This window comes from Trichoplusia ni, chromosome 25, assembly GCF_003590095.1.
Source record: "Trichoplusia ni isolate ovarian cell line Hi5 chromosome 25, tn1, whole genome shotgun sequence".
Lineage (NCBI taxonomy): Eukaryota > Metazoa > Arthropoda > Insecta > Lepidoptera > Noctuidae > Trichoplusia > Trichoplusia ni.
The window spans coordinates 3,449,538-3,722,339 of NC_039502.1; the positions used below are offsets into that span (position 1 = coordinate 3,449,538).

At 35.2% G+C, this 272,802-nt stretch overlaps 13 protein-coding genes across 18 annotated transcripts; 5 read left to right on the top strand and 8 right to left on the bottom strand.

Moving 5' to 3' along the window:
* Positions 1–33,881: 33,881 nt before the first annotated feature.
* LOC113505229 (cAMP-dependent protein kinase catalytic subunit) lies at positions 33,882–38,355 on the bottom strand. Its single transcript, XM_026887845.1, has one exon. It carries the CDS (start codon positions 38,025–38,027, stop codon positions 36,966–36,968), a length of 1,062 nt encoding a protein of 353 aa, XP_026743646.1. The 5' UTR covers positions 38,028–38,355; the 3' UTR covers positions 33,882–36,965.
* A 9,373-nt stretch (positions 38,356–47,728) lies between these two features.
* LOC113505230 (nucleolin-like) lies at positions 47,729–51,279 on the top strand. Its single transcript, XM_026887847.1, has 3 exons — positions 47,729–47,875; positions 49,458–49,672; positions 49,803–51,279. Exons 1-3 carry the CDS (start codon positions 47,850–47,852, stop codon positions 49,931–49,933), a joined length of 372 nt encoding a protein of 123 aa, XP_026743648.1. The 5' UTR covers positions 47,729–47,849; the 3' UTR covers positions 49,934–51,279.
* Positions 51,280–51,375: 96 nt separating this feature from the next.
* On the top strand, positions 51,376–67,779 carry LOC113505226 (ionotropic receptor 25a). Its single transcript, XM_026887839.1, has 12 exons — positions 51,376–52,115; positions 52,381–52,530; positions 52,644–52,946; positions 53,161–53,575; positions 53,690–53,804; positions 53,897–54,136; positions 54,314–54,702; positions 57,437–57,640; positions 58,012–58,197; positions 62,433–62,765; positions 66,565–66,805; positions 67,526–67,779. The coding sequence occupies exons 1-12, from the start codon at positions 52,034–52,036 to the stop codon at positions 67,622–67,624; spliced, it is 2,757 nt and encodes a 918-aa protein (XP_026743640.1). The 5' UTR covers positions 51,376–52,033; the 3' UTR covers positions 67,625–67,779.
* A 351-nt stretch (positions 67,780–68,130) lies between these two features.
* Positions 68,131–158,935, bottom strand: LOC113505227 (leucine zipper putative tumor suppressor 2 homolog). Of its 5 annotated transcripts, none has more exons than XM_026887840.1 (7): positions 154,872–158,935; positions 143,032–143,159; positions 84,693–84,819; positions 84,198–84,315; positions 71,730–71,834; positions 70,282–70,501; positions 68,131–69,790 (listed from the first exon to the last, which is right to left on the bottom strand). In XM_026887840.1, exons 2-7 carry the CDS (start codon positions 143,137–143,139, stop codon positions 69,086–69,088), a joined length of 1,383 nt encoding a protein of 460 aa, XP_026743641.1. In that variant the 5' UTR covers positions 143,140–143,159; positions 154,872–158,935; the 3' UTR covers positions 68,131–69,085. The 5 variants fall into 5 exon arrangements, with proteins under 5 accessions (XP_026743641.1, XP_026743642.1, XP_026743643.1 ...); XM_026887841.1 differs by lacking the exon at positions 154,872–158,935 and adding an exon at positions 154,495–154,733; XM_026887842.1 differs by lacking the exons at positions 143,032–143,159; positions 154,872–158,935 and adding an exon at positions 110,585–110,981.
* Positions 158,797–162,771, bottom strand: LOC113505268. The gene is made up of 4 exons (XM_026887886.1): positions 162,647–162,771; positions 161,856–162,216; positions 161,407–161,501; positions 158,797–160,626 (listed from the first exon to the last, which is right to left on the bottom strand). The coding sequence occupies exons 3-4, from the start codon at positions 161,494–161,496 to the stop codon at positions 158,797–158,799; spliced, it is 1,920 nt and encodes a 639-aa protein (XP_026743687.1). The 5' UTR covers positions 161,497–161,501; positions 161,856–162,216; positions 162,647–162,771.
* A 535-nt stretch (positions 162,772–163,306) lies between these two features.
* On the bottom strand, positions 163,307–174,173 carry LOC113505418 (mitochondrial proton/calcium exchanger protein). Its single transcript, XM_026888091.1, has 7 exons — positions 173,976–174,173; positions 172,279–173,504; positions 171,752–172,022; positions 169,299–169,446; positions 167,740–168,013; positions 165,588–165,764; positions 163,307–164,612 (listed from the first exon to the last, which is right to left on the bottom strand). The coding sequence occupies exons 1-7, from the start codon at positions 174,019–174,021 to the stop codon at positions 164,463–164,465; spliced, it is 2,292 nt and encodes a 763-aa protein (XP_026743892.1). The 5' UTR covers positions 174,022–174,173; the 3' UTR covers positions 163,307–164,462.
* Positions 174,174–174,687: 514 nt separating this feature from the next.
* On the top strand, positions 174,688–176,326 carry LOC113505363 (probable oligoribonuclease). The gene is made up of 3 exons (XM_026888022.1): positions 174,688–174,885; positions 175,248–175,486; positions 175,823–176,326. The coding sequence occupies exons 1-3, from the start codon at positions 174,810–174,812 to the stop codon at positions 176,189–176,191; spliced, it is 684 nt and encodes a 227-aa protein (XP_026743823.1). The 5' UTR covers positions 174,688–174,809; the 3' UTR covers positions 176,192–176,326.
* Positions 176,327–191,741: 15,415 nt separating this feature from the next.
* LOC113505269 (BTB/POZ domain-containing protein KCTD12) lies at positions 191,742–195,203 on the bottom strand. The gene is made up of 2 exons (XM_026887887.1): positions 195,027–195,203; positions 191,742–194,484 (listed from the first exon to the last, which is right to left on the bottom strand). Exons 1-2 carry the CDS (start codon positions 195,201–195,203, stop codon positions 193,636–193,638), a joined length of 1,026 nt encoding a protein of 341 aa, XP_026743688.1. The 3' UTR covers positions 191,742–193,635.
* Positions 195,204–195,457: 254 nt separating this feature from the next.
* Positions 195,458–199,544, bottom strand: LOC113505241 (acylphosphatase-2-like). Its single transcript, XM_026887859.1, has 3 exons — positions 199,316–199,544; positions 196,904–197,013; positions 195,458–195,739 (listed from the first exon to the last, which is right to left on the bottom strand). The coding sequence occupies exons 1-3, from the start codon at positions 199,448–199,450 to the stop codon at positions 195,619–195,621; spliced, it is 366 nt and encodes a 121-aa protein (XP_026743660.1). The 5' UTR covers positions 199,451–199,544; the 3' UTR covers positions 195,458–195,618.
* Positions 199,545–199,997: 453 nt separating this feature from the next.
* Positions 199,998–201,246, top strand: LOC113505240 (succinate dehydrogenase cytochrome b560 subunit, mitochondrial-like). Of its 2 annotated transcripts, none has more exons than XM_026887858.1 (4): positions 199,998–200,016; positions 200,131–200,193; positions 200,284–200,519; positions 200,868–201,246. In XM_026887858.1, exons 2-4 carry the CDS (start codon positions 200,171–200,173, stop codon positions 201,152–201,154), a joined length of 546 nt encoding a protein of 181 aa, XP_026743659.1. In that variant the 5' UTR covers positions 199,998–200,016; positions 200,131–200,170; the 3' UTR covers positions 201,155–201,246. The 2 variants fall into 2 exon arrangements, with proteins under 2 accessions (XP_026743659.1, XP_026743658.1); XM_026887857.1 differs by having other exon boundaries at positions 200,000–200,053.
* Positions 201,186–226,087, bottom strand: LOC113505239 (transferrin). The gene is made up of 15 exons (XM_026887856.1): positions 225,877–226,087; positions 223,954–224,056; positions 220,507–220,646; positions 216,467–216,585; positions 211,447–211,606; positions 211,002–211,159; positions 208,787–208,991; positions 207,744–207,906; positions 205,888–206,014; positions 204,800–204,984; positions 203,540–203,627; positions 203,364–203,439; positions 202,960–203,055; positions 201,585–201,847; positions 201,186–201,482 (listed from the first exon to the last, which is right to left on the bottom strand). The coding sequence occupies exons 1-15, from the start codon at positions 225,938–225,940 to the stop codon at positions 201,390–201,392; spliced, it is 2,040 nt and encodes a 679-aa protein (XP_026743657.1). The 5' UTR covers positions 225,941–226,087; the 3' UTR covers positions 201,186–201,389.
* A 914-nt stretch (positions 226,088–227,001) lies between these two features.
* Positions 227,002–230,844, top strand: LOC113505392 (RING finger protein 212B-like). Its single transcript, XM_026888066.1, has 7 exons — positions 227,002–227,241; positions 227,318–227,382; positions 227,473–227,592; positions 227,705–227,834; positions 228,150–228,259; positions 229,963–230,043; positions 230,696–230,844. Exons 1-7 carry the CDS (start codon positions 227,136–227,138, stop codon positions 230,786–230,788), a joined length of 705 nt encoding a protein of 234 aa, XP_026743867.1. The 5' UTR covers positions 227,002–227,135; the 3' UTR covers positions 230,789–230,844.
* A 1,738-nt stretch (positions 230,845–232,582) lies between these two features.
* On the bottom strand, positions 232,583–236,083 carry LOC113505347. The gene is made up of 3 exons (XM_026887988.1): positions 234,666–236,083; positions 234,116–234,408; positions 232,583–232,727 (listed from the first exon to the last, which is right to left on the bottom strand). The coding sequence occupies exons 1-3, from the start codon at positions 235,495–235,497 to the stop codon at positions 232,584–232,586; spliced, it is 1,269 nt and encodes a 422-aa protein (XP_026743789.1). The 5' UTR covers positions 235,498–236,083; the 3' UTR covers position 232,583.
* Between the last annotated feature and the right edge of the window lie 36,719 nt (positions 236,084–272,802).

Below are 272,802 nucleotides of genomic sequence, written 5' to 3' on the forward strand. Positions count from 1 at the left end.
CAGGCGAAGGCGACGTAACGGCAACTAGTAAAATGTCTTCATGCTTTCAGAAATGACAGTTACTTCATACTTTTTTGTCAATTTTAACATAAAATCAATTTTGCGGTCGCCTTTCAAACACATCGGATTAATCTACACGCCATAATCTTACACGAAACGGTTTCCTATCTTACCTTCACAACTCATTTTACTATGTAACGCAGTATACACAGAGTATAACATATCCCATAGTATCCAAAAGTATCAAACTCCGGTGCACTTAGAAAATGCGCCGCAAAACTATTCGTTAAGTATACTTCATTTTTTTAGATACTATATAGAGGTAAACAATCTTGGACTGTCGTTTTTGTATAAAAACCCAAGTTTAAAAATAAAACGCGACTGAAAACAATTGCAAAACAATTAAGATAACCAAATCAAATATACCAGTTAAATAAAACATTCGTATATTTAATTAGCATGTGTTTGTATTAAGAGTTACATCAAGATTATTTACCTTATTAAGTATTTAACTGATTGCACAATGAACCTATAGAAAAGTTTTTGGGCAAACTGCTATGTTCAGCTCCATGACCTAGTTGCTAAATAAGTTTAAAGAGGTACAAAATATGTATGGATCAAGATAGAATCACCTACTATGACGTCGTAATATAATATTATATTATAGCATTTTCATCATTGGCCTAGCCTTTTCCCAACTATGTTGGGGTCGGCTACCAGTCCAACCAGTTTCAGCTAAGTACCAGTGTTTTTACAAGGAGCGACTGCCTATCTGACCTCCTCAACCCAGTTACCTGGGCAACACGATACCGCTTGGTTAGACTGGCTGTCAGACTTTTTCAAGCTTCTGACTACCTGTAACGACTGTCAAAGATGTAGGAATAACAGCCGGGACCCACAATTTAACGTGCCTTCAGAAACACGGGAAATATTATATTATAGCATTTGTAGAAGAGAAACGCCGTATACGCCGAATAGAATAGAATACTATTTAATGTACACCATAGAATTACAGCAGTGATTCTTAGCACATACAGTGTAAGGGTACAAGGGCAGTTGTATCGGTAAAAGCGATATCTTCCAGACAACCTTTGGATGGACAGGAAAGTTATCTGTATATACAAAGGTAGATGACTGGTGCACTTTTATAATTAGATTTAGAATATTTATTTGTATAAAAACATAGGTAGTATAGAGATTCTTAAAGTAAATATATGACTATGTTTCGCCATAATAGGCATACAAAATTTTGTACAACAAAAAAAATCTGAAAAACTAAAATATATATTTACAAATTCTTTGAAATACCCCAAATAGACAGTCTCACTAGCCAGTAGCACATTTAAGTAGTTAAAAACCTTAAAATTCTTTCACTAACACCGAGACAGTTTGCTCTGGGCGAGCCTGCGTTATCAACGATCTCGCAGGTGACGTTGACGTGATAACCCTGAAACTACAGCTGAGATAAAGCGACGCAATGCTAACATAACTCATTAAACTACCTACCTTTATCATCTGTTTGTAATGTACTTGTTTCGTAATATAATGAAACTGTTCGGGGATTTGTTAGGCGATTTTCTTAATGTGATTGTAATAGCGTGGAAATGGAATGGTTTGGTAGTCTACTTGCAATTGGGAGAGACTAAGATTTGTGTGGTACAGATCGAGGTAAGTACCGAAAATACACCCAATACCAACCCAGCCTATATAATGTCCCACTGCTAGGGACAGGCCTCCTCCCATATAAGGAAGCTTTAAGTATTGATCACCACGCTCGCTCACTGCTGGTTGTTGATTGCAGAATCCAATATTTCAGAATAGTTTTTCTCCCGATTTTTTACTAACAATTAATTAAGAAATTACACCCAACTTTCAAATAGTCACATTGGTACTTTCCTGTGTTGAGATCAAACCTGCATCTCGTGCATACAAATCTATACATAGAACCGCTGGGCCACCGCTACGACATCCCATAAGAAACAAGTACCACTGAGACTAGCTAGGTATGTACATTTCTTAATGACTCTAAGATACCAATAGCAAGCAGCGAAAATATGTAGGGATAATGTAACTTTTTACGATAAGCCTTCAGTTTTGCAGGGTACACCGTATTAATTAATATAATACACTAACTAAATGTATTCCTTATCCTTGAAACCTTGGTATTCCACTTTTTATCACAATTCACACATCAAACCAATTAAGATTTGTTTTATCATTAAATTCAAGACAATAACATAAACGAATGACAATAGTCACGTTTCCTTGATAACAACAATTGATAAGAATTACATTCTATCTTTCGTAACACTTTCTCGTGTTATGAAATAAATATAATACATTTGATAAAGGACAAGCTCCCTAAAACTATCTCCGTTATATACAAATGTACTAAACAAGAATAGGTCTCAATAATACTTAAGTAACCATTCTTTTTTAATTTTGTTAAGGCGAAGGAATCCTACTGGAAACCAACCTCTTTGGAGGACGAAGTGGGTAGTGTCAGATACTGACTCTTTGTCCGGAGCCTGGCAATACAATGCCCGGTCACCTGGTCCAATATAAACGGTTCGTTCAAAGCAGTACTTATATGAAAATTAAAAGGAAGTTAAAAGGGGTACCTGCTTACATATAAATGAAACGATAGCAAACGAAACATATGTTTCTATACTTGTATAATACTATCCAATAAGGCGAGTTGTTTTAACGAAGCCATTTGTTAATTGCCCTTCATTTATTTAACTAGCTATCCGTCAAGCTACACTCTACTAAATATAACTTAGAGAAACGACCTTGACAACAATCAATAGTATTTCGTCGGTTGTAATGAAATATGTTGATACATTGGATTAATGAGAAATGGGTCATTTTGTAACTATGACTTAGGAAATTTCCAGACTAAAAACCCAGCTAAGAGCTAATCAAACCGGTGATGTTGAGGGCTCCATACAGACAAAAAAAGACGAAAGAAAAGCAATTTTGGAAAAGACTAGATTAAAAAAACCGTTTTTATATGTCACTCCATTCAAATTTTACCAAATCGGTCTAGCCGTTTTATAGTTGTGAATTGCTTTGTCATCAGGTTTAAAGCTACCCTGAAAATGTCAGCCTGCTAGCTTATCGGGAAGTGCTTAAAAATTAAGTTACAAAAATCCAAATGGAACGACAAACAAACAAGAAAAGTCAGTTTATGGAAACGTGAGAAGAAATGTCACCTGTCAAGTTTATCACTGTACCGATCGTTGCTTAACGCCAAGCAACACAGAAATAGATCATTTCAATTGATTACGAATGTTACAATGAAATGGAACAGTTATTTTTCTAACTTCCTAACTATCAAAGTTAGTGAGATACAACCTAGTGACCAACGGACGGCAAGCAACTCAGCCTTAGTAATATAATTATGGTGATATGTATTTAATACTTTTATAAAGTAAGCGCCATCTATCAACCATGAATGAACTCTTTCCAGAAAAATATCTTATCAACATTTAATGATAATAAACTATTTGTACAACTATAATTCTCTTTCTAAACTACATTATCATTGCCTGGTACAACGTTACGTGTAACGCGAGTGGACCATTGCGTGGTAATCGGAGATTAAGCGATAGCACCCGATAACATTAGATCAAATCTCCACGGACGTATTAACTGTGCCATTGTGTTACTCATTAAAACAAATCGAATGACGTCACGTGAAGACTTAGTAGTGTTGCATCAGTTTAGAATGGTGAGGAGAAAACTTTAACTGTATGGGAATGACATTCCTCGTCTGACTTTCCGAGAGGTTATTATATCAGTGTTCATTTGCAGGTTGGATTCGATTGAATACATTATACATTAGAACCATTCAATCGAAGTTGGCGAAGCAAACTTCTATCATAGTCCTTTTTGTCATATTCCTACCCCCATCATTCAAATGATTCGTACTTAATGAAAGTTTGTTGGAAGCGACCATTCTTTCTTCATTAGGACAACTTCAAAAACAAGACAGTTGAAAAAATACATCTTGTTTTTTTTGTCACCCACTTTAAATGTGTCCGTCGCGTAACTTTTTTATTTTTACAAACGTCAGTATAGCAAGTAATTTGATAAGTCTGTGATGCTGTTGCATTAAAATACATTCAGGAGGCCTGTCTTCACATCGTGTGTTAATACTACGGCAGTTGTATAGGCGAGATAGCAAACCACACAGAATAGAGCGACGTCCTTGTTCAACAACTGCAATAGTTTTATTTTAATACTTGGTGGAAGCACTCACTCTTAATTTTCTTTTTTTGGGATATTTTTTCATGACGTCTGGTCTTTATCTTTTTCCACTAATGGGGTTTTCCTATTTCTTTATCTGTGAAGAAAACATTTCGAGTCAAATGTTAATTAACACACTCGCCATTGGGCGCTCCGCCAGAATCCCTTGAGCGTTATTATGAAAGGTCATTACCACCGAACGGATATTTTAGAAACCGCTTTCAATGATGACAGAAAGACGTGTAAAAATATTCCTATATGAAGAGATATTTTAGCGTATTAATTATGTCAAAAAAATGGAATAGGTCGCAGCAACTTCTTTTCATCTAGAAATTAATTAAATCATCAACATTTAATCACACAATCGGGTTCCCACTTTAATTCGTCCACATCAATAAAAAAAAACTCAGTTTATTTGCAACACAAAATATAGCAAACAAATTCGTGAGACTTTATCAACCACTTATTTATTACTTCTATAAACGAAAACTAGAATTACATTTAAGGTCAGCAAAAAAACTATAAATTAATGTAACAATTTACAAACAATAGAATTGGCTTTTTGACTGAGGCTAGGTTAAGGATAAATTACTTTTACAGAACCTAATTGACTTTTTAATATGAATTTATACTCCAAACATTTTTTTTAAACAGCAGTTGCTTCGTGAAGGTTCATAAATACATGTAAACGAATCGAGTAATAACAGTATCGATTAACTGGATACTCAAATACATATTGTGTATTTTATTTCCACAATATCGATATGAATACGTTACCTAAAGGGCACATTTACATGCGATGGAGCTATCGTGACATCCAAGTGACAGCGATACAGGCTGGTAACAGCCACTGTATTGTAAATGAAAATGAATAAAACCTGTTTGAAAATAGAACGTGATCGTTATTTAAAATGAACTCCATCGCTGGAGTTGTTTTTTTTTTCATAGAGTATGTTTTATTTTGTACCAGTAATTATTGTACAAATATGATGAATAAATACTCCCAGTTTAATCGTCAATTATTTAAGTGTATTTTTGTCACGTTCCGTGAATTGTAAATTGAATTTTGATGGCATTGTGATTTTACAGTTTCATGAATAAAACATTGTGAAATCGCATTGAATTTTGTAAACAATCAAAGTTTTACCAAGAATTGTTTTGAATGTAAGAATACATTAAAGTTTCTTTTTTTATTGCATTTATTGTTATCGAAAAACATGATTAAAGTGTAACGTACAATACCCAAGCAAGACAAATATGCCAAGGAAATGAATTTCATTGAGAGATTCATAATAAACTATCACTTGTTTCAAAGAAGACATGTATCTAAGACAGTTTCAAAGTTTAAGCCAGAAACTTACAAACTATCCTGACGGTGACATCGACCTGACACTTACTGAACTTCAAAACCTTCATGGGTTACTTCAAAACCACTATTTCATTCACTCACTCACTCATTCATTCGTTCACTGTCAAAGTTGAACATCGCTCATTAGTTTATGTCTGTCAAACGTCTCACAAATACTTTTCTAAATTTATAATTAGCACAATGGTGGCGTGAGCAATAATAGTATTTTCCTTAATGTAAAATGTCGTGTTATGCAAAGGTATTTGGGTGAATGTTATAATGTCTAGACATTCGGAGCAGGAGTTACAATAATGATGACATTAAGAAAGATGAAATTGTGTAAAGAGATTAATATCTACAGGCTACAGGGTTGTCAATCGTTCGGGTTTACACAAATTTCAGCATTCGTACTGTCCGGGGGTAGGTTTAGGCTTTATTTTAGAATAGTCCTGGCTTAAAACCAGAGATCTTGGGGTGCCTCGAGCTGACATCTGGGTTTAAAAAAATCAACTTTATACGCAACCCTATATCCATCTATCTTATTAATGGCAATGAATTACCTAAAAATGCTTATTTTTGTACGTAATCAGAAGGAACTAGATCACACACACTGACAAAATAACCTAATAATAATATTTAAACAGTCTTATTTTGTGTCAGTTGTTTTTGTTAGTTCAAAGAGAGCGTAATTTTAAAGGGACCTAATTGGAGGAAGACTTTTTAAATTAAGAGCAGCGGTGTTACATAATTAGGCAGAGGAAGCTTCAAAGGACATCTTTGTAATGCTTTTTATCGTCGTGTGAACTTTATGTTACCTATTAAAATAATTGCGCTAAATTTATTATATTACGTGTTACATAATAAATCAGAAACATCACCCATTGTATATCAACGGCAAAGTAAAATGAATATTAAATGTACTGATACCTGCATCATGGATTATTTTGTCCGTTGTTAGCTTTTTGGCTCTGAAAACTTCATGTTACATTTTAATCATTTTATGAATGGTTTGGGATATGTATAGAACAAGTATGGATAATATCATATTTATCATCAGTAATTCAGTTCTCCTTACTTTTGTTTGCAATAGAACAGATGATTTGATAAAAGCCCGTTAAGAATCTATATTAATAATTGCGTGCACGGTTAACCATGGTCTGAATATTAAAATAAAGCAAAAATGTTTGTCTCGTGTCATATTTCACACCGAAAAACTTCAAAATGTAAGGCTGTCCAAATTAGGCTCGTGAAGGATTTGAACCTCCGACCTCCGATGCTCAGGTGTTTAAACCTGGATATCGACGCTCTCGCCCTCTGAGCTAACGAGACCTGTGAGAGGAATTTTCAATTTATCGACCAGTACACTCAAATGTCGTCTCAATCATTTCAAAATCGACCTTACCGCTTAAAGAATAAAGCTGCTATTCATATCTAAGTAACGTGTGACTGTGTACCATGAGGTTTCGTACACCGACACGCTACGGGGTAGGCAATACAAGTTCAATAACGGTAGAACGGGGTAAATAGACATTTGGGGTGGATAGAAACAGAGCTTTTATTAAAATTTGGGCGATTAACAGGACAAAATATAAATTTTATACGCAAATTCTCAAGCATTTCAGAAATTACTTGAGTTTTAGCATTTTTTTGTAAGAAAATACCCCATAAAAAATCTCATTAACAGTTAGTACCTACAAAAAAATCAACTAACACATTTTAAGAAAATACTAGCTTATATTATATAGTCTGCCAGTCATTTGAAGTAAGAGAAAGGATTACTCCGCAAGCCAATTAAAAAGTTTTCTTGGGAAACTTAAATACAAATAAAGCTTTAATTTAAAATGTTTATGGAGCAATAAATCATTATAACGAGTCATACAAATTGCTTATTATAACTAATTGCTGTTAATTACTTATTGTGAAGGCATTTCACATAAAATTATACGTTTTAGGTACCGTCGTAGGCGGTCTACTACAGCTAAGACTTGGAACTGTGGAAGCGAGACAGAAATAGTCACGGCTTAGAGCGTTGTCTCGTTTTAAAAACTGCAGTAGTCTAATAGAGGTTCATCTGTTTCTTGCTGCAAAACGAAAACAAAATAGCCTAACTTCTCCCGTAAGGGTTGAGTGAAGCGGAGTGTTAAACTTTAACCGAAAATCTGGTCAATCTAGTACCTTGGATTGATATACGCTTTTATAAATTGTCAAATTAAGAATGAAGGGAAAAACACGTAACTTTTGTAATAACAGCCTGACGACAGTTATGACTGTAAATTAAAAAAAATGTTCTTATGAGAGGACTTTCCAATTACTACAAGAAAACGAACGAATACTCCACCCTCGAATTGCACTGATGCCGTTATCTCATCTTTATCCGGCCAACAACCGATTATCGACATATAAATCCAGATTTACATAATCTCAGTTATCGTTCTCAACATTAAAAATAAGCATGACTTCGATAGAGAAGTAAATAAACCGTCAAGCATTGCAAACTCATAAATCCGCAGGAATTTATAACATCCCGGTACGGGATACATCAATCTATTCATCACTATATGCCAAAACTAACTATAAATGCGTTTCACACGTAATATTGTTATTACAGACGAAAATACAAACGAAAAACCGTAATTTCCTTAGCAATAAACTAGGTGCAGTCAAAACATTAAACAGAATTTATAAAAAAAAACGCAAGAGAATTGTGAAACATTTGTATCAGATATGCAAGTTAATAAATGTATTTATTATCTGGGGACACAGCAGTGCCAAGTTGTGTCATAAACACATTGCAACATAATCGTTCAATGCAATTTGTCTTACCTATAATTGAATTCGATCTGTCGAAAACAAGAAATAATCTTCGATGATTCGATCCCATATTTCGTCGACACAAAATCTTGACTGAACCAAGCAAACAATATAGTTCAATCAAATAACATGCAAGCAGGGCACTATCAGAAACTGGAGCGAGAGAATTACGTTTTATTAGATTTGTTGTGAGATAATACACTTTGTCAGGAACATTACAGCATCCCAAAGAAATCTAGGTCGCACGTTTATCTTAGAAATGTCGTTGTAACGTGCTCATGTGGGAATAGAAGCAGCCGTGCGGAATAATGTAGAGAAAACCTATTGATCAGAGCTAGGTACTTGGTATCCTAGCTATTGTTATAGGGGAAAACAAACACCGGTCAAGTGGCATTTGGATTCGTGACTAGGTTCCATACAAATAGGCTAAAGGAAAAGCATCAAACTAACCATTGACGAAACATTGCCAGGTTTTCATACAGGCGACAAGTAGGAAAAATCATTGATAATTTTTTGGACTTCCATTGTTTCTACTAATACATTATGAACTGAGACAATAGGGATGATGACTGGGTATAAAAAGAAAAAATCTCATTAGTCCCTCACTAAGATAATTGAAAATGATGAGACACGTATTTTTTCCTTTTTCAGAAAAACTAGAATTGACAAAGATTAACTGCTTTAAAGTTTAGGAGGGGGCTTGTGACGTAACGATATGGTAAAATTTATACTCAATCGTGACGTAACGCGTAAGTTTCATTCACTGTAATTTGGTCAATTTATGTTTGTGGGACAAATTAAAAAATACGTATCCATTATTATACAAAAAACTACAAGACGGACACTGCAAAAAAAAATTGTCATCATCCCTATTACTGTAACAGAAATGAGATGGTTTACTACAAGGTTCCCTATATCCAACGGCAGTCTCTCTTTATAACGTGATAGTAAACAACCTGATTTTCTCAAAATAGCTTCATTAGGAGCTATCTTGAGAAAACCACTCACGATAGCTTCTGAAACACTAACTTTCGGTATAAGTCCACGTTAAAAACAACAAACGAAGGAAAACAGACTGCTAAATATATCGATAATAGTAACAAAAAATAGACAAAGGAAACTACGAAACATAATTAAAAACAAGAACATATTGTATTGATAAGATAAGATATAAAGGCATGTGTTTACAATTAACTATGAAAAACGTAGAATTTATCTTTGACTAATGTACAGATTAAATATCTTCTGAATGACAAAGGGCACTTTTCGACGGCAAAAATGATTGTAAAATAAAAAATATATGTAATTCCATTTTACACACACAGTAAATTTCGTTTCCATTTTCAGGTATCAACCATATAAGGCAGCGTTAATAGTCGACAAAGAAAAGAGATTTGTTGGATCCTGCAAAGAAACTCGAACACAGAAGGAAACATCAGACCTATTGAGTAATTTGGAAACAAATAGTTCTGCATAGATAATTAATTAACTAACCGACAGTAAAGAGGACACGCAGCTAGATTTGCATTTGCAGCAGGTAACCTGGGAAAACTGTTAATAATTGTCCGCACTAGACACTCAGATAAACAGACTTAAACCTGTTTTGATTCATCTCTTTATACTATTCAACCTAATTGATCCGAAATTCACATCCTATTGCAATTCAGTCAAACTGAACTTTCTGAATCGCTTACTAGAATTTCGAACAGTGTTAACATTGGATGCATTAGCACGGTTCGAAACTAGCAGGCGTTTGCAAGTCGTATTGATTCTGTTTCAGATCCAAAGTGCTGGCAAACTCCTAAAGTGTGTGAGAACTGAACACACGCCGCTGAACTTACGGATGGGAATTTATAAAATATTTACGACCGACTCAATAGCTTTCTATAAATCTACTTGAACTAAAAGATCTTGGGACGGTATTTTTGAAGACGAGTGAAATATTACTGAAAAATACAAGTTCTGAAATTTGTTATGGTCTTTTTAATTTGCAAAAACCTTGGTAAACACAGTAAACGGTGAATTTCAAAATTAAAGTAGATTACTTACACCTGTCAATGACCTTTACAATAAATGCCTAACAGCATAATACTTACGTTGCACGACATGAGATTGTTATCTATATTAAAAGCCAAATAAATAACGCTAATTATAAACACGTTTTTATTTTTATGGGCGTGTACTAAATGATTCGTGACGACACGACAATGGCCCTAACTTGGTACCCTGAGGCATCCCAAAGTCGTCTTATGGACTCAGGCCGATAGTTTATAAATTGTATTGATTTGTCTCTTTTTCGTATAGTTGATGTACATCCTAGTGTTAGAGTTTTATTTAAACTCCTATGACGTGGCTAAACATACTTGGAAAATTTAGAGTTTTCTGGTTTCCTCACGATGTTTTTCTTGACCGTTTTTTAACATTATTTTGGAATAACCAAACGAATTTTAAAAAGCATGAATAAGTACGATGTTTCTTAGCAGTCAAACATTCGTACCACTAGGGTACCAGAATAATACATTGACAAAGAAGTATTAATGCTAAAACCCTACGTACTTACAGTAGCGATGCTTAAAAAAAAAATCTCTACTCCATAATAGGGCCTCACAGTTGAGGTTGCGTTCTCAATTCCTATTGTAATACATTTATAAGTGGACCGCAACACACTACACGAGTAACACATTAACGTATAAACATAATTCAAGTTTCCATTGTAACGTATTTCCATCAATTGACTTTTACGACTCAAGACGATAAACCGTGCAACCGCGCGAGAGATAAGAATAGAAAAATATTGCTTTTGATGAAATCGTGATGAAACCTGGACTTAATGGTATGAAATCAGAAACACGCGCTAAACAAAATGCGAATGCTCATCGTTTGTGTATTGAAAAACAATTGGTGTTAGTAATATGTAAGTAAGTGGATGAAAAAGGAATTTGGGAAAACTCTTTTTTGGAAGAGAATAGAATATTTGACATTATTCACCATAGGTGCAGGATTAAAATAACACAAATGTAAAAGGTTTTGTTCCTTATAGTAAAATCTTCTCATTTACTATTGGCACAAGAAATAGTAGCAACGTAGTCCGATGCCTATATCCAGTAAGAGTCACAACTCTCCGGTCTTACCCAGGCTCGACAAAATCCATGCGGATTTTTCAGAAGTATGCAAAATGGTTCACAACTACACTAATTCTAATGTAATATTACCAATACACTATTCATAACATTAAGATTAACTCTAAGGATCAAAGGAAGTAGATAAACATCGATCGATATGAAGAAACTAAATTAGATTAGTAGTTGAATAACATGTCGTAATATATTTTAATTAAGATTCTATGTAAGTTATATTTTAAGGAGATAAGAATGGTTATTAATATAACTAATTTGTTGAGCGAGACAGATATTGATCGATAGAATGAAAATACTGAGAGTTTTCATGAAGACCAAACTATGTTGAATTATCGAAAGAAAATAATAGCGTACTTCGTTCGGACATGTCGATAAGTTTATAGCGTTGGAAAACTAGTTCATTAAAGTCGATGGACTTTCCATAGTACGAATAATAATGATACAAAATCAATTTTATGTAACAAACGGAAAATGATAACAATATAATAATCTTGAAAAAATATAGTAACATAAAATACCCGCGTCCGTTGCTATCCAAAGACTTCGTGTATAGAGAATAATTATTGTTAGTGAACGATCAATAACTTAAAAGCAATTTCCAAAATCGTTCAACGTTTGAATTCCGACGGAACGAGAAAAATCTACCAACTGTCCGTTTAAAAAAAGTCATGCCAATCTCCAGCCTTACGAATTTATGTTGATTTTCTCATCACTTGTCCATATAGATCAATAAACCTACCGCTATCAGTAAAAGAAAAGTTGTTGGAATTGTGGAAGCGAGACAGAGATTTACATGGCGTAGAGTGGCATCTCTTTTTCGAAACAACAACAACAGTATTACTGTAAAAGGTACAATCTCTTGTCACAGATCATCTTTAAGAATATCACATGTACTTGTCGTGTCATCCTAGGATAATTTACATCTTGTTAATTACTTAATGTTAGGTCTCATTAGAGCCACTTAGATAGTCAACGTGACTCGTTCAAGTACTGCAAATGAAGTGATTCTTGAAATATTAGATTTATTAGAAAAACGTGCGAAGAATAACCCAAAATTGTCGAAAACTAACGTTATTCCATAAAATAAATATGTTCATTACATTTAAACATAGGAATGAGAATCGATAATAAATGACGCAATAGCTGAGTTTTTCCTTAATTTACTCAACATGGTTAGACATAACAAAATATCTACAATTCAAATGTTTTTATGGGTTTGTTCAAATAACTGAACAGATATAAGCAACTCAATACCTAAGTACCAAGACTTGATGGCAAGTTTTACAGGAAAACGGTAAAGGGAAAGCAATAAAATGGCAATAGAACTATCTCGAAAATATCCTTGAAAGTCAGCTGACTCATAACTGTCTCCTTTTGAATAATTCACAATAATGATTCATTTTTGTGAATGATTCACAGGATGAATGTGGATCGTCACTCAAGGATAGAGATTATTTGTTTTTCATATAACTTACGAGGCGAAACCTGTTGTGCGCGTTCATGAATGGCGTGTTCGCAATGATTTCAGGAAGGAAACTACGTCACAGAAAATTTAACAGCACTTTCTCGATTCATGACAGTAAGAATTATTCTGGGCTTAGTAGATACAGTCATAGCCACCTGCCCTGTGGAATGCTGCAATATTTACTGAATACCCTACATATACAGCATATCTATAAACATAAACACAAATACACATATTTTATTTCAGATGGCTACGGAAAAAAAAACGTCTCATTAAAATTCCGCCTCACAAAACAGATTCTCCGAGAAAGGAACACCACTTACGTTCCAATGTACGTCTTACATTAACCAAAACCCTTGTCACTTGTTCCTTTTCGGCCCTTTCCCATTTCACTCGGGTTTTTCCTTAGAGAATTGTCCCTAGCATTGCATAACTTTGTTACTTCTTGTAAATCGAAGAATGCAAAGTTGACCTTACCAAAAAGTTTTGAAAATAACTCTTCACTGGGACTTTCTTCGTATGTGTATATGTTGAGAGATGTTGACACTGAACAATATACAAATCAAACCTTTTATTGCAAGCTAGAACGAAGACTTACTGGTGACAAAAAAAAAGATATTGAATCAATTATAAAAACTTCCGAGCTTAGCAAATTAGCAAAATTTTAATTTACAGAGTTGCGATTGTGTTAAGGATCCATCATTGCAACTTCTGTCAACCAGGAACCAAAGAAAATCGCGACGCAAGTTCGGCCTCTAAAACGAAAATAGCTAACTGCCTCGAAACCGGAACAAAAATTAATCAATAGTAGGAACCCCAATGAATAAGGCTTCTCAAACGTAATGTGAAATGATAAGGCAACAAATGTCAAAAGTATGACCTAAAACAATGAAAGTCCATTGAATCATTATAATGTCTTTCCACTTTCCAAAATTATGAGACGGTCTTCCTTAACCGAAAGGAAACTGCGTGTGGTAATTATGGCTTCTTAATGGGACTTTCCCTTTTGAAATGAAAACTTTTGCCATAATAATGACAATTAAAGGAAGAATTAAGGAGGCAAAGGAGTGTCACATTGAAGATTACACAAAAAGTAGGTCAAGCTGACTAGATATTATTAATATAGGTTAAATCAACTGATCTCAACTGTGGCTTGTTACCAACAGGACATAAAATCACAGCGCTTAATATGAAATATATATAACATTTTTTGTAGCAGTTCCTCACAATGTTTCTTAGTTTTATAAGGGATACACTTTAAATCCAATAACTTAATAGCTGCACAAGTACCTGCCTATATGTATCCATGTTATGAACAATATTCACTTACCTCGTACCTACACACAGTTCCTAAGATACCTTACAAGGGTTCATTAATGAGACGGAGCATACAAAAGTAGCTAGTACTTTAAAAAACGTTATTTTTCCCACACATTATTAGCATCAACTCTCGTGTTCCCTTAAGTCTAAAAGAACTAATTTGTTACTATTCTTTGCTCAGTATAAGTATCTACATATAAGCTATAAAATGGATATAACAACTACCCACTTATAACCATTATTAAAATAATTATCTAAGTACTAGTCTATAGGCTGGTTGGCCTTACAATATACAGAACTTAGAAAGCCTAATTGCATACGAGGTAGGAAACTGTTGGATATGTAGGTATGGGCTGCAAAATATGAATTCTTGACCATAAGAGATAATAATTAATGGATTACGAAAAGGATTCTGCCGTTCTCCGACAAGCGATTCTACTTTGGTCTGTTCGCCGACAGGACGTGACATTTTTGGAGATCCGTCGATGGAACTTTTCAACTATGGAATATTCGCCGACAAATCGTTCTGTATATGATTGATTCGACATGGCATTTTTACTATTTAACTAAAAAGCCACCAAAAAAGCTATTAGCTTGTTACAAAGACGTGTAAATGGCACTTGACCCTACCTGGCACATAAACAAGCCACATAAGAAAATAATACTTATTCTTTCCCATAAACAATTTCGGACTTCCCATTTTACTCGATTTTAGGATGAGACATCTACTTTCCTCAACAACGCTGTTTATATCCATATACGGTATAAGTACAAAAATTTGACCAGAATCTTCAAATAATTATATACAAAACTAGTTACAATTGCCTCACAACACTTATTCAATCCGCAAGTCAAGGGCGGCAGTCGACAACAGACGAGTTAATATAAAATAATATTTCGATGAAGCCGGCCTTCCCACCCGCGTGTAGCTATAGCAACGCGGAAGACCGCCCAGACTCAATCTCGGCATTGTTCCAGCAAACACGGTGATATTTACAGACGGACAGCTGTCCGAACACTGAATGTTTTCTTGGATTTATGAGGAATTATAGTACTGACACTGTTTTATAACGCAGACTTGTGATAATCATAATTTTGTAAGCACTTACGCAAGTGCTGCAAAAGTTATGTAATGATTTGTCTTTATCGTAGACTTACTCGTAAGTGTACTCATAATTTGTGCATGGTATTTTTGTTTTACAAGATAGGGACTAGAAAAAAGTTCAACTTCACTGTTTTTGTCTACATGTGCTTAAGTTCTGAATGGTTAATTTTATAGGTGGTAAGTAGAAGATGTTCTGTTGACGAGAAGCAAAATGTAAAGTACCAACGAGTAGGTAGAAAATGAAACATCAAAATGTCAATCAATATGATAAAATCGCAGTTTCAATAAGTGGTAATTTATAGTTACAGTAGAGTATTCATTCATATCTGTAATTATTAAAATTTTAATTACACTGATTAATTGAATGTAACATAAAAGTATCTGTACTGTTAGTTCTATACAATATAATATGTTGTTCACAATGGATGAAAGATTATAAAAGGAAGCTAGAAATGCCACTGTCATTTTCAATATCACCAGTGGCATTTCTGCAATCGTTAAGGTCAATAAAAAATCAATAAGGTCAATAAAAAATCTGTAATGTATAGATACATATAACAGGTCTTAGCCACGTATTAATCAAAACGAAACGTCATTTCCATATATTTCAGCGTTTTCTATTGACAAACTGTTTACTAATCACAAGTCAAACATCAATAAGGTTCCACCGTCTCGAGACATTTCCTGTTTTATAAAAATAAATAGCTAACTTAAAATAAACGCGACTTGAACTATCGCAATATCTCGAGAAAAAGCAGTTTAAAAGCGTGGAACGTGTCACAGGCAAAAATAAGCTGAGAAATATGATGTTATTATAAAACTTGTCGGCGTTGCCTTACTGTCTCGTAAACAGATAATAAATAATATATTAGAACGCGCTTTGAAGTTATTTATAAAAGTGATGAGCTGTGTAAACTGTGCATGATTACTTAATTTAAAATAAATGAGGATCGTGCTGGCAGTATATGAATTTCTTACTCGTTAATTGGAATGTAGTTGAGTAGCTACAGTAGAGTAGCTATATGTGGCCCTTCCACCTCCATTTACAGTATTCTAGGTTTATTTTTCTTACTTTCTTCTCTTTAGAATTAGAATCGAGGTAGAATCGAGCCACTACTGCTGTATGCTGCGGTTGAAGACCACCACCCCATCTGTATTTAACCAATTGAATCAAATCTCCAGATCATTCTACCACCCATTCTGACCCCTGGCACTTCTGGCACTGTGAACCCGCCAAATTTTCAAGACAGCCATAACACCCTGTTACGTTATTATCATGTTATGCAAGTCACGCCGTGTAATTTGACATAGCTTTGAACGTCTAGTTATTATCTACATAGGTATACACAGGACATTTTTGTGGAAAACAACGTGGACTATACATGTGGCAATACTTTGTGGAACAATAGGCAATTCTCACACTAGAGGAAGGTCCCATAAGTGTAAGTCAGACCTTTTCATTATCTTACATTCTAAACCCTGCAGCCTCTAGCGATAGATTGGAGTTGATTGTTAGATATCCAGTCATGACATCGGGACCAAAGGCACGTAGCACGGTGGATAACCCATCCGCGAAATGACGACTGCGAAAGCAATAACCTTTTATATTCCTTTTTTTCTGATGGAGAATCATCAAATGACTCTTAAGGTTTGAGTTGAGTAGACGGGAGTCTTAGACTTCTACGGACTGAAACCCAGCCATATTCCTTCCTTTATCCTTCGTGTACCGGGACCACGTATCTTTTATGCTATGATCGCACCACTTGCGACGAATCTTTCGTTTGATTGTAGAGCCCAGTGTCATAGTGTATACTTACCATTAGACCCAAACGTCGCCATACCAAGTCTCATATGGTAATGCAATTTGTTAGAGGTGAAATATCGTGAGACGGCTAAGATTAATGGCGGGGAACATTTCCTATAACAAAGAATACGATGAGTCAGCAGTGAAATTTCGAGAGGATATCGAATCGCGAAAAAAAATACGTAGGGAAAAGGTTTAATAGTTTATTTGAGTGCGAGAAGACGGAACAAGCTATTAAACCTATAATAGTTGATTTGTTTAGGTACCTACTTTTAAAGAGATGTGTACCAAATAAATGAGTATTTTAAAATCAAATAATTTGCTATATTTATCCGTAATTGGATTTAATTTGGTAGGAAATCATACTTCACTACAACAAAAGAAACTTGTTATAAGTTAATTTATTTTATGAATACTAAAAAACACGTAAATATTAGATAAAAGAATCTTGATAAATAAGTCCATTAGCCTCCGTACAGTTTCAAATCCATATGGCGAAGACAAGAAAAATGTGAGATGAGGTCACGCGGGACAGGTGGCAGGTCGACTTGATTCGCTGCAGACATGATCTTTTATTTTTATATATCTGACCTTTAACAAGTCTCAGACAGCCGTAAGATATAACTATTTCATATATAAAAATACTGTCTAACGAAACCGGCACCAACAATTGTTTTTTTCTTTATTGTTCAAAACACCTTGTAGAAAATAAGAAGAATTAAAAAAACTTCCTATTATAAACGTCCCACTAATAGGCACAGTATTCTTTCATATAGGGACGATATACTTTTACATAAAATGTCCCTCTTATTTTTCAAATATTAATAAACTAAAACTCGTAATAACAGCGTAATATAAACCAAAAAAAACAAATTCAATGCTAAAACGAATAATCACAATATCGTGTACTACTAAAAGCATAAACAGAGATAGTGTTTATCACTATCTCGCTCCACCGTCACTGAAAGAATAACGACTCAATATCTAATGATACAACATACAAAATAGGCATTCTTTTACTTTAACCAACCAAGACTAAAGAGGACAAATATAATAAAATAACCAAACTACATGCTACAAAATAATTTGTGTAACATTACATAAAACAAAGGAATTACGTAATAATAGCTGTCTCACCTCGTTGCAGCTTATCTACATAATATAGGTAGGCAGACATGTACATATAGATAACAGACATCAAACTATAAATATTTATACTTGGCCTTTCCAAACACTTTTGTATCATGTTCTCGATGAAGACAGGCACTGGAAACATTGCTGGCCTGTGGAATTATTAATGAGTATGGATTTACTCGGCAAACGTAGTGTGGGACGTCCTCAGGCGCGGTGGAGTGATGATGGCTGGCAGGAGCTGAATGCGAGCAGCCGAAGATAGATCTCGAAGGCGTGCAATTGGGGAGACCTATGTCCAGCAGTGGACGAATATGGGCTGATAATGATGATGATGATAATGATGATGAACACTCAACGATAGGGTTACCACTTGGCGAGATGGACAAATATTCTACCCAACACATCTTAACTTCTTACATTACTTTCATACGTGATATATTCGTACACATAAGTCGATAAGTCCTCACACAATTACTTAGTAATGATGACGATGCTTAACGCGATTTTACGCTTGATACACTTTTGATTAATTAAATTTATATTCATTTACACCTGATTCATTTACCCAAACAATTATTTTGTAATAGATAATCAAAACTACGGTAAAAGGAAATTTCCATGCTTAACAAAAGCAAAGTTGATAGCCTGTGAAACACCCACCTTAAGGCAATATTTAATCATACCCCTAAATAGGGACCACAGTTGTAATACTGCACCAGTTTCATTATACAACGGACTACACACCGACGCATGCTGCATTCCCACAACGACCTGTCCAAATATAATTCAATATTTGTACAGTCAGCAACGCAAAACAATGAACAAATTGGATCTACAGCGTACCAGTATTTTCAGTGACATATAAATGTGGTGTAAGTGTATTTACCAATACTTTACACGTCAAGCCTATTTCGTTACCTAATAAGGACAGAACAACGTTTTACAATTTTCATTGCATCTAGATACTTTAGTTGCCGACCATACCTTTGATTCGTAATAAATGTTTTCTTTATTAGCATGATAAACCGAAGTTTTTTTTTCATTTAAGACAAGGCTCTCAATATAAAGACATGAAAAAATATGAAAAAAAAACTAATTATATCGTCTATTTATCTTAAGATTCCCTTTGAAAATGGCATACAGCATGAAAAGTAATTGTCACATTTTACTATGCATCCGCTGTGCATCCATCCTTCATAAACAATTAATATTTGAATGTTAAAGTATCAAGAACAATCTCAGGATATTTACCTTTGACAGTAGGATCTTTCTCACAGCAATCTTAAACACAATGCATGACCCTATGACCGTTCATGGTCATCGCTCGGATGACCAAGTTCAGATGTACCTAGACGTTTCACTATCAAACGTATTATATAATTTAAATCTACACTGTCTGTGTCTTAGATCACAAATTGAAGTATACAAGACTTTTTAATTTCGATCGAAATCGCAGCCTTTTATTTCAGTACAAAAATGGAACCGATAATTACGTCTCGATAGAAACCAATTGTGGAACTTCGTACGGCTGTCGTTTCGACAAGGTTCATCGGTCAATTCATGCAATTACGTCAAGCCTTTCCCTCGCACGATCTTAACGACTTGGCAACATGTTTTGGAATCGAAACAAAACATATAAAAGTAAACAATCTTTCACATTGCCGCATAACCTGCATAGCTGCTGATCTTTTAGCAGATTAAAATATAAATATTTATGTTTTAGTCAAGTTGTTTAACGTCACTTTGGGCTTTGAGCGATATTGATCGCTAATGGGTATTGCATCAGCATCAATCGATGCTGCTTAGTTCTCATCATCTGGTAATAAAAAAGGAAACGAACGTTTGATCAGTCTACATTTTTAGAAGACTAAACACTGTGTGAATTTCTTGATTTATCTATTAAGAACAAAGTTTTGCATCTAACGGACATATTTGTAATTATACAAACCGCTTCATCTCTAAGAATAAAAAGATTCGGCCGCAAAAAAAATGCTTCCCTTAAAATCTTGACAAGTCATCAAGACGAAGCCAAACGATACAAAAATATCATCTATCAAATTGTATACACGAAGAGCATGGCCATACCGTCCTTGTAGCCCACAAGAGCAATGTCAGACAGGAATAGACAGCGGACCGTCATTGAGGCAGCTTTGAATTGGTGCCAAACTGTCGGCGAAGACAGCCGGGTAAAAATACACCAACAATGTCGTGCAGCCGTAATGCCGGAAAAAAAGAACTTGCTAATTCTCTTATGTAAAACTTGGCAACGAGTTCAACTGTTTCATTTTGGTGTGTTTGTTTTTTGTACTTGTTTATAGACGTGGTTGCGTAACGTTGCTGTTTTAGTATTTAATATTGTTAAATAAAATTACATTATTAATTTATATAAGCAGGTCTTAGGATCGAGAGATCTTTTTTCTTATGTGGAAATCACGATTAATAACTTGAAGTAAAGATGCTGTATTTTAAATACGTCCAGTATATCCTTTGGGGCGTACAGACTGTACTAAAATGGTATTAGAAATAAAGGTTAGGTTTGAGAGATTTTTATCATACCTTCTAATTTTATCAAAATGGCTACAGTATGCGACAGCGTACAGCGTTTCTGTGAGGAACGGGGAACAATTCCAGTGGTTTTAACCGGTATGCGTCACTTCCTTGTCTTCCTCAAAACGTAGTAAGTCCATGAAGATTTCTATCTGGTCAAAAAAGGGGTAGAGACTATATAGATATAAATGACTAGATATGAATAGCCACCGCTTTTTCCTACCTCCACCACTAACATTTCTTTCTCATACCATCACCAATAATTTGCAAATTGTTTTTTCAAACTACAACCTCCTTCGTAATACGTCACTTCCTTGTATAGATAAGCTTGTCCAGACATTTCCGACACACATTATTAAAACGATGTCATTGACCTGACTCACAATCGGTCAGCAAAACAATCGAACGTTACTCTGATTCAACCTCACACAATCACGTTTATTAATACTCAAACTGCGGAAGAAATATTTCTAATAGAAAACAATTAAATGACTGCACACTCAGCCCGATACAATTAATTGCATTCTTTAATATTTGTTTACTTGTAAAAACGTCTGTTCAGCTTGAAATTCATATTTATTATGACAAACAATTAGTTGCATCATCGTTCTAGTATCAATAGGTTATCAACCTAGCTCACAGCTGGAGACCTCAATAAAGTAATGTTTACGCAAAGTTATATTCCACTCATTATGGAAACCATCACGAAAGCACACGCGATATGTTATATACCTATGTAGATATACACTAGATCCTACCAACAACTGTTAGAGCAAGACAGTAACAGTAGTAAAAGCGAGATAACACTCTACGTGACGTATAGCGGCATCTCTTTCCTATAGCGGTTTCTCTTTTGAAAGGTAACAGTACGCCAACAGCTTGTTTATTACGTCAACCAGCATGTTTACAGAAGGCGGTGAACATATTATCCGGTCGCGCTAATTCTGGCTATATTTTGACCCATGTATCTCCGTTATTTATACTGGGAACCCCTTGTTCTATAGTGTGAAAGGATTTATAAATACTCGTATGACGTCACTACACATAGACTCGCCCACACGAATTCTAATTAACAATGTTAGTTGTATTAACAATTTCCGTTTCGTTCCGAAATTTATATTATACACAAAATTATGTGTGGTGTTTTCATATATTTGGCCGAGTATACTATATTTCTGTTTTGCTGTTTTCTTTAGTGATGTCAGCGAAAAAGGTGGTATGTTAATTTAATTTAGCGCGTCACATTCAGCTGGCTGTTATAAAAAACCACGCAAGCGTCTTCAATGCCAGTATGATGTCTCAGAGTACTGAGGACTGAGGACTATGGGTGGTGTGGTATCAAGACGACAGAATACACTGCGTATCAATGTCCTTGTTCCATAAGAACATCGCACCTACTTCAAAGGGTCCTTAACAATTTACTGCATGTATACCGAATTGTTAAGATCACCGCGCTCAGTGTGTGATGAGTTCGATCCCCGTATAGGACAAATGACCCACGAATCCCTAGTTCTGAGTCTGGATGTCTTTGTGCATGTGACTTAATTGTTTGTGAGGCCCTTCATAATGAATACCTTAAAGTGGGAGTCGCTTTTATTCCAAAACAAAATTCCATATACGTAACTCGCTCAAGTTTTTATCAAACTGACTGATTGCGTCAGGTTTCGTCAAGTTAATTCAGGAAACAAAGTGTAAACAAAAAAAAAGGAACGGATTAATCCGATAATAATAATATGAATGTAAACGATTATAATTTAATGAGGTTAAAAAATATCGTGATTTCGATCGATCGAGTTAACAATTTATAATCGATCACGTACTTATTGAGACGATAATAGAATACTAATGTTGTTTTCAAAAATATTGATACCTGTATCTACTAGTCATGATAGCAAACATCCATCATCAATAAGTGGAGTTGCAAAACGATCTTTTAAAGATTCCGATCGTTAAAGCAGAATGTTGTGATGAAAGTGACAGTGCACTACAAGGAGTAACAGGGTCTCGCTTCAGTAACGAAACTACTTAAGAAATGACAACTTCTGTCTGTCATTTTTCTATGTTGGCTGTACCGCCAGTAAAGCAATAGTATGTAATGTTTCTGATATGACAGAGAGATGCCGCTCCACGCAGTGTATTGCGCTGTTCCGTTTAAACAGCCACGGCACCACCCAAACGCACACAAAAACAATCATTCAAATCGGTCCAGCCGTTTATGAGGTGTTCAGTGATGTGAACTGGTGTATAGCTTTAATAATTCTAACGCTAACCTTCAAAATACCTATGAATCTATCACAAATCGTTGGTTGAATGAAATTGTTTTTGCATAGAATTTTCAAACAAGGATGGAATTATAATGTCAAATTTAATTAGTATGTAATAGGTACTATGTTTAATGTATATGATACTGTTTTGGCATGGTTGTTACATGACGAGTGTCGAGTGTAGCTCTTTCTAAGGCCGGCTATGATACATACGCGTAGGTGGCAACTTTAATAAGATTAAGTTATTTTTAGTACAAAAAATCAACATGATGGAAAAAAATATTTAATCTCGCCCAAGAGGTTTCTTTCACCTGCTTTTAAGGTGATTGCTCGATGCGAAGTGAATAGCTCATTTTAAAAATAAGGCTGTAAAAAACGTAAATTGTATTTTTAAGTATTAGGATAGACATGTTGTTGTTGTAATTTCAGCCTGAAATCACACACTGCAAGATTTAGGTGTACACCGGGATGCTGGTTTTATCTGTCACTTAGTCAAATCCAATACCTATAATAAAGCCTTAAGCGATTAGCTATTTCTTCGACATCTTGTTTACCTGTATTTGTGAATAACAATATTTTTGTACATCAAACTAAAAGATTTGTAGAATTGATCAAATAGCAACAAAAACGAAGCCAGAGTAGGTAAATAATATAGCCGGTTGACATGCAAACTATCTATCGTATCATTACATGGATCTATTTGCGATAAGTGACGCCGCAGCCGAGATCTTTTACGATTAGCATAGAAGTACCCTTTATTGCAACCACAGAAGAACAACATTTACAGATAAATGCTTTGGACAATCTGAGTATACCTACTGAAGATCATTTTTTTAGTGAAACCTGGCATAATATGTAATTTATCCAAAACGAAGGAAAACTTTCTGAAAATGTATTAAGGCTTCACTGCAAAGTAACTTTCATTTATGTTCTAACTATCTGTTGCCCGGGGGCCCGCTACGAATCTAAAATGAACCCAAGGTAACATAAAATGATAATGCTGGTTATCAACTATCCGTTTCCCATGTTTGGTCTAAATCCGTTCAGTGGTTTTTGAGTGAAAAAGGAACGTCTATATACCATACAAACATTCGCGTTTTTTAATAGTCGCAGGATATATGAGGAGAACCTTCTTTACATAATATTAACTTTTCTTGTCTTGGTCTGACAAGGCACACGAATAAACTCAATCGATAGATGTATTTACTCAGATAGGACGTTTTCTGGGAAACCCTCTTCCACGCGTTCGATTAGCAAGAAGGCCAGGTTCAATAAGGCAAGTAAGGCATATACAGAATTCTTAAAGCTTAGAAGAACCCCCATAAGGTGAAATCTTTTAAAAATGTAAAGTTAACTTACCTACGTTCTTGTTAGAGCGAAGCAACGTTATGTTGTTTGTTTGTTCTCATTACCCCAAATATACCTAGAGCAAGAACAATGTTATCATAACAGAAATATTTAATTCATTCACATCGAACCAGCGCGGACTTTATCGCGTTTATCAACAAACAATTTTGGCATGTTTTCCCCGATAAGGTGTTGCCAAAATAATATTGCATACCGCACTTTCAACTGTCCGTATTTGCGTCCGATTTATATGCGGAAACGTTATTTATTAGGTGCTACATTTATATTATACCTATTCTTACGTACATAATGCATATTTGTAATTGCTATACTAACAAGCACTTTAATAACTAATAGGAAACGATACTAAATAGTTAACACGACAAACAACAAAAAAAAAAACACGAAATATAAAGGTTCTTAGCAAGGTTTTGCTCTCGCGAGAAAAAAAGTACAAATTATGCTGTCACAAAAAAAAATCCTTATTGTAACGAACATGAAAGGAACACCTCAGGTCTAAGATAGATACCTTATTACCCGTCCAATAATAGATGTGCGTTATTTTTCGCGTGGATGACGTCACGAGCTATTTCACGGCGCGCCACCCGCCACGCCCCGCGCTGCAATTGATGGGCCGAGCTATCCTGACCGAGCTTACACTTTCTCATAATTATGAGTGTGGGACGAAGGAAAATATAAGACTGTACCACGCGATATGACATCATCAATAACGGTGATATATTGGATGTTCAGGGATCTTGTTTCAGGTTTGTTGGAGGTCGGAGTTTTTGAATTTAAGACAATTATGAAGCAAATTTGTCTCCCTTTTTTGTGAGAATCTTTCGTAAACGTAATTTCAAACATAAACTTCAGCTAAAGCGGCTGTTAAGTCTTGATACTGTGAGACTCTCTTATTATTTAATTGCCTAACTTAATATTACCTGAACTTAGCTGTTAAGAAACGTTACCTTCTGTGTTCCTCATCTTAAAACTTAATTGCAGAAAAAGTTTTCATTACTGAAAATAACTCAAATAAAATATGTCATCAAGCGCACGCAACCTGCCTACTAATGAGTTACCTACCCATCCTCCGCATAATACATATTTTTTTAAGTCAGGCAGATCCCCGCACCAGTCATTTACCTACTAAAGCGGACCCGAAATGTTATACAGCCGTTGATAAGATATCACCGTCTTTAGACAAGAAGCTAAATGATAATTTTTCAGAGTTTCCACCTCTTATCTGACATTCGTACGTTCAACTTGAATCTTCAATATTTTCTAGCTGTCAAGGTACAAATGAAGGTTCCTCTCTTACATAAATTAGGCATTGCTTCCACGAAACAATGTTTTTTAATCTTTCTTTTGTAATAAGAAACTTGGCTCTACTTTGTAATTATCTTCGGTTTTACAAGTAGTGATTACAGTCGAGTCGAAAAAATAAATACGTAATTTCAGATTTCGTGCGCAAAATTCAACAATTAAAATCAATGTTTTGATGACCAATTATCGGCAAAAAACCTATCGGAAGATTAGATGAATAGTTGGCCGTCTCTTTTAGAAAAAAGCAGCTCAAATGACTCTAAATCAGTCTTTATCGATGCTGAACTTGGAAATTGATCTCGCGGGTTACGTTTACTGGCGGGGAATATTTATTTCAGTCTATTTAGCACCCACAGCTTACACCCACGGGACAATAAATCATGCGGGAGTGTACCAAGCGTTGGTGTGACGGCACCTATGGAAAAGGACTCGCTATTCAGAAGGTCAATTTCCCTGGTTGGCGTATACAAATCAGTGCAAAATTTTGAAAATATTCATATTTTTTGTCATTTATTTAGGATTATTTAGTATGTAATCTGAAGATACGTTTATGAAACGCCGGTCAAGTAGATACAAATAAAATCATCAATTAATATAAAATTAAAATGCGCTTATTCTTCCCCAGATCACTTAACACATACTGAACAATAATTCTCAGCAATATTCAAAGACTTTGCTTTAATAACTGTTCTATTCACGGAGATTAATGACAATTATTGTCTGGTGCAGACAGCTCGTACGTCATCGGTTGCCATAGAAATAGATATTATAGTTTGTTCTACATCAATTGTTTTGTCACAAATCAAACTGACTGATAATGGAGTTTGAACCGATGATAATATCAGGTTAAATATGAACTCGTCTGTTTTCCATTGTCAGTATAACAGATATTTGTGTATTTTGAGCGGCTTCCGTGCATTGTTTCAGAAGACACGTGATAGCTTTGGTTATTAACTTGTGAACCTACGTTTGTGGACTAAAACTAGTAGTCTATCATAGTATTGAGTCTGTAGTGTGATTTAATCTTTAAGTACCTACCTATTTTTTTTTACTGTTTGAGTGATTGATCTGATTTACCGGACACTACATTATAACAGTAGAGAGTACAAAGGTACCTACTGCTTATTTCTTTCGGCACATCTTCAAAAGGAGAAATTTAATAGAATTGTTAATTACTATTGAGATAAGAACTTATATTTTTCAATGACAATTAGTCTGTATTATGGTACCCTATTAGCTGCTTCTAAGTAAATAGTTGTTTGTAAATAGTACAGATTAGTGAAGCCATTATTTACGACAGTTTCCTATTTTCCCCTTGATCCGTCGTTATATAATAGCTGTTACGTCGTTTTATTTTTATCTCTTCCGCGTTCGATTACCTCCATCCTTACAAACAACGAAACAAAAGTACTTTTTAAAATGACGCAATAGGGATGATGACTGGGTATAAAAAGAAAAAATCTCATTAGTCCCTCAGTTAGATATTGAAAAGTATGGGACACGTATTTTTTCCTTTTTCAGAAAAAACAGAATTGACAAAGATTAACTGCTTTAAAGTTTAGGAGAGGGGGCTTGTGACGTAACGATATGGTAAAATTTATACTCAATCGTGACGTAACGCGTAAGTTTCATTCACTTTAATTTGGTCAATTTATGTTTGCGGGACGAATTAAAAAATACGTATCCATTATTATACAAAAAACTACAAGACAGATACTGCAAAAAAAAATTGTCATCATGCCTATTCAGGACATTATTTTAAACTTTTGGATCAATGAAATCTTCTATTGGTTTGTCAGACAGGTGTCCCAGACGGGCTGTACTTGTTTTCCAATGGACAATTCTTTTAATTCACATGCTACTCTGAGTTCGGAAAAAATGTATGAGATATAAAAGTAAATGGTTTCATTATTATTATTTAAAAACACTAACATTAAAAATGTAACTAGAAAGATAAAGCACTTTTATTTATCATACCTTTATAAAAAAGGACGCATGTGTTTTTGATTGTCTTTTTCAGTAGGTAATAGAACCCCAGTAGTGGCCAGAGTGGTTCTGAGAATAAATTGAACTAATAAACTATGCCATAACATGACCAATCATCGTAACTTTAATTCTTAGTGTTTATGTGTACTACGTCGCCAACAAATAACATTTTTATTGCACGCGACCTTCCGTATAATCTTATCGTGGTATCAAATGTATCATTATATTAGTTAATGCGAGCGTTTTATGAGCAGGAAGTCGTTGCAAATCCAGAAGTCCAGAGTTTTGGTATTTCTATTAGGAAATCCTCTATTAACAGATAAGTGAGTCCTGTCAATGCGAAGACGATAGACCTACTTTCAAACTGGTTCTTCACGCTTTAGTAAAAGGAGTAGGTAAGTGCCTGGATATGTGATAGAAACCGATTTAGTTAATAATTCAATCTAAGTAATTTAAGTATTTTTTAGGGTCTACAGAGTTTATACAAAAAGTTTTAAGTTAAAGAATTTTTGGCGGATTAAAAAAAATGAAAAAATGTAAGACTAATGCAGTCTAAAAAAATATTATAGTACTTAGATGGAATTATTAAATAAAAATTAGTAAGTATTCCCTATCGAAATATTTTATAAAAAGGAGAACCATATTGTTTATAGAAAAACAATAATGACTTTTCAGAATCATTCAATTTCAATCACTTCAAGAGGAAATGTTGAGAGAAACAATTAGAACCTAAAACGGAAACTGCAATTTCTATATCTGTCCAGTAAGAGGAAAATAAGATTACAAGAACGATATTAGATATTAAAAGAAATCTGAGTTATAACGAGAACGCTGACAAACGCTCTCGGCCCATTTCCTATAAACCTTGGTCGGGTCTGCTGACCTTACCGATGTTTAATGTATCCTATACACTCTGCTTCACGACCACGAATATTTTACACTGAGAAACATAGATCAACAATATGGAAAATTTTATACTAGACAGTGTTCTTTTTTCGTTAATTTAACGAACAATTACAATGACTTGAATCTAGAAGGCGTATAGCTTCAAATAAATAGATTGGGACACAGCCATAATGTTAATTAAGTACATGAAAATGCGACGAATAAACAATGTTATAACGTGGGAAACTCCAGGGCATCACGTGACCGTAGTTGCTGTCTAGCGACAAGAGCGAGATGAAACTAGAACGCTTTAAACCTTGGATGATATTGCCGTGTTTGAATGTGAAAATTAGCATGTGTAGTATTGATGACGTACAGCGCTGTCGAGTGGAAAACGTATGTACATATGGCGTACAACAGACGCAAAATGGAGCTCGAGCATTAACGCTAGGTCGAGCGAACAGGGATCTACTAGACCCGACATCTGCAAATAAGTGGCAATTACCAACATGGGCAATGTACCGGCCCACTGCGCCTACCAGACGTCCTTGATTGGAGAACAAGTAACGTACCACATTAATCTAGTCAAATCAATTCGTAACACATGAGAGTCCACTTTGACTGATAATAACGTATTTAAATTCAAGGATATTTTTCGTCGATATGCTGCGATTCGAACAGGTTTTAAATATAGAAACGACAACATTTACCTAAACAACAAACGCGCTCATTTGTTATCGAATTTAAAGAGGATGTTGTAATTGTGAGCGACGCTTGTTCATAAGCGGCGTTAAGATTATTCCGCAATGTCGCACCACACATACAGTGTTGGTATACGTAACGCATGCTTTCTCAGGCCCCAAGGTTGCGACAGGCGCGGTTGCGAGAACGAACCAGCCTTTATAGGTAACACACCTACTTATTCGCAAGCGCAAAATGCTACATGAGTGCCGACAGGTCTATTATGTGTGTCCCACTTAAGAACCGATCGATATTTGACACAGAAGAGCAACCCAAGCGAAGTTGTTTTAGCTAAAATACTAAGGATTCCTTAGTACCTTGAGCCATAATTAGGAGCAGAAATAATGACTAGGGAGAGTTTATAATGGTTTTACTTTGAAACTTGTAACTTTTAACTGCTATAACACAGTAATTTAAGAACAGCTGTTTTGGGTAAAGATGATTAGACAGAATTTATTTTAAAACTAAAAAATATTTTGTTTTACCTACTGTAAGCATTAATAATGGAAAATAAATTAATCGACCAATGTTATATTTGGCACGGTGCACGTTTGTTAATACGTCAGGTGGTGAAGACAATGCGTATTCAACTTAAAACGGCACATATAATTGTTACTAAAGGACCATTGGCATCGCAAGTAGGTAGAAAATTAATCGTTTCTGGCGACAGATCGTTTGGCACGTGATACTAAGCCCATGTTTCCCACTAAACATCCATTGTATGGAATGATAATGATCCCACTTCCCACTGTGAGAATCGCGTGTCAAATCAAAACATATTAAACTATGAAGGTACATTTGCGTCCCTCCTTCAAGTAGTACTTTACCATTCGATAAAGAAAATTATACAGATTATACAATACCTATAAAAAACAGAGATATAGTTCTCCATTCCAGCAACTCTCTTAACCAATTAATAGAACTACTCAGAAGAGATTACGTATAATTAAAAACGTTTCATATTTTTTGAGCAATAAATAGATCGTCTTCTGTATAATCTTCCTAACATATAGAAATAAATGTCAAGGTACTAAGGGCGAATCCATTAGACCGACCGACACTAACTATCGTGTGGACATACTCAAGCCACGACACCAGCAATTAAACAGGTAATTAAAAGGTTATCGAACGTAAACGTATATAAAATACAAGATTATACGCTTTGGATTAGATATGTAAGCAATATAAATGTATTTGTATATATTACACGTTCAGCTAAACAAATAAACTGCAAGTTTTACACAATGTGTCAGCAAATTGGGAGTGATTCAGATGTAATTTAGGCAAATGTTGGTTTGAACCACGCACCGCAACACCTACGTACCAGATATCCTTTCGTAAAGATACTTTTTATACAATGATCTAAAAGTTGAAATTCAATTTTAATGTATCTCTAAAAAAAGCTGAAATGTTAGTTTCCACTTCTAGGCTTGATTTGATTTGATTATTTCGGTGTTAAATGACCCATTTATTGAGGAAGTCTATAGGATAACAATAATTAAATATGTTAAAAAACGAGGAGCATTTGCGTGCACTCTAAAACTGTTAATCAGATTATATGTATATAACTTCTTCATAACCGTGCGGACGAAGTCGCGCACAACAGCTAGTGATAAAATATTAATCTGCGTCACATTCATACGCAACATGACTTCAAACAACGTGTTCGGCTACCAACAGTCAATTGTTTTAAAGCCAATAGAAGATTCGTTTTGATTATACAACCGATGTTCCTAAACCATTCCATTTGTCGTGTGTTATTCTTTCTAAAAAAAGAAGTTAAAACCAAAGCAAAATAAACAATTTTGGTGACATTGAACTAAGTCTGCTAAGACTATGTTATTACAATTGCCCTAATATTTAGCCGAATAAACAATTAATATGCTTGACAGCTACTGTTACAGGCGTTTTTTCAATTAGCAAGATATTTACGAATTGAAACAGCCCCGATACTTGCGTGATACTAACTGGGCAGTGATAAGACAGTAATAATGAATTATAGCGTCTACTAGAACCAGTGAGCGATAAAACAAATCTTTATCTGTCTGCTCGCAATGATGGAGAGCGTACGGGCGGCGGCGCACAGTGGGCTGAAAATAACGTTTCATGGACATTCAAATTTTTTTTCCAATTTGACGTGTTTCTTTATTGGAATCTGTTAAAACATGCTTCTTATTGATATGTTTTAAATATAAAGTCATAGATCATAGCGAAAGGCACACTTTTGATTTTTTTTCAAAAACTTTGTATGGGGAAAACCATAAAATAAGCTATATCTCAGCTGTCGCGTGAGTGCGCGTTATTTTCTTTCACATGATTATTGCTCTAATTTTTTGCAAAATTTTGACGTATTGCACCACGCTCGCGAAAGTGCGATTGCTGAGAAAAAAAATATTGAAAAATATATATATTTTCCTTTGAAAAATTCGTAAATTTATTAAAAAAAATACCTATATATCTCTAAAAATTATAACATTAGCGGCCATAAACAACTTCAGTGCTGTTTAGCTCTTCTCAATTTTATAATAATGAACAATATGCGGCTAGATATGTATCAGAGAAATATGTTTTTTACCTAATTTGTTTATGACACACGGTCTTGGATACCAGACCCTTTTAAAACAATGGATTAATATCAGTAAGTACCTATTGTTGCCATATTATTTCGTTGCCATCGGTCAGCTTTATTGGAACTAATGAGGTCATGAACACACTGGAATCATCATTTCCATCTTCCATTTTCTGTTTATACCTGCTTTGGTTCGATGAACCATCAAAACCCCACGAAGCGAGCGAGCGAATATGAAGACTGGCTTCAGTGTGATATTGATTGGCCAAGTTGCATTGCAGAACCAAAGGCATCAGATGTTGTGGCGTCTGAATCTCATATCACTCTCGAATGTCCAGTCCCTTCTACATCTTCGTCAACTGAAGCACAGACAAGTATGAAGCGTTTGCTTCGAAAACCATTTCAAGATTTAGGAATAAAACAAAAGAAAAGAAGGACTGAAAATCAAAGAGACTGTGAGTCCAGTGAGCTTGCATATGCTGCTGTGCGAATGATGAGACAAGAAGGTTTGAACAATATGGCTTCTGTTATTGAGTTTATGATGAAACACCCAGAAGCTGCTGAAAAGTTAAACTCGTTTACCAAAAAAGCATATCCCAAGCATGTTTTTACACCAGAGAAAGCACTTGGTATGTTTTTATCCTTAAAATTGTCCACGTGGCAATATATAACACTAAGGGAAATTCGAGAAGGTGTGTCAGACTTGTATCCTACTTTAAGCTACAGCAAGCTAAATCTCATTGTTATCCTGACAAAAAAATAACAATTACAGTGACGGATACAGCAGCCAAAATTTCCCTTCAAGCTCTTCTAGATTTAACAGTAACAAGAATTTTGAAAAGTTTACCTGTGTGTGTCGAAAAAAATTACCTTATTTTAGTGTCCAAGTGAGGTTTTGATGGTTCATCGAACCAAAGCAGGTATAAACAGAAAATGGAAGATGGAAATGATGATTCCAGTGTGTTCATGACCTCATTAGTTCCATTAAAGCTGACCGATGGCAACGAAATAATATGGCAACAATAGGTACTTACTGATATTAATCCATTGTTTTAAAAGGGTCTGGTATCCAAGACCGTGTGTCATAAACAAATTAGGTAAAAAACATATTTCTCTGATACATATCTAGCCGCATATTGTTCATTATTATAAAATTGAGAAGAGCTAAACAGCACTGAAGTTGTTTATGGCCGCTAATGTTATAATTTTTAGAGATATATAGGTATTTTTTTTTAATAAATTTACGAATTTTTCAAAGGAAAATATATATATTTTTCAATATTTTTTTTCTCAGCAAGCGCACTTTCGCGAGCGTGGTGCAATACGTCAAAATTTTGCAAAAAATTAGAGCAATAATCATGTGAAAGAAAATAACGCGCACTCACGCGACAGCTGAGATATAGCTTATTTTATGGTTTTCCCCATACAAAGTTTTTGAAAAAAAATCAAAAGTGTGCCTTTCGCTATGATCTATGACTTTATATTTAAAACATATCAATAAGAAGCATGTTTTAACAGATTCCAATAAAGAAACACGTCAAATTGGAAAAAAAAATTGAATGTCCATGAAACGTTATTTTCAGCCCACTGTGCGGCGGAGCATTCCGCTTTATTAGGAAGCCCCGTATTAAACCGGCTCGCCCCACGTGCCGCGGCCGTGCTCGTCCAAACGTGCGAACAACGTCAAACAATACAATACACGTATAGCGGCGAAAATATTTTATCTTCGACGTACCAAGCCAACTCGACGCACAAAAGCAGATGTGCCAAATAGCCACGTATAGTAATCTCTGGAATAGAACTCGATTATGTATGATAGCTGAACGAAAATCAAACCATTGTTATACTGTTACATCGATATTTTAATTTCATCGTAATTTTATGGAAGATCAATACATGGTGACAAATAATTACTGAAATTAACTGACTTTTTACACTTGAACTTTCAATGCTATAGGCACTCGATATAATAGATCTAGATGTGAACATTTGAATATTTAATACGCACAGATATAAAAAGACGACGGCTCGCAAATACACATACTGTCACACTAATGTTTATAATATCCAAAATGGCTTAAAATGTTCACATTAGAACGTTCATATTGTGTCAATGAGCAAGTTGTGAAGCTAATTGGAATGAAATGTGACTGCGGTTATCAAAGCTGATACCGAACCTCCTAATTACTGGGGATACGATCACTCTACAGTTATATACAATGACTGCAACGAGGGGTACACATCAGATACTCTTATTAGTCAATACAATACTTAGAAATCAAAAGTTGCGTTGACACTACGGAACTGTACGAATTAGATTACGCGAATTTCGAAATAACGCTAGAATCGTTAAACAATGTCTAATTGGTGAATGTCACTTTCTTACTAAAGTAAAGTAGTAATATTTCATTAGTCCACAGGCAATCAGCTCAGACAATAGAAAACAGATAATACATCTCACTAAAAAACTGTCGCTCTGAACAATGTCTAGAAAGCTATCTGAGAATCATTAATTAACAGTTTGACTTGAACATTGCTACAGTAATGTACCATGATTTTCACTTAGAATTGGTCTACTCTCACTTTTAAAACTTTGATATAAACTAATCTATAAATTCTACTAGCTAAATCTTAATAAATATCTAAGTGTTTGGACACCAAGCTTTCAACATTGCCACTTTAGAAACATAGCATAGTTTTATTTAAAAATTAACAAATATGAAGTGACTAGCTACTTAAGTATTGTTCTACTATTCACTGATACTTCAAGACATACTTATTGATTATTTAAAAAGGTGCAAAGTTTAATACTGACATAATATATGCGATAAGAGTACCGATTTAGCACAGCAGTATACTGTCAAGAAGTAGGCAATAATTTGAATAATATAAAGAGAATAAAAACATTGATTATCTAAATATTTACACAATAGGACCATTTTCAAATTATAAATATGGCACCAAGTAAATAGGTAATGATTTATAAACTAAATAATATAAAAAATAACATGATTTTATGGCTTTTTAAATTGCCAATAGACATTTCACCATAAGACATTGTTTATCTAAGCAAAGTGCTTAGTAAGAAAATATATAATATAAATAAGCGATTTGAATATAAATTCATTATTGAAGTTCGACATTGATTGATCATAAAAAAGATTGAGAATGCATTTACAATATATGTTGACTCAAAATGTTCAATTTAGTGTACAATTTGATATGATTTACAAGTAGTTATTATAAGTTGACCAGTTCCAATTGTTAGAACGAGCATAGTACTAACTCAAAGACAACAATCATATGCATCAGACATAGCTCAAGTCACATCAGTAACATTTTATAATAAATATGAATGTGCACAGAGCGGTTAAGTAACCTTCCCATGATTTCCAACCTAATAACTATTACCACAGACGCTCACAATGTACACAATGTAAAATGCACTACGAATTACTAGATATTTATTTGTACAGCCTGGATTCAAAGTCCTACATCTAATAGCTAACAAACTTTATAATAAACATTGCCAATTAACCATTGCTGAATCACACACTCCACAGAATGGTGGGACCAAAATTAATAGCTGAACCTGATAATAATGGCGTTACTTCTCATTATAAACACGCTTATTGATAACATCAGTCTCAATGACAAGATATCGACGCGCCGCGACGCCGCGCTCAAGGATCTAACACTAGGTACCTTTAAACATATTCCTATTCTTAACAAAAACAATATCTCATATATAAAAATTCTCTCATGTCTTATTTTGTGCTGAATACCAAGTTGTAACGTATAAAACTATAAACATTTAACAGGACAGAAATATTGCTGCAAAATGGAATATGTTTAAGTTAACAATATTTATTGCTTTTGTAAAACTGATGCTAGCAATAAGGCCAGGTCACATAGCACAGTTTGTTGAGAGGCTGACTTCACATGATGTATATTCATGCACATTCTGTATGTTTGACTCCACAGATAAAGTAACTACACTTAACCCTACAAAATAAGGAACTAATACAAATTACACTTAAATTCAAATGAAACCTCACATCAGATCACAAACACAGGTCAAATTGCACATGTGAACACAACTACAATGAATACATATACAATAAATTAATCTCTTCAATATTTGATGTAGTTATAGTTCCTTAGTTAAAAATATCAACTGATACAACAATATTAATAACCTTATAAATTAATAAAACCAATAACGAAATGTCAATTAATTAAAACCTATACACAATTAATGATAACATTCCATCAAGATAAGTAATACATAGTTTTAGGAAATCCATTTCAGTAGTCTACTAAAATTATTAGTGATGGTTGTCGCAATTGCTCTAAGTTGATGGTTAAGTGATGTAAATAGATTAAATCGAAATTGAGAAGTTTGATTGTGAATCTTAAAAAGCAACAAGAAAAATTTGATCAATATTACATATTACAAAATTGTATTTTTGATTTCGTAAAAACAATAAAAAATATTATATAATAATAAAGCTCACCACATCCCAATGCTATCAACAGCAAACTACCATGTACGTAATGAACAATCAGGTAGCAAGACATTGAGTGCTGGGGAACACCACGGTACAGTGTGTCAGTGGTAACACTCGGGATATCACCAGAACAAGGGTCACTGCTGCTCCTCTACCTGCTGTATGTTATGTCAACTTGAAAGGGCACTAAGCAAATGAACGCCACCGAAATATCGGAAATCAGTTCTACTATCATCTTGCCTACACTCCAAATTTGATCCACATTGGGGTGCCAGCCAGGGGCCGCCTCAGCGTCTATAATCACCCAAAGCTGTCGGCAAAGAGTCGCACTCGTCACCGTTCCACGACAATGTCACGGAAGATTCACTAAAAACACCTACTCACGGGAGTGTCCGCTCGCAGGCACCAGCTGTGCGCTCAGAACTCGGCAAACTCCTTCGCACACTTCTCAGTCGATGAGATACGCAATGCCTCCTCCTCGTAGTCGTCGAAGTTGCTGGTGTCGCCCGGGCCCTTGCAGCGCGGGATGAACGGGGCCTCGATCTTCTTCTGGAAGACGGCGATCCAGTCGGTGCTGGCAAACCATTTGTGGCCTTTTATGTCATTCACGCCAGCCTTTAGGTTGCCGTAGCGCTTTGTCAGATCGACCTGCAGTAGATTGCGGAGGAGGTCCTTCAGGTCCGACCCGAAGTGGGAGGGGAACCGAACCTTACCCGAAACGATTTTTTCGTAAATCTGGATGGGTTGATCTGCAAAGAAAGGCGGGTAGCCAGCCGCCATTTCGTATACTAAGACTCCGAGCGCCCACCAGTCGACCGCTTTGTTGTAACCTTTAGAGAGGATGATTTCCGGTGCCAGGTATTCGGGCGTGCCGCACAGCGTCCACGTACGGCCCTTGACACGCTTTGCAAAACCAAAATCTGTTACTTTGAGGTAGCCTTGCGAATCGATTAGAAGGTTTTCAGGCTTCAAATCCCGATAAATGAGGTCCAAATAGTGAAGGTATTCAAACGCTAGCACAATTTGCGCTGCGTAGAACCGCGAGTGCGGCTCCGAGAAGCGGCCGACCTTGCGCAGGTGCGAGAACATCTCACCGCCTGGCACATACTCCAACACCATGTACAGGTTCGAGTTGTCCTTGAAATGGAACTTGAGGCTCACGAGGAAGGGGAAGTTGATAGCTTGTAAAATTCGCTTCTCGTTTAACGTATGTTCAACTTGCTTCAATTTTACGACTTTCTGTTTATCTAATATTTTCATAGCATAATATTCTTTCGTAGGTTTATGTTGGACTATCATGACTCTACCAAAGGAGCCAGTACCTAATGTTTTTATCCGCTCGAAATCGTTCAATCCGGCGGTGTTGGTAGGATTCTTCTTCCATTTCTCTTCGAAGTCCTCTTTAGCCTGGTCAAGGAACTCCTTGACGCTTTCGGCGGCGTCCACCTTCTTATTGGCGGTGGCAGCATTGTTGCCCATGGCGCACACCACAAACTGGTTCTACACCCTCGACTCGCCGTTATTAGAGGCCGCCTTGCTGCACTAATCGATGCCTGCTGTGCGACCGCGTAAGAAACAGGGCAGGTCAACACAACCCGATTTTAAACACGTACATTCTCAATTTTAGAAGCACGATCACACGTCACGAAATACACTCAGTGGAGGTACACATTGACACGATTCCTATAAGTACGAAAATCACAAAAAATACTTTGTCACATTCACAAGAATAAAATGGCTTCCACAACCGGACTCGATCGACAGAGCGAGATCGAGCGAACGATTCGCTCACGGGTGGCGGTCAATTAAAAAATGTTGCCAGCTCACGGTGTATAATCTTCTAAAACACGTCAAAACCTACTACCAGACGCCAAAATTCCTACTATAAATTGTCATATTTTGTTTCATTTAGAGACAAATTTATTTTAGGTTCGTTGAGTTAGAACTAAAACAAAAGTTAGTTTGACACATTCAAAATTAATTTCGATTTTTCCAATGCAACCAGAAAGATCATCAAATCTATTAATTGACTTGAAATTTAATGAAATGAGAAAAAACACCTTACGAAAACGGGTCGTCACATACATTACCTACTTATAGTGCTTATAACAGTACCTAAGGCCTTAGCTATATCATTTCTGGTTCTGAATGAATCGACGAAGTTCTTGGTAATGAAAAGCAATAGGTTACCTATATCTTTTCAAAAGATAAAACTTCAAGATAAACAACGTTCTGCAAAATAAAATAAAAACATGACTAAACTTCTTGATTTTTATTATTTACAAAAGTTGCAAAACTGATTGTTCCATCGAGATGATATTATTTTCGGTGTATAACCTGATTCACAGGAACATGTTTGCACCGGTTAATGATGTTTCTAAAAATAATATTTAATCAAGAAATAATGAGTGCATTATGTTATGAAAATAAACGGAAAACAAAGACGGCGCTCTCAGCTGAACTAGACAACTGTCTAAAATTAACATTCATTAGTATAGCTTGTTACAAATACTATTTACATTAATTTGTTTATGAACTAATACGACATATTTAATCAAAATATTTTGGATTTATCCAAATTATACTAACCATTTGATTATCTACCAGGTGGTATTATAAATTTATAAAACATTACACTGCCAAAGCATGTTTTTGGAGACTTACTAATGAAAAACAAATTGGGAATAAAACAGTTACGTCAATAAAGACTTATTTTAGTGCTAAAACTCATAAATTCCAAATTCTGAAAGATGTGGTAAAGATACTAAGCAAAAAGTTATCAAAATACATACATACTAACGAGTTACTAAAATTAAATATTTATTTAAGTATTTTAGGAAATTAAAAATAATGAGAAGCTAGTCCCTTATAAAACGTACGTAAGTATTTTCCTTTTCGATAAAATGATTAAATTGCGAGAAATACATGATTTCTACTAATTGGTCGGAACTTAATTTTATAGGGCAACACTATCTTAGTTCAGCCATTTCACACCAGGGTGGCAGCACGCTCTTCGCGAGCGCTATATCTATGTGGGCAGGCAGCTATATCTAGAGAAAGAATTAGAATTTCAATTTGAGATCGTGCTGCCACATCCAATGTCTACCACAGCGGCGTGTTGCATAACTAAATTTGAATCGATATTTTTTCTCTTTGAATATTTTGTGGTTCACAATATAAAATACGATTATACTTTACGTTATGTGTATAATATAATTATGATTGGATTCACATGAAGCAGTTTGTTGAAATACTAATACAAGTTTGCCTACGTAAAGGTTTTAAAATGGTATGATAGAAGTTATAATTGAGTTTATCAGTTGTCTGGTTACCATAACACAAGCTCTGCTAACTGCTTAGCTTGGGATCAGATAACCGTGTGTGAGCTGTTCCAGGATATATTATATTATATTTACTTTGAATTTGTTTTTATGTTATACCTGAGGACGAGTGTCAAATCGGACGAATTTGCATGTATGTAAATTACTCATGAGGTCATTTTAGACGCTGCTTTAATTATGGAACCAAATGTATTTTCTTCATCGGTATAAATTAATAATTAGTAGATTAGTTACGTATCGAATGCTCAAGAAAGGCTAGATTCTTATATAGCTGGTTTGGTATAAAGAACAACTTACTTTACGTCAAAAAATAAGTAAGGTCAAAGTATAAAATAACACGATAATCGACCTTATTTCATTAACATAAGATCGATGTCAATGTCATGGTGATCATCAGATGCTCCTACTTCAACAATATTTTAAGAATATTATTTTTAGCGAGTGGTTAAAATGTTAATAAAAACATACACACCTATCGGCATAGACTACGTTTTAGGTTGCTGCAATTTATTAAGACAACATATATTATGTAATTATAACAGCTAAAATCCAAAATGGCGATGCTGCTTCCAAAATAAGTTGTTTACGAATGACTAAATTTTATACTCCATGATCATGCATTTATTCGATGCTGAAGCTCAGCAAAACGATACATTATTTATTACGTAAAAAAAAACTGAAGCATGGCTTCAACGCGGAAGACAGTCGATCTATTGTCAACAATTCCGTAGTCATTACTTCGGCCGTATATTTACATAACATTAATCTTTTATATTATACAAAACATACGTATATTATTTTCCTTGAAATCCGCGCAAAAATCAGCTCAACTCAAGCTCAGTTGCAAAATTAATTTTATTATTATTACGAATTACGAACGCGAGAGCAGACAGCCTTGAAGCGGCGTAGCAACCGGAATATACACAATATCATTATAATGAATACACTTTGCAGCGCATTAAAATATGAATAAAGAACTAGAAAAATAACAAAGTCTGTGAATAACTTTTATCACGGCAGCGGTAGTGATGACGAGAGTGAGTCACTGGATTCATCTTTGACTTTCTGTCTATATTCCTCTGTTCATTTTAGAATGTATATTTAGATACTGTATGAAAGATGTCTGTGTTTCAAGCTTCTAGTAAGGTTCCTAATGCATAAATTGTACTATTTTATTATTTTATCTCTATATATTTTCTGTAACGCTTTCGGATACCCATGCGAAGATGTAGGCCAGAAAGTCAATCAATGTGATTAAACTTTTGCAATATGAGTTGTCCTATTTAGATTTGACTGACATAGGCCAATAGTCAAATCACTAGAGAAGGCATCATTTTGTAATTTAGACTATAAAAATAAAAAAGCGCCTGACTCTTATGGATGTTACGCTCAGCCAGCTCTCGTAACGCCTGCGTTTTTTATGACAGTACAAAACATCCACTTGAAGCGAGGCGTCTGCGTCGGCGCTTACGATAGTTCCTTTATTTAAATTATAAGTTTGACTTCCCTTTTTTGTATCTGCTAGTTAAGTGTTTAAAAGCGGCACAGATAACAAATACAAGTACCTAGTAGGTACCCACATACTGAAAAATCTACCGTTTTGAAGTTGTATAGCCGTCGTTGGCCATGTAGAAGCAATAATACAACAAATTTAAAATTTAGGCGGTAGGCGTGAACCTATACAAAGAGCTGATGCATTTTATGCCGTTTGACTTTTTTGTTCATTTCTACGAGCGTTAACAGAGAACGAATCGCTCAAATGACTTTTCGTTTCGTTACCTCACGTGACTGTGTGACATGTATAGGATTGAGAGATTGTGTCTGCGACTCTGCGTTAATGTTTTTATCCATTTCACTTCTCTATGTATATGGCTATCTAGTTCTAAAGGCTTTATTTAAATGTTGATGGTGATCATCAGCTTTACCTTAGACGCGACGCGACGCCGGCCGCTGGTCATCTTCCACGTGAATCGATTAGATCATTAGGACACGCGCGGCTCCGGGCACCGGTCGACCTCTTGTTCAATGACTCTAAGGCAAACCAACAACTTTTCGTATAGAAAAAACGTTATAGTTGTAGACACAATAATAGTATGATTTTATCAGTCTACATGCACTTAGAGTTTAATATGTTCCTAAATAATTTATTCAGACCTAAATCTTCATTACCATGCCTCAGAGAACTCATTAAAGGTTTCAAGTTTCGTAGTAAAATGTCGTAAACGAGTGAAGCGGCTCCCACGCTATTGTGTCACGTACCTATGTGACAAGAGTGACAACATTCAAAGGCGAATCTTGCAAATTCAGCTTCAATTTTATAGTCACTGTGTCAGTGTCACAGCTATTATTTCAATCCGCACACAACTAAAGATAGACTAGACAAGGTAGCGGCCCTTTAGAAACGTGTGACATTTCTTCGCCAAGTAAAAAATAACCGTATTGTCGAGCTCCTAAGGTTGATATTGTTTCTATGTTTGCGGGTGAATAGCTAGAATCATTGAAATGGTAAACGCGATAAGGTATGTTAGTTGAGCATGTCGTGAGGCAACGTATAGTGATGCCTACATAATCGTAAAGTAATTAACTAACCAGATGTATAATCAGAAACACGAAAGAGTGACAAATTCTTTGAATTTCCTAGCCTACTTGAATATAATGTTTATTCATGAGTATTATCTACCTAGTTACAGACTTAATTTGTATTGAACTGTTATCAAATAAAAGCAAATTGAATATTCGTTTTTATAGCCCGATTATATACGGTTTCGTTTACGTGTTTCTTAAAGGGTATGATGATGCGCCTGACTAAATAAATATGATTAAAACGCACATCGCCACCTTGCGGAGCTTTAGAGTATTTTTGTACGCACCTATGCATAGCTATCTGACTAACGAAACAGATGGGTTTTTCGGTGCATAAATTTAAAAATAAACCTGGATAGATACTCTAAAAATAGGTCAGTGAGTACCGGAAAACATCCAAGTATAAATCATTAATGCACTTTTTGGCGGGCATCGACTTTTTTTAGTTTGGCTTCTACGTTCCAAATAAAATTCAATGGCATCATTTTTTTTTCATTTTCGCTCAGGGTCACAAAATTCGTAGAACATTCGAGGGTAAAGGCACGCTACGATTGGAGGGTTGGGCGTCGCGTCTAGTGGCGTCATATAGCGCGCCCCTGATTGGTTGGCTGAAGGGAGTATTCGAACCGAACCATTATTAAACACGCAGTGTTCTAGTTTTGAATTGAATTTTATATCAGCGCACTCTATCGGCGATGATGTGACACTAAGTGGTTTTTGCTAGGTACAAGTTCAAGACTTTCCATAATGATAATACTTATATAGGCTAATACATGTTACATTTCACATTTTATGTCACTGTGGTAGCTCGATTTTTATGATATTTTTACTCATACAAATACGGCCTATAATCGCATGTGACAATGTTTGCGCAGATGTCTTGACAATGATTGATCATTTCTTCATTTCATCGCACTTCCTCGTTTGACGTGAAAGTACAATAAAAAGTAAACGCACTTATTGAATAACTAGTAGTTGTAGGTAATGTAAGGTATAAGGAAACGCGTTAGCAACTGAATGTAACTGTACTGTGACGTCATAATGTTATGTGTTATGTTAGCGGCTTATTAGCACTAGCCCTAGGTGCCTAGCGCGTGACCAGTGAGCAAGATGACAAATACAAGTGTTCGGGATTCAACAACAACAGTAAACACTGCCAAGTTCACGATTTTCATTTGTTAAAATGGAGACGTCAAGTCAATAAAGTACAATCACCCACAAAACAGTAAAACTCAATCTTATCGCTCGCGAGTAATGGCGATCTCAACGTTATTATGTAGCTGACATTATAGGCGTGGCTGTCTTATAAACCTTGAGTCGTGTTAGTTAGCATCCTATAATATCTGCAACATACAATTAGTCCCTTTATTTTGTTTCAAAATGGTGTCTAAATGGTGTGGAGGAACCGGGGAAGTTAATAGAAAAAAAAGTGTATTTACTACCCCAGACTGCTCACTACTCACTACCCAGGTAGAAACAAAGACAACAAATAACCGTGTCGAATGTTATTTGAGATTAAACGTTGCAAACCTACAAACTACCTAACCTATTGTTATTAGTGTCAAGGAACATTACCGTTTTATATTACGCTTATCCTGTAAAAACATATTTTGTATCAATTTACCTAACTAGCTGCACGAAAACAAACGATAATTTTATATTATCAACATTGAACATCAATCTTGCCAACATAGTGTCAAAACCTAACATTTTAATTAATAATTATTATGTTTCTACTCATTTCTAAAGCAATTTTTCTACTGATACAAAATAACAAAATCCGATTAAAGTTAGATCGATTGGCCTGTTGGTCTGGTGGTTAGTGACCCTGACTGCTATACCGGAGGTCGTGGGTTAGATTCCCACCTAAGACAAATGTTTGTGTGATGAGAACGACCATTTATTCTATGTCGGAGTCTAATTTATCTATATTATGTATGCATTTAGAAATATATTAGTATGTTTATCAGTTGTCTAGTACTCATAATACAAGTTTTGCTTAGTTTGAGACTAGATGGCGTTGTCAGTTGTGTGAGAGTTGTGGAATAAGCGTACAATGTAAATAAGTGGATGAGGGGAGGTAAGCTTTAATCGAGTTTTATTCCATTTGGACCCGATTGAGCTACTCAGAGCTACCTATCCATATACATATTAATATAATAATAATACAGATACCTATTCAGTTATTATTCGTGGTACTTGCATTCATCTTGAACAAGTTATAACGTGGGGTGCGTAGGTAGGTAGGTACTCCCCAGTCCCCTAAGCGCACCTGGCTTTTGAAGGGCAATATACCATTAAAATGTACAAGACAATTTTAATACGTATCTATCTACCTAGACGTGTAGAATTGTTATATTCTACACGTCTAGGTCAACAGTCTTATTTAAAAATCTCGGTATAATGATAATCCATAGAATAATATCGCACAACGAAAAATCATTTTTGATGCTGACTGTACTAGCCTGTCTCACCTGTCTGGAAGCACATGGTGCATGCACATTTGACCATACGTTCCGCTTTGCGCGCGACAGTCCTGCTGTCAATGTCTCAAAATGTCTCACTTTTGTAATGAAACAAACTACATTGTAAGTAATTGAATAATTTCAGTAATTTTAACATTTTTGATATTATATAAATTGCTATGATTATTTCCTGTATCCATCTTTTTCAAAATCGTAATAAGTTCCTCAGGCACCACGAGTTGTTGAAAAAAATATGTGTATGCTATTTATCTTTTTACATTAATTATAGTAAGTTAGCTACCTACATTATTATCACAACAAAATGTGTGATAATATTTACCTACATTATTTGTGTAGGTATTTATACTATTTATAATAAAAATATATGATAACCTTGCGTTCATATATTCGGAACCCAGACTCAGGTCACAACGATACATTTCGTATTTTGTAGAATACCAACCTACAAAGACAGGTAAAATGAATATTTTTTCGGAGTCCAATTTATCCCAAAGCATCTACGATTAGCTTTGAACTGTGAGCAGTTGACCCAAGGTTGAAAGTTCTAAAATACATAAATTCAAAACCCAAACGCAAATGAAAAAATTTAAAGTAAGCTTTACGCCACCGAAGTAAGATTTAAAATTGTTTAAAACACCCAAAATGATTACATTGGCGGCAAAATGTTAAAATTCTGTTTTAGAGCATTATACTTTTAATTTATTCAGAATTGTGAAAAACATTAGGTGTTATCGGTCGAACTAGTGCTTGTAATGTTAAATGTTTTAGGTAAAATGGATACTTTCCATTATCTATTGATTACATATTATGTCTAATTAAAAATTAAACACAAATTCAAAAGTATTCTAGGTCCGTACATCTGCTTTGGCAAGCAGACTGAAAGAGTACATTTGGTTTGATAGCCACCACGCTAATCATGGTTCTTTCGCTCTTCGATATTATTCATCGGGATAACAACAACGGCAGGAAAAAGAAAATGTGCTCATGGAATACATCATACAGTCTGCTGATAGATGGACCGACAGCGGAGGGTGACGTTAGGTAAGAGGGTCCCGTTAGCATTCTCACCCTTCGGATACGGAGCCCTAAAAAGTAGGGATGGCGGACATCCTGCTCGTGTATTTCGCTTTTGGCACTATGCTACGCATCCTTGTTGTAGGTACCTAGGTATGTCTAACGAATACGATTTTTGTAAAAGCAACTTGGAAACATACGGCTATCTGTATGAAAGAACAAAGTACCTAATTACTCATTTTATTTGAAGTGGTTAGTACCTATGTAAGTATAGGTATCATGTGGGCACGTGGATACATCGAATCACGAACTGTTCTGCTTGACGAATTCATATTCTGACGAAATCACCAACTAGTGCCAAGATTTCTTTTAAAAGCCATCGACCTGTCAAGGGACCATGTCGTATTTTACGCCGTGCCAAATTTAATCTTGAGCTTATGTCGACGGAATAAAGCTTAAAACTGTATAGCGGAATGTTTACCGATTCTGCAATAAGGTTGGCTTTAGGAGTCATTCGGACAAGAGTCGGACTTACGCTTTTCTGGCACAAGCGAACGCACTGTGGTTGGCGGGAAATAAACGCGTTCTTATTGCAACGTGGTGTCAGCGTCACGCTATGAAAACGTAAAGTTTTTAAATAAAAAATGCGAATAAATTAAACATCTAAAGAAAACTGTATAGATATCCTAGGTATTATATATTTACCTTAAGAAATTATGTACTTAAAACAGGTAGGCGTAACGAGACAATCGGGCAATGAACTCGTGAAAACCACACGCTCAAATTGAATTTCACGGACACTTAATTTACAGTGGCACCCACCTGAACACTCATCTAATTTAACAAAACGTATTACTTATTTCCTCGATAGAGGAACATAAAATTAAATAGGTTAAATAGGTTGGTAGAATGGAAATAGGTAGGTGATTTGTACTGGTTACATGAATGAATAATATTAAATGTAGGTAGGTACTTTTTACAACTACATACATTATAACCAACATATAGCTAAAAAACGTATATAAGTACGTTACGTTACGCACGACTACTAATAACACTTACTCAATGAACTGTCTTCTTTGACAAGTGTAAGTACAGTCAGTGCCATTCTAATTTATATTTTCTAGACCTAAATTTTAATTACATCAACCTGCTCATTAAATAGTTACGCATGTTAACATCTTATGTGTAACGGCTAAGCTATCTCTATGTCCGTCTACCTAATTAGATATCAACAGTGACTTAAGCATTAAAGAGTTACTTTCAGTACATGCCAACGTTGTGTGGAAAATACCTATAGTACACTTTCTTAGTTTTCCTAGGAATAAAACCCTATGTTTCTAGTACAGTACCTAACAGAGTTCATCGAATGCGTAGGTATAATGAAAATTTTAATTTAAGAATTTAACAGCAATTATAGTTCTCGATTTGTACAATCAATATTATATTGAAATTATTTAATTGTTCTTCACATTTATATTTCAGAAGAACACTTTTAATTTATCTTGTTTTAATATTTTAACGATTGTATTTTTCAAACGGGGCAGAGAGAGAAGGATATAACACTGCTAGTATGTGGTGCTAAAGCTTGATTCAAGGTTGTTTGCAGACGCCCGGAGGGATTATGCCTATCTCTTTTCATCTTGCGTGAAACGCATTAGGTGGTTCTGTTGTTTCACCATCTTGAAGTAAGGCACGCTACATTCACAACGAGTGCGCGTCCCCGCGCGAGGCGGTGCGCATTATATTTTTTCCTTCTTCCTCCTTCATTTGGTCGTCGGTGTTTGTGCGGTGAACATTGTAGTACGTTGTGCGTAACACGTGCTTCTAATTATTTCTTTATAATTTAAAAAGTATATTCCAATCCAAAAAACATAATGGCAGACGCAGCCATCGAAAAGAAGTAAGTCTTTTTTGTTGCATTAATTCAGAATTACAAAGTTTTGTGAATTATAATTTTTGGCGGCTTCGAAAACGTGATCAAAATGGCTTCCTATTTATGTGTGAAATTCGTGTTTTACGTGAAATGACAGTGTTGCGATGTGTGTTCTACGTTTATGTCGGTTTGATTCGTATACCTGTTGGTTACCGTTTGTTGTTTTGAAAAGTACCGATAGTTTTGTGATGCTTAGTTTGTAAACGCCGCCAAAGATAACACGCGGGAAAATTAAATTGTCACTTATGATCCAAATTGAAGTACTTCTTTACGTTAATTTGTTTACTTGTTGGCGTATTAATTAAATAAATGAGTGCGGTTTTGTTTAGTACTGATATATTTACCACTTATGGCGTATTATAATAAGTTAAGAAGTTACAAGCACGCCGGGCGGCGGGCGCGGGGTCGCTTGTTTTATCCAAGATGGCGCTGCTTGCGCGGCGTGCCGGCGCGTAGCGTCGCCGGGCGCGCGCTCGTTTGAATTCGCCGAGACCTCGAGTTTTGCAACTCAGGTTGGTGGTCGGTTACGTTATCGCGGACGACGCATGTTGTCATTAGTTATTTTTAACACTTAACGACTCGTTGATGTGTGACCCACTGGAGCGAGTAACGCATTCATTCAGCTAAGGTGATCACGGTTACGTTCAGTTTCCTCTGTTGCAACTTTCCCACATGCATGCAGCCTTGCGCAACAGCCACTTGTTTTTGTTCCGGCAGACTTTTCCTTTTATGCCGCCCCACTTAACCGCTGAGCATTGGCCGCGTGTGGAACTGTTGCATTGTTATGTGCCGTTACTGACTTGAGTACTTCACAATTCACATTAGCCACGGTGCGTAGGTATTTAGATTGAAGATTTTACGACATTCAGCGCTGCGCGCCGTTAATACAACACGCTATTATTTATTAGTTAATGTAAACTGTTGAACGTTTCTTAGCTTATCGCACTCAACGCAAGTTTTTGTTCATATTTAGTAAGAAGATAAAACAAATCGAATGTGTTAAAATATTTAAGAAGTTAGTAACACCAACATAATGTTTGCCGGTCGTAATTAGAATCTATTCGTGCCATGTTGCAATATGGTATCTATATTTAATGTACACCTCAGGGGACTGAAAGGGGTTACGGTATAAGGTTACGCTACCGGTATAAAATAAGTGTACCTTAAAAAAATAAAAGTAAGGGTATACCGCTATTTAACCTTTATGCGATATCGGTACCGAAAAATATAGCGTTGACAGTTGCGGGACGTGGGCGAGGGGTGCGAGGCACCGAAAAGGGTGGTCAAGGCCAAGGCACGACCGTGCGCGCCGGCAACAATCCTGTTTTCTTCGTCTTTCCATCTCTTTCATACCTTTATTTAGTAACGGCTAAGTACTGCTAGCGAAATATACCTTTTTATATTGGTACCCAAAAAATTAAGGTACCGAAATAAAATTAGGTATCCAAATATAGCGGTAACAATTTTTTTACGATATGACGTCATACCGTTATTTAAACATACCGTAATTTTCGGGTTATTCAGTCCCTGGTACACCTTATGTTTTCAGTGACGCCGCGCCCGAGGAGGTCACCTCAACAGAGGTGAAAGAATCTCCAGTTAAGAAATCTCCCGCCAAAAAAATTGCGGAAGTTGCCGAGAGCAACGGGAAGGAAGAGAACGGCAGCGAAGCAGCGTCGGAAGATGCGCCAGCTGAAAATGGCGACGCCGAGGAAAGCAATGATGCCACCGAAAATGGTGAAAATGGTGCAAATGGTACCACAGGTAAATCAAATTTACCCAGCTTTACGATTTCTCACACTTGTTTCGTTACTTCCCATTTCTTTTATTGACGTGTAATTTTGTCATTTTCAATCCGAGTGCATTAATTATGTGTCAAACTGTTTATTTACAGAAAAGAAAGAAGCCGGCGTGAAGAGGAAATCCGTCCCAGCGGATAACGGAGAGACAGAGAAGACCACACCAGAAAAGAAGGCGAAAGTTGTGGAAGAAGCGACACCCGCGGAAGAAGAGGCGGCAGCCTAAAGCGTCGGCACCACATTACCTCGCTTGGTTTACTGCAATGCAACCATGTTCATTAGAGCTCAACTTGCCCAGATAAATACCCAACTCATGTAATGAACAAACTACTTGGACTTCCTAACATTATAAATTTTACAGTATATAGGTAGATAATAATACAATAGATTCTAAACACATCGCCATGGTGTGCTCTTGCTTGCAAACCTTTTGGTATCCACACACTTAGGGTGTCTTTGTAGTTCCCATTCAAAGTATATTTTTATGCCGCATGTACAATTAAAAGTTGAGCTCTTTTGTGACCGCACTTATGCTTAGGTTTATAATACATTGTGTATTAAATCTTACCTGTGAAGTACCTGTAAATTGTAAATTTAATGTTACTGTCAGTTGTGACTGAAGTGTGCATCGCAGTGAACTGATCATAATTGTACGAGTTGGTTTAGGTGTTGTATGCTGTTTTCGAGTATTGGTGTCTCATTTCAACAGACTAGTAGCGGTGGATTATTGAATTGATGATATTAGCTTATATCGGGTTACATATTTCGCCAGTAAAATACTGCCAAAGTAATTCACCAAGTGTGAAATCAATTCACAATCCGTTCTGTGAACGACGCGTATTGTAAAACAGCTTCCGAAAAACATGGATTTTAGATAAAACATAAGAATTTAATTAAAGGTTTAGATAATTATTTCAGTTTAAATTTAAGTTAGCAGTTAATAACGCACATTTTATATATCATAGGCATTATTACTTAACCATTTGAACATTCCTTTGACATTTTGGTTACGGTTTGCAGTGTGAACGAGTTACTTCCTTTCCACTGAGATTGGGAGTTAAACCTACATACTGTTGACTTACATGTATGTTATAACTGTTCTTTACTCAGTGTGCGGAGGATTCTCGTTATTTAAAATATTGTTCACATTGTAACACTAATTTTAAGACTTGAAATTTAATTAAAAGTTCAAAGTTGACAAATAAGGTGATAGTTCATATTGACATAACTAACTTTTGCGTGCTATTTTTGTGTTTGTATTCTATGGACAACTTTATTTTTCTTATATCCTGTTTTTCTAATTTATTTTCTTATATTGTGATAGTAACAGACCTCGAATGTAAGATAATCCTTGTGAAAACGAATCTTCATTTTTATTGTCAAGTAAGTCACTGTGTTCTTGCTATGATTAAATTATACTAAAGTTGTGACTAACGTTTACAGATTGAAAGTTTTGATGCAAAGTACATTTAGTATTAGATTTAAAGTAGTCTGTACAGTTACAATTTACTTCTCTCAACTGTGGAGTTAGTGTTTGTAAAACATTTCTGGCAATAAAATAGTCCAATCAAAGATGGTTTTTGAATTGTTCGCATATTTGTTATACCCCAACAAGATAGCTCATATTAGACATAAATTACCCTTAGTAGATCATCGAAACGACTACTCAACTAGCTCGTTTTATCAGCGCTCTTTGATTAATATGGATTTGGTATTTTTTGTATTATTACATTTGGTTCTCACATTTAACCCTTGTTTTAATAAAAAATAAAAAGAACATTAGTAGTACATAATTACGTCATTCATGTCGTGTTCATGTCATTTAAGTGATAGAAACTGGCATAATACACCTATTTAATTACAGCAATACAGTACTTTCGTAAGTACATATTAGCAACTTAATACCTAGTGTAGATTAGCTAATTAGTACCTATTTATAACTCATATAGTTTACCAAGGATGATTTTATTAAGGGCATGTCACGTAAAGTTCTCCATGAGCACTAAACTATTATTATACTTAGTACATGACAAAAACAAGAGATATGAGTACACAGTAATCTGCAACCGTGTTCTGTTAAGATATATTAGGTACCTTTGTATCTACCTATTCTGTTTACATCTTGTACAAACATTTATTAGTGATGACCAATACATCGATAGGACGAGTCGTTACAAGGTCAAGCATTACCGTGGAAACTACATGGTACACAAAATGCTGGTAATACACCCTTTAGGCCTCAGTCTGTGGTCAGCCTAGCGGTCAGTGGGTTACAGCGAAGGGGCGCTTACGATATGCACTACATAAATTGTCATCAATAGAAGCGATGACTACTTTCGTTTCTCTTTTACTACTGTTCTCGTCTTTTCGCATCGTTTTCGCTCAAACTACTCAGAATATTAATGTCTGTAAGTAAAAAAGTTTTAGTTGGAATCATAAGTTTTAACACTAGTAAGAACTATTGCACTAATACGTTCGAAGAGCTGTATTTTTGCGGCTTACCAACTTATGTTGAATGAGTCATCATAATCTAAACAAATTAAGTGCAGAAGCATTTTTCATCGTGTTACGAATGAGCTAAATACGCATAGGCAACGCATGGAAAGAAAATAGTATTTAAAAATAGTTGTGTTATTCATAAAAGCTTTACATTAATACATATCGCTATTGCAGTACTGGTCAACGAAGAGAGTAACGCTTTAGCTGAGAAGGCTTTCGAAGTAGCTAAAGAATATGTAAGACGCAACCCTAGTTTGGGACTTGCAGTGGATCCTGTTATAGTCGTGGGAAATAGAACGGATGCAAAAGAATTTTTGGAGAATGGTAAGCTTTCAAGTCATATTATACGATCAAATTTTTTGCACAATTTATGAAACGCAATAATGGGCAACATTTTAAAGCTGTAGTTCTTTCTTTCTGTTCTCGTTCTTTTTCAGTTTGCAGAAAGTACAATGATATGCTTTCGGCGAAAAAGACTCCTCATGTAGTTCTCGACTTTACTATGACAAATGTGGGTTCCGAAACAATAAAGTCGTTCTCAGCTGCTTTGGGCTTACCAACAATATCGGGATCTTTTGGACAAGTTGGGGATTTGAGACAATGGAGAGCACTGAATCCCAACCAAACAAGGTTTCTACTGCAAGTGATGCCCCCTGCTGATATCTTACCGGAAGCTATTAGAGCAGTTGTTACAAAGCAAGATATTACGAACGCTGCCATTATTTTTGATGAATTCTTCGGTGAGTTTAAACACAAATTTTAAATAAACGCTTTATGGTTTATCGTATCAATCAATAATGACATGTTGCGGACGTCGAGCGTGAAATTCAAGCTAAAATAGCGTTTCTGTCAAGACTTTCAATGTTTAGATACCGCCCGTAATATGTTAGCTGTTAATTAATTTGGTATTATAACTGAGTGGTTAAATAAAACACCTTGTATTTATTTTTACAGTCATGGATCACAAATACAAGTCGCTTCTACAAAATATACCAACGCGACACGTAATCACACCGGTGAAGAGTTTTGAGGCAAACGAAATTAAAACCCAACTCGAAAGTCTCCGTAATTTAGATATCGTTAACTTTTTTATTGTTGGAAGCTTAAGAACTATAAAGAATGTTCTAGATGCTGCCGACAAGAATCAGTATTTCGGCAGGAAAACGGCATGGTTCGCTTTATCTTTAGAAAAGGGAGACATAAGCTGCGGTTGTAAGAACGCTACCATCGTCCACATGCGACCAACGCCAGACGCGAACAGCAGAGATCGTTTGGGAAAGATCAAAACCACATACAGTATGAACGGCGAGCCAGAAATCACATCCGCCTTCTACTTCGACCTGTCTCTGCGAACGTTTTTAACGATTAAGTAATGACCTTTACTATTCTAGTTCTAGTGTACAAGTTTAGTATACCACGTGCAATGTGGTCGGTCTAAATTTATCCTGGCATATTCCATGAGTTCCCGCTTATACGTTTCCAGATCACTGCTGGACTCTGGCAAGTGGCCAAACGACATGAAATATATTACATGCGACGATTACGACGGCAAGAATACACCAAACAGGACCTTGGATCTTAAAACGGCTTTCCAAGAGGTGAGTTGATATATTTAGGCGGAATCAAATCCTTAGATAAATCACCCAAGTCGTTTACTACTGGTAACTAACTAGCACTGATCTTTTTGCAGATAAAAGAGACACCAACATATGCGCCATTTTTTATACCCCAAGATGATCCCATGAACGGAAGAAGCTATATGGAGTTCAGCACCGACTTGTTAGCGATCACGGTTAAAGACGGTGCATCCATAAGTAGCCACTCACTGGGTTCCTGGAAAGCTGGCCTCTCCTCGAACCTAACCTTGACTGACCCCAATAATATGAGCAATTACTCGGCGCAGTTAGTGTATAGAATCGTTACAGTGGAGGTAGGTAAATGAACTCCGCTATTGTTTAAAGTTCTCTTGGCAACTTGATAAAATTTTGTTAGTTTGCTTAATACCAAACTGTTCAAACAAGACGCTCATTTTAGTTTTTCGTTCGTCTGGAATTTTGATAAGAAACGCATATTTGTAACGGTTATGCATATACTTTTTTCTTTTTAGCAAAAACCATTTATTGTTAGGGACGACAAATCACCAAAAGGTTTTAAAGGATATTGCATCGACCTCATTGAGGAGATAAGACAAATTGTAAAATTCGATTATGAAATAACTTTAGCTCCTGACGGAAATTTCGGTACTATGGACGAAAATGGAAACTGGAACGGGATTATAAAGGAACTGGTCGATAAGAAAGCAGATATAGGACTGGCTTCGTTGTCCGTCATGGCCGAGAGAGAAAATGTCGTTGACTTCACCGTCCCGTACTACGATTTGGTGGGAATAACAATAATGATGAAACTGCCGAGAACCCCGACATCTCTTTTTAAATTCCTAACAGTTTTGGAGAATGACGTTTGGCTATCGATATTGGCTGCGTATTTTTTCACCAGGTAAACTATAATGACATCATTCCCTCACATTTTGCTCTGCAAAACCTGTTTTGTGCGAAGTAAACTGTGCTTTAAAATACTTTACAATTTCCGAATTCTTCGCAGATGACCTTATTTTTTATCCCTGTCAGTATTAGCAAGATTGAGAGAGACTGCGATTTTATGTTGGAAACCTGTATTTTCGTATATTATAGCGGTTATAAAGCGTTGCGGTGTAATCTGAAAACGGGCGTTCATCCGTGACATTTTGACGTTTATTACGATACATAACGCGATCGATGGGTCGGTGCCCACCTGCTTCCATTATTTCTTATCTGATTTTGTGGAACGAGGTCAAATGATGGACCTAACACCTAATGTACGCCGATGTTGCTATTTATTTATGAATATGTCCATTACATATGCCAAGGGAATCCTACGTTCTAGTTATAGTTTTTATTAGTCATGACAAGGTATTCTAGACGGTTCTTGTGAATGGATTTTAACACATTTATTCGTTGTGAAGTCTAGGTAGGTGTATAGTGACCATAACAGTTTGATGTCAGCAGTATTGAAAAGTTTAAATTGACTAAATCACAGCTTAAGAATCTATAATTAAAAAGACAAAGAACACCGATTTTTTAAAATAAATCTATCAAGATGCCACGGTCATAAAAAAAACACAAAATACTTTATTCAGTGAGGCGCAACATTCTTACTACGTTAAAAAATTGGTCACAGTTTTATTGAAAACGAGTAAAACAGAATGAGTTCACCTAGCAACAAGTTCCAAAAACCTAGCAGAGTCATAATAAACTTTATTGTTATAGCTTTATGACTTAAATTTGTTTAACACTGAATATTAGTCATGTGTGTCTATGGAACGCTGAAACATTTCGTATGTGTATAATGAGGGTTATTACTGTGAATTCAGAATGTAAATGTACAGCCGGCAGTGTTGACAAACATCTAAATAAATGCAGAACGCATGTCTTAGTGCTCCTACTTCTTTTACCTTAACTGATTTTGGGTTTTATTCAAAAATCGTAAGTAGTAGTCGGCAATCTTACATCAAACGTAAAAATTAAAAAGTTTTGTGGGTTTTCTACCACAGCTAACAAAAAGACTGTTGATGAGTTGTAATAGTGACGCTCCTTAGACAGATTACCAAAAAATATTAGAAACGTGTTCTTTCTTTGATCTCGTATCTAAACAAAAAAGAAGAATTAAATTAAATAAAATCTAGTGTGACGTCACTTACCAGTACGCTTTTCACTAGCAAGGGATGTTACTATCACCCACTTAGCACATTTCATTATCTAAAATGCTTTTAATCTTCCTTACCTTTTTAATGATGCGACATAATGAAACAAAAACGAAAATATTCAATATTTTTCGGAAATCTGTGTGTCTAAAGAGTTTTATAATTTAGTCAAATGCCCTTCCCTAGAGTCTTTATACAAAGTACGGTCTTACATCTCAATCGCATTTTATGCATCTATCTTTAGAATGTGAAAGAGAACTTCAATATTAGGCCAATTGACCTCAAACTTTTTGCTTTCGTTTCTGCCTAAAACCAACGCTGATAAGCGTTATATTTAATTTAGGATGTTCGCTATATTTACATAGTAGTCATATGTTTATTAAAACGAGGAAAAGTTTGACCTAAATAAATTCTATTTTTGTCCTCGCACATGATTCAATTTATGGACCAAACGGGACTGTGTTGAAATATTTATACGATCAATCTGATAGAAATATAATTTTATAGGTTGATTTAGTTTTGAGGAAACTTCACATAAATAATGAGCAATGGAAGTTTGTTTATGACAAGCATGTACACTGATTATTATATTCTTGTATCAGTACCAAAATTCACACATATCTGAATTGGCCACTCGACTCAACGGTCACGGTCACGTATCCGTCTTTTATCGCGTAAATAAAAAATCTTGTGGGACATCGCTCATCAGTTCAATAAATTTTGATCGTCAAGTGACGAAACTAGATCCCCGCTAGCTTGCGTTTCATCATTCAGGCTTACGGCACTACGGATAATCCACAGCGTATGAACCTTCCTGGATTTTGCCTTCAACATATTATTTAATCAACTCTCTAGATAATATAGATACTTACGAACACTATATAACATCAGTGTTTCATTATACCTTAATCGTATTGTTTCCAAAACATTTAACAGTGATACTTTAAATATAAAACAAAGGTATCCATCGAAAGAGAATTAAAGACGGTTGGATTTATAATTCATGTTTTATTTGAACGTATTACTCGATGACACTATCACTATCGGAGAGATGAATACTATCCATTGTTCATAAAGAATAGATAAGTTAACAAACGTATGCGTAACGACACACAATACATGTTTCCTTGGTTCTATAGTAAACAAATAAACATTACGATTAGTTTAAACTAGATCAATAAAAACATCGGTGTATGTTTCGTTTGTAAGATGTCTTGTGAAGTATTGGATGATGCTGGCAGCTTTTGCAGTTCGATTTTTTTTTATGCAACTTCATGATAATTTAATAGGATAATGATTAGATTTGAAGATTAATACACAATTTATAGTTAATTCATAGAATATAGCATAGCATATAGACACACAGCATATATAATATTTCTATCATGATTGTTTCATTTGCACCTCATAAGTAAGGCTTTACTGAATAAAAAAATATGAATTCATAACCCCTTTTAACATTAAGTTTTTCAACCTTATTAATTGTTCTAGCTTTCTTATGTGGGTATTCGATAAATGGAGTCCATACAGCTATCAGAACAACAGAGACAAGTATAAAGATGACGAGGAGAAACGAGAGTTTACTCTCAAGGAGTGTCTCTGGTTTTGTATGACGTCACTGACCCCCCAAGGAGGTGGAGAGGCACCGAAGAATCTGTCTGGACGACTGTTAGCCGCTACGTGGTGGCTTTTTGGGTGAGACGTGCCTATATATATTTATTTAAGGAACAACTAGACTTAGATCTTATATGATTAGGAAGGGACCTACTGAATATTTCCCAATTACATCAACGAGAAGATAAATAGGGATAGAGAGCAATTTTTTTTTACTTTAAGCCCTTCCACTTTGCTTTTGCCACTAGGCACTGGCCATAAAAATCATATTACTCTATATCATCATATTACATATGATCTATCTCTTCCTTTTCACTGTAATACCACTTAATTGGTATTCCAGACCCAAAAAAAGATATAAAATGCACGGATGCATGACCTCTTAACACCAAACCTTTACAGATATTTAAAAGCAAATTGAAACAACGCTCTCAATATACCAATGTTTACAGTTTCATCATAATAGCATCGTACACGGCGAACTTGGCGGCTTTCCTGACGGTCTCCCGATTGGACACGCCTATAGAGTCGCTGGACGACCTGTCCAAACAGTACAAGATACAGTATGCACCGCTGAATGGCTCCTCAGCCATGACCTACTTCCAGAGGATGGCTAATATCGAGGAGAAGTTTTACGAGTGAGTATTTACTGCTCATTTTTGCACTTCCTTTCCAGATAGTAGATAGTATTTACACTTATAATATTCACCCTATTTATTTGTACCTTAAAATCGACCACCCTTTCGTTGAGAAAACTAGAACTCTCAAGTTTTGTCATGCGATTTTTTACTATCTCTAGGTTATCCCCAAGTTACACATAGATTCCAGATGATCCTTTATTTTTTGTGTTTACCTCTCTCACTCCCAAGCTAATTGAATTGAATATTTTAACTTTTAACTACTACGGTACGGAACGGTAGTCAAACTCTACCGTTCAAATACAAGAAGCTGTTGGTCTGAAAACATTTTCAAAAAAGTTTGCAAGCATAGACACGAATATTTTAGTACAAAGTGATGATGTTCAGTATTCGGCTCCGCGATAAGTGGAAACGGGCCAGTAGCACGCAGTAGGCTTATAATAAGTATAGACTTGGCTCACTCACTTGTGACCTGATCTCATTTCGGTTACAATATGTTTGAATGAGAGTACTACAATCTAGATTAACTAATTACATTTGGAACATTAAACAACGAAAATTAAAGAGGTTTTATACTTATTTATTTAATAAAAAGAAGATTTCTCATGATTAAGGACTCCGGTTGGGTCCGAAACTATTCGGGCTGTCCCGATAGATGCGCGTGAGTAAACCGTTATTAAATAATACTACTGAATCTGCCTTACAAAAGTGTTTATACATTACAATAAGATTTCATACATTCAGGTATTCTTTTTTGGAACTTTATTTTCTGGTGTCCTACTTCTGATTGAAGAACAAATATTAGTTTTAGTCCTCACGTGACAACAGCGTATAACCTAGTGCCCGAATTTTGTTGTAGGCAACCTTATGTGCGAAGAATGAGGGTACTAGAATATAGAATGAGTCATGCTGAAACACTACGTAACAGGTCTTTATCTAGTTTTATTTTAGGTATAGTGTGTGTTGGATTATTAAGTGATGTGGGTGTCGATGGGAAATGAAACTGTTTTACCGACACTCAATTGCTCGTATTATGTAGGAATCTTAGCATTTACAATGCTATTGATATAACAGGACAAACAGGATATATCATGGACAAATGTTAATGAAGATGACCCAGCCTATGCTACGATTGACTCACAGATGCTTTGAAGATTTCTCAATATATAAAACATTTTTTTATTTCATAATAGAAAAGATAATATTAAAAATAATTTAGGTTGGAAACGAGAACAAAACATGCTTTTTTCTCTTTGCAACAGAGATGTGATTTCCATTTTACGCCGAGATGTATTTAGGTATGTAACTTAGATAAATCTATACCTAAATATTATCGAGGTATGTACATAAAATCAGGCACGTAATAAACCGTTCTGATTTCATATACACAGTTTATCTAGCTAAACATACATTAGGTATAAAAGCTTCCTCAACAAAGTAATGATCCTTGAATTCGTTAAGCTACAGGCACCTACGTCTGTTATCAGTCGTTATCGGTCAAACTACACTGGTGCACTTTCGCTATGTGAACTTTGTGATAAGATAGTTATTTTTTATCAATGTTATTTGGTACCGAAGCCGTGGCCAAATATTTTGCGTGTCATTCAACTTAGGATGCAGAGAGTAAAATTGGAAGGTATTTAATTTGTCCACCTTTTAATGTACAGCGTTGTGGGTGTGAAAGAGAGAGATGCTGCTCTACGTGGTGTAGAGAGCTCTTTCTTTATCATATGCAACAGTCTGCATTTAGGAGTTGGCAGTAAAAGCAGCAGATTAATACACTGACTAATCGTATATTTTTCTAATTGAAAAAAAATTTTGTTAAAGGCTAAATACGGTAAATACAGAGTTTGCACTATATGTAAATGTATTATCACTTACATAATATACATGTTATATGTATATTATAATGTAGTACAACTTATAAAGAGAATTTAATGTTCTCGACTGTACTTTTCCCATTTCCGTTGGTGATAATAGAAAAATCTTTCAATTTTGAGTTATTTCCACCATGAATTTTACTTGGTCAAAGTGAAATAAAGTATAAGCATTCAATATATTTTCATGAGAAATTATCTCATAGCCTATAGAGAAACGCCAAAACAAGTCGCATTGGTCAAGGCCTCTGATGACGTCAGTTTCAATACTTCTAGTGTTTAATATTCTGTGAGAACAATGATTATGACGTAGAATAGACCAGACTTCGATTCTTTAGAAAATGACAATTTCAGAAATCAAATCTATGTGCTATTATAATTACCTAATAACAGTTTCGTGAAACTAATTCATTACGAACAGATTTCGTCTCCAGACCCCGACATTGCGTTTGCTCATGATTAAGGACTCCAGTTGGGTCTGAAACTAGTCGGACGATCCCGATAAATACGCGTGCGTAAACTGTAAACCGTTTTAAAACTAAAATGAAATTTTCTATACGAATACGCTAGGTACTCATACGCTGATTTACACTAAAGTAGAAAACTACAGAATTAATCATGCTCTACATATTAGCATGTTTATATCAAAGTATGTACTTCTATTATTAGATATAGGCGTTTTTCGAAACTTGTAAATTCTAATGAATTTGATATGACATGATATCTATGACAAATCGATACATCCTTTTAACTGGCCGCCAGAATATTGAAACAGTCAAACAATTGGCCTTTGTTAACGTTTGTTTCTGTGACGGACGCTAATAACTATCGACTCTAATTTAAATCCTAAATATTTAAAGGTTAAAATTAACTGCAGGGCACTTAAACCATAAGTTATATTGCGTATGACGTAAGATACTGATTGCGATAGACCACAAGCAACGATATGGGGGTCTACTACCAACTCTCTGGATAAGACTGCTGCAGTCGTGGATGCGAGATGGCGCTACACGTTGTAGAGTGCTGTCTCTCTTCGACATCTACTTTCCTTGTCCAGGAGACGGTAGTAGGCCCCCAGGTCTACGTTATCGCTAGCGTACGTCGACGGTGACCCATTTCCCGTATACTTATAGACTTATATTCGTAACACATGCTTGTATGTGATAGTGAGTTCCTATTACTTTATTGAGTAAGTAATGAGGTGGCAGGTAAAGGAAATAGGTCAGTTTGTTGAGGTGCGGTAACTTGTTATGATATTAATTGCTGGCGTTATGTCTAATTGACACGAGATTTAAGACGCAGACTCATTGTTTATAAGGACTTATTTCAAACTAAAAATTGCTGATATGAAAATGAATTCTTCTGTCTATAAAACTGAAATGAGGCATTAAAATAACTAATTTCTATTTAAATTTCCTTCTAAAATATAAAAGTTTGAAGTAACACATTAGCTAACCAAATTACATGCATATTCTAAAAAGATGGCCCTTGATTTAAAAAAAGAACCGCGAGTAGACAGGTACTATTGTATACAAACCATTTTTTTTAAATCCTGCGGTCAATACTAGTCATTATAATAATAATTTGGTTAACTCATTACCGATGTTACTAATTCTTGGGTTAACGACTCACAAACAAGACGCCACCGAGACATACAATGGCCATCAATGGACGCTGCGGTGACTGACCTTGAGACACCCGAAGCGAGGCAAGACTCAAAAAAAACCCCAAGGCAATATTGTTTACAATTCTGCATCCAAAGTTTTGCTCATATGGCAGAGAAAACAAGCGTAAAACCATTAAACGAGAATAAATACAGCCACTTGAGTGTGATGACTGCATCTTTTATGTATAATTCTGCTGTGGTGATGAAAATTAACATGAAAACCACAAGATTTATTTAATGATCCACAACGACTCATCGTCACGAAAACTCTTTGGAAATAATTGAAATACTCATTGTGTTTTCTTTTTTTGAAGCGCAGATAATTAACATACTGCCAATCTTTACTTCCACGTCTTTGTGACGTGTACAACCTCTTTGGTACTAATTTGAAACTAAATGGCAGTCTTTAAAATATATTAATTGCATGCCGTATGCAAATTAAACAATGGAAACCATACTGTTGTGAAGTCGTTAGTCCTTCGAGTTATATTCAGCAGGTTGTTTAATAATTTCAGCATTGTAATTCAAATTACCCATGTAACGTTACTGGGTTCTAATTTGCCACAGTGCACGGAAATAATCTGTAGCGCTGCCGCGAAATATTTTGAAAATTTCGCTTTAAAAGCGATGTAATTGTAGTGTAATGCTTTCCAGAATTGTTATCGTAAATGTATTTTAATTAAAACTTTCAGAATATGGAAGGAAATGAGTTTGAACGACAGTTTGAGCGAAGTAGAGCGCGCGAAACTGGCTGTTTGGGATTATCCGGTTAGCGACAAATACAGTAAGATGTGGCAGGCAATGGAAGAGGCCGTTCTGCCGAATACCATAGACGAGGCTATACAAAGAGTGAGGGATTCAAAGAGTTCCAGTGAAGGTTTCGCTTGGCTCGGCGACGCGACTGATGTGAAGTACCACGTGATGACCAGCTGTGACCTGCAGTCAGTCGGAGACGAGTTCTCGAGGAAGCCGTATGCTATAGCCGTGCAGCAGGGATCCCCGCTCAAAGACCAGTTTAATAACGCGTAAGTTTTATTTTTGTATGCTACATACTTATACCATACATTACTTATATCAATGGATGTAGAATACGCATTAAGTTTTCTCGTGCATATGTAACGCGATTTAATACTCGCTTACAATATTAGTTCTTCATGTTTGCTTAAATCTATTGTCACCATAACACATTTTCCTTAATTATTTCGTCCACTTTTTCTTACAAAACAATGTGCAATACTCATGTTAAACACAATTATTTGTATTTCTACGGAAACGTGTACATTGAACTTTAATACAACTAAGCAAACAGACTTCTGTATCTTTATAGCACATAATATCTGAATTCGTTTACATAGCCTAAACACGTAAAATATAATTATCTTCGTTCAACGACCTCTTTATTTAACGTCTTCCCGCCAACTTTTATTTGCGTCTAAATGTATTGTATAATTTATACGAATTTTCAAACATTCTCACTCCTACCTACGCTGGTTTAAAACTAGACGAAAATAAAGTCTAAAACTACACAATAAATAATATTCCATCTATCCAGCTTATTTTTTTGAAAGATTCCAGTGTAAATATGTATCGCATAGATTAGGTATAGATCTTCTGAAATAAAACCATGGAATAACCGAGTTGTATAAAGTTTGCATATAAAAATAAAAAAAATGTTTGTCTGTAGTTTGTATGACGCAAAACGTACCGAACGGACGTCTATATCAATGTAATCAGAACAAAAGCATAAATGAGCGTTTTGAATACCTAACTATTCAGTCAAAATGTTTTCCGCATTTCATGTATTTTAGAAACTTCCAAATTGAACTTTTTGTTTGTTAATTTAGATAATAGTTATCTTCAAGCCTAGCGTTCTTCTCTTTTGCCAACCGTAATTTTGGGACCAAATTGTCTGATTACAGACCAAGAATATTCTTATTTCCGGTAATTCCCACAAATTTAAAAACTGAGTTCGATAGCCGTAACTCATATTCGATAACTACCAATCCTACTGTTTATTTTCTTAAGAATTCGTACAAAACAGTGTGGTTTATCCATATAATCCATATTAGCTGCTAGTTCAGTCTAAGCTTGGTATAATCGGGTAATGTCTTATGCAAATGGGCCGGGCTAAGGTGACCGCGGTGACATTTTGCCGGCACTCCGTATAAATTTCTTATTGTGCTGTCTAAACACTAAAGGCGTCTGCCCACTACACCGTGCACCGTTCCATACCATGAACGTGTGAGGCAAAAATCTTCTCTGCATTAAAAAGTATGAGACCATGCCCATTCCGTTACCTACCAGGGCCCCAATTCTGCTATTTACAAGGACCGATGAATGAATGAAATTTGGCTTAAAATGACAATTTTCGTATTCTCTTAAGCATTTTTATACACAATAATTGTAAATTCATAATAGGACGGTACACTCAAGGTAGATACAATAAATAAATAAATAAATGCGGACAACATCACATACATTGTTCTGAACCCAAAGTAAGTTGCTAAAGCACTTGTGTTATGGAATTCAGATACAACGAAGGTACCACAAACACCCAGACCCGAGACAATGTAGAAATGTGAATTTTTACATTGACCCGACCGGAGATCGAACCCGGGACCTCAGAGCTAGCGACACCTTGAAACCGGTGCGTACGCCACTCGACCACGGAGGTCGTCAATTAACTTCCAATTATTGTATCGGCAAAATGCTTAAGAGAATAGGAATAACTTCAAATATCCACTTGCCATTAATTCTTGGGCCACTGTAAAATAGAAGGACCGGGGCCCAGCACCGTCGCATTTTTTGCCTGACACGTTCATAGCACGGTCATGGTATGGTACCTACAGTGTAGTGGGTAGACTCCTTAAAGCGCGTTCTCAAAATCTACTGCGTGATCATGAAGTAAGAAGATGTGAAAGCGTGACAGAGCACTACGAGGCATATAGCGGCATCTCTTTTCCCCAACTTGAACAATTATCCTCTAAAATTCTGTCCTCTGTTATTCAGTCCTCATGTGTTCTATAAATGCTAGTGTCTAGTCGGTCTGAGTGTCATTGCTTTATTTGGATGAATTAAACATGAGTATAGAGGATTAGGCGGTCTATCAATACGATACAATATTCTAGTAATAGGTAACCCTGTCGGAACGGTAAACACGTGTACACTCACATACGTAATTAATAAGTATATCGTTGATTAAATTTTGTAAGAAGTGAAGTCTAGATTTTTTGACTTTGTTTAGTCTACTGACAATACTGAAGTCACATTTTCTATCATGATGATACAAGCCTAAATTCTGATTCATTTTTGTCAATTTTTGACATTACTTATAAGATAAGAATTCTTTAAACTTTGACTCCGCAAATTAAATGTTTATAATTAAACACTCAATTTTATCTATACAAACAATTTGCAAATAACAAATAGGAATTCTCGTGAATTAAACGTCATAAATACCGAATTACCGACCATCCGCAATAAATGGTCATTTTATCAATTCATAATAATATTTAGTTAGGCAAAGGTTAAAAAAAAAGACAGTTTACCAAACAATTTTATCGTAATTTCAATAAACGTTTATTTGCTGCGTTTTAAATTCTGTTTGAGGATAATACAGGGAATCCATTTAGGCTTTGTATTCTTAAAACAAGTCGATATTAGTATAGCATTTAGTATAAAGTGTATTTAATTTTATGTCCTTCGTACGAGAGGCAACTTAAATGTCTGAAAGCCGACCATTTTGAAACAACTTCAATTTCGGCTGGTATTTTTTATACGTATGCATATCGATTTCTCTTAAATCCCTTGTCTGATTTACGTGATGTTTTATACTACCTATACACAAACTCAGACATATTACTTTTAGAAAGATACGATCCAAGTAAATAGTCAATCAAGTTGAAAATCATTTGCGCTATAAAACAACAGGGTTAACTTTACAAAACGAAAATATATTCTATGAGCTAATAATGACCATAATAAAATAAAACAGTAATAGATTGACTGTTACTGTTTTATTTACACTTTTTGGCCGAACATGCGAATCAAATATCAAGACATGTCGACTCAATTACAAAGAACCTTAGTACATAACAGTTCTTGATATTTCCTTCGCTTTCTCAGAACTCTATTCTAGTATATAATGAGGGTTATTACGTGCATAACGAAACAATGCATCAGGCATGCCCTTTGGAAATAACAGACATAATTCTATTTACATTTCAAGTTCGATCGCTATACTTGATGTTGGACCATTAATAATATATTCGCAAAGCTCTTTCCAATCGTTTAATAACGGCAATGTTTATAGTCTATAGGTGCTATAAAATATTCAAACAAGATTAAGTGTCAGGGAAAACGAGAAAATTGTACCGAAGTGTGAATGCATTTCAAGTCTGTTTCCTTAGCTCGTTCCCTTGGCCTTAAATATGATAAATAATGAGTAAAACCTACTTGTGGTAATACAGTTGAATAATTAAAGATGAGGTTTTTAAAGTTCATTACTTCTTACATAAATTAGGTGTCTTATTTTTATTCCATCTATGAATGTGCTAAGGTTTAAAGAGGATTTTTAGTTGACCTAACATTTAATTAATTGATTGACTATACTCATAACTCATCTCAAGGTAACACATCAATATATTGAATACGTACTAGAAAACAAAAATGTAATTCACGAATAACTATTTGGGATGCGTGAATAATTTACGCAAGAAGTCGTAATCTATGAAGCTACAAAACATAATCCTTTAGATAATAAACTAACAAATTACTATAAGCCTATAATAAAACACTATTGTATACCTGACATACCTGTTCCAGTATCCTACAACTGCTAAACAAACGCAAATTGGAAAAGCTCAAGGAAATCTGGTGGAACAACAATCCTGAGGCAAAGAAATGTGAGAAACAGGATGACCAGTCTGATGGGATCTCTATACAGAATATAGGGGGCGTCTTCATCGTGATATTCATGGGGATAGGCCTGGCTTGTATAACTCTTGGCGTCGAGTACTGGTGGTATAAGTGGAGGAAGAGGCCTGCTGTTGGGGATGTTACACAGGTAAGTTCTCACTAAGTTTACTTATAATGTAGAGCTCCAAGAATGTCGTATGTTTTTGGAGAAATAAAATGATTGTTTTTTGCATTTCTTTTTGTGTCTGACGGTCTACCATTATAGTGATATTATTGGTTGTGGAAGTGTGACAGCGCCTTACACAATGTAGAGCGGTATCTCTTTTCTACAGCCGCAATAATATTATTTTAAGACGTGGCGGTAGGGCCCTTGTTTTCTATGCTATTTTAATTATTATTTTTTGTATTTACAATCCACTTAAAAGTATATATGTATCTAGAATATCTTCAAGTATGTCTTCATTATGTATGGTTATATTCGTATATCCATAGGAATGGGAATAGGACAATTTATGATAATTTAAAAGTAAAGTAAAATATAATACTTACCATTTTCAAAAATCATCTAGCGTCCTCATAGCAATAGAAAGGTAGGCCAAGACGCCGACCATTCTGCCCACGATCACTCACTAAAGCTTTGCACATTTTCAACATTATATAGGCACAGATATCCACTATTCTGCCGAGGTTCCTTTACGTGAAAGATTGAAGCTTGCACTTATAACAATAAGACGCTGTATAAGAAACTTACACTTTATTTAAATACTTAGCACTAAAACTGTACTTATTCACAAGATTCCAGTTTATTTTAATTAACAAACTATTTAGAAAAATGTTTGTGACGCAACTGTCATTTTTATTTTTTCAGGTGGAACCCGCCAAGTCAACCAGGAACAACGTTGACAAGCAAGAAGGATTTAATTTTAGAGCTAGAAATATAGGGCTTACCCTCAAATCTAAGTTTTAATGTTTTAGTGCAAACTTTACGCTTTAAATCTCTTTCTTTTGAAAGGTATCTCTAGTATTTTCCATGTGTTCAGTGATCTCATTTTTATTAAGTGTTTTGTATGTAGGTCTGCCCCAATGTATGCAAGTGTGTCTGCAATAAATAATATAATCAAATTATTTCGTTTTAGTGAACTTAAAACTGTTTCACAGCAGTAGAAAATAGTTTTTGCGCTAAAAAGTGGCTTATAACAGCATCCATAATCATAAATTAAAGTACTAATCAATGAATACGTGATCATAAGACAAGCTAAGAACTCATGTAAACTTGTAAAGTCTAGAAACTTCGAACAATACTCCTACGTTAACTTTCTAAAACGCGTCAACAGATGGCGTTGACCGTCACATACGACGAATATTTTTTTTGTTTTAGATGATTGTAGATATTACAACGAGACGTACTATTCTTATATTAGTACTATTGAGTGCTTAATAATTATAAATATGTATATAATCAAAACAAGGTAATATTTTAAAGTAGTTTATTACAATAACTTAGTGTTCTACGTTACAAAAGTACGATCAACATAATCTAATACAATGTACAATGGACGTGGGAGTGTGAACCAGTTGATTGTGACTATGATGACGCACGCACGCACTAATTGTCATGTTTTAAATAATTGTCATATCATATAAATCAGTATTTATTAATGAGATATTTTTTATTGTATATCATCTCGCAAGTATAGGGAAAACGAAAACAGTTATAGTTTAATAAGATACTCATATTCGAATCAAATAATCGATAAAAAATTACTTGTGTTGCAACTAGGCAGTTTAGCTGACGGATACTTCATTAAACTTGGCGTTTATTATAACACTCGTCTCTTCATTCAGCATTCATTTCTTAAGTTGCCTTCAAAATTGGTATGTCAATCAAACAGCATACCTAAATAAATGGGCCATGGAAATGCAATCAGCTTCAACTAAAAACGCATGAGTAACAAACATATTAACTGATATTTTTAATCATCTCAACCAAGATTTCTTCATTATAAGACGACCTTTATTTAAGTCAAAAGAATCATACATTTTAGTAGACCTTAGAACGTCATAGTAGGAATTAAGTGTTTTTTTTAAACAAATATAAGGGGTCGCCTTATATTTCACCTTACCATCATAATCATCACCTTATAATCATAATAATTGAGTATTGTCAGCAACTGGTTCACACGCCATCCCTAAACCTGCTAGTTGAGTATTATGAGGGCAATATCTAACATAACTTTGATGAACTCAACTACAGTATCATATAGTCACTAATAAGGCAAGATATCGTCCTAGTTTAGCTCCAAACCACGATCTGCCAAACTGATTACTTCGATATAATCTTTGTGACTTACTTTCCTAGCCATCTCGCTTCCTTAACTTATATGTACAAAGAATAGCCATTATAAATATTAAATATTAATTTGGTAATCTACAGCTCGATAGTCTTGCCGTGTTTGTTCAGGTTCTTCATGTTCTTGTTGCAGAGCTCCAGTTCTAGCCTGAGGCCGTCGACTTCCGCTTCTAAAGTACGAGATCTCTTGAACATTTGGACGTAGTTGAGTTGTAACTGTTTCTGGTATCGGAGGACCTTGTCCTTCTCTTCGGACCACTTCCTCCTCTCGCTGTTGAACTGCGTGTCCTTGGCTTGCAGCTCGCCCTTGAGCCTGTCCAGCATGGCGGCGGCGGGACAGGGCTCGCCGCAGGAGTCCGGGAGCTCTCCGTTGAGCCGCTGGACCTCGGCGTCCTCCAGGGCGCTGTCGCTGGAGTTCCAGTGGTACTCGTTAGTTTTGCAGACGTCGTAGATGCCTCGCATGGTTCTCCCACACTCGATGCCCTCGTAGCCGCTTAGAGAGATGTCCGACAGTTCTTGTCTGAGTTCCTTTAATTCGGTTTTTAGTCTTTCGATTTCATTTTTGCTGGAGTCTTTAGTTTTAGTGAGATCTGAGACGCTTTCCCTGAGGTCGTTAGTGAGTCGATCGACTTCGTTTTGCAGTCGATTGATGGATTTTTCTTTTTCGTCCGTTTCTGTCCGGAGCCTCATGATTTCTTTTTCCTTCTTGTCGAGAGCCTCTCGCAGTTGGCGACAGTCAGCCTTCAGCGTAAGATACTCGTGTCCCTTCGCGGTTTGTTCATTCTGAAAATTACAACGTTACAGTTAATAAAGGAAAACTTAAAGTACTCTTATGTTGCACAATATATAAAAAAAAACGACTCCCGCGAGTCGTTTTCGAATCCTGGTGTAGCGATAAGCGGGTTTAACAAACCAATTCAAGTCATATGCACAAAGACAACCAGACTCTGGACAAGCATCCGTGGATTATACAAATACTTGTCCTACGCGAGAATTTAACTCGCGACATGTCGCGCTTAGTGGGTTTGACGTGGTGACCTCAACCACTAAGCTATCCGTGCAGTCAAAAATAATTGCCTACTGAAGACTGACTTGAACTTTTTGAATGTCACTAGAAAAATTAATACATAGAAATTACTTTTTCTTGTACTTTTGGTCCAGCGGATTCTTATGAGTAAGTGTGTTATTAATGTTTCTTTACTTTATTGTTTGTTCTACGTTCAGTTTTGAGACATATTCCAGGCTGTTAATGAAGCAGCTGTAGATCGTCGTACCTGTGCATCCTTAAGCTGTGTCTTGAGCAGCGCGATCTCGCCGGCGCGCTGGCACAGACTCCACTCGGTGTCCTCGAGGCGCTGGCGCAGCAGCGCGCGGTCGCGGCGCAGGCGCGCCAGCTCGGCGTCGCGCTCGGGCGGCGCGCGCGCCAGCCCCGCCAGCATGGCGCCGCGCGCCGCGCGCACGCGGGCCTCGTAGCTGCGGACACTCGAGCTGCTGCTGGAATGTGGACCGAACCGGATTAGATATGAAGTCCATTTTAAAGTTATCATAAAGGACTTTTTTGATTAGGTGGGGGACCTTTTTTGAAGTGTCTATGAAGATTCTGACCAAAAAATGTAACTTCCTCGGAGGAGGAAATGATAAGTGTCTGACTCTTACTGAACGGTGCATGGATATGCGTTGCAATTAATTACGCACGGACTGAGACACCTTTGGCATAACCTGGCATTTATTAAAGTTACCTAACAATTATTTTTTTAATGGATGCTTAGGATGTGGTACAGAACGCTTAAAACAGTGTGTAAGGTTATTATCCTTGGGAATACTTTTACTTCTTGAAAAAAGGTTTCATAGATTTAGCTTCATAACAAATGGAATGTTACAATGTTCAAGAATTTCAAAACAAAGTTTTGGAATTCTAAGATAGCAAATAACATCGTCTGTAAGATAATTTAATGTTAGTTTGATTGCTCTTATGCTCTATACTTCTTATTTTATGACCTCTTAAAATTATAAAAACACTTAACTTATTAGTATACAATGGTTTTTATTTTCTTTGATCCTAGACACCAATAATGTCTTTAACACCAGTAGTCATAAAATAGAAAAGCTTTTAACCCTGCTAACTTGTGACCGTGACCAAAAACCATAAATATACTAGATACTATAAGGATAGAACCAATTATAAAGTTTACTATTGATGTAAAAAAACATTGGTTTCATCAATGTTTTCTACGGTTAATAAAATTAACACCAAACATTTTATTATAAAGTTACCAAACTTTGAACGATTCAGATCACTTTGTTTTGGAGTTCCCATAAAGCTCTTGAAATTTGATGGGAGCCTGAGCCGCAATTATTCGGTTGCCACAACGTCAATCATACGGGCCTTTGCATTCGATATGGTAGTTGATTCGAAATGTGTGCCTAACTGTACTTTATTAATCGAGTTTTCCTGGCCTATTTTTAGTTTTACTTATGTTGCTAAATTAAAAATTATTCGGTTGCTGACCTCCTCAACCCAGTTACCTGGGCAACACGATACCTCTTGGTTAGACTGGTTGTCAGACTTTCAAGCTTCTCACTACCTACAACGACTGTGAAAGTCACTGTGTAGGAGTAACAGCCGGGACCCACAATTTAACGTGCCTTCCGAAACACAGAGGAACTTGTTATGGCAAAGATGGTCACCCATCTACGGACACACACAATTATGTAAACTTACCTATAGTCGTGGTGATCTCTCTCCAGCTCAGCGACCCCGGAGTCGGCCGGGGACGGCGCCGGCGCCGGCTCCTTGTCGCCGCTCAACACAGAACTTGACTTTGTGCTGAAATGGAAACAGACAACAAATTACTATAGAAGCCCAAATAAACAAGGGGATATTATAGTCGTGGATCGACATAACTGGACTGGACATGGACTTAGTACTGGTAGTTTTAAAGTTTAAGCAGACACCAAAGATTGTATGATCATGGTTTGCGGAACCAAAAGCTTTCTTATACAATTTTTGCCTCAGAGTATGTAAGTTAGAGGAAGTAAGTATGCGAGTCGGGTAGTCCCGATAAATATGCGTAAGTTATCCGTTGCATCTTCTAAGTATGATATTAGTCCTTCACAAATAGGTGAAAAAGGAAGAAAATACATCTAGGGATATCTCAACAAGAGCAAATTGTAGAGTCGCTGACGATTTCTCACATGTCTTCTAGCTATTATGATATATGATACTAATGTACAATCGTTACGTTTAAGGAAAGTGAATTTTCTAAGCTAAGTAGGCAAAAACTCGTTAGTTTTAGCATTTCCTCACTTATGTAAATGAGGAAGTGTACAAGCTATACATTGTAGTTAAGGAACTTTCATATATTCCTCTTTTAAACGATACATCGTTTAAAGAAGGTCTTAAGTTTTAAATCGTCGTAAGTTAGTAAGGTATTTAATTAATTAAAAATATTTTGTTAAAAAGTAAGTTTGTTACTAAAAATACTGAAATTCGTATAATTTATCAAAAAAATTAATTAATCTGGTCTGGTTTAATTACTCTGGTCTTATTATTATATCACTGTTTTTTATGTATGAGGCACTTATTCCACTGACTTAAGATCAAATAAAGGCCATGAAATGACAAACCGAACGACAACCAAAAGCTCCCATATACACAGTATTTCACATGAATATTTACAGTATAGACATTTACATATATATTTATTCAGGTACTAAACATTACATATACCTAGGTGCTGTAAATTGCATTGACGGAGACATCAATTAGAATTTCTAATTTCAAACCTAGTTACATTCATCTCTGGTTTTACGTACCATCGTTAAATACAAAGCCAATAATTATAATTTTACGTGTTACTATAGATGTCACACGGAAACTTTACAACTAGCTTTTAACGTTTATGGGGTGAAGTAAAGACATCGAACAAGCGATGTAAAGTATCTATCGCCCATTGAGCTAGTATCAGGGAGCTCGCAAACGGTAAAGCCGTTTACAAGCTATTTTATAGTTTTGTTTACAACCTGTCGTAAGCTTGTTACCTGAATACCTAGTTCTGTAATCTGGTCTAGTGACCAAAGCTCTCAAGTATTATGTATTAAACATGAACTGAGGACCTACGAACGACTTTTAAAGTATTATTATAGCAGGTGTGGAAAAGGGACGCCTCTTTATACCTTGTAGTGCGCTTTCTCGCTCCTACAACTGCAATAGTATTAGTTTAAGATGTCGTGGTAGGTTGCCTGTGTACAGTACGTTCAAGATTTATTAGAGACCTCTCAGATAAGAACGGTACTTAACATTTGAGAACTTCTAGATCTTTCTCACGAGCCTCATCTATATATTCTGAAGGCTCGGAATAAATGACTGTCAATAAATCTCAGATCATGTCATATTTTTGAATAGGATCAAAGTTAATGCCGTTATCATTAGGATTACGTAACACTCTTACATGAATGAAAGCGTACGCTAACGAAGATCGATGTATTTTTTATATTTATTACCATTGTTGTGTTTTGATTGCCTTTTGTTATGTAACTGAATTTGAAGTTTTTGTTAACTGACGAAGTCATAACAGAAATGTAACCTTGAAGAAAGGAGAGAAGAAAATGGTGCAATCATTAAATGAAGATAGCTAAATGTTCTATGACGTCAAACGAGTTTAAAAAATATAAATAGTGGTCATTAAAACAATAAACGATATAACAAGAAAGTCGTAGAAGGTGGAATGTTTTATAAAAATTAATGTTTCTTTAAACTATTAAATTAATTCGAAACGAGAAATCATATCGTTTAGTTTTTTGCTGGCCTTTCTTTTTAGCTGTTAGTGTTTTGTTTTTAATCTACAGTGTAAGGAGAAAGGGGTTGAAACTAGTTTAGCAACAGAAATTTACAAAGTGATATGACGTCATTTTAAGTGCCAGTAATTATCTACACTTCGTTCACACCAGCGTTTATTGTGACTCTTCATATTGATGTTAAGCTTAACACATTCTGAGCTTAAAGACCGAGCAACGAATATGATTTTTTTTTAATTGGACACTGAGTAGGGAATAATGAGTGTATATTATTGCGACACACCACGACATAGTCTATACTTGGTTTTCACTTTAATTTTTTACTCAAAAAGGGGAGGTTCTTTATCATCAGCTCATATTGGTCCACTGCCTCATAGGTCTCCCCATATTGTGGGCCATCGAAATCTATCTTAGGCTGCTGAGGTTCTTAATTCGTTTATTATCTACTTAATCATCAAGTTCGGCTCAGTACCTAGTATTTTATTTCAAGAAGACTGCATGTTTTTGTTTTTAAAAAAATATTCTACATTATGCTATGGTATAGTTTAACCAGTACTTATCCAGTATGCTAACAGTACACCAAACAAGTGCATTAACGATGTTATATGAAAGGCCGGTCGCGGTCGGCGGCGCGTCTTGCATCACCGGCCGAGCGTTACTCTCTGCCTTATGAATCTATTGTGCCTATATTATGGTTGGAGTGCCAATGTCAAGAGATTTATGTGGAAGATGGGTCAGAGATGATTTTTCGAATAATTGTATGAATTTTAGACTTGTTTTGTCTTTGCACTTTCTCACAGGGAATGTTAGATTTTAAAATTTAAGATGGACAATTCTCAAAAAGTTGCTCTATTTTATCTCTACATAAGTAAATTGAGAAAATTAACGATTCAAAATCTTGGATTGTTTTTCCTTATGGTGCGGCCTTTTGACTTGTAGAGCAACATTTTTACTAACATATGTTATATAATAAAATGTATCCTTGTTTTTAATGTATGTTTACTTAACATAAGACAGAAAATGTCCTTTAGGTATGTTGTCTGTTCGACATTATAATAGACATTAGTATCAAACTATCAAACCTCTAGTTAGGTACGATCAGACGAGAGGCTTGAACAATGAACAACATTCGAAGTGCTCTTGTTTGAATTGATAATAAAACAGAAGGATATTGAATTACTCAGAAGGATATTAAAATGAATGACATTTCTGAACCGCGCAACTAGTATCATTGCACTTAACGTAACGAAAGTGACAAAAAAAAACTTTGTTTTTTTAATGCTCACAAAGCCATAATTTTAATGGCATAATAAACTGCAATTTAAAGTACCTTTGTAATAAATATTAAATAGCATTTAATAAATTGTCAATTAATTTCACTTTTTACAACAGGTTTTGTAACTTAAAATACAGATTTCTGCTCCAAATGCTAGTATTGTATGCGACAATTATGTGTAATTTTATGTTACTGGCGGACCTTTTAATGTAGGACGTTAGGCGTTACGGTCACCGAATATATTTGGTAAACAGAGAGCACTGAGCAGAAACTCCATATTTTGCACATAAAAAATAATTTATATTTAAGCAGAAAATGATAATTTTTTGTTACTCCTCCTTTTTACTGCTTCGGATTAATTTCAAGGCAGACAACCCTTTCATTGGGACTAACCGAGTTTAGACTCTGGGTGGTTTTCGCTGGTCCTGGTTTACGGAATACGCAATGCTTGGTCGCCATTCATATCTACCAACTTGTCTCATTTGAAAAATGTGAATCAAAGCATTGTTTTTATTGAAAAATAGCTGTTTGTATATCTAACACATTTATTTTATCCCTCCGCTACTTTCTTACATTCTTAGCTAATAAATGCAACTTAATCAACAGAGCTTGTTAAGTAATAGAACGACTTTTTTTCGCATACACTGTTAGGGACTTCACTGAAACTGTAATTCAAACAATTTATAATAGTACTTATTGATAAACATTATCAGTACTTTACCATTTAATACTAGCCATTTTCCTTCTTTAATTTCTTCAAGCGTTACATGAATAGATAGCGTAAATAATCGCTAATAACTATGTGCGTAAAGTTAAATTACTTTACTTATTGTTGGCGTTAGACTAGAAAGTGTATGAAAGCTATAGGCGCCTTGTAAACAGTTTACTGCGAGGAAAAGCGTATTGTGGTGTATTATTAAATTGCAGTAATTGTTGACAATGTTTTCACTGATAGAGTACTTTTTCCCATCTGTTCGCGTGGTTATCAGTCTCATCGGACACAATATAATGCTTTGTTGGAATACCAGTCTTTCAAATTGAGTTTTATACATATTTTGTAATGTGTGTGTGCACAATCGTCAACGATATTTTTATTTTTTATTAGATTGTTAGCGACCGCTTGTTATGGTCATGAAACACAGTGTTAAAACAATGAAAATAGGAAGTATTTCACAGTGCCACCGAACAACACACTACTCGATAAATATCTTGTTTAGCATGGGTTTTGTAGAGTTCAAATGGATCCAGGAATATCTCACCAAACATCCGTCAGGAAATGTTAAGTACCGGTTATTTTGATAGAGATATACAGTAATTAATCCTTTACAGGGAAGTGAGGCAGGATGTCTATATCCTCAAGAAACCTGAACAAGGAAATATCAAGAAAGTAGAAAACCAACGGACCTAATACGGATAACCTTCCTTATTGATACCACTTTGCGTGAACAAATCTACCGTACGGTAATAACAGCACATACAATTCAAAACTAGACCTTATGCTTACGACTTGAAACTATAAAATCAAGTGTTATCAGTAATGCGCGTTGTACTGTACGTACCCACTAGTGATCAACTCGTATATTTCGAAAATAAACCTTATTTCTTTGACACAAGAATCTGTAAATCATCATCAAAGTAGTATAAAAAAGTGATTGGTGGACTGTACCAACACATCCAATGTTAGTTTTGCGAAATATCACGCACATACAATTATGCTTTGGTAAATGGTAATGAGATGGATGGTAGCGGCGACGGAGCGTGGTTCCTGGGCTCATCTCCGGAGGCCTATTGTTGGCTGGTTTATGAAGGCTATAGTTTTAGACACGCTTGTGATGGATGTGGAAGTACAAGTTAAGCTTTGCTCTTTCTGTGTTATTTTAGTAAGGTTGGATTGGAGGTCAAGGGAAGTGCCCTCGGAATTAGCAATCTTTCCTTAGTTTTGGGAAAGTGTTGATCAGATGAACTCTGACACAGTCGTATGACAGAATGACATGTAATAAAAAGTTTAACATTCTTCTTATGGATGGGAAATCAACAAAGAACTCCTTCAGGTTCAGCGGAAGGAAGTGTCAGACTTTAAATGACTAAAACCCTTTTCTTATTTGCATTACAGTGAAACAAATAAAAAATAATATTCTGGTTCTTACGACACCACTCACCTCATACCACCCGAATAACATGGAAGAAATCCGAATATAAAATAGTTCAAACCACAAAGATAATACGATACACTTTCAGAAGCTTTCATTTAGTTTGATTTAATATCTTTGAATTATTTGAATCATCACTACACCACTGACGACGACAATTAACGAATGTCAAAAACCGTTTGTCAAATTAAGAATTGTAATTGAAATTAATTGATGATTCACATAGGTATTGTCATTTTCAAACTTTCGATTGTATTTTGTAAAATATTGCTGAACAATAACCTATGAGTTCAGTTTCATAAAAACATTACGTCTGTATCTATTTAGATCAATGACGAAGGTGCGTTGATAATCGATTCATCTAAATCGGTCTAATAGTTACAGTGGTACCAATACTTAAATAAAGCAAGGCCGTCAAAATTAACATAGCTTCATTGACTTACTGTTTTTATTGCAAACATAAATACCAGCATCCATTCATTTATCGGCCGTTGTAAATAGCAGAATTGGGGCCCTGATTAGGTCACAATAGTTTATAAGATCGACGAATGCTTTTCCTGAGTCTGAGCGTCTTTGTGCATGTGACTTAAATATTTTTGAAACCCTCCGCGAAACAAGAATTAAATCCTTAGTGGTTAATCCGATTGAAAAAACGTAAACTACATATTTCAATAATAACTGTGGTAGTTCAAGTAAATATAACGAACACTTCAGCTTCTCTTTTGTTATAAATAAAAATGAATTGCTGTTCGTTAGTCTCGCTAAAACTCGAGAACGGCTGAACCGATTTGGCTCCTTTTATTCTTGAAATATTCGTTGCAGTCGACATCAACTGCTAGGCGGTACGTAGTTCGCCGGGACAGCTAGTCAGCAATATATGTACCTACATATCTAAAGGTGACAACTATTATAAAAGGAATCCATTATTCCTCATTCTGAGAGCTAAAGATAACATTCACAGAATCTGTAGTAGCTCTAGATGTTAGTAGTTCTGATAACACGACCGGATACACGATATTACATTACACGAGTATCTAAGAAGGACGCATTGTGTACTAACGTTTTTATTTCTCAAGGCCATATGTAAAACGCGAACTCATCTTAATTGTTACGTTAATAACACGTTCTGTTAACGTTAACTAATATTTCAAGTTAGATGGATTGCTTGAAGATTGTTCATAGTTGAGCTCATTAGGTGACTCCGGGTGACTTGGTGGAAAAAGTATTTTCTGTTTGCATGTCTACTGAGAAACTAGGATATTTTATGAGTATCAGTTTCAAAAATTAAGTCGATTTAATCTTCGTATACGTGATTTACGCCTTAGAAGCGAGTACTGGTGGCTAGTTTAATAAATAATTACTTAAATTAAGACGAGTTCTTAAAATCTTGTGATTTTACTAGGCAGAATATAAATATTAAGAGATTATTATTAACAGAAAAAAGGGCTTCTTTAGGTCACTTTAATTTTTATGCCTACTTTGGTGCGTACTAACTTTACCACCTTTTATGATCGTGTTACACAGTATCACAATACAGTGACTTGTTGACGAAGCAGTAACGCAACAAACAATAGATTAGCAAGATCAAAATCAGCAATAATCTGGTGTAACAGCTTAAGTAACTCATCCAGGATGTTACGATGGCTGTTATCTATCACAAATCTAGCAAGACGACGTTATTGTTACCAAACATAACGTAACGATTACTATGTAATAAACTGAGTCCGCTGAGGTGTGATGTATGTGAAACATTTTTAAGTGACGAATTTGAGCGAGATTTTGAAACTGAAATCCGTAGTTTAAATGAGATTTTTCCTTGCAGGCAGAAACGAATTTATATACTTACGTCCGTGGAAAGAATAGTAGAAAATTGGGTATTCAACTAAAAAATAGTTCGGTAAAATATGAAGATGATATAGATATATAATAGCACAGTCAGAGATTTGCTTTTATGCCTAGTTTCACTTGTATTTAATTTCAAATGATCGGTAGGTAATTTGCAATCTCATGTGACGTCACTTATCAAAACCCTTGTTGTCGACTACTGACGTTATTAGTTTCCACTTTCTTACATTTCATAATATTTGATGCATTTCATCTTCTCAGATTGTTTATCATTGAAATCTACTTGACTTACTAATTAAGATATTTACTCGAATACCAAATTATTATCTTAATCACCAATCTAATTGAGATTTACAGTAGAGTAGGTAGTAATTGCCTAAGACAGATTTACACTTGCTTAGCTGCAACAGATATTGGTCATTATAACTATACACATATCATTTTGAAATTCCGTGGTATCAGATTTAAAACTAGAAACAAGATTAAAAAATCAACAGCCAAATAATCAAAAAATAGAAAATACATTCAAGAATACGATTTTGTTGATTTGCCCAACGTTGTCTCTACATTTATTCATATTACGACAAATATGTGATCTCTTAATTAAATGAAGCAACACAAATTACGAACCACATTCATTTATAGCCATAACTAATTACCTAGTAACTACGAGATAGGAGAACCAGTTAGCAGAAGCTATGTATCATTGGTGGGTGTGACACAATTTTCTTATCGAGCCATGACTGTAAAGGAAATTGTATTGTCAGATGCTGATTGTACAACAACAGAGGAATTGCAAACTGATAATACTAAATATTATGAATAATGACATTCTTTGTCAATGATTGTGTTGTTGTTTTTATATATATTTAAATTTTTAAACGGTTTGTGTATTTATTTGTATTTAAGTAAGAGTTTTCATTTGATCTTGTGAATATGTAACTGTGTAGTAGGTACTTAGTAGTTTACAATTAATTGAAGTTTAATCAATTATTACAAAACAATAGACAACAAACTAACAGAGAGGAGCGTAACCAAGTATTTCACTTTTAGAATTGTATGTGACAAACTAACACGCAAGTCCAACAACCTGTGATATAAAATCGAGCATCATCACCATATCCCATAATATAACTAAAAAAAACCGACTTAATGTTGTACTCTACCTACTAGTACCTATTGGTACTTAATCGGGCAAAGGTACAAAATAAAGTACCAGAATCGACACAAAACAAACCCATTCGAAGTACATTTTCACACAATAACGTACTTTCAACCACGGGCACTAAAACTCTCGCCTTTATTGATTGAACGAACTCATAGTGGTCGAAACAATGGCCTAACAATATAGCACTATAGCCCATTCATTCATGAGCACTAACCTACTTCTCTCAATAACTGCGGGAAGGGAAGTAGCGAACATGTTTCGACGTTAAAACGTATTTTATTGAGTTTTATAGTACCAGCTGCGGTTGGGCCACCCTATTCCAAAATGAAGAGTGCTTTAGAAATGTGCTACTTAATAAAGGAACGCATTCGGTCGGAATAGGTTTTAATTCTCATGATTTAACATATTCACATCAGAATGCCCTGTCAGTTACGTGATTATTAAAAATTTAAAGGACATTTTTTGCACGGAAAGTCAAAAATTCTATGAGAAACAAACAGGTAATTGTATACATAACAAGTGCAAGAAATGACCCGCAATTATTTGGATAAGGGTAGCGAAAACAGGCATTAATTGCCCACATACTGATGACACGGTTTGCCTCAGAATGTATAGAATTAATTGGTAGTCTACCAATGATATCATAGTCAATTTCAGACGCAATTACTACAAGATGTGCGTAAGGTTCACTGTGATGACAAACTCTTACTATTTAGTCTGTAGCAATTTACGTAAATGTAAGTAAATTTGTTATGAGTATGAACACAATTGAACTCCGAGGTAAACATTGACGAGTGTCCTTGACAGTGATTTTCGTCACAATACGAATAAGTATTGAGTAATAGAAACTGGTTGCTTTGTATAAAAAGTGTTGTTAATGTAGAGCCGCGAAGGATTGCATGCAATTTAGGTAGTTTGTTTTCATATTTGTTTAAGCCTAGCATTACAATAGAATTTTGGGATAGAAATATAGGGAGAGGCGTTTAATTGCCTGAATTACGATTTTTCTGGGCATATTTTTTTGGCACTGAATAGTACAAGTATGTAATAAGTAGTAAGTCAAATTTGAGAGCATGGCAACACCTTAATAGCCGGCAGCAGGCACAAAAATATTTCAATTAGAATTGTAATTTTTTGTTAGTTACTAGTTGGTTCTTTTTAGCTCACTGCTATTCGCAGACAGTGTACCGTGACAGCGAAAAATCGCAAAAAATGGGAATAGACGTACCACAGAATATAGTACAGCCAGTTTTTATTTAATGAAACCTACATAGGTATTCGCCCGCAGCAGTGTTTTCCTTAGTACTTACGATGCGACTAAATATTATGCACATTTTGCATTCTTTGTCTTGTGCCAAGTCCTTGACACAAACGTTTGGTTTGATACAAGATTGTTTAGTGATTTCAATCACGATGTATCTATTCGTCAATCCTATTTAACCATCAAAGAGTCTAACGATGTTCTCAATCTACGGTTTGGTATTTTTAATATAATTCAAAGTTATTATACTTAAAGTTCTTTTTGAACGGTAATCAATGCACGATAGTTTATGACAGACAGCAAATTTTTTGTTTGAAACATAAACACAAACTTACTTAAACATGTCACAAAACTTTCACTTTCTGATGCACATCACATTTTATTCACTGGAACACGCATTAACGAATAAAATCACCATTTGATAATACCATGTATGCGTATGAGCAACCGCCTAGCCACTAGTCAGTTCGACGCACGAATGTCGGCGCGTGCCGCCAGTAACTTGCCGCTACGATGTAATTGCTGAGCAAACGCGATGAAAAACGCTCTTTGCTTTATTAATGAACGAATAAATAAAGCGAAATTATGGTTTGGTAGAAAGGCAAAAGAATAACAACCGAAATAAAAAAAACTTGAGTTGAATATGCCAGCTGTTACGTAGCGATTTTATCACACAGATCTGCCGAAATCTGCAACTTTCTTCGTATTTTTGACCACTTTTGCTCAATTATTTGGAATTCGTTTTACGAGTTTCAAGATTTCTAATAATACACAGAGCATGTGGTCAACACAGGTGGAGTGTGCATTTATGTTTACACTCACACCGATAAAATACCTTTTACTCTATGAAATAAAAACTTTCTTGTAACATAGCGGCGTATCGTACATGAATGTTATAACAGTTTATAAAATTACACGTTGCTCTTTCTGGTGAATGAACACAGCTACGGTGTAATTCAGTAACATTTTACGGCTCCTAACTCATTCACTAGCTTGAGGCGTGTTTATGTTGCGGTCGTGTAGATGAATCTGACATTAAAATAAATGACTAAAGAAGAGTACCGAATATGAAACATTGTGTAATTCTAATGGAGAGTCATGAGGTGAGGTTACATATTCTAATGTATTTATGTGATGAAACATTTTTAATATTTAGTAAAATTGTTGCATATGAAGTTTCGCTAGTATAAATTTGCATCATTACTACATCGTTCACGTGAGAAGTAATGAATGAATTAAGACTATATTATTTTGTTACATATTATAAAGCGAAGTCGCTTCCTTTGTATATCTGTCCCTATAGGTTGAAATCTTTAAACCTACGCAACAGATTGTAAAGTTTTTTTATCAGTTATTCAAGAGTAAGGTTATTTTATATGATGTTAATGTCTTTGGGCATATCACAGATAATAAAATTCTAAGGTAGATGATAGTATTTTGTTAAATATGTCGTTAAAAACTTAGAATAAAGTACATCTCACTTAAAAGAAAATTCATTAAACAACTAAAATAACATTCTAACTGCAACACACGCATCACGCCACAATAATTTGAAGTCTTAATTATACTGTTTAATGAACAGATGCATCGTCTGTGTGTCATTGACGTTACAATTGTCGTGGTATAGAAAGCTCGTGATCTATTGTCATAGGGTTCAAGTCGTGTCGTCATTTCTGTTCGACTATTAGCATTGATAATTATGTTGTGTGGTTGTATTTGCTGTTAGCTGAGAACAGAAGGTGTATTTTCTGTGAAACTGGATTTCTAAACGTTAAAGGCCATTAAATTAACTTTTGGTACTACAATGATGCAATTTGACAGAGGCCTAGGTCCGGCGGTTGATTACGATAAGCTGAGTTGAATCTTGATTTACATAGTCAAGACATCGGTAGTAAAATGTGATCTAAATCAGTTTAGCGGCTATGAAAATAGGCGGGATAAACAGACTGGCTGGTGTTGAAAATGAAAAAAAAAAACATTTATAAGTATAAATTTTACACCGTACAACATAAACACTGTGTTGATAATTTGTGGTTCACGAAAATAAATGACATTGATTTACTTGAAGACTTAGGTAAGCAAGAATGTAGTTGCATTTGCAATTTAGCACCTTATACTTATCACAGTTTCATATCGTAAAGTACTAAAGTAGGACTTAAAATCGAGTATACTTTGAGCTGTTCATCACTCAACCTCTATTGTTCAACAAGTTTTAAATGACAGTAAAATCTTTATGACATTTTATAACTGTCATTGAGTTTCATTGTCTTTTATGACTTTAATTGACTTCTTTACAGTCTATAAGATGAGTTAAAGTATCTTTGAGTATTAGTGTTAAACGGATGTTGCTGGACACACTTTAACGACAGTTAAAACGATGTGGGTCTCAAAGCTGTAATTCTTTGCCGTCCATTAGTTAAATAATTTATCCGTGGGACTATGTCTATTCAAAACGAATTCCGGTGATTTAAATCCATTACTACAAATTTAAAAACAAAAACAACGTAACGTTCACAAAAATTAAAATTGTTTTGCCAGTAAAAAAGCACTGTGTCGGAAATCATTTTATTTTTAATTAACCGTCGCTTTTTTCAAAAAAGTTGACACACAGAAGCTGTTTAGTACCAAATATACATGGAAAGAGATTTTTAGCTGATGGATAAACATTTAAATTCAAAGAATGTATAACTTACATGATAGCAGAGTGGTGTCGCTGGTGCATCGGCGCGGAGGGCGTGGCGGGCGGCAGCGCGGACAGCGACGCGGGCTGCGGGGAGCCGCACCACCGACCCTCGCGCACGTCTGATGAGCCTGCCAATAGACAGCTGTGGTAAAATTGGTGTTTCGGAGATGAGGAACTGTAGTAGAAGTGTATTATTGTGTTATAATATGGCAGTAACAGTAAGAAATGAGAACATAGAAAGAGGCAATCTATACTTCCTCTTTAAGTTTTTCTTGCATTATCTTCTATTTTCAGAGTTAAAGTTTTTAATAAATATTGAATAAATATATGTGGTGTACTGGAATGTAGTGTAACAACTCACAGACAAAAACAAAGATCAACTCAACTCAACTCAACTCGGCTCTTAAACAATCAACATACCGAGTCGTGACTCGCACTTAGTATTATTTCGACTAGATAACTAACTAGGTCGAATTATCAGGTAGGTGATGATTTAAATACTCACTGCCATAGAGTGTGAGATGAGACGGAGGTCTGCTGGCCAGCACCGGTGTGGAGCCATATCGCTCTCCGCCCGCTGACAGACGCCCGCCGAGCGGCTTGAACGCTATCGGACGGATCACTGATTTGCCCTGGAACAAGAAGATATAACTTGTTAAATACAATGGTGTTTGATAAGTTTTTAAAAGAACAAATAATGCTAAGAACATTTTATAAAACAAGGATAGGTTTGCAGAGTGACACATGTGGTAAATGTTACTTTACAACAAATAAGAAACGGTTTTATTAACTACAATGCTAATCACTGATGAAAATGAATAGAGTATACTTAGAACATAGAGCATGGTGTACAGGTTCCAATGAAATAAATAAAAGTTATAATAATGTATCGCCAAATATGTAACTGGATATATAAGCCAAAGTTCATACTAATTAGACATGCACCGTGACGAAAAGATGAATATTTTCATGATTGCTTTCAAGTAATTTTGCATAGCAAATGTATGAATACAGTATCACTGCTATTCAAAGTACGAATCAAGGCATTTAAAACTATCAAACAATTACCAGACAAAAATACATATAAGAAAATTTCACAAGAAACAGTGATATTATTATATCTCAATCTCGAATCCATTTATTCCTGATTATAATCCGAAACAAATCGTATTTTTAAAAGCGTTCGTTAGTTAATAACTCCGTGCGCAGTTATCTGAGCACGGATTTGACATTTCGTACGCAACAACGCATCTAAATGTCATGACACAAATGTCAACACTGGTTTATTTGGTGCATCAGCGTGTGTTACCGTTAACATGATATATGGCGAAAAATATATGGACGTCGTGATGGCATTAATCAGGGTCTCTCGACTAAATTAGGCCAGGGCATTATTAAAGTCGTGTAGCGGACTCTTGGAATCTATAACTTGTGTGGTACATTTCTATAACTGTATTTTAAGACTTATGTGTACTGGTGCATGAAAGATGCTATGACAATTAAATGACGATTTTTGTAAAGGACTTACAAAAGGACGTGTGTTATATTGATACTTGTATTATATTATAAGAGTTAGTCGTCATCTCCCACGATCAAATCTCGCACGATCGAGGGAGATGGCACAAAATAATTTAATTTATTTTTCTAGTCGTCAACTCCCACGACACTTAAAATCATTGCTGATTTGGTACAGTCAATTATAAAAGGTATATATATATAAGTTAACCACTCCGATAAAACAACAGTCATATCGGGAGGTAATGATGATAAAACATGTCGACTGATACGTTCTCAGATTGTGATACCACAGTTAACACACGGTTGTAACAGGTCCATTTCCCTTAATTATACTGTACGACTAGTTAGAGGAGCACTTGCGTGGGGCTACGACACTAAAATATAAATATTATTATAAACGAAAAAACAAACCGGCGCAATGTCAGTTTATTGTTTACAAATGAGAGAATGTGATTTGACATTGACATTAGACGCTCGATATTCATCACTCCAGTGTTGTCAGCACAAAAGTGACTAACTTCCTTGTACGCGAACTTAGTTTTATTTATTTAATAATATTGATGGTTCCATTTATTTAAATAAATCAAAAAGCTTATTTTAAATAATTGTTATATGTAAGTCATAATTAATTATGAACATTTTACATTTTAAGCTCGATGTCTTTAGTGGCGGACTTTCCCTACTTTGTTCTTTGTGAATACTATATGGCAACATTAAGGGTACTTTTGAGTGGAGTACAAACGACGAAAATCTTTTTATTGTACGTTTTTTTCCACCGCTGCTACAGTACATTGAGCTATTTTCTAAATTCCTTATTCATTTTTTTACTATTATTGGTTTTATTTTGGTTCTTTTACACTCTGGGGCAGAAATCGGCCAAGTCCTTTAAATTCATCTCAAATATTTTTTTTTAGATTGTTTATTGTCTTAAGATTATACACTTAAAAAGTATTATTTTTTTAAACCAAGAATAATAATAAATAAAAAGTGTGATTAAAAAAAAGAATTACTTATCCTATGCTCAGTTTAGTCGAATAATAAGTACATGCTTGGCGGCATTAGCGGTATCTTTATGGCCGCCATTTTATTCGGTATTTACTTTTACACCTATTTAAATGTTGAAATGTATTTAACAACTTAAAATCGATAGACTCGATGTATTCTGTCAATCATTTTAACGCATCGAGTATTAAACGGATTCCTTTTTTGTAGACCTCTTTGCTCTTATCAACATAATAATCAAAATATTTAAAATAATCGATTCTGTGTGAAATATATTTTTTATTTGACTGTACTTTACACGAGAGTGGGAGTTGACGACTAGAAAAATAAATTAAATTATTTTGTGCCATCTCCCTCGATCGTGCGAGATTTGATCGTGGGAGATGACGACTAACTCGAGAGGTAAAACTGACGTTTCCGGGTTTAATCTCAGCACCTACTGAATCGATTTGTATAATATTTTACCAATTGATAGCCAAGTGATGAGATTGTTTTTTCTAAAGGTTTACTGTAGTTATGATATGTTGTATTAATACGTATCTATATAGATCATAAGATTATGCGTATGCTAAATATTCAAAAGTCAAATACCAAAAACAGTATTTGTGATCTACATACTCTAATTTTGGTATTTAAGTTTTGCAAGAATTTCTGAATAAGGAATTGGTTCACATTGAAAATGGTTTGAATAACAATTTGTATTACAGACAGAGGCTTACGTTAACTCTGATTGTGTAATATTATTATTTAACATTAAAATCTTGATGCTGTTGATACGAAAGTTTGGAAACAATAGAAACAAAATTATGTAATTTAATAAAAACTTGCATAATTCTGTGTCATTTTATGTAAGGATAAATATTTATAGAATTCGTTGAATACATGAAATTTATTCTTCTTATTGTTTTATGCTCTGATTTTGGAAAGCCTTTTTATAACGACTAAGCTCAGCAGTTTCTGATAATGAGACAGATATAGACTATAAGGCAGCATCCCATTCATGCTAAGTAAAATATTTTTTAGTGTCAAATTGGCTATAACTCCTCATAAAACATCTGGGTTTAATTAAGTAGGTTATAAGAAATAGACCATGAAGTTCAACAGCGCTGACAAAACTTGCACCGGCAAAAACTCAAGACATTAAATGGTCCTTTTTTGATAAAGTAATTAATAAAATATACATAAAGCTTGTTTAACGTGCCAACGGATCAATCAGGCGGAATGACGGAGTTTGCCGTAAAAACGCATGCCATACGACCATCGACGTCGAACTGACGGGAGTCACAAAAACTTGAACACTTCACATAGCTGCATACAACTCTGCTTAAGTAGCGACTTCAAGTCGTCAACTTTAAATAAAGAGATGTTACCGTATACATTAATTAACATAGGTATTTGATGATAAAAATGTACATTGTTTTGTGCCTTTTATCGTAACGGTACACATAGATTTTGGTTAAGAATTTCTCGAAAACGGTACCTTAATCTTTGAATTCATAGAAAAAATACCAACTAAGTGTGATTGAACTGTCTATCACGGTTAGAACGATACAGACAGGAGAAAGGTAGACGTAAGGACAACAAAGCCATATTAAAAGGGTCCCATTTTATCCTCTGGGTACGGAATCCTAAAAATAACATGCACAAAAAGACGGATACAAAATATTGAATTTTAGTCCAACACATTTAATGTAACGGACATAATCTTCTCTAAGTAAAGTGCTGTAAAGACATAAATACGAGAAATAAACATTTAATAATGTACAAGAAACTAATTGGAATCTTTAAGAACCGATATGTACTACTTTATGTCATATGTGTAAAGCAACTGTGTTAATTGAAATACTGAGTCCGTTAGCAATCATTACATGTACCTACTCTCTTTATTAACACTGTAATTCCTGTTTTAATAACAGAATGATTGGAACATAGGTGCGGTGAAAAGCTTCGTATCCGTAAGGGATATTTTAAAATATTGGTACACGGAACCATAAGATTGTTAATGTGAGTTTATAAATGGAAACTTAACGTTTCTTTTTTCGAGATTTTGCTTGAAATTTGACAACTTAAAAACATCTAATATCTGAATCCGATTTACTCCTAGCCTTTAATGACATTACATTTTTATCCATATTGTAGTTTTACGAACAGCTTATTGACTTTAAGCACATCTGTAAACCTAGAGTTAGTAATATAATTTTAATCGTCATAGTTCAGTTATTTTGCTTACATGAATTTATCTCAGATTCTGATAAAAGTTTAAAAAGAGGGTTTAAATTTGGTTTTAAGTCAGACAAACCTTACTATTTAGGATATAAAGAATTAATTACAGTTAATTAAAAGTTGACAGGTCAATATCGGGTCCACGCTAGAAAATAAGCATACACATAATGACATAAGCCTAGTACGGTGTTTTGAAACCTGTTACAAGTGTGAAATTGTGAAACTGGATTGCACACTCGCATTTGCAATGCAAAATACTTTCACAGGAAGTTTTCGCATAATAATAGTAAGCTGTTGTTACTCTATATTTTATGGTGACTCGTCGTGGCTGTTGCTAAAAAGGCAAGTGTTTCTTAATACTTTATTATCGTTGTCTAACAAGTTATTTGACATTATGACGAGCTATAGGGTTGAAGGAAGTGTAAATATTAATAGAGTAAAAGCCAGGAGGTATTTAAATAATGTAGCAGTTGGATATAGTTTTAAGAATAATTTGCACTGTGTCAAAACCATACGATTATGAATCACACATTTTTATTTCTGCAATATTCGTTAAGGTAAATGATGTGAAGGCCGCAATGTTTCACCGAATATAACGAAAATGCCAATTGGGAGGTTTTAAGACGGCAAATGTAAAATATCTACACAGGAGTGTACAGGGAAAAAGTCCAGTCGGCCAAACAATCTCTCAAAGACGCCAAGTATGTGCAGTCCAAACAAAGGACGCCGTTTGTTCAGGAAGACGTTTGTAGGTTAAGTGACGGCTCGACAACCGAGGAAACCTTCTAAAAGCCCGGTAATAGTCCCATAAAGTACAGTAATGACAATATTCCACGTAAATGATGGCTTTTCACTCATAAATATTGGACAAACAACATCACTATTGATAGGACTGTCGCATTGATGGGTTAATCGTGACACGATAGTCGTTCAGGAGTTTAGTGGTACTTGTTCCAGTAATTCTTTGGCGTATAATGTTTAACTTTTAAAAATAGATAAATATTTATGTTCTCAACCACTATTTGATTGGGCTTAAAGGTTCGTAAGTCACTGGACTAGCATTTGATCGACAGGTTTGTATTGGCAAAATTGAACGAAATTATCTGGGGTAGGCAGCCAACTAATAATCCCGTTCACTAAGAGTTTTTCCTATCATTTTTTTTTTAATTGGAAATTTAATAACGCATGGGTTAGTTCGGCCAGCCAGTTAGTCTGGAACGGACGTGCATGTATATTTTGAAAAACATTCAAATGTAAATGTTTGCTCACTCTTTTGTTTTCTCTGATATGTTTGGTTTGATCTGAAGATATCAAACGCCTTACTTAGTCTTAACTTATACCGTCCATTAAAAGTGCATATTAGTCCCATGTTTATAAGCCATACGTCTAGCTCGATTACAAACTCATGTTTCCATAGCAAGTCGTCATCACTAACAGTGTCGTAAATTTTACGATTATATGTCCTCTTTCTAGCATTCGAATGGGTTTTATTACTAGCGAATGGTTTGATTGACATAGTTATGTGTATAAATACATTGTAAATTCTAGTCTAGATCCGCTTCATCCCAGAAAGTGGTCCACTTAGGACTTCTAAGTAAGATACGATGTTAATAAAAGTACTTGAGGATCGTACTGATACCGTGAATACGTTTTATGGTCTTGGGGTGATAATTATTGACCTATTTGCATAGCAATTAGAAATAACAAGAACAGAAATAATTAGCTTAGTCTACTTACAGGTTACCACGGTTTAAAACACGTTGCCCTAATTAAAGATGTTTCGCCGTTCGTATGTGTTAGAATTATGTGTTTGGTGATAATTGATAAGATTTGAAAGATATTTATGGAATCATATTTGTTTTAAATTGTGCATCATTGTTTATTAATGCTCCTTTGTCTTTGAGACAATATGTACCTGAACTTGTTCATTAAATTGGTTTTACGCGCAGATAACGTTAAAGTCACTTACACCAATTCAATTGCCCGTGTGCTACCGACACTACTATTTATGGCTTAACTGGACTTGTAATTTTACGATAATACCCATATAATCAGAGGAATAGATAAAATGAGCTGTAATATAACGTAATAAAACAATTTTACGCACTTGTAACTTCCTTAGAAACATCTGAAGCTACAAGATTTTATTGAGCAGTATATTATGAACTAGTCTATCTCTACGTCTTACAGTTGTGTAAGCGGGACAGCGCACTACAAGATGTAGAGCGGCATCTCTCTTTCACACCAGTAGGTAATGATATTTCTTTGAGAGTAAGTGGTAGGTTCTCAGTGCATTACACAAAGCTTCCCGCTACGGCCCGAGGGTTTCGCAAGACAGTCGATCTAGTCGGCGGAAGATTGCGTACTGCATTGGATAGGACGGATAATTTCCTCTGTCGTTACTATCGTTAGCTCGACAGACCATTTCCAATTACTAGAAAATGTCGGCAAAAAATAGGAACTGTTGAGTGGTCGCGGATTGTGTGGTCATTATTAGTTTAGCGGCTTTACTCGCTTGCTAGTTAATTGTATCCTATTCACAGTTCCTCTTGAGAAGTAGATATTTTATATAGGTACGAGTATATGGAAATAATTTGTTAGATTCGGCGATTTTATAATTTTAACTTTAGCAATAATTTGTTTGTAAATTTGTAAGATGAAGATCTATGAATTATATATAGTTAATTTTAGCAGCAAAATATTGTAAATCAACGTAATGAGAATAAACCAAGCAACACAAATAAAAATCTGATCGAATCGGACACTGATATAAAAATGCGGATAAATAAAATCCTAATATGAAACATAATCATAACATCTAACAGTAATTGGTAATAAAGTAATAAATAGCTACGTTTATACGGCGGTAACAAGTAATGGCGTGCAAGCCGACGGGTGCCTTACTATAAATCATGGACGCCACCCAGCGAGCTGATGTGGGACAAGTAGACATCGGAACAAGTCCGGCTGGTGTTGCGAGCGGGAGCTTCGGGTTGCCAGCTGTATAACAATGTTGTTGGAAAATAGTTTGACAAGTATTCTTGTTAATTTTCATTCGAGTAGTGTTGGAAAGAAGCTTGAAAGGAGCTAGAATTTTATTATAATCGGTTTAGTGGTTTAGGAGTCCATTGAGGACAAACATTGTGACACGAGAGATTTATATATATAATATAGTATATGTATATTGAAACGGTAATGTCGTGCTTATTGTCTAAACAAATATGAATAACTAGCTGTTGCCCGCGACTTCGTCCCCGTGGGTAGAAGATATAAGTTATGATATTTTGTACCTGCCCTGTTTTTTTCACATTTGCCATTGTATCTTCGCTATTATAAGTTGCAGCGTGATGGTTTAGCCTAAAGCCTTCCTCGATGAATGGTCTATTCAACACAAAAAGAATTTTTCAATTTGGACCAGTTCAAACAAACAAACAAACAATCAAACAAACAAACTCTTCAGCTTTATATATTAGTATATAGATTCTGTTCTTGGGGAGGTATAGGTGACGGGTGACGGATATTAAAGGGGAAAATCATTATTAATATACGTCACAAATATTTTGAAGTATCTATTTATGAAACTAGCCGCCTTTCCCATGCGTGTCATATGTTAAGCAATTAATCCTATGCAATTATCCCCTATGCAGACATGTGGTCAATTTCGTAGGAGCGTCTAACAATGTTTAATAACTTAGTGGACGTTAACAAATTGATGTTATAATTAATCGTGTGCTGCTTTTCCCAGTATAAATAACGGCGAAACGCTGATTACAGATGACAAATAATAAAATGCTTAACAGTAAACTGCAGAAATAAAACAAATTAGCTTTAACTTCCGCTTCACATCTCTGATTATAGCATTAATTGTGCTAATTAAACGTCATAAAGTTGTTAGATGTTTAATGTTATTCGTAACTATGTGTCGTATACCTACATTGAAACTTTCTTTTTTATTGATATGCTAAAATACCATCTCTAGCAAACGAAAAGTATAATAAAGCAATAATTTTACAATATAACAATGTTCTTCACTTTTCAAATGCAGACGAAGTTAGAATGCGGGCCATAATTCGCGCCACAGAATGACTTCTGAATATTTATTATCCAAATAAACTTCTTAATATATAGACTGAACGAATTTCTATAATATGCGTATGAAATAGCTCTTTAGGTATGCGATCGTTATAAAATTTACATAAAATCAATTCAAATTACATCATTCTATGTATCAAAAGCATACCTGAGCTACTAAATCACGCCTACGACTAATAAGCGGTTGCAAAAATCAAAAATTTGCATCACACTAAACAATAACGTGTAGCAATTTGTTTAACAAATATAGCAAGACCGGTATGTTGTGTATGCGGAAAACTATTGATGTCAAGCAAGCATCTTGTCATACAACGATGACACTGATCTCGGTTAATTTACATTATTTACTCTAAAAAAAAAAAATATACCAATTTAAAACAGAGAAGTTAAAGACAATGCCATTTAGCAAATTATTGGTTCAAAGAAAATAATAACGTCTACAATGTCGAGTTACAGAAGTATTCGCGAAACATTTGCGAAACCCGAGGCATTCTCCCACGTTCGGGCACGCGAGTTAGGACCACGTGTAGACCTCAAACCGGTCATTCCTTTCTAACATCATAATAAGCGTAAGAGACAAACTGAAACAGCCCCCGGCGAAATCCCAGGCTGTCTGCCCGTACCAATAACACCCAACTTTTAGAATTCCTCCTCTTAATAACTGGACCCTTGAGGCTTTTTGGTCATGCGTAAAAGCTCCACTTAAGAACCGAAACCAAATATTAAGTTTGAACGCATTAAACGTAAAATTACACGCAATTTAAAGCAAATCCTTAACATAAAAATATTTTTAAAGGAAATTAATTTTTAAATCAATAATGTAACAGTTTTTTTGTATAACAGCCTGCGTGGCACATAATACCATCTGATTTTATTTCCCAATAAATTCGCACAAACACTCGGTTACTAGGACATTTTAGCGCAATACAATTTCTTTTCTTCTTTAATACAACTATAAAATTTTGACGGCGGCATAAACCGTATCGTAAAGGACAAGATCGGATCGTCGGCGTTTGATTGTGGCATTACGAACATGATCATAAATTAGGCGATTGCGATCTTAACAGGACACATTACAGGGACATACGGACCGCCGAGGATGCATAAAGCAATGCGAGAAGCACTCGCAAACGTGTATTGGACTATTGCCAGAGAAATATCACTAATATTTACATTTATTATTATTTTGCGGATAATAGCGGCGTGTAATGAATTACCAATTTATATGAGGTACATTCCCCTTTCGGCTTCGGTCATTCCTGTAAGAGGAGACTTAATGCTACTAGGTTTCAATAGATTTTATTCAATTTCACTGTCCATTATAATAAATTATAATACAAGGGGATGTAGCACAATACGCTGCCAATAAATGTATGAATAAATTATTTTTTATAGACGTTATTATGAAAGGAAATTCGATATCCTGATCTAATAATTTTTTATCACTACAAAGAATACATCACCGTAAATTTGATTAGTATAACGTGTCAGATCAAATTATAATTGTAATATGAATACTTTAATATAATAGTAGGGTTCTTTTGTTAAAAGTAGAATAACGTGTCTATAAGCTGACTTACGATGTCAGTCAGAGTATAAAGAACCTTCCTATTATATTCTATGATAGACTCGCGACACCATGATTAAGGACTCCGGTTCGCTCCGAAACTATTCAAGCGATCCCGATAAATACTCGTGAGTAGGTATACCGTTATTAAATAAATAGTTTTATTGATGACTAGACGCGAGTGGGTCATCAGTCTAATCTGTTTTAGAGTAGCTGCTACTAAAACCAGAAGTGGTTCAGTGACAATTTTGCAGTGATCATTAAGTTTATATGAATCAAACTTTAAATATACGTCGGGTATTGAAAGCTATTTTTATTTCAGTTTGGTGCATGTTTTTGTTACAGTTTCTAAACAAAGAAATAGCACACGTGCCGAGCAGATGTTCGTTCACATCCATCTGCCAGTTATGCACCCCCGGGAATGTGTGTGCAATTTGTTGAGTGTTGTGAATTGTAGGGGCATTTTGAGGGGATGTTTAGCTATTTATAATGGACGTATTGTTAAATAAAATACTACGTATAGATAAAAAACACTGCGAATTCCGGTAGCGACAATAATGGAATTTTTAACAATTTTTAATGCTTCGTATAGAATTAATAATATGGACCGTTGGAATTATTAGGGAGTTATTTGTCATGGCTTTCGTCGTATTTCTATGAATTATGAATAAAATGTTTATTTAAAATAAAAAAAAGCCTTTATGCAACTCGAAAAGCAGTGCACCCTTTATAAAAAAAAAATGTATTTTGGCTTTTGTAACTGATAAACTAAGCTAATGACGCACTTGAGGACAGAAAAACCCCGAAAACAGTTGACGGTAGCCGCCAGTCTGCTCAAAAAGGAGTTTATTTGATACTTAAACTGAATTCAGAAGCGTGGCCTTGTCTGCTGCCTATCTACAAAGAGTTTGTCCATTTTATTACACATTCATCCATATAAAGAAGTGACATAAAGTAGGTAATACAGGGTGCGGTAACTATAAACAGTGTCACAGTAAACAAACAGACTTACGACCGGTAATATGTGTTATACATCAACAATGACATCGGTTTGCATAATTTGTCTTGTTGGAAAAACTTTATAGGACTTTCTGTATAAATATTTATTAATTAACATCATGAATATAATAAAATTGATCGAATGCGTTTCTTATTCTCCGCGCGTCATAATTTGTGTGGAGATCGGCTTCGTACAAATTATGACGATAAACAATGTTGAAGTACCAAATTAATTTCTAAATTCTTTTCACCTTTACCTGGTTGTAACTGATGCGATCGTTAGGTATACGCGCGTCTACTCCGCTTTCTTCTTCCGTACTTTCGGATCGCATATCTGTACCGTCAATCTCACTGTACACCAAATGTCTTTTAATTTCAATATTCTTAACAAAAGAAATTTCACTTTTACGACTCCATAGCTTTTATCTTCGGACCTTTGTAACGTTCCTTTCTCTCAATCAATTGATTGATGTTATGACGTGTTTAATCAATAGGTGAATTATTTTAAGACACTATTGATGAACCGTATAACCCTTCTATTGATAGACAGACGAATTATAAAACATGACATCCGGTTGTAAGACTTTCATACCTAAATTTCGCACAAAAAAGCTATGAAGCAGCTTGGAGAATAGAAACAACAAAAAAGTAAGCGTTTTCGATCTTATTTCTTTTAGAGTCGCGTATCTACAGCCGTCCTCGTTTAAAAGCAACTCGTTAAAAAAACACTTTTGGCGTATTGAAAATCGATATTTAATATCGAGAGCAAAAGTACCAATTAAAATTCGACGGGACTTGATAGCCATCATAAATTAATGTAGATTTTGATAGAAGCCTGTCCCATTGAGATACAGTTTTTCGATATCATAATTTATATAATATCGGTATCTAAATTACAGGTTGCTAAAATAAAATAAACTGTTGTCTTACTAATAGCAGGTTAGGATATTAAAGGTTCTGCAAAAAATCTATTAAGTCTATAGCCGTGACCGGGCAGGTGGATAGAGAGTTAGTTTTGAATATCGATAAATCAAAGCCATGTCGATCGATACAGTATCGCCAGCATCGATCGGTGAGTAATTCGAGCCATGTAGAGGTGTGTATAATTTTACAAGCAGCACAATAACAATCAATAGATGGGCAGAACAGGTCGCACACTTGTGTATCAACTTTTTTGTAGGCTGGAGAAAGCGAGTCGCCGAAACGAGCCAGCGAGACGCCAACGTATCGAAAAGATTATCGACTAAGATTTATGTTGAATATCGATATCGGAAAAGTCACGATTGGAAATGGGTTGTCATGACTGTGAAACATGATTTCTGTTGCAATTGTGATCGTCGAATAGGATTAGAAGAACACGAATGTTATTTACCAGATCTTGTTTACAAGTTAACAAATTACTCCTCATATTCTACTTAATGACACGGTATGTGTAAGTTTTAATTAATCACGCATCTTTTCGAAATCACGCACATTTTCTAAGCTATAACATCTAAAGCACGCAGACAAATTACTATGAAGCACATTAGTGAAATACTTGGGACCTTGGCACGAATGTGGTGCAGCTCGTGACGGGAGCACGAAGTAATCCGATTAAAGTACCTCACGATGTACGTATATTATGTTATGACTACCACAAACAAGCGCCAAAACATAATGCCGTTAAACTAACTAGCGGCCTAAATACACATTTTGAAATGATTTCTTATGAAACTAACTTAATGTGCGAAACGTAGGCACTGGTGTACAGTAACCAAGTACATGAGCATAGGACGGTTTTAAAAAGTTTCACACTCTTTTTTTTATTTAGATTTAATGCTTGTGTCAGGGAGGCTTCACAAATATTCAAGTCACATGCAAAAAGATATCCAGGCTCAGGACAAGTATTCGTAGATCACCAAAACGCTTGTCTTACGAGGGATCGAGTATGCGCCCCGTTGCGCACAGTGGGCTTGGCGTGATGACCTCAACCACTCATCTATCCGTGCATTCAGTCCTAGGTTTATCATCCTCAACAGAGTGTTAAACTTAACGTCTTTCTAATTATCATCTTCATAAATAATGTAGGTACAATCGCCTTCAAAATATGCTAATTTTAGAAATGGTCAACCGTTACTCAGTGTCAATGTCACTATTCTATAAGTAATTAATGAGCTTTTGTCCACTCTAGCAGGTGAGGGTCGTAGACTTCCATTTCTATTAGTAATTGGAGACTTGTTTCGGCCTTCAACCCACAACCGTTTGGCAAATAAGTTTTGTTGAACAGGCGTTTGCAATTATACCATATGAGTTTACGGTTCCATTACGTCTAAGACTCCTACACTAAAGATGTGGTTTTGATTGTAAACTTTTTGCGCTTGTGGGTTTAGCCTTTTTGAGGACTGGCCTACAGATGTTAGTTTTGAATCTGGGGAAATCTTTGCCCGAACATGTGATGTTTTTTTTTGGATATTTGTTTAAACGGTTCTGTTCATATTCTTGGTTTTGTTAATGTAGTTATTCCACGGACTAGACCTATAGAATGAAGCAATAAAATCAAATAACGACATGGAACAATCAAGTTGCAGTTGCAATCAAATTGAGTGATTTCGAGAATTTCCGGAACCAATTTATGTTTAACTGTGTCAGATATTTAAGAGATTTTCATAATAATCGTTGAAGCTACTAACATTCTTAATTTTATTTACATGTATTGAATAATTATACATATTGTTAAAGCTTAAAATTACATTCACATTAGATGCAAGCTTGGCAATTTTCCTACGCGACTTTACTTACTTTGCCTTTACTGTTTTTACGAGTCCCGCATTAAGAAATTTAGCTTTTGTGTCCCGGGGGCTTCACAAACATCAAAATCATATGAAGAAATGCTTGTCATACGCGGGAATAGAACCCGCGACACATCGCTCTTATGAGCTCAACCACTCGGCTATCCGTGCAATCATTATTATACAATATGAAACTATTAAAATGATAATTTGAGTAATAAAATCTATTGTCCTTTGATAACGAGATAGCCATACAATAGAGATAGTTAAAACGCATACGGGCAACGATTGTCGTAAAATCGATAACCTTTAAGATTTCCAACTTGTGAGATAAGGGGATAGGGGATTGAGAATATATGGGGATAGGGTGCCTTCCGGACCCCAGGCTATAAGCCATAAGGCTTTAGATGGTAATCAGTTTGATAGCATCCTTTGTATGACTCGAAGAGAGGTGTATATAGGAAGAACAGTTGAGATCATTTTTCTAAAAATGTTTTGGTTAGATTACCTAACATTTAGTAAACGATATTGAAATCTTCTGTAAGTATGGTTATAAAGGAAGTAAATGATATACCTAACTATGATAGTAATAACCGTTCTTTTGGACTTAGCTATCGGTAACAAAGCACCAGTATTACAAAACAGTGCCAGTCCTAATGGTATAACTGTGCGTCAAAATTGATTTACAAACTGTACAATATTGAAAATGGCGTATTATTAGCACTTAGCGATCAACCGCCGGGTGCTAATCATTTTGTGGAGTAAGTTCTAACAGGTAAAATAAGTAGTAGTTGAGCTACAAAAGACCCGTTATAATAAAATACTAATAAGAGCTATACTTGAACATAAAATAGACATAAAATTGGTTAAACTGTGTTAGTGACAGCTGCAAAATTGATATAGGTTTTGTTACCTACCTAGATTTGTTCCTAGCATATAAATGGGATTTTTGAGATAATACCTTGTTTAGTACGGTCATGCTTTGTTTTTTTTTATGTAGATTTTATTTTTTTGACGATCGAAGGACGACTCACGAAGGATTTCATCTTGATCTCGAGTTGGGTTTGACAAACATTCAAGTCACATTCACAGAGACATCCAGATTCCGACCTAGTGCTCGTGGATAACACAAATGGTTATCGCTAATAAATTCCCAATACTCAATTTTACGAAAAGTAATCCTGTAATGAGATATTTTTGTGCTATATAAATTTACATTGACATTTAAATATTTACCAATTTTATAATTGTTTAAATAGGCAGTAGATACAAGCAAGTTAAGCGTAAAGTTCCACAACAAATCATTATGTATTACGTACACCGTACAACAACCATTGATCATTTGTTTGGAAATAGTAGGCGTTTATCTGATAGTACTGATCTGTAGTCTTTGAACGACTCAAGGTAACGTGTAATCTCTCACGAGAACACGAAAGAAGAGTTAAATGCAGTGTAATTAAGATTATTGCAGGTACACTTCGAAAAATATTGTAACTTACCATTAAATCTATATTTAATGTTATTAGATTTGATTTTTGTACAGCGTTATAATTTAGGCCGAGTGTACCTGAATTTGAATGTTAAATCAGTGTGAAGTTATAGTTGAATCTCATACTTTTTCAATTTAAAATGCAAACTTGAGTTAAATGATGGCTTGTACAATGGCAATAGACTGAATTGTCAATATGGGGTAGAATTGTTACTTTCTATCTTTGCATGGAAGTAGAAATTACCTACAGGTTGTTTTTTATGTGTCGTAATAGCTTGTAATACAATTCGCGTAGGTTTTATATTCATTCGCATCATTTATGTCAGTCCCTGTATAGCTTTATCCTCAACTGCCTTATACAATCGATGCGCCCCAAAACACCATTTGTTGTGTTACAACATCTTCATAATAAATGTATTAAGATACTTGAGACATGATTGCTTTAAAATATGTAAGAAACATAATAATATTGTTGAGAATAAACTGCTATGCTTGCTTGTAAATCAAACTATAATCATATTCAATTAAAGTTTTTTATTTAAAACAATGTAAATTGCCTACCCGCTGAGAGTAAGTGATCAATGCTTATTCATTCTATGTATGGAAAAAGGGTTTCACCTTACGAGAGGATAATTAAAATTACCAGTGAATATCGATAACATGTCTATACTACATGTACTTGCAATTGAACAAGTTATCTTTCTTTATAAAAGAGGTCGCTGACGCTTAGTTCTCATAACAACTACATTAATTAAACACAGATCGATGATCGACATTGTTACTATAATTGCAACATCAATATGTATCTATGTACCATCATTATGCGTGAAAACTCTTAAACAATAGCTCTTCAATGCTAATGCATATGAAACAAGAAAATATTACTTCACATGTATAACACAGCTTTTCTAATTCTTTCTAAACTAGATAAGAATGAATCACTTATAACTGTGAACAGTTAAGAAATTAAATTTGTTAAAATCATAAAATGGTGAACCCATTTGCAAAGACGTATTAATACGGTAAAAAGTGGAACATTGCGTGGATGCTCAAAATTTCAATTAAGAATCCGAACTCGTTAAATATTAACAAAAAACGATCGAAAATGGCAGTCGGTTATTTCAAATTCGTACTGGCACCAATAAATTCCAAGTGAACAGACGCATTTAATTTGCAATACCTTACAAGAAGGATTGAATTGTCAACACGATTCGCAATAAGCGCGGGTTCAACCGCCGCCAATCAAGCTTTACTGAATTATAATCACGAAACGACGGACAGAATTTTAATGATGCAGCCTACTTGAGAGAAAGTAAGAGTGACATACGAACCAATGTAATAAACATTTTTGGTTAATGGACTAACTTATAATGCCGACGTAGAAAACGAAACCTACAACATGATCGTGTATATTTTAAAGTCGTGACCAAATTATATTTCAAATGTTAATCCCACGCAATATATGCACCCACTTTCTAGTTATTGATAAAACATTTGGTTATATCTAAAACGAATTTGAAATCTAAATTGATCTTATTAGACACAATATTTTAAATTTAAAGCAGCGATAATATACAAGAAAGTCATTAAGCAATGCATGATGAATATAAAAGCATTCGTAAGAAGTCAAAAGCATAAAGATTTGTATGTTTTTTTATATTATTTAGTTGCTCGGTGTGCCCGCAGAATAATCTGGTTAGTCATGAAAGAGAGCACATCACATAAACAACGAAACGCGAGTCAAACAAATAGACTTGTCAGCAGATAGTTTCTTAATCTAGGAGGCGTAGGCGATGCAATCTTAGCATGGCCATCAACGGCCTACCTATCGGACAAGCGTGAATAATCCACAACGTTACACATGTTACCCGGCATTCGTTCCTACAGGGCTGCCTGACAACTAATATTTCTCTCAACACAACATTTAAACTGAGGAGATATAAATCTATTTATAAATACTATTATGAAGTAATCCTACGACTTTATACTCGTTTAATGGGATAAAAGGATAAGACGTCTCACAAAGCAGCCCTGCAGGAGTTTTGAAATGCGTACGTATCACAAACGTCTGGATCCCTGTTGCTAATGTATAATATCTTATATAAAGAAATGACAAACATTTGTCTCGCCGACTTGATAAATGTTGAACTCGAAGTAATTTAGCTGTCAACGTATTTTTCTTTTCAACATGTAATATTGGGGTCACATACATAAATAAGTATGATAGACAAACAAGAATAAATTATAGAGCGATTCGAGTCTTTTCAATTTATAAAATGTAAAGCAAAATGCTATTGCAATTTAGAGACTGCGTGCGATAGTTGCGGTTAGGTGAACAGTTCAGTTTATGACTATTATAAAAATAATGTATTGTGATCTATATTTTCCTAAGTGCATTTATAAGAACGGGGCCATGCAGATAGATTATGTACTGTTACGCCGATCTCCTAATACATGGCCAACTAAGTTTGCAACCACTTGCCTTTCTTTCAAACCGAGAATTGAGTAGAAAAGCAAAGTAAGATTCAGAAGCGATGAAGAAACATGACAAATTGACGTAACAAACAAAACGATAAAACACAAAAAAGAATAAAAAACAAAAACAAACACAAATAAATGAAAGCTAACACTGGATGAAAACAAAACGTATCCGAGGAAAAAAGGACGTGGTAACGGTTAATTAACATAGATACTAGGTACGCAGTGCAACAGGTTTGCGATGAAGCCAGAGCCGATATGCAAATGTACTCGGCCGGTGGTCCTAGATGCACCACGCTAGATACTACGGCCGTATTCCGATTGAAAGACTTTATTCCCCATTGTGTGTACAAATGGGTAAGTGGATTCTGAAAACATAACACAACGATCGAGGACTGGGTGAAAAATATTGGTGTTTAAAAATCGTGGTTTTGTTTTGACGAATTAAAATGAAACTACATGGAATAGGTTATAGTCTAGTAAATGTTTTTTATTTTGTCCTTGGGTTGCATAGTAAAAAAGAAAGAAAGACTGAAATAAAAATACTATAACCATACCAAAAAACCTCTAGGATGTAAATACATATACGTACGGTAACTAAATACGATACCTAATCTGGACCAAATACTAAAAGTGTCCACACAAACAAGTGCAGTGCATTACAAAATAGTTACTGCAACAAGTCTGTACAAAGTTACAAAGGAACTTAAACCGAGAACTGTAATTACATTAATGCACTGATGAAACGAATAAGTGATACGAGTAGTTCTGAGAAGTGGAGTCAACGCAAGAATAACACGACTATCTTTTTTCATGAATAGTCAAGTGAGCTGTAAAAGGGTTACAAAGCAGAGTCCACACAATGGGGTTGATTAATAAAACATTGTGTACTGTGCACAGTGCAGTGCCTATCTCGTATTCGCTATCGTACGATTGGGTCGCGGCGCGTGCGCTTTCAGCCCGCCAAGCCGCACTCGACTCGTTTGTGGGTCACACGGACAGCTTTCAGATATTTGCATATTATACACTTGTATGTTGATATCTCATCAAAAGCGTATCCGTAAAGAGACAGCGCATCTACGCTTAAAAGGAGAGAAAATTTTAACGGACTACCGTGAAATAAATTAAACCTTTTTGTAGCAATAAGACAATGTAATGCAGCCAGGTTGATATGGGTTAGTATGAGTTGAGTATAAGTTACGAAAATACCGTGAACGGGAAACAAATTAGATGTTATGGGAGTGACAACGAAATACAGAATGTAATATATTTGCAACAAGCAGAGACGAGAGATTGACTCACACTATGCAATTCCATAAAATCAAAATTAGTTACGGTGAACGGCCGATCACACCAACACGGCGCGTTCGTGACCGTGGACTGCTCAATGGTTCAGACAGCGAGACATTCGGGAAATTAGTTCACAAGATGGATTGTGAAGAAATTGTAAGAACTGTCATGGGCTGAACTAATTTTGTGTTGAAATATTTCCGAGATAACCTGTTGATCTTTTTCTGGCCTTTAAGTGTTGAAAAATCCTGTCGGTAGCATGAAGTACTCTAAACTAAATCCCGTTAACTTTGCTTTAACAATGGCTCTATAATATTTAGATGACATAATTGGTCACAATGCGCCGCTGCCTACCAAGCAGGATACAAATGTATTAATGCTACAATACGGTGCTGTAAACCACATTAACATGGCATGCCGTAAACGAGACTATACGGGTATTAATTCTCAATATCAGTTTTATCACGAGCCTTTTGCGGGGTTGCAGGACAGCAATTATCAAAGATTTAAGTAAGCCCCGATCGACTCGAGTCGTGACCGCCGGATCTCAAATCCGTTACCGGTGGCTAACCTTGGACTATTTCCACACACCTTTGTATCTAACTCCAATAAAGGTCAATTGGAAAGTCTGTGGCCTAGCTATTGTTACATATAGTAATACTAGTATTTTATTTAAGGATATAATTTGATCTAGTTCTATCAAATGACGCAACTCAATGGATTGTCAAGGTTGTATATCAATTTCAGCTTGTTCACAATTTGCATTTTGACGTTTTTGTCTTTATTTATAAATTCTTTAGCAATTTTTTAACCACAAATCGATGATGTAACCAGTCGAACTCGTACAAGATCAAGTGCAAAGCCATGGAGCTGATTATGCGCGCCGATATCGAATGCACGATGTTTGTATATTTTTTCACATATTTTTTTAACATACGTAATTAGCCATTGTTTAATTTATATGCGATATTTAGAGATATCAGATAATTTGTGAATAAATTAAGGTGTAACCGATCTTGTTTGAATGGATACGCGGCGACGGACCGTGGCAGAACAAGCCGTTGGCTATCTCAATCGCCTCGCCTCAACCGGCTCTATTTATGCTAATCATATGGAATTTCTAAGATCAAAACCGCGCTACGACTGTTATCGGTATCACACAGCTTTGATTTGTGGGCGTTGATCGTCCGGAAGAACGATGCACCCAAAATTTTGTATTTTAATCAGCGGAGGCGAGGTCGATCGGTCTCGGATGTTCATAAAATTTCTCGCCTATCCAATGCATTGATCGATATAAAGTTTGTAGGTAAAGTAGGTGCGAAGATGCTCATTGATATTCTATAAAAAATCAAATAAAACTACCGGTTATACGACTTTTATCTTAAATTGTCTCTTAATCTAATCTATGTGTTCTTTTATTTACGTTATTTATGCTTACAAAATGGCAATAAACTTTCCGTTGGTTCGGCAAGCTCTCGTTTGGTAACCCAGTAGTCTGCCAAGTTTCTCAATTAAGCGTTCGATGTTCTATTGTTTGTGGTTAGTATTTTAAATGTTATTGCGTCACGGTGAACAGTTCATTAATTTGTTTGTAATCGGTAACATCAGTCAACCGTCAAGCCGGGACGCACTCCCACGGTCGATCTTCACGCAGACGACACAGATTGTTCCCAGAAAGGTAAACTTACGTTACACAATGTGCACAATTAAAAAGTCAGGGACGAAATGAAGCTTCGTAACAATGTTTTCAATTGAACATTACGACACTCGTTTAAAGACTCATATGTATAGATTTGGATTTTATTAAATAGCTTTAAGACTTACAGAACAAATGGTCTGAACGGAACATGTTGCCATGCTGTTTTGGTCAATAATTTCGTTCTTTACGTATCAAGTAACTGCGTGCCTTAGACAGGAAGTTCGTTTAATTATCTCGGTGCTCAAATAGAATTCTTATGGCAATTTGAACCAACGGCCACCTCTCAGATTAGGTAGAAAAAATTAAGACATCGTAGTTCAAGCTACAGACATCTCAATCATAATACAGGAGGTATATGACGCACAATATTTTATTATGTAGCTCCAAAGGTTTACAAAGCGATCTGCTTGAATTATTTCGTGCTACACTTTTTGCTGTCATCTCAGTTTTTAGATAATCACAGCAATCATTGCGCACTTGTTTTGTGGGAGATCGGTAGGTACCTAATAATTGCTTGAGCAAAAATAGTGCGGAAGTCCATAGCGAAATTGCAAAAAGCTTGTAGTCATACATTTTCTGTGATTAAGTAATGTAAAATAAGAATAATGTGTTATGATTATAGATGCTGCGATTTAGGGGCCTCTTGACCTCGTAGAGCGAAATAGCGTGACGAAAGGACATACAAAGGTGCAAAAAAAGTTTAAGCCAGACAATGTAACATGAAGAATGGGTACTTGAGAGTCACATGCTTGAATGGGGGTGACAGTGGCGCTTTTGTTCTGTGCCATTATTACGGTACAGAGTCACGGCCAACGGAAATAAGTGCGAACATTCTTTAGGCTATGAGGTGAATCATTACTCGTGAATGCAAATCGGCAAAAATAAAAATGCGCATACGGCCATTTGGAACTCTGCGTGTTTAAGCTAAAGCGGTGAGGTTTACCATGATTTTAGTGGGACAGGCTTTTAAGATGTTGACATTGTATGTTTAGGATCAATCAAATAAACTACGCACGCAAGACATCACTCAACATATTATCCAGCTTAGATAAAAAAATATTGGCCTAATATGAGTCAAACCTTCAAAACCCATTACTTAAAATAACGTATGACTAACTACATTGACCCCATCCATTCCCCTATCTTATTTAATTAACACCCCATGAGGGGAAAGTCAATTTCCATTAAAATGGAACACATTAGTTGAGTCATTGGAACAAAAAATTTCGTTTGTATCTGTATCCCACTGACCGCCATCGTAAACTCCGTAAACTCTATAAAACCGGCTGTTGCTTATCAAAATAGAGGTTTCTAACACAACATGTAAACACGATAAAAGATTTATTAAACACGTAGAGGCTTTCATATCTGATAGTTAAAACGTCATATTAAAACAGATAGCTTCCTATTATCCCGCCTATACCACTAGTTGGTTGGTTATGAGGGTCAAACTACGAAGAAGACTGTATTAACTGCCTACTTATTGTAAGTTGTGAGTTATTAGTGTAATACCCGAAGCCGTATTGTTGCGACCTTGTGTTTATAATTTAATAACTTGTGTACTGCCAAAATTAAGTATAATACAAACAAATGGGTCGGAATATCAACCAAGTACGGAAATGTTTTCGTATAAATAATTATTAAAGTAAGTAATGCTAATTAATCAAGGGAATCTTAAAAATTGATGTAATGTATTGCGGTTTACAGTGATAACTTACATTTTAATCTTCCATGGACTTCAAACATCACAAGTCCATTGACTTTATAGATTGGTCATAAAAAGTGCACTAAGATACTTAAACCCTAAAATTAAAATGAATCACGACTGATACATATCTGATATGAATAATAGCGAGCAAGAAGTTCGTGAATGGGAGCCAGACATGGCTAGCATGCTATGACTCACCGATGTCGTCATCGCAACGTCCACCTTAGGGCAAGTCCTGACGCGACATATTGGGTGTATACGTTGAATTTTATACTAGAACTGTGATTTGAACCGGCCGAAAAGAGCCGAAGAAAGCCGAAGATAAGCCAATAGAAGAGGGAATACAATTTTTTTTCTTTGATCGTTTTTTTTATTTTGTCCTTTCCAAGATTTCATTTCGAGGCCTTATGTAATTGTGCTTTCTTAAGAAGTGCGTAAAACTTAACGTTTAAAGCAATCATGAATGAGTTGGTAGAACATTGAACTGTTCCTAACATACACGTGTAGTAGAATATGTTCAATGTTTGTTCCTAATAAAATACGGTGTCCTAAATAAAATTCGATAAGTAGGACACATAACTATTAAAACGGAATAAAACTTAAACAGACTTTGAAAAGCAATTATCTTTTATTGTGTTATGGTAGAACTTATATAAACCGTTGAAGTTAATTAACGTGAATACGGGTTTAATATTCAAGATATTTATGTTTGGTTGGTAGTCCGTTAGGCTAATCTGCTAAAGCTACGTGTAGCAAGATGGTGCATTGGCTTTTTTATTATCGTCCGTCGAGCATTTAGTAGTTTTATTGCCAGTATTCTACTTAAATACTTTGTTATGAAGTTATAAGAGAAATTACTCGCTATCTGTCCAGGTCTCGGAAGATTGCGCACAATTTAAGGTGTTCGTTAATTCATTAGTGTGGAAAAAATAATGAATATTTCTGTATATAATGTATGTATTTATACTTTAGATTAATTATCGCATTTCCTTATTCCGAAATATAAAGTACTACACGTGTACAATAGAAACGTAACTATTTTAATGGAGATATGTAAATTACTCTCAAATATTTCGTGAACAAAAGCCCGGTAATGGATTTTAATATAAAACAACGTAATCACTCTAAATTGAGGTTGAATGTACACTTTAAGACTGTTAAAAGGTAGAAAACAATTCTAGTCCACTCCAAACGAAATATAGGGTCATTAATTTATTTACTTGGAAAAAAGGAATTCCGACGAAATAATCGTTTATATTTCTTTTGATAACATTTCGGAAAATAACTACCTCATTTTATCAAAATAGCTTTTTTTTCACAAAAGTAGAAAATTAAATCTCGTGAGAAATATTAAAAAAAACACGTCTGGTAGTCTGAAAGTGATATCAATAAAGATTTGGAATAAAACTGTCTAATCTAATCCTCATATCTATTTTTAATGGCAGATCATACATATATTATTTGTTCGATCGGTCATGGGTCAATTTATTCGCATTATATTTTCCCTGTTTTTGCACCAATATCTTTGGTAGCGAAGAGAAACTTGAAGGTTTATGGAGAGCAGCGTGATATGAAAATAATGGTCAAAACAATGATGATAGCAGTGAAAGCGTCAAAGTACCCCTGACCTATGTAATGATGGGTATCGCACACATTATCACACTTTTGAAAGTAGAGAAAGTTATCTAAATACAGTTATTCACCTGTTGAATAAGTTCGTTGATATATCGCCTGTAGAAGCTATAACGAAGATGAGCTTTTTAGTTAATGATAGACGAAAAAGTTATCATTATAGAAACCAGTTTGTTCTTAATTAGGTACCTTAATAATTCTATCATGATTTAAATATAAAAATATTAGTTTTGTCATATATATATAAGATAAGTCTACAATAATTTAAAAGCTCGTAAAACTCAGCATTGACTTTAAACACGCCCTCGATTTATGGCAAAGCAAATATTTTTTTAAAACGGTCCTCAACGGATATTAAATTCAACGGACTTTACTGATAAGATATCTAACACAAACACACTATACAAATTCTAATAGAATCTGATATCGATTGAATATAAATGGCAAGCAGGTATTGCAAAAATAAAAACGGATTTTACATATTTTGAGAATGTGACTGATAACAACATAATATATATAACACAATAATAGTTTCTTTTTCTCACCTGGTAGGTTAAACAATTCTTCCAATTGTAAAAAGCAAACAACTAAGATACGCCTTTTACTGAAGCTCGGTACTCGAGTAAGGGCTGTTAAAAACACAGCTTTGGAGCTAGACCGGTTTAAAAAAGCAGCCACACACTAATTGGCAGCTGGCAGATAAAAGCACAGTAAAAACACAACGAAACTACCAACGCCGTAGATGGAAATCTCACACGGAACATTCGTCCGATTGTAAACAAACATTACAATGTAAACAACAAACTAACTAGGCGATAGCATGTTGCGTTGTTTGCTTTCGTTGCCAGTACAAATAAATCAGTGTCGATAACGAACTCTGTAAACATTCGAAATTCAAGACATGGATGCATGGAAAAAAAACTTTTAAAACATGAAAAGTTATGAGCGCTTCAAGAAGGTCTGTTTTATTTTAAATGAGATAAATAAACTGCCAGTTAATGATCCTTTCCGCTTACCAATTAGAAGTTCTATGTGTTTTTGGTAGTCATAATGTTTGTACATAGTGCTTGCGTGTGTTTTGAACATAAAAGGAATTTTGTTCAAACCTTCAAATAGAAATAATTGTATTGTTTCACTTAAAAAAATCATGTTAATATTTCTAGATCTCGTATGATGGGTGTTGACGATGCTATCAAATACCTTAATTAATGTCAAGGTTTTTTCTAAAGAGACTGAGTGTGGACGTTACAAGAATTTTAAGATAAAATGTTTAAGCAAATACATAGCAAACATAATATACGTGTGTTTGTCTATGCTAAATAATCTTGAACTTGACGCCGGCAGTGGGTGCAACGTCTATATTAATATTGACACAATCACATACTCGGAGACACATTACATGCCAACGAAACGACATTTGTCACTCCAAACTTATTTGAATAACGAATCTACCATGTCCAAAAATATTGATTTAATTCCCCATGTCTAGTCACAAAGGCCTGTTACCAGGGGAGGTCCTAATAGCTCAAATAAATATGTTAACAGATCTTTTATTGTAATTTCTTGGAACTTAACGAAAGAATTTTCATAAAAGCAGAAAGCAGGTAACGTTTCGGAAAAATAGTTATAAAGGTGAACATTAAATTTAACATAAAATTCTAACGACTTCTGACAATTTAATTATTCTTGACTATAAAGCTCGGACTTGTAACAGTTACTTTTTTTTTTTTTTGCCAAATTCACGAAAGACAGGACATTTAGTAAAACACTCTGTTTTAAGCATTTTCCCGTTGTAATTCAGACTTAAAAAAGCTACATTAATTCATCTAAATACAACAAAAACTGAAAGGTTAACAACAGTAGAGTCCTGTTTACGAAGACAATTACTCAACAAAAACATTAAATGCCAAGTGGGCAATGTCGTGCACTCACCTCATGGTAAACGGACGTCATCATCTTGAAACACTTTGTTTTGTTTTGCAAATTATAGAGATCACAATCAAACACTCATTTCACTAATAAAATATTTGTACAAATTAAATATGGCTGCCACTACGCAATACTGAAAGTAGAATAAAAATATTTTATCTATCTGTCAAACTTCCCGCCAAGCGCGCGGAAAAAAAATAAAAAGCAAAGGCACACAGTTACGCAGCCTACGTTGTTGGCGCGTGTGACGCGTTCCGTGTTTAGGATCGGCACTGAGCGACGGGCGATAGCGTTGGCTGAATGGATGGTGACGCCGCTCAGCTGCTCTGCTCAATGAACCATTCGAGTTCGGAGGTCACCGATCAACGCGACCCCATCGTTTATGTTTAAAGTTTCTCTATTACCCTATAAACCCAAAACACTGAGCGATGAAGTTATTCTGTGACATTTATGCATTTAGTTTAAAGTTTAGTGTCTATGTTATAAACGTTGACCTACATTTATTTATTTGAGACTTAAAGGGAATTGCAATATCGTTGGAAACTTTAATTGGATGTCAAAGAGAAATACACGTACACAAATAGTTTCTTGTAGAAGACTATCGCCTTCAGTGAGACCACTTGAAATGTTTTTGTCGATGACAGCCGCCATCAGAGTTCGTCGACAGTGATCATTCAGATTATTTTGTCACGGAACCGGTATTAATCGCTCAGGTTTGGAACTAAGTCACTATCAAAGAATCTAGTTGTTATTAATTATGTTAGTTGATGGGTTATTTTTAATACTTTTCTGCTTCGCATATTGAGGAACAGAAACCTTTATAGTGGTACAACTTTTTTCTACAACATGTCTATTCAGCCATAGTTTCTGAATATTTTTGTTATTTTTTTCCCATTCGGTATTGAGGTATTTGAGCTTCAACCGTGATTCTATTTTTCTTATTTTTTGGGTAATTATTTTACAGTAAAATATTACCGAACTAAAGACTATTATACTTTTACAATCAACGATATTAGATTATGTTAATGTGTATGTTTCGATTGCCCATACATCTCCTAACGGGTATTTGATGTGAAATAAATTGGGTTTTGATTTTAACTGACTACGTACCTATTGTAAAAGTATTGGTGTAACAGTAAGTTATAAGTTAATTCTTTTACCTACATGACAGACATGTTTTTATTTCAATATTGAGAAAATCAGAGTATTCATATTCAGCATTTTAATTACTCGCTATTTTAGCAAGTTATTAAAATGCGGAACCTTACAAAAAAAATACTACCAATGAGTTTGCTATACGACATTTATATTCCTATAATATATTCTTTAAACCAGCCAGTCATAAGCTGAATGAATTACGAGTAGAACGAAAAAAAAAAAGGTTTTTTTGCACTAAAACAGAATGTGTTACAATTTCGGCAAAAACAATGTAGCTGACGCCCACAGTTCCGTTACCTATAGCTATTATAACAGTTGCAGTAACGACGGTAAGCTCACCTCACTTGTAACCACCATTGTTCGCACTTACTGTCAGCGGTGCAACATTTGTTTATTTTCTTTAAAGCGTATAATTATCACGTTTTGAAAAAAACTTGCATATGTAGGAGCTTTTGAAGGTAGAAACCTCATAACTAAATAAGGTTTGCAATTTTTTTTTTGGTAGAGGTTAAGTCGTATATATTTTTGCCAAGACTACCTTATTCCTTTTTATTAGATTAATTTAAGCTGAAATTTTAGTCCTTTAAAATCCCAACATGTACATCAAATACGTTATCGAATTATAAAAGATGATTTAACATGACCCACTATTTGAACCAAATTAAAACTATCACTTACAACAATTGAAAACAATAGAACTACTCGAATTAACTAAGTCGTAAAAGAGAATCGATCACACTTGCAACAAATTGAGCAAACAGTCAAGAACAAAGTTCAATCGATTTTCTTATTGGACGTAGGAATCGAGAGAATCGAGAATCGAGTACAAAGGCGGCCGCTAGTTTATAGGCTTCACTGCTAGTGTCCTCGGATATCCATATAAATTGTAGGAAACTTAACAGCCATCTGGATTTGATAGCGATCTTGATGGATAGATTATAAAGGCTCGCACTTTAACGTTGCGGTTCAATTGAACCGACCATAAATTTTATACTGTTTGTTTGTGTGTACTAATTGGGCGTGTAAATTGATTTTTGTTGGGAATGACGAGGTGGAATGTAAATGGCCATTTTGATGTTCGATGGCGACTCTGTTCTCTAGAAAAAGAAAAGTACTAGAAGCTAAATTAAATATTATTTTTAAAACAACCACAAAAACACAGACTTGAGTGACAGATAAAAATTGCAGTGAAGGAGTTCCGTGACCAGATTACCGTTAATTTAAAATTGGCTTTAGAAGTTAATCCTTGTCAATATAAATTAAACAGTCATGAAAAATCACAACATTGCATGTTAGTGCCACCTAACTCATTTGACATTCGGAACAAAAGCGATGCCGCCGCGGGCCGCGCTGCGCGTGCGACTACCTATCTTCTACGAGTATCTTACGACACTATGGCGCCGCGGTGCCGATTCTAAATCACCATTTAGACCTGTAGCTTAGACAAAAAAACAACTCATTATCGAAAACCATTCATTATAAAGAATAGATCGGCTTTGCAAACACGTTAGGAAACTAGGAGGTCGTATTTCAATAGACGTCGTTTTGAGGACCAAAATATATTTGTCAATTCAAGATTAAATTACACTATAAAAACTACGGCTTTATTGAATTGTCCACTTTAACGTTTTTATTTGTTTTAAAAGCAATATTTTATTATAATAAACGGAAAGACCAAATTATATACGTTACGCTTTCTATAGTATTCAATCGAATATCTATGCTGATCAGAGAGTTGTTATTTTATAAAAATAAATAAGAGACTTTACATTGACAGTAAAAAGAGTAAAACCTGTGATGTTAAAATTTAAATTGATGAATATGATGTAGAAGTGAATAGAACGAAACTTTGAATGGGGTCTAATAGAATCAGCTCTTATACTAGAAACTCTTTTAGTTGTCAAACAAAATGCTTTCGACTTGGCAACAATTTACCAAACAAATACCATTAATAAATAACGTTTTCTTATGTCTGTGATTATTTTTGCAGATACGTGCTAATTCTGTTCATAAATACAAAGTTGCTAAAATCTTTTGTTGCAAGGAGGATATTGTAAAAAGGTGCCATTTGTTACAAATGCTTAGACATAGCTAAGACTAATCGAATGTGGGGGCCTATTATCATATCACTCATCTCCTCGAGTCTATAAGACATTGTGATAGACCCCCTGTAGTTCTAAAATTATTTGTCGAAAGTTCGGCTTGTTTGACGCAAATTTTTACATTATACCTTTACAATAAAATATTTATTGTTCAACAATACCCATTAGCACTTCTAAGGGTACTTGACGTAGTGGGAATCTCTAGAAAGTTGTCACGAAAACCGGCTTAAACCAGAGTCGAATTTGCGAGAGAAACCCCGCGGGCCCACACGTGTGCAAGTGTCCTTAATTATGGCTATACATATAATATATTAGGTATGTACTTATGTATGCGATGTGGGATGTTACCCCCTGTGGAGTTAGCAGTATTGGAGGTGCCTAATGGTCATTTAAAAGCTGGTAATGTCAGTGACGAGCGTCTTGACCTGAAAGCCGCTGAAAGGTGCAAAAGGGGCAGCTAATACAGAATCTTATTATATACAGAACACCTTTAGTATATTTTTAATGTAATCATAGCTTTCGGTACATCGGTATGTCTATGTATTGGCACATCTTGTATTCATTCGTCATCGTTCATTTCGTTCACTCTAGCATTAAACAAGGGGGTCAATTACGCACACTAGTTATGCTTACATAATAGACCCAAACGTCTCTAAATGACTCTATCATTCAATCTGCAATTCGTTAAGGTAAAAGTTCGAGAGTAAATACTCATTTGTATGACCTTTTTGTTTACGTAATCTTTGTAATAAGTACTGAGGTACAAGAGACTATTGTACTTTGATAATAATGAGAACATTCTCTAGGAGTAATTTCAAATACCACGATCACGGCTTATCGCCTACAGAGCATCAAGTAATAAGGGATTGTTATGTCCTAGTATTTTGTAAATATTTCAATGTTACAGAGAGAACAAAGAAATTGTACTTTTGTTTTGTACAAGCGGTTTAAATGCTACTTGAGGAAAAGATTTTTGCTTTTTAATTGTTTTTGAAATTTTGATTGTTGCGAACGTGAACGAATTATGTTTTCGTGTTAATATATCGAGGCGGAATGTCAATGTTATAAACTTTGACGAATATGGCAGGTAACAAAGCATTACCATCTAGAATATGACTGAAACAAGTCCACCCATAAAGGATTTGCCTAAATCTATCCAAATTGATATCATACAAACACAAACTAAATCAAATCGTTCTCAATAACCCCGACTTAGCAATAAATAACCTCACTAGGCCACAGCGCACATTGTCAGTGTGTCGTACAATCGCCCAATTCGGCGCCGCAGTGTCACAGCTGATCTACACACACCGTGTAACTGTGTCGTTAAATTGTTAAAAAATCGTGACTCCACCTCACGATGTGAACGGAACCTGTCAAATGACACGTATTGTGCATGCACCCTTACAATTGTCAACACTGACAAGCGATTGTCAGCCCTATCGCTTATACAATCGAATGGAAACTAAGCCCATATTTGTGTGCGTGTGCCCGCTTCGTGCCGTGGTTTCAGCTTATATGGTAAGCTCGATCTGTAGCTACATGTGTTGGTGCTAATTCGCAGTTTGTTGGCGGTATACTTTGTTAAAGCAATGCTCTATGTTTTTAGATTGCTCTACCATAAAAATCAAATACTATCTGGAGGTACGGAAAAGCAAATTGGCATTTAAAGTTTTACAAAAATTATAAATAAGGATTAATCTAACCACCCGTTAGAGGATATTCGAATAAACTAAAACCAAATCAAAGTGATTGCGCGCCGGCATTTGTTTCTTAGATAATGACTTATAAACAAATGGATCGAGATAGCGCCTAGCTAGCTTCGCAACACACCCTCCTTTTACAAGATGCAATCTTTCAAACAAATTGCATTTGTGCATGCCATCATCAATTATTTTTATCATTTCATTCGGGATTAATTGTGGTCATTGGATATTCTTATCGATAAATTTTTCTTCTACAATCATGATAACGCAAATGCGATGGGATAGTAAAAAGTAAAAATCACCATGACTCTAAGCTTCCATAGGCCGTATAAGGCATAATAAATTATTTCTTTTGCTTCATTTATAGTTATAAAATGAGTCTCAATAGTCGCAATTGCATGAGTGTAAGCAAAAAATATTCATAAATCCTATTTGCTACATCTTCAAATTCGTTTCATGCTTTTTATGTTATAAAATTCTATTTTCAATATAAAAACTGCAAAGCCGTGAAATATAATTTGCCGGATCTAACCTATCGCTATTGTAAGAGACGACTTATCACATTAGTTCCTTTCTTAAAGTGATCGTAAGCTTTTTTACCAGTTCTTTTTATAGAGGTAAACTGTATTGTGTTCTATTTTCAAAGTGCCTTAGAGAAAGTTTTTTTTTATGGATATAGCATAAAAATAAAAATACAATTAAATTTCATGTACACCTTTTTCAATTTGAATAATGTATATTTTCTTGTGTGTTTTGAATACAGTTACTAAAATGCAAAACTAATAAAATTAATTTTAATTAGACTAATTCGACCTTTATTTATTGTTATGAAACGTTTGTTTTATCGCTAATTTAATATGATCCCAGTGGGTGGCCAAGTATAAATAATTAAAAATTATTTGAATATAAATCAGATTATAATATTTGAAATATTCTTTTACAATACATTTATATAAAGCACGACATTAGCATAAAGTTATTAAGCGCTTACTATAAATATTAAATGATCAAACCAATTAGTTTTTATGCCTTGCAAATATTAATTTATTTATTTATGTTAGTAGTAAATTAAACATTGAAGCACTCGTAAATCGCTCTTATCACAACGTATTTCGGTGGAGTTTTGCATGTTTGGTCGAAGGGAGAGATTTTCTATATACCAAAACCATTAAAAAAACAGTATTATCGACATCTTATAAGCGGACTTGCAATTTTGCAAAACTACTGGCGCCAGTAATGACAAGCTTCGTTGATTGTGATTATAGTGGGTCTCCTATGAATTATATCAATTGTAACATATTTACTATTCTAGGCAATATCGATTTACATTTTCAAGGATTTTGAACAAGTTCTCATAACAAACACTAAAAAGATTTAAAAAAGTATGCTGTCAAAACCTATTCGAAAAACAGAACCGCATGATTACAACCTTTTTACATGACTGTTGGCATTGTGCAAATTAAAAAAAGAATGACATGTCAACTATAGCTTTATAGGCACGAATAACCTCCAATCACTCGAATAACCAAAAAGTATACCACACATAAAAACGGTGCTACCATCGTTAACTTTATATTTTAAAGCTAGCAATTTTCACGCGCCGCGATAAACGATCTGATTTCACCAATCAATTGATTTTACTGTTGCAAATTTAAATCGTAATTAACAGAAACTTTAGCGATTTTTAATTAATATTTAAAAAGTGTTTTTTTTTATAATTAGTATTACGGAATTCTGTTATATAAGGATTGCTTGGCGTTTCGAAGTTAATTGGATAACTTAAATATAATATAACAATTAGCCTCTTTACTGTTTTACCGCGTATGTCGGTCAGCTGAAGTAATTGTTTAAAATAATCAAGATAGAATATTATGTGTTTTATTATTTTTAAATTGAAATATTAGAAAGGCCTACCATGACCTTTTTGAGCTAGACTATTATAATTGTGTGAGAGAGACGTGCCATGTAGCGCTGTTTCGCTTTTATAGTATGAACATACAATTGTTATATTTGAACACAATCGCTAAGAAGAGATCTCTACTAAGAAGATGTCCAGTAGAGAACCGCGATAATTTTGCTTGGGTGATAGAGTAAAAAGAAACAATGCATTTCGCGATCTGTCTCTCCACATTTTGACTATATAAACCAAAAATTCTCTATACAGTATAATCTTTATAGAGGAACTATTTAACAAAAATTTGTGAAACAATGTTAACTTAACATCAAATTCTACCTTCAAAATATTTTGAATATTTGAATATTTTGACAAGCTGTGACTTTAAAAAAAAAAGAATTAATAAATCGATTATTATTTTTCATTCAAACTTTTACGGTCAATCTTACATAGAAACCTCCTTTTAAATACACATAAACCTTTGTTAGGAGACCTTATATTCCTCAACGATTAACATTGAACAAGCAACAATAAAAACAAACTATGAGCATTGAGCAACAAACATCACAACCTAAAAATATTGACATATACCACAATGGCCAATTTCAATTGCATTCAATAACCTCATTAGATTGACAGACATCAAAACATGACAAAACTATAAACAGAACTGAATATCGTTAATTTAATGTGAACTAGTTAAACCCAGGCCAGTACCTTAAACTATTCTGATTACGAAATATCACATACAATGTTTGTTTACTCAATGATACTTTTGATTCATAAAAAGTAATTAAACCTTTTTTTAGAAGCTAAAGAATGTAGCAAATGATGATGAATGCGAAAGTTTCAGAATGTTAGTTCTTCTTTCATGCTTTAGCTTCTTGTGGACAAATTTGGTATGGAGGGAGCTGATACTTTAGATTTAGATCAAGACCAATTTTCATCACAGAATAATACCATGTGAGGAACGAGGAAATGCGCAGTTAGTAACGAAAACAAAACATTGTTTGGCCTAATCCTAACATCTTTTTATAATTTCAGTATTAACCGAAATAATAAAAAAAAACTGTCATAATCAACGCAAAGATTTAAGCTCATAACTGTCTACCAGACAGCGATGTACGAAAATTAGAATTAAATTAACAAGACCTAAAGATGGGACAAGATGATTTAGATCTAAAGTACCATAGAAATGTTATTACAAGCACGTCAAGCCGTAACCATGGTAACTAGCCCTCACAATCCACTCCCATGACCTCGCTCGTTGATTGGAGCAAAAGGTCTTATTTATGGGAAACTATTATCTATGGCGCCGATCGCAGTTTTAGGATTTTACGACAAACAATTTCTGAGATAATAACACGTCTATTGAGGGTCAAAGCATGATTTGTTGACGGCGGAATTATTGAAAATGCTTTAATTTACAACCATTGTAATATGATCGGATTTCAAACTTGACATCATGAATTATTCCGGTCTTAAAATGTGCTTTGACATAAGGATGTTTGATGCCTATTTGTTTACGTCAACTAGCTTCGCATGTATGTAATTTAAAGCTGCATAATTTATTGTAATTGGTCAACGCTGACTGACAATTTTTTGTTTATAGGTTTGATCAGAAATGTACGTACATACGTACTCTAGAATTTGTTATTGCAGTTCCATGTTATGTTACGTTTCAAAAAAATCTTCCGCTAATTAACTCGTTTCTACGATAAATACTGTTTATCAGTAATTAACAGTTCTCTCATAGATTGCGTTCCTTGCATTCTAAAATGTCTATACTATAGTCGGTCAAACATTTATCAACCATTCAAGAAATGTTATAATCAATACTTATATTCTAGAGCAAAAGTAGGAGGGTAATCTCATGACCTAATAAATAGTTTTTAAAAATTATTTTACGTATATTGTACTGTACTGGTCATTTATTAGTGTAAACGGCTACAAAAAACCCTAAAATAGCTCCCGAAATGGAAACAGGTCAACATAAAGCATAAAAATATAAAATATACGTTTTTGCAACCTCATATTATCTTCCTAATGGATTTTTAGTGTATCAATATTTGTAAAGGACTCACTACCATTCATCACTGTCGTAGTTACCTCATTAATTATGGTGAAAACGTTTTTTTGTAAGGGCTTCTATCGCTGCCTTAAGTCAGCTGTAATTACGGATGGGCTAACAACATAATTACTGGGAGAGTGAGTGTAACTACCTTTTAATAAGAAAATAACAGCCGGGATGTGAGATTGATGGTGTGAATTTAGAGTTATGAGGCTTTCTGTTTGAGTTGCGATAGATTCGCGCGTTCTCTATGCCAAAAGTTGCTGAAATACTATACAATAGACGTGGCTGGATGTATGTATAATTTTCTCTTCAGACAAGCAAGCCTTGTCTTCCATTTTGGTCCCTTCTTCGCGAGTTTGTATGACAGTAGTCGCAAGTCATCAGGTGATAGACACTGGCTATGCCAATGGTATGAATGGTACGATACTCTTGATACGACACAGTTAACCTCCTTAAGTAACATGCCCCACCTGAAATGTTTTAATGGTCATTGTAACCAGGGTAGTGACACGTTCTCTTATTTTTTAAAGTAGGGCAAGTCGCTTGAATTCCCTGGGCTATAGAGGCCAGAATCCACGACCCCAGAACAACAGATTGTTAATCATCTTAATTCGTCACTTGATGGTGGCGTGTGAGCACAGTGCACATGTGCAGTGCATGGCCTAAGACCTAATTTTTATAACTCAGACTACAAATGTAAACCCATGGATGCCCCTTGGCCTCCATGCCCTCTAGCTAGGGCACTTCTGGGGTAACCTGGACGGATGGCAACTCTAAACCAAGGGCATATGACAACATCCCTGACTGGCCTGTTGGTCTAGTGGTTAGTGGCCCTGACTGCTATACCAGAGGTCGTGCGTTCGATTCCTACCCAGGACATATGTTTGTGTGATGAGTACGATCATGTGCAGTGAGGCATGTGAGTCTGGGTGTAATTTATCTATAATATGTATGTATTTAGAAATATATAAGTGTGTTTATCAGTTGTCTAGTACTCATAATACAAGCTTTGCTTAGTTTGGGACTATTTTGATATCTTTATGTAACAATATTGCAGCTGTGTAAGAGATGTTCTACACTACGTCGAGCATTTTCATCAGTCAGACATCAGTTTTACTTTAAGTAGTATAAGTTCCCCGGTTTGAAGTCGACTAAGTTCACAATATAACGGTAGTGCAAGTGCTGCCTCCCATACTCCACTCAGCTGTCTCTTACTTTATTGATATTACTGTTTTCCCGTTATACATTTAGTAATTGCAGTTTGTTTAGGATAACTTCATTTCGTACTCAAACCGTAGCGTCATTATTTACATAATTCATGAAGGTAACTGTGTGCTTACCTTAAAGTTAAATGTATTGCTGAGTCGGGGTACGCTGGTAATTTAATGCTGCTTTATTTTAAGGCTTTAGAACGATTATGTAGTAATTATCAAGAGGCGTAGTCCAAACTGCAATTCTGAAAAAAAATCCGCTCTATTTCTAATTTTTACAAGTACAATAGACAAGCGACCTCGCCAAATGCGTTAAGTAACCGATATCAAATAATTATAAATCTAACATTTAGAACTGATTTTTTTTTAACTGAATGACAAAACAAGTATCAGACAAATCTCAATCTAAAATGATTGGAAATGTACTAACGATATAATTCCACGAACAATACAAAAGTAATTTAAAAAGTTCTTTAAAAAGAGTCCGTCTAGCCTTGCTGATACTTTTTTCACAGACCAACAATGTATTGGTGAGAAGTACAGATAGCATCATAATAAATAAGTAACGGATGGAGTTAAATATAGGCTGAATGGATTGCTATCGTGGCCTATTATTTCGTACCTGTAGAGAAGCTTTTTAAAAAAGAAAAATAATTGCTGTACATTGTAGTTTAGTTGTTGCTATGCGGTTGAGTGTTATTTGTGATGCGGGTTTCATAACTGGGGGAAAAACTGTGCTTTGAATGTATACCCTTTGTTTGCGGTCGAGTACAAATGTAGAGTCCCAAATACTCTTATGTGAACATGTTTAAGTAACAGTTGTTTTCAAAACAAACAATATTTTTGAAGTAAATGAACGAGACTCTAGAAGTCTCGTTCATTTATTTTGCCGTACAACTCATTCAACAGACTAAGCTAAGGTTTGGCCTGAGAATTGAGACAGCCCCATTTAAAATCAAAGAGATTTCTTCACAAAAGTCACACTAGACAACCTCGTATTTCAGATACTTCAGCCAATGTATCTAGTCTAGATTCAAGCCTGAGCGTCACGTTTTCTCCAAACAAAACGAGACAAAGACAAAACTGACCCAGAATTAATGTATGGCACGCATTACGGAAACGTTTGCGTCCTCTTAAGGATATAAATGATACTATCAATGGGCTAAGAGTAAGGGCGGGTTTTACTGTTCATGTGAAACGGTTAGACGAAACTGATCTCGGGTTTTCCACAAAAATTGATAGTATACTTAACATTTTGTATAAAGTATACCTGAAGGCAAAAACGGTTGATATTTCGGTTCTAAAATTGTTGATATTAAAAAACCTCAAAAATTACGACAATATCTGTCTGTATTTCAATACCTGTCGTAAAGCTTAAAAGTCGTGCGGTTTACTGTCAGAACAAAACTTAGTTCTTAAGAACCCAGTTTTAGTGTAACTGGTGAAATCGTCCCTAACAGTTTAATGTTCTTAGTTCCCGTTACCTCGAGTGCCAATAAAGAAGAGACACGGACTCTGTGTCCAGAAGTAAATGTATGAGCGTGTTTCTTAATAAATCTGTGCCATTCTTACTAGCGGACTCTCTAACTGAAAATTAGATCGAAGTTTAGATAGCCGTTTGTTTTGTAACTTGTGTTAAACTGCTGAATAACTGTGGGATTTGACTGTTATTTGCGTGCGAATACTTTTTCCTGGATAAGGACTGTTGTTGTTTTTTCAAGTTTTTAAGCTAGCTCTATTATTTTATTTTAACTGAAAGTGAGAAGGAATAACGATTTTAAATCTTCTGATGTTGGTAACTTCAAGTAATAAGCCTTGGTGTCAATTATCTGCCCTTTCACGGTTTTCAATTGAATTTTCTAGTATGCTGAGAATATAAGTAACAGACGTGGACGTATATATTACGGGCAGACCGAAAAAAAAGTAAACACGTCTAATCATAAGCTTAACGCTACAGAAACGTCAAGAGCACACAGTATATAACCTTTTTTGTAATAAAAAAAACTAGTCAAGTTAACGGGGTAGCCTAGAATGTCTAGAATACATCGGACCAACACAGTTATCAAGTATCATCAAGATCCATACATCTAGATAACACAACGCTTAATTACCTAATGCTTATACGACCGATAATTACTTACATCAACTTTACTTAACCATTCTTGATACTATCGCCAATAATTGTTATACAAACAGCTTATTAAATACAATGCATCGCTCTTTTTGCATATATACGCGAGTTTGTTAATTGATGGTACAGTCAGAAACAAAAGTGAATAAACAAATGCAGCAATACTTATTATAATATTGGTGTTCAGAACTTCAGTATAACTAAGGGGCAGGGACCGGACAACCCCACTTTAGAGTTAAGCCGTTTGACAGGGTAACCCGTACACGGGGTAACTCATATCGCAGTGTTACCTTTTGTTCGAGTTACATCCTCGAAACCCAGCGAAATGGTTAACACCTTCATTATGGTAACCACGTGAAGGGGTTAACCCCTTCAATAACTTAACCCTTTGAAGTGGTTACCTTCACGAAAGGCTTTTGTTCGTGTTACCCTGAATTACCCACTAAACATGAGCTGCATACTTGCACCCTAGCGGCCCCTCATTGCTTTACTAAGACTAAAGCTGATTTTCTTCTATCGCCGACGCATCGCGCCGCGACTCGCGCCTCTCGGACAAACTACCTACGCGCGAAACGTCGCGTTGCCCGCGACTTCGTCCGCGTGGTTAGAAGATATAAGTTAGGAATTTTTGAATGAAAGCCCTCGAAGATTAATATTTTTCCCCGTATTTGCCACATTTTCCATTAAATCTTCGCTCCTATTAGTTGCAGCGTAATTTTATATACCTAGCCTAAAACCTTCCTCGATTATTGGTCTATTGAACACAAAATGAGATCAAATTTTTTAGATGAAATTATTTATAATAATTAAAAAAAAATCGAAAACAAGTTTTTTTTCATTTTTTGCATTTTCTGAGAAGATTTGACGGGTGAATATTCGATTGAAAATTAGAGTGTTTTTTATATTAATTCAAAATAAGGTGAAAAAATAAATATTTTTATTTTTTAATCAAATAAATTACAGCGTATTTGGGACCCAAAAAAGGAAGTTTTCACCAAATTTCGTTACAAAAAAAATTTTTGTAAAAGATAAAAATAAAAAACCACAATCTTGTTTTTTTGGATTTTTCACATAAATTTTGAATATGTGAAAAAAATGTAAACACAAAAGTTTTAGATCTTTTTATTACCTACAACTTTGCCATTTGACTTTTTTCGTTACGAATTTTACTTTTGCCGGAAATCGAGAAAAACCGTTTTTTACTCTTCAAACGTCACTCCCACCCCCTCCCTGACCTCAGATCGCCCGTAAATTATTTTTCCTTTCATTTTTATAATATTCCCCTACTTTTCTAATGGGTTTCATCCTACTATTATTACTTTTTAGTTTTAAAAATTATCGACCCTGGTCTACAAGTATAGACACGAAAAATATATATCACAACGTTTGAAATGTGCGACAAGCAAAATTAAATTGTAAGATCATATCCACAATGATTTTTATTCCATGTTTACAAGTCGCTCGGTAAATGCAACAATGGCGCCGCTGGGCGGTAAGATGTCACGTGCGCTCGTGGTTATACTATTTTCAAACTAATGTCTATGATAAAGAGTGCATATTACACTGTCTTGGGTTGGAGTGGGTTACCCTGTTACAGTGTTACAGGGTAGTGAAAGGGTAACCTGTTCGGAACAGGGTTACAGTAATCCGTTCGAAGGTGTAACATATGTCATGGGGTTTTTTCTTGAAGCGCTTAAAAAAACCCCTTCAAAAACCCTTTCAATGAGTATCCGGCCGGTCCCTGCTAAGGGGTAACGTGCTGCGCAGGTAACTGGGTTGTATAGGTCAGATAGGCAGTTGCTCCTTGTAAAACACTGGTACTAAGCCACATCCAGTTGGACTAGAAGCCAATCTCAACATAGATGGGGGAAGGCTAGGCTGATGTTAATAATAATGTTTAGCCAGAAGAAATAGTTAAACTAAACTGATAGTGGTCAGCAGGCTGAAATTTTCAGGGTAGCTTTAAACCCGATGACAATGCAATTTGAATTGCACAAATAACAATTATGTTTTTTTTTGTACATATACTATTCTGACACGATGTAATATTGTTTATTCTCAGTACTTTTCTTCTTGACTGTACTTCGTTTACATACTTTTTATTTGCAATTGAGTGTATGTTAATGATTGCAGAGTATCGTATAATGCAGTAACATTGGATTCTTGTCACACTTGGGAGTGTGTTGCGGAAGGCGGAAGACGACGCCGTTCAATATCGCTTCCTTTGCTTACATAGATGTATAGTCACTGGATGGGGTATCAAGAATCAGGGTAAGAAACTTATTTGTAAAATAGTAATAGAATAACTCAAAATCTAAAATTAAACCGCGATAAAATCCGTAAAAGTAGTTTCATTTCAATGTCTAATATTCGCGTAAACCTAAGAAACCACTAGAATAATAAAGTTGAGAAAACAATTGGTATTTATCTTTTTCTATTCATAGCATAGATAATACAAACACAGTAACTGTAAGATCAAATCGATAAATACATTACATTATTTCTTAACTGTTGGTGTTGGTTTGCTCTAAAAAGAGTTATTGGTTTAAAATAACTTGATTATTGCCAGAAACGCTATCAAACTAGGGTCTTTCAGGTTTAAAAAATACATGCTAGTGAAAACCCGAATAAGTAAACTATAGTATCTCAGGTTGTATATGTATCGTATCACAAAAATGTTCAGACCTATTGAATCTGATCATCTATTAAATGCCACATCTAGCATCTTTACATCCACAACCTCATCTAGACAATGCACATTGTTAGACAGTTTTTCTACATTAGTGCAAGTTACACGAGACATCGTAGTTTACACATTTCATGAAGAAAGGTCGTGGGATATCACAGATACATCTACTGTAAACAGACAACACAATACACGGCGAATAGCGGTAATACGAGATAAACACATTTATGTAAGTGTGTGGTAATCTTATATGTTACAGATATTGTAGGGAGATAAGACGTAACTTTGAAAGTGGTTGAGAACTATTTGTTTATAGTTGAATTGTAAACTGTGACACTGCGACTGTGTTGGCTAGGGTCCATTTTTAGGGGTAAAGAACGTAAAAATGGATTAGGCTTTGATGTCTCACAAGTACTCAAAATAAAGATCGAAGTTAAGAAAAGTTTTTTATATCATAAATTTGTTCGACAACATCCTATTTGGTCGAAAGCCTCAGTGTCACGAGTTGATCGGTTCTATTTGGCAATAATAATAACGTACCTACTTAGTAAAATGTTGTTTAGGAACATGATTAAAACAATTTTTTTTTTTTGAAGTCAACTTGAAAGCGACATCGAAATGGTACAGCTAAACTGACTGCATTCAGACAGAAAATGGAAAAATTCACTTACACGCAACTTCGAAGAGGTATTAGTTTAACATAGCTCCTATACATATAGGACATGTTTCTTTAATGACAATCAAACTACACCTCTGCCTACCAATAGCTAAAAACCCTACGCAAACCGTTCAGCTGATACTAAACAGTAAACTCCCTTTATAGTAATGCATCTAGACTCCGTGCGTCATGTTTATATTTGTCAGTCAGCCATCAATATTTATGATTGATGCATACTCTATTTGTTGCGATGTTGTCATAATACATTCAACATTACTGTCAATAAACACTTTTGTGTTTTGGTTTACTAATTCTCTAGGTGGTAGAAGGGAACACATAGGGAGACTAGCATGCATACTTAATAATACAAATGGGAAAGTGTATGTGTGTTTGTCCATCTTTCACAGCCAAATGAAGCGACGTGTTTTTTAAGTGGAGATAGATGTGGAGACGGAGACAAGCTTTTTAACCCCATATCTCTAAAATACTCGGTGGAAATTTATATACAAAAATAACTAGACTTCAGATAGGGCTCAAACCAGGAACCCTTGGTTTAGCGCACTTCATGTAATCATCTCAAGTAGAGCAAAATTCGTAGGCAGAAAAATATGAGTCCATTATAAATTTAAATCTTATCAGATCACAATCATAATCTAACATATCTATTCATCGTAAGAATCCAACATAAGATACGTAATAACACCTACAAAACGTGATAACAGATACCATACAAACTGATACAAAAGCCTGCGTCAACAACACAATAAAGAAACCTTAAAACCGTAAATCTCGGACACTTCCAATTAAATTGAATTATACAATTACTGTCTACTGACAGCTAATTAAAGTAAAAATCTTAGACAAAGGAAGTCTAATGTATTTACTTTGACAACCTTGATTCGTTGTTAGGGATGTCACTACATTCTAGTTTCCTATTGTGTGTGTATGTAATATGCATGATATATCGTTAATTCATGCTACTTATAATATCGGTATCTACAAATATGTGTGAAATGTTCTTGTAATGTTTGATTGTGTCTTGTCACTAATACATAAAGTAAATGTCAGGGGTGGTGGTATCTCAATATATTAAAATGTTTATGTCGAACTGAAGCTGAATAGTAACAAGTAAACTACAAAACCTTTTCATTGTTTCCATTACTGCTTAATTTCAGTGACCGTTTCGTTAGTTTAGTCGCTAGCATCTAAAACAAGCGATTGATTAAGGAGATCTCGGGTTGAAATCCATCATTTGACCAAAAAAATTTGCATGAATATTCATTACTTAGAAAGACTCAAACGTTGAGTTACTTAAAGTGAGGATAAGTAGCACAACCCTATTTTTTTATTATAAAATTTATTTGAAGATTCTTCCAGTTTAAAACACAAATATTCCTAGCAATCTTATATTTAGAACAAAACTGTAAGTTTTATTGTTAGCTGTCACGTGCTTACTAACGTTTAAAGGTTAACTGCCATTAAACATTGAGCCTCAATGGCTTCTCAACATTGACCGAGAGGCGACGACTTAGCAGTGCGTGGCTGCCAAGGCTCGCGTATCAGATGTCATAAAACAATGTATAAAGGCTCGTTTAGAGGAGACGAGAGGTAATTTACAATTTCATTAAAAAAAAAGAGTTTCAGTAAAAACTTTTTATAAAAGAACTAAACTTTTTATGGATTTTTAATAGGGAAAGTCTATTCTTTTTCAGTGCTGTGTGGTGGAGTCACATTATCGTTCTCGCTTTATCTAAATTAGCTTTAACAATAAACACAAACCTTCAAAGGGCAAATTTTAATTATTTTTTTAAAAAGGAAAAAAAAACATTTTCCTAAGCTGATTGTTCTTATTAATTAAAATGACAGTGCTAATAAATGTTAGATAGTCACGCGACTGCTTTCTTTTCGTTATGAATACGACGAATGCATAGCTCTAAAAAGGGTTCTTTTGTCTATTATCATTTATTTATATTGTAGGCATGCTTAATGGCCGAATATGAAAAAGACTTTGGGACATACAATGTACAGTACATATAGCCTTTTACTCGAGGGGAAAATCATTCGTGGGGAAAAGTCGAGCATTTTGCATAGAACTCTGTTATAAATATCTTTATTAAATATTACACAGAATATGAAAAAAAATGTGACCATGATATCTGCAAAGGTGTCGAAACGTCGGGAACTAAAATCTAAAATTGAACCGCGATAAAATCCGTATCCACAGCCCTAGATCCGTGTTTCTTCGAATGCATTGTAAACAAGACTGGGGACGGTGTGAAAGCTCAGCACACAAAAAACTTTAGTTGTATCTCCGAGAGAATGTGTCGTTTCACTTGGTACTCTAATACTCTAGTGCCGAGCATTCACTAGTAGGGTAGTGCTCAAATCTAGACCCCAGAGCTAGATGAAAAGACGACAACTGGCAAAAATGATATAATTGGAGCATATTTTTTTTCACTCCCAAAGTTTACTAAGCGGTTTTTTGTCGTCACTGTTGAAGAAAGGGTTTTCATCACAGGCGGCAAAAGGAAAATGAAACAGTTTTGTGGATTTTTTCTATCTCTTTGGAAGGCCTACCCATACGACTAATCTTTTACAGTTTCTGCATATTTGAATATGCAGCTAATCAAGTATCTGTAAATGTATGATCTCTGGAGAATATATGTAGTATGTATGTTTGCAGAAGTAGTTTTTAGACATAAATACAGTTTCACTATAAAAGCTATTTTTATTACAAGTAGACTAACTTACAATAATATCCAAAATAAGAAGCTAACAGGGTATTATAACTACCGGCAAGATAAGAAAGAGCTCCTTTTCAATTCAATAAAGCCAACAACACACCACCAGATGCGCTTCACGAATATTCATAGCCGTTTCCAGGAAAGTGTTCGCGTTTAATTTGTAGACTGATTTGAGACGCTAAGATACCGACAGTTAGTCTTATCTTCGCGAGAGTTGCTTAATGGAAATGAATTGCTCCGCTGTATTACTTGTTGCTAGTAATTGCGTTTCCAGATTGATTGTTTATTGCTCAAGATAGAAGTGTAGGCAAGTAAAAGTGAACGATTAGATTTGTTGAATGGAGAAAATCTTTGATCGATCGAGTTTCCCCGCTTTTATCTGTTAGGGTGGCTTTCAAGTGACAGCAAATGATTAGGTGCATGATAATCATATTTGTTACTGCCTTGATGAGACCTTTATATGATCAAATCACATCACATCAAAGAATCAATAGAAGTTTTCATTCCGAAGTTTTGAGTTAACTAACATAAAACACAGAAGAACAGTGAGCCTTATTTTTAAAGTCGTTTGAAAATGACAAGCCTAAGCCACATGCGTTGTCGAAAAGTAAATTTTAATCGTTGTTTACGTTTGTGGGCCATCTTTAAAGCGTAGCTGACAAAGTACATTACTGAAATAAAATTTTAAACGGTTAAAGCTATACCACGTATAGCGAAGCTTAAATGTACTAGATCTGTGGTCAATTCAGATTATCTACTACGAGTGAGACTTAAATACATGTACGTATTTTAAAATATTTGTTTATAATAGCAATGCATTAACAATACATTCAGCGATGCATAATAAAAGAATCCTAAACAAAATTGTTCGACACAGTCGATTGTGAATGATGAGATCATAACATTTTTATTGGTCTTCAATTTCTATGGTAGATAACACATAAAAGATTTCACTTCAAACAGGAGAATAAACAAATCAATTGTATATGGTTACATATGAATGGAGTTGCCAAATTGTCGGCATTGCCAATTTGATTGATACCTAAATCTTAGTGGAATTGATACTATTATGTACAAAATCTAGTAAGACGTATAAGGTAAACGCCTACAATATGAACATGTTTTAACGCTAATCGCGAGAAATTTATTACAAATATTGATGTCGTTCGATAGATAGATTTAGTAAACCAATTTATTTTTCTTTTTTTTTGGAATTTTATGACAAATATACATTTTTGAATCATTTCATCGGAACACGACATTATTTTGTGTTAGCTATAAATTCTTCGAATTTTTGAGTTTTGGTGAATGCAAAACTGAAAAAAAAATATAGAAATACTTACAATACTTTTTTCTTTTGTTTTTATGAAATTTCTTTAGAGTTTCCAGCTACATAGTAGTCAACTAGTTAAGTCATGATGTAAGATTAAGTACGTCAACGAAACTTATATTTTTCATCGATATCTGAAAGTAAGACCGCTCATGGGTACCTAACATAATTGATAATAACACTTACTCTTTGTTACTAAATATAATACGGAAGAATTATCGAAGCCGATGATCATAAAAAAAGAAAATTAAGGTCATATGCGAATCGGACTCGCGCAACAGAGAGTTCCGTACAAATACGCCAAATAAAAACAAATTGTAACATCGAAACCGATGAAATTTACGATCTTAGTAACCCTCGATGTTTATTTTTTCATAGCGGCAATATAAATACATAATCAGTGAACATTTCATCTATGTAACACGATTCATGAGACACAGTCTGGTGCCAAACAGATGCCGAATAGAAACAGAAAGCCTTAGTAGGTGATAAGGTTCCGTTCTTCCCCTTTGGTTATGGATCCCAAAAGAGCGAAACCCGATTATGATCCAATATAAATCGATAGTACTTAATAAGAGCTTGTTAAGTTGAAGCTCATACTTTCCTTGCACTTGACCGGGCCAACAATTAAACCATAAACTTTCGCTGGGCGCGCGAGGTATGCAACTGACCTTCGTCGTCCCACTGTGCTATAGCCCGCGGCTACGACTTTCACGACAAATCCGACAATCGATCGACCGACAAATCGATATGATTCTTGACTAGGCTTTAATCGATAACAGAATAAAATCGGTACATCAAGTCGTAATATGGAAAATTTTGGAAAAAATTGTGTCCTTTTTGGTTTTAGATTTATCGTCAATAAAATATATTTTTTATAGAAAGACTTAGTAAATATTACAATCTATCAAGATTAATGCGGACAACATCACATACATTGTTCTGAAGTAAATCCCAAGTAAATTGCTAAAGCACTTGTGTTATGGAATTCAGATATACCCAAACCCGAGAAAATGTAGAAATGTGAATTGTTATATTGCCCGACTGGGATCGAACCCGGGACCTCAGAGCTAGCGACACCTTGAAACCGGTGCGTACGCTACTCGACCACGGAGGTCGTCGAAGATGTTTTTAGTACTGTTCCACATAATTATACCATCACTTTTGTGTATATTTGATTACACAGCTGTAACTGTAACGAATTCGTATTATCAATTGATTTGTCCAAACAAATCGATTCTCTTTTCTTGAAACTTCCGTGTGAGAGCTGTTAACCTTTTTTATTTATGGCATTTGTATGTTATGAATGGCTATATAATAGCAGACGTAAGAACTCTATAAGGATTTAAGGATCTGCCAACAACGATACTAACCAGCAAATAGAAAAGAGACAGCGCACTGCACAGCGTAGAGCAGCGTCTTTTTTCCACGTCTTTACAGGATCGGAGAGAATTTGCCTTGACGGATTAATGCTTAAAAATGTATTTGAAAAAATCTAGGACTTTATTTAACATCAAAGCATATTTCTTTAGCTCAGCATTAATGACAAATACTACCCTGAATGTTGGGAAGGTTCCCTTAATTAAAGTGCGATTTTAAGTACTTTCCTTTTTTTTAGTTTTCAGTGTTGCCATAGGTAATTCTTACGACATTATATATTAGTAATTTAATTAATCGAGGAAAATCCTTACCTGCCTGACCATGTTTTTTTATATGTGCTGTATATTTTTTATACCTATATATCAAGAGTTAGGGCTAGGGAGGACCCAAATGCATACCATTGTTTCCATACATGTCTTAATTACATTTATAATGTTAATGAATACGCAAAACGTACTTAAAAAGAAAGCAGGAAGTATGTCCAACGTATAAAACTAACTATTATGTATATTAATCAGACGATGAATTGCAGAATGTGGTCTGTGATGCAACCAATACTTGCGAGGCGCCGGCGCGGGCGCAGCTTCATGCAGATGCAGTGTTTGTGTAGCTCACTTAAAGACAATATGGTTGCTACAGCCTGTCAATTTGAATCCGGTTTGTAGATAGGAAGTTTATTATAAAGCATTTTGTTTTGTTTTTTTTTACTTTAGTGCTTTTACATAATTGTGTTGCAAATGCCTATGAAACTATTTTTGCCGTTATTATTCTACTGAAAATATCTCATATCATAGTGATCACTATCATTTGTTAAACCTTTTTTTAAGTCGTAAGTGTTTTGTTTTTGTTTGGTACCCTAAAAAAAATTAATTCGGTATAATCGTTTCGTAATTATCAAATCTACAAGACAGGTTAGAATTCTTTTCCAATTACATCAAAGAATAATAATTATTTTTATTTCTTTCTCTTTTACTTTTACCATCTATAAGTCCTAACACATGTACAACCTTACATAACGCCAGATGACGTTCTCAGATAAAACAATTACAAGGCACATGTCAGGTGTGTCCAGTGAGATAACTCGAACACTTTCGTTGCTATAGGCGCGCCCCGCAGCTTTCACTACTCGATTAATGGGCCCCATGACCCAGCAGCCGATACCTTGACCATCTTTTTTTAAAACATTAAATTTACATTTTGGGTGAACGGTTCAGTTTAACGTGTTTGGGTGTGATCCACTTTGGAGGCATTGTGGAAATTTACATGACTGTATACAGGTACTCAACTTGATATAAACCTTTTTAGAAAACATTTGATGGAATTACTTGCCTGAAATTGATTTGAAAGTATGGATTATTAAAATGAATTATCACTGCTCCCTCAAAAATGGGTTATAATGTTTTAATAAATATATTTACCGCTCGTTTAAACCAAAATTTTATGTTCAAATAAAACTTGATGACACCAAGAGTGTTTTATGAAAAGCTTGTTCATCATCAACAATAGCTCATAAAGGACTATTATTACCGCCTATTGGAGTTAATCTTCCAACGCAAGACCTGCAAGTTATTATTAAATTCTCATGAAAACATTTTGAGAGGTCGTAACTTTAACTAAGTATGGTGCTTGTAGGCGAAGATTTAGCAAGCCTCCGCTACTTATGGGATATTCAAAGCCTACTTATACGATATTGATTTACTATTAAAGGACAATGGGCAATTTGTAAAGGCTTTTGCATTCACAATAGATCATTGACATAAATGGAATTTGATAGGAAATATTGATTATCTGAAATATTATCTTACGGAGTTTAATAGATACTTTACATGCAATGTGTGCAATAAAATGACACTTGAATAATGCGTTAAGGAATACAATGCACATTATAACGTTTAATGCTGGCATAATATCTGTCAAACCTAAGTATGTATCGATTAAAAAGTTACCTCAATAGTTTAGTCTGTTCTATTGAGGTAATTTTAAAAAGAAAATACGTGTTCAAAATCCAATTTATATCCTCACTAACAACAAAAACACCGCAAATGGTTTTAAAAAGGAACAAAAAATAAAAGAAGAACGACACAGTTCAGTACACATCATTTATTTAACTTGTCCACACTTCATATTTCGAACACTCATTCGGACAGCCAACGTTTTTTAATGACAATGGAAAGCGAAAGTAATGCTCCACAATAGAGCTTTTTGAGGCATAGGTCAAAAGTATTAAATGTCTTTTCGTGAACGATTTTTCATATCGCATTCGATTTGTAAAGCGAACATCGGAGCCATAATAAACCGAAACTAAATGCTTACGTAAGTTATCTGGTTAAAATATTATTGTCGTTGAAATTTCACTTTTTTTCAGTCGCGGCTGTATGCATTGTTTTTTGTTTTCGTTTTGACAGCTGTCAAGTTGTCATCGTGTAGCGTAGTGATGCCCAATAAATACGTATTATTCGAATTTTATTTGTTTTAAAGAGAAAATTGCTTGATGTGTTACAAGTTTGAAATGACAAGGTCTGTTTTAAAATTTACGATGTACGTTAGTTGTAATTGTAAAATGTTCCTGTGTTTTATAAACCGTGTTTTCTAAGTAAGTTAAGACAACCGTTAGCTACACATGAACCACAGACTAGGGTTTAAAATTAGACAGCGTCTAAATCACGAGTAAGTTAAATAATGTTTAACGGTAACTTGGAACCTCGTTTTGTGGTACACCGATAGGTTTTGACGAATGATTTGACGTGAACGTTAGGTGTTGCCAGTTGTAAGTAGGAATCGTAATGCACAATATTGTTTGAAAGGTCAGCGAGTTGATAACACTATTATGTGGAAAATGGACGGCGCGGTGCAGCCTTCACCCACGGATTGTCTTACTGAGCCAGGGTCATCACGGTCATGATGAGGTTTGATAACAACAGTTATTAAACTTCCTCGTCCTACTTTACAATAAAATGTAACGTGTTTAAAAATACATAAAAACGGTGAAATTATTAAATTATACTTAAATCTACTTATATCAGCTGAGGCTCAAAAACGGGCAAAAAAAACTTGAACGAACAATATTGAAACATATTGCTAAGAAAATCAATTGCAAACAAAAGAACTTTCAGAAAAACATCTCTCCTAAGTAATTTATCATCATGTGACTTTTTGAGAAGAAGGTTCTTAATTTGGCCTTTACTTTTAACATTTAACTTCGATTATTCCGAGATTTCCGATCCGATTTACGTGATTCTTTTTTTACACTGTTGTAATTAACCTAACTACCGTTTCTGGTTGTAGAGGCAGCCCTACGGTGAAGTGTGCCAACAGGTCCGGCCGGGCGACCTACTTCTAAAGAGGCTATCTTATACCACCTTACATCCAGCGCTCGGTAAAAACATGTATTACCCACTTGTATTTAATGTGCATAAAAGTTTAGGTTTCATAGCGTCTTGGTTTCAGAACCGGATTTCTACAAAGTTGCTAAGTTCTGTCACCAATGTCCTACCTAACAAACGTAATAGGGAAAAAATAGTGTGAAGTTTCTTCGTCGAACAACGTAGAGTAAAAAAATGAAAACAAAAAGAAGTGTGATAAGTTTTGTTTTTAACCATGACAACGACCTACATTGTTTTAATCATTTTGGAATCCTTTTAAATAGAATAATTGTCCAAACGGTACAACACCAAAAAAATAAGAAGTTTCCTTAAGACTTAATCTGCAGTCTTGAATGTTCATTAAAAGGCGAAAACCATCAAAACATATTTCCTTAAGGTATAAACTGCCATTTAGTAATTTTCCTCAAAGTGTCACTGGAAATTTCCACTTCGTAAACGGTAGGAAAGTAAAAGAAGGCAGTGAAACTGTTCTGCAGAAAGTTACGGACTGGTGGATTATTATTTATTTTAGACAAGCGGGACCCACGAAAACAGAATAATAGTTCTTATGTACACTCGAATAAAACCTATTTTTGCATGGTCTACTGCTCTACTTTACCCGACACCCTTTTCGTACCTTACTTATTTATACAATTTCTTGAAATTAATATTAATTGACTTTCGCTGTGCTCTTAAGTACCGGAAACGACTGAACGCACAAGTGTTTTAAAGTTATGTTGCAATTAAAGATTGGTTACTGAGGAGGTAAGATGCCCAGGCCTACCAACACGTGTAGAAGGGAGACAACGCATAACAAGGCGTAGAGCGGCATCTCTCTTCCACAACTGTGTCGTCTTACTAAGAGATGTTGATTTCGCACGAAAAGATTAAAATTCAGTGTTTCATTAAAAAGCTCTTGATGGTAGATAAGGAGCCGTTTAATTTGTATCTATAATCTTAAGGCAATGCTGCTCGACTTCTACGAAAGATATTGACTTTAATTTCTTTTCCAAAAATTCGCTTAAGCCTTATGTTTCGTAAATGCTCTATATTTTTTCCTTATAGGGTTAAAAAGTGTTTCCTGCCTCTATGTTCACTCACTCTCTTTTCTCGGTATCTTAATACTTGCTTGCATGTCCTTTTTTTACTAGAACCTCTTCTTTCGTATTGTGATGCACACAATCTAGTGTCAGAGTTTAAGCCGTGGCTTTCCACACCCTCGAAAAGTCTCAAGTGCTGGTTTCCTCACGATACTTCGCTACTTGGAATACGCTCATGAATTAGAATAGTTATTGGTAAAAACAAAACCATACACAAAACGTTCCTTGCTTCGAACTTGCAACCATTGATTTCGTAGTCCAACGACCATATTACTAAACTATCACGACTATAATTCAGTGGACAACAATTCTTCCACAATCCAATCACGAACTCTTTTCAAATTCCCTTTCTTCGTCTCCAATACAAAAACAAAAAAAGTACAAGCAAGTGTTTGCAGAAACCTGTTTACAAAAAATAAATCATTCATTCATTCATGCCGAAGTCGATGTACTCTTACAATATAGCCTGCAGAGCCAATTAAAGTAAAACTTACAAAACAATAAAAATGAGTACGAGCCGGCTGTCTGCACAATAACTTGCGAACGTTGGAAATCAACGCTTTAGTGACGTCACAGGGACGGGATTGACAAGTCATGGCAGACGATAGCTGGGACACGTGTCACAGGGCTGTGCCCTTAATTATAGAGTTGATAAAAAGAATTAAACTCGCGTTTTATGTAATATTTTGAGATTTAAAATGGTTTATTTGTGTATTATACCGATTTATAGCAGATATTCTGGATTAATGTATTGGCTATTTTTTGTTTTCGGACATAATACCTAAGTAATAGTAGTCTTTGTCGCTAAAGCTCTACATAGTCTAGGTTAGATTACATTTCTTATGCTAATTAATATTACGTCTAGATAAAATTTAAATAAGTTAATTGTTCCCATCAAAAGCTAGAATAGAGATTTTAACTATTTAGAATTGGACCTCATTGCGAATGCGATCCTCTAATTAGCGGATGACGTATCACAACGCTTTGGGTGTCCATATCCTCCCCCGAGGGAGCGGGTGCCAAGAGGTTTCTCTAGCCTACCAAAACGAGGCTCATACAATTTACCGTCTAAAACATAAAACTTTTATCTATACTAATATATAAAGCTGAAGAGTTTGTTTGTTTTTTTGAACGCGTTAATCTCAGGAACTACTGGTTCAAATTGAAAAATTCTTTTTGTGTTGAATAGACCATTCATCGAGGAAGGTTTAAGGCTATAAACCATCACGAAGCGACTAATAGGAGCGAAGATGCAATGGAAAATGTGGAAAAAACAGGGCAGATATAAATCGTAACTTATATCTTCTAACCACGCGGACGAAGTCGCGGGCAACAGCTAGTCACTTATATTATTTAGCAAAATTTATTAACAATATAAAATCAAGCTAACTAAATGCCAGTAAAAATCATCACACTAGACCTAAATAAACACAGCCCTATGAAACCAACAAATGATCGACAGTGATGGATGGTTGCTCAGGTGGATAGGTACTAATTGGAGATTTGCATAACCCCCCTCCCCTCTACCCCTGTAGCTAGGCTTAATTAATACCTGAATCGAATCAGATCCTATTGAGATGCAATTCACTGTTAGATAGAAGCCAGTGATGTGTGTGGTCCAATGGATAAATGGGGATAGATAACGGTGAGGGTGGCTTTGAAAGGCGATAGAAAAAAATGTAGTTGTAGGTAAAACGATATTTTTATTGAGATATAGTGTTGTCTTAACACGGGACTACACTTTTAGAGGACTCGTTTTTGATCGTTTTTAAGGGGATTCGTACACAGTAGATGTAAAATTTAGTCAATAACTAATGCTCCGGTATCTGTCTATCACCAGGCTGTATTTCATGCACCGCTAGGCAGTTTATTTTGTTCAAAAATCTTTTGCCGATATAACAATAAACTATAAAAAGAAAATAGTTGGCTCGTTTATTAATTTGAAAGTGACTAAATTTCTTTACGAATTTGTTGCCTTTAGTCTTTTTGCGGAACAAACAGTATTCAACTCGCACTTGACTGGTTTTTCATTAACTGTATCTCTTGGCCTAATTCAGTTCTAAACGAACTAAGTGAGTACATATTTACATCCTACGATCCTAGCCTCAAAGAGTTTTAATGCTATAAGATTAATTCAAGAAGAAATTTAAAAAAAAAGTAGCTACAATTATTAACTTCTATATTCAGAATCAATCTTCAAATTTCAAAATATCTTACAAATCAATATTCAAACGAGCAAGTAATATCATATGAGCTAAAGCAAATAATATCTAGTTCTACAACGTTCAGTTGAGTCAAGGATTATTCCAATTTATTTCCACGGTAGCGGGTGTACATATGTGATCCTTATCTCCTAACTAATGGCAGTTTCGTCTTTCGCATAGATATGTTAGTATCGACTTGAGTAAGTGAGGCTGGTGTTGCAGTAGCCACTAGTTTTGGGTTTCAGATTAGATATATGCTAAGACTAGAAGTACTAAGCTGTAAAAACGAGGATTTATTTTTTTAAATCCGCGACCATTGCTTACATGTTTTTATCTACTTTTTCCTTGCATTGAAAATAGAAGCAATTTTTCCAAACAATGGCGACACATACATTTAAAGATGTATGTGTCACAGCAAAGCTTGTCCTATAGGTAAACAAAACTTAACCTAAGTTCCATCATACTGTACATATGTTTTTAATATGTTTTAGCCTAAAAACATCTGAAATCTGATGATATATAACATGTAGGGATGCCTGTATGTGACCGTATCGCCTACGACTGTGCTATTATTATGAAGCGCCGACGCCACTGGACATATCAGGGCGACCATCTGTCTGCCCACGCCGACGTGTCTTGTTGAGTTATTGCTTCCCCGCACCCCGCGCTCTACATACAACGAGAAGTGGAACGAAACTTTTCCTTAACTAAAGATACAGTTAACCTTAAAATATTGAATACCTAGATTTAAGAATCAGACAAAAACTTGTATTGAACGACAAAGTTGGTTTTGATCAGTCTGCAAACCAATTCAATAAATGTCTTAGGAATTGAACCAAGTAACTTAATGGTACTATGTCTTTAAGAACTACTTTTTAATACATGAATGGATCACGAACTCTCGATAATGCTAAAGAAAACTTCCTTGCTCAATCTCGGCCTCGTCCGCTATTACCTGCATCAGATATTCCAGCACAAACGAAGGGCGTACATATAATAATACATCCGCCGTTTACTCTACAAAAAGTCCGGCGTGTCTAGTATTTCTTGTTGCAACAACATCCTGGCTAGTTCGCCATTTTCTATAAAATAAAAGGTAAATGAGAGGATCATGCGGCGTTGGGAGGTCAGCCGTGCAGTGCCCCGCATTGTCTTCCAATATTGCCGCGTTTAATACCCTTTCACAGCCTTTAACATCGGGGACGAACAAAGAGGAAGGGAGGCACACTAAAATTGACAACGCGAGAGTAACCACATATTCTAAGCCATTGTATGCAACCATGTAAGGTATGGCGGCTTCGAAAAATAAACCTTGCCCGTTTTTGTTTGGGACCGAACTGTTTACGATTTTAGGGCTGATGAAGTATTTTATAAGCATACTAAAATCAATGTACCTCATGAACCGTGGTTGCTAGACAGTTGATGTTTTTACGCTGTACTGAACTAAAAATAAAGATCTAAAGCAACAGTTGTTACTGTCGCCAATTTATTAGATTTTTTTTATGAAATGAATAGAAACTAAACTTCCTAACATCTGTCTTGTAGACACTTGACCCCAAATAAAAGGCAAAACTTAACCCTTCAAGCAAAAAAAAATGTATTTCCATTCACTTTCCTCTAACAAATAGACATCATTATGTCATAAGCTGTCACTTTTCCAACATACTCGTAATCCATCATCTCGGTTGGTCTTGAAGGCCTATTGATGAATGGCATATACACCTATACATTTATACCAGTTCTATACAAATACACACACATATGTCACGTACCTATGATCTATACAGGTAAACATCAAGGGCTATTGTGATCTTCTAGCCGTATCTACTCGGCAACACGCTTATAACACTTTTGTTCATTAAAAAAATATAAACAAACAATCAACGATCGTTAAAACAATTAGACAACCTATTGATATTGACTGGTCGATTTAATTGGAGACAATTGTAATATTGATAAATGATTTTGGTGTTTTTTAATGATAATATACTTATGAAGGGTTATCGACATAAATAAAAAAGCTTGTACGCTAAATTACAAAATTTACATGGTTTTATGGTTGATTTAATGGTCTACGTTCTTCCCTTAGACTTTCACATCCTTCTAAGTACTGATACAGTATTGATATTGATTGAAATACCCATAGGGTGAAAACTTAACCTTATTACTAGGCTTCCGCTGTTTTTCCGCCAGTCTGTTAAAATACAGACAGACAACTGTTGCATTTTTACAGATGATACCGCAAAAACATAAACTAAAAAACAAGAAACGATTTTTACGGTTACCAGTACCAGCTTTTTTTTTTCAAATTTTGCTTGGCTGACTTGGACATGACTAGTTTACCATGCACACACAGCACACAAACATACAAGTCTATCAATAAAAATGCTATTTATTAAGGCCTATTCACAAGTTGTAGAGTCCGACGGAGCCTGGGTTCGGGACGGCTTCTGAGTATTTTATATCAAAGCCAACTTGCCCGCCACTCACTCTTTGTTTATGTTTGTATGCCCTACGGTCACTGTCATGGGTAGGATGTATAAGTTATACGAAGAAATTGGGATATTCTCTGGAGAGACATGTGCATATAAGAATTAGTACATTTATTTTCTCTTAAAATGTTGACTTGGGCGGAATGTAGTGCAAACTGAATTCAAAAAGTTTTCAACAGTGCCTTTAAGACTGCCAGAAGAGGATGGACAAGCATATTCCAGACAAGTGACATAGTAGAATCGTTAACGCCATAGATGTGACAAGCGTAACAACGCATTCATAAAATAAAATTTTGCATAAAAAGTTCTTTATACTCTACGTACAACTGTACGAAAAAAAGTGTTGAGGGTGAGCAAACATTTTTAATACAGCGAGAAGTCAAGACACAACACATTCACATGTAATTTCCAAATATTCGAGCCATTACTACAGTAATTGACAACAATTGCAAACTGTTACTCAAATAAAACCTACAAAATGGAGTCCTATAAAACTTTTTACCAGAGTCATCCTACTTTACTATTCCTAATAAGAACTTTAAGTTCAATGAAGGTAACTTGAGCAATTTATGTCTGCAGGAGATTGCTTTGTATAATCTCTTACAAAGCTGCCCAGGGCGGTGGTCCTATAATAAATTGCAACTCGTAACAACTATGGGGTTTATCGGATCCTTATAGCGATGTATAAGAGCAGTTATGTTAATCGGTTTTAGTGATGTGTCACGTCACTAGATAATAAAGTCGTAAAATATGCATAATAGTGTTGTACTCTTTAATTTAAATATATATGTTTTGCTTTACTTGTAGGATACATAGTTTTATTCTCATATTTGGTTTCGTGGCACTTTGTTATTAGCCCTTACAAAATCGTAAGTTTCTGGATATTGGCATTAGCGTCCTTGGCGTGATTTTTGGGATAAATAGCTTATCACACTGAGGTGTAACATTGAGTTAAAAATCCGAGATTGATTTAGTGGGTTCAGATATTACCTTAAGTCCTCACAAACAGAAAACCTTTATAATATTGGTATATGTATAAATATAAAGATCACACTCATGACCCAGTTGAATGCACCAGTAATAAATCTAGTGCAATCCCCACAATTAGCACGACGCGACAATAAATTGTCCAGGATCATCGATCACGCTCTTATGCTGAAAGCGACAAGCAGCGACCACGTTTTGATTTACGCATCACTTTCATCCCGATACCGTTAAAGCTCTTAAACCTGATACCGAGGAAAGTCGGTAAAGCAAGACGAACGACTCTTGCTTAATTTTATGCTAATGGCTGCGAGCGCGTGTGAAACGGAACGCAGCGTATTGTCGCTAAGAACTCGAATGGACTTTCGTAACAATCGGTTATGATGAATGAGGAAATGCGTTTAGTATTTGGTTTATTTTGAATTAACTACTCCTATTTGGGAATTGAATTAGAATGCAATACATATATGTTATCCTCAATGTATGTATTTATGTCAATGAGAGCATCGATTAAACGTCATAGATGTTTGCTTGGCAAATCTGATATCACCGTCTCATAATTGTTTTTTTATGGATGAATGATTCAAATTATTAATTATACCACTTAGGTGTCATATAAAATCAATTAAAAACAGTTAACAATTTCCTCTATTCATTGTATCTGCTATAATTGTCCGGATGTATAAAATAAAAAATAGTTTTATTAAGAAACAATAACAGTTATTATAAACAATTTATAACAAGAGGTTAGCAATGGAGAAGCGATTTTATTAGCCCAACTTCCACTCTAATTGGTTTGTTTCAAATTAGCAATTACTTCCCGTTACAAGTTTGCTCGAAATATATTGTTCAGAATTTATAGTTTCTTCTAATACTTCTTGAAGATTAACGGTGTCACATCCATTGTTCTTCACAACCACAATAATATTTTGATTTTTGTCTAAATGTTAAAGATACGTGTAAACTTCAATTATAGTAGAATTTCAATGCCGAAAACAGACACAAAGGTTTTTGTTGAAATCCACTAGTGGTTTTAATGGAAAGGTATTTATTTTAGAATACTCTAAACCATAAGCTCAGAAGACATCCACGCAAAGAGAGATAAGACTTTGGTCTGATTAAACACGCTGCAATACACATCGTCCTAACCTTTTTCGAGCGAAATTGGGGTCGGCTTCCAGTAGACTTCCAGACATATTTACATATATACTACAACTAGTAACTATGTACTCACGTTGCCGAGGAAGCCGCTGCAGGGCTGTATCTGCGGCGGCAGCGGCGGCAGGTCGGGCGATCGCCGCGCGCGCGGACTCGGCCGCGCTGCCTGCTCCGAGTGGCCCATCGCTCAGCACATGTGCATCGCTGGAACAATTTAGTTCAACTAGTGTTATTGTCAACAATCCGCTAGTCTAGTCAGGGAAGATGGCGAGTGATAGGAGAGCTGTATGGAGAGCTGTCGCTACCAATGATGTAGATGTAAACGACCACTCTGTCCCTAAATGTAACAGCTAAATCGCTTACAAACTGTCACTTATCGTAAAACTATAGTATATATCAAGTAAGACATGCTAAACCGTTTTGTGAATTTTACACACCTAGTCAAAGCCGTCGTCTTGCATAGAGAGTGAAATAATAAACAAATCTGCACCTAATTTCTAAGAGTCAACTTTGAGCTCTGATTGATGCAACAACAAATTTAATTATAATTTTATGTTAATCTTTTCACAAACAGGGATTTAGTCCGTTTATCCTCCAATTAGATAAACATCTTAAAATATGTGGTAATAAAAAATTAAAGTACAAGAAAATATGTATACATCTAGAAAAATATCCTCCGAGTCGAAGTAAAGACTGATAATAAAGATTTCGCGATAAAAAAGACGAAGCGATTTTATTACATTTAGAGTCATGTTTCACTTTGGGTTAAAAGGTTAATCAGAACTATCGTGTTCATATCAAACTAAAGATAATATTAAGGATCAGTATAATTAACCTTTACAGCAATAAATCACCCACTGAAGTACAAAAATTTTACCCAATTTGAGATTAAATTAATCTCGGGATATTAAAATTTAAGTACTTTACAAAATGTCCGCATAGATTACCCATACTGGCAAAAAAATACAAAATGCTTATTAAGATATCTAAAATAAAAAAGCTTCAAATCGTTGGGTTTTATTAGTTGTTAGAACTTTCATTTTGCTTTTGTCACCTAAAGCAGTTAGAAAAAGTGGGCGAAACGGGGTGCTGCCTAACACAATTGCCGTTTATAAAGTGCTACCTACTTAATCACAACGAAATAATTTAGAAATGACTATGTTTTTTTTATTTCTTTTCGGTACCTAGTTATTTCAAATGTATTTTTGAGGCAAAGATATCCGATTCAAATTCGATAATTTCATGAAGACTACATGCAATACACGCTATGGACTAACATGAAACTTGGTTCAGTTACCCACTTCCAAGATATGTCTGCCTGCAAAATGTCTGCAAAACCATATCGTGACTTCCACACCACATTAAAAACATTTCACATCCAAATCGATTCTAAAACTCAATTAAAACATGCCAGTGTGTCAAATCATACCAATATGTAGTCTAAAATCTGAGGTCACCACTCTACAATGCATTTCGGATTCTAGTCTTCAAAAAATAGGGTATAATTTTATACTTTATTGTTTCGAAGCTGGGGATTATTCTAACTAATCTAACGTTATTTTTGTAGTGAAAACTAGAAAAACATGATTTGTCAATAGGATTGCGGATGTCTGTCGGCGTATTGTGGTGCGTGGTGATCGGTGACCAACGGTTGCGGCTCGAGGTCGTTTGTTCACCTCAGGCTACTACATTTATCTCGATTGATTCTCGATCATCTTTCGAGAGTTACGAAGATTTGAGCTTATTTCGCCTCATTTTGTAGCGCTAAACACGTTCCTGTAGATAGGTGAGTCGACTTTCACGAATGGTTAATTCTATACTTAGTGATCGAGTCGACTAATCTAGATTTAGATTTAATAAATCTTCACGGCAATTGGATTGATTACAAGTCTGCGGATATTTTAAAGTATTGATTTTTTTGCGTTTTAAGGCGAAATAAATTGGTCGATTTTGTCAAAATGATATATTGATTAAAATTAGAAAATGTTTTAAGTTTCAACTGGAGGGGATCAGAACAAGAATTTTATTAACTAGCCGAAATAAATCAGAGCATCTTTTTTTTGTTCAGAAATGGCCTTTTAAAGTTAAATAGAAGGACCAGATAAGAATTGGACGAGTTCAAAAACTATAAATTTACTTCAACAACAACCTTATCATAATATTAACCTGGAATGGCTGGAATCACCCAATGTTGTGTTTAGACCTCCATTCTTCTCAGCCAGACTTGACTATATACGTCCCTCACCTAGTTATTCCTATTAAACTTGACACAATCAACTGATCTACTGAACTGTCTATAGAATAAAAACCATCAGCCATTTGGGTAGAACGACACCTATCCAAATGACGTTCCAAAATGCCCATTTGTTTTTCACATTTGACTTTATAATGACGAAGACAGCATGTCGCAAAATGGAGACTTTTCTGTGCACTGTTCATGATTGTTACTGCTAGATTAGTACAATAACTGCTAATTATTGCAACTACCTGTAGTAGAGCCAAACAATGATTTCAACCATTGCACATTGAATGCTCTTCAGTAATCCACATTATGCGTAACTTCACTTACAATTTCATCCCATTACATGAGTTAACGAACTCTAAACAACGACGGTTTCTTTTATTCATGAGTTGGTCTACTACCATCTCGTAATATAAGACTGTTGCAGATGTGGAAAAGGGACGAAGCTATACTCCTTTTATCCTATTCTCTCGCTTCCACGGTTGCGACAGCTACTCTATAAGACGTGGTATCAGGCCAAATGATTAACAGACAGACAATGAGTTCATTGCGTATGCTTTATGGTACTTATAAAAATTGTGGTGAAATGTATGGTTTGTTGCTAGGTTGTGTTTGGATAAACACGCTAATTCCAGGAATTAGAATTGGGAGATATTTTTGTGTTCAATAGCCCGTTTTATGAAGAGGGCTTAGATTAACACTGCGTATATGTACGTATTATTTTAAACATTTACCTACTCATAGAGAAATGGTATAAACAAAACGAGGTCTATGCCCAATAGTGGGTTACTTAAGGACGACATAATATCTATTGTGTACAAAGACTGTACGATCCATTTTTTTAATACTCTCATACGCTAAATAGCATAACCCTATGATAAATAATCGCGGGATGTTAGTAACTTACAAATTCATCCATACATCATACATGGAAATCAGATATAAACACGATTTAAACTAAAGATAATGTATATTATTATATCGCAGTAACATTTAACCTATTTACCGAGTAACTAGACACATTTGATATCTATACGTTGGTACTTTATTTCTAAGTTATATCCATAATTTCCTCAGTTCAAGAGAAACAGGTATATTTGTACCTGTATACCTGTATAATAATTGGTTCGTTAAAATGCTAAATAGGCATATTAGATTAGACATCAGTTATTGCAAAATATATAAGTGAAGATTATACAGTCAGGAATAAAAAAGATTTGGAACTTTTTATTTTAATATTTTTTCGAGTTTTGAATTTCTAAAAAAATCATGGTCTAATAACTCTATCATGGTCATGATAGAGTTATTGGAGGTTTCGTTTACCACATGAATACTTATTTGTAGATTATAACTAAATGTCGCCTTTACCTTTCGTTCTCAGGATTGTAGAGACATTTTAGATGTCATTTACATAGGTATTATTTTTACATACCACTGGCAATTTAGTGTCGTCGGCGTCGTAGGAAAGAAGGATCTCTTGTAGAGATAACGCAAAAACACGTCATTTATACTCTAAGCTCTATAATTAAACTACGAGTATTTTGCACTCGATTATACTGAATCACTAAGCGAGGTTACCCAGACCTAGGTTACGCAAGGGTTACCTTCCTTTAATTTCTGTTTGAATTACATATACTCACTTAGAATATGTATTTTCTGTGGTTTACTCATTTGCGAATTCGTAATAATGCAAGGATTTCGGACGCTCAGGGTTGCAAGTTCCTTCCTTTTAAGTGCATTAAATATTATGCAAAAACACTTCATGAAAATTTGTTTATTCCGTAGTCATTAATACGATTGTGAAAGAAAATTTAACAATTGAACTTATCTTTCGGTTCGTATGTGTCTTGACAAATATACAACTGGGATTATTGACAATTGGACAGTTTTTGTAGTCAAAATAAAACCTTATTGAAATAGGTCCTGATCGACGGAGGGAAAATTTACGAAATGGATGTATAATGCAGTAGACCGAGCTCTATAGCGTATTTTGGGAGAGCCCTTTGCAGTCCTCTACTGGGCATAGTTTTGGAAAACGACTATGTCTATGGCTGATATTGACGATAAATAAGAAAAAAGATAATAAGGAAGACATTGCAAAGAAAGTATTTCTCGGCGGGGATAAACCACATGTGTTAATGAGGGGTTGTGAGTGTGATGTTTTGTATCTTTTGCAACCCATGGAAAATCAGGACCTAAGGACTAGTTACAGTAGTTCTGATTGGTATTCATATTGGTCGCACAAACTGCGCGTGACTCGTGAGGACCTGACAAGGTCACCAACAAAGCTGTATTGTGGCGGAATAATGAGTACTGGTCGAAAATAATTGCCATCGATTGACATGCTTATGAAAAAGAGAAAAAGACTCCTTTTTTGAATTTTGAAGAAAAACATAATCCTCACAAAACTATGATCTTTTACGTAAGGAGGGTGATAAAAAAATCCCTCAAAAAATCTTGCGTATCAATAAAGGAAGCCATGTATCGTTAGTGTAACGAATACCTTTTGGTTAATTACGTTTCGATTCATTCCACGCCGAACAAACGCTCGTCAATCAATAAACATCCATTATGTGGAAAACAGTTCTATCAATTGAATTTCAAAAGACTACTTGATTCCAATGAGGCCGGCTAAGAAATTTATTGTCTATTTGTTAAATAATTATAAAGGTTATTTTAAGTGCCTTTGTGGTTTATCATCAAGTTTTTATTTTATTGGGGGATAGGTATGTCTGATTCAGGTATAGAGGTTTATAAAATTTGTGGTGTGTGTGGTCTTGTGCTAATGTTAGATATTGTTTCAGATTAATCCCTTATCCTCTATACATCCAAGTATCTACAACATAGTTTTCTTTTACAAAGTAATGTTACGTTAAAATTTATACATAAATTTATTACATCTTACGTCATATCTCTATAACATTTTATAGAGTTCGCCTCAGAGCACAATTTTCCAAGACTACAAAAATAATTAGTTTCACTAAGGAACATGACTTTTAAAAGTAGAATCTCTCTCGAATTATCTGTAAATAATGTTGCACTAGGCATGCCGACACCGAATTCCAATCCTTTATTTATAAAAGGTCCGTTGCGCTAGCGCAGCGGCTTAAATTATAGAGGGTGAATCGTCTGCAGTTAAACGAACCACGACTCATGAAGTTGTTGGAGCTTTTTGTACTTTTTACTGGCAGGCATTAGATCGCAACGTCTCGTCCGCCATTATTAATGCGCCGATAAAGCCCGAACGGCTTCGGCTGCGCTCGGCCAATTGCGCGGGCGTCGATCCATAGACAGACAGCGTCTCATTCGCTATTGTAAATTTATTGATTTATATCAAACGCGAATGTCTCCTATTTCTATTTTTAGTTAATGACAAAATTATCAACGTTCTGCATAGTTCCACCCACGCAGCCGGAAATGTTTTGTCACTACAATTTATTTGATCAGATTTTCGGCCATCTGGCCTGCGGAGAACAAGTTTCATGTACTAATTGCATATTTATATTTTCTTTTGGAGCGATAATTTTTTGTAGTACCCGTGCCATCTGTTGGTTAAAAAGAGATTTAGTGTGTTATATTTTCAATTGTGGTTTTACGAGCGAGTTCTGCAAGTCACGGAGGCTTGCTAATAAAAACCTCGTATTGTAGCAGGAACTCGGGTACTGAGCGGAGTCCAGATGTTCATAGACCGTCATTACCTACCTCGGTGGTCGCCGCGTCGTATAGGTGATAAATAAATGGTTATCTGACCGGATCGACGCATGCGCCGCCCGCCGCGTGGGAACCTCGGCTTGGTTTCAAAACAACACGACGCACTTATGTTACACGCCGTATAATTGTTACAAGTGATACTAACTTTCTAAAAAGTTGTATTGAGTTACATGGTTTATGATAAAACTTATTGATTTGTTCTGTCGATACTCGGGTGTTTACTGTTTGTTTTCCATTAGAGTCTTCAGAGAAATGGTTATGGCCATCAAACTTCGAACTTTAATAAAAACCAAAAAGAGAGTATAACTCTATTATATTTGTTTGATATCATAGAGACGGACAGTCACATGACATTCCAGAAAATAAATATAAGTCATGCGTGCCTTGATCGTGCTAAAATTCAGTAGAAACAAATTGAAACGCACGAAAAAGATCTAAATCCTTGGCTCTTGGCGCAAAACTTATCCTTTACGGATGTCGAGGCATGACATTGACATTTGACACAGTATTTCATGCTCTCTCGTGTTCCAAACATGGATGCCGAACTATTTAGTCAAATCAGTTTAGATTCTCAGAAACCGATGTACGAAAAAAATGTCTTTATTATATTTTGCAAGACATCTCTGTGAAATGCTTTGGATTCTGTACCGCACGAGTTTCGGCGGCGCCGCTCAGACGAATAAAGCTTTTTCCTGGTTGACCGCCAGCGGCATCCACAAAATCCTCTCTTAAACCATAACCCTTATTTATTACCCATTAAGGTTGAGAATAGGATGGTTTAGGATGTAAGTTTCGATAGAGATCAAGTTACAGTGGTACCGTAAGTCAGCGGTTTGACAAAGGGAGTCAATTCGAACGTATCTGAGGATCGCTCGTGACTCATCTGTCTATGGTGATTATCTCGAAACAATATGGCGACCGGCTCGTGAGGTTCACTGTTCATGGCTAGGAAAATTGGGAATACCTCTACTAGATGAGATTGATAACTGCTGATATGACAATCAAATTGTTTTTTTGTTACAGTGCCGTTATGCCAATCTTGGAGAATTTTGGATTGAAAGGAGCTGAGGGCAGATTTAATTCGTTCAGTGGTTATTGCAATGTAATAAAATCAGTCACGGAAACTCATGAAATAAAACAAATATTTAATATTTGTTCAATAAAAAGCAGAAGCCACTGTACATCAAATTACCAAGACATTTTAAAAAAGACCCCAGTTTAAATCTATCAGCAAAAACAATGCAGTAATCGCCAGTTGTTACCATTAATTATGAAGTTCCAATCAATCTTCGGAAGGTTTAAGAGATCATGACGAAATGTACCGGAGACCACCCCGAAAGTATTTTTTTATAAAAGCCGTAATTATCGAAGTCCATTTCGAAATGCTTGCGATATGGATAACAACAAAAAAGACGGGTTACGATCTGCGAAACATCTACCATAACGCTAACTGAATTAAATACTTATTTTAAAGCAAAAGAGGCATTTGTAAATAGGCCTAAAAACTCTTTCCTAACTGATTAACACGCTTTCAAAAGTATTTCTATACGTTTCATCGTGATATTTTTTTTTCTATTTTTGTCGTGAATATAGCCTTTATTTACTGCTTTTGAATCAAGAATGATTTTCGTTTTTTTTATCTAATCCTTCTAGATCCTTCCATCAAGAACCTTATTTTATTAGACGAAGTTTTTCGGTGGTGATTGAAGATCCTCGTACATGCAACATGCCATGGTTTGAGACGACCACTGGCATTCGTTGTTACATCAGCCGACTTGGGTCCGATCTTTTTTTATAGTATTCTACGACGGCTACTGGTAAGATTGCCGTTTTATCATAACGTTTAAATACGTACAACTTATTCACCTCATTGTTTAACTTTTTTCAAGTCTTGGCCATATTTTAGGAATATTTTGCACCATAAAGGTGTTAATATGATCATAGATCCATGTCGGATTCACATGGGAATATTAGCAATCCGTTCACTGAAGATATATAATATGATGAAAAGAAATACTACACCGGTGACAGAGATGATTTCTAATGAAATGAATCACGTTAATTAGTAAGTAGAAAGCATGTGTTAGTTGCAGAACAAGATAAGAAATTTATAACATAGAATTGGAGCGAACGTTATCATTATCTACAGAACTAATTGCACTGCACATTATGATCATTCTATTAATACCTATTTCGAATTAAGGAAAACGTTCTTGGATTAGGGAATCCTCAAAATTTCTGGCAAATATTACAACAACATTTATTAGAGATATCGAATATAATGTTTTTTTCAATGAAACCGTTAAACAGACGCTTTTGGAAGTTAAAGCATTTGGACATGTTTTTATTTATCTATGTGGGATTGACTCTAGCAACATTTTACACTTTTAATGTTAAGGCTGGTAACTTTATCGAACTAAAATCAAGTTCAAAATTTCTTCACGCTAACAGTTCTCAGTAAGTAATCAGGCCAATATAAATATGCATGTTTCACCTTATTGCCTAGTTACCTATCATATCACGACCTCAGAAATATTGCAAATTAATCGAATTAATTTCTTAGAATCGAGTAAAACGAATTAGTGTTCAACACGTATGCCTCATATTAATTGGGGTTGTGTAATTATTGCAGCAAATGCAATAATACTTAGTCAATAATAATTGCTGTAAATGTACAATTCGATGCACACATTGTAAAACCTTGCGATTTCAGAGTCTTAGCTACTTACTTAGCTTTCATAAAGTTATTAGTATTACATTAAAGGTAGATATTATAACGAATGTTATATGTAATTAAAATTGTAATTATTAAATAACTTGTTATAAATTAAATTTGAGAATAATTGCGGTTAAGATTAACGTCAAAAATAAATACTAAAACGCAAACATGAGGAACTATAAACAATAGCCACTTCCAGTACTTAACCTCAAAAATAAATATTTCGTAAATTGAAAGATTGACGCACGATAAGCACTATCTTCAATGCAATGTAAGTTTTAAGTTACGTGCAAACATTGCACCCACAACAATGCTACATTGACGCGTAGTCACGGCCATTGAAGAAATATAATTTTCTTGTTTTATTTTACAAGGTAAGGCTGATATGATTCCACGGTCAATGCCTTACAATAAAAAAGTAATATTTTAGTGACCTGTAGTAGCCTAGTGATTTCATGACCGGTTACATATTATTTACTGGCAAGAGATTACAAGTTCACCTAGAGTCCATTTTTAACGTTTTACCAGTTTAAATACATACGGCCTCTCTAAGTTAGACTACTCTTGCGGCAACACCGACTACCAAGCGATAGAGAAAAAATACAAGGAAAACAATCTAGGTGAAAGTAATTAAAGGCCGGCTCAATAAGTCTGAAATCGCGATAATGCCTTGATTAATAGTGAATAATACCTACCTGAGTACTTACTTGTTTTTTTTTTCTATTCAGTCTTTTACTGAAAAAGGTTTTTTAGCTTAGAAACTTTTACTCACCCACCTAGTTTGGTTTAAGTTTTACAGAGTCAATCAAAAATCTAACTGCGAGAATTGTTTACGTTTTACAATTATACAGTGTCGTAATATTTATTTTATATTTGCCCATTTGGTAGATTACCTACTTAAAATTGCGCCATTTGCTGGTTCAGCAATTCCCGTTCCGTACCGACGGCTCCTTTCGCTGAGTAGTCACAGCTAACTTAACATCTGCTTTTTAAATAATTATGTAAAACGAAAACAATTGCGTAAGTTTCATTAAGCAAACTCTACTTTAAGCTTTACTTATTTAGGATCTACAAATAAGAGACAGGCGCAAAACAGCGCATCCCAACTTGAACCACTTAAAGGTAGCAATTTATTAGCAGCACCGTGAAACACGATCAATCTATACGTCTCCGGGTGACGTAAGCGGCTAATCCCAGTAGTGAAAGGATACATTGGAGGTCGCAAGGAACCCATAATGCCCAAAACACGAACTTCTTACACAAGTAAGTCTTTTGTTTGCCGAGATGTTCAGATAAGCATCTAAACAAAGGCGTTTCGTTCAAAACATGATAGTGGATCGTTACACTGACAGGAAAATAGATCGATGTTACGAAATAAGGCTCTTTATATGCAAAATTGTTTTGCTTACATTTCACAAAAGTTACTAAATAGCACTTGTGTTGCTTTTTTCATTTTTATGTCATTCGCCCAATTTGCTATACTCAGGTAGGTCATATACGTAAGAATAGAATAAATCTTTGAAAGGAAGAAGGAAACAACGACAAGATGTTATGAAATAGGCAAGCACTCACGCACCTACTGTTTTTAGTAATGTGACAAATAATGGCGTCATTTCATTGTCTGTCTAAACTATAAACTGGTGACCTAAGACGTGCACACTGTTTATCAAAACATTTCATCAGTAACTTCTTAATTGACCATCGATCAGTCTATCAGGAATCGAGAAAAAAGTATCGATGCCATATCTCGGATCTTATAACATGTGGGGAGGTTATATCGCTGTTTATGGTATATCGTGGACAATGGGCCGGTAATTACTGGCATTGGGCGTGGGCAGCCGATAAGCCTTCAGGACTTTTGTGGCTATCTCGCGATCTCACTCTACTAATAAGACTGGCTGATTTGTGCCTTTCTTCAAGCATTATTAAACGCAAACGTACCTGCTAGGTGCTACTGGATAATAAAACTTAACGCAGCGTTAAAAGTATCGTAGGAAAAATAACTACTGTTTTATATTTTCTTGGTATTTTATGATAGGTAAGTAAAAGATTCCAGTAACATACGTACCCAAGTTTTATAAAATAAACCTATGGTAAAAGTGTTCTGTGCACACAAATTCTAGCATAACTATCAGTATCTAACAAAAAAGTATATAAGTCTATGATAAACCTGTCTGTTAGCACTTGAATCACTATTTGAATTTTTATGAAATTGGTAGTCTAAGCGCACCTCGAAAGGCATTATCGTAGTTTTGCCGCGATAACTGATATGCCTAGCGGGTGCTAGTGTCAAGTAACAAAATTACGTACAAATTGCAACGAAACAGCCGACTTCAAGAGTACGAGAAACTATGTTAGATATAAATCACTCAACAATATGTCGGTTTAACGCATTTGTGAACAATAGCGGTCAAGTGAGTATTAGTGGCAAGATTCAGACCTAAGCAGCCTACCTATGCCATTGCATGTCATGTTATGCAGTTTACTAAAGTAGCTGTTGAGTTTAAATAAGCTTAATTGAGGAAAGCGAATTTGAAACAATAATTATTACCAGCACCACCAACCAATCCACATCAAAACTTTCTAAGTACCTACTAAGTTCAAGATCTTTTGCTAAAATTAAATCATATTTACGGCAATTTAGATTAAAAGCCAGTTAGGGGAAGGCCTACCAACATAAGCATGGTGGCCTATTTCAAAACATTTCTACTTTCTAGACTTTATTTATTAAGAAATGGATATTCTAGTAGCGCCCAACTACTGTTGTTCAAGGCAAAAAATAAGGCAAGTAGAATTATGTAACAAGACCTAGAAAAAACAAACATTGAATTGTTTTCACTAAGATTTTATTATTTAAATCAACATACCTACTGCTTACTGCTCAGTTTCAAAACGAAGAAGACGCTGAATTTTTTTAGGTATGCCTGAATCACTAACTAGTAAAGAGGATTTTTATTTATTTATGGAATCTATCTAACTAGGATCTTTATAAAGGATTCGTAAAAGTTAAATCCAGAGAATTACTACAGTTCACTTTTGAAACACTTGTATCCTGATGTTTCAGAATTAAGTCTTCGTCTTGACATCGTGTATCCTCGCTAAGTTTAAACTATAAGCGTTCATGTTAACTATTAACTTTATTTCAAATCACGTATAAATTTTAAATTAAAACTGAAAATTAGCGTGACAACTTGGGAGTCAAAACATAACCAACTTAATTTAAAAAATAAATGCAAGAACTTACCCTTCTTTAATAAAAAGGTTTGAAACAAACGCTCTTTCCGAAAAGTTCAATCACAGAGCTCAAAACACAATATCACACGTGAAATCAGTTCCTATCACTGCAACGTCCGTTTTCTTTATTATTTTTGTTCGACGATAAGACCGGACGGTTCACTGTTATTTTGAACCGGCGTCTCGCTCGCAACGAAGCACCGCGTGCATTTCAATGGATGAAAGTGTAAACCGTGGTTTTTGTATAGCGTCCTCTCGTTTACACTAGCGCGTGCGAAAAAGAGAGGGACAAGCTGTAGTCAAGTTTGGCTTTTTGAGTGGAGCGACAACTTCGCCCACTATTTTATTGTTATTCTAATCCTCATCTCGGTAATTCTGGCGGCTTTAGAGCGGCAGTGTTTTGTTTACTAAGATACTTAACGCCATCAGACTTGGGATTTCGTCTGAAATTTGATAAAATTTTCAGGATTTGTAAGGGTATAAGGCGAGTCAAATAAAAAACGCATTGTGGATCGATCATTATTTTTATTTTCTTCCCACAAGTGGCAAGAACCAGAGTAGCGAGCACAACCTAACATAATGAAATTGGTAACTATTTTCAGGGATAACCACTTCTAAATTAATTAACAATTGGTATAATTTGGTACAATAACAATGTAATAAGCTCATACGAATGTATGCGATCGCCATTTATATTTTTACTTAATTGCAAAAGTAATGGGCATGTGCCAATTTTCGCATTGTTAGTAGACATCAAAAATTCTAATCCATATTAGTGAGAAGAACAGTAAGGTGTATTTTTAAGATCCATCAAAGTATTGTGTAAAATTTTAGTTTTCTTAATTTGCAGTGCTTTTTAAGTTAGGCTCAAAAAGATAAGATGTGAAATCCCTTGTGTACTGCTCCTACCCCGGCCTATATCTTTTTAAATCTCTAATGATTTACGAAACTTCAAAAAGAAAATAAAATTATATAAATTGATATGAAATGTAAACAAATATGCATGTAACCAAGGCCATGTGGCTATCGGTTACAAGCCGACTTGTCTCTGGTGAGAGAGCAACAGGATTTAGAATTTTTTTACTACATGAATATTTTTTTTTCTTTTTTAAACGTGTGCTGATTTGCTACGTGTCCAAAGTACATATCTATAGAAAAACGCGTTTGCTCTCATTTACGAAAAATAATATTGTGTGTAAAACAAACATTGGTTATTCACTGACAGTAAAAAAGTTGATATACCAATAGTTACATATTATAACGACGAAGAGCTCTTACGCCACGTATCAATGATCTTGTGGCTTACAATAAGGTTGTGATTGTAGGGGACAGGTGAAAAACCCTTTATTACCACTTGCTTCGGCTTCTCATTGGCACAGCAATAAATTAGCGTGAGTACATTTTAACACATGAGCTGACGCAAGTGAATATAAAGGCCTAGTAATTAAATAGGACCAAAATAAATCTACCAGACGAAAAACTTAACGGACAGGTTGTTATATAACGTGGTCTCGATAGCTTTATTCACGTCCTATATTTAAAGGTCGTTTGCAATGGTTTGGTACAATTTGATTATAATTAGTCCCCACTACCAAACACCATCACAAACACCTTCTGTTTTTTAACATTTGCTTAAACATTTCAACAATTGTTAAAAAACTATTATCCACAGATGTTTTGGATAATTTAACATCAAGCGCATAGGCACATTACATTAGATTAACAACTAATCAAACATAATATTATATGCAAACTTGAAACTAGTATTTTTTTTTTGCATTTTCTAATATTTTTTATCGAGGTATCCTTTAGCGAATATCGTTAATGGAATAAGTACAATATAATATGAACTTATGACAGAAAAAAATGATATACATTATGTGACACGAACAAATGAAAGTGAATTAATTAGTTGAATGAGTTTAAAAATACCCAACCTCTCTAATAACGTAGCTTTAGACATTACGTTAACATTTCACTATCTGAAACATTGCAGAGTCTTAAGTAAACCGATGTAATTGTCTACCTACACATATTAACATAACATCAAACATTTCAGATAAAGAAATTGGCAACAGAATAAGCGAAAGTATAATGATACATCATTTAGAAGAACTGAAAATGACTATACATTAATTTCACAATATACTAAATATATACAATGATAGCCTTCCTGATGTAAATTTGCGATGACATTTTTTTTAACATTTTTCGTTTTCAGTTATTACAAACAGAAGTAAATCACACTACATAAAAATAAATATATAAAACACGACACATAAAGTAGCAAAGATTGCACGAATATTAAAGATTTATATGAAATTGTAACAAGGCAAGGCTTTCAAATGAAATAAATATAAGTGTGTGGGAAACGCGTACGTAACAGCGCGCCGTCGGCGAGCCTAATTGCACGCGGCTCCCGTGTAAAATGAAAATATACGAAAATATAACATATACACTTCTTATGTTTTACATGAACTATGATAACAGTTACGCCTATATGAACTGTTACAATCCATACTTGGAGCTGTAAATTATGTTACAATTGATGGCCGCCGCTGTTTACCGTTACGTGGTGCTACCATCATGTAACGCAAGGCCTGCCGATACAACTTGTGAAAAGTTATCAAACCGTTTTCCTAAGGGAAACGTGCGTTCGCAACCGGTAAGCAGCGGCGACCGGCATATATCAAAGAGCACGACACTTAGTTCATCGTATTCGACGACACTCCAGGGGGCTTTTAGCGCCCCCACTTACATAGTCCAGCTTCATACAAAACTGCTAACACCTCGAATTACCACTATCCGGCAGAACGCAACAGGGGCCTGGGTCAAGAATGAACACAAACCCGCAACGCATCTGCCACCCTACATTATATAATGCGGCAAATCAATAAAATCGCCGCGTGTAAAACTTAGACAACATGGACAAACCATAACTGTCCGCATCCGATAACGTTCGAACCACGGACATATAAAAACCGCATCTCACAAGTTCGGCTTCTAAGGCGGCTTCGACTGTGGGTACATCTTTCGTGAACAGTCGGCCAAAAGGCGTACCCACTGTCGGACACTGGAGATGCGACTTATCATCCCCCTTACATTAATGTTCGCGTTCAAAATGTTGCAAAAGAAAACAGAACAATTTATTTTACGATATAAAATTTTGAATGAATTTAGATACCAGGAAACGTAAACGAAAAATACTAACAAAAATAAAATACCTGTTCTACTTAAACTTTACATTAACAAATTATTAAACAAGTCGGGACGATATTATTGTAAGAATTATATTAGAATCGTCCTATCGTGTTTGTCATGGAATGCTATCGACTCGTTTCGCGTAGGTAATTTTGAAATATAACGAATAAAATATATATTTTTCCCAACAATCATTTTGTATAAGCAATATACAATATATTACTTATTTTTTTCAAGGACTTTGTTTAATAATAACTTTCAATATTTAACATATTTCCACATTTATAATTTTTGTCGATTTCGACTTCGAAACGATAGCATTCCATCAAACATTACTACATCAATATGAAATCTCTACAAAGAAAACATTGAACTAAAATTAACGTTACATTATTACTCCTCCCATCGATATCTACAATCATAAGATATGTTAGCACTTCTAGCCTTCCACTTTGTACCTCAACAACCCTAGACACTCAGAGAAAGTAACGTTTAAGGCTTCGCTAATATTATTTCTATTATTATTGCTAACTTTTTTCTTTCTTATGCCACTCGAAAGAGCAATCGAGCCACGAAGGACATCATCTCGAATCTATCACGGCGGCACGTCGTTTTCGAATTGGAAAAGCTGCGATTCTCACTTTTCGACATTTAAACAATAATACGATCGAAGAAAAAGGGGAGGGGCGATATATATATACAGGTTGCAGCACAATAGATCGGAAGGTGGAACCCTAACGCGTGAGCGGGCGGTCCGCCGCCAGCGCCAGCGAGCAACACGGCAGGAAGCGCGCGTGCGGGTGACTGCACGTGGCCGCGCAGCGCAGCGCCGCGCTGTGGCGCCGCTTGCGGTCCCCGCGCGCCTCCCCCCCCTCCGGCGCCGGGGCCGGCGGCGCGGGCCAGGCGCGCGGCGCGGCGGCCGGCGCGGCGCGCGGCGCGGGCAGCGCGCAGGCGCGGCACGGGCGCCCGCTCCACACGGAGCGCGCGGCGCTGGCGCGCATCTTCTTGGCGCCGCCGCACTCCTCGCAGGGCGCGCGGGCCGCGGCGGCGGGCGCGGCGCGGGCCTCCGTCTGCACGCCCGCGTCGCGCTGGCGCAGCGGGAAGCGCAGGCGCAGGCCCGGCTCGTCCAGGTCGGGGCAGCGCTGCGCCTCCGTCAGGTTGAGGCGCCCGTAGTCGATGCTGCGCACGGCGCGGTACTCCAGGTAGCGCTCCAGCGACGAGCCCAGGTACAGGCCGCCGGAGCGGCTGCGGTGGAAGTCCACGGTGTCGGGGTCGCCGCAGATGTCGAAGGTGTCGCCGTCGGCGTAGCGCGGCGGCTCGGCGTCGCTCTCGCGGCGGATGGGGCGGAAGTGCGTGCGGGCGGAGGTGAGCAGGTCCTCGCGCGGGCGGGAGGGCGCGCGGCGCGGCGGGGAGCGCGGCGGGGGCGCGGGCGGGGCGCGGGAGGCGCGGGCCCCGCTGCGGCGCGGCGGCACCTCCACGAAGCCGCTGCGGTCGCGGCTGTGGTTGATGGCGGTGAACGAGCGCATCGTGTTGGCTACGGTGGTGAGCGCGTCGTAGATCTCGTCGCCTTCGTACAGAGCGAAGGACTCCAGCTCGCGCGGCTCGGGCTCGACAACGTCGGCCAGGTTGAGCGGCCGGAAGCGGTCATGTAGCGCATCGGCGATGCGCGAGGGCGATTCGACGCGCTCGAGCGGGGGCGGGAAGTCTGCTGCCTCGGTGGACCAGATGCTTTCCGTGAGTGAAATTAGACTGCACTTTTCGGCGGACGGATCGGCAAACAAGCGGTCGGAGGGAGATGACAAAAGATCTTGGAAGTCTATCGGCAGGTCCTGGTACTCATCATCTGGAGTATTTTGATCTTTCGACCACAAGGCCTCGATACTGCGATCAAACTTCGCTTCAAATTTGGCGTACAGTTCCTCCTCCATGGGCGTGCGAACACGTGGGTTAAGGTCCTCAGTGATGACCCACTCAGCGTCGAGATCGAGGCTGTCGTCCCAGTCGGGAACCATGTTCTCGTTCATGCCGATTTTGCCTTTAGTGATCTCTTTGATCTCGTCAGTGACAGTGTTCTCACACGTGCCGTAACCCTCATCTAATGCTATAGCTCTGATAAACTCCTTAACTGGATCCTGGCTCTCCATATCCCAAACACCCTCGTGAGTAACCCACTCAGGCAGGTTTTCTTTGCTGTCGAAAGATCTGCTGAAACTGTTGCAACGCTTTTTGTTTTTTTTCTGACCGTGGTATGAATTGCGTCTTTCTTTGCCTGAAGTTATTTTTTTATTTTTCGCATTCCAATCCTTAGACACAGTTAATTCACCTTGCATTTTGATCTTGGAATCAGGCGCTGACTTGCGACACCACGCTGGCGGTGGGAGATAATACGGTAATGGCGACTCTCGACCTTTCTTCAAAGCCGGAAACGCAGCGTAATATCGACGGACAGCCTCAGTTTCTTCTAGGGAGCACGTGGGCATGCCTACTCGTGACGCACCTTCTTGATCTTTGATGTCCTGTAGTCTTGTACACAGCTGATCAACAATGTTGTCAAGATTAGGTTCCTGAAAAAAAATTACACATTTATGTTGTTTTGCATTCTAAACACAGAATCACTTATTAATTACAACAATCTACAAATATGATATTAATGAAACTTCTAAATTACAAAAGCAAGGCAGTTGCAAAAAATATGTACAAGACAATTTTGTCATGTTGGTTCGAATACCAACTCAATGTGTATACTTTTTTCAAAATGCCTAATGATTTAATCAACTAATTACTATAGTTGAATTGCATTTGTTTTACATAAATATTTATTGCAACTACGGAATCATACTTTCTGAAAATTAAATAACTAAATTCAATTTGGAAAGTCTACTCAAAAATAATTGCAAATGAAAACAGGTATAAATATTGTGATCGCAAAGAGAAACACTGAAATGAGCAAATACAGATAGAACTAAAATTTTACATGTCATAATGATTCTGAAAATCCTTAAATGTAAAAGATTCAGCATAATACTCAAGACAATAACAATGCAAATAAATCTACTAGGTATCTAAATAAACAATGGAACAAAGGAAGAATGCAGTGTTACTCCCAAACTAGTGTGCAAACCAAAGGGGACATCAAAATACTGTGGTGTGGTGCTTTCATAGGCAACAGTCAATAACAAGGAAACATCTAGTTAAATTTGGACACAAGTTCATTCCAAACTACTACTCACAAGGAAAAACCAAAATGTTTTCATTACATAACACATAGATAACATACAATACAATAATATTATCATGTTGCCTATAAAAATAACATATAACATTGGAATAGATGCAAAACCGACCTTCTTGTAAGGATTCTTATAATTGTTAATTGTCTTCATTTTAACATTCCCACCGTTATGGTCACTTTCCAGTGTTACTGAGCACTGCATTTCCTCTTGACAGTCGAAAAAACAATAATTAGTTCTTACTGATTATTATTTGATCACTAACAAGTTGGCAAGTCACTATTTCATCATAATTATTTCAATTAGCGTAATGATGTTTAATAGCCTAAAATGTATCAACTAAATAGTTCACACTAAGGTATGTAACAGTTTTGTGCCCAAGATAAATATTTTGTTAATTTAATTTAACAATAACAATAATTTGCTTGTTTTTGAAAGTCATAGTGGTCAAGTGATATTAAATGCCTTATTCATATCTTGCTTTTACTAGAGTAATGGCCATGAATGTACAAATATTTACACTGACTTGCAGTAGTGTTTGGAAGAGTATTGAAGTGACTTACCTGTACCAAGTGTGTGGGTATCAGATGATGGAGTGTAGAGTTTGATGAAGTTCTCTCGACGTGGCAGGCCAGCAGGCAAACGCCTGACTCTCTCTCTTATGCTTACGCATCCTGTCCTTGATAGTGCCTGCCGTTATCAAACACCATCATCTTGTATAATAATCGTGAGTCCATTTTACAATCGCCGTGGGCCGTGTGATATAAATCGATCCTTTAATTCCTCCGTTACTAATACATCCTTGATTTCTTTGGCCTATTCTTTGCTTGTGGGTCGCGTTTTTTCTTCTAATGCAGCGCTTTGCTTCAATTTTTTTGCAATCGCATTGTCACTAGCTAATAACAAATGGTGCACCCCTTAATTCTGCAAAACAAAACGTATTATTTTTATAACATGCAGTGTTTTGACACAATGGTCATCGAGATATAGCAAGCACAAAGAATTTAGTGTGCCGTGATTGTACCATGCCCGCCCCGTTGCGCTAAATGGGTCGATGGCGCCAAAACGTCACCTGAGCGAGGGTAAGCGCGGACGAAGGCTCCCTGCATTCGCAACGTCACCGCACAGCACTTTTTGTTATACATCAACAAAGAGTAGTATCACGCGCGGCACGGCAAGACTTTAATCGTCGTTTTGTTCTGAGTCATACTCATACTACTCATCTCAAGTACGATACGATGCAATTTCACAAGACGACGACAGTGTTACATGATGCACTTTCACTGAGGACGCGCTATTCACCTACTTCCGCATTGACACATAAAAACAATCAGAAATATTAGCAATTACTCACCTGTAACAGTTTATACGGGGTTAAACTATCATGTTATATCAATACACACACACCCCACATGAAAAAAAACATGGCAGCCGCAGCAATGAGTGAGTGAGAGTCACAAAATTATTTTATTTTGCGCAACTCCGTCAAAAGAATGGTATGACGTCTCTGTATTAACCAATCACAGGGCTTCGCTTTTCAAAATCATCAAAGATGGCGGACAAACAGAGCGAGTTTATACTATACGCACCTTGTGATTCGTCGATATCTGTCTATTGGTTATGCTAGCATAACTATGTTACAATACTACCAATGAGCGCTTCAGAACGCGAACCGGATACTCGACTTTCGCGCCACCTGGAGGCGCGAAATTGAAAAATGATCGTAGAAAATATTGTAATAGGTTTGCACAAGGTCAGTCAGAGTCCAAAGATCATTCCACCATTTGATGGCAATTGGCATGATATTTTTCTGGTACACATGAACATATTATAGAAACTTAGATTTGCAAAAAGGCAAAGCAGAATAAGATTGTCTTAAAATAAAAGGTCAGTCAGAGATGATTTCTTCTGAGCTGACAATCTCGCGATGTAACAATCAATATGGACGCTCCGCTTTACTCAAGGTCGGGTGGGTATGAGCAGACATTGATATTGTGGGAATAAAACACTTATAATTTTCATCGATCTCTTTATTTTCTTACTCTTTAAAACTTTATTCTCAGCACATCGAATAGCAGTAAATCGATGTATTAAATAGCACTGACTTGTTGGAAAAAAATGTTACCAATACTGTTGGTAAGGCAATATAAACCATAACAATATTATGTAGAGAAAGATAATCTTAGGAAGGAATAATTTTAGTATGAAAGGTTTACAATACAACTGACTTAAACAGCTGAAAATACATTCTAAGCTAAAACTGATGTTACTCAGTTATTATGTGCTGTATTTATTGTTTGGAGTGTAATTAGATTCAACACTTGTTATTAAATAAATGTAAATAAATCAATGTTCTGTTGTTAATTAAACAAAGGTTCTTTTAAATGTCAACAGTTGCCAACAACACTCTGCATTTACAATATATATATGTATGAAATACATTACATCATATTCAAGTATCAAAGAATATATTTAGCTGTAAGTTAAACATTCGTTCATTCCAATTTACAATTGAAAATGAAGAAGCTAAGTGTATCGCTCCACAATTTGTGCTGAACATTTTTGATATATCCACTAAAATAAACTAAAATAAAACTTAAACTGAATAGCGATCACAGAAATGCATCAACGTAATACACATTAAACAAAAAAGAACCAGAAATAAATAAAAACACGACATAACAAATATGAATAAACTTTGTACGGTTTGGAAAGTTTAGGTAAAATTGTATATTTTAAGTATAACGTTATTTACATATTCATGTGTGATTGATTACATGTTACAAAATGCTTATTGTCATTAGGGTAACACATTCATTGCATCCATAAGGTAATTTATTATATATAAATTATGTTTCTACATAAATATGTATGTCGTTACTCTAGTACAACAGCTATTCTATATGCGGGTATACGAGACGCCTCAGATAGTGCAACACGCTTCGTAACGAAACGTGACTTTAGCGCGCGTCATATAGACGTGTATTGTATGATATTGCAGAAAAATGCGCGTTTTGTTGCACGTGTCCGAATGCATCTTAGTTAAATAGAAACGCCGAACGCCATCTTTGCTAATTTATCGTCACCTAAACCAGCAGGAAGGCGTAAAAATGTGTTAGAACAGTCCCCTAGTAGATTATTTACACCTTGACTAAGTATAGCTACGCTACTCAGTGGCTCTCGGGCCGTTTACTGCTCTCTTCGGTTTTGGTGACGATACCGTCGGCCTTCGCTATTGCAGGTGGTGGTTCTGTAAACTTCGCCGTGGCCTTCTTCATTTCCCGTCGCTTCTGAGCTTCTCGAATTATGTCGAATAAACTCTGGAACAGAATTTTTTATTAGTTACCTAAGTTTTCTTTAAATTCATGTTGTGCTTGTTTTCAATTTCAAAGTGCTGATGCATGCAACACTCTTGAAATATTTCTAATTTCAACTCACTATGATAACTGTAATATGCATATAATGACATTACATGAATTTAAATTTGAATATGTTGAGTCATACGTATAACATGCAATATAGGTAGACACATAATGTGAGATAAGAGCGCGAAGTGGAAATAATGAAGTCGTCAAGTAACTATCTTCGTAGGTATCACGCGTTGTATTTCAGCTATGAAACTAACTACTGTACGTAAAACTTTGAGCGCGCCGACCTTGGGTAACAATAAAAACATTGTTATCGAAATAGTGGCCTTTCTCACAATAATCAATTCGGAACAGCTGACATTTTCAGCGATAAAGTTTGATGACATTCGGACTTCGCATCAATGTTCGAATGTGGGTAAATAATTAAGCTAAATGCTTACTTAGATACTCAGGCTCGGCCGATGATGATTACTTAGATTTGCGAGTATGCCTTGACACGCTTCGATTTTAATAAGCATTAAGGACGAAAATTTCTACAGAAAAGTTTCAGACAAAAAACAGATGAACTTCAGGTTCGTAAGGCAGACAAGTTGAAGAACAGAAGGGAGTCCATATTGTAGTCAGAACATGGGGAATTAAGTACTCTGGTTAGGTCCGAAACTAGTAGGGCCGATATATAGCCGTGAGTAACTCGTTATAAATAAAAAATATAGATAGACTGCAAGGATAGACGAGTGGTTGAGGCCACCACGTCAAACCCACTATGCGCGACGTGTCACGGGTCGATCGTCGGTCTGTGAGATCCACGAATGCTTGTCCTGAGTCTGGAAGTCTTTATGCATGTAATTTGAATGTTTGTGAATCCCCCGCGATATAGTATTGAACGACTTAGTGCAGGAGTCGTTTTAAAAGTTGTGTTGGAAGTACCTTCCCCTCAGAGACATTGGGTTTGTCCTGTTCCTTGGCAGCCATGGCCGCCTTGTCCAACGCCTTCTGTATCTTGCTCTCGACCTCGAGGATCTCCTCCTTATCCAGCAGCTCGATCAGCTCGGCCATTTGCTTCTCCGACAGGTTCACGTTTTCGTTGCCTATGATTTCTAGCATCTGTAACGAGAAAAAAGTTCGTTTGACTGGACTTCTTAAAGGCTATGCCTGTTTTATGAAAAAATACGTTTATAGGACGAATTTACAGCGAATCTAAAGGTGATGTCTTTTCGCATTTCTGATATGGAACCCAGATAAAGATTTACCTAATTAAATTAATTGCATTTTTGCTTAAGATCCTTGGAAAAAGAAATTTACATAAAAACATAACACGTCCAACATTCTATCATTACAAGTAATATCTGCCGTTATTTCTAACTATTGTTTTTACTTTAATTAAGTTTAAATTACATTTTGTTTTCGCTAGACTGGCATTTAATTAAAATTAATGTAATTATAAACTCAACGTTATAACGTCACAGTTAAAACGTAACGTCGAATATGAGAAGGCATGTCAATGACCGCGACAAACAGACGTCTGACCTCACCTATTACAAGTCAATAACATTGCAGACAACAAAGCTAAACCTCTGAAAATGAAATTTCTAAGAAATGAGAAAAAATATCGGTTACATGTGCAGAACGAAGTAAAGTATAGATTACGAATTTATTTTGTTTTAAAATTATTATTCTTCATGCAAAAACACATTTTTATAATTTTAAAGAAATATGTATTAATATAAACAAATATGATACGTTTCATTGAATAAAATAAATACTAAAAACTGCAACAACTAATAACTGTTATAATCTCATTTTAATTGCAATGTAGCAGACATAAGTACATTCGAAGTTATTTTAATAGAAATGTGTTTTTCAATTTCGATTCGACCGTGAAGATTATTGATAGCACGGAAATATTGTGTATTAAAAGTAAAGAGGTCATACAATATGTTATCGCGTTCATAATCGCTTGCGAATAAGATACGCTAGTCACGTGTCGACTATCGTGGCGAAAACGTTGACATTGACCCTGGCTGAATGATTAATACCTTTACACGGTTGTGCACGTTGTTAAACTATTACACGCTGACAGTTCGGTAAAATGGCGCGCTTATTGCTGTGAGAGTCAAAAACTTCAGAAATTCGATGCTGTGTTTATAATTACTGCTTCAAACAATAATGATATTGTAATACATTATTGTCAACCCAAATTGATCGATAATAAACTTAGAATACTTATATTCTATATCAGAATTTATTATTTGTTGGGTGACAGAAAATGCGAACCTACCTAATCCTCTTACATCTAAAAAAAACAAATTAGACATTTTAAATTTCTAACATAATTCACTTTATAAAATATTTTTATATTATACGAAACAAATCATATTAGAAAACGCAGTTAGAGTAGCACTGAAGGACGAATGAGAAATAACAGCGCGATTATTGCATTAAATCAATCAAAAGTATAATAACGTTGATTTATTAAAAAAAAAAACATTATATTATGGTTGATGGCGAGGACTTTCCTATCAATTAATCAATAACTTTATACTTTTGAACGCCACAACCACATGACGAATTAACACCCCCGCTCATATTTATTTACCAATTATTCTTGTCATCTAGAGCACCCATTGACAAATAATTCTTCTTTACAAAGCATAGAAATTAAGTATTAGTGAATTCAAGATATATGTAATGTTTTAATTTTTTTAGTGGTTTGGAATTCGCTGTACCTTTTCTTGTCCACAGGAAGAACACTTAGAAAATTGTTAAGGTTGCGTTAGTACCCCTGTTTAATAACATAACCTCTTGATTTGATTTTGAAACATCATTATACCAAAATGCTATATATTAACATTAAACTCCGAATTCTACGAAAGCAATTACACTTTAAATATCAGCCTAAAAAAGCAGACTTCTACATTATGAAGACAGATCAAAAATTAAACTTGATTTAAACGGTTCAAGATCAGTTTCAATTGCTTTGGTTGCACACGATACCATATTCTCCAAAGACGCAATGTATAGTATGTCTAGTAGGATACTTCTGGTCATCAAAGCATTAACATAATATGCATACACTTACCTTCAAAACATCATCAATCTTCAACTGTCCGTCAAAGTCATCATCGAGCCTTCCGAGTACGTCCTGAATTAGCTTCAGTTTGGCCTCATCAGGCACCTTTTGTAGGCTCTTAATGGAATGCATCAATTCGTCGATTTGTATGAGTTGTTCCTTGGCCTTCTGTGGTTCAGACTTGGTCTGCTCTAGAGTGGTTTTCAGAGCTTTCTCCTTGGTCTCAAGTTCAACTAAAGCGGCGTCCAATTTGCTTATCATGTTGTTGACAGCGCGGTACAACCTGTAACGAGAAACATTCGTTTGTTAAGTTATCTTTATACAACTAAAATCAATTGCATTTCTGTAGGCATACAACATTTTCGTACATTACAATATTTTTTACAAGTCTATCTGACAAGTTTTTGCTCTGAACAGGAAAAAAATATTGATTGTAAATTGCCCTGAACATACTTATTAATTAGTAAACATCATTATTGGAATGTCTTACATATAAGAACATTGTAATTATATACCAGACTTTATTAAATATTATTGGCACAGTACTTCTATTTCGAGAACATTTGTAGCAGGTGCATAATCTTAAATGTTTGTTTGCTTCACAATTGAATCTAAGACACCCTTATTATACCTGACCTTGCCAAACATAAAATAAAAAGAGAATTTAATAGGATTATAGAGATTTAATTGATAATTAGAAAAGCAAATGATAAATTATACTACTGTTTTAAAGTGTAATCAATTATCTTAGTTATGTAACCTCATTATGGCCGTATTCGATATTCTATCTATAGATGGATTTGGCCACTGCAGATATAATTATGATGAAGAATTTATTCTTATTAATTTGTTTGTATGCGACATTTTTATAAACTATAGGCATGATTTAAAAAATCTTTCAGTATTAGCCTAGTTATAGTTTTGTTATAGGATATATCAGCATACGGCGTAATATCATTTTCAATACGTTATGATTAATAAGAGCCAATGAGTTATGAAAAATGTACAAAAACCGGAAGAAGACGAGTGCAACTATGAATCCGATCTTTTCTTATGTTTTCATAACCATGTGGAGGAGTTTTCCACAATTCTATTTCTAATAGCCAAACCAATCTGTAGAAAGAATGTTGAAACAGGCTTTTAGACAATAGAATAATACTGAGGAAAATGACGTAATAAATAAATACACATAATTCCCTGTTTGTTTGCATATTGATATCACTAATAAGCATTATACTATTGCATCACATCACCTTATACCTATTAATACGGCACTTTCAACTTGTTTGTCCCATGAACCAAATTTACAGCAATAATATTTCTATTGTATTATCTTTATCTTAGTCGATTTTATTGATTTTAAGTGGTCTGTAAAAGATAAGGTAAATACCCTATTTTGCAGTAGACAAATTACGGTAGTTACCCATCATACAATAGATTTAATCATTCGACACTACATATCCTCATATTTGTTTTTAAGTAATAAAGAACACCTTGATGTGAAGTATTTGTTGATGATTTTGTGCAATTGGGTTCTAGCGTTTTTTCCATTCTAAATATACATGTACCTGCGGGCTCCCTTGGTAAGTTTGATGTCGGCCTGCTTGGTCTTAACAATCTCTTGCATCTCTTTGACATCCTCGCTGTAGTCTAAAAGCTCCGTCTTGAGTTCCTGAATACTCTCCTTCTCAAGAAGCAAGGATTTCTTCTGTTCAGCTGTAAATAACAGATTTTTATACATTAATTTGATAAATACAATTTTCTACTACCTGTACAGAGTATACGGATATAAACAGTGGGTTCAAATCATCCAATTAATTTAATAAGAGAAAATTCTATAGTAAGTGGTTTTGTGTCAAATTCAAAGTTGTAGGGACATACTTTTTATTTCAGTTTATTAATATTGAAAAGGTGTCAAGTCTAAATGTTGTTGTTGCAAACCAACGGAAGTTTTACAAAGATAAACTCATTTATTTATGACGTTTGTGTCATTGACCTAAAAAGATCTATTCCTAGATTGGACTTTATTATTATATGAGGGAAATTCTCAGTACTCAAAGATTTGGAAGCATGCCCAGTAAGTGGCGCACTTGAAGAAACAAAAAAAGAAAGGTTCAAAGAAATATTATGATACGCGTCAATGTTACGCTGCGACAGTTTAAAGGTGAATGGACTTACGAGAAAATTGAACTCTGGCAATTACCCAAGGCACACAATATCATATGAGGAAAAAATATCTTAATTCTTTGCTCGTTATTATTTAAGAAACTAAATTATACCATGAAGTATACCTACTATCTAAGTCTCAGGCTATGTGTTTGTGGACAAGCTACGTAATATGAAAGCAACATGGTTATTTAAGAATATACAACGTAAACAGGTTAATTATTGATTAAAACTTTGAACAACATTTTATTTCTTCAGTGTACTTTGAACCACGATGTTTGAAAATAGCGGTGAAGCTTTACTTTTATGGGTTAATTACATCAGTGGCTGTTCCAAATATTTAAAAGTGACATTGGGTGTGAACTTTTATAGTCTTATACACTTCGATGGATGCTATAGACAAATTTTTAAGACAAAACTAATTTTGTTTTATTATTGTGTTATTACAACAAAAAAGTTATAGATAATTAATTTTATTTCCTTTTAAATATTTTCCTATAGCAAAGAATCAATGCTCTATTCAACCATCTTAGTTTATTGCCTACTTACGTCACGTTTCTATTCGTTTTATACAGGTACAAAGTTTGCAATATGCATACTAATTATACAGACATAGATTGCCTCGTTGCTCAATCACTATTTATATAACCAAGAAATCTCTATTTACAAACAGTCTGCGTTTTAAGCCCTATATTTTCCTAGTAATAAAATGTGTGAGTAATTTCCCGTAAGACCGTTGCATTGCCAATGCCAACTAATATTGTATGAATATAACCGAATGTTGCTTCAAACACTTGGCTGAAGCAAACACCAAATGGAAAACACTATTTGTACTGCGAGCTTTGATAGTAGGACTGTTGGTATTGGGGGGAGCGAGACGGAGCATAAAACAAAGCGAAGTGCTCTCTCACTTTGCCCTTAGCAACAATTTTCCTTAAAGACGTCATAGAACATGTATGATGAGTTCTAAATGTTGTACCAAAATGTGATAGGTGGCGAATAACTGTCTAGTGTAGAAGTAAAATAGTACAAATGGATAACATATAATGTCTATGTAAACCTTGAAATTGTCCTTGATGCAAAATAATTAGTACGTTCGGTACTTGGCACGCGGAAGAGTATAAAAATGAACGCAATCGTAGAAAAATGTTTGCAAAGCTTTAAAAGGAGGTATGAAGTCATGTTTATTGTAACAACCTTTATTATCTAATAGAAGAACGTGTATATTATGCAAGCTATTCATAATATGGAGACGATGGTGATGAATATTTTAAATAAAATGAAAGTTGAAAATAATACATCGGTATCGACATTTGATAATCGTTGTACGAGTAACCAATGAGAGGTTTTAATTGTACAAGGTTTTTACGAGACTTTGGAATTACCCTAAAAGGTGCTATGCACATTTATTGAAACTTTAAAGCCTCAGTACTTTATAATTGGAGACTTTCCTTATAACACATATAAAAACTGGATCTAACTCTACCCATACATAGGTACATACACACAAGTACCTACGCAACTTATACATATTTATGTTTACGATAGCAACTGATAACACTGCAGTGAATTTATTGGATCAAGTAACGGTTAACTACTGAAGATCATAGATAAGTAAAACTGAGGAAGAGACAGTAGGATAAATATTACGATCGTAGCCTCACAATAGGATAGGAGTCAAGTTCCATTCTGTTACGAAATGAACACGTCAAGAACTCATGTTTAACAAAAGTACAACAACTATTTATAAAAATGACAAAATCGTTCAGAATACGTAATAAGGAAGGAAATCATGAACTTGAACTTCTTTGCAGAGAAAAAAAATGGATTATTGCCAATTTGACAGCAGACTTACCTAATTTCTCTAAAGCATCTTCAATGACAACAATGTCTTTGCCAGAGAGTCCTTCTTCAGATTTAACTTTAGGAGAGTCTACGATGATTACTGGAGCAGGATCGATCATGACTGGAGATGCCTCGATGTCAATAATAGGGGCCTTATCCTTAAGTGTTTCCTTCTCCCTCTTTTTAGCTTCAAGGATCTGTTTCTCTCTTTCCGCTTCTTGTAACTCCTTCTGTTCTTCCTTGATCTTCAGTTCCTCTAGTTTGATAGCTTCAGCTTTAGCCTGAAGTAGGATAAATTACGTTATACTAACTAAAACAACAGTGATTCATAGCACACTAGATAAAATATTTTATGTAACACAATTTTTTTTGTTGCAATCGAAAATAAATTTAATTTACACTTTAGTGTGATTTGATTAAAAATAACACTAAACAAAAAGCAAATTGTTTTTATGGTTAGGTTTTTTGTAGTCAAGAAAGTTAATAGAAAACTTAATGAGCAGAAAAAGTTATTAAAAGATTAAAATAAAATGCTACCTTGAAGTCCAGTTTTCCTTCCTTTTCTCCAATGGCAGCCTTAGTCTGAGTGGCAACTTGTTCAGGCAAAGCTGATATGGTTGCCTTCAGTTTGTATGTTGTTGGGACATGTTCGGGCACCATCAGAGCTCTAGACAGGAGCAGTAAGGACGGAGGAACCTTCTCGTTTAACGACAAGTCCAGCCAATTTCTCAGCTCCTTTCTCAACCGCTCCTCAGACACACCATACGCCCTCATACCTCTTGCCCTGCAAGCCTGTTGCAACTCACTAAAATTCAAACTGTCCACACCCTCTTTGGCAATCATTTTGTCATCCGCTGCCAAAGACCTCAGTTTCATCTTAAGATTAAATCGTAACATGGCACTTGTACCAATTGTTGTAACATTCAATACTTTACACAAAGCTACTAAATGCGGTCGCTGTAATGAATCCAATGTAATCTCATCTTCAAACAATTTGGAAAATTTCATAATTTCCTCACTGGTTGCGACATCGCCTGAGGTACGAATTCTGTTGAAAAAACTTGAGAACTCTCGGGCCAGTTCAGAATGTCTGTTGCTGGCTTGTGGAGCCATCTGATCCAATGTCTCTTGGAAGAATTTAGCCATTTCGAGCTTAACCTTCAAATGTTGTTTTAACTTAGCTTCCTTTTGATCGGTACTCTCAAATGTAGAGGGCAGCATGTTTGGGAATAATTTGATGAAAATTGGCAGTGCAAATTCCAAAAATGGAACAACTATGAATACTATGAATGGAACAATTCTAAAGAGGTCACCAATAGTAGTGACCAGTAATTTATGTTCTCTTCGTGTTAGAGTGTAGCCTTTTAAAATTTTAAAGAGTAGACTAGCTGAGATCCTTATTTCAATGAAAAGTAATCTGAAGCCATGGTAATAATGTCGGCATTCATCCATAAAACGTTCTTTAAGGCTCTTCTTCTTCTTCTCTTCCTTCTTTGGGAGTTTTTCTTGTTCCTCAATGCCTTTCTTTATGGTTGCAACAGTAGCTTCTACTTTAGATGATGGTCTTAAAGGTTCCTTATCAAAGATATACTTGCTGGTGGAGATGGGTCTGATGGACTGTGGGTGACAGTATAATCTTGTGTATAGGGGCTTTTGTGTAACATCATGATGCAGGCTGAGAGGTTGGTTCGTATAATATGACAGTGACCTTGACAGTGTTATGTATGGAAAGTTTTTATATTGTCTGGTCTCCCTTAGTAAAGCTAGAAATGCACAAAAACACAACATTAAACACATTTATTTACTATTAGCATGTAAATTGATATATCATTTTAGTAATTATAAAAGAAAAGTGGAAATATTCTTATTTTGAAGTAGGTAAAAAATTCAAGGTGGCTTTGAAAATTGTGCTTGATAAAATAGTCAGGTAGAATGCGTACCTTATGTGCTAATACTATCAAATTATTCATCTTAGTGGATAAAAAGGATTGCGCTAACCATGTGATGGTTATGATGAAACAAAAAATATTATCGTATAATGTTGGATTAAAAAACTTGATTCATTAACTTAAACTACATCAGTTTGCCTCATCTAATCCAAGTAGTGATAACATATTAAAGTTAAAATAACACTTTCTACGACGAATTCCAACTTTAGTACATAATAATCAATCAAATTCTGCTTTAGGTTAAGCTGTCTATTATGTTATTAGAACTAGATATTATATACTTACTCGATCGTGCCAAGCATCTACAGTTGTTAACTAATAATCTGTTCATTTTGTTCGATTTCGCGGGGTTTTAAATACTGGAAAATATTGAAAATATAACAAAAACAAAATCAACCCTTATTACACCATGACAATCGAGAAGAATCACACACAGTTCACCAAGCACTGAAACCACAGATGTAAAATAAAGACTACTGATGTTTACATTTAGACTTATAAGAAAGTAGTGAAGTTAATTAAAAACTGTTTTCTTTCAATAAAGCCTTTCTACAAGTTACTAAAATAAAAACCAAATTTATATTTCCTTGAAAAAATAAATTTTAAACATATATTTTTATTACGTCTCACGTCGCGCGTCGCAACCATTTTCATCAATGTTTCATCACATACTCTGAACCGAGTAGTATTTTTAATAGTATAGTTCCAAACCCACTTTTCTTTGTTATTTTTAAGAGGTTTTTTTATCTTAAAAATTTTGGCAGCACATATATTTATAAAATGTTATGGTCTTTTAGTACACCTTAATTTTTAGAATAGTAAGAAGACCATTTTTTCATTTTTCGATTCTTAAAACGAGTCAATTGTTCAAAATCATTCTTTACCAGAATATGATCTAATTCAAATGTTCATTAAGCTTACTTGTCCAAGAATTTTTCCATTTTACTTTCGTAGCTTTTTTAAGGGAATATATAATTTTTTTCCACTAGTAACACTGCTTTGACATAAGATTATTGATGTTCGTGACATAACCTATAATTTTAATTTTAATCGAACGCACATCATTTTATTCTTATTTTATGGTTTCTATGAAAATAAACAATAACATTGTTAAAATAAATGAATATTGTAAGGTACTACATAAAATCAAGTTTAGTTAATGTAACTAAACTTCCTAACCGACATTTTGCAAGCAGTAAGTATGAATAATTTCCGCCAATTTGTGCGTTAGTAAATCAATAATGCGGCAAATGCTCTAAGCTCTAGTTTTTAGCTTTGAGCTTACACAGTCTTCCATTTATGTTGTCCTATCACTGTACGTCGTTGTCAGACAGGCAATTTCAGTCATCATTTTTGTCAAATCGATTTTGGTTTTCGCTTTGTTCGATAATATTATTTTAACCATATGTCAATGTGTTTTTATTATAAGTTTATAGTTAAGTTATTTAGAAAGAGATTTTATTACCAATTACCATACCTCTTCTGAACAAGTATTCAAGATGTACCTAGCCTAACAAAGACTTCTGAATCATTTGAATCATTTTCCTTTTTTTTCAGAAACCATACAGTCTGCAGCAATGTCTTTATCAGCAGTGAAAAACGCAGCAAAGAGGATAGTTTGGGTTGACCTTGAAATGACAGGTCTGGACATAGAGAAGGACCATATCCTTGAGATAGCCTGTGTGGTCACAGATGAGAATCTGAATATTATTGCAAAGGGTCCAAACATAATTATAAATCAGCCAGATAGTATTCTAAATGAAATGAATGATTGGTGTGTAGCTCAGCATGGTGAGGTATTGATTTTTTAATTGTTGTGTACCCTTGATATTAATGTATTGAATTTATTTTGTAGAAAACCTCTTTAGCTTTTATTTTTCCCACACTTTGCACATACACACTTGAGAATGTATTTGTAGATAAAAATGGTTTCCCTCATTGCTACTTCAGTTAATTACTAGTAGAAATACTGAATTCTTTTCAATTTTGTAATTCACTCTTCTAATAATTGTTTATTTCACTACAATACACTTAAAAATATTTAAGTATAATTTTCTTGGAATGTATATTCAATAAAAATATAAAAATGTTCTCTTACTTATAATTTAATTAAATTCTTTTCACAATTTCAGAGTGGACTGACGGAGGCTAGCCGCAAGTCAAATGTAACATTAAAGGATGCTGAAAAACAAGTATTGGACTTTGTAAAGTCCCATGCACCTGAGAAGAAGTGTCCACTAGGAGGTAACAGTGTATACATGGACCGTCTGTTTATAAGAAAATATATGCCGACATTAAACAATTATTTACACTACAGAGTTATAGATGTGAGTACAATAAAGGAGTTAGCAAAGAGGTGGTATCAGAAAGAGTTTTCACTCATGCCACAAAAGAAGTTCAGACATCGATCAGTGGATGACATACTTGAGAGTATAGAGGAACTGAAGTATTTTAAAGAGAATATATTTAAGTCGTCAATTAAACTGCAGACAGATGTGTGAAGTATTAGTGACTAGTAACAATTACGGGTATGTTTGGTTTAATTTACATGGAGTCAAGTAGTGTTGATTCATTACAGTTTGAGCATGTCCTTGAATTAAATAAATGATTGGCTTATTAGTAAGCTGAATACCACATACTGTGCTTTTATTTTTATACACTGAGAAACCTTTAACTTTTTTTGACAGTTGCATCGAAATTCAAAGGCTGGGAACTGAAACTGCAGATCACCATTTCATGGTTCATGGGGTAATAATGCCAGAAATACGCGTTTTTTTTTTTTACAAAAAACGCATGTGGAAACAGATGTAGGATAGAACATGTAGGTCTGGTCAGTACATGTAAAGTTTAGACTAACCTGCAGGAGTATTTTGTGTAGCAGTATAAATCGACGCGTGTAGAAAGAAGTCTGTGTGACTTTACTGTCACATTATTAGTTGACATGGGGTTGTCTTAACTGGTAAGAAAAGGCAAGCGTGACAGGTATCTTCTCTAGTATCACCTTGCCGTATTTATATGTGACTGATATAACAAATAATATTGCTCTTCTTTGTGGTAGAAAACTCGACTGTCGCTATTAGTTTTTTATTCTTCCTAGATTTAATTCTAGCAACAAGTGACTGCCAGACAACTACAGACACTGTACTTTTAGACTAATTACTGGTATTTCTTCAATGTAGATTCCTGCAATACAATAGTAGAATAGATAGAGCTCTTTAGTGCTGCTAAACAGTGTACACTACTTACCATAGATGGCGCTGCTTAACCTATTGGAAGAAAATAAAAGACGTTAACTAAATCAATTTGTATATTTTGTGTACTTAATACTTCATACCAGAGGTGTGTGTTCACTCTCGTTAGAAAACGACGTGATGGTGAACTGTGACCACACAGTTATTCCTAAAAAACTAATTAAGAAGTTTAAACTCTAAACCACGCGACACTGGGTACTTACCAAAGTGAATACCTCCTCGTTTAGAAATGTATTGTCTCGTCGCCAGCACAAGTTCGTGCTACGAGGGCTCGGGTTCGAATCTGAGTGGGAGTCAAAAATGGTTCAGTCATTTATACCTAAATCTGGTAAGACTAGAAGCTGATCCTCGTAAATTCTTTAGCTCGGGAGCGGTTGAATATATCTTTCAGATTTGCCATCTAACAATTATTTTCGCACGTGCTATTCTTACCAACATAACACATATATCACTCTCGTATAGAAATATCTACGTCATTCGTTTAACCCTGAAGAGGCAAACAAACGTATTCTTTACATTTGTACGCCTACATAGTCATATAGTTCAGGGGTTCGGAGCACTGAGGCAATTAAAATACTGCCACGCAAAAACACAGGTAGATACTTTGAAATGGAACATGCAGCTTGTTGTGTGGCAATGTGTGAGTTCCCTTCATATGGATGGAATGAGAAGGGTAAATATAGGATGGATGGATTGTCTGAAAAGGGATGTAAAAGAAAATTGACTTAGTTATAACGCGATAAGTGATAAAATAAAACGGAAGAAAAATACATGTTGCGCTGACCCCAAATAGACAAGGACAAGGGCAGGAAGGAAGAATGAGGAAGATACAAAAGTAAAACAGCCGAAATCAAAATTTTTGTTTTATTTTTCGTAGCGCTCTTTGGGAGCCCCTGGTTCATAATGAGTCCCTGTCAGTTATACACACCATTGCCCAGCGCTGGCACGCTACACAACATCGTAAATGTCGCTCACAGCACGTTTGTTATGTTTACCAACTAAATATAAGCGAGAAATGTGCATGAAACTATTTGTTTCTAATCCTACCTATAGCCAGTCGATGGAGAAAAGTTACGAAGTTAGGTAAAAATTGCGATATGAATATTATATACAAATTATATAGCCCTCCCCCCTCTGGCGTGGTTTATTATAGCTTTTGAAACATTCGAATCACATGCACAAATATAGCCAGACTGAACAAGTATTACCTATATATCATAAAAATAGTTGTCATAAATGGGGATCGAACTTGCGACCTATACCAGTCAGTTACGCGTGCAGTCTTACGTAAGCCATTATCTAGTAGGTACCTATAGGAATATATTACAAGACCGTTTAATATTTTAAACTTTACAGAGCTTCGATGACATCCTACGTAACTATCTAAGATATTTTATAGTCTCAAGACATTACAATTCTGAGGTTCTACCCAATAGATTAACTAAGGCTCGAAGGATTGCAACGCATTGCCATACACCGACACAAAAACGCGGATGACGTAGCACGGCGGTTCAGGTTTAGTCAGTAAAAGTCTAAAAGTCTGATAGACTCATTTCCTCCCCCGAGAGAGGTCCATGAGGATTCCCCCGCTTAAACAAAAAAAAAAAGGGGCTTGAGCCTTAAGCTGACCTAACCTGACCTCCAAAAACAGAGCACTTTAAGTAAGTTATTTTTTGACAAACTAAGTTACGTTTTGTGTACTTACATCGACAAAAAATCGAAACCTCACCACGATCTATAGATAGGATACGATATTAGGTATATATGCATGGAGACAAATTGATTCCAGCTCAGCCTTGTTTCAATTATATTATCAATTACCGTGTTATTGGCTCTTCATTTGCATACAGCTTTGTCAGTGTGATTGCAAATGCGAGCGAGCCAATGCCGCGCCAAAATAATTGGCTTTTTAGATGCTATAAGCATGACACTGGCGCAGTCTGATCTAATCCCCTTTCAATTTTCATGCGGGGGTTGAGAGACTACTAACTTAGTATACATCTACCTACTTCTGTTACTTAGTTTTAACGATTTGATATGAATACCTACTTTCCTTTTGATAAAAGAAATATATCTACCATATTAATTCAGCCGAAATCATCGAAATAGCTGAATGTAAGTTTGAAAAAGGTGGCTGGCTCGGACAGGATACGGAAGGCGGAGGACCGGGTGCTGTGGCACAACTTGCAGGAGGCCTATGTCCAGCAGTGGACCTCGATAGACTTAGTGGACTAATCGTTCATAATTAGTGAATATATCAAACAGCTTGGCCCTGTTTCATTCATCTGTCCTGCCTGCTGCCATCATTCATCGAATAAAGTCAGGTTCTATCTATCTAATCAATACCTCTTTTACTTTTAAAAATTCTGAGGCTATACTTTTTTTAGGCAGTCCACAAATAGAAAAGCCTAAAGGTCACAGCGAGACCTGCGTGCCACATATGGGCTACATTTCACCTTTAATGTTCTACCTTGATAGTTAGTTTGTCTGAAGTCATTAATATAAATCGAAAAATGCTTTTTTTGCTTTTAAAAAGTATGTTCATCAATCTTTTTAAGGCTCATTAATGAATAGCTTTCGCTCAGTATTTACTACGCTATGGATGATACTGCATTACAATTGTCCAGGAACTTTATGGGCCATTAAACTGGCTTCGTCCAATAATTACCCCATAAAATACGATCTTTTTATGGAAAAATGAAGTCATTAATACCCCGAAGCTATAATAATAATTTACACGAAATCGAAGGACAGTGGAATGGCAACGAGGGCAGACAAATAGATTTAACCTCGGATAGAACATTCGAGCCCCTGGGATAACCAAATTGTCTTGGCGCACGCAACAGTTTTAATTATGATGAATTATGAAGCGCTTGTTAAGGACGAGGTGATGATAATTTTAACGTCTTTGTGGTCAATCAAATTGGCCCTTTGGGTAGTGCAAGTTGTGGTGCTTCGGTAACTCTTATAATAATGAAAGTTTATATTCTAAAGAAAACATCTGACTATTCCCCGTTGGTCCATAAATTTAAATTGCGCTCTAAATTAAGAGAAATAGTTTACCGACACTTAGGTATGTAGTGTTAATTTTGCTAAACATATTAAGGTGTGACGGTAACGATGGACCAAAGGTGTTGTTGGAAATATCATTGGACTACAAACGACTGCACATCTACCTTGATCCGAATTATGTCAGGTCCATTGCAAATACAAAGGAACACTTCTTCAGGTGTGAATAACACATTCAGCGAATATAACACAATACCTATATAGCATACTTATATTACTTATACATAGGTGCCTACTTAGAATATATAATATATTAACTATTTAATGACTCAGTCAAAGGCTCCGCTTAACTTTTAAGCAGACTGAACTTTATAGCCAAAAGTCACCATAGTAAAACTTTGAGCCATAAGAATATAAAAAGTTCAAGATTGTTTAAGGGCCCATAAAACCATGTTGCTCGATTAGAGCGCTACTTTAGAGCTTGGCTGGAAAGAATAAACTGTTATGCCAGAGATAATTTACTGACTCGTTAAATAATAGCATGAAATTTTATGGAAAATACCGTTCCCTGAATTTTTAATGTTTACTCTTTACAGTGGTTCTGTAAAGTAAAACGGTTGCAGTAACTTAACTCGTGCCATCTTGCTCCCACTTCAGATAAGAGGCTTTAACGTCTTCTTACTTCTTCTTCTCTTTTTTTTATGTATAAAAATGAATTGCTGTTAGTTAGTCCCGCTGAAACTAGAGAACGGCTGAACCGATGTGGCTAATTGAAGTCTTGAAATATTCGTAGCAGTCTAAGTATGGTGAGGTGTTAAAAGGTGAGGAAATATGGAAAAATTGCGACACAGACAAAAAAACAGAAAATCTAAAATCATCATTATACTCGTAGCAGGTTCAATGCGAATGAAACCGCAAACAGTTGGACTGAAATAAAAATACGTTGCGAGGATAGTTCAAGGAAAACGATCAGTGCCTCGGTAGTTGATTCTAGATGAAAACTGACGATAACTCGACTCCAGAAAGTTTAAGTACAAATACTTAAAGTTGTTTAATTAAAACGCGGGTAGTAGAACCTCCTTTATGCCCCTCTATTTTATGACTCCGTCGTAAACTGTTGGAGCAAACATGACCACCTGTCGCATTGAGGACTCGCTTTTAAAGATGTTGCAATATAATTGTTTTTATACTATCTCGTTTTGAAGTGGATGGGTACTTACTGGCTTAATTTGATATTTTTGTTATTATATTATTGAAAACATCTGAAGATATTTACAGGCCAAAATGTTTGTAGTAGAAGCTCTATAGCACCTGTGTTCAAGTTAATATCTCTGCCGATAACTTTTGAAGTAATATTATTTCGCATCCGTGTGATGTGCTGTCAAATCTCCACAACCACAATAATATGACTCAAAGACGTACTGGTAGACTGTCTTATTTCAGAATGCTGTATCTTGTATTTGCTATCGGTGTATGTTAGTGCCTACTAAAATGGAGATTAATAGTAATTCTGCGGTAAAGGTTTTGTATGAAATAGTATGATCAATATCTTTGATGTTTCTCATAATATATTTGTACTAGAACCTCAAAGTATGACTTTCAGGTGACTGTCTATCGCACCTCCAAGGGCACGGCTTACAATTTATGACGTCATTGCTACTGGACATGCACTTAACTGTTTTTTTAGATTAATATTACGTTCTTCAGTTAAAAAATCCATTACCTTTACCTACTGAAATAACTTGAAATAACTGAGAGATGCTTGTCTGTTTAATACACGTGATACATAACCGTAAATTTAAAATAATGACTGTTCAAAACCGTGAAATAGTGACCTTCACTTTAGTAGCTTTCATTACCTATCGACGCTGTCGCTATAACAATAAATTAGATGTCGAGAGGGTCCGGAAGAGGACTCCACACTTGTAAACTCATAGTTCACTAACGATAGTAATTAGGCCGGCCATTACAGATGATAACCTAATATCCACTAATGGCCCTCATAATCTAATACAGGATATAACTAGATAGATGTTATGGTTTTACTGGGATTAATAAAGTTTTGTACTAATGATGGACTGCCTTTCTAAGTTTTGTTTACGAGGAATTGTAGGTCAGTATCATTTCGTAATTTATATCGCACAAGTCCAATGTTATTCCGTTTTAGGTATGTTCTGTAAATATGTTAAGATATTCATAGTAGTATTTTCTTTCTGAAAACAATGTTTATTTTTTTCTTGTTCTTTGTCTGGTGACTGCTGCATCATTGATAAATATTTTCATGAATATTAGTCACCAGCCATCTCTGAAATGAAAACAATTGTTCTTGTTGGCGCATTAGACTGCCAGTCTAGTGTCTCTCTTACAGCCGTGTATTACGCTGTCACGCTTCCGAATCCACAATAATATTATTTTAAAACGTGGTGGTATACCTTCTGACTTAGAAAGCAATATATGTATAAATGTAAGGATTTATTTGACTTAAACTGTAAGTTAGTGCTGTTTGGCCGACGTGACACGATAATGCACTTGCGATAGTCGTGGTTCAAGACTTTAAAATGGTTTACGGACGGAAACAGTTTCTAAGCTTTACGCTTACTTTTAGTATTGCTTTTAACTTTATGCCATTCACTAAGTATTGCAAGTAGTACCTAATGTTGTAAATAGGATCAAAAAGAAGAGCGATACTTTTTCTTTTTGATGTAGGTATAATTTCTAAATGACTGAACTGATTTGAGTGATTTTTTTGCATGCATTTGGGTGGCGTTCTGGATTTTTTTTGAGTCACCGCTCGATTTCGCATCTCGCCATTTCGAAGCCTTAGTTCACCAAATGCCAGAAAAGTTTATTTAGTAGTACTTATTAGTTTTTTTAAGAGTTTTTTAAGAGCTGCGTTTGCAGATTTTTATGGAAACCGAAATTTATGCTTGCACGGATTGTTGAGAGGTGTAGACTGCGGCTTCGACCTCTACAATATTTGTTTATTCCACAAATATTCACTAGTTGCAAATCGGGGATATCGCCGTGTTTTATATTTGACTGTTTGTCTCCCCCTTTAGACATATCAATTAAATTCCTACATGAAGCAGTAAACAACAACACTTGGGAGTTTATTTAACATTTTCAGTCCTAACTCTGAAGTTCACAACACGCAACCTACAAAATTTATTAATCCTTACGCTTTAACACTTCCTGTAAATAAGACCTTTGTCAAATAACTTCGAAACTTTTCGTTACCTATTTGCTTGAACTGTGAACGACTTTGCTCGTCAATCTTCAATTCTTATAAGTAATGGTGGTTTGTCACGAATGTTATAGGAGTTAGTTAATATACCTGCCTCGGTAGACAAGTGATGGTCCTATAAGCGTTAACGACGGGTCACGGTGATAAATAAACTTACGAGAATTTTCGAGGGTCCCTTCCCTTTTCACCGCATCACCGCATCGGACCGTATCGCACCAGACATCATCGGAAGAAAACCTGTTAACCGCTACCTTTTATTACTGTAAAAAGGGGCAATGGATGTGATAAAATAGACCATACCATAGATATATTTTACGTTTCAGTGCTACGGTGTTAGCGGACACATAAATATAGATACAGGACGTATTCCAATCAACCAGAGAAAAACTGACCACTTTAAACATTCCAGTAAAGGCACGAATCTAAGCAAAATTTTCTTAAAACATCGAATTTCATCGTTTCGAACTATAGGTACTTACCAGTGGCGAAGGCTCCATACAACTCGATTCCTACCGGCTTCCCTTTCGAAATATAGCAAATACTAGTGTCTTTTATTTTTCATTATCATTTAAACAAATTAATAATTTACGAGCTTATAGTACAGATATAACAATTGCTTTTAAAAATAACTATTAAAGAATCCGCCGCCAGTACTGGCACCTACCATTTTACAATAAATTCCGCTCACGCACAATTGGTCGTCGTTACTAAGGACTAAGGTAACTCCGCTTACTAAACACCTTTATCGCTTTTCACAGCAATTAAAGAGGTTTCTATATTAATATCGTAGAATGTACGTCTTAATGGTTTAAAGCGAACATTCGATAACAACCTCAACTCCTTAGTGCGTAATACGAGTAATACCCAATCCGTTCTCCGTTACCTTAGTTTACGAGTGCCATTACTTTGATTATGATCATTTGCTTCGTAAATTTGACACGTGCCGGGACATAACCGCGGCTAATCGGCTCCCAGTTCCCCGGGTTAGTTCTACCCCGATATTAACATCGCATTATGGGGATTTATTTTAGTATCTACTTGGGTTCTTACCATCTGATACGGTTCGTAAAGTAGCATGACTGAGATAATTCTGTTTTGAATTTAATTTCTGCGCAATTGTCAAAATTTAAAACACTCCGAGCCCCACTCGCGACCCTGAAGATCCTTACATTTAGGGTAAAGAAAAAAATACAGAAGAAAATGGTCAAACATCAAATTTATAACCGTATCAATCGGTTGTCCATCATCAGATTACATCAGGATTTTTATGAGATCCTGCCTGGTGACAGACGAACAAATAGAGAATGTAATAATAATATGAACGAACGCGAACAGTACAATACTCCATCCATAAACCACAAAATAAATATTTCAAAAAAAGGCTAAAAATCATGATGGTTAAAGTTTTTATATTATCGAGCTAATAAGTTTTTATTCTCCACCTTAAACTCAATTATTTTTCACCGCCTTCACTTCATCTGCTTCTCGAAACCGGTGTAACGCTATAAAAATAATCTGAAGTCATGAATCTTCCACCCTAAAACAAGATTGTATTTTCTAACATGCAAAACAGCTTGTCATCTCAAATTTAAAGACCTCTCTATAGGAAGTCTTATTAATATTTAATAACCTTTAAGCCTCTTGGAGACTCGAGGTAAACAAAGATTTTTAAGGCTTTTAAATATTAAGGATCGAGTACCTATAATACAGAGTATTTTTTATTAACCCCGGCCTCTTAGGGGAAGCTTCCTTTTCAGAAATGTGTCAGGAATTGCTTAGCGAGGCACACACGTAGCGCCGAACGGGGGTAGTCATAATTTTAGGTAAACATTCCCTTACCGTTTACGATCAAAGGGATATTAGAGCAATGAACCCTGAAGGTTTGTGAGTTTTATATATAAGCTTTTGGGATTTGAAGTTTTGTTCGTGAATGTTTTTGTTATAAATGATGATTATGGCTTCTTAAATGTGTAGTTTTATGATATTGACTTATATCATTGTTTTCCGTATGGCGGGGAATCCAACGAGAGGAAATAAGTGTCATATCCTCACTGACTGGTGAACCGCTTTGCAAAATTATTCATCAAACACCGACCACGAACTTATAACACTTACCTATAGGTGTTTAGGCCTTTGAAAACTCTTCAAATTTTAGAAAGAACGCTTGCCCAAAACAAACTTACCTCATACCAACCAGTCTGAAATTTCAACAATAGCTATAACTCGATATTAGGTGTAGCTATTGATCGCTGCTAACCCGTTTTACCTGCTTGACTCGACATTCCTTGATCAGTAATTTTCCGCTCCATTTCCTCGCCTGAGCTCACTGCCGTCGTCGGCCGGCAACACTTTGTTCCGGAATGCTTTGGACTTGAAAGCTGTGTTGCGATTTGTCTCAAGTTTTATGATTTTTGCAATATAAATGTAATTTTTATGTGCGACTTTTTGGTTTTGTTTTTCCTCTAGGAAAACCACCAAGGAGAGAATGGCAATAACTTAGGCGAATTTGAGGAACTTAAGTGTATAAAACTTTCTATGTGAAAGGCGAGGGTTGATGATTTATACAAACGACTGTCTAAATTTGTTATATTTGCTTGTTTTCTGCATGGTCTTAGATTTGATTGGACAATAGAAAAATCTGCTTCGGTTTTGGCAGCCATCAGATCATCGGCAACAGGGTTCGTGTTTCGCTTTTACGAAACCTGCGTAACGTCCTTAACGTTCTTAAATATACTTACCGAAATGTCATAAAACTAATCCGAAAACAGTTAATAATAAAATTACAATTTTATTTTCCGCTTGCAATGTAGAAATAAACCTACGTAGTACCGAAACTGATTAACAACTTCAATCAAATACTAAAAACCAATCAGAATAAGTACCTAATATTTATTTCGTTACGTAATAAAAATACCGCAAGCAAATGTTTTAAACACAAACCCGCCTTCAAATCCCGAAATACTTTTCTTGGAACGTTTACCCGAAGCCACGCTCTCATTGAGTATTCATACCACGAATTTATAAATTCTGTAACTCTTTTATCCCAAGGTATTATTAGTCAACATTGGGATAAATCATACTTGTACGAGGGTTGACAAGGGTAAGTAACGGTCCTCTGGGACATGCCACCATCTTTTTACGTAAGGCAGTTGCAGTTGTGGAAGCAAGACGGAGCGCTACGCAGTGTATAGCCACATCTCTTTTCTAAAACTCTAAATGTTATTTTAAAAGGTGGTGTAAGTCTCTCAGGTGCTTATTTAATTGTGGCGATGATCGACTAGGCCCAATTCACAATTGTGAGTGTTGAAACCATTGTTAACAGTTGATTGAACATGAAACGGGAATATTGTTCACCGAGTTTCTCACACCTCCGAATATCGGACACAATACACTTCTGGGAAAATATTTCTAAATACTACATATTTATAGTAACTTTCGTGGCGATTACTTCTTATTGAATGATGTAACAGTTTATTCACGCGTTTTTATCGAGATTTTCCGACTTGTTTTGGACCCAACCGGTTGGTTCCGAGACTGTTGGGATCTAAACACTAGTATTAAAAAGCAGGAGTGAATGAAAATCGGCATATGAATATTTACAGGGCCGGATCTAGGGGCCCAGGGGTTCCAAGGCCTCGAGGCAACAAGGGAGTGGGGCCCCCTGGTTCAAGTTATTTTCATTCAGTGAAAATTTTTAGATGCCTACTTTGGTGGTGCGCCCCTGGTCATAGTGGGCCCCTAGGCACTGGATTAAAGTGCCTTATGGACAATAGGGCACTGAATACTTAAATATTTATCGTAACTTATAAATAAGTACAGACTTAATTTCTCTGCTTGCGTGTTTAATAATATACCTCCATCTAATATCTACTGTTGACTTCCAGTGTTTGCATTGTCTTAACTGTAACTTTCGTATCGCGTGTAAGACACCTATTACATAGTGTCGTTTGTCAAGAATATGTCACTGTTCTGTATATAACACTATTTGTGTTGGTTAGTGACAGTTCGTTAAACATACCATGGAACGCGCCTTGTTGTAGGCAAAACCTTTGTTTGTAGAAATACTGAAATACTTTGTACAACTTAGATCGCGTAAAATTGAATTGGATCCCAATTCTGCTCTTTAGGTACAATGGCTGATGAATGAATGGAAATTGGATTAAATTTATACCTACTATTCGTATTATTCTAAGAATTTTTCCAACACAATAATTGGGAATAGGAATAGTTTCAAATTTAATCCAATCGCCATTCATTTGTCAACATAAGTTTCTACCTAACACAGATAAAGCAAGGTCATGAAATAGGTAAATAGGTACTTTTTGAATTGTTGGATAAAGCTTAATCTTATTAGGTTGCCTTAGAAGCATGACAAGGGCCTATCGCATTATTAGACTAAGTTATTATTACGTAATATCTATCTTAGTTTCAATATCTCTCTAGAAATCTGTTCATTACAATTCAGAGCAACACACAAAGCCTATTGTGGTCCTCTACAAAGCGTGTCGATAGATTAATAAGTAGTGATGCGATTGAAGTTCAGACGTACAGTAGGTATACCACATAGCATAACAACAGTGCAGACCAAAACAAACCTTATCACATTCCAATAAAGGTGCAGTTAACTTCTGCCCGTAATCTCTGCTGTACTGGCTGTGCGGTTATAGAATAGTCTACAATGGAAGGTATCGGGGCGACTTACTTTTCATAATAATAGTTGTTCCCTCTTTGTTTGGTTTCTATGCAGGAAAAGAGGAAAAGCTGTTATATTCTAGTCGTATCGTTAACTGTGAGATGGAAGCATTCATTATTTTTAACGGGCTTTAAAATGAAGGTTTCTGCGGCCGTTATTACTGCAACAATTTCTGCTCCCTATAGCTTTTTCTGCACTAATATTTAAGAATCCTTATGAATTATTTGATGAACATCAGACAACGTGTATTTAGAATTAAAGACCATGTCTTTAACAACGTTTGAACGTTATATACCTTTGAAAAGGTAGAATCATTCATCGTTGAGATGTATAGTCAGAGATACTGCCACTGATAACTTATTTCAACAGACAAAAACGCGTATTTAATATTTTACAATAACTATTTAATGAGAAGTTTTTAATAATCTTCCTGACTGATACCAAAAAAAGGAAACGACTATTCCTATTATAACATTAATCACACGGTGCAACATTTCTCATAATCTAATAGCAGGTTTTTCGTAGGTGGCTCTACCTTCCTTCTTACCTTCAGGAAATATAATATAGTTACATAAATATCTGTTATTTTAGATGTTAGCACTGCAGACAAACAACGTGTGGGCTTTTGTGTAGGATTCTAATACGTCTGTAAACACACCCACGTCCAAAAAGTACCAGCAACGCTATTAAAAAGACAAAAGTTTGGCTTCTTCAATTTTTCTCCCGGTGAATATGAAAGGACCGAAGAAATTAGAACTAAGGCTGATAATGAATCTGTAAGGCAATTTCAGATTCATTCGGTCTTTACTTATTTTACTGAAATGCAAAAACAAATGCTGAAACTCTGAAGCTGAAGAAGAAATGATTTTCTTCATCTTTTCAGTAAACATGCGATGTTCATAAAATATTAGTTATTAATGCGACACTGTATTTTCGCAAACAGTTTTGTGGTAAATCCATCTTAGATCCATCCCCATCGATCGGATAATGGGATAATAACTCCATTACAAGCTTATTCCCTCGGATAGTCGCTTACTATGATCTAATAATTGGAAATACTTGATCGTCGACCAAGCTACTGATAAATCCTCGCTGCTCATGGGCGGATATAAATAAAAGGGACAAAGTAATAAAACTTTACAGCATGTAGGAAGACTTACAGTCACTTGAAAGCCCTTAAACCCGACCTTACTTAGATTGCTAGATATTTTATATACTCAAGTGTTGAGATAATAGGTATGTAATAAAATCTTTTCAAAAGCAACTTACTGTGGCTTGTACCATAAAAAGTTAAAAAATACGTGTGAAATGTTCAAAAATAAAGCTTTCGTTTTCCGTGACGCTTCAAACGAATTTTTCACAGCATTGTTTTTCTTTATTTCGTTTTCCAATATTCAGGTGCCGCTGCAAACGCCGAGTCCATGGATATAGGCTGCATAGTTAATTTTCATCTAGATTTTAAACGAATTGTTTGAAATACAGAGATTTTTGAAGATTTTACTATATAGGAACTAAACAAGGAGTATGACAGACAAAGACTTCATACGATCTGATAGGTTTAAAACTAACCTGTATTAAACACATCATTTTCTTTTTTCAGAGAATTTAGCAGCGTGGTAATTGCGGGCTTATGTAGAAACAAATTATGTGGCTAAACTAATACAGATTTCCAGTTTATGCAAAGAATATTATTTTATAATGCATTCCATCTTCATACAAAAAAAAAAACGTCTCAAATCGTCTCATCTGAACGACCTATAAAACGAAAGCAACAAATTCTTTTCCATCTCATGAAAAATAAAACGAATCTCGTGCTAACAAAGTTTCCTGACGCAACAGGCGTTTAATTGTATAATAAATAACTTTACGAAACAAGTATGGAGTGAAAATTGCGTGATTCCATCAACTATATTATTGTTTGATAGTATTAAGTCTTCGTTTACGCCTACGGGTTCTTGATTGTTTAACAAGGAAACAATTTATTTGAGTAAATACTTGTGTTTGGGTAGTGTAGAATGATTTTCACATTTTGGAAAGGATCTTCTTCAACAGATATTGGACTATCAAAGTTCTTGACGGTAAGAGGAGTTTGTTGTAGAGAAATGAAAGAAATCCTCCGAATATTTTTGAGCAATTCAATACGATTTGATATAAAACTTTTATTTAGATAAGTATCCTATGACTGAATTTTTTGTTTCACTGATTTTCAACCTAAGCACAAAGCCATTCTACTTCATATTATTTATTATTACGTAGATATAACAAGACTTAATTGCAGTTGAATGAAGTTCCTTTACTTGTAGATAAAAGATGTTTTGGTTTGATGAAGTGCCACAATGGTACGTGAAAGTTTCATCAATCACCACATCAGTTGCAATACTCCGCGAATGACTTAAAGCCCAAAACTCTATCAACATCTTTAAGCTAAGAGTTTTCCAAGCGAGATGATTTCACGTCGGCCCTCGTCGACAGCTGCAAAAGCCTAATGTTTAGTTTCTGGCGATTTCTAATGCGACTGGATGAGCGAAAATTGCGCGAGGATATGGCTTCATTATATAATTAATACGTCATCAATCAACGCTTTATACATTCATGTATCGAAAATCGCGTCGCTATCGAGTGTAGTGTCAGCCTGAGGTCTAAAGCCTGTAGGTTGGTCCTCAACCATTCTTGTGAACGAGATGCCACTCACAGAGGAATCAAAACAAATTCAGGGTGCTCTTGAATATTCCGCACAGAATAGTTAGTTACTATGCTAATGCTAAGGTTAATTATTCAAGAGGTATTTACCGTCGACTCTCAGCCATGTAAATCAAGTAGGTTCACTCAACATCTATTAAATGTAGCCAAGTTTGACTTGTTTATTGGTATAGAAAGCTTTTAGGCCGAATGTAAGGAGAAGCTGAGTACCCACTTTACAGACAAATCCAGACTATTTATCTTGCGAAGTAAATGGTAGACGATTTTGTAAATCTATCATATTTTACTTGATTTTGAAAGTTATTTCTTTCCCTCAACATATCTCATAAGGGCTAACATAATAATTGTTCTATACCTCTGAAACACAGATACTTAGCTGAATTTAGTTAGACCGGAAGCCGACCCCAAAAGGCTAGGATGATGATGACCTCTGTAATGTACTGCATATCAGTGAAAAAGCAAAAGTCGCTCTGACAAGTGACCATTCCTATGCCCGTTGTCGCACTTGTCGCCAACACTCGAATCTATGAAAATGACAATTCGTTTCGACAAGTTACGTGACTTTGTCCTGTCATCTCCATACATTCGAGTTATTTCTATTGGCTTTAACACATTCGTAGACGAAAAACTAGAAAAAGGGGCTGCTTTAGATGGAGTACAACACAATAACTTAATTTCTATCATAATAATTTTTTGCTTTAATCGACAAAGAAGGTATTCTCGTTTAGTTAAAAATCTAAGCGTAAGCATTAATGTCAAAGGCGTTATGAATTAATTCTTTTGCCTGTAAATGTCACACTTTGACATTTAGGTAGCTGGTTTTAAAAGGAAAAGGTTATTTTTAATGAAAATGATATTAATGGAACTTAGTTATATCAAGCATAAAATTGGAACCTTGGCATATTGTTTTTGGTTATTTATAACTTCGTGGCGATGAAAACTGTGTTTTATTTTTAGAGAGATTTTAAATTAAATGCTCAAACACTACTCAATACCTAAAAATGTTTGAGAGCCTAGTCTTCCTTTAGAGAAATGAAAAATCCGGTTTCCATTACCTCTAAAAATTGACAATTATTATGCACGTGTTCACTTAAAAGAAAGTAAAAGATATCTGGGCATGATTAAGTGGTTACCAGTTATAAATAAAAGATGTATAATTTTTATCTAAATTTATTTTCAAAACTATTCTTTTAGAAATCCTACATAGTATTTCGAGTCCAGGTTCACCACTGTTCTTTCTCCAGACGAAAACGAGGAGAACTCAAATAAATATAACAACCCAACGGATTCTTTAAGTACCCATTAGCCAAGAGTAAAACGGTCAAATAAATATTACATTATCTAACATTAACTAAAGTCTCTAAACACAATAATACATCCATCCTATAACAAAATTTGATACATTACTCTACTTATATGATCGGTTACATTTATTTTTAATAAAAATATAAGTTTACTTACAATATTAAAGAATTTTAGAAGTACAACTCGAAGTTATTGCATCAACGAAAGTAAGGCAAATATGATTATTGCGTCAGAAATAACGAAGCAACTTTAAATGATACAATTAATATCAGCAAATGTGAAATGAAATCATATTAAACCTTTTTTTTTAATAAATATTTGGGTATATGTCAATCTAACGCTATAACTATAATTTTAAGCGCGTTAACAACGACTTACATCGATCGACTCTTCCTATTACAATAAGGTATTCGCATAATTAACGCATACACTCTTAGTTTGGTGTTTACCATAAATCCAAGTTGAAGAGATTGGCTACAGAATATGGCTACCTACTTTTTTTAAGCAGGGGATCTATTATGAAGATTTTAAAACCATGTTTTTTGCACTGTGAAAAAGAGATGAAGCTATTTGTCTGTATAGCTCCGTACCTCTCTGTCACTAAAAGTTATCGTTTTAAACTCCATAAAGGCCTCAGGAAGATATTCGTGGAAGTTCAGCTTAAAATATCTAGGTTCTAATGATATGGCTGCGATCGCTTAACTCGACTTAGCAACGTTGTGACCGAGGAGGATTGCATACACAAATATTTAAATTTAAACTATACTGGAAATAAACTAAATTCGAAAGACGAACTATTAAAACTTGTCCGACGCGCAGATTATTCTCCCTCAAGTCTTGCACTGAAATCTGAGAATAAATCCAGTCCTTTTCCACTCATTATACGTCTTTAACTTGTTACATAAAAGTTTCACATTTAATTCTCTCGCTAGGTTATACTCCCTAGAGACTTTACTAATACTTCAACTATTAACATTCTATTTGTTCAAGGTACATTTCACACGCGCTCATGTTGCAATATCCTACAAACACATTTGAATTTCAATATTCTTAAAACTACATGACGAGTAAGGAAAAACTTATTCATCACAACACATCACGTGGTACAAGGGTACCTGTAAATTATAATAAGTAACAGATGCTGTAACTCAGAGCTACGGTATAAAATACATAACGTTAACGTTTTATTATAATTTGGCAATTTCTTTATCAAAAACGATGGCCCACTCACGTTTTTCAAAATACATTATGAAACATCATTCATTAAAATCTGATTATAAAATAATTTGAAAAATACGATAGAAATAGTACACGGTACACGAAATTAGCCCTAGAGGAGGTAATTAACTACTATATTTAATATTTTTACATTTAACACTACCTATTTGTTACATGATTACAGCTTAGGTTCATTATCTACATAATCATTAAACATTTACTTGAACTTTTCTTTTTCAGCGGCTTATTGCCGACATCTATCATCCTTGTAGTTCGCCGACCATTTAAGGTGACCGGCGATTATGAATTCAATATAAATATGACAAGAAATAGTTTTAAGCTTTACTTTGTACGCAAATATTGCGAACGACTTACGAGAACTTCAAAGTTACATTACTTCTATCTCTGGATATACGAGAGCTGCATTACGAAAACAATACTCTTAAACATTCTTCTAACGATTGAAATATTTTTAAGCCTCCGATCAACAGCAGACAATTATCACATTCTGAGTAAACGCATTATTTACTCGCGCGTGAAAACAAACTCGTTGTAGTGGTTCCAGCGATTTTCTTCGGAATCCACTCCAGGCTTGAGCTCGGCGGCGCCGCCGGCGGTGCCGCTGCCGCAGCTGGCGGTCAGCTTGAAGCCGTTCTCTTGCAGCATATCGAAAGCCTGCTCGATAAACGAGTGCTTTAAGAAGAAACGAGATGTGTACCTGTCAGCCAGTCCGTGGTCAGGATCTCGAGACTCGTTCAGGGTTTCTCCGAACACATCACGGCATAGGTTCACCTTTCCACATACGAGGATACGTGACAGCTTGCGGAACTTGACATCGGCCAGGCCGTCGCGGCCGAACGCAAAGCTTCCTCGGTAGCCGACAGTGATGCAGCCTTTCTCGCGGTTAGGAGGACGCGGATCTGCATCTCGAACGGCGTTCTCGAGTCCCGCGAGCCTGTAGTGTTTAGCTTCACGAGTTAGACGTTTGTGTTCCCTGAAGCACTCCGGAAGTACGAGGCCGCCGTCTCGCAGATAATCCAAAACATAACGGAAGAGTACACCGTCGCGATCGAAGAAAATACGTCCGCGGGCGTCGCGCGGATGGTCGGGGTCCTGCAGCGCGGCGGCGGGCAGCGAGTCCGGCTCGCGCAGCAGCGTGTCGCGCGTCGTGGCGTAGTGCACGCCGCCCACGTTGAGCTCGAGGACTTCGGGCGGCGCGTCCGCCATGGCTGAGGGTTGAGGGCGCAGTGTGGAGCGGCTGCGCGTCCCTCGCTCCTCCCTGACCCACTTCCCGCGCGTCTCGGCGCCGCCGCCGCGCCGCGCGAGCCCATCAATAACGCACGCCCGGGTTACTGACTCGAACGTAATTATTTCCTACCCTTTCGAGGGAAAACTCCTCCGTAAAAGCCTTCAAGGTCGATGTCTATTGTTAGCTAACAGATGGTATATAATTCGTTGATTCGATGGAATGTTATATTTGATTTGATTCTTTATGAACTTAAGAAATGGCATTATTTTGTAACAATATCGGAATTCCAATTGATCTATAATGCAGCTATAAGTCGGTATTTGCATTAAACATTTATATTGGCCTAGTTTAATAAAGGTTCACGGTATACAATATAACAAAATGTACCTAAAAAGTCTTTCAAGCGTTAATGGGATGCCTCCCAAGGCACATATTTTCAGAGAAACTTTTTCATTCAACCAGCGACCCTAACACATTATTTTTAATACCTTCTGCAACGCTTTCCGCGCTACCTAAATGACATGCTCTCGCTTTCCGTGCACCCTAGTTCAATGTTACCTGTAGCTGTGTACAAAAATAATTAATCAAAGAATAATATATGAAGTTGAAGGCCCGATACAAACCACCTGTGGGTCTCCAGTTCTAAGCTATTCTTGTAAGTCAATACCGAGTGACAAATCGTGTATTCAGTTGAATAAGATGGAGGTGAGGCGCCTTGTTTACTTTGCAAATATATCATCACACTGATATGCTCCACGTACACCAAATTTGATTTATTTGGCGGCAAAATTTCGACGTTAGGCCTCTTCGCACCGCATGAGATTAGATTTTCTCGGAGGCGCATCAAGCAACTGATTAAATGGAATTTACCACGAGCTGAGTTTTTACTGAGTACTAGAGCAATGAGTAAGCAGAGAGGCTTTTATTACTTTCTCGGGAGATAAGCTTTTGTTTTCAGCACATTTACGAGATGAAGGTTGACGCGGGGCTAAATGTAATTAAAAATTCCTGTCGAGTTTTTGTTCCATTTGCCATGTTGTACACGGCATAATTAATAAACTTTAATAATTTAACGTGCTACAAATAAAAAGACTTGGATAGGCTTTTAAGAATGTATTGTTTGGAGTTCTCCACGAATACATAATTAATTAACGTAATACATGAGGTATTAAAATACTAAATATCACATCGCTTGCATAATATAAATACGACAGTACATACGAGCTTATAAGGCAACTGAGACGACAAAAAAGGAGAACTTAATCATCCCGACGAATGTCAAATTCTTGGAAAGTGTATTTTTCAATGGGTGTTTGATTTCTAAATTCAGCTTTTTCTATTTGGCTGCTGGGGCTTCCTGTCGTTTTCAACCAATGCATCCTGCAGGAGAGAGAAGTTTCTAGAAATTACAGAACAAATTACGTCCCGAAGCGTTTTCTAATTTGCATGCTGGTCTAAGGCTCTAATGAATCCTGGTTGATTTTCATTACGAGTTGCTTCAGTTCCCGCTGACATAGTGAAAAGCAGCCTGACCAAAGTACAGATTATATTTAGTGTGAATAACGACAAATCTTTTAGTCTGGAAAATAGCGAGACTTTCGTTAAATGAAGTCCACCGGAGGGTGTTGTGAAAATCTTGATTGCATTTTTTTGTGTCGAATAACAATGGTTTAAAATTGGGACAGCTTAACGAACTCTGGCGGTGTATTATATTTTAGCTTTTTTAGAATAAGAGGCTTTATTTTTAAATACAAAATGAAAAGAAGTCGAAAATAGACCTGTTACAATAATTTAAATGCTTTTTTTTTACTTACAATACCGCGTATTCTAAAAATTACAGTGGTTTTCAAGGGCAAAATTGTTTTAATGATTTGAAGACAGCTGTCATCTGCTATATTGCACTCTAGCTAAATGGCAATGCTTTGGTTTTTAATGCAATTGTGTTTAATTGTGCAATTTTTAGTGTATAAGAGAATTAAAGAACGTAGTGTATTATAAAATTTTGTTTTATTGTATTTGGTTAATTTGATATATATCGCGGTTAATTTGTTATAAAATATACCGACATACCTATTGTTTTTTCATGCAATAGGGTGGTAGTAGGATCAATATTTTAGGCTTTTTTATTAATTGTGTAAACAGTTTTTAGACAATACAGTAGGTACGGTACAGAAATAACTTAACTAAAACTTTTTCGATATCACGCAGATAACTTTTAATTAAAACATTGGACTATCCGGACTGTTTGAAGTGTTTATTTACTTTGAGATAAATAAATTTTGGTTATTAATAAAAATATATTCGTTGGCTATCGATCAAAGCCAGAACGGGTAAAAATCAAAATGTGCTTCATTTTTGAAGCGCAATCGACTACCGGTCGTAAAATGCCAGAATAGAACCTAAAAGAATATTTAAAAATACAAACAGTAAAAGATTTACGCCGCTTCTTGCGTCCTACTGAACTAATGAAGTAAGGAATAACTTTATGATGAAAAAAAAATGTATAATAGAGCACCTAATATTAGAGAAACATGGCAAACTCACATGGTCTCCACTTTGTCACTCGGGCCCTGCATGTGGCCGAGCACGGTTCCCTGGGAGGTGTTCTTGCACCAGCCTCGGAGGCCCAGCTTGTCAGCCTGCTCCTTAGTGTACTGTTAGCAAAAAATAACAACATTTAATTTGGAATTACCGAAAATAGTGTTTCAAGTTGAGTAATCAGCGAGTACCGATAACCAAAGAAAAGAAAATTATTGCAGTTGTGGTCTTGTTGAAATGAGACGAGACTCTTGGCATTGCAGTGCGCTGTCACGGTTCCACACCTGTCTTATTTAAACTGGTGGTAGTATTGTTGTTGCTTTCCAGCACATGCACTTCTTTACGTAAATTATACTTTTCTGAAAATATTAATCACCATAGATGTCTCGACTATAGACTACTAGCGTTAAGAGTACTCATTTCAATAGTTTATTATGTGGGGTGTTACTTCTTAGAGCTCCTAGCCTATTCGGCTGCGACTGATATCTAGGCGATATGATTCGGAGTTTATTATTAGATCCCACTTATTTATTTGCTTAGACCTAATAGGGATCTGCAGTAATGAGCTACGCAGTGATATCGCAAGGACTGCTCGCGTTGATTATCGAGTCATGAGTGGTACTTGGAAATTGGCATTTAGTTTCCATCAAATGACACGGATATGTACACGTTCACGAAAAAGGACAGCGAAGGTTCTAACTACTTCCCATCAAGGTTTTCCTAATTCGTTTTCCTCAATCGCGTCGATTCTTACAAAAAACACTATTGACCTCGACTCCCGTAACACATTATTTTTGGTATTGGATTGATAGTGGTATACTTTCAGCAATACCGGTTACTCCCAAAATAAACTGTTTATTGCTTCACATAGCCAAATAAAATACGAGGAGATTGCTTTTTGTGATAGCTAAAGAAGTATAAATATAGTCTTTATGCGTACGAATGATTGACGACGGTACAGCATAGAGTTTGCACACTTTTTTGCATTTGTATCAGGTTTATAGATTTTCTTAAATAGATTTTTTCCTTTAGTACCGTTTTGATACTTACGAAAGATTGCAGCCAATAATTAAATGGACTAGAAACTAATAAGCAAAACTTCTTTAGGACGTAATCGACACACACCTATTTTTTGCGTCGAATATGGATACTTTCAGTTATTTACACGCAGGCGGGACTACAATTTTTTGTCCAACTTGGCCGGCGCCTAACTGGCTTACAGATTCGTCCCTGGCTTTTACAGAAAACCATGAGTGATATCATAATGTATTTGCAAAACTTACGACTTAACTATAGGTACTGCCTATTACTATCAAACTAAGTATAAACTAGGTTAAACAAAAACACAAAATAAAAAGAAAATAATAACCATTCTAAAATAAACACCCTGTACAATTCCATAGACTTCAAAGTCTATAGCTTGTAACTCCATTGGACTTGTTCGAACCTTTTGTTAGTTCTGGAACTGAGCTCGTTTTCTCAAATACTACACTCACTGTACTTAACCAGATATTGAAAAATAAACCAGCTATTAGGTCTCTGACAACTCCTGACAAGTGACACAAATTAACAGTCAAAATGACAAAACCTCCTTTAGTTTTAAAAAGTTGGTTGATGAGAAAAGAGTTTTGATTTAAGGAAATATGTTAAAGCACAATAAAGACAAAAACAGGTTTGATCAATGGTCTGTGCAGTAAAAGCTTGTGTTGTAACTTATGGCATGAATTTCAAACTATTATTGATTTATTCCATGGTTTCACCAAAATATATCTTTTATCTATTGAGATAAATGTCATAACATTATTATGACCAGTTAAAGCTGGGTAAACAGGTAGTAAACTCAGTAGTGTCCATGTCTGTTCTCATATAGAACAGGGCAAATGATCCCAGGTATCCCGTTCAAGTTTCAAGTTTTCAAGTTTTCAACAAACCCTCTTGGCCTGGCTCTGTCTACTCATAGTTGACCTCTTCATGTGAGTGGTTGTCGCATGGGAATAGTAAAAGACCAGAAGAAGATAAAGTGTACATTCTTTTTTTTTCAAACCTTGAGAAACAGGGCAGCTTGTAGGTAGCAACACAACTAAACGTCTATGCCCCAGGGTCGATCTTTAAATGGACTCCCAGCTGTTTTTAACATTAACTGGCTCGCTAGAAATGAGTCACTAGGTCTATATACTGGGGTATGATGTGTCCCGCCCTGGATTTGTGACCCGCGATGATATAGTTCTCACCTACCTACCTAAATGTATATAAACATTTTATACTCTAACATTTTTAACATTTATTTTTAGAAAAAGGTTGTTGTTAATTATATTAGTAACAGATATCCAGTATGATCTGAAATCTTAAATTGCGGTCAAGAAGAATAAGTTCATTTCAGTATCGAAATAATTATAGGCGATTTAAAAATAAACAAACCTTTCGGAAGAATACTCCTTGGACCCGGCCGAACACCTCAAAGTCGACAGCTGTAGTTGCCATGACTGTTGCAACAGTGCTGAAGTTGCTTCTAAAAGCAGCGGTAATAGCTGTCAATACAAGTAAACGTAACATTAATCTGCACAATATTTTCTTGAAATAAATTTATTTGAATTCTCCCGTCACACTACAGACGAAAATATGATTGCCAATTTTCAGGTGGATGACATTAACGTTCCATTTCACACAAATTAGAAGAAATGAAAGTACTGGCTGCTCATATCATAACAAAACAGATTTTAAAAATTAACCTACTTTCTAAAATTTTTAATAGACGAAAGTAAGTTTTAATCATGCCTGAATGTGACTTAAAAATAATAAATGTTTAAATATGACTGCCAATTGGAAGATCACGACCGAACCTCGTGAAATGGAACGTAATTCGCAGCACGAGTTATCGGCTGTTCGAGCGTGTTCTCTTCATGCAAGAAAATGTCAATGTTGCCATTACATACTCCACCTTAAATCCTAAACTAATTCAGAACCTTGTTCAGAACGCTTTCTCGATTTTAATTTATATGGTTGGATGATAAAATTCGTCTGTAAACAAAATTTGTTTCGTATCATTATTCGAAAACTTCTTGGTTATCGCATCTATATTGGCATTTAAAAAAGAAAGTAAATAAAATTTTGAGATTCAGGTAAGTTCTGTCAAGTGTCACTTTGTCAGACTCAGTGGTGAGCGTAATTTGTTTGTGTTTTTATATGGAAAATTAGATCTTTTTATTTAACTGTATTACTTGTGCTCTTTGCAGAAGCCTACGAAAGTGTTTAAGTAAATACTACGATAAAACTATGGCACTATTAAGCTGTGGCAGGTATGTTGACAAATTATGTAATAAGGGTTAGGTTGGTTCGTTATTCGCCAATGTTGAAATACACGTATTGATTCCTTTTGAATTTTACAGATTGGGCAGCAAGTCCGTGCTTGCGAGTTTAAATAAGATCCCATCTGTATTGGGTTCTGTCAACTACGCCCAAGCCGCAGCGGGAGTGCCAAAAATCGTATTCAAGCCGTACCAAGAGCCTAAAATTGAGCATCATGATGACAGAAACGCGCGTCTCAAGAGGCCGATGTCTCCACATCTTACCATCTACTCCCCACAGCTGACCAGCATGCTGTCAATTACTCACAGAACTACAGGTAGGTACATAACTATTCAAAACAGTCAGCCTTTAATTAGCATTTAATGATTCAAAATCATTGTTCCACAACAATAATTTGTATTTATTTTATAACAAAATGTTGTGCAATCAGAGGTATAGGTAAATATTAAAACTTGACAGTGAACTTTAGGCTTAGCAAATCTAAAAAACATGTTTTTTTTTTGGAGACAGGTTTTTTGACTCAAGTCTATAATTATTTACTTAGATGTTTATTTATTTATTTGTTTATATTTCCATTACCTGGAAAGCTGATTGGCATTTTATTGTAGAATAACATCTTGAAATTCAGACATGCATTGGTATTTAAATATACTTATTGTTTTAGGAATGATTCTGTCAGGATACTTCAGTGCTCTGGGTATTGGAGCGTTGGTTCTGCCACATGACATCTCACACTACATTGCCATAGTTGAAAACATGAATTTGTCACCAGCAACCATATTCCTAGCAAAGTTCTTGCTTGCTGCACCTGTGGGCTACCACTTTGCTAATGGAATCAGACATTTGGTCTGGGACATGGCTAAGGGTCTGACAATCAAGGAGGTCTACTCCTCGGGATATGCTATGCTTGGACTAACTGTAGCAATCACGCTACTCTTAGCTGCATTATAATCGAATTCAGGACCTGAATAAAAGTTGAATATTGTTGGGTATTATTTATTTATTGTCAGTTTAAGAGATGTAATAAAATTATTTGAATCAGACTTGTTTTTTGAGACCTTTTATTTGTGTTAGTATTTTTTTTATATCTCACAAAATATTGGTAACTTCTTACAACATTAGTTTTGTTAGTAAAAATTAGGCATAAAAATCCTCAATAAAGAGGCAAGTAATAAGTCTTTTATAATTAGGCGACACCACACGAGGAAATGACGTCATGAACCTGCTTGAATTTCTCAAAGTCCAACTTGTCTGTAGTCGCTAAGCCTTTAGCAGCATTCTGAAACAATCGTGTATAATGAGAACTTGATACCGTGTACGATATAATGTTTATAAACATGAGCAGGTTGGTTCATTTCATTGTTATGTAATGTGAACTTACATTGAAAATGACATTGTTGTTCTTAAGGAATTCTCCATAAATGTTGAATAGGTCGGTTCTGGTGTCGAGTAGTTGGGCTAGACTGAGAGGGGTGTGCGCTATGGAGACGTCCGATAGGAAGTCTTTAGCGGCCATCCAGGTGCGTGAGGGCGCCATGACGATGTTGCAGGTGGCGTTGTTGGAGAGGGAGTCGCGGCCGCCGGCGTCACGGTTCAAACATAGGAGCTCGTATTTAGAGGCGTCGTAGTTTGTTAGGTCCGAACCTGGTGTTAAAAATTAAATTAATTTTCTTGTTTCTATACCCAAATAATGTCAAGTGGTTGGTCGAGTGAAGTCAAGTCTCAAAATGAATTATGAGAGATTTCTTGAAAAACATATGTAGACTTCTACGAGTTGATATTTACGACTCATTTAATAAGCATTATTGTTTTTAGACTCACATTTAGTCTTTAAATTGATAGAGCTAACTACTGCTATTTTCTATAATTCTAATTAATTGAGGACTTGATGTTAGGTATTTTAGTAAACTATTGTACATATTCAAGATGATGACGGAAAGTCTAATTAATTACAACACGACTCTCTCAATGTTTTAATCACGGAAAACTACTGTAAGTAATTACGTACTTAAGTACTTACTTACATTTTGTTGTGTCTATATTTTACTTGGTTTCGCGAATGTAATATGATAAGCGGTTGGTAGATATAATCTTGGTACGATATTATTTATGAACATATTTTAAACTTTCTAGACTCATTGATAATGAAAAAAGTAGAGTTCTACGTTAATGTTGAAAATAGTAGAGGGATATAAAGAATCTTTTATTTCTAGTGTAGGCAGCTACTGCCTGGAGCGACATTAAGGCGGATAAATGCCCCGGTAGTGGTTACGGGGAGGCCATTGTGAATGGGACGGGCGCAGTTTTAACGTCCCTCCTAACGTTTTAAAATAGGTCGAGGCCGCAGAGGCATGCTTATGAGACTTGATTATCTCTTGTAGTGTTTTTACGTAAATATAGGTATAGGTCTGTGACAGAGTTGTAGAGTTTGAAATAGAACTTGAAGTATTCTCCGTGTCAGATTTCAGATACGTGGTCACGTTAATAAAAAAAGCTGATTGCTTGTAGTAAACTTGTAGTATAAACTATAAACTTAGTTGTTCAGATTTTTAACTTATAATCTAATTGTGGACATCTACGTCATTATTTACTATTGACTAACAAGTATAGGTACCTACGTTTCCATAGGTAGGAACTTACAAAAGTTAGGAAGATAATGATTTTTTGTAATTAATCATCTATAGGTTGGCTTATAATATTTTGAAAAGGTCACCAGTTGTACCTAATCCGTCAAAGTAAACCTGCTTTCAACTTACTTGAAACAAAAGCCACGTCACCACGGTCTTCCTCGAGACACTTCAATGGGCTGTTGTCGCCCGAACATTGCTTCTTAAGTTTTGAGACGTCATCCCCTGAAATATTGATGGATTTGAAAACAAATACCTACTTAAACTTAACGGAAAATTATGGTGTCAATCGTGGAACGTAGAGGGATAGCCATTATAACTCCACTTAAGGAGAATGTAGGGAAGTGGAGTTATAATGGAACCAATGTCTGGTTGTGATTATTTTGTAGTCGAATATTAGTTTTTCAATTTCGACACGCACATGAATCGGCAGAGAAATAATGCACCTTGACTTATCTCTATGAAGTACAATTCATACATTTACTAGGTATATGAATGGTATCAAAAGGAGAAGAATAAATTACGAAAGGTACCTCTGGGGTTGTTCTCCGGCTTGTCGACTCCTGGTAAACATGATCCCGAGAAGAAATCGGCAAAGTTTTTGAGACACTACAAAAGAAAAAAAATGATTCAATCTCAATTCGAAGAGAAGATTTTTCCTGAAATTTGAAATTCCTGAATGTATGTATGTAAACAGTTTGTGACTTACTTGATCATGGTTTATAATGTGTTTATTGATGAGGTAGTAGAGCGGAGCATTGAAACCACTGAATGAGCCGTAACTGTTGTGGCAAGATCTGTAATGAACGAAAAGTTTTATAAATGCCAAAAACTGCCTACTGAAACATGTGATAATCAACGCTTAAATAAACTTAACTGATCCCAGTGCCTACCGCAAAATATATAGCAACCTTTCGTCTAACAACTTGAGAGTACCGAACAATACAAACGAAATTGCTACCACTAAACCCTAGCTGATAATTTACATAAATCCAAGAATGCAATTAAAAACTTGGGTCAAGAGCAAACTCGTAAAACTTGTCTCGTAAAATTATAAAGCGCCAGTTCGATACTTGTTGGTGCTAAAGTTTCGGGTATAAGAGGCAGGGGTCGGAGAAATTTGATGCGAAGACTTCTATACCTACTATTATGGATTTAATATTGGGTAAATGCTCCATATCTGGGTGATTTATAGTCCTTTTGAGGATATTCTTAAAAAACATTTTTTGTTTTCTTGGAAAATCATTGTGGCAGTACTTAAAATACTTTTGGAAACGTACCGGTAGAACTAAGAGGACTAATCTCCTCAATTACACGCAAAACAATTCTTTCTTATTTCGAAGATTGGAAGAAAATCAGTCATTTTTAACATGGAAGTTAGTACAATAATACCTACTTAATAAGGACAGATTTTCATGCAGGTGAGATAATTAAAAAATGTACATTTATAAATTGAAAAGATAATAACAAAATCTGTTTTCCCAATTTCACGCATCCCATATCTTGCGGAAATTCCTTCCTAATTTAGTAAATTGGAAGAAAGTACCTAATTCCAAACATGGATGTTTGTACAACAGTGATTCGTACAGATTGGATTGAAGCCAAGCGACGGAAGTTTTGTTGAAGCGAGTCCAGTAACACATATTACTTAGTGCATTGTACGTATGACTGAGTTTCAGACAACCTGATATTTTGTTAGAAAAGATAAAAAGTAGATCGTTGTAAAACCAACTTTACTCTGAAATAGTCTGAAAACAATATTGTATGTAAGAGATTGAGCCATTTTTGCGAGTTTCTTGTGAAATACCACTCCATTGATTCTCTTGTTTTTTCTTCAGCACGTACTCGATGAGGTCGTCTTTTTTATGGCATGTATTAGACAGTTCATAGGTAATTTTTGTATTTGAAGTGATTTGTAAGATTATCTACTCATTTTCCTCATCTCTACATTTTAGCAGTTAATTCCTACCTTTTTCCTCTCAAGTCTTCGATCTTGTTGTACAAGGTGCCCTTCTTGACGACAGCCACAGCGTAGTTAGGTGTTTTAGAATCACCATACACTTCGTGGAACACTGGATGGAGATTGTATCTGTAGGCGGCAGCTGCCACTCTTATATCATCTACACTTGCCAAGTCTGCCCCGTTGTCTTGTACCTGATAGATTTAAAAAGCAAGCTATTATATTATACTTAGTCAGGCTGTATAGTTTTTAGATTCAGTCCTTATTAACCTTTTACTTTTTTCTTGGTAAATATAAAGTATGTTAGGTACATATTTTGCTCAGAAAGGCTTAATTCGAGCAATCCTCTCTTGACCCACACATTGACGTGAAAAGACAATCGTGAAACTTCAAGAACCCACATAATTTTAATGTGAAAAAGATGTCCAAAAACTTTGAGACCTTTTTCTTTGTAATCCCGAACAGTCCTTTGAGATGTTTTTGTGATTTCGGGTCCAAGATATTGTGTGATCTTTAAATCATAAATTATTCAGGGCCATCATAGGAAACTGTCATTGTATTCATGATACAGTCGGTAAAAAGGTTAATGTAAAAGTTGTGTCCAACGGACTTATATCGTCCTATTTAAAATATTGATGTCGTTATACTAATGGCATGAAATGACAGCTGTTTGAGATATTTTAGGAACAAAAAAATTAGGAACGCTTTACATTAATCAATCTTACGGACATTAAACATAAATTGGTCGACATCGCCGAACTTAAGTGCTATTTGGCCCTTCGTCATTAGACGTCTTACCTTACCTTAACGTCGAGCTTTACAATAACTTACGTAAAGGTATCTACATCCTACAGGATGTTAGGTGGTTTCCCTTTTATGTTTTTTTTTCTGATGTAAATAGTATTTCACGCAACGTTTCAAACTAAGCAAAGCTTGTATTATGAAGATAGACTTCATTCAATTTTGTCTCGCTTTTTGATTTCACTAGAGGTCATTCACACACTCGGGCGGTTTACCTCTCCCAGTTTTTAAACTAAGCACTAAAACCTTTCAACTTCTGTCTCGCCTTATGAAATAACTTAAAAAAAATAACTTACGCTCTTCAGGCAATCGTTTTCCGAAGCTTCTTGCACACAATCAAGGCGTGGGCGGATATCTCTACTGAAGGCGAACACAGACATCGCGCGGCACTTAGCGAGCGCCACGTTGGAGGTCACGCATAACCTGTGGGTCAGTGTGTCAGCCTTTCATAGGGAGCCGGGCTTTCAGCGCGAGATTAAAGGGTACGGCTTGAGGCTGTTTTGTTTCCGATATTGCTGTGTTGACGGATGGCGGCTTGTGGCATGTTAAGAAGGTGCTATACACCTAATAAGAATAGCTGAGATTGGAAAGCGTTAACGTAAGCCAATGTTAAGGAGTGGATTCGGCAACTTTTGTCAATAGTGGATTAAAAAGTGTTATTAGGCCCAGATAATTGCCACAAATACCTATGAATGAAAGGTGCATAGTTGTTGGTATATTTTAAGTAGGAGATTTCAAGGTAGGTACGTCTCGAAATTAATTTGTTTCCGAGTATAGAGTAGAAATTAATTTTATTTAAATCTTTAAGTAATAAAACAGTCTCTCAATTTCCAACCGCTGGGCAAAAACCTCTCTTTACATTGAGAAGAATTAAGCATTACGATTGCGATTTGAATTCTAAATATTCTCAAGACGTTTTCTTTTATCGTTTATCAGAAGTGTCTTATAATAATAAAAAAGCGCAGAAACAAATTTAAATTATTCGTCTCGCTTATTTGATGCAAAAAACGCTCAGAGCTCCGTAAACTAATGAAAAACTGTCTGTTTTAATGAGTAGTTAAAGTTTAAATTAAGTTTGAATGGAAAGACTTGTTTGTTTATGAAAAAGCCTCGACACTTTCAATAAACATAATAGAAAAGTATTTCGGCATTCAATGGTCGAGCCAAATGCAATCCGTAAAAAATCAACAGTCTAGCTGTCATGGATGGACGTCGATGTCATCGACGGACGGATGGGCAGATAGGCGGAGCATCAGTAATGAAGTTCCCGTTTAACCCCTTGCGTAAGGGAATCCAAAAAGTCAATAAGTATTTTCTCAGTAACTTTAATTTAAATTGTTACCACAGACAAACGGTAAAGAAAAACATCGGGAGGAAATCCGAATTCCAGACATTGAACAAAAAAGGAAAAGGAAAGGAAAATATGTGTTTTCCAGACAACTGGATAGAGGATTACGAGTTACATTACAAGAAATAGCGTTACTCAGTTTGTAATCCGCTATTAGTTAATAATTTACAACACAAACACACGAGATACATAAAACATATAAAATCACGCTTACAATCTCCAACAAGATAATCTGACTTACAATTTGCAATCCGCAGCTTAAAACCTCGTTAGGAATAAATATGAATGTTACAGTGACTGTGAGAGAATATGGGAAACAGCGGAAGACCTAAAATTTTAATTACTTATTAAGGCAAAGCCTGTATTTGTTCATATCTCTGTCATTTTGGGAAATGGATATTGTTGTAACCTTTTCGCAGTTGTCTCAGGCTGAAATTTTAAATATTTGTGATACCGATTTATCAAACTTTACCTAAACACTTTAGAAGTCCAAGGTTTAGATAAAAATTCGTTCTAAGCTTCTTTCGCAAAACACAAAAATGATCTTCCTTTGTTTCACAATGAAATATCGATATAAGATTAAGGCCAAAACAGACACGATAAAACAATTAAAAACACAAGAAACATAAATACCAAATAACAAAAACACTAAAAAAGTGATCACCATTAACTATAAAAAATAGTTATCCCATTAGTCTTAAAATAAAAGTAATAATAGTTAAGGTTGAAATGATAATTCTGCAAATTACCATTTTAAGTAATAACTGCTACAGACCATAAATACCAGTTCAATATAATATTTACCTGACGACCAGTTCGGGCGGTCCATGGCCCCTCTCGATCACCTCGGTGTAGTTAGCCTTGTTCAAGTAATCCAACGGACGAATGGGAATGTTGTCCGCAACATGGTAAATCTTTTCTGACAACCCTAGGACGCCTGTGAACCATTCTGGTTTGCTGCTTGAGCCTATTTAGGGTTGACACAAAAACTTTTATTCAAGTAATTATTTATCATTGGTAGTTTGTTTTTTGTTTGCTTTCAAAGATATATGAGGCCAAATTGATATATAAGTACATTAATCCTCATTGGTTCCTTCCTATCTTATACAAATCTATGTAAAAGAAAGGAATAAAGCTTGTCGTGACGCAAGAAAAATATTCGGAAAATAAAGTAAACAAAATTCGTCTTTACGAACTACTTACTTTTTATGTAAACCTATAAAAGTATTAAAGCCACTTAGAAACTTATCTAGACCATGAGAACTTTGAACATACTTTTACATAATTATATTATTATCTTTCACAGTTGTCTATCTACTTACCTAGATTGTAAAATAAGATAAATAAAGAAAAAGTTTCAATGATGATCCGATTATAATTTTTGGTCTGAACATTTTTCGTTTGATAGCAAAGTTTTCTCCTTTTGACAGTTTTACAACTGGTTACAAGAGTTTTGTTTTAGGGAAAATCATACTTAAATGGGAACAGTCGAGCGGAAATGTTGAGCCGTTTAACGTTATGTAAAATGGAAAACAGAATGTTTTTCACGTTTTCTAGAATAGGCACTTTTATTTTTTATGATAATAGTTGTATTCCAGTTTCTTTTAAGGAGCTTGGCTTAACGTTGCCATTGTATGAGTACGAAACCAGGCGTTTTCATTTTCGCGCAAATAGACGTTATCAAAGATAATGCTTTCTAAACGAGACTTCACCTGTGCTTTTATATAAGTACTTTTTGTAATAGCGTGTGAGCGCTAACATGTAATGACATAGTTGAGTATAGTTTAAGAGTTTCGTTCTTAACATAAATATGCAGATTGCGGTATCAAATATTGTAACGCACTTACCAGCTTCAGCCAACTGCTTTATCTTCTCCCTTAAGGGCGACAGCTTCGCGAGGACGTCACTATGACCCAAGATTCCTTGCCAAGGCCTAGCTGCCCAGGAACAAGCCTTATCCTTCACCGACACCTTGGTCCCATCCACGCAAAGGTAACTAAATCCATCAGGGTTTTGTTCCGCCTTGCCTGCCGGAATATTCCCCACTGGAAGCTGCCGAGCAAAATATTAACGTAGAACCCTTAACATATTATTTCAATCCATCATTTATCACGATAAACCTTTTAGTGAACATAATTTATCGAATATCAATCATGTTCGCTTAAGTACTTGTCGATATTGGCTTGTTATTCAGATTATACTAACTCGGATTTGTGTGCTGGTTCCGTAGAGCAAACAGGTTCCTTATTTATGATGACATGCAACTGAATAATTGGATATTGGCAAAATATTAAATCGCTTTTAGATAAATCAACCTACCCGCTTTGCTTTAGCAGTTTCAAAAACAAATTTAACGCTGAAAATGTTGCAGTTTTTTCATATTGCGAGTGTTCTAGAAAGTCATGGCTCAGCACAAACAACGCATCAATCGGGTCGTCAATCAAACCCTAACGAACACACTAATGCTCAGGCTCCTGTTATTTCCGTTCGAAGACTCAGCTGTTCCATAAAACACGCTTGTTTCATTTTCATTTTCCATTCCGCGTTTCGAGGCAATCGTGATTTCCCCAGAGTAATAGTCAGTGCATAGACGCTCAATAAACCAAAGAATATTAATGCCTGCATATTAAATTTTTATTCCATTGAACGCTCGCAATTTTCTGAAGACAAGACTGGAATGTCTGGCACTTATTTGATGCCAGCTATGCAATATGAATTCTCCGAGCTTTCAAGTTATGAGTAGTTTGAATACACGTAGATATACCTATTGTCTTATTTGTGCCGTTCGATAACGAAAGCTTAAAAATGGTAGTGAACTATGATTATCACAACTTTGAGATAGTCTAATATCTCAGATTTGGAATAAGGACAATGAAAGTTTTGCAAAGCTTATTTCGTAAAATAGAGTTAGGTAGTTTAGCCTTCACGAACGTTAGTTTTAACCTACAGAGTACTAAATAAATCGTTGGAAAAGCTACGAGGGAAACCTAAAGGGATTCAGGATTCGGAACGGTTCGGTGCCTATTTATGATACTGGTTTTTGGAAACGTTCACAGAATTTAGTACTAGGCAACCTGGGATGTTCATGTTCGTTTTGGGAGTTTTTGGCAATAGGGTAAAACCAAAGTGAAACTTAATAGATTTAATATTTACTGAGAAATATTTTCTGGCAAACGGTTTCGCGCAGAGCATTTCCGGAAAAATACACATGTGATTTTAGGTCCCGAACGTCAGACATTTTCAATTTATCAGATATGATATTTGATACGATTTGGCGAAACGTATTTCGCATTTGATTTAAAGATTAGGGATTACTATTGAAGCCTTATATCATCCTATCCTTATAACAATTAATTTGCACCTCAAACATTGCTCAATTCAGAGTGTATTTCTATGATCAGTAATAGCAAAAGCCAATGCGACAATTTCTACAGTAACTAAGTGTAAAAGTAAGAATACCTTTCTAATAAGAACGCTGAGCTAATATATATTTTATGGAGCAATTTACTGTTCCTTGAAAGCTATTTGCATTTTCGGATTGAGATAATCCAATCTAAAAGGTTTCCAGGTGACTGGGTCGCTGCGAATTTGAAAGTCAGTATATAGGGCGAGGATAAAGTGATTTTAGAGAAATCCGATTCCGGGATTAGTTTCGACAGATATTTGGAAACGTTCTATGTGCGCTGTAAAAGCAAATAGAGCAAGTAACGTTTTAAAATTTAGGATCGAACAACTTTAATATTTTATTTCGAGTGAATTGAAGTTTCAATGTTTTATTTTTTTTAAATTGGAATATATGTATATTTTCTGATTTGTTTTTCGAGAGTATTTAGTTTTAGGTTATGCAAATAACTGTGTTTGACATTTTCCATTTTTTGTTTGAAATCGTTGTCTGTGAAATTATGTATTAAGTATGCATGCGCATGATACAGTAACCTTGAAGCTTTGTAACTACACATTCAACACGATCGCGACATAAATTTGAGCTGCTTTAATTACCTCTTCAACAAGACACAGATATCCTTAATTGTAAATTTTCACGAAAACATCATTCTCACTTACCCCAAAGAATTTTCGCACATATATGACCTTAGTGAAGGCGACTTGTCCGCCGTTAGTGGACAGACATCGGAGAGCTCCCTCGTACCCGCTGTAGTTGTCTGGATAATCGCACTTGTCAGGGTGTTCACACATCGAACATAACTGGCTGTATTGACTCTCTGAAAATTAAAGCTTGATTACAATTTTAAAAGGTTCTTGAGAAGGGCTTAAGATTTATAGATAATATTCTCACAGCAATTTCGAAATGTAACTTATAGGTAATTTGAGCTTTAATATCCTAATAGTAAAAGTTGAAAAAAAGCCTTTTAAGATAGTAATTTTTTTTTTTTTTTTTATTATTTTAATATTATTATGTTCTCTTCTTGCTGTGAAGGCTTGATCGATTTTGGTTAAGTAGGTATTTTTTTCCTAATGAAAGGAAACATACAAGTAGTAATCAACTTACTCCAAGCAGAATTAGTTTTAGGATCCGGGGACCATTTTCCTACAATGCAGGACTTCGAGAAGAATGTGGAAAGTGCTCGCAGTTCGTTCTCTTTTGGAGATATCGAGTGGTCGTTCATCTTCGGAAATACTGACCGCTTCATCAACATCGTGAGAGGGATCTGCAGAACGTAAATGTGTTTAAAGTTATCCGGGTTTAAGGGAAAAGTTAAAATAAATATACTTTAACTCTTTACTACTTTTGAATAATTTCGTCAACGCTTTCAAATTACTTTTTTTTTAATTAACACGGATACATCGAACTTTTGTGATGTTTAGTATTCGTTGGTTATCATTGTTTAACTGTAAGTAGTTATAATTATTGTTTTTGATCTTATTTATTCTATTACATCACTGTAACCCCTAAGGACTTTTAGACACAAAATGTCTTCCTTCGATCGTCATTGAAATTCGTCCTGTAGGCTTTTAGGCTCTTCGCTCCCTAGCCTAAACACCAGTGATTTCGTAATTACGAACTAACATTTCAAGTCAATTTCAACAGTAATCTCTTCAGTGTCTTTCATAAAAATAAATGCGACATTCTTATTAATATCATTACAGCGTGAGAATACTCAGGGGGCTTTCGCGGCAAAATTAGTAGATCACCCACGACCCTCGTTCATAAGTGAGGAATAACGTTTAAGAGCGCAATACCGCCCGGTACCATAAAAACAATATTTCTTACAGCTGCCTCCCGCTGTCTGAGCTGAATTCTAAGCAGTTACTACGTAAATAATACTACATTTTTTTCTGTAAATTGAATTTAATAAAGGAAGGAGATATCTGTTGCTCTCTGTTACGGATCGTTACTTTTGCAAACATTCCGATAGCATTTAGCTTTATCCAACTTCGATTACTCATAATGATCAGGATGTTAAGAATCGTAAACATTAATTTATCGAAGTAATTCAATGAAAATATGAGAGTAAGGATTAGTTGAAAGTGAATTTAAAAAAAAGAAATATCTGTCGCCGGTAATTGTACGTACCTAATTTTAATTCTGCGAGGAACTGTATTCAAGCTGGAAGTTATTTATTATAATATTTAATTTGTGCCTTTCGTGATATTCTCATTTAAAGTTTAGGTTTATTTGAACTTCATAGTATCACAAATCATTTATTCACTAAGCTACCACTGGGCCCTATTAAAACAGTTATTGTTCCTTTAATGTCCTTGGGAAACTTGTATTAAGGCTTTATATGCTAATTTACATGGTCATACCTTTGTCATACTAATGTGTTGTAATAGTCGGCTCAATGTTATTCAAGGACTAAAATAATACTGAAAAGGACAATACTTTAGTTTAAATATTAACCTTACATTTTGAGGCAGTTCGTCGTAAAAAACGAATAAATATTTGTTTTACAAAGTTTGTCATGCAAACACGGTGTACCGACATAATTTCCTTAAAAATAATCTTTGCTCATTTTTATCTCATCTCGTCTTATTTCTTTGTTCATTTTGTGTTACTAATGGATACATTTTAATTCCCTTTAGCAGGCGTCTATTGTAAGTACCTATTCACGTTCATTTTTCTTCACTATATTGTTATTCGTATTGTGTTATAGATTGAATTTCAAGCAGACTATTGAGCAGCAGACGATACATGACTACGAAATGGATACCTACGGGATATGTAACGTAAGTAACTCTATATTTAAACGATAATATTATACGAATTTAATGTAAATTTACTTGTAAATGAATGTATGAACGTCCGTAGGGAAATCGTGGGAGCGTATTAAATGTCGATTTAAATGTGATCATATTTATACATCAACGTGCAATTTCCACGTCTTTACAGTTGAATTAGGGGAAGGTGGGGTAAGACGGGGACCTTAAGGTATTTCATAAATAAAACCCATCTTTTTTAATTGCACAACGTAGGAACTTTTATTAATTAAATAATCAGTCTTTCTTCTTTTAATAACAATCAGTCAAAACAAAAAAAAATAAGTTCTTCTCATAAAAATATAAACTTTTAAAAAATAACTGAATCACCCCATCTTACCCCACCTATAGGGTAAGATGGGGTATACCCCTGGGGTAAGATGGGGTATAGACTATTTAAGCGCCGTCATCTTCACAAACCGGGCAGATATGTTCAGCTTCGTCATCGCTGTCTTCCACTCCTGCACAGACACAATGCGCTCACTTGCCTCAAGTACGATAAGTGATACAAGTATGATAATCGGAATACAAGCCGCGACAGTATAGACATTCTGTATCTTCTTCTTCTGTGCCTTTTCGCTTTTTCGGTTTTTCAAGTTCTCTTTATTGTTATTTTTGTCATTTACTTTTTGTTTGTTACATGTGGTTTTAGTTTCTACCTATTTTAGTTTTCCTCTCATTCTTTTTTATATAGAAAAGCAGTAATAATAGCTGCTTTTCCCCTTCTTCGAACTTGTCTTGGTCTTTTTTCGGCGAATCGCGAATAAGGCATTAACTTTTTCGGGCTAACCAGATGGAATGCATCATTATCTATATAATCATTTACTGTTGCCTGCTTGAGACATGAGGTTGAAGCAGTTGGTGGAGGTGGAGAGTTTGCTAAATGATTTACGGCGGTGTAGCCATTTAAGCATCAGGAAATGACAACATTACTGTTTTTGGAACTGTACTATAAAAAAATAGTTAATGTTGAATGCAATCTCAATACAAACTGAATAACAACTCAGCGGATAAGATCGGGTACCTACCCCGTCTTGCCCCACATAAGTGTCCCATCTTTCCCAAACTGGACTTAAAAGTTGTATTGAATTTTTAGAGGTTATAAATCAAAAGAAACCGGCATGAATTAATGAGTTTACAATAGTAAAATAAATACAAATTAACAAAAAAAATATGTCACACATTATGTTTATCATACATTATAACAGTCATGCACTTTATATGCTTCAATAATTAGATAAAACCACTTCAAATTTTAAAAATGTACTTACCATGAAGAATCGTGCGCTCCTTCGAACAAACTTTTTGCGACTCTAACAAGTACTGATAAATACGACTAGATGGCGTCAAAATAACTTTTCAATTAATACTGTATTATATATTTTTGGAGGGTCCCCATCTTACCTCGCTACCCCGTCTTACCCCACCTTCCCATAACACGAAATTTCTGATATAAAGCTTTAATTTGTTCCTTGGTTCGTGAATTTATCCGACCAGTAATAAGGTATCCCTTTCGTTTTAATGAACTTGCTTACTATTAAAATTAATCTGTTTTTTTTTTGGGATACAATATGATCAACCGTAACAAGTCTATGGTGAAGCATTTATAATAATCAGCGTAAAGCATTCAGTTGCCGATAACTTAGACGTTTAAAAAAAAATGATCGTCATGCAAAGAGAGTTTGTAATATTTTCTTTCATAGGCATCTTTCATATTTCTTAGGTAGAGTATTATAAATACCGTCTCGACTCTCATGAACCTTTTAAACCTCTTAATAAAATAATTAACAAAAGCAAAACACTTCATCGCCGAACGAACGAGCAACTAATTGCTATCTCGGTATAGCAGAAGTGAGTTCACATGTCGAGTAAGGTTTTTACTCAAAACTTTCTCAAGTAATATCATTTGACGTACTTAAACTACAACAAAGAGGGTTCATAAGGCAAATTAATTCATACCTGTTGGGTAATTACCCACTCTAGAGTCACTAATGTATTCGTAACATGGTCTCACTTAGGCTCGAAATGGTAAATGCCTCTGTTTAGTGTATATAGGATGTGGAGCAATAAGGGTTAAAATTAATTATTCTATCTGTTCGTGCGTAAGGACTAACTAGGGAATTCAAGAATTCTGGCCAATAATTCTAAGATCTATTAGCTAGCTATTTCAATTGTTTGTTCAAGGAAGAATTTGGTATATTGACTCTGTAGCCATGATTGCCGAATTGGATAACCTTTTAGTTAGACAGCGGGCAAATAAAAAGATATTTTCTATGAGCCTCCGAATAATATTTAATGTTAAGGGAAAATATTTTCATTTCTTCTAATATCAACCTTCAAGAATCTTCGTTTGTGATAAGTAATATAATAAAGATATCTTTTATTATTCCTTAAGAGTACTTATTTAAGCCCAAAGTAATGACTACTTTGATTGAGATTACGTCAGAGATTTATAAGGTTTGTTACAATGGATTGGATTGTTGATTTATCAATTATTCTTTTATCTTTTGTGCCTCTTCTTTTGCTGGAACATTTTCCTTTGGTATCCCTTGACTTATCAATTCGATGAGTCGATTATGTTCTAGGTATATTAAAAAAGAAACTAAGTTTGTGAATATACAGAGAAAAATTAAACAGATATAGCCGTCTTATACTACGTGTTTTTTTAGATAATGTTATACATTTATTAGGTAAGCCAGTAAGCTTCTTACCAGAAGGGCAGAAGTAATTGAGTCTAGACATCCTTCAACCTAAAAAATATTTTAGCTCCTCAAAACGACCGTAAGTAAAACTGGTTGAGGCAAGTACCATCTAGGAAACACTCCTTAATTAAGACTCGTCGTTACCTTGAACTCACGATGGTATTAATGCATTCTGCAAGTGAATTCTTACCGGTTCTTCAATAAAAAAGTAAGAATAATCGCAATTGATATGTGCATAATAAGTGTGTTTATATAAAAGGACAACAAAGGCGCAATGCCACTAATAAATAGCTTTATTGTGTCGGTATCGCAGGATTTTCCTGGTATTTTTCAGGGTCAGATCGATTCTTTATTTTCAAATGCATTTTTATGTATGCGAGAACTACGTGTGAGTGTATCAAACTCTACAAGTAGGTAATTGTCTTACAAAAACTAAGATCCTGTGGTGAAAAACAGGTATGAGCTCTTTTAACTTTTCTGTGGCAAAATAGTATAAAACATATAATGTTGGCCTATAATGCTTAATTATTGGGCAATGACCTGTTCCATACACAGAACAAAAATATTACTATAAGTCTGCATGACGAGGAATATTTTGTTTTTGCTTACCTTATATCCGACATTTCTGTTGACTCCAGTGTGGCAGGATTTGAGGCCTTTCAGCTGATCTAGATTGTTGATAGGCAGGTCATTGTGAACCACGATGACAGCTTCGTATCTGAACGGTGCTATAACAAATTGAAAGGCAGAAATAATAGAATATATATATTTGTGAGTTAGTTGATGTTGGAACAATGAATCCCTAAAATTGTGAGAGAACTATTTACTGCAAATTGTTTGCAATAGGAGTTACAACTGGGTTTGACAAATAAAAATCTATTTGGCATGTATAGTAAAAAAATGTATGTTATGTATGTAAATATTAAAAACGTAGTATTAGTAAAAACGAAAAGATATGACACATTTCCGCCTTTTGTTTAATTAAATAAAATATTTGTGTGGGTCTTATTGTGTAAAAACTCAATAACAGAAATAACTCACTCGTTCATTTATTTTATATGAGTTCGTACAAAAATACCAAGATTGTTAAGCTTAGCAAATATCTTAACAAATGGAATATAACATAGTATAGGTAACTAGTTAATTAACTAAGAGGTTGTATATATTAAGAGTACGCACGTTTCGCTATCAACGTTTTACAAAAGCAATTTTCATAACTTCATAATTACATAATACTTTTTCATACTTCATATGTAGGGTTATTAACCCATGACAAGATCGTAACGAACCACTTAGCTAATACACCTGAAAGGTTCATAAAATAACCATTAAATGTAGCAGGTAAAGAGTAAAGTACTCTTTGTAATATATAGATCTACTAGCTGTTGCCCGCGACTTCGTCCGCGTGGTTAGAAGATATAAGTTATAATTTATACCTGCCTTCTATCTATCTATCTTGTAGGATTCAGTCAGCGTTTGCAATGTAAGCGCAAAAAATGTGTTTTTTTACGACCTCAAATTAGAAACCTCAAAAATTGTAGCCTATGTGTTATTCTGATGTATAAGCTATATTGTGGTAAAGTTTCATTCAAATCCATTCAGTAGTTTTTACGTGAAAGAGTAACAAACATCCATACATCCATACATCCATACTTACAAACTTTCGCCTTTATAATAGTAGTAGGACAGTTTCAAACAAGGAGAAGATAAATGTTAGTTTAAGTAACATGTTTAATAGTATTCTAGTCTGTAGATTCGTGCTTCGTTTTGTACGTTTTATGTAATTGGGATTTATCTTAACTTTAAATTGAGCGAACATTGTTGAGTTAAAGCCCTAAATAGGTATGATAAGGTTAATCTAGTTTTGCTTATCTATATCTCTGTGTCGTAAGTCATTTAAAAACATTGGTGTTGTTTAACTATTGCGTTTATTGCTGACACAAGAACTTGATTAACTAACATTATTAGTTTAAAAAGGAGAGTCTTGAATGAAATTCTATGCTTATTGTCAATTTCTTACAAACCACCGGTTATAAATAATATATGACTTATTTGGAGAGCAATATTCTATTCAGAAAAGATAAATATTTTTTACTTCTACTTCGATAACCTAAATGTGTAAACGTGTAGTTTGTGTTAAAATTAACATTGTTCCAACACGATTATACGAAAGTAGGTAAGTACTGTAAGTCTGCAAGTAAAATATACACCGGTATCCGTTGAATAAGTATCTATCTACATTTTGTCAATTACAGTTCCATGTTTCTACTAGTAGGGGACGAGCCAATTGCCTCGTAATGGATACCATCTCAGTCCCCCAAGAATACATTGTCTGGTCAAACACCTCTAGTCTAGTTGGAACCACAGTAACAAGAAAGTTTGTTAATAATAAAATGGGATTTAATTTAAAAAGTCTAAGTTGAGATACGTTTTGATAGGTACGCGGACAGTTGGAAGTTGTTTGACGAAAATGAACCCTAATACCCTGACTTTAAGGAGTCAATAATGGTTCTTGTGCATCTTCTGTGTTTAGAATGTCATTATAGTAAATTTCAATTCGTTAATCAATGTTTCTGTTATCGAATCTTGTAACACAAGCCATCTATTGAAATGTAACTATCAATGTAATTAATGTAAGCGCTTTTTACATTGCCCGGAGACATTAGGAACTTTCTCTCGATCTTTCTTACGCAACATTTGAGTAAGAGTATTTGATAACATTTATCTGTTTAAATAAATTGTATCTCATTAAAAAAGGTTGGTACTCTTATAAAATGTTTCGTAACATGTTTCAAAGCAAACATTTTGAGACAGAGGTAAACACAAACATTCTACGTTACGAATAAAAACATTTTTCGCTGTCATTTCTTGTTGGCCATTTTATTTCGTTCGTTGTAAGGGTTGGCTTGCTGTCGAGGCATATTTGATAAATATACATTTTGCCTCAAATTTTATATTTGGAATGAACAGCTGGGAATAATTTCGGTAGACGGCTAGACCGAAGCGGACTTTTGTTCCTTTATACATATTCATTTGTTTTCGTCAACACATTTACATAGAACATACGTGAATGTGTCTACGGTAATCCCAAAATGTTATGGGTACACATTGGTCGCACAATACATTAAATAAACCAGCTGACACTCTCCAAAACACGTCATAAATTGTTCTTGCCTACAAAGTACTATTTATGCTCTTTTTATAGCAAAGCAATGAATTCTTGAATTACACTTTATTTTTTTAGGATACGGCTCTGAAATGTACTACCATTTCATGTAACGTGTTCCCTTGTACTCCAAAATAAATGTTTAGGCAGTAAAGATATGTTTGTTAGGTCCTTTATACAGAGACAGGGTGGAATTCATACATATTACATGACGTCAGGCTAAGGGTAGGTAAGTGCCCTAACCTAGAGATAGGAAAACAATCCTCTATGTATATTTCAAGGCTCTGATGGCATAGATTTCTAAAGGAAAAATCTCAACCTTTTTCTTAAGAGACATTTCTTCGTTTTTATGGACTTAGGTTAAGAGGCTTTTTATATTTATGGGTGAGTGGTATCTCCGGCCAACAATTTTAATAATATATGATATTCGGGTAACAGTACTTACGCATGTTGAAGAAGAAAATAAAAATTCAGGTATTAAACAAGAGCAGGGCAAGCGTAATTTTGTTTTACCTATCTAAGATCTCTAGAAATAACAGTAACAAGTCCAAAAACGTCCGTAAAGAATGTAAATTAGATTACTTAACTTGACTGCGACATGGGAACAGTGCTATAACAAACTTAACAAATTACAAAGATCTCTGCATAACATAGTATACAAGTCTATGTATATTCAACAGAAGCTGTATTAAGCGGGAAATGAGGAAACGAAGATTTTCTAAGTCAGCTTAATTAGGGAATTGTCCTTCAGTTCGAAGTACTTTTACTGTGGTAATTAAACGTCAAATGTTTTTTGAACTGTCATTGAACAAGTTTATCACTGGCTCGTGGCTCATGGAATTTCGGAGTGTTAAAGTAAATAAGTTTGGAGTGAATCCAACAGTAAACTGAGCAGAATGTAGTGGTTTTCATTAAAGTTAACTGTTGCGATCTTTTGAAGTGACATATAAAGGAGGACTGAAACATCCAGCAAGTGTTGTTCAATTGTTCAGTGTTTATGTGAATTTAGCAATACGTTTTACAGTGACGTAATTTTCTTAAAAAGAAACAGATTTAAACAATTTTCAGAAAGAGACAGCAAAAAAATAATTTATATATTATAGGTATGTTTATAATATATATAACCTTTTTACTTTATGATCTAAGCTGTAGTCTGTACAGTCTACAGTGTAAACATTAATATTTCCGATACGCAACGCCTTTAATCTTTCGCCTCGAACACGCGTGCCTACGCTTGAACCTCAAAGAGTATGAAATTGCGAGATATATGAGACCAAAATCATTGAGTTGTTAATTTGTACTAAGTTTTGTAGGCACGAAGCCTACGAACACATTTTAAAGTAAAAGTCTTGCAGTTGTGAGAGAAAGACGGCACAAAACATGCCATAGAGCGACGCACGTCTTTCACAACTGCAAGTCTATAAGATATTTTATGAGGAAGTGGTAAAATATCGGTTCCAATAAGAGTCGTAAAGTAACATACCATCAGGTTCATCCTTTGTCCTGTATTCTTGTATCACTACGAAATCTTGGTTGGGTATTTTAGAGGCCACATACATGTCCTCAGGGTCAACTGGTACGATATCGGCTTGCCGTTGTTGGACATAGTTCAAGCAGTCAACTCTGAAAAGAAATTGTCCTGTTTAAGTTAATATTCTTATGTACCTAGTTTATCGAAATACGATTATTAACAATTACGGCAAAGACGGTAAAATCACAGTCTTTTTAATTTTGGAAACTTAGTTTATCGCGGTTTAATTTTAGATTTTAGTTCCCGACGTTTCGTCACCTTTGCAGGTATCATGGTCACGAACAGACTGAAACTTTCCCATACATGTAGAGCCGGAAGAGCCTTCCAAATCTGTATTTTATTCGTGGATAAGAAAGACCACCTCTAGGGCATGTAGTGAGTAGTCTCATTCCCACAACCTTTCCATTACAGTTGAAAGATCCCCAGTTGCAACACTAAGTAGCCAGCAAATTCCATACAGTTCAATATTACAGTTCTCTGCCGAATATTTGAAGGTAAATGCTCGATTTGCAACTCATAGATTCGACTGAACTATCGTTATATAGCACGAAAATCAATACGAAGTTGTTACTATTCAATGCAAGATGGTACTTAAATTGGTAATATTGGTCTCGAAACTGATATTGCAGTTGAGCTTCACAGCAGTAAAACTAGAAAATCTACTAAAGAACAATGACCAAGTAAACCAACTTTTGCTTTGATACTCGTTGCAAGGATATTTTACGAAAGAAAAGATATTTTATTGGTTTTGAAAGTAACTAGAACGGATCAAAAGGAAAATGGTCAGAACAGTTCGTACTGTATGGAGTTTGAGAACGTTGGGAGGCTGGATTTGAATTGCCAAACCTGACATTTATTTTTATTTTGATGCAAATTGTGAAATCGTATTGATTTCGATTCGAATTATACGCAAAATGGTTATTATTTATTGGTAGATTTTAAAAGTAATCAAAATGTGGAGTTTCTCTGGACGATTGTTAAAGAGGCTAATTATTTGTTAATATTAAGATACGGGTTAATATTGTCAGAAAACCGAATTTTACCTTTCACGCATTAGCCGAATTTTCAAAGCGCAAAAAAGTATCATTATATTACTAGTATTTTTAACTGACCATTTTCCATAAAGATTTTAAAGAGGTTTGTTATTGTGTGATCTGAGCACGTACAAGCAATGGTTTTCTGTAAAAACAATGACTAGACACGGTGTATGACTGAGCTGTATTGTGTTGTATCCGTTATTCTTATGTTTTTCGTCGTTCATAACGTTTTGTCTTTGTTCAACTTACTGTAATTTCGACTAATACAATGTCTTACAATTAACTACTCCTCCCCGGAACTAAATGTCAAAAATAAAATGACAGCAGGTGAAGGTTGTCAGGAAATGGCGTCGGAAAATATTGTTTTTTACAAAACGAGTTTTATCTGCATAAAACACTATATTTGATTATTCTATAAACGAATAAAGATTAATAGATATATTTTCTATGTATCAGGAATCAAAAAACAAATAAAAACCGAAAAAGTATGTATATTCTACTAGTTGGAAGTTTTTAAACCCATCCTGTGAGTTTGATTACAAGAAATATACAAATATTGAAACCAAATATTGAGAACAAGGGCCTATGCTATCTAATTTCGTAAACAATTAGATGAAAGACGTCGAGATGTTTATAATAAAACCACATAAACATTGACGTGGCAAAGCATTAAAACAACTAGTGATGTTCCATCACTTTTTGAAATTTTATCGATAATTGGTCTTTTTGTAAGGTATTTAGTATTTGTAAATAAAAATACAATATAATTAAAAAAAGTATATTTATTTACGATGAAACATGTAAAATAAAAGAAAAAATAAATAAATGCAAAAACATGAAGGCATTTTTATTGACAATTTATAATTAAGTTGTTCAGATGTGTACAAAAAACAATAATTCGTCTTTGCTGTTATGGAGAAGGGCGATGAAGTCTTGAGGAGCCTCGTCACTTGGACGCCAAGCTGTAATTCTGTAAAACAAAACGGAGAAAATCATACCTTTCGACACACTTATCTATTCGAAACATTTTATTACTATAAGTAATTAAAAAAATATAACAACATACAATCATCACTAACAAATAAAAATAAATACTATATTACTATAATACGAAAACGTAAATTATTATGAGTAGGTAATAAATAAAAATAATTAATAATAGATAATAAATTAAAATAAAATAATTAATTAAAATTTTTCAAACTCATTACAATATATAATCATAACTATCGATAAAAAATACTATCTATTCAAAACGTAATATTATCATAAGTACTTAATAAAAATAATTAATTAAAACTATATTAAAGCATTACAATTTTCAATCGACACTATCGATTAAAAAAAATAATATCGTACATTTATCGACACACTTCATTCCCTAAGAAAAAAATAATAAAAAAATAAACAAAAAAAAATTCACTCGGATTTAGACTTTATAACTAACGGGATAAAGACGAAATTCGACGGGCTGAACATTTGTCAACAAACCGCCATTTTTATATATTTTTTTATAAATAACAACAAATTTAAGCTTACTATTATTTTACAAAAAATGGATAAATACATTAATAAATCGCCGTGAAACCTTGCACAAATTACTTAATAGCATATAAATAATGCATTTTACTGTATTTACTAAACAAAATCACAATAAATCACTCGGAATTCCTAAACATTCTAACGGATTTTATCTGGCTTTATCTAATTGTTATAACAATGTATTTCTTACAACTAATTACCTAAATAGCATAATTATAAACAAAATAATCACATTAGTAAGAAAAAACAGCACTAACCTCAGACAAATTTGTGAAATCCGCAAAAAACAACACTGCACCACACTGCGCAACGGCCCGCGCAAATGACAAATGTCTTGATCAAATTTTAAATAATGGCGCGTAGATTACGTTTCGTTTTTGGTTCACGACATAGAAAATGTCACTAACGACACATGTCACTCAACTTCTTTATACAAAAGTAGTTTGTAAACAGTGATTTCAAGTGTTAAAGTCGAGTGGACAGGTGCGGTGCCCGGGCACCGCGCGGGGCTATAGGGAAAAGTCGCGTTATGTCAAACGCGGTGCCCGGGCACCGCGCGGGGCTTTATGGATTAATATATGCTCACTATTATATAACATGGCAGATTATTTGTATGCATAGCAAAACAATAATTCCTTAGAACAAAAATTAATAAAACCTTATATTGATAATTGTAACTACCGAGCCGAGCGTCAAAAGAGACATAAAAACAAATACTTACAATAACTTGTTTTATAAAATCGTAATAATATACAATTATAATATAATATTAAAAACTTAAGACTATTAATAAAAAATGTGATTAAAATTTCCCACTAACCTGTCTCTTGCTGGTATACATTCAAGCTGTATTTTCGACTTCGTCGGCACATCTAACATCTCTTGACATGCTTTCAGGTACTGTGACGGGACGCATATTTTATCTAGAAAATTAATCAAACTTAGCCTAACGAAACAACCGAAAACATTGTTTTAATAAATAAAACAAAAATAAATTCCAACATGGAAGGACGAATCACGAAAGTTTATTCAGCAAAATTAAATCTTAAACTAATTTCAAAAGTGGAACGCATTTTTTATTTTTGAATAATCCGAATTTAATTTCTGTAAACTGATTTATTGTTGCTAAAAAGGTTGATTTAAAAATAAAGCTCGTGTTAAACAAATGGTGTGATTTCAAATTATATTAAGTTTTTAAAAATGATTGTTTCATAAAATTGATTCCAAAGAGATGGAAATGTTGGAATGTCAGCAATTTATGTGAAATAGTGTTTTCGTTCATCGTTTGTTTCAAATGTATTATGTAGCATGCTACAAATATTGGTTTTCCATAATCAATAGGTATTTGGTTCAGCTAGTTTAATGTTAGTTTGTATCCACTAAAATTGAAAATAATTTTCCAAAACAATCCAGAAGGAACGTAAGAGTTTACCGACTATTGAGAAACAATTTGTAAGTAGTTAACTACCGATAAATCTATGGCTTTGCGTTAGCTATTGCATATAGCCTTGTAATGGAATGTCAACGAACTTTACCGATAATAGGTAATCTAACGTTACGTATTTATTATGATATTACTGTAAACAAGGAAAGGAGCTCGTGGCTAAGCTATAACCGCATAAGTGATTCGATCACAGGTTAAGCTATGCTTGACGCGGTTGGTCCGTGGATGGGTGACCATCTTTGTCATAACGAGTTCCTCCGTGTTTCGGAAGGCACGTTAAATTGTGGGTCCCGGCTGTTATTCCTACATCTTTGACAGTCGTTACAGATAGTCAGAAGCTGAAAAAAGTCTGACAGCCAGTCTAACCAAGGGGTATCGTGTTTCCCAGGTAACTGGGTTGAGGAGGTCAGATAGGCAGTCGCTCCTTGTAAAACACTGGTACTTAGCTGAAACCGGTTGGACTGGTAGCCGACCCCAACATAGTTGGGAAAAGGCTAGGCCAATGATGATTACTGTAAACAAGTTTATTATACCAACAACAAACTGAAGCTTAGCAATAGATAAATGTTCAATAGGGATTCGAATGCTGTAGAACTTGTGATTTTTTTAAAAACGCACGAACACTTGGATCTAACTAGATCAAACTATTTATTGGATTCCAAATGCTTTAGTGTAGATTTATCGACTAAGTAAATTACAAACATAAATTGAACAATAATCGATTCACAAAACTCTGTTAATATTAATACATCAAGAGAATAGACTCAATTTTAATTAGAATGAGCTCAGTTTTAATTTGAAAGCAGCATAACAAATGCAAATTGATATAAAAATCGAAGAGACTTTCTGATGTAACAGAAAACGGTAATACCTAAAATTTATTTTAACGTCGTATCTCCTTGGTAGCAATATTCAAAATATTTCTCGAAGAAACGTTACAAAACATGTAAATATTTTGCTTAAACATGTCGAGGGTTAAATGTCAAACGTTTTCGCATCTTTACGTTACCTATTACAAAATTGTCTGATATAGCTACAAAATTGATCGTGACGCAATGTATAATTCATTTGTTATGAAACTGGCTCTATAACAAACTAATGATCAAACCATCAAACACGATCAAATGACATGAAGGAAACAAACGAAAAAACAAACACATGCACTTTGACATATCGGTTTTCAATAACATAACAATGGCAAAGGAATAACTCATTCAGCCAGCAGACAGAATACATTTCTGAATGTTCACGAATCGCTCAAAAAATAAATAGAAAAAAGCACTTAAAAATGGAACATACATGAAGATTTGCATTGCACACTAACACAAGTCAAGGCTATCAGAAACAAATATTTTAATGCCATGGTCAAGGCAACTACGCGCACTATCGGCTCCCAACTACAGCCGGCCGTTGAAGCAACTTCTTTTATATTCACACGTTATCTTTATTGTGATTGTCTCAGTATATGAACAGACACAGAGTATGGACACGCAGTTCGCGGACCATTGACTCGTGTGTTTCGTGCAACACTGTGTCAATTGTGTTGTAAATAGGAAAACGATCCGAGATGCAGACTTACATTGAGATAGATGCGATGATTGATGTGCAAGTAGATTCCAAAATATTGCAAGTATAAACCCTATGATCGCTTCGTTTCCTAGTCTTTTTTACGAAATATGAAATGTTTTAGGTATATCGACCAAAAAAAACGAATATTTTTTGCCTTCTATGCCTCATACATAAGTAAATGTCAAAAATTGTCATGTTTGTTGTTCTTCAATATTTATTTTCAATTGACATGGGTCAAATAAAGTATGCGTCTATAAACTAAATTACTATATTTTTAGACCCTCTAGTATTCGTATTGTTCTTTAACAGCTACTCAGTTTGCAAGAGTCATCGCGCACTGGAGACCCTGACTTGATTCAATAATACCCCACAAGCCAAACTCGGCAAGGCATTTTAAAATACCTTTTATTTTTACAAAAAAAAAAAACCAGCTGTTGAAATGTCTAAGTGGCTAAGTCAAGAAAACTTTAAAAAAAACCTTACAATTCAGCAATCATCATTCATTCATTAATACAGAATATACAAAAAAAAAAAACAATTTATTATAGCGTCGGTGTTAAATACTTTTTCATTGTTAATAAAAAGTATAAAAACAATACTGACCAGTCAGAAATAATTTTTTTTGGTCGGAATTTTTTAATAAAAATAAACTTTAAAAAGGCAAACTCTTTGCACGTTTTTGGGAGGATTAAAAAAAGTTTGCGACTTTACTGGAGTTGAGAGAGTTTATTTTGAAATATGTACAAAGAGTGACTTGACTACTTCTTTAAAGTGACAAATTGTAGATGCATATGTTATTAATATTAATTGTTAAAAGGCTAGATTTAATTTAATCGAAAACATTAATATATTCTCCCAGATGGTAACTTAGATACCTGGTGCATCACCGTGTATTAAAAAAAATAAGCATTGGAAATGTCAAATAGATGTAATGATGAGTTAGTAATTTCTTACAATTAATTATTGGTTAAAGTTGATTTTTATTCAATATGGATTGGATTCATTGCAATAACTGTTTTACTCAGTTAGATCCGGGGACAACTATGCACCTTACATCGTGTGGTCATATGTTTTGCAATGTTTGTTTGGATAAAGGTAAGTAAATACACCTATTAAAAGCTTGTGTTATAAAAACATTAATTATATAAATTAATTTTGTAATTTTCCTCAGGTGGCAACGAAAGTACATGTTTAGTATGTCGAATGCCGTGTTCCGTAATGAAACTTGTTCCAGACGTATGTAATTTCCAAAATAAATTAACTTTGTAATTTACTGAATAAACATAACCTCAAAACGAATTTTCTCATTACCGATTCAATTTATAGATGAAACAAGAGATCCAAGATTACTTTACCGATCCGGAGGAATTAATTAAAAAGTCCTGTGAGGTGTTACAGTTTCAAAGGCAACATAGACGGCGCTTGCTATCTTATCTTTTACAATCGGTTGGTAACAAAATTTATAAAATCTTAATGAAATAATAATATAATGGCTTTTTTAAATCTGCGGTATTGTTTTTAAATTCAAGTTACCTACTATAAATATCTGTATTTTTAGACGAAAAAGTTTTATACTGCGCGAAATGAACTAAAACGAATGACGGAGGTATGCCAGAAACAGCATACTCAACTAAAAGAATATCAAAGGAGAGTGAGATGCTTAGAAGCGCAGTTGGCGAGTCAATCAAGTAATCTTTGTACATAATTTATACAGCCATGTTTTTTTTTTCACACAAGCGAATGAAAGTATTTAAGTAATTTCGATGGATATTCGCCTAAGATAAAGTTATTATTTGTTGCCATGTTTCATGTAAGTGCTTTTTGTAGTTTTTCGATTAATTTGAATAAATTTGCATTATGCTTATTAAGTGCTCACAATTTTAAAACTAAATACTTTATTTACACTACACAATGTTTAAGGGTCTGTTATATTTACAGGGCATTAAAGATCTTTATACACGAGTGCACGAGTTATTTATTAAATGAAAATATTTTATTTTCAGAGCAAGTATCGCCGTTCAGCATCCCGATATCCCCGGGGACCAACATATCTCCGAGTTTCGTTCAGACCACACCTACTTACAAGCGTAACGCTAAGAGCACGCCGTTTTCAGTAAGTTACTCTCATAAATACTATGTATTTTTGTGTATGTTTACGTAGCGTCGGCAAAATTTAAAATGGATGCGTGATCGGCTCCTTAAAATCCTCTTAAAATCGATCAAGTACGAGTCGGACTCACGATACTGGAGGTTCCCAAGCCTATTTAGCTTAAAAGTAACAAATTTGCAAAAATAATTTGTAGCCCATCATTATTTCGGGCTTCCAAATGGTAAAACAGAGCCGGCAACAGATATTTTTCTTTTTCAATAAAATTTTTAACTTTCTGGCTGTAACTGCTAAAGAGAAAAAGAGCAGCAGCAAATTGTGCAAATCCCTTTTTTCGTCTTGCTTGCTAAAACTGAGAGTAAGAATATAAGCTATTTATTTTAACATATTGTAAGTATATTTAGCGATTCAGCAGAGAACTACGTGCGGCGTCATTACCACATAGTTTAAACTGGTTCCAATAAATCCATAAACTTAGCCAATCGCGGTTCTCTACCGGCGACATGTGAACTGAACCTGGTATGCTCATTGATCACACTGCATTTGTTGAGGCAAAGGCAAAAAAGGTAAACAATCTTCTAATGGACAATCTAAATATTAGTGTGTCCTTTTTTTTTGCAAAAATCTACTAAATAATCATTTGCTTTTATTTTAGTCACATTTTATTTTTAAACTGACTTTTTAAACAAATAGATACCAATGGTATACTTTTTTAAATGAAATGGAGGTTAAATTGATTTATTACTGCTTTAGCCAACGAAAAATGCATTTTGAATCTCATATTTACCTACCAAGCAAACGTCCCGTAATCTCAGATCGGCATTTTATCATTTAAATGCGATTATAAACCCGTACTTACGTGTACAATACTTAGTAATCAAAATTGACTATCAATCAATTGATAGAAGGCAAAGTTAACCGGTTCGAATATTATTTGATCCTATGGCTATAGAACGCCTAAACTGTATTGATCGATTTGAATACAATGCCAGTCACCGCGCTGTTGATAAGGCTTTGTATTTAAACGTCAGTTCACTTTCTCTTACAAATCATATTGATATAAATACCAAATTAAAAGTCTTGAGTCCAAACGTAGCCTATTGCTATATCACAAATGAAAACCTGTAAATTATATGATTTATAGGATTTTACTATTTCATGAATGTACATGGTGACTGGGTACAAAAAGAAGGTCAAGTACAACTGTTTTGTCAAAAGTGATCGTATCGCCTAATATTTTGTGAAGCAGACAACGGCGAAGAAACTTGCCAGTGAGCGAAACGAGAGTTTAGATCTAAAACTACAAAGAAATATAACATAAACATAATCAGTTTCCTTATTATTGACATTTATTTTGAATTGTTTACTTTTTGATAAGATTTGCAATTAACATGGTCTCGTGTTGTTTACTGATTATTAAGGACCTAGACTGTTCTTCCCCTTACAAGTACAAAGCGGTGTGAAAGGTCACTGACGAATAAGGTTAAACAACATTAATCCGTGTTTTTACTTTCGTGATACATCAACATATCTGCTTATTTTGAGCGTTATCTTCTTTCTTACCTTTCTTTTTAATAGTTTCTATCTTGAAAGTTAGCTACTAAGCCCTAATTTTAATTGCCAATCTAAATTTAGTGACATGATTTATCCTCATACAGGGACTTAGGGAAATCCCGATAAAATATAAAATCGATAACTTTTGACCCTAGGTACAACACTATCAGTCTAACCTCGTGACCCCGACGCGGATAAGTAAGCAGCGATCCGCTAACGTCAGTCTACATAGTCAGGTAAATGTTTTTTACTTTTTTGTACATATATAATTTTTTTTTTGCTATTTTTAAAATACTTGATAAGATATTTATACAACATTGTTATCGACCCATACCTATAGACACTTTTCAACAAGTATACTCGTTTCAACGTATTCAATTTAAGTGCGCCTGAACTTGTTTATTCGAAGCCATCTTTTATTGCGCGAAGGGAAAAAAAGAATGAGAATTAAAAAAAAACGAGAATTGTCGCCAAAGTTTGTGCGAAAAAAATTAATGTCCGCAACTTTGTGGCCTTATTATTTCTTATTAATAATTTGAGGAAAATATTATCTTAAATTAAATGACGCCTACGTATATTTTGCTCTTGACAGAATGATAATTGTTGCTATCTTGTTATTGAACCAGACAGTTCTATACAGTGCTATATTTTTAAGGGAGATTGGAATTAATGCAAATTTAGACACGAACAAAAGTCCATAGCCTATCTCAAAGACAAAAAATCACTACATTTTTTTTTGTTATTATTTTACTCCCATATTCCAGAGATTGTTGAACGACTATTGCTCGATATATTAATCGATATTCATTCCTGCCCGTACCTACGGTTCTATAATGAGTAATTAATTTAATAGAATTGTATGAAATAAATGGAAACTTATTCCTACAGCGATCAAACACGTCCAACAAGATCTCATCGACTGTCTTCACACCACCAACTCCTGAGTCAGCTGGGTACTCCAACTTTTTAAAGAGTCTCTAATGGTATTCCTAAATGTGTCAAAAACTCGCTTGAGCGCCATTGCGAATTAAAAAAAAGAATATGTTTTTTTCTGTCAATGGAATCTGAATTATACAGCTTATTTTCTATAGGCCTGCGTTACATTGGTTAATGGCGCGTGTTCTATGGCCGAATAATTTATTTATGTCAGAGCACACGCAGATGAAATGGCATGGAGAATGACATGTGTTTCATGAAATACAGTTATGTGTTGAGAATATTCGTATTCAAAATAATATACTATTAAATTTCATTTACCGAACCATTATTGTTGAGTTCGTATAGCAATTCAACCTTTTTAATCGTCTGGTATGTTTATGTAGGATCGTTTAGAATTTCGTTAGGACCATTGAAATAATCTAGATTATTTTCAATATTTTTTTTTCATTACAAGAGTTCTTCAACCGATCATCAAATACCTATTTTAATTTATTTCATAACTTTCATCGCAATAACAAAAATTTGAACACAATATTTGTAACATTCAACGTGCCCGGTGTTTAAACTCAATTGAATTTCGAATATGGTGCTGATTGAGTGAAATTACGCGTTCGAAATACAAAATTATGCTTCGGTCACTTATTTATATTTGAACATTTAAATTTAAAAATTGTTCTGATTTTATTAAGCCGAAACGTTAATAATTGTTTGATTTTTGGATTTCTTAAAATCGTTCATAATCTAATGGACGTCTATTACAAAAACTCGTTTCAAAGATCTTTTTAAATTAATGGTTTCTAATTAAATTAACTTTTTCTAATCATTGGAATTAAATGTTTTTGCCAAATGATCGTGGCTGATTGATTGGACCGTTTAATTGTATTTATTTCGCAAAAAAACTTTTACCGGATGGTTTGTTTTCTAGGTCTTATAGCAGTAATGAGTCTGGCTACATGACAAATAGTCAGTGGTCGCCCGGTGTCTATTGTAATGGCTATGGAAAATGCTCATTCAGCCAAAGAAAGAAGATTATGAGGTTTGATTAAAAGTTAAGATATTCATTATCAATTTAAGAATAAGTCCTCTATTTATATTAAAAATAGTTTTAGTTTTGTTCCATGTTCCATAAATTGCGGCAGGTGTAAGTAACTACTATGTTTATACTTCTGTCTTCAGGTAGTGTTTTAAATTTGCTGTGTAATTGTTATAAAATATTTGCTTTTTATTTTTTAAGGTTTCCCAATAATAAAATGTTTAAATTAACAATATATTCTTTAAAAATACTTTTAAGATGAAATAAAATAATTTTCCATTGTTTAGGAGTACTTATATGTGTAAGTTGCATGCTTTATTTTAATTAAAATAAATATTGTTATTATTTTAAAATGTTCTTCATTTATAATATAAATCATTACTCAGCCTGTTGCAAGCCATTGCCAATAGGCTGTTGAAATGGCATGCACACCGAAGAAAAAGGAGTTCCGTTGCAGCAAGTAACGTAGCTAATAATATAAAATTCTGTTTGTTTTTTTATGACTTTTTTTAATATTGTCACTTAAGTTGTGACCTTCAGCATTAATTAGTAACATTAATACCGAAAGTTGCATTGCGGTAAACGATTAATGACGTGTTAAAAAAAAATTGACTTGATCTGGCTCAAATAAGTTTTCGGTGCAAGTTAACATGGTAACAAACAAAAAAAAATACGTGCTCTTTTCACTAATAAAATTGTGGGGACGGGAGAGGGGAATGTCATTACTTATAGATCCTCAAAAGACTCAATAAAACAACCATCTAGGAAGTTCAAAAAATCGATTTATTCAAACATTAGTACGTTTTAGTGATGGATGGGCAGTATTCCTTTGTTCTCCTGGTAGCCTCCGGCAGCCTCCTGGTGGCCATGCACCGAGTGAGCCCCGAGGTTGTTGAATTTCTCCAGTAATTCTGCACCTCCCTTGTAACCTTTCTGGAGGAATTCTCCCTGTGAGAACAAAAACATATTTTAATATTAATGGTGGATTTGTGAGATCCGTAAAAGTCCATAAACACAGTTATAATAAGTTAGAACGCACAACGCGAGGGTGATTTCAAGACGTGAAGAAACGTGTGACTCATGGAAGGATATGAATAAGGTTTTTGCCCAGTAGTGAGACTGATCGCGCTTAAAATACGTGCATGCCTCATGTGAAAACCACATAGTATTCCCTCGCAGGAGAAGTCGTACTCTTACCGGCTAAAAGAAATCTATTACTTTTCCGTGTCCTATAGCCAGAGTTCACAAAGGAATGCTTTCTTACAATATCGTGATAAATGGACTAACAGATCCTAAATAGATTGAAATTATAGGCATAATGTGACAGTATTAGTTTTGGACAACTGCTTGCGTAATCATCGATATCAATAATACAATGTTTGGAAAGTCAATTATATCTTGAAGTAAAGACGTATTAATTGCAAATTAATCAAATTCATTAATTCAAATACATATTTTTATATCTAAACTTAGTTTTTGCGTTTTTGGTGGGAAACACTTAAAAGCCCTCAAAGTCCTTAACATTTGCGGTTTTACTGAATGCCTTTTATAGCGGGCAAGCGATTCAGTTTAACGAGTTTCAGGCAACTGTTTTCAATTGAAACAATGTATAAACTAAAGTAACATTTTATGACCCTTAAAAGTAGGCATTTGTTCTATAATAAATAAGTTGTGTTTAATTTTATGCCTTGCTTTTATGAAGTTTGGGTCGCGTTTTAGTTGTTGTTGTTTCGAAATTGTAATAATACCTTTTAATGTTAATTTATTTAATGTGTAAATTTCGTTATCCTTGTCATTTGTGGACATAAGAAAATCCCTGTAGAAGCATTGGCTCAAACGGCAAAATGTTAAGTCGGTGTGTAGAAAATAATGCTCATAATATAGAGAATTATGTTCGAGAAGTTGTTACCGTTAAGAAATAATTTACCATTTAATTGCTTATTTCTTTAGTTCCTCTATAAACTTACATAAACTAGACTGTTTGCTACCCAATGGTACGAGTAGTATTTTATCGATACGGTTAACATATTTTCTAACTAGCTTATTTGCGTAACCGTACTTAGCCCGAGTTTATGAGTGAAAAAACTCTGGAGGAAGAAATTATTCTTCTGGCGATATTGTGACGAAGGTACATTAGAATAAAAATGTATGATTGATGATGAGTTGATGGAATAGATTCATAAGTAGTTATGGGAGAAGTAAAAGAACCTTGTAACCTAAGTATTGGCACACTAGCACAGGTAAGATGATAATATGCCTAAAGATACCGCACCGAGTTAGCTTGCTTCACGATTATATTGAGAGGCAAGATCTAATATGTTATTAATATGACTGACCTTGTTAGCTTTCGAGTCATCGATTTTCTGTTCCGATACGTGATGTCCTTCCTTGCCTTGCGCGTTGGCATCCAGAATCTTCTCCTCATGAGCTCCCTTGAAGCCTTGCTGAGCATTCTCTCCGAAGGACCCAGCGTTATGCCCAGCAACCTTGTGATCCGCTTCATCGTGAGCCTCATCATAGAAAGTCTCAGTTTTCTCTTCTTCATTCTTACTGCTTGATGTCTTGAAACCCTTGCTCGTATGACCTTTCTTATGACTTTTTGCCTTCTTCAATTGTTCCTCGTTAGCACCTAAAATATTTCAACATTTAGAACAACCGATAAAAAACTTAGTCTACTTTACTAACTGAATATTAAATAGTTTTTAGTTTATCGTAGCTTTACTAAATATTAATTTGCTAGTTACGCTTTTTTTGCTGTATTCTACTGAAATGGACGGTAAAAAGCTGATTGACAAGTGAGCGTGAAATTGCAACGAAATAATGAATTATGATAAAAACTAATTTATGCGTAAATGGTTTGGTTCATTTCTAGGTAAAATAAAATACCTTGCTTGTCGAATTTCTGACCGCCTTCGTAGAATTTCTCATCACCGGCAGCCTTCTTCTTGGCTTCTTCATCTTTGTAGAAACTGGATTCTCCTTTTGCAGCCTGGGCAGCTGCTGAGCCCTGCTGGTAGCCCTCCTGACCATGTTTCACCTCTTCTTCAGCTTTCTTTTCAAGCTTTTCTACATTTTCACCGGCGTCCTTTTTCTGAGCGGCATCGTATGCCTTCTTGTCCACATATCCACCGGCGACTTGAGATCCAATCAACGGATGATACAGCAAACCATTTCCGAGGCCAATACCGCCAACTCCGATTCCACCGAGTCCAGGGTTTATTAAACCGACACCGTTAGCCAGGCCGACACCGCCAATGCCTACTCCTTGGCCGACACCGAGGCCGTTGTAGCCAACGCCGCCCACTCCACCAACACCGCCGACGCCGACACCGCCGACGCCTCCGACGCCTCCGACACCACCGACTCCTCCAAGACCGAGTCCTAATCCTTGGCCGAGTCCGATACCACCTAAGCCAATCCCGCCATATCCCAATCCTTGTCCCAGGCCGATACCGCCAACACCCACGCCGCCAACTCCACCAACACCACTTACAGTATTAAGAACAGAAGTTGCGGCTCCCTCTAATTGTTCGGGATAGTCTTCACTTTCTTCCACTTCATAACTGTTGGATAAAGGCAATCCAGATTTCACGTCCGCACTGATCGCGTCCAACCGTTCCTTCACATGGTCGTAGGGCGTCTTCTCGTCAGCCAACTCAACTTTGTGGGCTGCAGTCAAAGCCACAAGAGCGAGGGTGAAAACTTGTGTCAACATCATGTTGATTGTTACCGACGTTGTAAGACTGATGTCATTTCAGTATTGCACTTGTTATTTATACTAAGGTTAAATTCGGTGGAACGAAACTGTTTTTGTGTTAGCCGTGTGATAGTTTTCACTGGGTGTCTCGGGGTCCGCGTCCGGTTGTTTCCTTCCTGTGGTATTGTTTCGACTAGTCCTAATTGGAACGACAACGCTAAAATAAAACAATATGGTGTGGTCGAAGACCTTGCTTTCCAGTTCATTGGTGCCGCCAGTGGGGCGTTCGTTTGCGCAACCACCGACCCGCTATGGGTAACGCGGTTTTCTAGACAATTTCTTGTTAATTTTCCCTTATTATCTAATTTAGAGTAATAACTCGTTCACATGCAAATGCTCATCGTTCCGAAACTATTGTAACAGTTGCCGACGCTTTGATCCATCGGTTATCGATCGGTAAATTTCGTTGAAGCATGAAGTGAAAAGGTTAATTAGAAACAAAAATGGCAACATTTAATAAACAGATGATTAATTTCCTCTCTGCATTATTAAGCATGTAGCCTTGGTTCAGATCGGACGATTTCACGTTATTGTTTTCTTACGCTTAAAATATATGTCGAGGGCTCAACAAAGGTTACCCGAGTATTATACTGGGCGTCGATTGATTTGCCAAAGTCGGCCTAAATAAGTCACGGTGAGATTTACGTGGGCCTCGATATAATTCACCCAGAAATGTATTGTTACTATTCTGCTATTCGTCGTGTTCAAGTATTTCTTTATACCAAGTACTGGTTGAAAATTACAGTCTATTGTTGCTTATTCAAATCATTCCTTTTTGCATATTGTAAATGAATTCCTGGAATAATCTAGATTCAGACCCTTTTCGAACGCAGACAGAACCTTTATAATTTCATGTCAACTTGTCAGGCACAACCTGATTGAGTTTGTTGGGACCGTTTTCGGCATATTTTCTTTTGTAGGTACACAATTCTATTTTACAGGAATTAAGGTCTAATCGCTAGACATGTTCCAAATTGTATTTACTTACTTTCAGGCTTCTTCCACTCGCCTGATTTTATGTATTAGATAATTATTCGGTAATCATGCTATTTAGGAAGACGACATGTGCTTGTGTACTTGTCTTAATTAAGTAACGAACGAGTTTAAGGAAAACATAGCTCCTCATCCACAATCGTCACAGAAACTAGTGTCGAACTAAAGAAAGCTTGAATTATGAGAACAAGATTAATAATAAACATATAACATTTTTAAATACATAAATATTATTGATAAATAACACCCAGGCTCAGTAAACACTTTTGTTACTCATTACACTAACATTTGTCTTGGGTGGAAATCGAAACCACGAAGTCCGGTATAGCAGCATTAGCAGTCAGGACCAACAGGCCTATACAGTTGTTAAAAATATTACTATATATATTTTTATTATTCTACAACTATCGTCAAAAGACAAAAACCTTATCTCTGCTTCGACACACAGTAATATAACGGTAACTATAATATTATTTTTATACAACATTGGTACACAAGTTATCTAAACAAATAATATTTTGTAATTATTCCTGCATGGTCTACTGTCGACACAGAAGTCAAAAAAATTGTCTGTGCGTTTATGCGGAGAAACTCAGCAACAGCTTATCCGGTTTAATTGCTCGCGATTCCTTTGATGTATTGTGGTAAGTTTAACAGAAGTGGACCCGGATGAAACACGAGACTTTTGTCTTAGCAGTCTTGCGGTCTTACGATTCGTCTATCACAGCTAGATCATACCTACTAATAGATGTAAACACATAGTTTGACATTAAATCCCACTACACACCTAATGTACCCAAACCCCCCCAAACATCGTTTAATAATGCATGAATTATCCTCATCTTTTTAGATCAATTACGTCATTCATCAAAGATATTGGATTTTGTGTAACGTCACTGCCAATCCCAGTTCCGGCATCAATGACGTGGCATTTAGGTTTAACTTAAAGCGATTGCCTGACTTTGCAACTTTATAGATAGGTGATCCAAAGAGAGCCAATATTAAAGATTGCTTTTTAGTAATTTGATGGACATGTTTGTTTTGTTTGACTTTTCGGGTTTTTATCCTTGAATAAAGGATAAACCTCATTTATCCTGCTAATATTACAAAAGCGAAAGTTTGTATGTTACTTTGGATTCAAGGATAGATTTATATTGATTATTATCAGCAAATTCAATTCAAATAATATATGTCAATACCTATAGTTTGACAAGTTTAACAAGCTCTAACAGACAGCTTAAATGGTATCGGATACCACCAGCTTATAAACGTAGTCATAATGCATTTTCTATTTTGTTTGCCATTTTTGTCTATCTAAAAAACAGAACGGCAAAGGTTGTCTGTCCATGTGTCACTAAACTGTATCTCATGAAACGTGACAGCTAGGCAGTGAAATTTTTATCATGGAATGTATTTCTGTTAACGTACGAATTTAAGCCACAGTTGAGTCAACATTTTTAAGGGTCACAATTTTTTCGGAAATTTCGTTTTTAGCGAGCCGCTCTCGCAATTCACCGGTTTTCTTTATCTTGCACCTATGTAAGACCTTCCACCAGATGTTACCAAACACATTAAAAAGACTACAAGGCAAAACTACAATATTATTATATGCATAGTTAATATGTGAGGCACATAAAACATTACATAAAGACCGTATCAATACATGAGCTCCCAACCACGGCCGTAAGAAGATTTATTACGCTACATAAATATTCCTCTCGAGTTCATCTCAATATAAGAATGCTGACACATTTTCTATATTATTCAACCGCGTGATCTGAATTGAAAATATATTTCATGTTACTTTTCCTACCCTGTGTTTTATTCAATACGGTTGTAATTTAATATTCGTAAAAAGGATTTATATCTTTTTGGACGGTCGTATATCTTTTTTTTTTAGGATTGGAGTTTGAAGGTACCCGTCCTTTGGATGAGTGACATTAGTAGGTAAATTACAGCGTGTTCATATTATCGTTATTCTTTATCGTACTTATTTAATTTTTTATTCATGACTTCTTATTTTTTAATGCGTAACCTAGCCATAAATACAATGTTATGTATAATATTCTAGTTTTACAATGTTATTAACCATATTCCTCTGCAATGTATTTTTTTTATTGTGCATATTATGAGGGACTGAGAATCGGCTACTATCTATTTAGGACCCGCAAGTGATACTACTTTTATACTTATAAAATGTTTTTGAACCAGAAAATTCCCTACAAATAAACAATTTGACAAAACAAATAATCAGTTTGTTGAGTTAAAATAGCAATAATAGAAACTTATTTATTGGTTCATTGGACTGAATAGATTCTCTAATATTTCTTTACCTATCAGATTAATTCAGCATCTCCATTTATAATCAACCTATGTATGAACACACGTGAATAATAAAACAGTTTGTACAAAAACAAGATTCAAACTTTGTAGGCATTCCGAGCGCCTGATTAAAGTATAAAGCAACTCGTAAATTATGCGAAGCGCAACACATTACGCAAGGCGTTCGTCAACTTTGTTAAAACTTAGGAATAATTACCTATGTTTTGTTAAGACTTTGTTCTTGAATTTAAATAATGTAGTTAAGTATGAAACAATTTTCTTTATATACTTAATAATAATTATCGTGGTAGACTTAGTAAGGAATTTCTTAATACGAAATTTTTGGTATTTCGTTAGTGAATTCCAAGATTGAGGAATATTTTCTATTTAGTCGAATGATGTTATAATAATAACAAGGCTTTAATAATTGGAATAACTTCTTTATCACGACTTTCGTATTAGTTTCACGCAACCATCCTATTATATGTTTTATGAGTCAACACAAAAATGATGTAAATGTTTGTGAAAAACTTGGTATAAAAGTGATTCATTTATGTTAATTATTTTTCAGTTTTATTTACTAAATCTTCTTTGGTTTGAATTAGGAACATTATTCAACTACTGAGACTTGTCTTTGTAACTCCAGAAAGCTACATGCAAGCATAAGTAGTTTTTAATTAAAAATCTGACAGCGCGAACTTTAATAACAGCTTGGATTTCAAACCCATTAAATGTGAACGTAAAAAGATATTACTTTACTTTAATATGCAAATACAGAACTGTGGAATAACTGGACTATAACTTTTAGCACCTAGCTTAAGAGTAATTGAAGGAATCTTATAGTTGCTCAGACATGAATGTTGGTACTAATTATCATAATGTCCAAAATATGTCAAATCGTCAGTTGTATTATAAATCTGATTTTATTATCTTCATGTGCCTCCGATTCTCGCATCGCTCTCGCATTGTTGGCAGGACCAAAAGAAATCACTCTAATTTATCAATTTTATTGCTCTTTTGGCACTTTTTTTGGTTGGAGACAAAAGGGGACTTTTACTTAAAAAATATTTCACAAATTACCGCACATTTTTCTACATGTTTAAGAGTACATTATCTCTCTATAAATGTAAAATAAGTTTGTTCGCTGTAACGTGCAATCATTTATCCGCCAATTATTTGCTGATGCACTTTCTACCAATCGTTTTGAGTACCAAAAATGTTAGATTGTTAGCTTTCACTATCGTTAATAATAATGTAAAAAAAGGGAGATAACTCAATTAATTGTAGATGGATTACATCAATTTCGTTAATTTACTTTCAAATAGATTTCACTAGACTATCCTAGATTTGACGTAGGTATCTAAGATGAAATAATTATCGAGTTTGATGAGTCAGAAATAATTTAATCCATGCAGAAAATGTTGCTTACATAAATACAGATATCGAATCCGTCTATCGAGACAAGTCCTAATTGATACCAATTATCAACTCGAAAATTTGTATGTATGGATGTTTGTTCCCATTTTATTCAAAATCTTGATTGTATTCGAATTTTTATCCCAATTTTATGTTCCCGTGAGATCATTTTTGATTTGTAGCGGGTGGGCCCGAGGGAAAAAGCTAGTAAAACCAGGGCTAGGCATAAAATTAACGTACATCGTAATTACTCAAAAGCGGTTTTGTCTATTTTACATATTACTAAGTATGCTGGTATTATTGAGCAAAAAGTTTCAAAAGAGAAAAAAAAATGTATAGAAAGAGAATAATCGTGTCAAAAACTTTATCCTCAGAACTGTTAACAAAAACATTCTGAAATGTATACAGAATTTCGTTACTTTCAAACCTTTTAAAATTCTACCCTCCAATCCGATGTAAATTCGCAGAGTTTCAGCAACAGTTTTTGTGGCGTATGAATATGCAAACAGCTTAAAAAAACCTCGGGGTTTTTTAAAACCGTAGTGCCCGTAATATAGGAAATTCGGAAATTGAAGTTAAAAATGCAACAGGTATCTTTGATGCTGTTCGTGACGTAATAAGTTCATCAACACTCTTAATTCAAAAGTGTAATCTGTGTTCAAACCATAGAAATTAGTATTATTAAAGTTCTGTACCTAAAAGGTTAAAAACGGAACCCTATTACCGATTTTAAAACCAAGTACATCCAAAACAAGTAAATGAATAAGTCACTTTCTGAGTTGACAAGATAAAAAAAAAGATTTTATTTTTAGAATAATGATTGTTTCCAATAAACAATCATTTATTGATAATTGTCATTTACCATACATTCTGACTATCGGATTCTTTTAATATTATATTTTGTGTTTCTTTTTTGTCTGATAAGGCTGCCGGCAACGGGAAAATAGGCCGCACATCCGAAAAGCAATTTCTCACTCAATTAGATAGATTATATTGAGTTGTTTCGTGTATTCCTATAATTTATAAGACAATTTATAGATAGTACATGTTATTACAAAAATACAATCGAATATTTGATACTATTCCGTGTTTAGATATATATACGTTGGTATTTTTTTTATTAGATAACCATTTGTTTACAAGAGCGTGTTATTCGAATAAAATTGAAATTGTGTTTTGTTTTGTTGACAGACTCTCTTTGCTTTTCTGTCAATATAAATTAAGCATCACAAGATAAAATCGAAAATTACGAATAACGCTCTGAAAAATAATCTACCACAAATTTCTCATCAAACCAAGCTAAGAACTCTCTTGATTAAGACATTAATATTCTATTTCAGTGTACTTACCTTTAATACAAAACAAACTATGCTATGATGCCACAGAGAGACGTCAAACTTATACCACTCCTCTTTTTGCGTCGTTGATTAAAAATAATCTCAACCAATATTAAAAAATTACTATCTCTTGCAATCAAGAAAAAACTTGTAAATAAGTAAGTAGTTACACTAAGACGATTGTAGGCGCAGTAAAAATATCTTGTAATTATGACCGTGCAATACTATTAACCAGAGGAATTCAACAGACAATGCCATACGCGAAAATGTTCGGAAACGAAGAAAGTGAGACGGCCGTGTTGAATATTACATGAGGTGCGGGTTATCTAGACCTGTGTGGATACACTGGGTACTGCTCATCTTATCACGCCTATACCTGCAGGCTGGCTGAAAAATAAAACGAAGATGTTCATTTGTTTATATTGTTATCTTGGATGGAGTAAAATGGTTTCAGTTGTTTAATGAGTTCTATAGCATCTGTATTCTAGTTTACACGTAATTTGGTAATGTTTTTTGTTTCTACAATCTCAGATTAGAAAGACAGAGGAAGCGCGATAGAAAACTTTTGACAGAGCAACTTTTTTTTTAAGTTTGTGAATACAAAGATATTTTTATCGTGTTTTGGGTTGTTGTGCAATAAGAAGAATGTGTCTTTTTGTGATTTTCAACATGTACGATCCACGTCGGAAGTTTTGAGAAAACATTTTTAGATAAAACGATTGATCACATATTAGAATACGGGTTTAAAGGTGGCCTGCAAAATATTTCTTTTAGCGATAAGATCGCTCATTGTCACACATGTCGTATTCAGTACTTATGTGATGTTCAATAAAGAATATTCTACCTCTACTTTGGGTCCATGGTAAACATTGCCTGTACCAAGAAACTTAATATTCAACTGCGACACAATTCACAGAAGCTCATGGTAGTGGGTGCTGTTCTACTCAAACTTGGTGCTTGTTTTTGACACGTCCCTTTGTGCAATCATAAACTTTATACGCCTGTCATACTGCGGAACTCTATCACAATGGTAATACGTTGATATATTATAATGTATGATGATTGAGGCTATATCAAGCAAACAGCGATTATTCATGTAGTTTTGCAAGTGTAGTTTCAGAAGGCACGTTAAATTTGAGGGTCTCGGCTGTCTTTTAGGCATCTTTGACAGTCGTTACAAAGGGGTATTGTGTTGCTTAACTGTGTTGAGGAGGTCAGACAGTCAGTCGCTCCTTGTAAATCACCGGTACTTAGCTACATCCGGTTAGACTGGAAGCTGACCCCAATAAAGTTGGAAAAAGGCTAGGATGATGATCATATAAGCGACTTTATGTAACTAGCTGTTGCTCGCGACTCCTCCCGCTTGAATGTCGGTTACAGCTCCAAAAACTTTTATTTATTTAGTTCACCAACTTAAAACTATATATACAGGTAAGTACCACCTAATGCGACAGTTAAAGTAACATTAAAACTATTTAAACACTTATATCTATACAAATTTTCAACATTATTTTATATCGACTTTAAATCTACTAAAATTAATACTAAAATTTATTTTATCAGTAGGTACGTATCAAGTATACGATAATAATAATAATCAATGTAAATAAAAATAAAATAAAATCCTAAACATTAATGAAACATTAATGAAAAACATTAATGTATTCAAATAAAATTAGCCTAGGTGCCAATCCAAGTTGTCAGCTAACTCGAAACAGTTCACAACACACACAAACTCACAAACTTTCGCATTTATAATACTCGTGTAATAAAGAAATGATGTCTAAGAAATATAAAATACCCATGCCTTATTCATTACTCTTTTGAGCCAATCATTGTTAGTGCCTGTGATAAAATAAGTTAATTAAATCTACTTTGTTGCAGCGAAACGCTACAACTTTCCATATTTGTCTATAATAGCCTAAAGCTGATATTGTAAAATAATAAAATGCGAAAGTTTAAGCATCTTTAATTGAACCTTTAAAATTTCGCTTAGAGAAAGTCGAAGTGTGTGGAAAGGTAAATAGCTTTTAAATATTGATTTGTGTAATAATGGAACAATTAAAACAAGCTAGTTGAGTGCAATGTTCTTGGAATTTTCTTTTGTTGAATGATTTGGTTGATATTCGAGTTTCTAATAGATAATTTAATTCTAAAATTATTAAATCTTGGTACACTAAGATGATGATCACTTAGGTAAAGCTAAAGTGCCTAAATTGGATGTAATGCTATTCTTAGGATACTTTTAACTCAGAAAAATCTTTTATTTCATTGAAATTAATTTGTCAAATTCCACGAGGACGTTGGGTACAACTATCAACGTACATAATAATATCAGTTAAACACACACTGAAATGAGATGCCTCGCTCAGTTATCTGCGGTGAATACAGATGACGTGGACTGAAACAGGCTTTACACTCGCATTGGACTTCAGCGATCAATACTCAACTGCACCTGGCATTGTGCTGTTTGATGGAAGTGCTTTACGTATCTACCTACCTATCTATGCAAAGTATGTGTGTGTTCTGTGTGCGTATTGATTTTGGTGTTGTTATCCTACTGGCCAGTAATATCGTCATCATTATCTTCATCAGCCCGTATTCGTCCACTGCTGGACATAGACCCTGTCAATTGCATGCCATCGAGATCTATCTTCGGCTGCTCGCATCCAGCTCCTGCCAGCCATCCTGCGCAGATCATCACTCCACCGTGCCTGAGGTGAGGAGAAGTATCGTACAGTAGCTGTAATTACTAATTTATAATTAGGTACTTAACCTCCTTGTGTTTTCTACCAGATACGGCTAAAATGATTAAGAATGTAATTTCTTCCTTTTTTATAAAGTGTTTAGCGATGTAAAGGCGCGAAGGCCAAAGGCAGCAAAATTTGTGGATTTTAGTCAGTAGAAGACACTCCCTAACTTAGAATCCAAACTATTTATATCAAAATTACTAAAAAGGTTGAATTCCTATAAAGTCGAAATGAGCCACAACTCCTAGGTTTTATTCAAACGTCATTTTCGATTCATTGTAGAATAAACTTCTATTGGAACATTAACTACTGTTTACTGCCTCAGAACCATTCTGAAACTGAAAAAGCTTTGTTGGTCCAGAAACGTCAATTTGTAAGCAATAAAGTTTGTTAATAGCCTGAAACGAGCGGAATGTTCCAGGTGATCTGGAAGTTATGGTTTTTAAAACATTTTTTTTTCGTTCAACGGTTGAGACAATATTGTACATATTATTTTTTTAATAGGTTCTGTAGTATTCAAAATAGCAAAAAATCGCAACTCAAAATATTTGTAAAGATCTGGGATTGTGCTAAGTTTATGACTCTTGTGTATTTTGCGCCCATGAAAGCTACATAAACTTGTAATATAATATCCCATCCTTTTTTACAAAACCTCCTTTTGGAGTTGTCCTCGACTCTTGTACCTTATAAAAATGTTTATCACGCATTAGCATATGCAAATTTCTTATCCCTTATCCTCGAAAAGGCTTTCAAGGTCTGGTTGTAAAACAAAAGTGTTTCATACCGCTATAACACGACTGCCTACCATCGCCTCTTGTAATAAGTATGTCGTTCTTGCGGAAACGAGACAACGGTCTCCGCTATGTAGTGCTATCTCTCTTCTAACACTACATCTGTCTCATTTCATGTGTTGGTGGCAGGTCGCCAGGTCCCGAGTCCCCATAATCAAGGTTAAACAGATTTGTGGTGCTATAAGGTAAGGAGGATAATAGTCCTCTTGTTGACACATCCCTTAGTTGTCTTTTACGACACTGTTGGATAGTTTCGGACATATTTCGTGGTTAAAATATGGATGGCAGTGTGAGTTGTAAAGTTGTCAAGTAGCTGAAAGTTAACTGTTTGGTTGTAGGTATTTTCGAAACCAAGCCTCCTGGTAGTAGTATCAATCAATTATTGTGTGATTACTTTCATATTTTTTGATTTTCTCATTCATTCTTAGGTACATCTTGCCACGTTGTAGGAAACGAATCGAAATACGAAATTTATCTGAATCCACATTGCTGTTCCGCCAAAAGACACAACTATGAATCAATAGGGACAGCAAAAATTCAAGACGTCATGAAACTTAAATTTCAGAACATCATCTTGCTGATTGCATTCCCCTTATTTATATTACAGATAACAATCCGATATTTTTCATTAACCCACGCACTGTAACACTCTCACACTAATTTCATCACGTTTCATTTACCCAAAGTGTACAACACCACACACAAAAACAAAAAACATCTGAATGTATAAAAAACAAATTTCCTTCGCACGACGCGACGCCGGTAATATTTTTTAAAAGCACGTTTCTCTGAGCTTGTAATGACCGTTCATATTGATTTCCAACTGGTTGTGTCGTATGGGTGTAATTGGTGTCTCCATTATGCCGCTTTCACACTGCAGCCAACAATGTTATTTAATAAAGCACTATTTTTGTTTGTTTTTAATTTATAATGTTTTTTTTTGTTTGGTATTAGCCCATCCACACATTTCCAACTCCTTTCAGCCAGGATCTAAAATGAAAGCTATGAAAACCATGGAACATTAAAGCTCGGTTTGACCCAGAGAACATTTAACTGTCTTGGAACTTAAATGGAACATGGAAATCAATCAGAAGTAGTAAAAGGAGCAGTAAGGAAAAATATGTTCCATTTATTTTGTTTGGTGTTATTTATTGGCAATATTCTATCTTTCGTAAATGTAGTATGTAGTCGTTACGTGATGTTTACTGTCGATATTTGACCATCAAGCAAAAAGGTATGAACTGTAGTTCCTCTTTTTTCAGAATGTTCGGTTCTATAAAATCAGTTTTAATTTCTGTAGGATGACGATTTTATGCCGCTGGTAATCAGCCTCCTAGGAGTGCAGATGGTCTTGTAGACGAGCTTAAAAAGAATGTATAACCACTACAACATTGAAAAAAATATACTATTTTAATATTACCAAGGGCTCTGCCGTCTGTCACAATTTAAGACTGTATCTCAAGAATAGTGCTACTACTGTATATCAGCTAAAAAGAAATTTTCACAGAATGTGTATTATTTTTGCCTCTATAACCACAAAAATGATAACAAACATCGATTATAACCGTCATAAATTATAAAGTTGGCAATTATTTTTTATAAAATTGTACGAAACCCTAGCACCACGTGTTCGATTCCCACTTCAACAGTATTAATTTTTCATTAAACATTAAATGTTATACAACATTGAATGTGCGAGCCCCATTATATTGGCACAGGCTGGTAGCTGCGGTGATCGCGTCAAGCATCAATCAAGCTCGCTGTCAGCTGACATATCATGCAGGTTTCATACACAGCCGGTATTTATCTTAAGTGATTAGTTAGGAATTGGGCCAATGATGGCAATGATGTATTATATACGGCAATACTGCTATAATATACTTGTCCGGTGGAATTAATAGCGGTCCTTTTGCGGCGTTTTATTTTAATGAGTGTAAGCTTTTTCTTTGTAACGATTATGGAATGAGATATCATTGATTTCTTATGTTTGTTGTCTTGTATCGCAATTCTTGTGTACATTTATCTTATTATCGGAAAAATATATTTGGAAATATCTATAGGAATGATAGTCATTCCTTTTTTTGTATGATGCCAAATGATATAAAAGACAGGATGAATGCAGAGGAAAATTATAGGGTACGTAAAATTAAGGGAAGTCTTTCTAATGAATTTATCAAACAAATAATTAATTAACCATCTTGATGCTGGCTAATCCACAGTTATAATGACAAAAATACACTATTTAATTAACATTTCAATAGTAACTTGTTTTATTCTTCAATTTGTGTCGCTTTTTAATTAGGTATATATAACGCCACATGGCTCTCAGCGTAGCTCTATATACGAAATCCGGATTTGACTGTTTTTTGTTTTCAGTCCTTACAGCCAGTCAAGAATTATTATAACTGGAATATTGAAAAAGACTTACTGTAAAAACCGCTTTCGAAGCTTAAAAATAAGCGCCCTCTAGCGGCAATATAAAACCTAAATTGTTTAGTCAGAGAGCCTTGATAGTCGTTTTAGGGCGTTTTTATTTAACACTCAAACGTTGACTGGTTGGAATAAGGGTCCCTAGATGCTTGATAAGGCGATCGTTAAATAATATAGCTATAATTACGTCTGGGAAGAATTACGTTGCGATATTGCCATCACATATCAGCGCTTTTTGGGATATGGAATTATGGACTTTATTTAATCGCTGTATGGTTGACTTTTATGTTGAGCTATTATCAAAGAGACTGAAACTATACCTACTCAATAATTTAATCATTCATTTGTATATTTTGTTGTAAAAATAATCTTTACAAAATTGGTCACCCTAATACCCACTCAAATTTATTACTGTTGCTAGACCTCGATAAGATCACCTGTTAAAAAAAACAAAAGTATCTACCTATCACGGTTCATGAGACATAGCTTGGTGAAAGACAAACGGATAAACTTACAGACAGACAGCGAAACCTCTGTAATAAGGTTCTACTTTCACCTTTTTGGTACGGAACCCTAATAAGCATTTAACATGACAATATACTATATCCGCTAACTACAATACACCTTCATACGTAGGAATTCTGAATATAGGCTTCAAACATAACGCCATATTTAGGTAAATTCAAAACCGCTGTAATCGCTATTTGCCTACATTAGCGTACATATTACATACCTAGGTACCAACACCTGCGTAATACGGAATGTTAGACGAACTGCGAACATAGCTAACACACACATACACATAGACATACAGTATATATACATTTATGTAGGTATATACAAGTTCTAAACACCGTAGTGAAGTCGCATTCCTTGCTAATCCCGCATTCCATAATAATATCATCCCTAACTTATACCCGGCATTCTGTGACAAATGTTAAGGTAAGACACATAATACTTGTTAACATTCGACACAGATTATTAAACTAATGGAGTCACATGGGACGTTTGTAAGTTGTATATATTTAGTAGGAATTGTAACAGACGTTGTGAATTTAAACCTTTTCAAATGACTAATGTTTTTAATAAATTGAACAATCCTTTATTTCTCAAATACTTGTATACTCAAAACATAGCATTCTGATTTTATTTAAAAGACCTGCAAATGTACACCTTGCGCTCAATAAGCAATAAGGTTTACTTTTTTGTAATTGCGAAAGAATGGACTACAGTCCTCTAGGTGATGGTGCACTTTTAGAAAATCCATGTTAAAGTTTATTTCTGCCATTATCAGGTGGACGAAACAATCATAAACCATTTACTGAAACCTTTTAAACACACACCTATTAACTAGATCGCAATCAGAACAAAATTAAACATTGAACATTGAGCTTCCTTAAGCATTATACTGACTGAATTATATTTTCCAAACACTCCATTTCCTTACTACTCCGTGTCATTACCCACACTCGGGAATACGGCATCTAACGGCAGCCATATTAATTCCCATCCTGACTTCATTATTATATTAAACGCACAATATGTTACTCGAAGCGTCTGTTCACGCGTTTGCCTTTAAACATTGAATGTAATGTTTAATTATTTATCAGTTAGTTACGTATGTGAGAACATTATGGTACGAGTTGTATCGTATTATGTTACCGGCGAATCGTTTGTTTAATCTACAGTTTTGTATTGATGCACTACCATTTAGGAATATACAGAAACGCGTGTCTAGACTTACCTTTAACCATGGGATACTGTTTGAATAGGGTTGATGGCTGTGTATAAAAAGTGATGATAATGATGATAGACTAGAGATAGATATATATATAGATAAATATAAAATATTAAACTCGTCTACCTTCGTGTAATCAATGCAAATTGACGAAGATAAACTGCATTAAGGGTAATTTATTCATTGAAGTGAGAACATGAATAAGAATCATTCACTCCAATTTGATCAAGTGATGTTTGCGCGACAAACAAAAATAAAGTTTTAATACGTGTGATTATTATTCACTAAAATACCTGACAGACATTGAAAACAAATGTCTTCATCCCCTTATTTTTTTAAATCTATCGGCCGACATTTACCTTCCCCGGAAAAAACTTTTAAGCATTCTTTTTCCTAGTCTGTGTGATCTTAGCATGGCAACATTTATACTACGCTTGCCTCTTGATTCTCCCACCCATTATCTTTCGGATCCGTATCCAAGTCTGATGCGGTATCTACTTCTTTGTTGTCTACAACATTTGACAATACTTGGAAGCATCTGCCGCTGGTAGGTATTTAGGGCAAACGGTAAAATATCTGTGGCATTCCAAGAACAACGTCTAGATCTTATCTCATTTTTGCAATTTCGGTTACGAAGAGACTGTGATTCAAGTAATTTTATTCAAAAGAGCGATATAAACTAATAAGACAACGTGCCGTTATAAGACAGGAGACAAATTATAAAGTAATATTTTTTTCAGGTGTGAAAGAGAGATGCCGCTCGCTCTAAGCTTTGTATTGCGCTGTCCTTCTTCCACAAGCATACTATTTGACATGTCGTGCGATATGCGATCTTTCAAATTTTAATTTTAAGCACTGTTGTCTTAACACAGGTATACAATTTACTACGTTATAAAAAAAAATGCTACGCTGCAATCGTAAAAGTACAACACTTTTCAACATTTTTTCAGCCCGCAATTAGACAGTGTAATTTGTGCTCTACCGATAAATAGCGCACTATACAGTGCCTTTATCGTCCATAGCGGAAAGTCCTGCTTTATAAATGATAGATCTATGGAATTATAAAATCATTCAAAGCCTAGCTTACATGCATAGTACTGTACCATAAAACCCTTCATAATCAAATTAACAAGAAACTCCACAAAATATACCGTAATATCCAAGATCCAAATAACTTAGGTAGCAACAAAAATGTGCAAAAAATGTTGATATTCTCCTTCGTGACGCATGTCATCGCCAGAGCCTGTCAGTTTCGTTACGGAGGCAGACAGGGCAGTGTGCTGAAACGGAAACAGAATTAAACGCTTTTGTGATTCAAACAAAATTGAGGAAAGGGGTTTTTGTATATTGTCGATTCGTTGTTTTTCTGTTTTCGGTTTTGAAACAATAGTCTTATTGAAATGTTTTATTTGATAGATAATCATATATTTTGTAATAAGATAACATCATTCCAGGTTTTAATATCGCTGTTCTTTTGGGTTGCTTCAGTTGATTTTAAATGAAACTTCTTTACCCGATTATGTCTCTAATTACTCTCTTCAAGTTCTCAACCATAATTATGAGTATGTGTCGATATTGTTATTTATTTAAAAAAAAACAGATTTACATGCCTATCGTTTTATATTCCTACTCAAAATGTTACTATTATCAGCAACACAAAAAATTGTCTTGTAAATTACTCGAGCGAACACCTACCCATTTCAGAATTGTGTTGAAATCTGAAGCAGGGAACGTAAATGGATTTTTAATGAAGTATTCCGCTCAGAGCTCTCTAAGGCTTTCGGAGCTGAAGGGTTCCAGTATTTGTAGATGTTCTAGATCAAGTCTACTTTTAAGGGACTACTGAGTTATAAGTACTGGTAATAGTTTAGGACTTGGATATTCATTTGAAGATCATTAGTTTGTAATGTAACTTTTTAATAGAAATGATAAATTAACATTTTTTTTGGGTTGATATCAGTGTCTAGTATGAAGTATTCGGTTGAAGCAGTTAAAATGCTTTAAAAAATCGTCTAAGTACTAAGGGAGTCGAAAATAGGCCAGGAAAAGAAGGGAAGGGAAAACTATTGATTGTTTGTTGTTGATCAAGTTTGTTGTTATACCTCTTAGTAGTTAATACAGACACTGTGTACATGGGCCATCTAAAAAGGCATTAAATAACGTCAGACCCAACATTTTGCACATTTTCACAATCATAGTCTATCTAATTGTTATTACGACTTGAAATTGTTACGTCACTTCTCACTATTCCAAAGGTTTTTGATGTATTGCTTAAAACCACATTACGTTTATCTTTTTTTTAAATCACGAGAACAAAAGAAACATATAGAAGACTTTCATGTCATCTAAATCTAAACTTCCTTAAATCTCAATTGAATCTTAACTTAAAACAAATAAAAACCAACCGTATGTAAGACGTATAAAGTTGAATTTCAATTGCAGTGTAATTGTCTTAGAGAAAGCATTGCGTTTATGAATAGTGTTGCGGATGCTTTAATTAGTTGATGGAAATGGCGTGCGCACGCGCATTTATGTCCAGGGTTGTCGCTAACATGCAAACGTTAACCATGAATATGTAATTCCGACACTTGTAATATGTATAATTATTTCGAATGTAAAATTATGGTCTTTCCGTTCAGAACGATGGCTGCTAAAGAGATTATTGTCGTGTTTTGGAATGTGTACTTTAATGACTTGATATTTGAGGTTATTTTTGATGATTTTCTTTTTATATTGTTGTTGATTTGTTTTGAAGCTGTATTTTATGTTTTTACTGGGGAAATAGCATTTCTATCTCGGGGGAGGGAAAGCGGGAAGTGCTAGACTCTTACTGACTAAACTTAAACTTGGTATTGGTGCATGGGAAAGCGTTGTAGCTTTTTATGTTAAACATGGACCTAAGCCTCAGTAAAGTATAATTAAACAACATTAAAATACATTCACTTGAATTCGTTTTCTCGATTTTGTGAAAATTACAATTTTTATTTATCACATACCATTTAATTAAAGCTCAGAGCCTATGTCAGCTGTTTGATGGATCTACAAAATTCACAGTACGAAAATAGATCTTCTTGCTCGTAATCTTTAATTAAACTGCGTGCCAGCCCTACAATGCATGAATGCTCTTGACATTGACTCGATTGCGATTCGATGATGGTAATCCACAGTTTGTGGGGCAACGCGGCCCGCCTGACGGCCAGCCATATTCAATATATTGATCACGTTGCTCAGGCTTACAACTGGGAATCGAGGGAAAATTTTAACTGGAATAATGTTCTCTTTTAAAAATGTGACTTTTTGAGGACGCTTTGCTGTATAGACCTTATTGTAGATGAACAATATGTTTGAGACTGTGACTTGTAATTATTCTTTTTATAAACTTCAATTTAAGTTTTTACTAGCATTATTTTCTTTGTATGGTTGATGTGCAATCTAGCGTCGGAGTTTTTAGACCATCTCTAGGCCTCCGACGTAGTTTTAACACACCCTTGAGGGATTCCCAGGTGTACTGGTGTCCGTATTTGTCTTCACCGTATTTATTAAGTGATAATTACTTTGTAGTAGTTTAGTTTTCTTGCCTTTTCACTTTCTTGCTATTACTAGAAAAAGTTCGTGAACTAAAGAATTGCAAAGTAGAAATCTTGTGAGTCAAGAGCATATTTCTAAGATTTTGTTTGGATACAAATGAGTTACTATTAACAAAGCTGCGAGAATTCCTTACCTAATACCATACCGCACAGAAAAAAAAGAAGTAGATATTAGCATAGTCAGTATTTGACCAATAAATTAGCAAAGTGGTTTAGTAGCTTTCTCACAGTGTATTGGCAATTGGCATGACAAGCAAATATTTGTTCAAGTTTAGCGGCTATAGCCTGTCAATATTCCCACGATACCGAAACAAATACTAGTCCAGTAGATGTTAAACTAGACATAGTGTAATATGGGTCTGTATGAGTTTAGTTGGGCTTATGCTTCACTTTATTTTTCCATCCCTTTTTTTCCAGGTTATCTTAGCATCCCTTTTGTAAAACCTTAGTTATGATAAGAATATGAGCTTGACAGATAGACTGGTGATCAGTTCTGACTTTAAGTCATCATGCTCATCATCAACATTTAAAAGCACTTGTCAGTGTAGCGATTTCTATCTTCGTCTATCTTGTTCCATGTCTTTCCCTGCCTTGTGTGTTAACACTTCTGCCTTTTCTTTCAGTTGGCCTATCTATCTTTCCGAGCTTCTATCTGTCCTTCTTTAAGGCGAATAAGGAAGCCTCTTATTCGCCTTAATAAGGATCTTGTTCCTCGCCTTTTGTTTTTATTATTTAGTATTTCTCTGGTTTCATGAGAAAGATTCTAACTCTTTAGAAACTTATTCAGTCCACGATATTTTTGCCAAACCCAATTTCGAACTACTCAACATTTATTTTGTTACCAAAATATCATGCCCTAAGCTTAACGTCTGTCTTTCTATATCATCAACAGTGTAGTACACTACAGCACACATTATATAATACATTCATCCCCCCCAGTCACATGTAAACATGTCCTTATAAAACTAACCACAACAGCAAACACAGCTTTAGTTCCGCTCCACATCAATTCAACAATAAATTAGGTTACAGGATAGCGGCACATAACTTTCATTAAGTCGCAAGATCCCATAGAAAAGCCGCTGCAATTATTCGAAGGTACGGTACAAATTACATATTTAATTACAATCTAACATCTAACGAAACAATGAAAGTTCAAGAGAATTGCTAATTGGCCGTGATTATGGACAAAGAGATAAAACAACTGGATGAGACAGTTTCTTTAAAGTTTAAAGCCAACATTGGTGACGAATTTTCTTATGAGTTTGCTATAGCGCCAATGTTGGTGACAAATGTTTTCCCGAATGTGAAATAACACCAATGTTGGAGGCCAAGGTAGATGTTATTTTGCTCTATGTTTAAAAATAGACATAACATCTTTAGACGTCGGGATTTTCTCTTGATAATGTGTTGATTCATTCGAAATTCTTACAAAAATTTAGACTAGCTTTGCCGCTGTAATAGCAGTGATAGCCTAGTAGCATGACAGCTGGACTGCCAAGTTAAAAGCCGTAGATTCGAGTCCCGCCCCGCAGCATACGAATAGCGTTTCGAATTCACGGACGTGCAGCAAACCTGATATTTAATCTAGGGTGTGTTAAACCACGTCACAGGCCGAAATTCCAATACAAGCTTTAACATCTAACATTCGAATTAAAGTAGAACTATTGCTTTTATTTAAACGCGACATCGTACTTCGTAACAAAGTTTGTGATTTCATCAACGTTTTTCTTTCCAACGTAGAGTAAACTGCAAACTCTCGCACAGTGTTTGCACGTAACTCCCCAGTTACCTAATTACAGCGGACCCCGAACTTTTGTTTATTTTGTTGCACAGTGCGACGCTGTTGGTTTAGTTGGACACACAGTGCATTGGCAAGGACGCAATCAGTTGTTGTGTTGTTGCCAACATTGCGAGGTACGAGTAATGTTATACAATTTTGATTGTCAATGAATTGTTTAATGATGCAACGGTTCACTCTCGTATTTATCGGGATTGCAGGGCTAGTTTAGGTGGTGAGTCTGTTAACTTCGACTTGTGACCCCGCCGGCGCGTTAGCTCATAATTAAAGACTCCGGTTGGGTCAGGAACTAGTCCTGTAATCTCGATAAATACGCGTGAGTAAATCGTTGCATAATTCTATAATGAAACATCCTCACGACAGCTATGTAAGATTATCCTCATTATATGTTAGATATATATTATTTTTTCAAAGCACTTTTATATTATATGTTGACCCCGAATTCATTACTGTGTACAAAATAATTGATTTTGTATGTAATAAAAAACTACACAAGATTTTTTAATTTTATATGTCACTTCCAGCATCTCTACGTCTAGTGCCTTAGTTATCGTGTTCAGTTTGCGCTTGTAAGCGGCGCGTGCTCGCTATCAGCACATCGGCGCTTGCGCAGCGCAGAAAGCGGAGCTCGCCTGTAACTTGATACACTTGTAGCCCATATGTTATTTTGTTCGTTTTATGTTCAAATATAGCTATTGAAGGTTCTTTGCTGCTATTGCTGGTAGCACATATTGAAATGGGTTTTGAATAAAAGGTTCTGGGAATGAACTTAACGATTCGAATAGGGTAAAGAACAAGGAGAGACCGAGCGAAAAATTGAATCGATTCAGTCAATAAATAATAAACTTGGAAATAATAGAATTACTATTGAAAAGGCAAAGTGCGAAAGATTTCTTTTTGTCCGATCACATTTCACGTAATTTAAAAATTACTATGATCAACGAGGATTCCCACTTGTTCTTCCAGTCCCAGTGTATACGCAGTTAAGAATTTAAATTGCGTTGTTTAGTTCTTTTATCATGAAAGTTTTTCCTCTTCTCTAATTATTAATTTAATTTTAAAGTGAATTTTCTCCAATAATCTATGTACAATAATTTATTAATAAAAAATAATCAACTTCTTCAAATGAAATGGTGATAATGGGACCACACGGGAAGCACAAGCTTTCAAATAAAAAAAGAATCATGAAAATCGGTTCACCCAATCGCAAGTTACGAGGTAACAAACATAAAAAAAAATACAGTTGAGAACCTCCTCCTTTTTTTGAAGTTGGTTAAAAAGATAAAAGCTTTCGTTACTAAATACCATTGAAATTACAAAATGATTTCGCTTTGACTCTCATTAAGACTAGGCGAGGATTATCGTTCGCGTAGTAATACATTGCGGGGCTATGCAGCGCTGCTGTTAAGAGTGATATACTTAAGCCAGCAATGAATTGCAACACGCATGCCAATACTCGTCTACTTTATCTATACTCTATACTAATATATAAAGCTGAAGAGTTTGTTTGTTTGTTTGAACACGCTAATCTCAGGAACTGGTTCAAATTGAAAAATTATTTCTGTGTTCAATATATCATTCATCGAGGAAGGTTTTAGGCTATAAACCATCACGCTGCGACTAATAGGAGTGAAGATACAATAGAAAATGTGGAAAAACCAGGGTAGATATAAATCATAACTTATATCTTCTAACCACGCGGACGAAGTCGCGGGCAACATCTAGTCATATATATATAAGCCTTAATCTATTTGCTTTGACTGACCTAAAAGACTATTTTTTTTTAACCTTTATTTTGCTACTTTTGCTGCTTTTCAAGTTATATGTTTAAGACACAGTAATCTAAATCCCACCAAAAACATTAAATGTAAAAAAATGCCAAGTCTCTCGATGCAGTCTTTCCATCGTAAAAAGTTTTGAGATCTCATAGAAGCCAAGTCCTATTCAAAATATTTTGTAGTTATAAATCAACATTTAGTAATTGTATCAATAGTTTTCTTTATATTATAATTATAGTGACTTGGCAATGAGCACAAGAAGAAACAAATAAAACGGCATATTTGTAGGAGTTGAAAGTTACACACACCGCATGCGTAAACATTAATATCACAAAATTAATTTTCTTTTGGTTTATCCGTGTCGTCCCAACCGAATTTCGGCAACGGCAGTCAGTCTTAGTGTACTCTCGATTCATTTACTTTCATAAAGCGATGGCCCGTAAGGTATTCTTAATTATTGTATTGGAGCATGTAGTCGGTAGTGACCATCATGATTCACACATAACAAATAATCTGATCACTGGTCTCGTCAGTAACATTTGCACATAATTCCAGGCATCAAGCAGCTTTTAATTTGTGCTCATTGCCAAGTCACTATAATTATAATATAAAGAAAACTATTGATACAATTACTAAATGTTGATTTATAACTACAAAATATTTTGAATACTACTTGGCTTCTATGAGATCTCAAAACTTTTTACGATGGAAAGACTGCATCGAGAGACTTGGCATTTTTTTACATTTAATGTTTTTGGTGGGATCTCATTTATTTTTTGTAAGTGTATTTCTTTCTTTTTTTTTAGGTGTCATAATTTCTAGGACTTCAGCTACTGCTTTGCTTAGAACCCATTCTCTATCTCTATCTCTTTTGTTTCTTCTCTGAGACTTCGTTACTTCTAATGTAAACAAGCTTAAACTTATATATATGACGGCGCGCGGATTAATTGAGAATACTTTGTTTATTTAGACGATTTTAATTGATTGTGGAAATGTGTATTAAGATAGTCCATAATTATTATTATAATGAGTAAGTGGTAAATTATAAAAGGGAGCGGGTTACCCCGAATAGAGTAGTAGGTGGCGCTAGGTGCGACGACGTTCGTTTTGCTTGTCAAGACAGTTGTCATAAAAATAGCGAGCACGTACTAACCTATTGGCTCCAAATAATATTCCATCTCAACCGTCCTATTGTATTCTACTCCATAATGTTATAAGTTCACATTATACAATCTACAAGATAACATTGACGCTTTTATTTCGAACATCCCGTCGCTCATACGCCCAAGATGGAGGCCAACCTAGACTGTTCGGAAAATGTTCCTGACGCTCCCACATCAGAAGTGGGATTACCAGCGACGCATCGTAAAAGATAAATACAGGTCAGCATGAAAATATGTCCTCAGAAAATTATTGCGATTGTTGGAAATATCTTTTTGCAATGCAACTACGAAATACATTTGGTGAAGATAATATAGACCGTTTCCTGGAATAGCATGCCTGAATTGAAGACGTGTTTTGGCAACATTTGATCAATTGAAAAACCCCAGCTGCAAATTTATGGCGATTACTCAATAGAAGTCGATGATTGACATGAGTTATGAGCACCTGAACCGCACGGATGAAGTTCTTGTCAGTGGAGAAGACTGCTATTGCTTTTACATTGGCGCACGCAGCGATGATAGAACCACGATTGTACAGAATTGCATTTACCACAGATATTAAAAGTCGCAGTAGACTGCAACAAGAACTCGTCCCGCTTACTTTTAGAAAACAAAGCCTACTATGTATGAGTATACCATTTCGCCGATAGTGGCAATGAAGTCACGAGTAGAAGACGTTCCAAAGGCCTATAGTTGTGGCAAGCAGGATTACGTATCGAATGAGTGCCGCAACCGTATAAAGAAAACAATCAAGTTCCTGTATAAGCTTCTAGAAGACAGAAGTGAGGTTGTTCTGAAATCGGTATCGACGATAAAGCAGTTTGTACGAGAAAAAGCAGGTTGACAGATCAAGCATTTGGAAGAAAGCGGATTGATTTGGTTTGAAATCTAGATTTGAAAATGAAAATTGGCCAACTATATACTACGTTGCTGTCTTACAATGCGTACTAAATTGAAATTCGGCAAGACGTTTAAAGGTTTGATGGTTATTGTACTAAGTTAATAAAGAAAAGCAACGCACGTAAGTGAATTTGTCTTTGCTAAATGGAATGTAGCATCATCACTTCGAGTCAATTGTATGTGGTCAAGTCAGTTGTATGTCTTGTGTTTGAAAAAAAGAAGTGAGTAAGTATAACGATTGTAGCCATTAGGCGAGGTATCGGAAGTTTAAGCAAAATGTCTTGAGTTTGATTTTTGTATGGTGCCAATATTGACAACTAATTATTGCTCTTATTACAGCTTGTCGTCTTATAATGTCGATTCAAAGAGACAGTTATTTGCGGAGGAGGAGCGACCTATGTCGACCGCTATGTCTGTACCTTAAAGTCATCGAGGGAAACTGGTGCGAAGTGCGGAGAGTGATCTGATCGTGTTGCGCTGTGTGAGCTCCAGCGAGTATCGAGTTAATTTGAACTGGGTGCTTATGGTCAAGCTTTCCTTAGGATCACTAACACAACGGTGGGTCGATTACAATTTATTTTTGATAAGGAGCGGCATATTTATCAGTATGAGTTGATGGCAGTTTCGTTAAGAAGTTGGTTATTTAAGATTTTAAAGTTATTGATTTACAAAAGGGGCTATGTATAGGACAAATAAAGTGTCAAATTGAAAGAACCAAGTTTAATGTTATTTTGATCAAGGTTTGAGAAAGTGAGGTTCTCTAGTAGTGGGTGTTGTGTTTGTAACCGGATGGAAGTTACGTGTGGTAGTGACTGGATAGAGGTTACCCGTTGTGATCGTTACCTAAGGAGGTTGCATGATCATGCCCGGAGGGAGGTCATTTTGGTTTGATGCTTATGATTGGATTAAAGTTATAAGTGTGATGATGAACATTTCCCAGGGTTAATCAAAGTTAAGCACTGATATGTTATAATAAGTTTCTTATTGTTTGAATGATAATAGGTGTTATTGCACATGTCATTGGCAGTTATGCGTTCTGAGTATAAGGCTGTTAACACTGTTGTTACCACTAGTAAAGATTTTATCCAAAGTGCCTATATCTTTAGTCCGAAAACTAAGTACCGTTCCAAATAAAGAACGAGGTCGAGAATGGTGATAGTATAGAATTTTAGGTCAATGGTCGGGATCGAAGCAGAGACCGTGTTAACTATGGCAGAGGTGGCGACTGAAGAGACTATGGTGACTCTGGCTGAGATTGGGTCTTGGAGAGGCCATGGAGTCGGGTGGACTCAGTATTCACATGGAATGCGTGCGGACTTTGTATGACTCAGATTCCTGCTTTGAGATTCGTGATTAGTTCCAGTAGTGAGTTGCTGGTGGCAACTGTAAGATTGTAGAGTTACTTAGTAGCTCTGACTTAATGAAAGGTTTCTGGTAAAGAAGATACAGATGTTAAGATAAAGTCAACTATTATAATCATGATAACGAATGACCGAGTGGTGAGTACTGCTGTGTTGTTCTTTGATGCATAATGATCTTTAATAAAGCAGACTTTAGCTGACAAGTTTCCAGGCTAACGTAATACAATGCTGTGCAATACGTAGCGATATTTTGGGTTGAGTCAACGCGGCCGTGGCCGTGCGGACTTAAATGACTTTGTCCTAAAAATTAGGATTTCATATTTTTCATAAGTAAACATAAAGAAATATTCTTGGCTGAAAACAAATGTTGAATTTTGAGCTACGAGGTTTCCGTTGGTCAAATAAGACCCAATCCACGTAAGTGTGGAGCCTGAATTTGGAACTTAACTGAGTGAATTTTTGTTCTTGGTTTCTTGTACTTTTGATAATTTGTCCCTGGGATACTTCATGAGTAGAATGTGCCGATGACGGCGCGGGTAAGTGAGTCCTACTTGTGTGGTTAGAGGAGATCACTACTTAGCAGTTGATTCAATTTATCAGTTGGACTGTGTGGCACCGATTGGACTGTGTGTTGGCCTGTGTGGCAAATAGCCTGTGTGGCAAATGGCCTGTGTGGCAAATAGCCTGTGTGGCAAATAGCCTGTGTGGCAAATAGCCTGTGTGGCAAGCCTGTGTGGCAAGTAGCCTGTGTGGCGAGCCTGTGTGGCAAGTAGCCTGTGTGGCAAGCCTGTGTGGCAAGTAGCCTGTGTGGCCAGCCTGTGTGGCCAGCCTGTGTGGCCAGCCTGTGTGGCAACGATTAGCCTGTGTGGCGACGATTAGCCTGTGTGGCGACAACTATCCTGTGTGGCACAAACTAGCCTGGGTGGCGAACCTGGTTGGCATTCAAGGGCCTATGTGGCATTGGTGAGCCGGTGTGTTTAATATTTGCTAATCTATAGCTATAGCTGTAGTTGGAGTATAGTTCGGAGATGGATTTTATATTTTTTAAGATAGATTTGTGGAAAATGTGTCTTATGAGAAATGATAAGTGATCAGCAGTCACCCAATTGGTCAGGAAGGCCAAGACGAGAGTGTAGTGTATCATTTTATCTAATGTTTGCAGACAACAACGATGCACATGAGACACACGAGGACGTGTGACGACGCAGGACGGCCGTGACGGCGCGCGGATTAATTGAGAATACTTTGTTTATTTAGACGATTTTAATTGATTGTGGAAATGTGTATTAAGATAGTCCATAATTATTATTATAATGAGTAAGTGGTAAATTATAAAAGGGAGCGGGTTACCCCGAATAGAGTAGTAGGTGGCGCTAGGTGCGACGACGTTCGTTTTGCTTGTCAAGACAGTTGTCATAAAAATAGCGAGCACGTACTAACCTATTGGCTCCAAATAATATTCCATCTCAACCGTCCTATTGTATTCTACTCCATAATGTTATAAGTTCACATTATACAATCTACAAGATAACATTGACGCTTTTATTTCGAACATCCCGTCGCTCATACGCCCAAGATGGAGGCCAACCTAGACTGTTCGGAAAATGTTCCTGACGCTCCCACATATATATCTACTAACTTACAAACTATAGCTAAACTAAACTAAATAACACGTAAAGTTCTCCGAATATCAATTATCACTACAATATTTTTTAGTTTCGAAATGGTTTTTCATAGACAGGTGGCGCTATCAAATGAAAATTATCGAATTATTCTGAAGTACTACTTAGACTGCGCTTTGTAACGAAACCATAGCGCGATTCAGACACGTACAACGCCATCTATCGAGCGCGCATACAATATTTATCGCAATACAATGGAGTTTTAGCTTTATTAATTTAATGAATTATGAATTTTATGTATTAATTTGTAGTAATGATAGTCTGTGTATTACATTTATATTATTCTTTTCTATTCTATGTATGTATTCATCCAATTGAATAGGTACTTAAACAACGAACAAAGTTAACAATGCAGTCAAAATCCATACATAATGTTCTTGCCAAACCGCAAATATAAAATTGTTTTCTATGGCATATTATTTTTTAATGTTTTTATAATTTTTCCTTTATATGTGGCTAAGGACCTATCTTGGTGCAAAATTTGAAGTTTCTAAGTCTGCTAGAAGTACCTTAGATTTTTGATGATCTGTCAGTGAGTCAGTGAGTCAGTGAGTCAGTGAGTGACAAAATGGTGTAACTTTGATCGACCGTAACTCCTAAACCATTAATTCAATTGGCATGTAATTTCGAACTTAAGCTTGTTCTAATGCCTACTATTATTCCCCGAAAAGCTAAACTCCTAGCTTTGTCCACGTCGAAGATACAGGGGGGGCGAAACAGCCGCGAATCGCTTCGAGAAAAGATGGTACGGCCGTGCCCGTTTTGCTCGAGACTTGGCAGGGGCACTGCCGTGCCCTCAGATAGTGTTATAATATTTTTACGTAATAAGTTACTTTAACACAAAATTCGGTTTGCATTATTTAAATTAATTCTTTGATTGATGGTTGACTGTCATACACTAAGTTTCACACACGGTAGTAAGTAAGCGCGTCTGTTTCTTTGCTTTGTTTTCCGTATGTTTCCTAATTTATTTTTACGTTTTATTATTTGTAAGTGCTAAAACCAACTTTACTATTTACTAGTCTGAAGTCCTTAAGGTCCAAAATGCTCTCAATCTTAAGGAATTACTAGTAAGATACCGCTGTGGTACTTACTTCCATAATTATATTTCTAACCATTAACTCTTTAAGGGCGATTAATTAACAATAAAAGTTTTATTGTTATCAAGCTCAAACGCGTTTACTGTCCGTCAAAGTCTTAATATGTAAATTTAATTAAATTTGTTTTTTTTTGTTAAACCCTACCGTAGCAAAAGCAACTGACATGTATTGATTTTATTGGCAGCCATATTGAAAAATACAAGCACGTAATAATATATCAAAATAAACTATTAATAAAGGAATTCCTCATATATATATATATGTATACTTATAAATGTGTGCGGTCTGAATGAGATTTATAAGGTACTCCAAATAAATGGAATTCTAATACCATGAAATATGGGTATCTATGAAAGAATGTCTAACAATAGCGTGCAAGACATGTTTGGATCGTTATCTGTAGCTTCCTTTGCTAAGAACACAATATGAGATTTATTAGCACTGATATTTAGAAGGAATTTCGGCTAATGTCGTCAGGCATGCCGTTGCTAACCTAATTTTGGTCCTGACTCAGGATATACATAGTGAAAAGGTTTGTCTGTACCTTGTTACTCATTGAGCATGGTTATCTTAGAACGCAATAAAAGATAGAAAAAAATATATTCAGAAGTATGAAATTGAAATGAAGATATCCAAGTAGAAAACCTCAATCGAAAACCTTCTTACAGACATTGAAAACGAAATTTAATTTTAAGTTAATCAATTAACAGCTGCTTCTTTTTTCAAATCGAATACTTTCTACAAAAAGGCCATTCGTTTCAACATCATTTATCAAAGAATCTTTTTGTCCCTCTGGTTTTTTTTCTTTTAGACACGGTAAGCAAATCAGCCAGTATTATTTTAAATACACCGTTTTATTATAAAACTTATTTACGGTAGACTAAAGTTAAAAAACGGCATTAGGTGGTACTTTCTCCGTGTGGCAAGAAAGCGTGATCCTAAATTAACAAGCTGTAACCGAGATAGGGGCAACATAAAAATTGTATTAGTTTATGTCGTTGGAGATTACTCGCTCATTAAAATTGTTACCTAATTAATTTTATGCTGCATACGCTTAGTGGTGTTTGTATATCAAGTTGTTAGGTTTAATTGACATGAACGGTTGTTATTACGTATATATTACTTTATGTCGATGCATAATATTGTAAAAGATTTTTCTTTAATACTAATACTAGCCTATATATACGTCCCATTGCTGGGTACAGACCTCTTCCCGTACCTATATGAAAAGTTTTAACAATAATGCTAACTCAACTACGGGTTGTCAAATTCAGATTCCAATATTATCTAGGTTTCCTTCACCGCTTGTCATGGATGTCTACTATTACTTTGAAAAAGTCACATTGTTATTTTGCCTGCGTTCGGATCAAACCTACACCTCGTGCATAAAAATAGAACCGGAAGACAACTACAACACTCAAAAACAATTATATCATTTTTTTTCAGACCTGTTCCAAAATGACTAGGTTTAGTGAACATGACATAACAAATACACAAAGAGATAAGGAGGGTACGTTATTGTCTTTGAAATAACTTTCCTTCTTCATCCTTTGTCCATATTTTTCTTCGCATCAGTAAAGAAACTCACTTCCAAATATTGGTCATGACTTCAAAGGAAAAAAACCAATGAAGGCGGACTCTATACTTATAAACATAAATTCTCCTTTAATTAACCTATTTACGTCTTCTACCTGTGCCAGGTCAGTAGTTCATTAGTTTACTATCACATATTAATTTGATCTGACCCCAATACAACATCAGAACGCAATTATTTCGCAAACCTATCCATACAACACCGTTCTTAACTTACTAATAACTGGGTATCCCTGAGCCTATCAAATTTTATTACTCGTAACTCAAAACGGGTCACGTAAATACGTATTTAATCGGCATGGGGAAACGGATTGGAAATTGTATGGCGATCGATACAGAGTAATGGAAAGGTGTTGGGTCCACAGCTCCAACTGATCTGCTGACAGCGATTGGAACTGGGATCAATTGCTATAGATCAATATGTAATAGTGGGTGTTTGTTATTTACATCTTCCATTTTCGTCTGTTATGGAAATGCAGAGGACTCAGACGGGCTGATGTAGATGATGATTCTCTTCGGAGTGAGTGATGGCCAGTGGTTTGCGTTGAACTGCCAAGTTAAAGGTTGACTGTGTATCTTTCCAAGATAATGTGCCTATAAAAAGTAATTATCCCAGTGAAAAACGTAGGGATAAAACAGGACACCTAAGAATTTTTCAAGGCCGTGTAAGAAATTCGTCAGAAGCTTATGGGTGGTTTAAAAAACCCCTGACCCTAAAAAATACATTTCCTTATCAACATGTTTACACATAATACATACAAGAAAACATTTCACTAACCAAAACCTTTCAGTAAGCTCCTCAAATCGGGAAAAGGATTTCTTCTAAATCTGTAAACTTATTACTACTTCTGCCAAATAAAAATCACTCAATACAGTAGCTTTATGATGGAATAACTCCGTATTACCGAGGGTCAATCCTGGGCCAGTCTCTTACAGAAATCAGTCGGTTCAATGAACTCTCCTAAACGGATGATTCTTTGAGAAAAGCCGCTTGATCCCTGAAAATAGTTGGAAAATATGACCAACATTCGATTCAAGTATTATTTATGTTATTGGTAATGCGCATTTTAGTTATTTTTTGTTTGTTGAAACAACACACGTTACGGCTGAAAATTATTGTGTTTTAATAAAACTATTGTTTAAAAAGTGTATCGGCCTTACAACACAGAATTTGTGAGTGTGCATGTTCTTATTTTATTTAAGCACATGTAGTTTTATATCATACTAGCTGGCTACTAGCAAATGTTTACAATACAAATTAGTTGTAGGAAAGAAATACGGCTTTGAAAAATACATATTGTTCTATTTTCACACCTACCCAAAACCACACAAAATTTCATGAAAATCGATCGAGCCGTTTTGGAAGAGTTCAATTTCGTACACCGTGACACATGAATTTTATATAATACAGATTTATACACAGTAAAGATGATTAAATAACCAGAATTGGTAACACTTTTGTCATAACGTGCAGGATACCTAGCCGAAGATCTTTATATCCAAAATTGCCACAATATTGCCTACAAATTCTAATTACAAATTAAAATCATATATCCTAATAAGTATTACTTCACAACTTCTCATAATTTTACCATGCAATCTAATTTAAACTTTTATTCACAATTTTCGGACGAATATTTGTAATTTCGTTCTGAATTCATAAAGCTCGTTCTATTTCAGGCGGCATTTTCGCAAACTATTTTCTGAAACGCTTTGTCAGTAACAAGCGCAGTTCATTAATTTATGTCGCTGTTTTTTATTAGATTTACGGAGAGCTAAAGCCTGGCTGTATATAGTTTATGAGAAAATAGGTTTAGTAGAGTTTGCATCAACATGAAGTTTTCAAAAAAATTTGGTTTCAGGAAATTCTTTTAGTAAACATTGTAAAAAGCAAACATGGAATTGTACGTCTAAATGCACAATAAAGGATATAAGAAGTTTTTCTACAAAAAAGAAAAGAACATCTTCTAGGACTGATCATATTAAGTAGTTATTAAACACTCCTTGTTACGTTACAATATTATAATATACGGTTTCCAAGTTTTAACCGATTTGGTTGTTCTGCTATTGCATTTTAGGGACTTGAAATTAGCTCGCTTCGCATGCGTCAGTACCTATAATCGGTTGTTAATAAATAACATATTTTAGCGACATTTATAAAGTGAACCTTACACTTAAATTAGCTTGAGTGTAGGTTCAAAAGTGTGATATAAATACCTCGTTACACCCTAGATCGTCAACCGTTTCGGTCTAGAACAAATCTACGACACTTTAAGCTGAAATTAATAGTAAAAGTTACCTGTAACGTAATGTCACAGTCTTTGTGAAGCCGCTACTACTGTTATGTTATTAAATCTCGATCTTATCTCGCCCAACACTAACAAGCAGGGAAAGAATCTAGATAGTGTTCTCGATTAGTGGCAATTAAACTAAGTCTCCGGCTTTGCTTTGTGTCTCGTGACGAGCGAACTCGAAACTGTATCACTTTGTTTGAACCCCTACTATTGTTTACTAACGGTATATTTTTTTGGGATTTTACTTTTACTGATTTGATTGCCAAGCCATTTTCACATTATGGGGGTAGATAAATATTAGATAGGTGAAGTAAATTTTTCCCTGCTTAATGTTAAACCAAATCAATGACGTTAAGAGAAATGTAATTTATGTATACGAGTATTATTTTAATAGTCGCTTAGTAGATAAAGCGACTTCTTCCACGATAGTTTCTTAATTTCAGGTAATGTTTCAATGTTTTTTTTTTAATTTAACGTCTTCTGTGCTTAGGTATGTCCTAAACTAGACCTTACACGAAAAAGGAAATAAACCGCATACTTAGAACAAGCATTTGAAGATGATTAGAATTTCTATTATTGTCGACGTGACCTAAAATCTATGAGCAGTCGTGTTTTGATCGTAATGTCAACGAAGCAATTAGTATGGAAATTTTCAGTAGCTACATTGTTACGCTTTGATTAATTGTATTGTTAGCATCCAAATTGATTTGAAATTGAAATTCGTTGTCCAAACAATTGATGTTAATTTGACGTCAGTTCGGAAAAGCTGTAGCACTGGACTGATTTAATATAATATAAGTTTTGTAAAGTAATATTTTGAGTAACATTTTTTTTTAATTATTGCTCTACAAGTGTTTATTATCATGATAATTATCAGCCATGAATAACCCCACTGTTGGATGACTTCCTTAACTTATACTTTTCTTCTGTTCTACCTTTACTCGTAGCATCCATCCTATACTTCTATATCATCTGCCCATCTTAAACTCGGCCTACCGTGATTTCACTGTCCAAGCCTTGGTTTCCTTACAGTAATAAATGTACTCCTTCTTCCCCCACCTCTGGCTAATAACTGTGCTATTATGTAAAGTAGCAACCTACCAATCAATTGATAATCACACGTTATTTTTTTACTGTCTAAGAATAGAAAATAAACAATAACATTTACATACAAAATCTCAAAAGAATATCATTTTAATTACATTCGAGAACCACTAGTAAGGCCTCCGATTATATCGCCGAGACAGATTGCGAGTACGAACTCGTTAGCAAGATAACACGATTAATGTACAGTGCTGGGATGCTCAGCCCATGCGGTATTTATAGTGCACATTACCTACTAGTGACCAGTCCACTTCCACAATGAAACATGACAAGTAAGTCTGCCCGACGCTGCTTTAGAACAGCATTGGAGCTCCAAACTCACTTATTCGATGACTGATTCTCGACACTGTATATGCCAAAAAAAAGTTGCAGTAGCACTCGCTACAAATCGAAACATTAATTCGAGCTAAAAAGCTATCAAATTTCATCTAAGTCATTCAGTATTTTTCCGTGAAAAAGGAACAAATAGTAGGATAATATTAGTAGGATAGCAAAAGAAAATATTATATTTACAAATTAAGATTGCTTAAAATAATATTAACTTACATTTACAAAAACCGTGTACGCGACCCATTAAAATGTCAGCGTCCAAATAAAAAGGAATAACTTAATATTTTTATTCATTTTAAAATATATTTTCCGTTGAATGGAAAACGTAAACGTATTTTATGAAAAGCGAGTGAATTTTATTCAGCTTTTCATGGAAGTGTTCATGTGAAAAATACGGAATTCTGTGCCCATTTTCAATGGACGGGCAAAAGCCATTCCGACCTGTTCATAATAAACGATCGTGAAACCCGCCTACACGAATTTTTGTATGTATGGAATAATTATGTATGGTGTTAGAGATTTATGTATGAGTTGTACATGACATTTTCAGACTGGTGTTTATTTTCTGAACATGAGACTGATTTGAATGTCAGGATATTTGATGTTTTACAGCACTTAGAAAATATTTGATTCAGTATTTTTTTTCATAAATAATGCTTGCTGTTTATTAACATTCGTCAATTGAACTTTGGTGCTAATGGGCTGGTCAAAAATACACAAATGTAAATGCTATTTTTTTACTCCTTCACAAAATTTTATAATTTATTTTGCGATTAGTCGTTACAACGTACCTACCTTCCCTTAATTTTATATATTCTTTAATTATAACCTCAAACAAAATTTCTTCAGCACCTTAGTAGGCACCCCTTCATTACACCTTGTATAGTGTATGACTATAATAAAAACAGTTGTATAATACAAACTAATTACCTTCCATAGCATTATAATCTGTACCTTCATGTGTAAGGGACGGAGGGCTCGCAATGATTCCTCATTCCCATTAATAATTCACATGTAATTCCCGCTTTCCAATCCTAACTCGAATCATGGTCTTAACGTGTAGATGTGGTCTTACAGAAAGCGGGAGCGGAGGTGACAGCGAGAGTATAAGCGGAAGCGGGAGGATAGAATAGTAAGAAAGAAAAAACGAGATTTTTTTTTGTAATAGACTTTCGATGTTTTTAATTCCAATAACAGTCCAAAAACGGTGAAGTAACGGTGTATAAGGGAGATAGCTCTATAAATGGCTTAGAACAGGGAATCTCGTATATCTGATGTTAGTACTACTTTAAGAATTGAGAGTAGGTACCCTTAAAAATTGCCATATTGAGCTAAGTCTGGTATAACATAGGAACAAAAATAGCTTGAAAAAGCAGGCGAAACTGTCTAGGGTTTAAAGTCTAACAATGCTTATTAACTGTCTATATCTCATTTCTATAATTGAACCTTAAAAGTAGGACATCGGCTTGCCAAAAAAAAAAAATTTCGTGAATCGCTTTCCGTGGGACCTACCCCATACAGCTTTTAAAGTATTCAGGGAACGCAACTTCTAGGTCGGTAATACTTAACCGCTGTCTTCCACGCCAGCCACCGTCATAGTTCAGTAAGTTACCTCTCAAATATTTAGTTAACAGACTAATTAGACTAATTACTTTGCTAAAACGTATACTGAATTAAAATTGCGGAACATTCTCTTAGTATTATTACGGACTTTTGTGGTGAAGAGGATGTTTAACGACTGAATTCTATTCCATGTTATTGTTGAGTTTTTGCTATTGATTACTGACTGAATTAGTGACCGTACGTCTAATCATAGTCAATTAATTCTACGTCATTGAGGCAGTAAAGTATGTCAAAAAATACGTTCATCAAATACCTACGAGGCGACTCGTGGTTTGTCAATCCCAATACTCTTAATGATCAGATGATAATTTTTCTCATTTCCATATTTTTACTATTTCTGATTATATTTTTCCTGAAATGCCCCTAGTAGTAGTGTGATAGAAAAAAACGACTTTATAATTTGATTTCATCATCGAAAACATTAAACAAGAATTTTAAGCTAAAGATTTGATATCCTTATTTTTTCAAATGCTCTCCATCCTACATACATGATCCTAAGCTTTACCTCAACAGCACAAATACGTATTTATATAGTACACGTCTGCGGCTGATACCATAGGAATGCGTCATGCAGCAACGGGAAAAGTCAGCGGTTTTGCGGGCGCGTCTAATTAAACCGCCGCATAATTAGGTTGCGCTCAACCCGCGTGCCCGCGTAGCATGTGTGTGTAGCTTTACAGTTTGTGATTTAGGACGAACTGGGGTTTGAGTGATAGATGTGGAGGTATTGTTGTGTTGGATGATCCTTGTTGGAAAAACTTTTTGTACGATTTTATGTTGGAAGGATACTGAATAGGTTTTTTTCTGCTTTTCGGTACAGTGTGTGTTTTAAGTTCAAGATTCGTCTTAAAATAAACGTTGTATCATTGTAATAAATGCATCGACAAAATAAGAGTTCGATTTTTTTGGTTTTAGTAAGATGATTTGGGTATTTGGGACACTGACGAATAGGTACAACTGAGACAACTTATTTCAGTGTATCCCTTCTTTATCCTAAACACTTAGAGAACGGATAAAATAAAAAAAAAACCTTTTTTTTATATTTTCTCAACTAAGTACAACTACACTACCAACACCTAAATCTCAACAAACCCATTCTCACACCATCCTGTTATGCTACACCTGTAACGTAGCTCTTAACTTTGTAAGCACATCAGCACGCCATAAAGGTTAGGCAGTGACGGCAGACATAAAACTTAACAGATTTACGACAGACACTGTCACCAATTACACTTTTTATTGTACACGGGGCAACGGCTTCTACTTACACCGTAGCGTAGCGAAATATTTTGACGGTGATAGTATAAAAACTAGTTAAGACTCGCGACCCTCAGGGTTCTAATGAAATTGGTCACCCATCAAATTTATGACCGTAGCTTATTTTTGTTATTTGTTGTTATAGCAGCAACTAAAATACATAATTTGAAAAAAAAAGGCTCGATAGGCCTTTAATAGGTCATGCTATTATCTTGGTTTCTCATTAATTGAATCTTAAGAGAAATTTCGTATATTCTTCATCTACTCGTAATTAGAACATGTCGCAATGACACTTCTAAATTAATTCACATAAACCACCTAACAACAGCAAAACTCGCCATCTTTTTGCAACTCCCGAGCCGTTTCCACAGTATTCAAAATAGATAGAAGTGACCAATTAAGTCGGCTTACTCATCGTCCAATTAATTAGTCTTCACTGCCTTCACAAGAGGCGCTTGACACACGCTTGAAACGAACAGACAACCACACCGACTCACTCGCTCGCATAACGAAAATCACTTGTATTACAAGGAAGTAGGGTTGGTTTTTAATATTTGTTGAAGATGTTCCTACGTGATCGATTGTACGCTGCATTAGGATTCCCGGTGACGGTGTTGTAACACGATTGAATTACATGCGCATACATCCAGACTTGGTAATGACTTGTATCGATAAATAAAAGCAAATACCTATTATAAAAATGTGTGCTGCCTACAGAAATTTGGAGAGAGATTATTCTAGAGAACTGGCATATGTAACTCTTAAAACATCTATGATAAATGATAACCCAAAATATTAACTCTAATTTCTACGACATCAACTTTGCTCAGAGAGGCTTCTTGACATAGTGATATTATTGCAGTTGTGTTTTGAGTAACGCAGCATCAAAATTAATATAATGTTCATTGTGATTGCTTTTTTCGAACAAACAAAATGGCAATTGAAAAAATGTATTTAGACAAACAAAAGTTAAAAATATTTTTATGAAATAAAATAAAACTGCCAAAAAAAAACAAAATATAAAATGATCGAGATGTATACTATTTCCTTGTCTTTATATATCACATGTAATTCTTAATTTATGACTCAGACATGACGTTCGCAAGCACACTTCTGTGTAAGATCGTCTGACAAGTAAATTTGACAGCCGGCGGCTTTCCCGGTGCGCAAGCGCAGCGGAGATGCGGCTAATCGGTATAGCGTTGCTATCACTTTCACTTGAATGTAGGGTTGCCATCAATAAGGATCATCATTAAATTATGCATTATGTTAAACCTGGTATTTTTTATGCTCCTCTCCTGTTCTTAAATGTGAATGTTTTTTTAATTGTTGTTCCACTGCCAGAAAATTATTAGAGTAAACAAAATAGTTCAAAAAAAAATAAAATAGTTTACAGTTTTTAGTTAATCTTTTGTCAAAATAGGGGTCGATGAAAAAAAAAATATGTTGTCATTTGATGAATGCTATTGTGCGTTAGGCTTTGCTGTATTTTCCCCCAGCAGTTAGGTTTATTCAGTAAGAGTCTATCAGTATCCAATTCTTCATTTGAGGAGATGGGTTTTCATGAGGATTTCCACACCAAAGCGAAATAAGGCTTCATAGAATTATATTTATATAATAATAGTTATCCTAGTTTTCATACACATCTACCAGGAAATAGAAAAAGAACTGGCCATAACCAAACAAAATTGACTAAAATTATAACATAACCGCATAAAAAATCCAAACAGAGATGTGAACAGCCCTGAACATCTAACGAAACATGTCCTCGCCCGTGATTTGTGACGCCGACTAAGAAAGTTACGGGATTGATTTACTGTTTTATAACAACATTCGAAATCTTCAACTCGATATAATTTACCGGCTTATGTTAACTTGAGTGATGGCTTTAAATGTTAGATTTGGCTTGGTGTTAC

What these genes read in the sequence shown, in the direction of transcription:
- LOC113505229 (XM_026887845.1), bottom strand. Translation starts at nt 38,027, where the DNA reads ATGGGCAACAATGCTGCCACCGCCAATAAGAAGGTGGACGCCGCCGAA.
- LOC113505230 (XM_026887847.1), top strand. Translation starts at nt 47,850, where the DNA reads ATGGCAGACGCAGCCATCGAAAAGAA. An exon ending in GACGCAGCCATCGAAAAGAA is followed by an intron (nt 47,876 to 49,457) that starts GTAAGTCTTTTT and finishes TTATGTTTTCAG; the next exon opens with TGACGCCGCGCCCGAGGAGG. An exon ending in TGGTGCAAATGGTACCACAG is followed by an intron (nt 49,673 to 49,802) that starts GTAAATCAAATT and finishes GTTTATTTACAG; the next exon opens with AAAAGAAAGAAGCCGGCGTG.
- LOC113505226 (XM_026887839.1), top strand. Translation starts at nt 52,034, where the DNA reads ATGACTACTTTCGTTTCTCTTTTACTACTGTTCTCGTCTTTTCGCATC. An exon ending in AAAAGAATTTTTGGAGAATG is followed by an intron (nt 52,531 to 52,643) that starts GTAAGCTTTCAA and finishes GTTCTTTTTCAG; the next exon opens with TTTGCAGAAAGTACAATGAT. An exon ending in ATAGAATCGTTACAGTGGAG is followed by an intron (nt 54,137 to 54,313) that starts GTAGGTAAATGA and finishes TTTTCTTTTTAG; the next exon opens with CAAAAACCATTTATTGTTAG.
- LOC113505227 (XM_026887840.1), bottom strand. Translation starts at nt 143,139, where the DNA reads ATGGGCCACTCGGAGCAGGCAGCGCGGCCGAGTCCGCGCGCGCGGCGA. An exon ending in GCAGCGGCTTCCTCGGCAAC is followed by an intron (nt 84,820 to 143,031) that starts GTGAGTACATAG and finishes TTCTTGTTCCAG; the next exon opens with GGCAAATCAGTGATCCGTCC. An exon ending in TCATCTCACACTCTATGGCA is followed by an intron (nt 84,316 to 84,692) that starts GTGAGTATTTAA and finishes GTCTATTGGCAG; the next exon opens with GCTCATCAGACGTGCGCGAG.
- LOC113505268 (XM_026887886.1), bottom strand. Translation starts at nt 161,496, where the DNA reads ATGCAGTGCTCAGTAACACTGGAAAGTGACCATAACGGTGGGAATGTT. An exon ending in ATAAGAATCCTTACAAGAAG is followed by an intron (nt 160,627 to 161,406) that starts GTCGGTTTTGCA and finishes ATTTTTTTTCAG; the next exon opens with GAACCTAATCTTGACAACAT.
- LOC113505418 (XM_026888091.1), bottom strand. Translation starts at nt 174,021, where the DNA reads ATGAACAGATTATTAGTTAACAACTGTAGATGCTTGGCACGATCGA. An exon ending in TAGATGCTTGGCACGATCGA is followed by an intron (nt 173,505 to 173,975) that starts GTAAGTATATAA and finishes GTGCATTTCTAG; the next exon opens with CTTTACTAAGGGAGACCAGA. An exon ending in AGATGCTTTAGAGAAATTAG is followed by an intron (nt 169,447 to 171,751) that starts GTAAGTCTGCTG and finishes TGTTATTTACAG; the next exon opens with CTGAACAGAAGAAATCCTTG.
- LOC113505363 (XM_026888022.1), top strand. Translation starts at nt 174,810, where the DNA reads ATGAATATTGTAAGGTACTACATAAAATCAAGTTTAGTTAATGTAACT. An exon ending in TAACCGACATTTTGCAAGCA is followed by an intron (nt 174,886 to 175,247) that starts GTAAGTATGAAT and finishes CTTTTTTTTCAG; the next exon opens with AAACCATACAGTCTGCAGCA. An exon ending in GTGTAGCTCAGCATGGTGAG is followed by an intron (nt 175,487 to 175,822) that starts GTATTGATTTTT and finishes TCACAATTTCAG; the next exon opens with AGTGGACTGACGGAGGCTAG.
- LOC113505269 (XM_026887887.1), bottom strand. Translation starts at nt 195,203, where the DNA reads ATGCGCCTCCGAGAAAATCTAATCTCATGCGGTGCGAAGAGGCCTAAC. An exon ending in AATACACGATTTGTCACTCG is followed by an intron (nt 194,485 to 195,026) that starts GTATTGACTTAC and finishes TCGAAAGGGTAG; the next exon opens with GAAATAATTACGTTCGAGTC.
- LOC113505241 (XM_026887859.1), bottom strand. Translation starts at nt 199,450, where the DNA reads ATGTTACGTTTACTTGTATTGACAGCTATTACCGCTGCTTTTAGAAGC. An exon ending in AAGGAGTATTCTTCCGAAAG is followed by an intron (nt 197,014 to 199,315) that starts GTTTGTTTATTT and finishes TTTTGCTAACAG; the next exon opens with TACACTAAGGAGCAGGCTGA. An exon ending in AGTGACAAAGTGGAGACCAT is followed by an intron (nt 195,740 to 196,903) that starts GTGAGTTTGCCA and finishes TCTCTCCTGCAG; the next exon opens with GATGCATTGGTTGAAAACGA.
- LOC113505240 (XM_026887858.1), top strand. Translation starts at nt 200,171, where the DNA reads ATGGCACTATTAAGCTGTGGCAG. An exon ending in GCACTATTAAGCTGTGGCAG is followed by an intron (nt 200,194 to 200,283) that starts GTATGTTGACAA and finishes TGAATTTTACAG; the next exon opens with ATTGGGCAGCAAGTCCGTGC. An exon ending in AATTACTCACAGAACTACAG is followed by an intron (nt 200,520 to 200,867) that starts GTAGGTACATAA and finishes TTATTGTTTTAG; the next exon opens with GAATGATTCTGTCAGGATAC.
- LOC113505239 (XM_026887856.1), bottom strand. Translation starts at nt 225,940, where the DNA reads ATGGCATTAAAATATTTGTTTCTGATAGCCTTGACTTGTGTTAGTGTG. An exon ending in TGTATACCAGCAAGAGACAG is followed by an intron (nt 220,647 to 223,953) that starts GTTAGTGGGAAA and finishes ATTTCTTTTCAG; the next exon opens with AGTTGACTGCTTGAACTATG. An exon ending in GACAAAGGATGAACCTGATG is followed by an intron (nt 216,586 to 220,506) that starts GTATGTTACTTT and finishes AATTTGTTATAG; the next exon opens with CACCGTTCAGATACGAAGCT.
- LOC113505392 (XM_026888066.1), top strand. Translation starts at nt 227,136, where the DNA reads ATGGATTGGATTCATTGCAATAACTGTTTTACTCAGTTAGATCCGGGG. An exon ending in CAATGTTTGTTTGGATAAAG is followed by an intron (nt 227,242 to 227,317) that starts GTAAGTAAATAC and finishes AATTTTCCTCAG; the next exon opens with GTGGCAACGAAAGTACATGT. An exon ending in CTAAGAGCACGCCGTTTTCA is followed by an intron (nt 228,260 to 229,962) that starts GTAAGTTACTCT and finishes TTTTGACCCTAG; the next exon opens with GTACAACACTATCAGTCTAA.
- LOC113505347 (XM_026887988.1), bottom strand. Translation starts at nt 235,497, where the DNA reads ATGATGTTGACACAAGTTTTCACCCTCGCTCTTGTGGCTTTGACTGCA. An exon ending in TCAGAAATTCGACAAGCAAG is followed by an intron (nt 234,409 to 234,665) that starts GTATTTTATTTT and finishes GAAATATTTTAG; the next exon opens with GTGCTAACGAGGAACAATTG. An exon ending in ATGACTCGAAAGCTAACAAG is followed by an intron (nt 232,728 to 234,115) that starts GTCAGTCATATT and finishes TTGTTCTCACAG; the next exon opens with GGAGAATTCCTCCAGAAAGG.